Genomic DNA, 288,358 nt, shown 5'->3' with positions numbered 1-288,358 from the left:
CATAAAGTATAAAGATAAGCTTTGCAAAAAAAAGTATGCAGTCCTCAAGTTCAAGTAAAAAAAAAAAATCCACTTTTCTGGGCGCATGTTATGTGGTTAAATTTGGGATATTGCAACCACTGCAGAAAAATGTGAGTACACAAGTTCACGTTCAACTCAAGTTCAGACCTATATGCTACTCTATTTCATTAGCACTAAAAGTGATTTTCCTTTTTTGCATTAGTAACTTCAGAATGTTATCTTTCAAAAGAGACCAGGCTTATGCATGTGCTATAAGCATAATGTATAAAGATAAGCTTTGCAAAAAAAGTATGCAGTCCTCAAGTTCAAGTATAAAAAAAAATGGCCGCTTTTCTGGGTGCATGTTTCCAAGCATATGTTAAAACAATAAAGGCATCTTTGAGTAAACTTTGAGTAGAGATTCAAGATTCAAGAGGTTTATTCATCACATACAATACAGTACACAAGACATAGTGAAATGAAGGTGGCCATGCCCAGTGGTGCAGTCGTAATATGGGCCAAGGCCAAACGCCACGTGCACGCGCGCACGCGCATACATGTATCTCTCCTCTTTCATGAGTCGGAGCTGGGGACGAGACGGGCGGTCTTTTGTCACATAACACACGCCCAACACTCCACACACACACACACACACACACACACACACACACACACACACACACACACACACACACACACACACACACACACACACACACACAGTCTAGGTGATAAGTGCCGGCCGATACGGTGCGACGAGTAATTTTTGTGTCGTCGCGCCGTATATCCCGGCCGTCACTTATCACCTAAACTTTGCATAATAATAGGATGCGCGTACTTCTGCCTCAGTGACAAGCCCAAACGTCGTTTGACCGCGTATGCCCAGCACTGCACCCCTGGCCATGCCCGCTTCGATTGTGCAAAGTATCATTAAGTATCTCGAGGCTGGGGCCAGCATGTCCTCTTTTTTGGAAATCAAAATATGGTCACCCTAATTTATATAGCACATTTCCAGGCAGCGGCTGCTGGCACCAAAGTGCTTCACAGGCAGGTTGATAAAAACAAAATAATGTGATGCAAGATATAAGATTAAAAACATAGTAAAGCAATGAAAGTAATAAAAACAAAATAATATGATGCAAGATATAAGATTAAAAACATAGTAAAGCAATGAAAGTAATAAAAACAGGTAGGACACAGTAAAACAAAGAGGATAGAAGGGCCAGGGGTCTAGTGGTGATTAAGTCCAAGCTAGCGGCCCTGTAGAGTGGAGCGGGCTCCACACGTGGGCTGCTAGCATTCCAGCTAACTAAGCTAACGGCTCTGGAGCACGAGGGCTGTTAGCACACCAGCTAGCTATCCAAGCTAGCACTGTTGTAAACACAGCCGACCGCAGATTTTTCAGTCCTCAGAACACTCGACTTCTCTATACGGTATTGTCTCAGTCACGAGCATGAATATTGACTATTTGAAATGTAATTCAGACGTCCTTTACTCTTAGAGTATCGGTTTTTTATTTAATTTTTTATTTAATTTTTTTATCGTCTGTCACTCGAACTATGCATTGAACTGTGCGTAGATTGTTACGTATATTATCTTTGTCCAGCTCTGCCCGGGCGAAATGAATATCACAAGTTTCACTCAAACAGACTGTATGTGCTTATGAACTGCTCAACCAAGGGGGGTGACCCCCTTGCAACGAGCTGTCTGCCCTTTCTTTCTTTTCACAGCAGTGCACATGGCCGCCACCGGCGCTGCATTACCTCAACGATGACAGCACGGTAATGCTTGAGGTTTATTACCACAGTGGTATTATTTCTACATGTGTTATTATGCCTCAGTCCGGTTCCGGGTCAAGGATGGTGTAACTGAGGGGTACAATTCCCTGACTGTATTACTAGATATGATACTTACTACCACTACCTTTGTACTTAATATTCGGCCACCCAGTACACGGCATAAATATATTATCATAAACACTCTCACGTAGATGAAACGGATCCAACACAAATGTACGAAGTCGAAGTATGCGTTTATTACTACACAGCAATGGTGTGTAGAGCAAGCACTTAATCACTTAATTACATTTATGAATTGAAATAGTATGCACTTTTATGGCAAAGAGTATTCGTCGGTATATCAATAGAGAATGTCCAATCTCTGATGGCGCAGGTGGTAAATATACGACCTGGAATAGTTAAGGAATAACAGCAATGATACTTTAATGATTATATACTAGATACACTAAGGGGGGGTTAATCCGGTCGCTTGTAAGCCGACAGGAGTAGGAGGGGGGGGGGGGGGGTAGAATCCGGCTGCCTCGTCCGGCCAAGGGTATCCCAGGTGAACCCACTGTAGTGCCGTTCAATGCGCCGGCGATCCTTGGACCACAGATGAAAGCAGGTGGACTCTTTGTGGGCCGGCTCTCTCCGGTCCACGGGGGAGAGACGTGAAGCGACCTCGTCTTGCAGAGCGTCTCCTCACCTTGCGTCCTCTCCAGGGGGGGGGGTTCCAACACACGGCAGTGTCGGGGGTCTTTATCCATGGAATAATCAAAGTATACAAAGCATAATCCGTGCCTGGGAAGGCGGGCTGTCGTCGGTAGAATAATCCGGTATACAGGTCCACTCGCTCGTCGGCTCTGGGGCTCCTCGGGTGCAGCTTCACATGGGGTCAACCACCCTGGGTAAGCAGCCAGTTCTCTGCCCGAAACGATGGGGTACTGACTACGGTAGTATTCTCACCGCACGAAGCACTATATATTAACAGACTATTATTAGCTTAATAGACTACGTCCAACTCGACGATATAGTGCCAAATATGACTATTCAAATATTAATATACACGATGTCTCAATACCGATGGTAGGCGAACTTGGCCTTACTCCCACACGTGGCGTCGCGGGGAGGCTTTACGTCTGTGACTCTATTGGAGGGTAAGAAACTGGACTGAAAAGAAAGTCCTACTTTAGTAGCGCAGTATATATACGCACTATGAACAAATAGTCCCATTAGTGGTGCGGTAGCCAGATTCCTACGCGGAACTAGGACTTGTTCGTACATGTGGAGCGGTACGTTTGAACTGGGTCTGAGGGGTATGGCAGCCTGGCACCAAGGTCTCGACCAATAGTAGAATGGAGACTATTATGGGATGTTCAGTAGGCTAGAATGGATATTCAATGCATATTGTACAAGGAATATACAAGGGATATCAGGGAATATTAGAGAATATACAAATACAATTAAATATATATATATAAATAAATATATATATTCGGTTTAATCTGGCCCTTCACAACAGCCACCCCCTGAATAGGTCCCAGACCTAATCAGTTAAACAGAGACAGATTAATCGCGTTGTCTATTTACACATAAGGGTTTGCTGTAGGGGTCAGTCAACTTCACAAAGTCATAGGGTTGTAGGGTCATGGTCATCATCGATTGTGTCTGGGAGTCGAGGCAGTTCTATGAGCCTCGCCACGGGACGGGTGTAAGTGCGACCCTGGACGAGCACTTCAGCTGCTCGGACCTTGCCGTCGGCACCGGTGATCACTTTGCTTACGCGGCCGGCCGGCCACATAGCTCTGGGCAGTGATTGATCAATAATCATGACGACTGTTCCTTCTGTCAAATTGTCTCTCTCCTTTACCCACTTCTGGCGGGTCTGTAGAGACGGTAGGTAGTGCAGTAGGAAACTGTTCCAAAACTTGTCGGCTAATACTTGGCTGTACCTCCACATTCGTCGGCCGTTCGCTTCTTCAGGCCGGTACATTGTCTGTGGTAATGCAGGATCTAGCCGCCCCATCAGGAGTGTGTTGGGGGTAACTGGGTCGATATCCGCCACATCACTGGAGACATATCCGAGGGGCTTCGAGTTAAGTACTCCCTCAATCTCCGTGAGGACTGTCATTAGGACTTCTTCCGCCACAGTCTGGGCCCCAAGTACTGCGTACAGGGCTGTCTTTATGGAGCGCACTTCTCGTTCCCAAGTGCCACCGAAGTGGGGTGCGTTTGGGGGGTTGAATTGGAAGTCAATCTGTGCTGGAGCGAGGTGGGTCTTAAGTTCTGGGCCCATAGCTTGGAAGCTCTCTCTCAGCTCTCTTTCGCCGCCTTTGAAGTTTGTCCCATGATCGGACAATAGGGTAGACGGTCTTCCTTTCCGTGATGTGAATCTTCGGAAGGCCATAAGGAATGAGTCTGTGCTCATGGTCGGGAGAAGCTCGATGTGTATCGCTCTGGTGGTCATGCATTTGAATACAATACCCCACCGCTTCTCGGTTCCTCTTCCTTTCTTTATGTGCAGCGGGCCAAAGCAGTCCATACCCGTTGAGTGGAATGGCTTGTCACCGATTCGGAGGCGACATGGAGGAAGGTCAGCCATCCTTGGTATGCTGGGCTGCGCGCGCCACTTGCGGCAGTCTAGACATGTTCGCTGGAAGCGTCGTACCGCCTCTCTTCCTTGTAGGATCCAGTAACGACGTCTGATTTCCGCGAAGACTCTTTCTGCTCCTGCGTGATGTACATCCTCATCGTATTTCTTTATAATCAGCTCTGTGACCTTGTGTCGGCTGTTCAATACGATCGGGTATTTAATGTCATCCGGTAGATTGGGGGCTCTGCGTAGGCGACCACCCACTCTGATGAGGGTATGAGCGTCGCTCTCGGGGGCCAGATGAATTAATCTGCTGTCGGATGGGACGGGCTTTCCTCCCTGTAGACAGGCCAATTCATCGGGGAACGAGTCTCTCTGGGCTCGCTGCAGTAGAAGCAATTCTGCTTCCTCGTAGTTAGCTGCTGACATATCAGCGGGGGACTTGCACTCCGGGTGGTACCGCAGGAATGTTCTTTGTTGTGCACTCTCTATGGACGTGCAATCGTCTATGTTAGGGTCGGTGGAGGCTACGGTGCTCAATCCACAGAACACAGGCTTCTTATTCTCAGCCTCCTCCTGACTGGCTTCCCTCGGGATAGGCGTGGGCCACTCTCCTTCCGGGAGCTTTAGGAATGCTGGGCCGTCACTGTAGACATTGCGACGGGTGAGGTCATCCAGGGGCATCCCCCGGGTGATGACGTCAGCTGGGTTCTGTTTTGTATCAACGTAGCGCCACTCTGTTTCTCCGGTTAACTCTTCGGTTAAGTCTTGAATCTCGGTGACTCTGACTCCCACGAAGACTTTGTACTTGCATGAGTCCGATTTGATCCAGGCGAGTACCGTCGTGGAATCTGACCACAGGATTGTTCTAGACACCGGTATGGTGAGCTCACGTTGGATGAGCGTGGCTAGGTGCGCTCCGGCTAGGGCTGCGCAGAGCTCTAGACGTGGGATAGATTGTTGCTTGCGTGGGGCTATTCTCGAGCGGGCGAGGACAAATGCTGTGTAGATCTCTCCCCCCTGGTCTTGGGCCCGCAAGTAGGCTACTGATCCGTATGCGACCTCTGAGGCGTCACTGAAGACGTGTAAGTCCATTTTACATGTCTCTGGCCTCACCGTGGGTGGGAAGTAGCTTCGGCGCATATTAACGCCTGGGAGTGAGTGGAGCTCCATCTCCCACTCTCTCCAGGTGGATGCAAGGTGTGCGGGAATGGGGTCGTCCCAGCCCTGGTCCTTGTCCCACAATGCTCGTACCATCATTTTTGCCCTGGTGGTGTACGGTAGAATACATCCTAGCGGGTCATATTGTCGGGCGAGTGTTGTGTACACACTCCGTCTGGTGGTCGGCGCCGCCGCCGGCCTTCCCTGCTCCGTAGTCAGGGGCTTGTGTCTGTAGTGAAGCGAATCTGTTTTGAATCGCCACACCAATCCCAGGGTCATCTCCTGGGCTTCTCCCGGGATTGTAGTCATCCATGTCTCGCTGCTGGCTGCCTTGTCCTCGGAGGAGAGGCTGCGCAGTACTTGCGGATCGCTGCTGGCCCACTGCCTGAGATCAAAGCCGCCTTTGATCAATGAGGCGCGGAGTTTAATCAGGAGAGCCTCGGCTTCTTCTTGGGTTGAAAGGCTTTGTAGACAGTTGTCTACGTAGAAGCTGTTCTTTACGCTGTGTCGGACCTCTTCGTCCGCTGCTGGGTCCTCTGCTACATGTTTCTGTAGTGCAAATGTAGCACAGCAGGGGCTGCACGTCGTTCCGAAGGGGAGGACTTCCCATTGGTAGATGGCTGGGTGCTCATCTCCTGGCTTCTCTCTCCATAGGAACCGTAACAGGGGCTTGTCCGCCTCTACTAATCTCACCTGCAGGAACATTCCTTTAATGTCCCCGCTGATGGCCACCTTTTCCTGGCGGAAGCGGAGTAGAACGCCGAGTAGGGAGGGGCCGAGTGTGGGACCGGGCAGTAACTCTTTATTTAGATTTTGGGATCCGATCTGGTAGCTGCAGTTAAATACTATGCGGTCTTTACCGTTGTGATGGACCTTGTGGTGGGGCACGTACCACGATTCAGTGGTCTGGTCAGCCTCTTTAATGTCCATCTTTGTGACGTGTCCCGCTGTGATGAGCTTCTCAATCTCAGCGCGGTATACACTCTCTTGGGCGGGGTTCTTGGCTAAGCGCCGCTCCGTGTTCAGCAGGTACCGTTCTGTGGCGTCTGTCTTGGCGTGGAAAGTAGGCATTCCTTCTCGCCGCAGGAGTGGCGTGGCGTATCTCAACACGCCGTTGACCGGGACTCTCTTGGTCCCTGTCTCGAGGAGGTGAATGGCGTAAATGTCATCTTTAGAGCGAATGTCTTTCTTTCCGTTCTTAAAGGGCATTTGTTCCAAGGTCCATAGCCGCTCTACGTGTTGCAGGAGTGCGGTTTCTCCCTCTGTGACTCGGGAGTGGAGACATCTAGTGGCTGTACTTCGGTTGAGAGATTTGGCGAGCGGGCCTTGGAGAGTCCATCCCAAACGGGTCTCGACTGCTGCAGGACAGCCTCGGGGTCCGGTATGAACCCGGTCTATCGGGACAATGAGGTCTGCATGGTCGGAGCCTATCAACAGGGTCGGCATAGCATTGTCTATGAGCGGGATCGGTAACTTGCGCAGATGTGCATATTTCTCCATCAGCTTGGCGACGGGGTATGTGTACCGCGACAGTCCTATTTCTTGGCTGGTGAAAGCGTCTGTAATCTGGTACCGTCGCTCAGGCTGGCCGCTTGCTGCGATAGAGAATGAGACATTCTCGCCCTTTATCGTCTTCAAATCTCGTCTTATTGTCCGAATTGTCATTTGGGTTTCGCTTCCCCGCAGCCCTAGCTGGGCCGCAGCGGAGGCGAGCAGCAGGGTCTTCTCTGACCCGTCATCGAGGACGGCGTAAGTGTCCAGGACTTTATTCTGGTAGCTTAGTGTCACACGCACTACTTTTAGGAGTACTCGGGCTCCACTGCTGCTGGCGGGATCGATGTACATGACGCTCGCTTTGCGGCTGGATGGTGCAGGTGAAGGGCGCCGTCTGTTACTGTCGTGAAGTATGTCCAGATGGGCTCCATCGCACTTGGTGCACCTTTTCTTTAAGCGGCATTCGGCTGCCATGTGTGAGCGCGCACAGCGAAAACAGCGCTTGTTGGACTTTATCCATTGACCTGCTTCCTCCGCGTTCAGCTTGGGGAAGGAGTCACATTGCGCTAGCCAGTGTTCTTTCTCACAGTAGGGGCACACTATCTTCCACTTCTCCGTTCTGGAGGGGGTACTGTGGCTCCTGCTGCTCGGTACTGACTCCGATTGGTGCATCACAGTCACCGATCTTCTTCCATCATTTAGTCGTCTGGTTCCTTCTCTGGAGCCAGGGGTGCTCCGTCCGAATGTATCTAGCCGTAGGCTGCTGACTTCTCTCGCCAGGAAGTCTGCTAGATCGAGGAGGTTCGGTTCGGGGCCATTCGGGTCTCTGTGGTCCCTCTGCCGCCTAAAGCGCTCCTGACGAGCGGGCGGCAGCTTCTCCAGAATCCTTTCCACATTTGAGTTGGCGTAAAGTTCATGCCTCCCCTTCTCTCTTTGCGCTCCCAACATCCCTACCAGGGACTGCACTCTGATGGACAGGTCGTCCAGTGCTCGATTGTCTATTGCTGGGGGTAAGCGGTCGATGTGTCGGATCTCCTGGATCACGTAATCCCATATGCGCCCATACCTCTGGTCCAATGCTACCAGCGCTGCTGTGTATGGGGTGGTGGAAGTCGCGTAGGCGAGCGCTATATTATGTGCGCGGGGCACCTTTAAGTGCTTCAGTAGGATGGCGTATTTGTGGCGTTCATCCAATACATCCACCAACATGGTCTCCAGACACATGCAGAGTTCTGTATACTGGGCCCGGTTCTCTTGGGTGAAGTCGGGTACCATAGGCGTGCCAATGTATGACGCTGACTGTGGATACATCGGCGAGCGTTGGGGGAGAGGCCTCCTAGGCGAGTCTCCTCCCGCTCCTTGGTATGGGCTGGTACCGGCAGTGTACCATGGCCCGCTTGTCCAGGTGCTGTTCCTCGGTGCGGGTCGTGCGTCGTGCTCACCCGTGTATAGAGTCGGGGGTCTGTAGCGCAGCTCCGCGGGGGTATAGCCTGGGCTGTACCGGACCTCCTGGTCCGGTAGAGTACTGTGCTGTCTTCGGGCGTGGTTCTCCTCCTCTTCCTCTTCGTCTTCAGTTAGGTCATCCAGTGCTTGTAGTCTCTGGTTTAGTCTCTCCACAGGATATGCTGCTCCTTCCCGGTTGCTAGGTCTCGCTTGGACCGGTGGGGGGAGGTGGTCTGTGGGGGGTATAGACCTCGTCTGTTGGTCAAGTTCAGGGTTGTTTACTCGGCTAGGGGATGCCGCCCTGGAGGTGTGTCTAGACGAGTTCCTGGAGCCTCTGGCGGAGGGAGAGGGTGTTGTCCGTCTGATCAGCTGTTCTATTAGTTGCGACTGCTGTCTGTCGCGCGCTGCGTCCCGTTGAGCACCGGCTCGTTCTCGGGCCACATTCTCTTCCATCTGAATGCGTCTTATTTCTAGACGTATCTGCTCGTGTTCGCTTCGCTGCTGGATCTGCAGTCGGTCGCGTTCAGCAGCGGCGTTCAGGCTGATGAGGAAGGCCTGCTGTAGGGTCCTCTCTGCCTCGCTGGGAGAAGGCGGTTGTATAGGGGAGCCTTCCCTCGGGGTACTCCTTGCGGAGCCTTGGAGCTCTATCTCCACGGTGCTCTCCCCGTCTTCTTCCGTGCCGAGTTCTCTCTCGGTAGCGTTGTATTCCTCCCGGGACTCATCGGGGACTACTTCTTCAGTACTGGCGGGGTGTGAAGTCATGTCTGGTTCCCACTGGTCCCCACCGTGAACTTGGTCAGTTACATTAGAGCCCGTAGGGGCCTCTATGGTCGGGGTAGTCTGGGCGTTGGGGTTAGACATACTTTTACTTTCTAGTTTTACCGCGTTTACTGTTAGTAGAAGACTAGGTTGTTGACTGACAGCGTAAGCCTCTAAGTACTGAGGGAGCCGTCGTTCGCGCTGCGGGCGTTGGTTAGGAGGATCGTTTCGTGGAGTGTTCATCATAGGCCATTTCAATATTAATAACACTATATTAATATTACACTAATTACCATCCGGCTCGAAGGACCAATTGTAACTGAGGGGTACAATTCCCTGACTGTATTACTAGATATGATACTTACTACCACTACCTTTGTACTTAATATTCGGCCACCCAGTACACGGCATAAATATATTATCATAAACACTCTCACGTAGATGAAACGGATCCAACACAAATGTACGAAGTCGAAGTATGCGTTTATTACTACACAGCAATGGTGTGTAGAGCAAGCACTTAATCACTTAATTACATTTATGAATTGAAATAGTATGCACTTTTATGGCAAAGAGTATTCGTCGGTATATCAATAGAGAATGTCCAATCTCTGATGGCGCAGGTGGTAAATATACGACCTGGAATAGTTAAGGAATAACAGCAATGATACTTTAATGATTATATACTAGATACACTAAGGGGGGGTTAATCCGGTCGCTTGTAAGCCGACAGGAGTAGGAGGGGGGGGGGGGGGGGTATAATCCGGCTGCCTCGTCCGGCCAAGGGTATCCCAGGTGAACCCACTGTAGTGCCGTTCAATGCGCCGGCGATCCTTGGACCACAGATGAAAGCAGGTGGACTCTTTGTGGGCCGGCTCTCTCCGGTCCACGGGGGAGAGACGTGAAGCGACCTCGTCTTGCAGAGCGTCTCCTCACCTTGCGTCCTCTCCAGGGGGGGGGGTTCCAACACACGGCAGTGTCGGGGGTCTTTATCCATGGAATAATCAAAGTATACAAAGCATAATCCGTGCCTGGGAAGGCGGGCTGTCGTCGGTAGAATAATCCGGTATACAGGTCCACTCGCTCGTCGGCTCTGGGGCTCCTCGGGTGCAGCTTCACATGGGGTCAACCACCCTGGGTAAGCAGCCAGTTCTCTGCCCGAAACGATGGGGTACTGACTACGGTAGTATTCTCACCGCACGAAGCACTATATATTAACAGACTATTATTAGCTTAATAGACTACGTCCAACTCGACGATATAGTGCCAAATATGACTATTCAAATATTAATATACACGATGTCTCAATACCGATGGTAGGCGAACTTGGCCTTACTCCCACACGTGGCGTCGCGGGGAGGCTTTACGTCTGTGACTCTATTGGAGGGTAAGAAACTGGACTGAAAAGAAAGTCCTACTTTAGTAGCGCAGTATATATACGCACTATGAACAAATAGTCCCATTAGTGGTGCGGTAGCCAGATTCCTACGCGGAACTAGGACTTGTTCGTACATGTGGAGCGGTACGTTTGAACTGGGTCTGAGGGGTATGGCAGCCTGGCACCAAGGTCTCGACCAATAGTAGAATGGAGACTATTATGGGATGTTCAGTAGGCTAGAATGGATATTCAATGCATATTGTACAAGGAATATACAAGGGATATCAGGGAATATTAGAGAATATACAAATACAATTAAATATATATAAATAAATATATATATTCGGTTTAATCTGGCCCTTCACAACAGATGGAGTAGTCGCTCATGGCCACGATGTGACTCCCGTATTTTTTTTTTCTTCCTTTTTTTATATTTTCAACTCGGTTAAACTTTTTTGTATATACCCCCTTTATGTTTCTACCTATTTATTTTGGCTGCAAGAACCACAATGGCGACGAGACAACTGATCAATTAATCCAAGAAGGACGACGCTCCCGCTGATATAGCCGCCATTGCTGGGCTAATTGAAGAGCTCAGGCAGGCCCTAACCAACGAAATCAGAGCGTCCACTGCCTCGCTCGAAACCAAACTCGACAGCCTCTGGACGACGGTTAACAACCATGCCGAGCGTCTGACCTCCGTGGAAGGCGGTTTAAATACTTGGACTGACAGGGTGGACGAGCTAGAGGCTAGGTGTACGGCGCTGGAGGCGAACAATGACAAGCTAAAGGCTAAGCTAACTAACGTTGAGTCCCGTAGCCGCCGGTCTAATATACGCATATTGGGATTGGATGAGTCCATTCATAGCGACCGGCCCAGCGACTTTTTTGCGGAGGTACTGGTTGAAATTCTGGGGAAGGAGGTCCTACACCACCCGAACTGGACCGGTGTCATAGGGCCCTTACTGCCAAGCCAGCACCCGGCTCCAGGCCTAGAGCGGTTATTGCCCGCCTGCACCACTATCGTATAAAAGAGAGGATTATCTGGGAGGCACGGAAGAGGAGGTGAACGCTGAAATACAGAGGGAAACCAGTCCTAATCTTTGAAGACTACTGCCCCGAAGTCGTGGAGCAGCGTTCCTGCTACAAAAACGTCATGGCCCCCCTCTACAAGCTAGGACTCAAGCCGTCTCTACAGTTCCCTTCGAGACCTATCTTCACGGACGAAAACGGGGCGAGAAAACATCTTTCATCGCCTGGACTTCTTGAAGACCCGGCGTAGAGGGGCCCCGATACCGGCCTCACCAGTACCAGACGCTGTAGTAGCTTGATTTTGGGCCGTTAGCACCTCGCTATGGCTAATGCGCCGAGCGTCATATCACTCTATATTTCTTCGTTCTTATAAATATGGTTGACTGTGTGACGTTAAGTGTCGCCTGGATGCTTTATTTTTTTCGGCGTCTGACTTAAGGAGGGGGGGGGGGGTTGGCCTGGTCTGTTTTGTATAACTATTACATAATGCCACTTTCTTTTTATTTTGTTTGTTTTTTACATCCACTATATGCCGGGGAGCTAAGCGCTAGCTTTGTTTAAATGACCTAGGACTTCTATGCGTGTCACTTACGCCTCGTCACGACTTGGCTTAATGCCTCCGTGATGCACTTTTTTTTTCTCTTGTGTGTGTGTATACATATTTTTTCGGACTGGGGTCTCTAGATCCATCAGCCACGCTCTTCCAGCTACGTTCTGCTAGCCACACACATGGCAAATGGTCGCGTCTACGGCCAGAGGCGTCATCATCTGCTGTTGACCTGCTCAATAGGGTCCAGCTGCAGCGCCGGAGAATCCTCTCACTGGCAGACGAACTTTTGCACAGCGCCCTCTCCTGACACAGCGGCCTAATTGCACTATGACAAGGCAGCAAGCTACTCTGTGTGAACCATAGGAAACAATGGACCTGTCAGCAGAGTATCGCCCTCTTCCGGCCTAGTGGACGTACTGCACACGTTTATCATGCAGTACACAGGTCACTTACCCCCCCCCCTTTTTTTTATCTTGCTATGGTTCCTGTTCTAGGTCTATTGTCTGAACCTAGCCATGTTCTTATAAGGTTTAATGTGAACTGTTCCATTTACTCTACGTTTTGAGGCTTTTTCTTTTCTTTTTTTTTTGTTTGGGAGTGTGGCAAGCAGCCACTGAGAGAGTAATCTACTTATGGTAGGTTTGAGGGTTTTAGTCCCTATGGTGAGTCCCTGTGTTGTTGGGGAAAGGCCCACTGGTCCCGCACCTTTATATGTTTTTTATGTATGTTTTATGTATGGCTCAGGACACATGTCTACTACTGAAAATATTTGTTTTATGTATGGCTCTAGGTACATATGCTTAGTGGTTAAAATAGGTGAATTTGGTGTGCCCAGAGGCTTTTTTAGGTCTGCCCTGTCTACACACCCCCTAATATTCTATGGCTACGGTTAACTCTGAGAGCTTTAAGCTCTGCTCCTGGGCCCTCATTTATCAACGTTGCGTACGCACAGATATGTGCGTAACCCATGCGCACGATCGTTTCTAAGCAAAGTGTGGGACTTATCAATTTGAACATGTGCTTGACTTTGTGCGTATATCTACGCACAGCTCAGGGCATGCGTACCTGGTGCCCGGTGGTAGAATTTTAATATTGCAGTCTGCAACGCGGAAATAAGCTTCTGTGCATTAGTTTCAACACTGGCGTGTTCAACTTCTGTATGACCCGTAATTCATTATAGTTCATTGTAAAATAGCGACAGTGTAATTATAACGGGCTCACGTGCGAACAAGAGGTTGGCCTGCTTGTTTGGCACGGTGGGGCAGACGCAGAACACCCACCTCCAAACGTGATTAAATATTGTTTCAAATAAAAAGCGAAATACTATTATTTTGTGTTTCATGTTTCCAAATAAGATTGGCCACAACGAAATGCTTTCTACTTCAAGAATAGATTCTTCACTGAGACTAAAACAAAAGACAGTATTTTTTTTGTGAGCTCCGCGCACAGACGTGATAATAATAATAATAACAATAATAATAATAGCTTAATTTTATATAGCGCCTTTCAAGAGACCCAAGGTCGCTTTACATACATAGGGGGGGGGATAACAAAGTAACAAACATAGTGGACAGACACAACATATAAATATGATGATGGGATTCAAGTTCGCGTTTTTATTGATCACATAGGCAGGCTATACATAGGCTACATGGCACGGTCCATCGTGATATTGGAGATGGATCGAGCAATAGACTGTTACTGTAGCTGTCAAAGCTCCATCACTAATGCAGTAATGTGAATAGAAAGGGATTCCACTCAGTGATGCGCATTTGCCCGATACATGTCGTTGCTGCATGCCGGGAGGAAAGGCATGCTGCATGTTTTCAATTCATTAAATAAAACTGATACTTTTTGCAAGGGTTTACTGACTGTCATACAAATAATCAACCAACTACATACTGTAACTTTTCAGTGCACGTTCTTATTTACATTGCTCCCGCAGACCCGCACACAGACATGATGGAATTCAAGTTCAAGTTTGTATTGATCACATATAGGCAGGCTACACATGGCGTATAGGCTACAACATCATACTGTACATGGCAGTGAGATTCATTGTTCTTGTATATGCTCTCGTATTATTGTTTATATAGGCTACCCAATACCGACATCAAAATAGATTGTATGCCTCTACAAATCATATGCAGCAGGTAGAAAATTTACAGAAAATCCGTCTCGATTTGGAATAAAATTGAGGAGAACTTTAATCCCTGGGTATTAATCGAACGAAACGGAAAAAGGCAGTCATATTCCAGCACGGTCTTTATTAGTTAATATGGTCTTTAAGTTAATAGATATCATATCCGACATCACCGTACGTGTACATGCATGTCAGCCTGTCACGTATTTCTCCCATAACACGCTTAGTCCATTTTTCCACATTTCATGGGGGTGTTCCATTACCGTATATGGTTAATTACGGGCGGTGCTATATGCAAATACTTAAAATCATGCACGAGCGTGGAGCGTAGAACTTAATGGTATTTATCAACATGGAGTGTGCGTACGACCCGTGTACGCACGTGTGATGAATCCCAATTTTTCTGTGCGTACACACATTCTAAATTCTGTGCTTAAGAACAAAGATAGAACACTTTCTAAGAATTGTTGATAAATGAGGGCCCTGGAATGTTCGAGGTCTTCAGAAACGAGCGAAAAGGAAGGCGATTCTGACCTTTTTAAAGAAGGAGAATGTTTCTATTGCTTTATTACAAGAAACCCATATGGGACCCAACAACACCGCTAAACTCCAAAAGAGTTGGGTGGATTATTATTTTTTTTTTTTTTTTTTTTTTTTTTTTTATCTTTTTCCCCCTCCATTTTCCTCCGATTTTCTCCCCATCCCAATGTTAGTCGTATGCCAATTCCCAATCCCCTTCCTGGTCGCTGCGCACTTACCCCCCACAGTCAGATCATCTGGGAGAGTGGAGGCTATCACGTGCTTCCTCCGACACGTCCAGCCAATCAACCGCTTCTTTTCACCTGGCAGCGCGGATCCTCCCTGAGAGGGCGTAGCGTGTGGAAGGATCACACTATCCCACTCAGGTCCTATCCGCGCTTAGCAGGCGCCCCGACCGAACTGTAGGAGTCGCTGTTTACAACGACCCGGACCCACCCCGTCAGCTTCTCCCACCCTCTAATACAGCCAATTGTATTAGTGTGAACGGCCAGCCAAGCTGGTGACAACCCCGGAACTGTGAGCTGGATTCGAACAGGCGAATCCAGCTCACAGCTCCGGGGTTGGTGACGAACGCAATCTCCGCTACGCCACCTAACCGCCCTTGGGTGGATTATTCTACATTTAGTAGGGGAGTTGCCATATTGATCAATACAAATCTCCCCTTTAGACTCATAACTTCCTCTTTAGATAGCCAAGGTCGCTATGTGATTATCAAAGGGGTTCTTAACACTTTGGATGCCAGCCACGACAATTGTCGTCTTATCAGACCCCCCATTGAGTGCCGACGACGACAAATGTCGTTTGTTTGCCCTATTTTTTTTTATTGGCGATTTGCGATTTGAATTCATATTTCATCAATCGAGCCTCGGGTTAGTGTGCAGCGTCTCTCTGAGCTCAATTGGGAAGATACCGCCCCCTATCGTCTCTCCCTGTGTAACTGCACCCCATCAGCTCAGATTGATGCAGGGGGAGTGGTTAGTTTGCTCATTTAATTTTTCCGTCAAGGCATCTGAAGAGACCAAGTGATCGCCGGCCCTCAGAACAGCAACGATTATGTATTTACAGTACCAACACTGTAATCAATAAGCGTGATCGATATTTGGAATGGTGATCAGGAATTGGAATAATCTTTTTGGATAACATCTGATCTTAGGTAAGGAATCTATTTTACCAGTCTTAGGATAATCAGACCTGTTTGCCCTATGCTCTGTGTGGCTGTGATCGCTGATGAGGAAATAAGAGAATCGATATTTCAGCCCGCGTCTATAGCGTGCATAAGTACACATATACTATCGATAATCTAGCGTTTATTTGAAAACTATTCATAAATAGGCCGAAAAATTACAACGTTTTTGTGTATTCTAGAATATTCCAGTAAATGCCTTTTATCACGGAATCTTTATTTTCCTTGAAAACGAGGGCTTTTCAAAATGCTATAAAACGAAAATGTGTGAGAATGTGGTCTGGAACATAGCCCAATTGCTGAATACACACAGGAGAGGAGATTGGAGCGTTTCAAGGGTTTTAATGATTCAGTAGTACAGGAATTGGAGGGGAAACAGAACGGGGTTAGTTCTTGTCTTGCGGCTGCTGCTGTGGCAGCGAACGAGCAAGTGGTCCTTGTCTTGGGGCTGCTGTGGCAGCGAGTGGGCAAGTGGACCTCTTCGGGGACAGGGAAGGTCCAGGCAGGAACGGTCCTTGGGGCACAGGAGAAACAGGTTAGGCAAGGCAATACAAAGGGTAGATTCCAGCAGAGCTTTAGGTAGAGACGTCGTACCTGGGTAGTGGTATTTAATACCACGACGGCTTCTGGTCAGCATCGAGGAGTAGAAGTAGGCACCTCATCAGAGGGGGATAGGATGCAGCTGTGATTGAGGTGCCTGGCAGCGTGCGAATCAGGGGGATGAAGTGCAGCTGTGCTAGGTGACGTGAAGTGAAGTGATGCTGGTCGTATAAGGGTGAATGGAGGGATGAATGGAGAAAGAGAGGATGAGGAGGAGTGCGTGGAGGATGGAGAGGGGGATGAAGAGGAGTGTGTGGAGAACGTGAGGGGAAAAGGAGGGGGAGTGAAGTATGCCCGTGCTGTGATTATAACAAAATGAACCGATAAAAAAACAATCCGTTTCGACAATGTTGACTGCAAACAAGTCATTGATAAACGACAGGCAGATTAGACACATAGCCATAATTTAAAACATAGATTATGCGTTTTTTAACACTATCATTGAAGTGGATGCTGGCACTCAACAGGGTTTTCAATGTTAACTGGCCGGCACTGAAACTGTTAAGGGTAAAGAAATTACATTTATGAATGTATACTGTCCCCCAGGCTACTCCCCTGACTTTCTATCCAAAATATTTACTGAATTTAATGGCCTGGTCTCTGAGAATGCTTTTGTGGGCGGATACTTTAACTGTCACCTTATACCGTCTCTTGACAAACTCCCACCCAGTTTGGCTCCCACCTCTAGGCAAAGCAAAGATGCTCACCTCCCTAAAGACATTGGATTCTCAGATGTCTGGAGAACCCTTTGCCCATCCGAACTGAAGTTCACCTTTTTTAGCGGCCCACACAAGAGCAACAGTAGAATAGACTATTTCTTCATCCCTTCCTCTAAGCTCTTTCTAGTATTGTCCTGCACAATCGGAAGTATTGTCTTATCGGATCACGCCCCTATATATCTGGTCTACTCCTTGTCAGAAGAGAGGGCGCTGTCAAGGCGTTGGTGTCTCAACCCATACCTCCTCAAGGATGATAGGTTCGTCTCCTATTTCGAATCGGAATAAAAAAAATTCTACTCAATTAACTCACATTCTACGGATAACCCGTCTCTGCTCTGGGAAACATCCAAGGTATTTTCTCGCGGACTGATTATGTCTTACGTATCATCCAAGAAACGCAAGAAAAATTAACAATGCAAACTTCTTGAATCCAAACTAGCCAACCTTGAGAATCAACATGTTTCAAACCCAGCCCCGGCTGTGCTTATAGAGCTTATGGCCACCAGAACCGCGTTAAACACTCTTCTGATCCAGGACGCTGAATACTCTCTTAACACTTTGAGTGCCACTCACGAGATCGTTTTTTTTTTTAGGTGGTTGCATGCCACTCACGAGATTTCTCGGATTTTTTTTTTTTTTTTTTTTTGCGATCTGAAAAATTATTGCATCACCCGAGCCTACCCGAGTATAGCCGAGGGGCGCCGGCGATCACTGTGGAAAAAAGCGCCCCCTGTCGTCTCCCAGATGACATAAGTGATTTTGGAATGGACTCAATGAAAATGAATGGGGAAAAAAATCCGGTACTTCACATTTTCCAGTTCACTGATCCAGCCGGGGTTACCAGAGTTCATTCTGGAGCCTCAGAGCCCCGCGGATCATGGAGTTCTACTGTATCGCGTTGGATCCATACACGTATCGATTTTTTCGAATGGTGATCAGGAATTGGAATATACCAGTTGGATACCATCTGATGTCAGGTAAGGACTCTATGTTATCAGTGGTAGGATAATCAGAGTAAGTTTGATGAAGTTATAAGCTGTTTTGTGAAATGTCTTCTTTCGGTTTCACTGTAAAACTCCGTGAGGAAATCAACGGAGCGATTATCAGTGCGCGGCCGTAATGTGCTTGCGTGCACGTATAATATTGATCATCTAGCGTTTATTTGAAAACGATTCATAAAAAGGCCGATGAATATCAACGTTGTGGAATATTCCACTAAAAGACGATTTTCATAGAATGCTCCAGAATGAGCTGTTTTTTATATCAAAACGGGGGCTTTTCTAACTGCCCTGAAACGGAAACGACGCGATAAAAAAAACAATCTGCCTTCACAGCACTGACTGGAAAATAGTATTTGATAATGCGATGGGCAGATTAGACACATAGCCATAATTTAAAACATAGATTAGGCGATATTAACGTTAACATTGGCGCCGATGGTGGCATTCAAGCGGTAAAATGGAAAACCAGGCGTGGCGCTGAAAGTGTTAACACTTTGGTCGCCAGGCTTATATTCTTAATAAACCATCCCACGCCAGCTCTATTTGTCTATGGAGAAGTTCCCCTTCTTTGCAGGGCTATAACTTTTTAAATTGTATTGCTAAATTGACATTACTATGGCCCATTCAACATCAAGTATCTATTGTTCAGGGTGTAGCAACGTTATACTTTTTCATTCACATATTCATACTAAAATACGGTCTAAAGTATAAGTATGTTTTTATCGTTTTCTGCAGCTTTCTCCAGAACGTGATTTATAGCCCTAAATGCATTATATTGATGATTGTATACAGTTTGATAGCAATCGGCGCGAGATAAAAAATTTCAAATGGATGTGCTTCTAGAAGTTACTACTTATCATCTGATGTTGACCGGATGGGGGGGGGGTCGTTTATAATTCCGTGGCCAATGTTAGATGATTCATCTAGTGTGGGTGATATGATCATTAGAGCAGTTTGTATCGAACACGTTAAAAAATAACGCTGAAACTAACCGTAGCTTCCTCGGGCCGTTGGGCGATGAGCGTGGAGCAGAAATATTCCTATTATGGGATGTAGAAATATGCGATCCATCTCCAGGTTGTATAATAGTATATACGTCCAAATCATGTTGTTTATCGAGTTATTGGTAACGGATTGCTATCCATTGTGTCTAGCTCAAGTCCTGGGACTATTAGCGAGTGATCAGACCGAATTGGAATGACAGCTTCCAACAGCTTCCGTTTCCTGTTTCCGGTTTGAGCGATCTGCCGATCGGCCACCAGATGGCGCTCTTGAACCGTTGGAGAGTTGAGAGGGGATCAACAGTAGATCTCAAGTCTCCGGGGGAGAAATATGATTGCAATCACAGATTTTTGAAATATTGATATCAAAGACGTGGTACGGCGTCTTTGGCAGAATGAGCATGGCGGGGGATGACATGGTAAGGCGTTTTTGGCGACCATAGTGTTAAATTTTCCAGACAGAGAATGTACGAATACAGTGACAAGCCTGGCAGGTGCCTAGCTAACTTGGCAAAAAAGAGGGCTGACACCCAAGTAATAGCCTCAATTCAGGTCCTTTGACACCAAAACTATTAATAAAGAGTTTGCCCCTTTCTATGCCCAACTCTATAGGACTGAACGACCCGATGGTGCTCTCTCTGACATGCAAGCTTTTTTCGCTGACTTGCACCTCCCTAAGGTATCGAAAGATCACAACTTGCTCCTTAATGCCCCAATTACGAAGGAAGAAGCTCTGTGCGCCCTTAAAGGGGAACTCCAACATTTTGGGAAATTAGCTTATTTAACATCTTCCCTGGAGTTAGACAAGAAGATACATACCTTTTTTGTCTCTGTGCGTGCATTTTAGCTTTGGGAATAGACGCTCCGTTAGCATAGCTTAGCTTCATCACTGGAAGTGAGGCAGGACAGTAGCCTTACAGTGCCTTACAGTGTATTGCAAGGTCTGACATTGACCAAACTTGATATGCATGACCTTGGTGGGCTCTAGGTCAACTCCTGAAAAGGGGGTCAATGTCAGACTTTGCAATCACAAGTTAGGGGGCTAATAACCCTTGCCATAATTTCAGTGCGCCCCCTAACTTTTGATTGCAAGGTCTGACATTGACCCCCTTTTCAGGAGTTGACCTAGAGCCCACCAAGGTCATGCTTATCAAATTTGGTCAATGTCAGACCTTGCAATACACTGTAAGGCACTGTAAGGCTACTGTCCTGCCTCACTTCCAGTGATGAAGCTAAGCTATGCTAACGGAGCGTCTATTCCCAAAGCTAAAATGCACGCACAGAGACAAAAAAGGTATGTATCTTCTTGTCTAACTCCAGGGAAGATGTTAAATAAGCTAATTTCCCAAAATGTTGGAGTTCCCCTTTAAGGGTATGCCATCTGGTAAGGCTCCGGGCCCGGACGGTTTCGGATGCGAATTCTATAAGGAATTCTGTCATATTCTCTTGGATCCCCTGCTGGCAATGCTTAATCACTCCTCTGAGGTTGGGATATTACCCCAGTCCCTACGGGAGGCTAATATTTGCCTTCTCCTTAAAAAGGGTAAATGCCCTGAAAAGTGTGCCTCCTATAGGCCTATAGCCCTACTTAATTCTGACCAAAAATTGCTCTCCAAGATCCTGTCCATGCGCCTAGAAAAAGTACTCCCTTTCATTATTAACGAAGATCAGACTGGTTTTATTAAGGGTAGGAACTCTACCGACAACATGAGACTGCTCCTTAATATCATCCAAATGACTCGTGAGATAGACCACCCCGCGGTGGTTCTGTCTCTCGACGCGGAGAAGGCATTCAACCATGTAGAATGGCCGTATTTGTTTCTAACCCTTGCTGAATTTGGCCTAGGAGACACTTTTATTGACTGGGTCAAGGTTCTTTACAACTCACGGATGTCGGTGGTCCTGACTAACGGGCTTAGGTCTAACAACTTTCCTCTACAACGGGGGAACCCCCAAGGGGACCCTCTTAGCCCTTTACTATTTGACATTGCCATAGAACCACTCGCTCAGGCCATAAGGCAGTCAGGTATTAGGGTGGGCGAGAGGGAACACAAAATCACTCTTTACGCGGACGACATACTGATCTTTATATCTAAACCTGACTCTTCCATTCCATGTCTAACCCGCATGATTTCCACATTTGGAACCTTCTCGGGGTACAAAATTTACTTTTCCAAATCCGAAGCAATGCCACTTGGATCCTGCCCGAGCCCTTCCCATTTAGCTGGTCGCCCTCCGGCTTTGTTTACTTAGGAGTATTTGTGACACATTGTTTAAGGCCAACTTTCCCCCCCTTTTAGACACCATAAGGGCAGACTTAGTTAGATGGGCCCCTTTACCAATCTCCTGGCTGGGTAGGATAGCCCTCGTCAAAATGAACGTACTCCCCATACTATTATACCCTCTCCAAATGATCCCAGTGCTGCTGACAAACAAGGTTATCAAGGTGCTAGAAGGCTGGCTAAGCTCATTCATTTGGAAAGGGAAGAAACCGCATCTGAAAATGGGCAAATTACAGATGGACAGTGAAGATGGGGGTCTAGACCTACCTAATATTAGACATTATCAACTAGCAGCACACCTTAGGGTACTTGTCGGCTGGTTCAGATCAGACCCACTATCAATCTGGCTAGACATTGAATCCTTGCAATCTAAGTCCCCCCTATGGAACCTACTATTTATCAAAGACTTTACGTCCGTTAGGAAAATATGCTCCAACCCCATCACACTATGCTCCGTCAAGGCCTGGAAGACTGTCCGTAAGGTGGAGGGCCGAGCTAAGCTGACCTCTCCTCTTACCCCGATCGTAGGCAATCCTGACTTTAAGCCAGACCAAATTGGCAGCGGCTTCAAGACCTGGTATACGCAGGGCATAACTGATCTTGGCCACTTGTTTGATGGCCAGACGCTAATGTCCTTTCTACAGCTGCAGCAGCGGTATGGCCTATTGAAAACGGAATTCTTTAAATACTTACAAATTAGGCAGTTTATCACCAAGGACACCTCACTGTTAATTAACAGTTCCACCTCGCATGTGGAGAAAGCCCTCTCCTTGCAGATTCCTAAAAAACAAATATCTATCTTCTATAGTACTCTAAACCTTAATTCATCTTTATCTTCCCTTGTCACTAAACAGTCCTGGGAAAAAGACTTGGACATAGAGATCATGGACGAGGACTGGCAGCTTATTGCTTATTCCCAGAGGAAGAGTGCTGCCGAGTGCTTCCGCGTTTTCCCTGATTGGCTGCGACACGCCCCGCAGCAGGCGCGGCAGCCGCAGAGCGGAGCGGCAGAGCTCGGGAGAGCTTGCGGCATTATGTAGCCGTAATCCCCGATGATTTTCATTCGACGCTTAGCTCAACTGGCAGCGCTGCGGTCCTGCGGTCCGTTGGTGACAAGTTCGAATCCCTTCAATTTTTTATTTTATTTTTTTTTTAATGTGCATTCTTTCGCCGGTTAAGTTTAGGCATGTTAACTTAAGGTTAAGGTTAGGCATTGTTTCGGAGTTGGTTAAGGTTAGAAGGGTTACGTTTAGGCGCTGTTAAGGAGCTGGTTAAGGTTAGAGTTTGTCTTAGAGAATGGCAATATTCTTTCGGAGTTGGTTATGGTTAAGGTTAAGGTTAGGCATGGTTAAGGTTAAGGTTAGGCATTGTTTCGGAGTTGGTTAAGGTTAGAAGGGTTAAGTTTAGGCGCTGTTAAGGAGCTGGTTAAGGTTAGAGTTTGTCTTAGAGAATGGCAATAGACAGCCTATTTCCGCGCTGCAGCGCGAGGCAATAGACAGAAGAAGATGGGGGTCTAGACCTACCTAATATTAGACATTATCAACTAGCAGCACACCTTAGGGTACTTGTCGGCTGGTTCAGATCAGACCCACTATCAATCTGGCTAGACATTGAATCCTTGCAATCTAAGTCCCCCCTATGGAACCTACTATTTATCAAAGACTTTACGTCCGTTAGGAAAATATGCTCCAACCCCATCACACTATGCTCCGTCAAGGCCTGGAAGACTGTCCGTAAGGTGGAGGGCCGAGCTAAGCTGACCTCTCCTCTTACCCCGATCGTAGGCAATCCTGACTTTAAGCCAGACCAAATTGGCAGCGGCTTCAAGACCTGGTATACGCAGGGCATAACTGATCTTGGCCACTTGTTTGATGGCCAGACCCTAATGTCCTTTCTACAGCTGCAGCAGCGGTATGGCCTATTGAAAACGGAATTTTTTAAATACTTACAAATTAGGCAGTTTATCACCAAGGACACCTCACTGTTAATTAACAGTTCCACCTCGCATGTGGAGAAAGCCCTCTCCTTGCAGATTCCTAAAAAACAAATATCTATCTTCTATAGTACTCTAAACCTTATTTCATCTTTATCTTCCCTTGTCACTAAACAGTCCTGGGAAAAAGACTTGGACATAGAGATCACGGACGAGGACTGGCAGCTTATTGCTTATTCCCAGAGGAAGAGTGCTGCCGAGTGCTTCCGCGTTTTCCCTGATTGGCTGCGACACGCCCCGCGGCAGGCGCGGCAGCCGCAGAGCGGAGCGGCAGAGCTCGGGAGAGCTTGCGGCATTATGTAGCCGTAATCCCAGATGATTTTCATTCGACGCTTAGCTCAACTGGCAGCGCTGCGGTCCTGCGGTCCGTTGGTGACAAGTTCGAATCCCTTCAATTATTTTTTTTATTTTTTTTTAATGTGCATTCTTTCGCCGGTTAAGTTTAGGCATGTTAACTTAAGGTTAAGTGTAACTGAGGGGTACAATTCCCTGACTGTATTGATAAGTATGGTATCATTAAACCACTACCGCTTTATGTACTTTAATTACTGGCCATACAGTACACGATATCTAAGTATGATGAACACTTTCCCACATATGAAATCAGGTCCACACAAAGGTATAAGTCAAATATTTAATATATAGCAAAAGGTACATATAATAATTACTTATTACATTTATGATTTGAATTGAATGCTCTTGTAAGGCAAATGAGTACTCGTAGGCAAATCAACACTGAATGTCCAATCTCTGGTTACACAGGAAGCAAGTATACAACCTGGCTCTTAGGGGATTATATCTATGGTCACTTAATGATTATAGCTGGATAATATACTGCAGGGGTCCCGCCGGTTGTAAGCCAGTAGGGGGGGTAGGAGAGCCGTCGGCTGTATCCCGTCTGGTCAACGATTTCTAGGGAGAATTCAGGTACAGAACACAGTGCCCGTAGAACCTTGATCCGCAGATGAATACACTTGGGCTCTCTTGTAGACGATAGCTGTAGCTGTAGCTTTAGGTCCACAACGAAGAAGAAGCGAGGCGACCTCAGTCTGGTCTGAGCGCCGTCTCACCTTAGCTCCTCTCGGGGTAAATCCAACACTCACCGGTGTTGGCGATTATCCGCTCCACAAATCAAAGCACCAAAGCAAATAGATATTCCATGCCGTATAGGGCTCAGCAGTCGTCGGGGTAGGTAATCCAATGTGCAGGTCCACTCGTCCTCGCCCAGAACTCCTCGGATGAAAGCACCACGCGTGGTCTGCCCAACCTGGTTAAGACTCTAGATAACGCGAGGAAACGATGGGGGTGCTGCTCACTTTAGAACTCTAACCGAACGATGCACCATACATAATAGACTATTATTACTTAATAGAAATACGGTGCCAAACTCTGGCAATTCAGCTATTAATTCGCACGAGGTCTCACTGCTATTCTAAGGCCAAACAGGCCGTACTACACCGCACGCGGTATCGTGGGGTGAGGCTTCACGTCTTGTTACTTAGTTGGGTAGAAGGGTAAAGGACTAAGAGGAATTCTACATTTCTTGCGCCATATTTATATGCACAGTGGACAAGTAGTGCCGCTCTGCTTTCGGTAGCCGTATTCCTGCGCGGAGCTGAGGCTAGTAAAGGCATGTCTCGTCGGTACCTTTGAACTTGAACGCCAGGGGCTTGTCCCTGGCGCCTGGTCCTTTTGTCCAATAAGAGAATGAACTATTATGGGCTGTAGTAGAATAAAGGGATATTCAGTGTATATGTACAAGGAATATACAAGGGATATCAAACGATATACAAATACTATTAAATATATATCCATAAATAAATATATATATTCGGTTCAATCTGATCCTTCACAACAGCCGCCCCCTAATTAGTCCCACCTAATTAGCTGAGCAGAGACAGATTAACCGCACTGTCCACTACTCAATGTCCGCTGTAAGGGTCAGTCAACTCACAAAGTCATAGGGTCATGGTCGTCGTCAATAGTATCAGGGAGCCTTGGCAGTTCTATTAGCCTCGCCACGGGTCGGGTGTAAATCCGTCCTTGGACGAGCACTTCAGCTGCTCGGACCTTTCCATCGGCACCGGTGATCACTTTGCTTACGCGGCCAGCCGGCCACATAGCTCTGGGTAGTGACTGGTCGATGATCATGACGACTGTTCCTTCTGTCAAATTGTCTCTCTCTTTTACCCACTTCTGGCGGGTCTGTAGAGACGGTAGGTAGTGGAGTAGGAAGCTGTTCCAAAACTTGTCAGCCAGTACTTGACTGTACCTCCACATTCTTCGGCCGTTCGCTTCTTCAGGCCTGTACATTGTCTGGGGTAGCGCGGGGTCCAGCCGCCCCATCAAGAGGGTGTTGGGGGTGACTGGGTCGACATCTGCTACATCACTTGAGACGTAACCGAGGGGCTTTGAGTTCAATACTCCCTCGATCTCCGTGAGGACTGTCATTAGGACTTCTTCCGCCACAGTCTGGGCCCCAAGCACGGCGTACAGGGCTGTCTTTATGGAACGTACTTCTCGTTCCCAGGTTCCACCGAAGTGAGGTGCGTTCGGGGGATTAAACTGGAAGTCAATCTGGGATGGAGCGAGGTGGGTCTTAAGTTCTGGGCCCATAGCTTGGAAGCTCTCTCTCAGCTCTCTTTCTCCGCCTTTGAAGTTTGTCCCGTGATCAGACAACAATGTAGACGGTTTTCCTTTCCGTGATGTGAATCTTCGGAAGGCCATAAGGAATGAGTCTGTGCTCATGGTTGGAAGGAGTTCGATATGTATCGCTCTGGTGGTCATGCATTTGAATACAATACCCCACCGCTTCTCGGTTCCTCTTCCTCTCTTTATATACAGCGGGCCAAAACAGTCCATACCGGTGGAGTGAAAGGGCTTGTCGCCGAGTCGGAGGCGACAGGGAGGTAGGTCAGCCATCCGGGGTATACTGGGCTGCGCGCGCCACTTACGGCAGTCTAGACAGGTTCGCTGGAAGCGCCGCACTGCTTCTCTCCCTTGCAGTATCCAATAACGACGTCTGATCTCCGCGAAGACTCTCTCTGCCCCTGCGTGGTGCACATCCTCGTCGTATTTCTTTATGATCAGCTCTGTGACCTTGTGTCGGCTGTTCAAGACTATCGGGTACTTAACGTCATCCGGTAGGTCTGGGGCTCTCCGCAGACGACCACCCACTCTGATGAGATTATGGGCGTCGCTCTTGGGGGCCAGGTGAAGCAGTCTGCTGTCTGATGGGACGGGCTTTGCTCCCTGTAGACAGGCTAGCTCATCGGGGAACGAGTCTCTCTGGGCTCGTTGTAGTAGAAGGAGTTCTGCTTCTTCGTAGTCAGCTGCTGAAATGTCAGTTGTGGGCTGAACCTCTGGGTGGTGCCACAGAAATGTCTTTAGCTGCGCACTCTCTAGGGTGGGGCAATCGTCTAGAACCGGGTCTGTGGGGACGAGTGTGTGTGTCAACCCACAGAACATAGGTTTCTTGTTCTCTGCCTCCTCTTTACTCGCCTCCCGTGGGGTGGGTGTAGGCCACTCTTCTTCGGGGAGCTTGAGGAACTCTGGCCCGTCACTGTAGAGGTTGGGACGGGTGAGGCCATCCAGGGACATTCCCCGGGTGATGACGTCAGCTGGGTTGTGTTTGGTGTCCACATACCGCCAGCTGGTTACTTCTGTTAACTCTTGAATCTCGGTGACTCTGACTCCCACGAAGACCTTGTATCTGCACGAATCAGACCGGATCCATGTGAGTACGGTCGTGGAGTCTGACCACAATATTGTTCTTTGCACCGGGATGGTGAGTTCACGTTGGATTAACGTGGCGAGCTGCGCTCCTGCTAGGGCTGCGCAGAGCTCTAGGCGCGGGATAGATTGTCGCTTGCGTGGGGCTATTCTTGAGCGAGCCAGGATGAAAGCAGTATGTATTTCTCCTCCCTCCTCTCGGGCACGCAAGTAAGCCACCGAACCGTAGGCTACTTCGGAGGCGTCGCTGAATACGTGCAGGTCGATCTTGCATGTCTCTGGCCTCACTGTGGGTGGGAAGTAGCTGCGGCGTATATTAACACCTGGGAGTGAGCGGAGTTCCGTCTCCCACTCTCTCCATGTGGATGCAAGGTGTTCGGGTATGGGATCGTCCCAGCCCTGGTCTTTGTCCCATAGCGCTCTTACAATCATCTTTGCCCTGGTGGTGTAAGGTAGAATACATCCCAACGGGTCATATTGTCTGGCGAGTGTTCTGTATACACTCCGTCTGGTGGTCGGTATTGCCGTCGACCTTCCCTGCTCCTTGATCAGGGGTTTGTGTCTATAATGGAGCGAGTCTGTTTTGAAGCGCCAGACTAGTCCTAGTGTCATTTCTTGGGCTTCTCCTGGAATGGTCGCCATCCAGGTATCGCTGCTCGCGGCCTTGTCCTCGGGGGAGAGGCGGCGCAGTACTTGCGGGTCGCTACTGGCCCACTGCCTGAGATCAAAGCCGCCTTTGATCAGGGAGGCGCGGAGCTTGAGTAGGAGTGCCTCGGCTTCTTCTGGCGTCGAGACGCTTTGTAAACAGTTGTCCACGTAGAAACTATTTGTCACACTTTGTTGGACCTCTTCATCTGCTGCTGGGTCCTCTGCGTTGAGGCTGCGCAATACTGGGGGGTCGCTGCTGGCCCGCTGCCGGGGATCAAAGCCGCCTTTGATCAGGGAGGCGCGGAGCAGCGCACAACGTCGCCAGTCAATTTTCTTTATGTGTCCCGCTGTGATTAATTTGTTAATCTCAGCGCGGTACACAGCTTCTTGAGCGGGGTCTTTGGCTAGGCGCCGCTCTGTGTTCAATAGATACCGCTCCGTCGCCTCTTTTGTAGCGCGAAAGGTGGGCATTCCCTCTCGCCTCAGGAGTGGAGTTGCGTATCTCATCACTCCGTTGACGTTGACTCTCTTTGTCCCGTGCTCGAGGAGGGCTATAGCGTAGATATCTTCCTTAGAACGAATGTCTTTCTTTTCGTTCTTAAAGGGCATTGTCTCTAGTGTCCATAGCCTCTCGACATGCTGCAGGAGTGTGGTGTCTCCTTCTGTCGCTCTGGAGTGGAGGCAGCTAGTGGCTGCTGTTCGGTTAAGAGACTTGGCGAGGGGGCCTTGAAATGTCCATCCTAGGCGGGTCTCGACTGCTGCAGGGCAACCTCTGGGTCCTGTATGGACCCGGTCTATCGGGACTATGAGGTCTGCATGGTCGGAGCCTATCAGCAGGGTCGGGGTGGCACCGTCTATGAGCGGTATAGGTAGTTGACGCAGGTGCACATATTTCTCCATCAGCTTGGCGATGGGGTAGGTGTACTGCGATAGTCCTATTTCTTGGCTGGTGAAAGCATTAGTAATCCTGTACCGTCTCTCTGGCTGCCCGCTTGCTGCGATAGTGAAGGAGACATTCTCGCCCTTTATCGTCTTTAGATCTCTTCTTATTGTCCGAATCGTCATCTGGTTCTCGCTCCCCCGCAGCCCCAGCTGGGCCGCAGCGGACGCGAGGAGAAGGGTCTTCTCTGACCCGTCATCAAGGACGGCGTAAGTGTCCATGATCTTGTCTTGGTAACTCAGTGTTACACGGACCACCTTCAAGAGCACCTGGGCGCCGCTGCTGCTAGCGGGGTCAATGTACATAACACTTGCCTTTGTGCTGTTGGATGGTGCAGGCTTTCTTTTGTTACTGTCGTGTAGGACATCCAGATGGGCTCCGTCACACCGACTACACCTCTTCTTTAGGCGGCACTCGGCTGCCATGTGACTGCGCGCACATCGGTAACAGCGCCTGTTGGACTTTATCCAGTGACTTGTTTCTTCAGCGGTCATCTTCTTGAACTGGTCACATTGTGACAACCAGTGTTCCTTCTCGCAGTACGGGCACACCATCTTCCACTTCTCTTTCGTCGAGGGGGTACTGTGGTTCTTGCTGCTCTGTACTGATTCTGATTGGTGCATGACAGTCACCGATCTTCGGCCATCGTTTACTCTCCTAGGTCCCTCTCTGGAGCTTGGCGTGCTCCGCACGAACGTATCCAGCCGTAGGCTGCTGACTTCTCTCGCCAGGAAGTCGGCTAAGTCCAGGAGGGATGGCTCGGGACCGTTAGGATCACGGTGGTCTCTTTGCCGCCTGAAGCGCTCCTGTCGGGCGGGCGGCAGCTTCTCTAAAATCCTCTCGACGTTCGAGTTTGCGTATAGTTCGTGCATACCCTTTTCTCGTTGCGCCCCCAGCATCCCTACCAGGGATTGTACTTTTATAGACAGGTCGTCTAGTGAGCGATTGTCTGTTGCTGGGGGTAGGCGGTCAATATGCCTTATCTCCTGTATTGTGTGTCTTGACGAGGCTCTGGAACCCCTTGTGGAGGGAGGGGGTGTTGCCCTGGTGATCAGCTGCTCCATTAGCTGCGCTTGTAGTCTGTCGCGCTCGGCTTCGCGTTTGGTGAGATCTGCTTCTCTTTGGGCACCGGCAGCGGCGCGCTGGGCGTCGGCCCGGTCTCTTGCCATATTCTCTTCCGTCTGAAGGCGTCTCAGCTCCAGACGTATGTGCTCTTCTTCGCTCCGTTGCTGTGTTTGGAGTCGATCGCGTTCACCCTGAAGTCGATCGCGTTCACCCTGAAGTCGATCGCGTTCGGTAGAGGCTGTCAGGCTGGCGAAGAACGCCTGTGACAGCATCCTCTCCGCTTCGCTGGGGGAAGACGCTTGTAGAGGTGAGCCGCTCCTGGCTGTACTCGTTGGGGAGTCCTGGAGCTCTATCTCCTCGGCGCTCTCCTCATCTTGTTCCGTGCAGAGTTCCACCTCTGGAGGGTTGTCTTCCTCCCGGAGCTCTGGGGGGACTACTTCTTCGGTATTGGCGGGGGGTAAAGTCGTGTCAGTTCCCTCCTGGTCCCCACCGTGAGCTTGGTCAGTTACATTAGAACCCACTAGGGCCTCTGTGGTCGTAAGTGTCCATGATCTTGTCTTGGTAACTCAGTGTTACACGGACCACCTTCAAGAGCACCTGGGCGCCGCTGCTGCTAGCGGGGTCAATGTACATAACACTTGCCTTTGTGCTGTTGGATGGTGCAGGCTTTCTTTTGTTACTGTCGTGTAGGACATCCAGATGGGCTCCGTCACACCGACTACACCTCTTCTTTAGGCGGCACTCGGCTGCCATGTGACTGCGCGCACATCGGTAACAGCGCCTGTTGGACTTTATCCAGTGACTTGTTTCTTCAGCGGTCATCTTCTTGAACTGGTCACATTGTGACAACCAGTGTTCCTTCTCGCAGTACGGGCACACCATCTTCCACTTCTCTTTCGTCGAGGGGGTACTGTGGTTCTTGCTGCTCTGTACTGATTCTGATTGGTGCATGACAGTCACCGATCTTCGGCCATCGTTTACTCTCCTAGGTCCCTCTCTGGAGCTTGGCGTGCTCCGCACGAACGTATCCAGCCGTAGGCTGCTGACTTCTCTCGCCAGGAAGTCGGCTAAGTCCAGGAGGGATGGCTCGGGACCGTTAGGATCACGGTGGTCTCTTTGCCGCCTGAAGCGCTCCTGTCGGGCGGGCGGCAGCTTCTCTAAAATCCTCTCGACGTTCGAGTTTGCGTATAGTTCGTGCATACCCTTTTCTCGTTGCGCCCCCAGCATCCCTACCAGGGATTGTACTTTTATAGACAGGTCGTCTAGTGAGCGATTGTCTGTTGCTGGGGGTAGGCGGTCAATATGCCTTATCTCCTGTATTACGTAATCCCATATACGTCCATATCTCTGGTCCAGCGCTGCTAGAGCCGCGGTGTATGGGGTCGTAGAGGTGGCATAGGCCAGCGCTATGTTGTGCGCTCGGGGCACTTTCAGGTGCTTCAATAATATTGCATACTTGTGGCGTTCATCAGCGACATCCACCATCATTGTCTCTAAGCACATCCTGAGCTCCGTGTACTGTGCTCGATTCTCATGGGTGAAGTCTGGAAACGTCGGTGTGCCAATGTATGATGCCATGGATGGCTGGCACATCGGTGAGCGTTGGGAGAGAGGCCTCCTGGGCGAGTCTCTTCTTACGCCTCTCGGTGGGCTGGTACTGGCAGGGTACCATGGCCCGCTGGTCCAGGTGCTATTCCTCGGGACTGGTCGTGCGTCATGCTCACCCGTGAATCGAGTCGGGGGTCTGTAGCGCAGAGCCGCGGGGGTATAGCCTGGGCTGTACTGGACCTCCTGGTCCTGTGGAGTAATGTGCTGCTGTCGGGCTTGACTCTCCTCTTCTCCCTCTTCTTCTTCTGCCAGGTCACCTAAATCTTGTAGTCGTCTATTTAGCCTCTCCGCGGTGTCCGCCGTTCCTTCCTTGTAGCTGGGTCTCACTTGGACCGGTCGGGGAATGAGTTCGGAGGGGGGTGTAGACTCTCTCTGGTGGTCGAGTTCAAGGTCGCCTGCTCGGTTAGGGGAGGGTGCCCTTGACGTGTGTCTTGACGAGGCTCTGGAACCCCTTGTGGAGGGAGGGGGTGTTGCCCTGGTGATCAGCTGCTCCATTAGCTGCGCTTGTAGTCTGTCGCGCTCGGCTTCGCGTTTGGTGAGATCTGCTTCTCTTTGGGCACCGGCAGCGGCGCGCTGGGCGTCGGCCCGGTCTCTTGCCATATTCTCTTCCGTCTGAAGGCGTCTCAGCTCCAGACGTATGTGCTCTTCTTCGCTCCGTTGCTGTGTTTGGAGTCGATCGCGTTCACCCTGAAGTCGATCGCGTTCACCCTGAAGTCGATCGCGTTCGGTAGAGGCTGTCAGGCTGGCGAAGAACGCCTGTGACAGCATCCTCTCCGCTTCGCTGGGGGAAGACGCTTGTAGAGGTGAGCCGCTCCTGGCTGTACTCGTTGGGGAGTCCTGGAGCTCTATCTCCTCGGCGCTCTCCTCATCTTGTTCCGTGCAGAGTTCCACCTCTGGAGGGTTGTCTTCCTCCCGGAGCTCTGGGGGGACTACTTCTTCGGTATTGGCGGGGGGTAAAGTCGTGTCAGTTCCCTCCTGGTCCCCACCGTGAGCTTGGTCAGTTACATTAGAACCCACTAGGGCCTCTGTGGTCGGGGTATCCTGGTTGATAGGGTCGGACATAATTTTACTTTCTACTTTTACTGCGTTTACTGTTTGTAGAAGGCTAGGTAGTTTACTGACAGCGTAATCCTCTAAGTACTGAGGTGGCTGTCGTCTACGTTGCGGGCGTTCTACTTTAGGAGGACCGTTTCGTGGAGTGTTCATCATAGGCCATTTCAATATTAATACCACTATATTAATATTACACTGATTACCCTCCGGCTCGAAGGACCAATTGTAACTGAGGGGTACAATTCCCTGACTGTATTGATAAGTATGGTATCATTAAACCACTACCGCTTTATGTACTTTAATTACTGGCCATACAGTACACGATATCTAAGTATGATGAACACTTTCCCACATATGAAATCAGGTCCACACAAAGGTATAAGTCAAATATTTAATATATAGCAAAAGGTACATATAATAATTACTTATTACATTTATGATTTGAATTGAATGCTCTTGTAAGGCAAATGAGTACTCGTAGGCAAATCAACACTGAATGTCCAATCTCTGGTTACACAGGAAGCAAGTATACAACCTGGCTCTTAGGGGATTATATCTATGGTCACTTAATGATTATAGCTGGATAATATACTGCAGGGGTCCCGCCGGTTGTAAGCCAGTAGGGGGGGTAGGAGAGCCGTCGGCTGTATCCCGTCTGGTCAACGATTTCTAGGGAGAATTCAGGTACAGAACACAGTGCCCGTAGAACCTTGATCCGCAGATGAATACACTTGGGCTCTCTTGTAGACGATAGCTGTAGCTGTAGCTTTAGGTCCACAACGAAGAAGAAGCGAGGCGACCTCAGTCTGGTCTGAGCGCCGTCTCACCTTAGCTCCTCTCGGGGTAAATCCAACACTCACCGGTGTTGGCGATTATCCGCTCCACAAATCAAAGCACCAAAGCAAATAGATATTCCATGCCGTATAGGGCTCAGCAGTCGTCGGGGTAGGTAATCCAATGTGCAGGTCCACTCGTCCTCGCCCAGAACTCCTCGGATGAAAGCACCACGCGTGGTCTGCCCAACCTGGTTAAGACTCTAGATAACGCGAGGAAACGATGGGGGTGCTGCTCACTTTAGAACTCTAACCGAACGATGCACCATACATAATAGACTATTATTACTTAATAGAAATACGGTGCCAAACTCTGGCAATTCAGCTATTAATTCGCACGAGGTCTCACTGCTATTCTAAGGCCAAACAGGCCGTACTACACCGCACGCGGTATCGTGGGGTGAGGCTTCACGTCTTGTTACTTAGTTGGGTAGAAGGGTAAAGGACTAAGAGGAATTCTACATTTCTTGCGCCATATTTATATGCACAGTGGACAAGTAGTGCCGCTCTGCTTTCGGTAGCCGTATTCCTGCGCAGAGCTGAGGCTAGTAAAGGCATGTCTCGTCGGTACCTTTGAACTTGAACGCCAGGGGCTTGTCCCTGGCGCCTGGTCCTTTTGTCCAATAAGAGAATGAACTATTATGGGCTGTAGTAGAATAAAGGGATATTCAGTGTATATGTACAAGGAATATACAAGGGATATCAAACGATATACAAATACTATTAAATATATATCCATAAATAAATATATATATTCGGTTCAATCTGATCCTTCAGAACATTAAGGTTAGGCATTGTTTCGGAGTTGGTTAAGGTTAGAAGGGTTAAGTTTAGGCGCTGTTAAGGAGCTGGTTAAGGTTAGAGTTTGTCTTAGAGAATGGCAATATTCTTTCGGAGTTGGTTATGGTTAAGGTTAGGCATGGTTAAGGTTAAGGTTAGGCATTGTTTCGGAGTTGGTTAAGGTTAGAAGGGTTAAGTTTAGGCGCTGTTAAGGAGCTGGTTAAGGTTAGAGTTTGTCTTAGAGAATGGCAATAGACAGCCTATTTCCGCGCTGCAGCGCGAGGCAATAGACAGCCTATTTCCGCGCTGCAGCTCTCTCGCGCTGCCGTGGTCACATGGCCAATCAGAGAAAACGCGGAAGCACGCGACGCACTCTTCCGCTGGAAATAAGCTACATGCGGACTGGCAGGATGCATGGACCTACGCAAAAAAAATCTCTGTTTGCAACCGCACCAAGTCTATCCAAGTTAGAATCTTGCACCACATTCATATTACCCCTGCCCTTAAGAGTAAAATGGATCCCAATACATCCCCACTCTGCTTTAAATGCAAGATAGAGACTGGAAACCACGTCCACTGCTTTTGGTCCTGTGTAAAGCTTCAGAGCTATTGGTTCGACATCATAGAGGAACTATCTGATATATTTCAGACCTGATATATTGGATCCCCTCTGCCTCTTACTAGGCCTCCCTGATATTCATATTGCCAATTTCAAACATAAGAGACTGTTCAATCTGTTGACATTTGCTGCTAGGAAGAACATTCTTTTGTTCTGGATCAAGGACGAGGTCCCATCAAAGAGGTCATGGCACAATATAATGGAATGCATTCCCTGTGAATACATCACGTGCATGCTGCACTCTAAACTGGACACTTTCTATGAGATATGGGACCCATATCTGTCTCATATCGGACCTGCACTGTCTGCCACTGTACTTGGTGGGTTTCCCCATTACCCATAACCCCCCTATAGACCAATGCTGCCTTGTTTTTGTCTGATTGTGCTGGTATCGTTGCCGAGGGAACCGTAATTAATGTAAAGGTGCTTACATATACACGCACACATACACACGCTCACACCACACATATACGCATGCACACACATAGAACACACATCACTCACACACATGCAACATGCATGCGTAAATTACACAGGCATATTAAACATTCACACATAAAACACGCACATAGGTAATGCACACGCACACATGGGTAGGTAGAACACACATATATATAGCACACATAGGTAATACACACATAAAAGACAATTTCTTTTTTTATTTAATTTTTATTATTTTAACTTTTTCTTGTTTGCCTGTCTCTTGTACTGTTATAATTGTAGTTGTCGCTGTTGTCATTGTTATTATTATTATTATTATTATTATTATTATTATTATTATTATTATTATTATTATTATTATTATTATTATTATTATTATTGTTAACACTTTAATCGCCATGGGTTAAATTCATAATTTACCATCCCTCGCCAGCTCTATTTGTCTATGGAGAAGTTCCCCTTCTTTGCAGGGCTATAACTTTTTAAATTCTATTGCTACATTGCCATTATTATGGCCCATTCAATGTCCTATATGTATTGTTCAGGGTGTAGCAACGTTAAACTTTTTCATTCACATATTCATACTAAAATATGGTCTAAAGTATAATAATGTTTTTATCGTTTTCTGCAGCTTTCTTCAGAACGTGATTTATAGCCCTAAATGCATTATATTGATGATCAAATACAGTTTGGTAGGAATCTGTGCAAGATAAAAAGTTTCAACTGGACGTGGTTCTAGAAGTTTCTACGCATCATCTGATGATGACCGGATGGGCGGGGGATCGTTTATAATTCCGTGGGCAGCGTTAGATGATTCATCCAGAGTGGGTCATATGTTCATCAGATCAGTTAGTATAGAATACGTTAGAAAATAATGCTGAATCTTACCGTGGCTTCCTCGCGCCGCTGGCAGATGAGCGTGGAACAGATTTTTTTCTATTATGGGATGTAGAAATGCCCGATCCATTTCCAGTTTGTATAATAGTATATACGTCCAAATAACGTTGTTTATTGAGTTAGGGCGAGCGATCTATTATCCAGTGTTTCAAGATGGAGTCGCGGGAGCTATAGCGAGTGGCCGGACCACATTTGGATGAGTACTACCGGTTCAAAGGTTAATATCCGGTTGGCGATCTGCCGATCGGCCACCAGATGGCGCTCTTGAACCGCTAGAGAGTTGAGAGGAGATCAGCAGTGTGTCTCAGGGCTCCGGAAAGGAAATATGATTTCGATGACAGATTTTTGAAATATTGACATCAAAGACGAGTTACGGCGTCTTCGGCAGAATGAGCATGGCTCGGAATGACGTGAAAACTCGTTCCCGGCGATCATAGTGTTAATGTTATTGTATTGTGATGTCTTGTTCTGTGTATGAAAGTAAATTTAAAAAAAATAAAATAAAAACATTTATAAAAAAAATAAAACGTGTTATTATGAGTACTTCACTTTACTCAAGTTTAACTCTGACAAACTGTGTTTCAGGTGCTTTTATCGTCTGCATAATGTTCTATGCACTGGGCTCTATATAGATTTATTCTCTCTATTGAGCGAAGGGGGTTCCCCTATTTCTAAATCGTTACAATATACATTTTTTAGTATGGTTAAGTTACGTAATGTGGTTGTGGTTATATATCGTATAGCTTATGCTCTGCGCTCAAGTGGAACACATCCCAGTCTAATACTGAATACATTTCTTCACATGTACACACCCATCCGCCTGGCCACACCCCCATCCGCTCCACTACATAAGTGGGGATGTGGCCATACTAGTTCAAGTTTCAAGTTTCTTTAATAGTTGTCATATAGAAGTACAGAATACTTTTATACAAAATGCTTCTTACTGTTACGCTCCAGAGACTGTGCTAGACAAGATAAGTATGAAATAACATAGTATAGCATGTAAATTAGAAGTAAAAATTAGAAGTAAAAATGAGGTCACAGTGTTCAGTATCAGTATAGACATATGTACAATGTTCGATGCAGAATAGACGTAACTGAGTTACCATTAATATACAATATACTATGCAGTGTACTAATATGTATACTAACAGCTCCTTCCCTATTTTCACCACCGACAAGTGTCTGTATACACCACTTGAGTTTAGTGCCGAAATAGTTAGAAAGGAGCTACGTGGACATTGTATCTTATTTTTTCTCTCTCTCACCAATTTTTGAGAAAAGCTAAGTCATAATGTCTGCACCTTCGGGGGGTTCGAACGCTCACAACGTCACCCTTCACCAGTGTTTCTCCATTGCCGCGTCCGCCGTGCGTCGTGGGGCTGCTCTGACTCCACGGTCGTGGCAGTCGGATACGCCCGAGCGGTGCCCGGTGGTGAGTCTGCCTCTCCGAGGGGCCGTTGAGCCGGCGTCTCCCGCGAGATGGCCTAGTTCCGGCCCTGGTTCCCCCGCCAGTGGATGGTCGGCCGACAGGCCGACAGCTCCTCTGGTGCCTGGGGATTTGCGACGCAGGCTCTTCGCCTCTGCTCACTCCCGTCGTAGGGCGGCGAGCTGCAGGGGCGAACGGCCTGGCTTTGGGGAGGTGCTGGAGCCGAACAAGGGTGCTCTTGCCCTGTCCGTTTCTGATGGAAACTGAGGATCACATGGAGGGGGCGAGAGCGCTCTTGTTTGATGCCACAATGGATTCGTATCATTCTCCCCCTCGGGGTGTGGCAGGGAGTGTTGCGTCTCCTTGGGGTCCCTTGTTCTCCGGTGTTGGGTTAGAACCTCCGACCCTGAGACAAGATGCCCAGCTATCTGCCGCGTCGGATGGTGGCGCCCGACATGGCAGCCTCCCGTACGTGAGGGACGCGGGCAACGTGGAGGGAGGTGCGCAAGGGGAGTTGCGTGCCTTGTTCCCCGAGCTCATGGCGGCCGCCGCAGCCGCTAATGGCGTGGCGTTGCCGCAGCCTTTGCCTGCACCTGTTCCTGATGACATGATAGGTCATCTCTGGCAACGTCGTCCTGTGAGAGAGACGGGCGTTGTCTGCCCATTCTTCCCGTCAATGGAGGCCTACGTGAAACAGGGACAGGTCATCTCCCGCATCACTGGCCTTACCCCCGCCTACGTGCCAGTCACGCGGGTGGAGGGTTTGGTCCAGGGACTAAAGGACGGGGTGCCTCGGCTTGATAGCCCGATGACATCCATTCTTTGTCCCGAAGTGGTGTGGGAGCCGTTGCGGAAGCCGGTTCCCCAAGGGAAATCGGCTAGGCAGATGGCTAACTGGAGTGACCAGGCGTACATCGCCTTGACTCAGAGCCTAGCTGCGATGTCCAACATCGCGCAGCTAGCGTGCTACATGTCGGGGATGATGGCGGGCGGGTCGGTATTGGACGACCATCAACAGTACCTTCACGCCCAGGCGGCTGGAGCCATCCTGCACCTTACCCAGCTGCAGGCGATAGCCGCCATGAAGGGGCGCGCCCTGGCCACTCTGTCCCAGTGCCACCTTTGGCTGGAGCAGGCGCGGGTGCTCACGGCCCCCCTCTCCGATGTTGGGCTCTTCGGGTCGGCCATGCAGCAGATGACGGCTGCCTGCAGAGAGATGGAGGAGGAGCGAGCTGTGCTCCAACCCCATTTCCCCCGACCCGATGCCACCGGTGATGGCCGACGGAAACAACGCCGGCAGAGGCCCGCGACCGTTGCCCCCGCCACCACCACCGCTGCTGCTGGGCCTTCGTCGAAGAAGGCCAGGAGTGGAGGGGGTGCCTCGTCCGCCGCAGCCAGCCGCGCCACGCCCGGAGGTGACGGCAGGGATCGACGTGACCAGGCGCCCCAGAACCGTCCCTCCGGTCTGGCTCACCGTGGGGGCAAGCACCATGCTGCACGCGGCAGGCGCCGCTAGTGACTCTCCCCTGTTTACCCCTGTTCCCTTCCCCGCCCCAACATATGATTTTTGTTACTAAATAAAAGGTCCCTCCTGGTGGCGTGTATCACTTCCGCAACGGATTTAGTCGGATTTCGGTTTCCGGGTTCGCCTGATTGGCCGCGACGGCCACGTGACACGCTGTGGCACGCCCCCGCGGCAGCGGCAGACTTCACTGCCGCTTTCCCACTTCAACGCCAGAGCAATATTGTCGCGCCATCTTCTGAGTGCAGACACGCTGCTGTTTAATCACTTTTCCCACTTCAATGACAGAGCTGCTGTTTAATGCTCACTTTTCCCACTTCAATGACAGAGCTGCTGTTTAATAATATTGTCGCGTTGTGGAAAGCAGGATGAGAGAGCGTAGATTTCAGTGTGTATCATTTAACATTTGAAAGGCATACATTGTTGTCATACAGAAGTACAGAATACTTTTATCCAAAATGCTTCTTACTGTTACTGTTAGAGACTGTGCTAGACAAGATAAGTATGAAATAAAATAGTATAGCATGTAAAATAGAAGTAAAAATAGAGGTCACGCTGTTCAGTATAGACATATGTACAATGTTCGATGCAGAATAGAAGTAACTGAGTTACCATACAATATACAATATACTATGCAATGTACTAATATACAATACGGCTCACTTTTCCCACTTCAATGACAGAGCTGCTGTTTAATAATATTGTCGCGTTGTGGAAAGCAGGACGAGAGAGTGTAGATTTTATGCTATACTATTTTATTTCATACTTATCTTGTCTAGCACAGTCTCTAACAGTAACAGTAAGAAGCATTTTGGATAAAAGTATTCTGTACTTCTGTATGACAACAATGTATGCCTTTCAAATGTTAAATGATAAATGATTAAATGATACACACTGAAATCTACGCTCTCTCATCCTGCTTTCCACAACGCGACAATATTATTAAACAGCAGCTCTGTCATTGAAGTGGGAAAAGTGAGCATTAAACAGCAGCTCTGTCATTGAAGTGGGAAAAGTGAGCATTAAACAGCAGCTCTGTCATTGAAGTGGGAAAAGTGATTAAACCGCAGCGCATCTGCACTCAGAAGATGGCGCGACAATATTGCTCTGGCGTTGAAGTGGGAAAGCGGCAGTGAAGTCTGCCGCTGCCGCGGGGGCGTGCCACAGCGTGTCACGTGGCCGTCACGGCCAATCAGGCGAACCCGGAAACCGAAATCCGACTAAATCCGTTGCGGAAGTGATACACGCCTCCTGGTGAGGGACTGTTTTTTGTTACAAACTGTGTTTTTATTCACTGTTATATATTGGGGATACGGTGTATAAACCCTCACCTAGCTGTGGGGTTGTGTGTTGTTTAAGTGAGTAGGACAGTTTTCTTATAAATCGTTCTGGTCGCTATATATATGTGTGCTTGGAAAGGCCTGTGGCTAGCACTTGGTTGAAAGACTTGTCTTCCCTCATCATGAAGAAGTCTGTGTTCTTCTTATAGTGGTACATTTTACCGTTTGTCTGAGGGGTTGTGTGTATTCTGTTACATTGGAAACATGGCATCGAGTCCACAACTTGGTTAGAGTGTTAGCCTACAGAAGTGCTCGTATATGTAGCTTGTACCGAGGTCTTGACCCTCTCATAAAACATAAAACACGGGTGACGTGTTCGCACATGAGCCTACAGCCTTGTATATAAAACCCGTTCGCAAACGAGTTATCATCTGTGGCTGGCATGCATTGGTTTAGCTTAGCTTGTGGATATACGCTTTTCATATAGCATGCTGGCTACGTGGGTATCATCGCTGCTAGTTGTTTTTCATCGTATCCGGGGTGTGGGGTCATGAGGGGGTGAACTGATAAACCCCTCCTCCCCTTTTTTCTGATTGGTCAGGGGGTTAGGCCTTCTGTCCTTCGGGCTTCTTGTCGCACTGTTTGGTCAGTGCTTCACAGGGTAGGGAGAGGGGGGGGAAGAGAGTTCCCTGGTCCCATGCCTTTTTTGGCCAGGTGGGTCACGGAATTCCCCCCGCCATAGAGTATGTCACTGGGCGCGTTTCTATTGGTTGTGAGACTTCCGTAAGTTATTTTCAGGCTCCATGTTGTGGACCTCTGTTGTTGTTAAGATGGGTTTTGCGGTGCGTGTGAACTAGGGCTGACCTTATAAGCTTTTTTTGGGAATCGAAGCTTCGGGGCCGACCTTCGATTTTAATTTGAAGCTTTAAAAAAAATAAAAATAAAAAAATTATAATATATTTTTTTTTATCTTATGTTGTGGGACTTGTACAGCACTTTGGTAAACTTTGTTGTTTTTAAATGTGCTCTATAAATAAATTAATTGGATTAATTAATTAAGTAGCCCCTTTCGTGACTGTGACGCAGCCAACAAGGTTTCACTCGGCTGCGTTGCCTGGGTGCAGTGGGGCTGCTCTCACAGCCAACGACATGGCATTGCTTCGCTTCTTCGTCGACATGTCTGCTGCACATGTCCTTGTTGTTTTCAACACAGATAATCTCCACGTACTTGTTGTAGAGAGGTGGAGTCGAGGCGCCACTTACTTTCGTTTCATTGGAATGGAGGCGGGAAGACGCCGCTTACTTTCGTTTAATTGGAATGGAGGCGGGAAGGCGCCGCTTACTTTCGTTTCATTGGAATGGATGCGCAAGATTTTGGAGAAGAAAAAAAATCCTTGTGGCATGCTTTTTTTTTTTTTACACTTCTATATTTTTTTTATGTTCGAAACCCGTGCCATCGAACAAAGCTTCGAAGCTTCAAAGTATTTAAGACAGCCCTAGTGTGAACTTAAACAAAAGTGTTCTGCTCTGCGCTCTGTTGCATATGTCTTGAGCTTTTGGTCACGTAGCTCAATGTTACATATATCTTTTCAAATTGTTACTCACGTGGGAAGTCTCTGGGGGTTCCCTGTCTCCTCTCTTTTATACAGGCAGGTTTCACAGGGGTGTTTTTCCCTCAGGCGCGTCATATGGGACCCATATCTGTGTCTCTTGGCCGGCTTCCTGCCGCTCTCCCAGGCGGCTTGGAGGGAACGTTATCTGGGTTCTTGTTAGAATGACCATTGATATGTTTTTGGGTCTCGACGTGTACATAGTGCTGGCCCTGGGTGCTTCTGTGTGGAATCACACCTGGGCTTGCACGCCTTGGTTGGTCATTCATTGTAACAGCGTTTTCATGGGGCAACTGGGATGGAATTTGTCTCTTCCGAGCGCCTGTGTACTGGGTTAGTCTCGATGAATTCTCGTTCATCTCTGGGGGGAGATAACGGAATAGATCAGAGCATTGGCGGAGGGGTCTCATGATTTTGGGGTGGGCCACCGGGCGCGGTGCTTTTATGTTCTGACCGTAGTGGCGCACTCTGTGATGTTTTAGATCGACACGCGTACCTACCCCCCTCTTAGGACTGGGGATGGTGGCGTGATTAGGACACGGGACTGGTTCTGGTCGCGCCGGACCAGGTCAGTTAACCCGTTGTCCGCCGGGGTGCAGATCTGCTGTTCTGGTACCCTGAAGGACTTGTGCTTTTATGGGGAGAAAATGCCGGGTTGGCCCGGGCGTTGCAGGGGTTGATGTTATGGAGGTGTTCGTGGTTATATCACTGCGTGTTATCTTTCACTATTGCTTGGTCCATATTGTGTTGTACCTTGCGCTGTGCTAAAGGAGCCTGGTCCTTCTCCATAATTTTTTTCGCCCCTCTCTTCTCCTGCTTGGCGGGGCTGGGAGCGGGCTGTCGAGGTGGGTTTCGTGCCCCTCTGGCATCCCTGTATACGTCCCGGTCCGCCGGGCCCAGGTCCGGACTCGGTCTCGTCGACCTGTTGGCCTGGGTTAACCCATTCTTGAGAAGGGAGACACTCGTACTGCTGTATAGCCGGTGTATACCCGCAGTTGTGTTAGGGGGTGGTTGATTTCCAGGTGTGTTGGTAGCGGAGTCGACTCTCGGGTTAGGCCGGGCTTGACCCCGTCTGCCTGCGAGTGTGCCCCCGCACCTTTCATGACGTCTGCCAATCATGTCAGCCTTCTCTGCCTCGGCCCCTCTAGAGGGTGGCTTTTTTTTGTGGAGGCTGCGACATGGTGCTGGGTCCTCCTTCGCGCTCCGCTGCTACGGCCTTGCCACGGGGTTGGGTTCTTGACCTTGACCCCGTGATATTAGGGGTTGTAACGGTTTTTTCCCCTTCCCGTTCGTTCCCTAGTGGCATGTGGGTTGCGCGCCTGTGTAGTCGTGGGTTCTTCTGTGGGAAGGTAAGTCCCACGATCTGCTCACCCTGTGCGTTTGAGTTGCTAAACCCTCTTCGCACAGTCAGATCCGATTCCCTCCCGTCCTCCACTACGAGGGTCCGGGGGCTCGGGTCCTCCCCGGTTCTGATGGTTGTGGGGTGCCTCAGCGGGTACATTTGTCGAGCTTCCGCTCTGCTCAGCTCCTGTGTTCCACTTGAGCGCAGATCGTAAGCAATACGATATATAACATACGGTTATCCTATAACCATAGTTATATGAGTATAGCGAGCGCTCTGCGCTGACTCACTGAGGACCCCGTGGTCTTCGCCTTTGGTGATGAAAGACTTGGGAAGGAGCTGTTAGTATTTGCACATCCCCGCTTATGTAGAGGAGCGGATGGGGGTGTGGCCAGGTGGATGGGTGTGTACATGTGAAGACATTTATTCAGTATTAGACTGGCTATGGGATGTGTTCCATTTGAGCGCAGAGCGCTCACTATACTCATATAACTATGGTTATAGGATAACCGTATGTTGCTGTGACCCGGTCACAGTGCCAAATGTTGTCTGATCGACATCGGACAAGATATTTGATGGGGGGGAGGGGGGGATACAGGGATTTTTGTTTTTCATTTCTTGTGGCTCACTCTATTATGTGTTTGCTCTCGCCCGACAGGACCTTAGCGTGGGGATGTGTAAATGTTGTGGTGCTCTACTTCAAGGGAATCACGTTCAGTCATACTGCAACCTGGTTGGACTATGGCTAATTTAAACATCTTGATCTGGAATACAGGGGGTCTTAATATTCCACATAAACGCACAAGTGTACTAACATGGTTGAAAAGGCAGGAGGTGGATGTGGCTTTGCTGAGTGAAACGCATCTTTTAATGGCTGACAGTGCAAAACTTGCTAACAAATTTGATCATAACATAAGCTCCTCTTCTTTTAGCACTAAGTCCCGTGGAGTAGCCATAGTAGCTAAGCGAAAGTTGAATATTAAACTATTAGACGTGTGGTCTGATGCAGAAGGTCGAATGACTATTGCTAAGATGGAATACTCTAACAGGAAAATTGCTCTGATAGCCGCATATGCCCCTAATGTGTATGACGCTAACTTTTATACTGTACTCACTACAGAGATGTTGAAACTACCTGAGTACTCATTTATAGTGGGTGCTGATTTCAAGGCCATTTGGGATCCATTGATTGATAAGTCCAGTAATGCTGACACCCACGATCAGATGCAAGCGACCGCGGCCCTACGGGCCTAGTCTAGGGACACGGGGGTTATTGATATGTGGCGGTTACTCAACCCAACCGCGCGAGACTACTCTTTTTTTCTCTGCGAGACATAAAACTTTTTCCAGAATTGATTATGTTTTTTCTTCCTCTAGGCTATTCGATAGCTTTGACGTTGACTTGAGGCCCATCGCACTGTCAGACCACAAATACATCCTCCTTAAGGGTTCACTCAGTAAAATAACGTCCCGTGCCCCTAGATGGCGCTTTAACTCAATGCTGCTGAAGAACGATGAATTCAACCTACAATTTAAGGAGAAGCTCATTGAATTCTTGCAGTTTAATGCTGTATCGGTACAGGACCCCAGAATTTTATGGAATTCGGTTAAGGGGTTTATTAGAAGTAACACCACTCTATTTGCTTCCAATCTCCAAGTTGGTAGAATTGGAAGAGCTTCATAAAACAATGATGTCATCTATGCAGCACAGCTACTCTAGCCGACTGGAGCTCCACATTAATGTGGTGAAAAAGGAGATTAACTCCATTTTAAGACAACAGTCTGAATTTCAAATGCACAGAACAAGACAACACTACTACTTTCATGGCTCTAGACCTAGTCACCTACTAGCTATGAAGATACGGGCCAGTGAACAATTTGCGGATATCCCTGCCATTAAGAACCAACAGGGGGAGATAACCACCAACCCCAACAAAATCAACGATACATTTTGCTCGTTTTATTTCAACCTGTACGAGTCAGAAGTGGGCTATGATCATACCAAGCTGGAGGACTATCTTAGTCAAATTAACTTACCACAAATCTCAGAGGATGACGCTAAACGGTTAGCTGAACCTATCACACTAGATGAGCTCAGGGAGGCGATTGCTGACATGCAGCGGGGCAAGGCTCCTGGTTGGGATGGCATTCCACCGGAACTCTATATTGCGTTCTGGGATGTACTCGGCCCCTTATTACTCTCAATGATTTTACACTCAGTCAAAGAGGGCAATTTTTCCAGGGATGTCAATATGGCACTTATATCTGTCCTACTCAAGAAAGATAAGGATCCCACCGAATGTGGCAGCTATAGACCCTTAAGTCTCCTCTGAGCCGATCTCAAGCTATATGCCAAGGTGCTAGTCATCCAACTTCAAAAGCATATGACATCTCTGGTTGACCCTGATCAGACTGGCTTTATAAGAGGCCGACTGGTCACGGATAATATCAGACCGTTACTGCACGTGATTGATGCCAGCAAGGATGTCGCAACCCCTACGGCTGTCATGTCCTTAGACGCGATGAAGGCCTTTGACAGATTGGAGTGGTCTTATTTGTGGGCAGTCCTTAGAAGGATGGGGTTAGGTGAGGGGTTCATTCACATGATCAAAGTTCTCTACACAGGGCCCTCGGCCATGATCTTAACAGGGAAACTCTGCTCGCCACTCTTTTCTGTCTTGCGCTCTTCTAGACAGGGTGTCCTCTTAGTCCCGGACTCTTTGCTTTATCACTCGAACCTCTAGCTCAGTACATAAGACAATCCCAGATTATATCCCCTGTGTCAATTAAGGGCACACATCACCATATCAGCTTATACGCAGATGATGTACTCCTATTTATGCAGAACCCGGCCGTTTCTCTACCTCATCTTCTCCAAGTAATAGATGATTTTGGCAGTCTATCTGGATTTAAGATCAACTGGCCAAAATCAGCCTTCCTTCCACTCAATGAGACTGCGAAGGCAACCATCCTCCTAGCAAACATACTCATGGTAGAGCACTTTAAGTGTCTTGGGATTGAAATATTCCCCACTATTAGCCAGACAGTAAAGTATAATTACTCCAGCTTGAGTGACAGGATTACGAATGATTTCAACAGGTGGTCCAAATAAAAAAACTCATTACAGGCCCGTGCCTCAATAATTAAGATGAATGTTTTACCCAGAATTAACTTTATCAGCTCCATGCTACCGTTATCTCCTCCTGTTGGTTACTGGCAAAAACTGCACTCTGCTGCATATAAATTCGTCTGGAACAACAAACGCCCACGCTTAAAGAGATCCACTGCACAGAGGAGTAAACTAGACGGGGGTTTAGCATTTCCAGACTTCAAATATTATTTTCAAGCTTACTCTTTGAGACCTCTCATCACTTGGTTTGACGCTCAAGCAGCCATGTCCTGGCGACCATTGGAGGAGAAGATGGTGTCCCCACATAGACTTCAAGATATTGTGTATACCAACATTTCAATTAAGCAATGCAAATTACGGTTTGGCTCTCTTATCACACATGTGATCCAGATTTGGCATGACACCCAGAAAGCGTGCACTAACCGCCATAAATGGCACACGCATTCCCCCCTATTCAATAACAATTTACTCCTTATTGGACAACAACCCATTAGATACCCTAGATGGGAAGGGAAAGGCATCCATACATTTGGGGATATCTTCGATGATTCTGGTCTCAGATATTTCCAGGATCTATCCAACGCATATGATCTCCCCGGAAAGTCCTTTTTCTTTTATTTACAAATGAGAGCAGCTCTGAAGGCTCATGGCGTTCCATGGAACGTTCCACTAGAGCTACCGGTTTCACAAATTCTTTTATGACAGGGAGACATCGAGAGGCTTCGTCTCTGACTTTTATCGGCACTTAGTTATGTCCTCATATAAGGACCTACCCCTAGATACGATTTGGAGAAAGGATATCCCTGAGTTGGATATAGATTTTGATTGGGATGCAGTCTGGGAAAATATTAGGCTATCATCACGCAACCCAGATCACCAACAGATTCATCAAAATTTTGTTTATAGGACTTATTTGACCCCCAGGCGATTGAACCTAATGGGTCTCAGACCTGACTCTCGATGCACCTTGTGTCCAAACGGTGCCATTGGAACATATATGCATATGTACTGGGAGTGCCCTCCTGTTGAGATCTTCTGGGAAAATGTTACCTCTCAGCTATCAGATTTTCTCTTTGACCATACCGACCTCGCCTTCTGTATTATTGTTAAATGGTGTTTCTCAATTGCCGACCTCTGTACATGTAAAGAGACTCATTTTGGCCGGCCTTACGGCTGCCAAAAAGTTGATTGCTTCACGCTGGATACAACCAGATAAGGAGAGCGAGCGAGTGCCATTGTCCATTTTTTTCTTTTTTTTTCTTGTAATTTTAATTATGTATATTTTCTGGGCCCCCTTTGGCTGTGGGTCTGGTGGTCATGGGCTCGGACTGGGGGGGGCCGTGGTTCGGGGTCTCGGCGGGTCGAGGTATTAAAGAGGCGTGATGCTTTGGCCCGCAGGGGCGCCGGACTCCGGGTCCTCCAGGGTTGGGGTTCGCGGCTGCCGGGCCCGGAGATGGAGGGGGCTCAGGAAGCCTGTTTTATAGTAAATGTTTTATTTTCCTTATACTTTGTGACAACTTATTTTAACTGGTTATGTATGTGTTCTGGGTCCCCTTGATTGTGTCGGAGGGTCACAGGCTCGGGGTGGGGGGGCCCTTGGTTTCCGCCCTTGGTTTGGTCGCCAGGCTTATATTCATAATAAACCATCCCACGCCAGCTCTATTTGTCTATGGAGAAGTTCCCCTTCTTTGCAGGGCTATAACTTTTTAAATTGTATTGCTAAATTGACATTACTTTTTTTTTTTGTATTTTTTTTTTTATAATTTTTTAAACAAACACATAAACAAACATGACAACACACGATTAGATATACAAGCATTGTAAAACAGTGTACATCAGTTAACTCATCGTTTGGATAAATGTCTTATACAAGATATACCCCTAATACCTGCTATCTATTCCCCTACACACATATGCTCTTGCTCGCACCCCCCGCCCTGTACCCCCCCATGGATAATCCATCCATTATCCTTCGCTCCTAACCAGACACTACCATTAAATGCTAGCTTTTATTCTCTCCACCACTTCTAACCACATTGTCAATTTGGATTCATTGAGACCCAAAATTCTTGCTGTAGATATTTCTAGATAAATCACATCGAGATATGTAAGAATCCAGACCTTTCGGCAAATTTTTTCCGGTTGAAACCATCGTGATGCTATCAGTTTTTTAGCCACTGTAATACCAGATAAAACCAATCTCTTTTGTTGTATAGGTACTGCATCTTCAAAAACATTCAGCAGTAATATAGAGGGGTGTACAGGTATATTCAGAATTAAGAGATTTGATAATTGCTGGGTCACTTCTTCCCAGAGTATCTTAACTGGTGGGCAGTCCCAATACATGTGCATAAATGTCCCCTCGTCCCCATTTGTACATAAGGAGCATTTGGAGTCTTGTTTAAGACCCATTCTGTTCAGTCTTATAGGAGTCAAGTATGTCCTATGAATATAGTTAAGATTGATTTGTTGATGGTCCGGGTTCCTTGATGCAAGTCGAACATTTGCCCAGGCTTCTTGCCAATCAAAATCTTTTTCTAGGTCTGGTATATCCCTCCTCCAAACAGAGTCTAGGTGGAGGGTTTCATACGAAGCCGTTAGTAATTGATGATAAAAATCTGATACAAAACCTCTCGATGTCTCTCTTTCCTAGAAAAATGTGTGGTATCTGTGGTGTGCAATTCTCCACTTGCACAATCTGAAAGTAGCCACTTCCGGCTGACTTCCGGTTGCCAATGGCACTTCCTGTCCCATCCAAATACATTGGTTTTAGCTACTTTTCTCCCCTTATTTAAACAACTTTGTCATCACAGAGAGGCAATGAAACGTTTGTATTATTATAGTATAGAATGTATTTAATAAGCAAACGTTTGTCAGCAGGGTTTTTGGGCTGTATTTCATGTAAAAACGTTTACTGTTAGTTTCCTTGCTCAGCCAGCATTAGCTAACAGAAGCTAGTGGTTAAACAGGCCGGATTAGCTTTGAGCTAACTATCTTTCCCGACCCATGTATTCATTCCATTCTAAACATAACGTTAGTTTACAAAACATGACCTGTCTATATAACGTTGAGGAACAAATTATAAGTGTGTGGGTGTGTGTTTTGGTGAACATTGGACTGCAAACAGAAAATGCATCACAGTTACAGACAGTAGCTACTGTTAGCTGCACTCAGGCTGGCTGCACTCAGGCTGGCTGCACTCAGGCGGCGCGATCAGCCTGTTGGACAGGGAATGAAGATCTCCAGCGAACACTTCATTGCCTCGGATTATGTTGTTGGGGGTGGAAGGTTTGTCCAGAAGACCACTAATCAGCTGAAGCCTGATGCGGTTCCCTCGGTCTTCGACAGACAGACCGGCGCAGGCTCCCGGGAGCGATGGCTAGCTAGTTAGCACCAGCCGAGGACCGGCGTTAGCTGCCGGGAGCGATGGCTAGCTAGTTAGCACCAGCCGAGGACCGGCGTTAGCTGCCGGGAGCGATGGCTAGCTAGTTAGCACCAGCCGGGGACCTGGAGCGATGGCTAGCTAGTTAGCACCAGTCGGGGACCGGCGTTAGCTGCCGGGAGCGATGGCTAGCTAGTTAGCACCAGCCGGGGACCGGGAGCGATGGCTAGCTAGTTAGCACCAGTCGGGGACCGGCGTCAGCTCCCGGGAGCGATGGCTAGCTAGTTAGCACCAGTCGGGGACCGGCGTTAGCTGCCGGGAGCGATGGCTAGCTAGTTAGCACCAGCCGGGGACCGGGAGCGATGGCTAGCTAGTTAGCACCAGTCGGGGACCGGCGTCAGCTCCCGGGAGCGATGGCTAGCTAGTTAGCACCAGTCGGGGACCGGCGTCAGCTCCCGGGAGCGATGGCTAGCTAGTTAGCACCAGCCGGGGACCGGGAGCGATGGCTAGCTAGTTAGCACCAGTCGGGGACCGGCGTTAGCTGCCGGGAGCGATGGCTAGCTAGTTAGCACCAGTCGGGGACCGGCGTTAGCTGCCGGGAGCGATGGCTAGCTAGTTAGCACCAGTCGGGGACCGGCGTTAGCTGCCGGGAGCGATGGCTAGCTAGTTAGCACCAGCCGGGGACCGGCGTCAGCTCCCGGGAGCGATGGCTAGCTAGTTAGCACCAGTCGGTTGGTCCCCGGCTGGTGCTAACTAGCTAGCCATCGCTCCCGGGAGCTGACGCCGGTCCCCGACTGGTGCTAACTAGCTAGCCATCGCTCCCGGTCCCCGGCTGGTGCTAACTAGCTAGCCATCGCTCCCGGCAGCTAACGCCGGTCCCCGACTGGTGCTAACTAGCTAGCCATCGCTCCCGGTCCCCGGCTGGTGCTAACTAGCTAGCCATCGCTCCCGGGAGCTGACGCCGGTCCCCGACTGGTGCTAACTAGCTAGCCATCGCTCCCGGGAGCTGACGCCGGTCCCCGACTGGTGCTAACTAGCTAGCCATCGCTCCCGGTCCCCGGCTGGTGCTAACTAGCTAGCCATCGCTCCCGGCAGCTAACGCCGGTCCCCGACTGGTGCTAACTAGCTAGCCATCGCTCCAGGTCCCCGGCTGGTGCTAACTAGCTAGCCATCGCTCCCGGCAGCTAACGCCGGTCCCCGACTGGTGCTAACTAGCTAGCCATCGCTCCCGGGAGCCTGCGCCGGTCTGTCTGTCGAAGACCGAGGGAACCGCATCAGGCTTCAGCTGATTAGTGGTCTTCTGGACAAACCTTCCACCCCCAACAACATAATCCGAGGCAATGAAGTGTTCGCTGGAGATCTTCATTCCCTGTCCAACAGGCTGATCGCGCCGCCTGAGTGCAGCCAGCCTGAGTGCAGCCAGCCTGAGTGCAGCTAACAGTAGCTACTGTCTGTAACTGTGATGCATTTTCTGTTTGCAGTCCAATGTTCACCAAAACACACACCCACACACTTATAATTTGTTCCTCAACGTTATATAGACAGGTCATGTTTTGTAAACTAATGTTATGTTTAGAATGGAATGAATACATGGGTCGGGAAAGATAGTTAGCTCAAAGCTAATCCGGCCTGTTTAACCACTAGCTTCTGTTAGCTAATGCTGGCTGAGCAAGGAAACTAACAGTAAACGTTTTTACATGAAATACAGCCCAAAAACCCTGCTGACAAACGTTTGCTTATTAAATACATTCTATACTATAATAATACAAACGTTTCATTGCCTCTCTGTGATGACAAAGTTGTTTAAATAAGGGGAGAAAAGTAGCTAAAACCAATGTATTTGGATGGGACAGGAAGTGCCATTGGCAACCGGAAGTCAGCCGGAAGTGGCTACTTTCAGATTGTGCAAGTGGAGAATTGGTATCCTTAATGGAACACCGTGAGTCTTCAAACATAACAATAATTGTGCGTAAAAAAGATATGTGGAACCGGTGAGATTAAACTTTTTCTATTTCATCATAGCTACAAATACCCTGTTTGTTGAAAACATCTCCTAATGTATGTATGCCTTGCTTTTCCCATCTAGGGAATCTTATAGGTCGTTTTCTAATCAGGAGTGCATTGTTATTGAATAAGGGAGTATGATTATGCCATTTATGTGGATTAGAATATTTTTTTTGTGTTTCACGCCATATCCGGATCGCATGTGTAATTATGGGGCCAAATTTCAGTTCGCATTGCTTAATTGATATTTTGGTGTATACTATGTCCTGCAGTCTCTGTGGTGCTACTATATTTACTTCTAAATTTCTCCAGGATACTGATGCTTGGGGTTCAAACCAGGTTGTCAGTGGTCTTAAAGTGTACGCCTTAAAATAGTGGAAAAGATTTGGGATTGCCATCCCTCTGTCGGCTTTGTTTCTCTGTGCGGTGGATCTTTTTATACGTGGTGGTTTGTTATTCCAAATAAATCTATATGCGGAAGAGTGTAATTTTTTCCAGTAACCATCTGGAGGGGGTAACGGAAGCATTGAGCTGATGAAGTTGATTCTAGGTAAGACATCCATCTTAACTATTGAAACCCGTGCCTGTACTGAGTTTTTAAGTTTTGACCACCTGTCAAGGTCGCATTTGATTTTATTTTGGATTTCTATGTAATTGTGTTTCACCGTTTGGCTTATGGTAGGGAATACTTCAACTCCCAAGCATCTAAAGTGTTTAACCATTGGTATTTCTTCTGGAAGACTTGTATTCTTTGCAGGGGCGTTCAGTGGAAGGAAAGCCGACTTTGGCCAGTTTATTTTAAATCCCGATAGGTCGCCAAAGTCATTAATCAACTTGAGAAGATAAGGCATTGCGGTGTTAGGGTTTTGCATGAACAGTATTACGTCGTCCGCATATAGACTAATTTTGTGTTGTGTGCCCTTGATTACGATTGGTTCTATGAGTTGTGTTCTGAAGGTCCAGATTAACACATAGAGTCTGCGTTTATTATTTTGTATAACTTATATATTGTTTATATATATAAGATATATATTTTCACGTCATCTGTTTACCTACCAGTATTCATCATTCGCTTATTTGTATATGTTCCACTCTTAACGCCGTAGACAGCGTGAGCGCATGCGCAGGGTTCTGGGGACATGCCTGGACAGAGTGTGTGTTATAGAAGAAATGTTTGGCAGCAGTAACAGGACGGCAAGCAACGTATCTTGACAGAGAGCTGTACAGCTAATTAGATACCACATAATATTGTCGAGCCACTATTGGCACAGTATAGTGACTTGTTCGAGCGAAGTAACGTTGAGAGACTTATAGCTGAACCCAGCGGCGTTCTGGATTTAACTACCTATTGAAGACGACATGCGGGTTGGCCTAAGTGTACAAGGGCTAACTAGCTAGCAACCATGCCAACGGGCTTTTTGGACTAATAGCTATTAATCCTGCCATCGGGCGCTAGGAATACAGGAACCCGGTCCGTACGAGACCCTCCTCACCAGCGACGACAGGATTATCCCAAGTTTGTCTGCGGCTCTCTGGAGTAGGAGCTCCAGAGAATTACCGTCTCCACCCGCTATCTTGCTTTCCCCGTGCTGCTCGCTTCTTCTCACTCCATTCCAAGCATCAATGGTCGAGTACTCGTAGTTCAGGACTATCGTTACCTCTGACATCGTTGCATTGACATTATCGTATTAAAGGAGATCTGCGCTATGTATAATATGTATGCTTTCTATTACTATTAAAGTGATTATTCAACTTTGTATCACTGTCCCCTCGCAGTTAATAGAGTGTCCGCCATTTTGTGTACCTATACTGTCTGGCTAATTAATATTCTTTAGTAGTGGTTTAATCTAGCATTTCAATACAGTCAGGGTTGTGTAGCCCCTTAGCTACAATTGGTCCTTCGAGCCGGAGGGTATCAGTAATAATAATATTAGTGATAATATGGCCAGCGGCGGACACTCTCCAACCAGCTCTCCCCCATTAGCGCGCCCTAGGCGCCAGCGTCAGCCCCCTCCCTACTTGGAGGGCTACGCTGTAGATTTACCTCATAGCTTATCCAAGAGGATGCTAAGCAGGGATAGCCTTGGTAGCTCAAGCATGCCCAACCTTACAGAGGAGTCAACCCTAGATGTAGAGACCCAAGCTAGTTTAAGTGAAACTGACTTAGCTTACAGGGGGGGACAAGCGGGGCATGACTTGACTATACCCACAGAACACTGCGCCCCCGAGATGGACCTCGGAGCGCACAAAAGAAGAAAGCATCGCGCCCCCGAGATGGACCTCGGAGCGCATGAAAGGAAAGAGTACCGCGCCCCCGAGATGGACCTCGGAGCGTGAGAGAAGACAGAGTACAGCGCCTCCGAGATGGACCTCGGAGCGCGTGAGAAGACCAGGTCACCGCCAAGCCCAGTCAGCTCCAAATCACCATCATCAGCGTCCTCCCCAAGCGGAGCCGATAGGAGGCTAGCGCAAGTCCTGATCGCCACGATAACCGCCTCGGCGGAAAGGGACCGCCTCCAGGCGCAACGAGAGAGTGAGTGTGAACGTCTCAGGACGCAACGAGAGAGTGAGCGCGAACACCTCAGACTGGAAGAGAGACGCCTCCAGGCTGATCTCAGACTGGAAGAGAGGCGCCTCCAGACTGAAGAAAACATGGAGCAAGACCGACTACAAGCCCAAATGATGGCGCAAGCACTCCAGAATGTAACTCCCCATTCTTCCACCCTGAGCTCCCGGAGATCATCACGCCAAGGGTCGAGGGCACCCTCACCGACCCGACGAAGCTACACGGGAACCCGCCTAAGGTAAGAACCTGCCTACGTTGCCGAGCAACTAGCCGAGCGACTACAAAGCCTGACTGAGGACGAGGGAGGACAGAAAGCCCACCCGCACTACTCCATCTCAGACCAGGAGGCTCAGCGCAGCCCCGGTCTCAGTCCCGACACGCTGCGTCATGAACCCCCAACACGCCCCAGCGGGGAGTTCGAGCACCAGACGGCACTGAGGACTAGCGCCTGGCAACCCACCCCCTGGTTCCCGCCCAGCACGAACCAACGACCCAACGCACAGGGAGACTCGCCGCGGATGCCTCTCCCCCCACGTGCGTCAGTGTCACAGCCATCTATGGCACCCTACATTGGGACCCCCATATTCCCAGACTTCACAAGAGAAGACCGAGCGCAGTATACCGAGCTGCGTATGTGCCTAGAGACAATCATGTCAGGAGTACAGGACGAGCCATACAAGTACGCCATTCTCCTTAAGCATCTCAAGGTAACTAGAGCGCACTACATTGCGCTGGCATACTCCAATTCACAAACTCCCTATTCCGACGCCCTGGCGGCCCTCGACGGACGTTACGGACGTACATGGGACTATGTCATTCAGGAGATACGTGAGATCGAACGTCTCCCCCCGGCTAAAGACAACCGAGCCCTGGACGACCTATCCGTCAAAGTACAGTCCCTAGTAGGGATGCTCGGGTCCCAACGAGAGAAGGGGATGTACGAGTTGTACGCCAACTCCAACGTGGAGCGCATATTGGAGAAGCTCCCCCCATTCCGCCAAGAACGCTTTCGGCGGCAACGAAACTACCGTGACCCGAATGCCCCAGAACAGTCACTGCTGGATCTTGCTGACTTCCTAGCCAGGGAGGTTAGCAGCCTAAGAATTGACACCTTCGCATGGGGTGGCTCGAACTTTAAAGAGGGACCGAGGAGGTTTAAAGACCAAAGCAGGCCCATCACAGTGATGCACCAGGCCGAGTCGGTGTCACGACAGAAGAGTCACAACCCCCCCGCCAAGGGGAAATGGAAGATCGCATGTCAATACTGCGACAACGAACACTGGCTGTCACAGTGCGACGCATTCAAGAAACTGACCACCGTCGAAGTAAGTCAGTGGATTAAAGCTAACCTCCGCTGCGCGCGCGGCCACATGGCAGCAGAATGCCGCCTTAAGAAGAAGTGTGGCAAGTGTGACGGCGCTCACCTCGAAGCACTGCACGAGAGCAACAAGCGAAACCCAGCTCCCCAAAGCAACTCTAGAGCAGAAGTACTCTACATCGACCCCGCGAAGAGTGGGAGCTCCAGGGTGCTCCTCAAGGTGGTACGAGTACTCCTCAGTCACGGGGACAAGGTACTCTACACCTACGCCGTCCTCGACGACGGGTCGGAGAAGACACTCCTCCTCGCCTCCGCCGTGACCCAGTTGGACCTGCGGGGCCCAGAGGAGACCATGACCCTCCGTACCATTCGTCGAGACTTAAAGACAATCAAAGGTGAAAACGTCTCGTTCACCATTGCAGCGATCGACCAGCCTGAGAAGCGGTACGCCATCAGCAAGGCGTTCACGAGCTACGACATAGGTTTGTCCCGCTACGATTACCCCATCCCACAGCTGAGGGAAAAGTACGACCACCTACGCCAACTGCCCCTACCGCTCATCAGCGGCGCTACACCGACCCTACTCATTGGCTCCGACCACGCGGACCTCATTGTCCCAACTGATGCGGTCCACATCGGACCCAGAGGATGCCCAGCCACGGTTAAGACCTGACTGGGGTGGACGCTCCAGGGCCCCCTCTCCGGGCCTTCCAGCCAACCAACGTCCACACGCTGCCTTTACACCAAGGCAAGCGACACAGACAACACTTTCCTACAGCACGTTGAGAGGCTATGGACACTAGACGCGCTGCCATTCAAGAACGAACGCAAGATGGTTTGGTCCAAGGAGGACAAGTATGCCATCGCTCTACTAGAGCAGAAGACTACGAGGGTCGAGGTCGACGGAGTGCTAAGATATGCAACCCCACTCTTGAGGCGGGAAGGGATGCCCACTCTGCACGTGCCTAAGGGAGCGACGCACCACTACCTACAGAGCACCGAGCGGCGCCTCGCCAAGAATCCCCCACAAGCAACGATCTATCGCGCCGAGATCGAGAAGCTGGTAACGGCCGGCCACATAAAGAAAATTGATGACCACGAGGCAGAAGGAACGACAGAGTCCTGGTACGTGCCCCACCACAAGGTCACCCACAACGGAAAGAACCGCATTGTGTTCAATTGCAGTCATCAGATTGGACAGCAGAATCTGAATAGCCTACTCCTGCCCGGTCCTACACTCGGACCCTCCCTCCTCGGCGTCCTGATACGCTTTCGTCAGGACAAAGTGGCCATCAGCGGCGACATCAAGGGGATGTTCCTACAAGTTCGACTGATGGAGGAAGACAAGCCTTTACTGAGGTTTCTGTGGAGGGAGAGGCTCGACGACGAACAACCCTTGATATACCAATGGGAGGTACTCCCCTTCGGCACCACCTGCAGCCCGTGCTGCGCCACATTCGCGTTACAGAAGCACGTGGCCGAAGACCCCGGAGCTGACGATGATGTCCGACACAGCGTTGAACGAAGCTTCTACGTGGACAACTGCCTACAGAGCGTATCCATGCCAGAAGAAGCAGAGAGCATCCTAATGAAGCTACGGGCTTCGTTAGCCAAAGGTGGATTCGACCTCCAACAGTGGGCCAGTAGCGACCCTCACGTTCTCCGGCACCTCCCTCCAGAGACTAAAGCCGCTAGCAGCGAGACCTGGATGGCGCACACCCCAGGCGAAGCGCAAGAGATGACCCTGGGCCTCGTCTGGCGCTTCAAGATGGACTCGCTTCACTACCGACACACACCTCTGAGGACGGATCAGGAGACGTCCACGACTAGACTGACCACTCGGCGGAGTGTGTACCGAACACTCGCCAGCCAGTACGACCCAATGGGGTGTATTCTCCCCTACACCACCCGGGCGAAGATGCTGGTGAGAGAACTGTGGGCCAAGGAGCAGGGCTGGGACGACCCCATACCCGAGCACCTAGCCACCACATGGAGAGAGTGGGAGGATGAACTTGTCTTACTCCACGAGGTTGCCATCCCGCGGAGTTACTTCCCCCCTACCGTGCGACTGGAGATGTGTCAGATAGACCTGCACGTCTTCAGCGACGCCTCTGAAGTGGCGTACGGATCAGTGGCCACCTGAGAGCTCGAGAAGAGGGAGGAGAAGTCCACGTAGCCTTCGTCCTGGCGCGCTCGAGGATAGCTCCCCGCAAGCAGCAGTCGATCCCGCGACTAGAGCTCTGCGCAGCTCTGGTAGGCGCGCAACTCGCCAAAATGGTGCAAAGTGAACTCACCATACCGGTGCGTGAGATCATCCTATGGTCAGACTCCATGACCGTGATCACCTGGATCTAGTCCGCCTCCTGTCGGTACAAGGTTTTCGTAGGAGTCCGAGTATCCGAAATCCAAGACCTGGTAGGAGCGGAATGTTGGAGATATGTTGACACCAAGCAGAACCCAGCGGATGTCATCACACGGGGGATGTCCCTAGCCGACCTCACCCATCCTAACTCATACAGTGATGGTCCAGAGTTCCTCAAGCTCCCGGAGGAGAAGTGGCCTATCTCCACACCGCGGGAGGCGAACCAAGACGAGTCAGAAATAAAAAAAGTCCATGTTCTGCGCGCTGAGTCAAGCCCCGGCTCCAACGGGCCCGGACCTAGACGACTGTCAAACTCTGGAGAGTGCCCAGAAAAGGACATTCCTATGGCACCACCCGGAGCTCCCCCCCACCACAGACCTCGATGCACCTGCCTACAAGGAAGCGGAACTTCTTGTGCTGCAGAGGGCGCAGAGAGACTCTTTCCCAGAGGAAATGGAGTGTCTGATAAGGGCAAAGCCAGTCCCCTCAGACAGTCGACTCCTCACCTTAGCCCCAGAAATCGACGCCCAGGGCCTCATCAGGGTGGGTGGTCGGTTGAGACGGGCCCCGGACTTGGCCGAGGATGTTAAGCATCCCATCGTCCTAAGCAGCCGACACAGGATAACAGACCTGATCATTCAGAAATACGACGAGGTGGTGTGCCACGCGGGGACCGAGCGAGTCTTTGCGGAGATCCGACGGCGCTTCTGGATACTCCAAGGGAGAGAAGCTGTACGCCGATTCCAACGAACTTGCCCGACCTGTCGCAAGTGGAGGGCACAGCCCATTATCCCGAAGATGGCAGACCTGCCTCCCTGCCGCCTCCGAGTCGGCGAGCGGGCCTTCCATTCCACTGGCGTGGACTGCTTCGGCCCATTCAACATCAAGAGAGGAAGAGGAACAGAGAAGAGGTGGGGCATCGTGTATAAATGCATGACCACCAGAGCTGTTCACATTGAGCTCCTCCAGTCAATGAGTACAGACTCGTTCCTCATGTCATTCCGGAGGTTCCAAGCGAGGAGAGGGACCCCCTCAGTGCTATTGTCAGACCAAGGGACAAATTTCCGAGGAGGAGACACGGAACTGAGAGCGAGCTTCCTGAACATGGGTGAAGAACTCAAGATCTGCCTCGCTCCTGCTCAGGTCACCTTCCAGTTCAATCCTCCGAATGCCCCCCATTTCGCGGGAACGTGGGAGAGAGAGGTCCGATCAATAAAGACCGCTATGTACACCGTACTTGGAGCCCAGACAGTGGGCGATGAAGTCCTGGCTACGGTCCTCACCGAGATTGAGGGAGTTCTGAACTCCAAGCCCCTCGGCTACGTTTCAAGCGACGTAGCTGACGTCGACCCCATCACCCCAAACTATCTCTTGATGGGGCGGCTGGACCCTGCCCTTCCTCAGACTGTGTACAGACAGGACGAGATGAACGGACGGAGAATGTGGAGACACAGCCAATTACTGGCCGACCAGTTTTGGGCCCGCTTCCTCCTACACTACTTACCCTCCCTTCAAGCCCGTCAGAAATGGGTGAAAGACAGGGACAACCTGACCGTGGGGACATAGCTGTCAACATTGGGATTTGAAAAAAACTTGCATGTTTAGCCCCGCCCCTTTCCCCGGCCTCGGCCCCGACCCCCTCCCACCCGGCCCCACCCCCTCCCAATGGAGCTGCCTCGTCGCTGCCATCTGCTGGTCAAAACCTGTATGTACCCAGCCATTCGTTGTAGGGTAAACATTTCCTACTTTAAGTTAAATGCTATGTAAATTATGGTTTTGTTGAACATTTGTATTTCACAGGAGATAAACTGTATTCAAAGAAAGCTATTAAAATAGTCTTTGAATCTAAATATACTTTCTTTGTGTTGATTTTACATTAATTCCATGATTTTACTCAAGTAAATATCTGTTACAAGCTTCGGTTTTATGTAGAGAAATGCTGTTTTTAATCTAGATTAATCTAGATTGATTACAGAAAATTGTGAGATTGATTAGTTAATTTTTTTTATCTATTGGCGGCGCTGGTGTATATATTATATATATATATGTGTATGTGTATTGTATGTGTATGTGTATGTGTATGTGTATGTGTATATGTAATGTGTGTATTAGGGCTGGGCGATATGGCCAAAAACGTTATTGCGATAAAATTATAAAATTATTTTCATATAACTCGATATCGATAATTATCGTCGATATAATGTCTGTCAAGTTTAATTAACTTCTTATGCCCGGCGCCGATGGACGGGCTATTAATAGCATAGATATATATAATAGACTTGTTTTGCTGCTGCGAATGTTGATGTCGTCATCAGTCTGCGCACGTTAGCAGTTAGCCGACAAGCGGAGTATCTCATGACAGACAATGTACTAAATATTACCCTAAAATACTCTCTTCCGCCCCAATATATTGAAACGACGTCCACTGTATACCCCACACTACTATAAACGTGGCCTCAGAATTCACGACACACACATACTCGGCACTTAAATATATAAAATAGTGCCGCGCAAGCTAGTTATCCTAGCCAGCCTGTTGTGTCTAAGCGGTGTATTCCATGACAATGTAATAAATATTACCCTAAAATACTCTCTTCCGCCCCAATATATTGAAACGACGTCCACTGTATACCCCACACTACTATAAACGTGGCCTCAGAATTCACGCCACACACATACTCGGCACGTAAATATATAAAATAGTGCCGTGCAAGCTAGTTATCCTAGCCAGCCTTGTTTACTACTAGAGTCCTACCTCTCTACCCAGAGGTGCACCGCGGGTCTCCTTCACTGTCGGCCATCTCCTTCACTGATTGGTTGTTAGTGCGTGTGCTGATATCCAAGCTTGGAAAATCGATATATCGAAACTTTGCGACCACGTTTCATGTTTATTTCGAGGATATAATTTATCGCGATAGTTATCGTTATTGTTTTATCGCCCAGCCCTAGTGTGTATATATGTCAGAGAATCAGCCCCTTGCGTCCTTAGTGTATAGCATATGACATGGTGTATGTTTGTTCATTGATGTGACAGTGTCTGGCAACATACTGTTTGTGTTCTTTTTCTTTATTTTTTCTTTGTGTTTGTGATTTGTCTTGATGTGTGTTTGTGAAACTATAAAAGCTGAAAATAAAATATTATAAAGTGTAAATGCTATAAAAATACAGTAAATTACATTTTATCAAAATATTAACCATTAAATAAAGGTTGTAATCTGTAAATGTATTTGATTTGACTGTAAATGTTATGAATTGAAAATGGGGGAAGTCCTTCTCTGGTCTGCATCCCCATAACAATTGTGTATTGCACAATACTGTATTGTACCCATTCTGCAATCTGTTAAATTTAGCAATCAATCAATGTATTACCATAGTGCCTTTATACCTTCATCACTGTAGGCTACATATTAATACTACAACTCGTTAAAGCTATAAAAAATACCTATGGTCATTAATTTAGCAGTGGGAATATCATTTTTGGAACAGAGAAATGTGAGCCAATGCGATTTTGTGTTTTTCCTCAATATCTCTGCAATGCCTGCGAGTTACCAGTAACTGTATTTGTCATACCATGACAATTCACGACAACTTTTAAAACGGATCAATTTATATTTATAAATCGCATTCAGGAAATTGGGCGTCAGAGTGAAGGCATGCTCTCCGTGGAGGAATGAGGAGGGGACGCGTGAACCTTAGGGGGCGACAGGGGAGGCGCAGAGCAAACGGCTGTTCACCAAGACATTTACACATTCCTGCATCACATACAGTAACTTTGTATTGTTTTATCCACAGAAGATTTGCAAACCCTTTGTTCCAGAGACAAAAGCCACAGAGTGGGCAATCAAGAGACACTGGCTAAGTTGATTTGACACCCTCTGTGCAGAGACGCGCATCAGTCTCTCCCCTGAGCTCTGCGCAAATCCGCTCGCTCTTCTTATTCTTCTTCGGGTCGCAACCGTCTCCCGGTTTGACTTCCTGTGATAACGTTCTAATCTACACTGCTGCCACCTGTCGTCATGGAGGGGAATTGCAGCCATTTTGTAAAAATTTATAAGTACAAAATACGTGCCAATACGTGAACCGTGAACAGGGCGTGAAGAGGCTTGAAAAAACAGGAGAATCCCGGGAAAAACGGTAGGGTTGACAGCTATGCGTGGGGACCGTCGTGATGATCATAGACCAGTCACTACCCCGAGCTACGTGGCCAGCCGGCCGTGTGAGCAGAGTGATCAATGGTTCGGATGGGAAGGTCAGAGCGGCAGAGGTCATCGTCCAAGGGCGGACTTATACTAGACCAGTAGCTAAGTTGATAGAGCTTCCTGCGTTCCCTGACCCCCCTGACGATGACGATAACCCACGACTTTATAGATTACTTCCAACTCCCCATAGCCCATTATGGAGAAATTGATTTGACCCTTGATATTAATCTGTGCCCCAAATTTTATTTGCTAAATACGAAACGACCTAGATAGATAGATAATTAGGTTCAGACTAATTAGGGGGCGGCTGTTCTGAAGGTCCAGATTAACACATAAAGTCTGCGTTTATTATTTTGTATAACTTATATATTGTTTATATATATAAGATATATATTTTCACGTCATCTGTTTACCTACCAGTATTCATCATTCGCTTATTTGTATATGTTCCACTCTTAACGCCGTAGACAGCGTGAGCGCATGCGCAGGGTTCTGGGGACATGCCTGGACAGAGTGTGTGTTATAGAAGAAATGTTTGGCAGCAGTAACAGGACGGCAAGCAACGTATCTTGACAGAGAGCTGTACAGCTAATTAGATACCACATAATATTGTCGAGCCACTATTGGCACAGTATAGTGACTTGTTCGAGTGAAGTAACGTTGAGAGACTTATAGCTGAACCCAGCGGCCTTCTGGATTTAACTACCTATTGAAGACGACATGCGGGTTGGCCTAAGTGTACAAGGGCTAACTAGCTAGCAACCATGCCAACGGGATTTTTGGACTAATAGCTATTAATCCTGCCATCGGGCGCTAGGAATACAGGAACCCGGTCCGTACGAGACCCTCCTCACCAGCGACGACAGGATTATCCCAAGTTTGTCTGCGGCTCTCTGGAGTAGGAGCTCCAGAGAATTACCGTCTCCACCCGCCATCTTGCTTTCCCCGTGCTGCTCGCTTCTTCTCACTCCATTCCAAGCATCAATGGTCGAGTACTCGTAGTTCAGGACTATCGTTACCTCTGACATCGTTGCATTGACATTATCGTATTAAAGGAGATCTGCGCTATGTATAATATGTATGCTTTCTATTACTATTAAAGTGATTATTCAACTTTGTATCACTGTCCCCTCGCAGTTAATAGAGTGTCCGCCATTTTGTGTACCTATACTGTCTGGCTAATTAATATTCTTTAGTAGTGGTTTAATCTAGCATTTCAATACAGTCAGGGTTGTGTAGCCCCTTAGCTACAAGTTGGGATTGTCTTATATATTATGCTAAAGGTTCTAGTGATAAATCGAATAGTCCGGGACTAAGAGGGCAACCCTGTCTAGAAGAGCGTGATACCTGAAATATTCCGGAGGTGATTATACCTGTTGTAATCATGGCCGATGGGTCTTTGTATAATACTTTAATCATATCAATGAATCCTTTTCCTAACCCCATCCTTTCTAATACCGCCCATAGATACGACCATTCCAGCCTATCAAAAGCTTTCATTGCATCCAGGGACAGCATCGCCTTGGGTGTGGTGTCGTCCTTGCTGGCATCTAGTACGTATAGTAATCGTCTTATGTTGTCAGTGATCAAACGGTTTCTTATGAAGCCAGTTTGATCCGGATGAACTAAAGACGTCATATGCTTTTGAAGTCTGATGGCTAATACCTTAGAGAACAGTTTGATATCGGTTCCGAGGAGGCTTACGGGTCTATAACTACAGCACTCGGTGGGGTCTTTGTCTTTTTTAAGGAGGACTGTTATGAGTGCAATATTGTCGTTCTTATGAAAGTTCCCCTCCTTGACTGAGTATAAAATCATATTAAGTAATAGGGGTCCAATTATGTCCCAACATGAGAGGTACATTTCTGGTGGGATACCGTCTCTTCCAGGAGCCCTACCACTTTGCATTTCGGATATGGCCTTCCTGAGTTCCTCTAGTGTGATTGGTGTTTCTAACTGTTTAGCATCATCCTCTGAAAGTTTGGGGAGGTTAATTTGATTAAGATATGTGTCCATTTTGTTTTGATCGAAGGTTGTTTCTGTAAATTGAAATTACTATGGCCCATTCAACGTCAAGTATCTATTGTTCAGGGTGTAGCAACGTTATACTTTTTCATTCACATATTCATACTAAAATACGGTCTAAAGTATAAGTATGTTTTTATCGTTTTCTGCAGCATTCTCCAGAACGTGATTTATAGCCCTAAATGCATTATATTGATGATCAAATACAGTTTGATAGCGATCTGCGCGAGATAAAAAATGTCAAATGGACGTGCTTCTAGAAGTTACTACTTATCATCTGATGTTGACCGGATGGGGGGGGGGTTGTTTATAATTCCGTGGCCAACGTTAAATGATTCATCTAGTGTGGGTGATATGATCATTAGAGCAGTTTGTATCGAACACGTTAAAAAATAACTCTGAAACTTACCGTAGCTTCCTCGTAGCGTTGGGCGATGAGCGTGGAGCAGAAATATGCCTATTATGGGATGTTGAAATATGCGATCAGGTTGTATAATAGTATATACGTCCAAATCATGTTGTTTATCGAGTTATTGGTAACGGATTGCTATCCATTGTGTCTAGCTTGAGTCCCGGGACTATTAGCGAGTGATCGGACCGAATTGGAATGAGCACCAGCTTCCGTTTCCGGTTTGAGCGATCCGCCGATCGGCCACCAGATGGCGCTCTTGAACCGTTGGAGAGTTGAGAGGGGATCAACAGTAGATCTCAAGTCTCCGGGGGAGAAATATGATTGCAATCACAGATTTTTGAAATATTGATCTCAATGACGTGGTACGGCGTCTTTGGCAGAATGAGCATGGCGGGGAATGACGTGGTAAGGTGTTTTTGGCTACCAAAGTGTTAAAGAGGCATGATGCTCTGACTCGCTGAGGTGCCGGACTAGGGGCTCTCGAGGGTTGGGGATCGTGGCTGCGATGGTTGGTGAGGGAGGGGGCTTGGGATGTTAAATGTATAATCTGTCTAATTTATTGTCTAATCATTGTTGTGTTAGTTTATGTTTTTGGATGTCTTATGTATTATTGTTATTATTGTGTTGTGAGTTGTGTTGTTTCATGTTTGAAAAATGGAAAATAAAAAAGATTTGATCACAAAAAAAAAAGTTACAGCAACTTAACTTGTGACAAACGCAGTGTCTATATTAAAAAGACCTTCATCATAAAACGCGAGTCGGGACTCGGGTGTATTGTCATTAAACAACATTAACACTTTAATCGCCGAAAACGCCTTTGGACGTCTTTCCTAGCCATGCTCATTCTGCCGAAGACGCCGTAACTCGTCTTTTATATCAATAATTAAAAAATCTGTGATCGAAATCATATTTCTCCTCCGGAGACATGAGATGTACTGGTGAGCTCCACTCAACTGTCTAACGGTTCAAGAGCGCCATCTGGTGGCCGATCGGCAGATCGGCCAAGAGGGAGGGGCGCGCCAAACAGGAAGTGCTCATCCATATTCCGTCCGGGCACTCGTGAACGGTAGCCGGACACTGGATAATCAATTGCTCGCCCTAACTCAATAAACAACGTTATTTGGACGTATATAGTATTATACAACCTGGAAATGGTTCATCTATATCAACATCCCATAATCGAAAACTGTCTACTCCAAGCTGATCGTCCAACGGCGCGAGGAACATACTTTAGACCGTATTATACTTTAGACCGTATTTTAGTATGAATATGTGAATGAAAAAGTATAACATTGATACACCCTGAACAATACATATAGGACATTGAATGGGCCATAATAATGTCAATTTAGCAATAGAATTTAAAAAGTTATAGCCCTGCAAAGAAGGGGAACTTCTCCATAGACAAATAGAGCTGGCTAGGGATGGTAAATTATGAATTTAACCATGGCGATCAAAGTGTTAAAACACATTTAGAATGTCAGAAATTTTATGAGCGAACGAATTTCGTTCGAGTGGATTTATTGCAACTTAACACTTTGACTGCCTAAAAACGATTTACAACGTCTTTGCTGGCGATGCTAAAGTTGCCGGGGGACGCTGTACGTCGTCTTTATATCAATATTTCAAAAATCTGCGATCTGATCCATAATGTCCCTCCGCTGGCCTGAGAACCACCAGCAGGACCCACTGAGCTCTCTGGCGGTTCAGGAGCGCCATCTGGTGGCCGATCGCGCAACCGCTTAACAGGAAGCACAGTGGAGGTTGTGCTAGTTGTCCGTATTGCTTCCGGCCACTCGGGATAGGTTCCGGCACTCTAGCTCGTCACACTGCATAGCGATCGATTGCCAATAACTCGATAAACAACATGATTTGGACGTATATACCATTATACAAGCTGGAGATGGACCGGGTAATAATATATCCCATAATGATAAAATTTCTACTCGACGATGATCGCCCAACGGCGCGCGGACACTGGGGTGAGTTTCAGCGTGTAACGTTACCGTCTTCGATAATAACTGATATTATCAACATTTGACCCACATTAGATGATTGGTATAACGCTGCCCACGGAATTATAAACGCCCCCTCGCCCATCCGGTCAACATCAGATGACGTGTAGTAACTTCTAGAAGTACGTCTAGTTGGAATTTTTTATATCGTGCGGATTGCCATCAAACTGTATTTCATCATCAATATAATGCATTTGGGGCTATATATCACGTTCTGGAGAAAGCTGCAGAAAGAGATGAAAACATACTTATACATTAGACCATACTTTACTATGAATATGTGAATGAAAAAGTTTAACGTTGCTACACAATGAACAATACATATAGGACTTTGAATGGGCCCTAATAATGGCAATGTAGCAATAGAATTTAAAAAGTTATAGCCCTGCAAAGAAGGGGACTTTCTCCATAGACAAATAGCGCTGGCAATCTATGGTATATCATTAATTTAACCCATGGCAGCCAAAGTGTTAATGCTGTCCTTATTTTAATGTTGCGCTTTGTTATTGTGTGGCTTGGATCCGCAGCAGTAAGCCAGATAAACAAATTTATTAACACGCCTGGCAGGCATCCTCGAAATTCTCCGCTGTCTCCTCTGCAAGCAGTGCTCTGCCTGTCTGTGTGTGTCTGGCTACTCTGATCCAATCACATTCAGCGTCCCGTCAGTGTTTCACCCCCCACCCACAGTCTGCGAATCAGAGCAGAGTAGGGCAGGTTTTCACGGAATGAGTGTTGTCTTTCAGCGGGTCCCAGTCAGAGCGAGAGTTGACCGCGCATCTACAGTAGTAGTCTAATCTGCAGGTACTGTACCTAGTAACCTCGTTCCCAGTTTTACAGTATCTCCGTGAGATAAATGTAGCTAGTTAGCCTAGTTTCGCCAGCAGGCAGTTAGTAGAAAAATATGGCATGCTCATGCTGAATGGACTGAAAAATATGCGTGCATCCTCCCAGCACCAAACCAGTGCCTAATATGCCAAGAAACTGTAGCTCTTGTGAAGAGTGGCATATTTGAAACGCCACTACGAAACAAAACACAGTTATTTTGATGCAGCCTTTCCTCAAAATTCAGTGCTAAGAACCACAAAAATAAATGGAATGAAATCATCATATCAAGCTGCAAGCAGAATTATTGTTAAAGCTATGTCACAATGAGAAAAAGCAACCAAGTCTTCACTCAGTGGCATGGGTGTTGGCTAAACACAAGAAGCCATTCTCTGATGCATACATAATAAAATAATGTATGACTGAAGTGATGGAGACCATGTTTGAAGGCAAAGAAAAGCAAATCCCTCTCAGATAGCACAGCAACCAGAATAACTGAAATACTGGCTGATGATTTGATTAAACAGCTTTGTGATCGAAAAAAAAAAATGCACAGTGCATTTCCATAGCTGTGGATGAGTCCACTGACACCACTGAGAATGCTCAGTTGCTGGTGTTTGTGAGGTTTTAGTGAGTTTGTGAGAAGATTGGATCAGTTAACTCTTTCACTACCACACTACAGAAGGTTAACTCTTTCACTACCACACTACAGACAGTTAACTCTTTCACTACCGACTACAGAAGGTTAACTCTTTCACTACCACACTACAGAAGGTTAACTCTTTCACTACCGACTACAGAAGGTTAACTCTTTCACTATCACACTAGAGAAGGTTAACTCTTTCACTACCACACTACAGAAGGTTAACTCTTTCACTACCACACTACAGAAGGTTAACTCTTTCACTACCACACTACAGAAGGTTAACTCTTTCACTACCACACATTAGTAGTAGTCTAATCTGCAGGTACTGTACCTAGTAACCTCGTTCCCAGTTTTACAGTATCTCCGTGAGATAAATGTAGCTAGTTAGCCTAGTTTCGCCAGCAGGCAGTTAGTAGAAAAATATGGCATGCTCATGCTGAATGGACTGAAAAATATGCGTGCATCCTCCCAGCACCAAACCAGTGCCTAATATGCCAAGAAACTGTAGCTCTTGTGAAGAGTGGCATATTTGAAACGCCACTACGAAACAAAACACAGTTATTTTGATGCAGCCTTTCCTCAAAATTCAGTGCTAAGAACCACAAAAATAAATGGAATGAAATCATCATATCAAGCTGCAAGCAGAATTATTGTTAAAGCTATGTCACAATGAGAAAAAGCAACCAAGTCTTCACTCAGTGGCATGGGTGTTGGCTAAACACAAGAAGCCATTCTCTGATGCATACATAATAAAATAATGTATGACTGAAGTGATGGAGACCATGTTTGAAGGCAAACAAAAGCAAATCCCTCTCAGATAGCACAGCAACCAGAATAACTGAAATACTGGCTGATGATTTGATTAAACAGCTTTGTGATAGAATAAAAAAAAAAAATGCACAGTGCATTTCCATAGCTGTGGATGAGTCCACTGACACCACTGAGAATGCTCAGTTGCTGGTGTTTGTGAGGTTTTAGTGAGTTTGTGAGAAGATTGGATCAGTTAACTCTTTCACTACCACACTACAGAAGGTTAACTCTTTCACTACCACACTACAGACAGTTAACTCTTTCACTACCGACTACAGAAGGTTAACTCTTTCACTACCACACTACAGAAGGTTAACTCTTTCACTACCGACTACAGAAGGTTAACTCTTTCACTATCACACTAGAGAAGGTTAACTCTTTCACTACCACACTACAGAAGGTTAACTCTTTCACTACCACACTACAGACGGTTAACTCTTTCACTACCGACTACAGAAGGTTAACTCTTTCACTACCACACTACAGAAGGTTAACTCTTTCACTACCACACTACAGAAGGTTAACTCTTTCACTACCACACTACAGAAGGTTAACTCTTTCACTAAACTATCATGACTTTTCCTTGGGTGTGTGTTGGCAGTGCCACAAGACGGAGTCGTTGTCATGACAAAAGAGTCTGCACTAGAGGTGTTAATTGCACCCAGAGAGAGAGAGAGGGGGGCCATGCAGGATTACAATGCATTCTGGTTAGGGTTGTAGTTGTTTAACACTGTAAGTGTGAAACTTTCAAGGCCATTTTCTCTGAATACGTTTTGTGATATCACCATGATTCATAGGAAGTAGCTTGAAAAGTATCCCACCAAAATGTTCAAGTGATGGCTTAGTTTGAAGGTATGGATCTGTACTTTCATAATATGTAAAAAAAATAATAATAATTTGACGTTGCCTCAACAAGTCCCTACTATCCACGGCTGGTCACATATGAGTGCATCCTTACCAACTGTTTTGCCTGTTTTATTGCAACACTACTATCACCGACATCTAAGAAGGGAGATCCCCCCTTGAACAACCCTTCTAAGGTTTCTCTCCTCCACATTGCCTGTGGTGCATTTTTTCCTATTGCTTGGTTTTAGTGAGTTTTTCCTTACCTTCGCGTGGGGTATGTCTGGGAGTGTTTTATTTTGGACTTTATGGTGTTTTTGTTTTGTTCTTGATTTATTGTGATGTTTCTTCTTGACTTGTTTAACTCATTCAGCGCCGGGGATTAGCCATGGCCCTGTGGTCGCATTGCCACGCTTTAAAATATAGGACTGAGTCACCTTGTTTGTAGAGCTATAACTATATTCTATAGTATAGCTATGGATACAATGCTACGGCCCATTTGACATCACCTATCTATCGTTCAATATGTGAGAAAGAATAAATGTTTCCATCCATATGTTCCCGTGTTATACCGTGGTGAATATAAGTATCGTTTTAGAGCGGTCTAGGGTAATTCATGAAATCCTGAGTTAAAGCCCTATACGTCGATTACACTATAAACGTTGCCATTTCTTGCCTGTATACGCTATTATCCCGAAATCAGATCTATATCATAGCTATTATGTTCCATCATGAATGCATGAAGGGGGGGGGGGGTTGTTTCTGATTATTTGATTGTCAGTAATGGCATTCGCATTGAACACTAAAAACGGTTATCAGCCCGATCGGTATGAAAGCATTGCAGGATCAAGCTAAAATTTACGTCAAATCGTCCTTACCTGTGATCGGGAGTATTCCAAAAATAATATTCCAATTGTTTGATCGCCATCTGGTATCCAATGTCCATTTGGTCAACGGCATAATCCACCACAACATATGGATGGGAGATATTTGACGCACTTCGATGGAACTGGCCGAATGGCTGCCCTCGCCCGACAAGGAAACATGAAACCGGAGACGTGTGGCCGTCCCACAGAGAAAGATACAATGGTATAAAGGGTGCTCGAGACCGCCGTCTAGCGTGATGCAGCCGGTATTGCACTTTTACATTCTCTTTTTTTTTGAACAAATGTTTTTTATTTTCCCTTTTTTAACATAAAACTAGACAAACAATACAGTAACAGTACAAATCTATGATAAATCACAGAACAATGACAGAAATAATAATAACAAGCACTTTTACATTCTTATGATGATTCTCCATGTTAACCCCGAGTCCGTGTGCCTGTAATGAATAGAAATATCGAATAAAAGAAATAACGATCAAATAACGAGTATACTCGTTGGCGTTCAACGATTGGCGCCCAACAACGAGTATACTCGTCGTTGGCAGTGAATGAGTGAATAAGACATGTCCGGCCCATGGGGACAGTAACGTGTGTTGTCGGGCCTTACAAATAAATTTGATTTGATTTGATTTGATGTGGGCTTACCTGTATGCTTGATATGTGGCGAGAAATTAGCACACAACCGAAAAACGTCACTCGCCACTCAAAAAAATCAAAAGCATGTATTTAACAAACTAAACAGGGTTTTATATTAACTTAATAAATAAACGAAAAATCTACTCACTTACTACTCGACAAAAATGTCCAATATGCCTAACCAAAATAACAGATACATGCATACGCCGCTGAAAACAACCAACTGTACTAACGAAGCAACAAGAGTATTTTCCATTATTATTATTATTATTATTATTATTATTATTATTATTATTATTATTATTATTATTATTATTATTATTATTATTATTATTATTATTATTATTATTATTATTATTATTATTATTATTTTGCAACAAGCTAGCCTACATAGAACATAAATAGCCTGTCTCAGACTGACTCATATGGTCCCGGGGTGTCAGACGGGAGCGCATGCAACCTGGTGGTACTGATGTTGGATGGTACTGATGTCACAGGTATACAGAGGTACTGGCGTGCCAGCTTTGCCAGCTCTGCCAGCCTGGGTAATCACCCCGCAAGTGACGGTAACATAGCTCTCTCCATTACGCGTGCACAGTGGCCTGAATATGTCAGGAGTAGATGTATGAAACTATATGAAATATAGAAATAGATGCGTTTGTTAGAGAAAACTAATTTCAATAATATATGCCTTATTCATTTTCATATGCTCCACAATAAACGTTTCATTGACAGTGTTTCCAGCGTATACTCCTCATGGACCTGACGAAACATTATAAATTTAAAGTTTATTCTGGAGCATATGAGTTCATATGAGTGTGCAGGTTCTATTCTCTTTATTGTGATTATTACCTATGACACCCCTTATATGGCCAACAGAGATCAGACGGGAGAACGGCAACAAAGAAAAGGACAAAGGAAACGGCAAGAAGAGGCACAGAGGGAGACGAGGAGGTATCAGGCTGAGATTAAAAAGAGCTGCTTACCGCCCAGCAATTCCATCCATCTTTCTGGCGAATGCACGTTCGTTGGAGGGAAGGATGGATGACTTGAGGGCGAGGGTCCGCTTCCAACGGGAGATGAGAGACATCAACAACATTTTTTTCACGGAAACATGGTTCAAGCCAGTGACTCCGGACAACAGCGTCTCTCCCTCGGACGCCTTCACCGTACTACGTGCGGACCGCACGGCAGCCTCTGGAAAGAGCGGCGGCGGTGGGGTCTGCCTCCTCACGAACAATGTCTGGGTTAATCCCAAAGAGGTACATGTTCTCTCGAGCTCATGCTCCCCAGACATGGAACATCTTTCAATCCTGTGCCGCCCGTTCCACCTCCCCCGGGAGTTTACTGCGGTCATCATGACCGCCGTATATATCCCTCCACAGGCGAATACTGGCAAAGCGCTGGTGGAACTACATGACCACCTCAATAAACACCAGATCAAACACCCAGAAGCGGCGACGATCGTGGCTGGTGATTTCAACCAGGCGAATCTGAAGAAAGTGATGCCGTCCTTTTTTCAGCACATCGCCTGCTCCACGAGAGGGAGGAACACACTCGACCACTGTTATACCCCGTTCAGAGCCAGCTACAAGGCGGTAGCGGCTCCGCCATTGACGGGGTCTACAAGCTCGAGCGATCACGACTCCATCTTGTTATTCCCTGCCTACAAACAAAGATCACGTGAGACAAAAAAATGGACTGACGAATCAGAGGCCACGCTCCAGGACGTGCTCGCAGACACAGATTGGAATATGTTCCAAGGAAGCGCCAGTGACGTCAGCGAGCTCGCAGACACCGTGGTGAGCTATATAACAACAATAGCTGATAGTATTGTCCCCACGAAAAAGGTGCGGGTTTTCCCAAACCAGAAACCGTGGGTGGACAGCACTATTAGAGCAGCTCTGAACTCTCGCACCACTGCTTACAACCTGGGCAGAGAGTCAGGAAACATAGAGGAGTATAAGGCTTCAGTCTATACTCTGCGCAAGGCTGTTAAACTTGCTAAGAGGACATATGCTGATAAACTGGAGACACAAATGGCACAAAACGACACAAGAGGCTTATGGCGGGGACTGAAGACAATAACTGACTACAAAGTCAGCGCCCCCTCAATAGGGAGCGACGACGCCTCTCTCGCGGACAAACTCAACTCTTTCTACGCTCGGTTTGGTGTAGACAGTGGCGCTGCTAGCTCTCCGGCTAGTGACGTCACTGGCGCGCCGGCTGTTGTGGAGGGGGGGGCAACCGCGGGAAGGCGGGGACGCTCTCTCGTTGTCGGAACACAGTGTGAGAAGAGCATTTATGCAGGTGAACACCAGGAAAGCGGCAAGCCCAGATGGTATAACAGGACGCATACTTAAGTCCTGTGCCAACCAGCTAGCCCCGGTGTTCACCGCCATATTTAATCAATCCCTGGCGGAGTCAGTGGTCCCTGCCTGCTTCAAGATGTCTACCATCATCCCTGTACCAAAGAAACCCTCCCCAACATGTCTCAATGACTACAGACCGGTGGCACTCACCTCTGTGGTCATGAAATGTTTCGAGAGGCTGGTCAAGGACCACATTTGTGCCTCCCTCCCCAGTGATATGGACCCTATGCAATTTGCATACAGGACAAACAGGTCCACTGACGACGCGGTCTCCCAGGTGCTGCACAGCACTCTCTCCCACCTTGACCGTCAGAAGGGGGGCTATGTGAGACTGTTGTTCATTGACTACAGCTCAGCGTTCAACACCATAGTCCCCACCAGACTGGTGGACAAGCTGATCGAGCTGGGTCTGAGCTCCGCCCTGAGCGCCTGGGTACTGGACTTTCTGAGTGAAAGACCCCAGGCGGTCAGGGTGGGGGGTCAGACCTCCAACACCATCACCCTGAGCATCGGGTCCCCCCAGGGCTGTGTTCTGAGCCCCCTGCTGTACTCACTCTACACAGACGATTGTGTGGCCAAGTTCAGCTCCATCTCCATAGTGAAGTTTGCAGACGACACAGTGGTGGTGGGGCTGATCTCGGACAACGACGAGAAGGCCTACCGGGAGGAGGTTGAGGTACTGGAACGCTGGTGCCAGGACAACAGCCTGCTCCTGAACATTGGTAAAACCAAGGAGCTGATCATGGATTATAGGAGAGGACAGCAGGAGACACACACACCACTGATGATAAACAGGGCTACCGTGGACAGGGTGAGCAGCTTTAAGTACCTGGGGGTCCACATCTCAGAGGATCTGACATGGTCAACACACATAGACACAGTCGTAAAAAAGGCGAAGCAGCGCCTCTACCACCTGAGACAGTTAAGGAAGTTCAGAGTATCGGGGAAGATACTCCAGTCCTTCTACTCCGGAGCTGTAGAGAGCATCTTGACTGGAAACATCACTGCCTGGTATGGAAACAGCACGGCACAGGACAAGAAGGCCCTACAGAGAGTGGTGCGCTCAGCCGAGCGTACCACGGGTATTGCACTACCTCCCCTGCAGGTTCTATACAACAAGAGGTGCAAATCCAGAGCCTGCAGAATAATGAAAGACCCCCACCACCCCAATAACAGCCTGTTCCAGCTGCTGAGGTCAGGCAGACGCCTGCGAACCCCAGCTACTAGGACAGAGAGGCTTCGGCTCAGCTTCTTCCCCCAGGCCATCATAGCCTTGAACAATGAACACTGAGTGCCACAGAACACTGATCTATCCACACACAAGCACACATGAGCACACACACGACATGCACGCTGTGCACGCTCACACACTAGCAGCCACTTTAACACTTTAACATGAGCAGACACACACTCATGCCGCACACGCCCACACTTATGGCCAAAAAGGAAAGGTCAATTTAAATTAGTATAACAACAGTAACAGTGTATTGCACTACCAAAGCTACCTAGCATGTATTGTCCTATATGCCCTGTAAATAACTATGTACAGATACCGAGATGTCCCACCATGTTACCTGTTACCTGTTTATTGCACAATGTTGTTTTTTATTGGATTCTATTACATGTTGTACCACTGTATTGCACATCGTTGCGGGCAAGACCACCCGCATTTCATTGTATACTTGTATGCCGTGACAAATAAAACTCTTGACTTGACTCTTGACTTATAAATGTGTGTAGTTACCACCAATTCTCTGACGACTTAATAGCATCACTTTAACTGTGTGTGGCAATTAGCGTCGATCTTTGTGAATTTAAGTGTTTTTGCAATGAGGCACATTTGCATAGAAAGGGGCACATGTTCCACACATTTTACCTAATTTAAATACCTGTAAATAGCACAGACGCACAGAGACGCAATGCTGATGGCAACGCAGTTAGCACAGTATTTTACCCTTTGTGAGTGCTTTGTGAATAGCAAGGTGTGTTTTGGAGCTATTTGTACAGGCATTGCATCAGAAAAAGCTGCACAATCCCTTTGTAAAAAAAACATTTTCCATAATATGTTCCCTTAAAAAAACAAATTGAATTGTTGAGACAAAAATCTACTTGTATACAGTCTCTGGAGTAATGGAATGACAAGATTCAGTTCAGCGGAGATGCAATTATTTTTTTCTTTTTTTTATGTGAAAGAGTTTCCAGAGTGAACGGGTGAATATTTAATGTAAAAACCACTTAACTCCTGGCAGGGATCATGAAGTCAGAGGCTCCACGATGAAAGTGAACATATCGCACTGCAATTAAAACCAGTACAAACTCACTCACTTTGGAACCATTCTTTTGGTGGGTCCACTGTAACGGAGGACAAAAGTGGACCCTGACATCAATCAAAAGGAACACGCCAACATTATGGGGAAATGCACTGACCGTCTTCTCCAGAGTCAGATGAGGAGATAGATACCAATTGTCTCTCTGTGTATTCAGTAGAAAGCTATCCGGCTGCAAGCTAGCCTAGCTTAGCACAAATATACAGATACGTACCACTAGCCTAGCTTAAAACTCTGGGGCCCAGGGGCGGCTGGGTAGTGCAGTGGAGAATGCACTCGCCTACCACGCAGAGACTCTGGGATCGAATCCCGCTGTCAGCGGTACGTCCGGCTTGGTCAGTCGTCCCTACTAACACAATTGGCAGTGTTAGCGGGTGGGAAGCCGGCGGGGTATGTGTCCTGGTCGTTGTAAACTGCGGTTCCTACTGGTCGGTCGGGGCGCGCCTGTTCAGCAGGGAAGGTATCGGGGGGAGGGCTGTCGCAGTAACCGCATCACCGCAATCCTGCGGTGTGTCAAGGCATCCGCGGATGTAGAACAGACAACCGAGGCGTCCGTTTTCCACAGATGAAATCAGGATTTATTTTCATATCCCGGAATCGAGCCCCCAATGTATACCTTTTCCTGTATTAATCTGAATGAATGAATGAATGAATGAATGAATGAATGAATGAATGAATGAATGAATGAAAACGTTATTTAACAGATTGCAGAATGGGTACAATACAGTACGGCTCAATACATACAATTGTTAAGGGGATGCAGACCTGAGAAAGACGTTTGTCTTGTTTCCATCAGGGTCCCCCATTTTCAATTCATATAGACATTTATGACATACATAACATACATGACATTTATGGCATAGGGACATATAGGTATTTAGTACTGATACATTTGTGACATAGGCGGTATTCAAATATACAGTACTGTTACCCCTAGATCCTGACAGAGTATATACATATGATGGGGAGGGGACTGTACATTAGGAGGGGGTGGGTGGGTGGGAGGGGAATATACATACGGCGGGGAGGGAATATATACATGCGGTGGGGAGGAGACTGTCTATTAGGAGGTGGTGGGGGTTTTGGGCATTTACGGTGGCCAGTTTCGAATTGCAGCCTCCCGTAGGTGCTCTTTAAGGGCGGTTTTGAATGTGGGCAGGGATTCACATTCCTTTACAGCTTTGGGTAGGGCGTTCCACATTGTTGTGGCATAATTGCGAAACGTGTTTAGTCCCTTGTTTGAGCCGAATCTGGGTTTAACATGATTTGTTGAGCTTCCTCTGGTGTAGTGGTTGTGGTATTCACTGACCTTTGGGAAGTATTTTGACATGTACATGGGCACCCCGGTCGTATAGTGTATCTTGTAGACCAGGCCCATTGCAAGTTGCTGTACTCTGTCGTCTACTCTAAGCCATCCTAGGTTGGCAAAGTGGGCAGGGGTGAGGTGGGTTCTGGGGTTCAGGTCAAGTAGTAGTCTGACCAGTTTGTTTTGTGATGTTTGTAATTTTGTTTTAAGCGCCTTTGAGGTGCTTTGGTACCATGAGGTGCACGCATAGTCATAGTACCCTTGAATGAGTGCTCCTGCCAGAGTCCTCAGGGTATTCTTGTTTACCAGAGAGGAGATCCGGTACAAGAATCTAGTTCGTTGGTTGACTTTTTTTATTACATTGGATGCCATTTTGTCACAGGAAAGATTTGCCTCTAGGATGGAACCCAGGTAGGTAATTTCGTCTTTCCTTGTGACAATATTGTCACCCACTGTAACTGAGAAGCCGTCGGTCTTGCTGAGTTTGTTATTTGAACCGAAGAGAATGGACTCTGTTTTGCCCATGTGTAATGATAGTTTGTTATCAGCGAGCCATATGCAGATTTTGCCTAGTTCCGTGCTGAGGGTTTTTTCAACCTGCAATTTGTTCTTGTCAGAGACCAGCAGGGCTGAGTCGTCCGCAAACAGGAACAAGTTGCAGTCACAGGCTGACGACATGTCATTTGCATAAATTAGGAAGAGTAGCGGTCCTAGTATGCTTCCTTGTGGAACACCACAGCTCACTGTGAGGGGGGGGGATAGAGTACCGTTTACCTCTACCATCTGTTCTCTCCCCTCCAGGTAGGATTGCATCCAGCTCACTGATAGGCTATCAAAACCAATTGCTTTTAGCTTGTCCATTAGAATGGAGTGATTGACAGTGTCGAAGGCCTTTTGTAGGTCCAGCATGACCATGCCGCAGTATTTGCCAGCGTCCACCTCTTGTTTGATGTGGTCGTTCAAATAGAGGAGGCATGTGTCAGTGGAGTGGGACGTTCTGAAGCCAGATTGGAATTCGTAGATTAGGTTTTTTTCCGCCAGGTACTTTTCGACCTGTTCGTAGACTATTTTCTCCATGACTTTCGAGATGGAGGTAAGAATAGAAACAGGGCGGTAGTTGCCTGGGTCTAATTTGCTGCCCTTTTTGTGTAGAGGGGTCACTCTCGCAATTTTGAAGTCCTTGGGGACGTGCCCCTGTTTTATAGAGAGGTTTATTATGTGTGTGATGACTGGGGTGATGGCGGCTGCTGCGTCTCTGAGGAATTTGGAGGGGATGTTGTCATGGCCAGTGGCCTTGTTAGGTTGGAGGGCGCTCAATTTTTTGAGTACCTCATCGGTTGTTACCATTTCAAGTTTGAAGTCGTCTTTGTGGACCCCTAGGTTTTTGTAGTATGCTACTATGTGTTCTACCCCATAATGCCCTGAGTGGGAGGGTAGTTTGTTTACCAGTGTTGTGGCTATGTTTGTGAAGAAGATGTTTAAGTAATTGGCTACATCCAGCTTGTCTGTGATGAGCGTGTTGTCCGTCTTTATGTTTATGTTTGAGAATCTGGTTTTAAGTTTTTTACTGCAGCCTAGTTGATTATTGAGTAATTTCCAAAGTTCGCGGGGTTTGTTTTTGTTTTCCTCAGTTTTGTCGTTGATGAAATTTCTTTTTGCGGTTCTGATCATGGTGTTTACGTCATTTCTTAGTCTGTTTCTTTGGATTTTTAGTTCAACCACGTGGGCTTGGAGTTCACTGTTTGAGCTTTTGGAAAGCTTTGTCTGACTTTTATGAAGTTCAGAGCATTTTTTGTCTCTGGTTTTCATAGCGGCCAGTATTTCAGTGTGCATCCATGCCTCAGCGCGATTTTTAACCCTGGTGGTTCTTATCGGTGCCATGTTGTTGAGTATTGCTGTGAATTTGGTTTTGAATCCAAGCCATGTTTCTTCAACCTGTGTACCACTGAGCTCATCTGACCAGTCCAAGCTCCCCAGTTCTAGGTTAAAGGCCTCTCTAGAGTAAGTTTTGAGGTCTCTAGATGTGACTGTTTTGTGACAGCCGGCCTTCTGTTTTAGCTTTTTGCGGGTACAGAAAATCATATAATGATCACTTAACCCGCATGCTATCACCCCTTTACTGGAGATCATGGACTTGTCAGAGGTCAAAATGAGGTCAATGGTGGTTTGTGTCGAATCGCATACCCTTGTGGGTTGTGTGATTAGCTGGCTGAAACCGTGCAGGTCAGAAAATCTACTGAAGGCCTTGAAGACGGGTGCTGATTTACGCAGCATATCCGTGTTCCAGTCCCCAATAAGAATTTTTTCTACCCCCTCCACCCCAGCTAAACACCCATCAAGTGTGTCATAAAACCCACTCTGTTCTGGTGGTCTATAGATTGTGCCTACTAGTACCGGTTTCGCCCTGTCTAATAAGATTTCAATCCAAACAGTTTCAATTTCATCATGGTGAACCGTATAGAGTACAGGGGAGCGTTCTCCCTCCTGGGCTGAATTGCCGGTTATGTAACTTGCTCAATGTTATTGACTAATGTTACACGCAAATCAAGTGCTGCCTCTCTCTACCGACCCGCTACACTCTGACTAACGTTTCCCTAACACCTACGCTCACTTCGTTAATGTTATCATTTACATTTACATTTAGTCATTTAGCTGACGCTTTTATCCAAAGCGACTTACAAGTTCTGTACGACAAGCCATCAGGAAGGGCACAACTCTATCAGCTGAGCAACAATGTCCATCAAAGTGTTGAGTGCTACAGTGTAGGTTAGTTTATTAGGACAAGTGCATGACAGTACGGTTAGTTAGGGTTAGATTATTATTATTCTTTTTTTTTATTCAGATAATGGTTGAAGAAGTGCGTCTTTAGTCGACGGCGAAAGATTGGACGTGTTTCGGCTGTCCTAACTGGGGTGGGTAGTTTATTCCACCATTGTGGGGCAAGGACTGAGAATAGGCGACTTCTCTTTGATGACCCTAGGAGTAGGTCTGAGGCGGCCAGAAGATGCAGAGCGTAGGGGTCTTGAGGGTGTGTAGTTAGAGACCATTGACCGGAGGTAGGCGGGAGCGGTTCCCTTTGCCGCACGGTATGCTAGGTCGAGGGCCTTGAAGCGGATTCGTGCAGCAATGGGGAGCCAGTGCAGGTCCCTAAGAGGTTATCATAGCTATTAGGATCTGTAATGTCAACTGGATAACGTTAGCTTTGTTTGCAAACATTAGCATTCGCTATCTATGACGTTAGCTATTAGGCTAGCTATCTATGACGTTAGCTATTAGGCTAGCTATCTATGACATTAACTATTAGGCTAGCTATCTATAACGATAATTGGCTAGTTTCCCCCAATGATTGATAACACAAGTTGTGATATTTAACTAGCTATGTATGTGCATTCAAATTCACTAACGTTAAAATAGTGTTATAATAACGTTAAATGTTTGCTCAAATAACGTTAGTTTTAAGTTAGAGAAGGGATGTGTGACTGCTTGCTGCTTGCATAGACCTACAGTATATATCCCACAATGCATCACTCTTAAAAAAGCAGGCAACACCCTACTACTTTTATCACATTTCAGAACGTTGAGGGACAAATGTTTAAAATAGTTTCGGGACTCCTACGACCTTCGATTTTTATCTAATCACGATAGCGGGTAAACTTGCATGTCTTTTTTTTTTTAAACTTACATTTTTATTAACATTTATAGACAAACAACACTTACACAAAAATGGATCCCATAACACAACATGAAAGAATGCAGTGAACATAAATGGTTACATGAATAGCATTGTTGGTTATATGTTTCCACTACAGTTGTTTTTCCAGGCACTTAATACAAAGACTGATTGTATACCGCCCTTGAACAGGTATAGACAAATTTAATACCTACTCAAAAGGATTAGATACTGACTAAGGCAAATATGTATGGTATGGGTCCAGTGACCCTCCTTGAATTTCTTTCTTCTCTTATCCTTCGCCCTTTCTATTTCCTTTATACTAAATTTCTCTTTGCCTTTTGATTCATCCATTTACAAACCACATCTTCCTTGATTATTAATACAACATTGTTAAACAGACATAAATAATAAAGTACAAAAAATTTTATACAATTGTAATACCAAAAAAAAATAAAAATAAAATCAGAAAATACTAACTAAGTCAAAAGTGTGTGACATGGGTTCAGAGACCCTCCTTGAACCTCTTTCCTCCTTTACCCTTCGCCCTCTTGTGATGCATTTGGTTCTTCCTCTGTGATGTCGTTTTCGTTCCCCTTGTAATCCTCCCACTTTCCCCATCTTTCTCCAAATTTCTCTTCCTGTAACCTCAGCATGTGTGTTATCCTCTCCATATCCTGTATCTCCTCCACTATTCCTACCCATTGTGCTATTGTCGGTGGGTCTTCTTTGTACCACAGTCTTGTTATTGCTTTTCTGGCCGCTATCAACATTATCTTTATTAAATATTTGTCCCCCCCTTGTATTCCCTCGTGTGTCAGGTCTCCTAAGTAAAGCACCAGTCCTGTTTGTGGTAACCCGTATCCTAATATTCTGATCATTGCCTCCCCTATCTCCTCCCAATATCCCTTCAGCTTCTGACATCCCCAGAATATGTGCGTGTGATTTGCCCCCTCATTCCCACACATCCTCCAGCATGCTCTTTGTGTTGGTGCATATTTTCCCTTCAGCTCTGGGGTTATAAAGAATCTGATTATGTTTTTCCATCCAAACTCTTTCCATATCCTCGATCCTGTTGTTGAATGTTGCACCTCGCATATGTTCCCCCATTCCTTCCCTGTTATTCCTATCTCTAGTTCTCTCTCCCATTTCTCCCTTATATAATCGGTCGTGTGTCCCTTGCTGGTCATTATAGCCCGGTACAGTGCTGATATTACCCTTCCTTTCCCTCCTTCGTATGCCCTTACTATCATCCTAATTATTCCATTCTGTTCTTCTTCCTTGTCCCCTCTTATTTCTTTATTATAGTAATCTCTAATCTGTAGATATCTGAAGTGGTCCTTGTTTTCTAGTCCAAATTTCTCCTTTAATTTTTGTTAAACTTGCATGTCTTAATAATAAAAAATATATATACAGGTATATAAAAAAAATAAATAAAAAAAATGTAAAATAATAATAATTTTTTTTAATAGAAGTGCGGTACCACCGCATCCCGCGGTGATTAGCCACACACACAACCGCGGTGAGAAAATGTAATACCACGACAGCCCTACTTGAACCTCTGCACGCGTTACATTCCCCCAGTGAGAGTCCTCACTGTCAGGTGAAAAGAAGCGGCTGGCTGACTCCACATGTATCGGAGGAGGCATGTGGTAGTTCTACACCCTCCCTAGGCCGACAGTGGGACAATGCGCACAACGACCAGGAAGGGAATTGGCATAACGACTAAATTGGGATGGGAGCAAAAAATACAGAAAAAGTGAGACAAAATGTATTCAATAAAAATCTGGGGCCCTCATTTATCAATGCTGCGTACGCACAGATATGTGTGTAAACCGTGCGTACGATCATTTCTAAGCAAAGTGTGGGATTTATCAACATGAACGTGTGCTTGAGATTGTGCGTATATATACGCACAGCTCAGATCCTGCGTACCTGTCACCAAGCGGTAGAATAGGAAGACTGCAGACGGATGGAATATGCTTTCATGCATTCGTTTCAACACGTCTTCGGTATGACCCATAAATAATTAATTATAGGTAATTGTAAAATAGTGACAGTTTTTTGAATGAATGCAGTATGGTGTGCGCTCCGCGGGAAGCTGTTTCCAGGGCAGTCTATTTGCAGAGAGAACATAATATTAATAGAGTCCGCTACCGCTACCGAGACACATTCTCCTTGATTTGTACCGCAATTTGGGACCCAAATTGGAGCGTGGAACAAAACGCACAAATTCCATCCCGTGCACATTCAAGTCCTCTCCACCCTCGGGTGTTTGGCCACCGGCACGGTCCATCGTGATATTGGAGATGGATCGAGCAATAGACTATACCACCCATGATATAGCTGTCAAAGCTCCATCACTAATTCAGTTATGTGAATAGAAAGGGATTCCACTCAGTCAATGTACATGCGATGTGCATTTGGCTGATACATGTCGTTGCTGGTCACTGGAAGGAACGCACGCATTGTATTTAATTAAATTGTAATGTTATTACTGGGGTATCTGTAATTAAAATATCACTTAAATGCAGGTTATCGGGGTTATCCACTGAAGCCGTTAATTTGACTATGACCAACCCGACCCAACAGGAGCACAATTATAACGGACTCACGTGCGCACAAGAGCCATTTAGAGCGCAGTTGGCCTGCACGGGGGTGGCAGACGCAGAACACCCACCTCCAAACGCGATTAAATATTGTTTAAAATAAAAATCTAAATATTATTATTCTGTGTGTCATGTTTCCAAATAAGATAGTTCACAACGGAAAATGCTGTATACGTTCAATTGGTTGGTTAGACCTCTGTGATCAATCTCGCTCTCAGTGAAGTTTCTCATTTCTAGTTCGCTTAGGCCATTATTCGACATTCCATGGGGGTGTTTCATTACCATTTTTGGTTAATTAGGGGCGGTTCTGTATGCAAATGCTTACAATCGTGGACGAGCATATACGGTAGAACAATTGGTATTTATCAACACGGAGTGTCCGTACGACCTGTGCACGCACGGTTGATAAATCAATTTTTTTTTTTTCAGAACGAAAATAGAACACTTTCTACGCATTATTGATAAATGAGGACCCGGGAGAGGTGTTTTTGGCCAATATCTAGGCTAGTGGTCCGTATCCGTTTCCATTCATTTGTGCTAAGCTAGCTTGCAAATGGATAGGATTCTACTGAACGCACAGAGAGGAAATTAATATGTATCTTCTCGTCTGACTCTGGATAAGACGGTAAGTGCATTTCCCATAATGTGGACGTGTTCCTTTTAAGATAAGTTCATTTTCCATTGCATCAGAAATGTTTTTTTCCCCCATCCAAAGTAACATCAACATGTGCAATATCTGCTTCTCGTCCGCATGACCTCCTGAGCTAACGAGTACCAGATCTGTTAATCCCCTGCTTCATCATTTGTATCTAATCCTCAAATTAATTTAATAAACCCTTTTAAACTCAAGGGGTTTATCCTTCAAATAAATTTCAATTTTTATACATTTTTCATTATTTTACAGACAAGCATTTCTTTTACTACTGAATATAGACTAATACAAATCCTGTAATATGATCGGACCCGCGGGCCCCCTGTATGGCTCACGAGGCTGCGGGGCATCGACCTGATATGCCCCCCATCGGTAATTCCTTAATACACCACTCCCATGCGAGCGGTACCTAAGGAAGAGACCGGCGTAACGCGAGCTGCAAGTGGGAGCCGCACACCATCGATTCTATTCTAAACATGGCCCTGCGGTATCTACGGTGATCATGACCAGTGCACACATTTAACAGACCGCAGGTGTACAATTACACAAACATTACACGCATACACACACACACACACACACACACACACACACACACACACACACACACACACACACACACACACACACACACACACACACACACACACATAAACACCATGTGTGTGAGCACACTCACACAGACACACACCTCCTCACATAATGCGATGAGACAGAACACAGTGGCATCTCTGTTCTCCGGGGCACACGGCCTCAGAGTTTCGACGTGAATTGCAAGCTCCAATTGTCTCGGTCTCCGCATCAGGGGAGGATGAATGGTGGACCTAAGCGGAGCTGGAAAGTAACTCATTACCTTGTAATTGAGTAGATCTCTCAACGTGGGGTATATCTATCCACATCTGTATACCTGCATATAATCCTTTTTACATATAGATACTATATCTGTATCTGTACATATCCCTCACCTACTCTTACTAGTTACGCTGCTGGAAAGTATGACTTACTACCATAGTGTCTTTATACCTGTATCATGTACATATTAATACTACAATTCTTTTTTTTTATCCACTTTTTCTCCTATTTTTTTCTTGTATTTTCCTCCCATCCCAATTTAGTCGTTATGCCAATTCCCCCCTCCCCTTCCTGGTCGTTGCGTGCATTTGCCCCCTACTTGCCGGTCTAGGGAGCCCTGAAGTCTATCACATGTTTCCTCCGATACATAGGAGACAGCCAGCAGCCTCTTTTCACCTGGCAGCGAGGACTCTCATTGGGTGAGTGTAACGTGTGGGAGGGCACACTACCTCACCCAGATCCCTTCCTCGCTGTGCAGGTGCCCTGACCTACCTGTAGGAGTCGCTGTTTACAACGACCAGATTACCACCCACCGGTTTCCCTCCCGCTGACACTGCCAATTGTGTCAGTATGACGACCGGCCAAGCCGGAGGCACCGCTGACAGCTGGATTCGATACCAGTGTCTCTGCGGTGGTAGACAGAAGCTTAGTCCGCTGCGCTACCCGGCCGCCTTAATACTACAAGTCTGTACATACATCTGATTAGCACTATTACTCTGTAGTACTCATTTATATATTTTATAGCCAGTTTAATCACCTGTACATTGTATATTACTATTGCACTTTACTGTTACATTTGCACTCTGGTTGGATGCCAAACATATTTTTGTTGTACTTTACTTAAATCAAATCAAATCTAATTTATTTGCAAGGCCCGACAACACACGTTAATGTCCCCATGGGCCAGACACGTCTTCTTTAACTCTTTCAGCGCCGCGGGCCTAGCCCATCTTTGTTCATACTGCGCCACCGCTCTAAGAGATAGGGATGCGTGGCAGTGTTTGCAGGGTTATATTATAGCTATGGATACAATACTATGGCTCATTTGACATCAACTATCCATCGTTCAATATGTGAAAAAGAATACATTTGTTCATGCGTGTTATACCGTGGTGAATATAAGTATAGTTTCAGAGTGATCCTGGCTAATTCCAGAAAACGCGCTATGGAGCAATACGTGAATTTGACTAAAAGCGTTGGCATTGCTCGCCTGGACACGCTACTATTTCCAAATCAAATGTATATAATAGGTATTATGTTTCATCATGAATGCATGAAAGGGGGGGGGGGTCGTTTTTTGATGCTTTGATCGTCACCAACGGCATACGTTCTGGAGTACGTTACACATGGTCATTGCGATCGATGTGAAATCATGGTTGGATCAAAGCAGGATTGATATATAGTCCTTACCTTCACTAGGAGGTACCCCAAAAAGAATATTCCAATTGTCTGGTCACGATTTCCAGTATTGGTGTCCATCGCGTCGCCAACATAATCCACCACAACACATGCATCGGGGGCATTGGACGTGTTTCAATGTCATCGAGTGAACCGCTAGACTCGCCTGACCAAAAAGACTGCACCCGGAGTGAATTAAATGTAACACCGGGTGTGAAAAAAAAGGTTTCGAATGGTGGGTGTTACGAAGGATCAGATTAAACCGAATATATATATTTACTACTTGATATATATTGCATAATATTTGTATATCGTCTGATATCCCTTGTGTATTCTTTGTACATATACACGGAATATCCCTTTTACCTAGTACAGACCATAATATTTCGTTCTCCTATTGGAAGCGATCCACTAGGCGTCACTGCCATACCCCCAAGGTCTAGTTCAAAGTCACCGCCAAGGCTTGCCTGGACATGCCCGGTTCGGCGCAAGAATACGAGACAGGAATAAGGCTGGTACTAGATTATTCACCGTACGTATAAATACGTCGCAGGTGGATACAGCAGCACTTAGCCTAAAGTCAAGTTAACCTAGAAACGCGTTACCCTCAAACGTTAAAGCCTTCATCACGAGTCAACGACCAAGTGAAGTGAGCAACCGTGCATCTAAATAGAGCACTTATAACCGTGTGCGAATAGGACAGTAAAAGTGTCAGAGCTTAGTGGAATAACGTCAAGTTCGACCTAGTTAATGTGAAGTACCGCGCACCGGAGAATCTACCCCGGTGAATGCAGAGCCCTTTTCCGGCTGGATTATTATTATATTGCTTTGGTCCTGTGGCTGTTGGAGCGGAGAATCGTCTACACCCACTACTGTGTGGGATTTACCCGTGAGGAACATCACTCGAGCCCGTCTCTAGGAGAGGCTGGCCGGCTTTCACCTATGCTGCACGCATACTTGGATTACAGCTGCTGCTTTCGTCTGCCGATCAAGGGAGTAATGTACCGCCCCCGTAGCTGGAGCTTATTGATTCCCCGTTGATCCAGAGTTTGCATTCGAACATTTCCTCCCCCTGCTGGCCTACAACCGGAGGGACCCTACTAGTATCTCCCGCTGCCCTACTAGTGTACCATAGATATAATTCCTATTGATACAGGTGGTATTTATTATCTCCTGCGTACTATTCTAATGGACTTACGCTCTTGACTTACTCACGCACATTCTTCGCCTTACAAGCGCAATTCATAGTTATCATTCTGTAAACTACCGTTGCTATAATAATAAATATTACTCTAACCAAGATTTGTTGTGGAACCGTGTCATTGTGGAGGTGTTCATATCATATACCTGTGTACTGTATGGCCAGTAGTAATGTACATAAGACAGTAGTGGTTTAATGATACCATACTTATTAATACAGTCAGGGAATTGTACCCCTCAGTTACAGTGGGCGATACTGCCACCTACCAGGATGCGGCTGGTATTACACTCTAGCGATCTCAGAGTGATTCCCTATGGTAACCCCGAGGTCCATGTGAGAGAAATTAATAAAAATATCAAATAAAAGAAATAACGATGAAAACCCGACTATACTTGGGTGTGGCGCTGAACGGTTGGCGAGTTAACCCGGCTATCCTCGGGTCTGGCGCTGATTGAGTTAAACAAGTCAAGAAGAAACATCACAATAAATCAAGAACAAAACAAAAACACCATGAAATCCAAAATAAAATGTAAAATAAATAAATGCAACACTCCCAAACATACCCCACGCCAAGGTAAGGAAAAACTCACTAAAAACCTAGCAATAGGAAAAAAGCACCATAGGCAATGTGGATGGGAGAAACCTTAGAAGGGCCGTTCAAGGGGGGATCTCCCTTCTTAGATGTCGGTGATAGTATTGTTGCTATAAAACAGGCGAAACAGTTGGTAAGTATGTACATATACGTGTAATCAATGAAACACAAAGCACATGCAATAGCAACTGGGGTACATGAGAATATTTTGAAAGATTGAAAATAGAGCTGATGAGGGATCCATTTGAGGTATGGGGGCGACATAGAGAGGATCGCATACTGCCGGCTATCACCACGGGACGTCCATCACTCCGGTCATCACCACGAGACATCCACTCACAGGGAGACGGGGACAGGCATTAGACCGCTTGCATGTTTGTGATGGGCGGACATAGCAATAGATACATGTAGTAAGCATATATGTGAATAGAATAGATACATGTAGTAAGCATATATGTGAATAGAATAGAAGTACTTAACCCAGCAATGAACTAGAACAGGCATGGTTTAGACGTTGTAGGTTGGACAGAAGACGGCATGAAGCTGATCCATGACCTCAATGGTGCACATAATCACTGCAATCTTGGCCATCACCCCGAGACATCCACCACCTTGGTCAACACTGAGACAACCACTCAGAGAGATGTTGACAGGGGTTAGAGAGTTCCCATGTTTGTAGTGGGTGGAGTTGGAGCAATAAATACATGTAGTGAGCATATATATGCATACATGATGACAATATAATCAAAGTATATAAGAGAATTGTGAAATTAAGTAATAAATAGAACTAAGAACTACTGCAAGCGTATGTATACAGGATGAGATACAAGATGATGGCTCAGGGCCATATGCCCCGGGGGGGCAGGAGAAACCACTCAAAATAGGTCAAGGCAGAGCAGGTAAGGTTCAACGCTGCAGGCCAGATGAGGTAGAAGGTCACTGGAATGTCTATATCGATAAATTCACTCAGAGAGACAGAGATGGGGGTTAAAAAATTCTCCCATGTCTGCAGAAAAGTTCTTCTGCTGTATAATGACACTGTACATTTGAATCTAATCTAATCTAATCTACTCTAATCTAATTTTATCAAATCTAATTTTCACATACATTCTAGAATGGTTTGATCTGTAGGTCGAAAATAACGTGTTTTAAAAAGGAAAAAGGTCTGTTTTACTCCAGTGTTTTCTACAGACATTACAACACCAATGATCAAATAAACCTCTTACAGCCACACTACAAGTACAATGAACACAATAAAATTGTCAAATGGATATAACTCAATGACCTGTTCTGTTGTCTAATGTTAGTCCTTGTATCAGGAGCTATCAATCAACTACAATAGATCATCTCCATTAGTATAGTAGTCTCCATTCTTCTTCGTCTTTTTTTCTTTCCGTTGGTGGTTGGGCTACCCATTTGTTTATATTTAGATCACTGATTGGGCCTTTAAGTAACACAACTGCATTTGAGTATGTTTAAGCACCTTGTGTTTCACTCATACTTTACTCCACTACAATTTACTACATAAACACTTACTTCCCTGTCTGACTTTAAATTCAGGTTAAAGACCTACCTGTTTACCGAGGCCTTTTTGCTTTTAAACTGATCATTTTAGTCTGATCTCTAGGGCTGTCCCCGACTAAGGATTTGGATGGTCGACTATGATTGGCCAAAATTTGCCGTTAGTCGGCTATTGGTAAAAAAAAAGAATATATATATATGTAACTGAGGGGTACAATTCCCTGACTGTATTACTAGATATGATACTTACTACCACTACCTTTGTACTTAATATTCGGCCACCCAGTACACGGCATAAATATATTATGATGAACACTGTCACGTAGATGAAACGGATCCAACACAAATGTACGAATTAGAAATAGGTCTTTATTTCTACACAGCGATGGTGTGTAGAGCAAGCACTTAATCAAATCAATCACATTTATGAATGGGAATTAGTATGCACTTTTATGGCAAGAGTATTCGTCGGTATATCAATAGAGAATGTCCAATCTCTGAAGGCGCAGGTGGTACATATATGACCTGGAATAGTTAAGGAATAACAGCAATGATACTTTAATGATTATAGGCTGGATACACTAGGGGGGGTTAATCCGGTCGCTTGTAAGCCGACAGGAGTAGGAAGGGGGGGGGGGTAGAATCCGGCTGCCTCATCCGGCCAAGGGTATCCCAGGTGAACCCACTGTAGTGCCGTTCAATGCGCCGGCGATCCTTGGACCACAGATGAAAGCAGGTGGACTCTTTGTGGGCCGGCGTCCTCCGGTCCACGGAGGAGAGACGTGAAGCGACCTCGTCTTGCAGAGCGTCTCCTCACCTTGCGTCCTCTCCAGGGGGGGGGGGTTCCAACACACGGCAGTGTCGGGGGTCTTTATCCATGGAATAATCAACGTATACAAAGCATAATCCGTGCCGGGGAAGGCGGGCTGTCGTCGGTAGAATAATCCGGTATACAGGTCCACTCGCTCGTCGGCTCTGGGGCTCCTCGGGTGCAGCTTCACGTGGGGTCAACCACCCTGGATAAGCAGCCAGTTCTCTGCCCGAAACGATGGGGTACTGACTACGGTAGTATTATCACCGTACGAAGCACTATATATTAACAGACTATTATTAGCTTAATAGACTACGTCCAACTCGACGATATAGTGCCAAATATGACTATTCAAATATTAATATACACGATGTCTCAATACCGATGGTAGGCGAACTTGGCCTTACTCCCACACGTGGCGTCGCGGGGAGGCTTTACGTCTGTGACTCTATTGGAGGGTAAGAAACTGGACTGAAAAGGAAGTCCTACTTTAGTAGCGCAGTATATATACGCACTATGAACAAATAGTCCCATTAGTGGTGCGGTAGCCAGATTCCTACGCGGAACTAGGACTTGTTCGTACATGTTGAGCGGTACGTTTGAACTGGGTCTGGGGGTATGGCAGCCTGGCACCAAGGTCTCGACCAATAGTAGAATGGAGACTATTATGGGATGTTCAGTAGGCTAGAATGGATATTCAATGCATATTGTACAAGGAATATACAAGGGATATCAAGGAATATTAGAGAATATACAAATACAATTAAATATATATATATAAATAAATATATATATTCGGTTTAATCTGGCCCTTCACAACAGCCACCCCCTGATTGGTCCCAGACCTAATCAGTTAAACAGAGACAGATTAATCGCGTTGTCTATTTACACATAAGGGTTTGCTGTAGGGGTCAGTCAACTTCACAAAGTCATAGGGTTATAGGGTCATGGTCATCATCGATTGTGTCTGGGAGTCGGGGCAGTTCTATGAGCCTCGCCACGGGACGGGTGTAAGTGCGACCCTGGACAAGCACTTCAGCTGCTCGGACCTTGCCGTCGGCACCGGTGATCACTTTGCTTACGCGGCCGGCCGGCCACATAGCTCTGGGCAGTGATTGATCAATAATCATGACGACTGTTCCTTCTGTCAAATTGTCTCTCTCCTTTACCCACTTCTGGCGGGTCTGTAGAGACGGTAGGTAGTGCAGTAGGAAACTGCTCCAAAACTTGTCGGCTAATACTTGGCTGTACCTCCACATTCGTCGGCCGTTCGCTTCTTCAGGCCGGTACATTGTCTGGGGTAATGCAGGATCTAGCCGCCCCATCAGGAGTGTGTTGGGGGTAACTGGGTCGATATCCGCCACATCACTGGAGACATATCCGAGGGGCTTCGAGTTAAGTACTCCCTCAATCTCCGTGAGGACTGTCATTAGGACTTCTTCCGCCACAGTCTGGGCCCCAAGTACTGCGTACAGGGCTGTCTTTATGGAGCGCACTTCTCGTTCCCAAGTGCCACCGAAGTGGGGTGCGTTTGGGGGGTTGAATTGGAAATCAACCTGTGCTGGAGCGAGGTGGGTCTTAAGTTCTGGGCCCATAGCTTGGAAGCTCTCTCTCAGCTCTCTTTCGCCGCCTTTGAAGTTTGTCCCATGATCGGACAATAGGGTAGACGGTCTTCCTTTCCGTGATGTGAATCTACGGAAGGCCATAAGGAATGAGTCTGTGCTCATGGTCGGGAGAAGCTCGATGTGTATCGCTCTGGTGGTCATGCATTTGAATACAATACCCCACCGCTTCTCGGTTCCTCTTCCTTTCTTTATGTGCAGCGGGCCAAAGCAGTCCATACCCGTTGAGTGGAATGGCTTGTCACCGATTCGGAGGCGACATGGAGGAAGGTCAGCCATCCTTGGTATGCTGGGCTGCGCGCGCCACTTGCGGCAGTCTAGACATGTTCGCTGGAAGCGTCGTACCGCCTCTCTTCCTTGTAGGATCCAGTAACGACGTCTGATTTCCGCGAAGACTCTTTCTGCTCCTGCGTGATGTACATCCTCATCGTATTTCTTTATAATCAGCTCTGTGACCTTGTGTCGGCTGTTCAATACGATCGGGTATTTAATGTCATCCGGTAGATTGGGGGCTCTGCGTAGGCGGCCACCCACTCTGATGAGGGTATGAGCGTCGCTCTCGGGGGCCAGATGAATTAATCTGCTGTCGGATGGGACGGGCTTTCCTCCCTGTAGACAGGCCAATTCATCGGGGAACGAGTCTCTCTGGGCTCGCTGCAGTAGAAGCAATTCTGCTTCCTCGTAGTTAGCTGCTGACATATCAGCGGGGGACTTGCACTCCGGGTGGTACCGCAGGAATGTTCTTTGTTGTGCACTCTCTATGGACGTGCAATCGTCTATGTTAGGGTCGGTGGAGGCTACGGTGCTCAATCCACAGAACACAGGCTTCTTATTCTCAGCCTCCTCCTGACTGGCTTCCCTCGGGATAGGCGTGGGCCACTCTCCTTCCGGGAGCTTTAGGAATGCTGGGCCGTCACTGTAGACATTGCGACGGGTGAGGTCATCCAGGGGCATCCCCCGGGTGATGACGTCAGCTGGGTTCTGTTTTGTATCAACGTAGCGCCACTCTGTTTCTCCGGTTAACTCTTCGGTTAAGTCTTGAATCTCGGTGACTCTGACTCCCACGAAGACTTTGTACTTGCATGAGTCCGATTTGATCCAGGCGAGTACTGTCGTGGAATCTGACCACAGGATTGTTCTAGACACCGGTATGGTGAGCTCACGTTGGATGAGCGTGGCTAGGTGCGCTCCGGCTAGGGCTGCGCAGAGCTCTAGACGTGGGATAGATTGTTGCTTGCGTGGGGCTATTCTCGAGCGGGCGAGGACAAATGCTGTGTGGATCTCTCCCCCCTTTTCTTGGGCCCGCAAGTAGGCTACTGATCCGTATGCGACCTCTGAGGCGTCACTGAAGATGTGTAAGTCCATTTTACATGTCTCTGGCCTCACCATGGGTGGGAAGTAGCTTCGGCGCATATTAACGCCTGGGAGTGAGTGGAGCTCCATCTCCCACTCTCTCCAGGTGGATGCAAGGTGTGCGGGAATGGGGTCGTCCCAGCCCTGGTCCTTGTCCCACAATGCTCGTACAATCATTTTTGCCCTGGTGGTGTACGGTAGAATACATCCTAGCGGGTCATATTGTCGGGCGAGTGTTGTGTACACACTCCGTCTGGTGGTCGGCGCCGCCGCCGGCCTTCCCTGCTCCGTAGTCAGGGGCTTGTGTCTGTAGTGAAGCGAATCTGTTTTGAATCGCCACACCAATCCCAGGGTCATCTCCTGGGCTTCTCCCGGGATTGTAGCCATCCAGGTCTCGCTGCTGGCTGCCTTGTCCTCGGAGGAGAGGCTGCGCAGTACTTGCGGATCGCTGCTGGCCCACTGCCTGAGATCAAAGCCGCCTTTGATCAATGAGGCGCGGAGTTTAATCAGGAGAGCCTCGGCTTCTTCCTGGGTTGAAAGGCTTTGTAGACAGTTGTCTACGTAGAAGCTGTTCTTTACGCTGTGTCGGACCTCTTCGTCCGCTGCTGGGTCCTCTGCTACATGTTTCTGTAGTGCAAATGTAGCACAGCAGGGGCTGCACGTCGTTCCGAAGGGGAGGACTTCCCATTGGTAGATGGCTGGGTGCTCATCTCCTGGCTTCTCTCTCCATAGGAACCGTAACAGGGGCTTGTCCTCCTCTACTAATCTCACCTGCAGGAACATTCCTTTAATGTCCCCGCTGATGGCCACCTTTTCCTGGCGGAAGCGGAGTAGAACGCTGAGTAGGGAGGGGCCGAGTGTGGGACCGGGCAGTAACTCTTTATTCAGATTTTGGGATCCGATCTGGTAGCTGCAGTTAAATACTATGCGGTCTTTACCGTTGTGATGGACCTTGTGGTGAGGCACGTACCACGATTCAGTGGTCTGGTCAGCCTCTTTTATGTCCATCTTTGTGACGTGTCCCGCTGTGATGAGCTTCTCAATCTCAGCGCGGTATACACTCTCTTGGGCGGGGTTCTTGGCTAAGCGCCGCTCCGTGTTCAGCAGGTACCGTTCTGTGGCGTCTGTCTTGGCGTGGAAAGTAGGCATTCCTACTCGCCGCAGGAGTGGCGTGGCGTATCTCAACACGCCGTTGACCGGGACTCTCTTGGTCCCTGTCTCGAGGAGGTGAATGGCGTAAATGTCATCTTTAGAGCGAATGTCTTTCTTTCCGTTCTTAAAGGGCATTTGTTCCAAGGTCCATAGCCGCTCTACGTGTTGCAGGAGTGCGGTTTCTCCCTCCGTGACTCGGGAGTGGAGACATCTAGTGGCTGTACTTCGGTTGAGAGATTTGGCGAGCGGGCCTTGGAGAGTCCATCCCAAACGGGTCTCGACTGCTGCAGGTCTATCGGGACAATGAGGTCTGCATGGTCGGAGCCTATCAACAGGGTCGGCATAGCATTGTCTATGAGCGGGATCGGTAACTTGCGCAGATGTGCATATTTCTCCATCAGCTTGGCGACGGGGTATGTGTACCGCGACAGTCCTATTTCTTGGCTGGTGAAAGCGTCTGTAATCTAGTACCGTCGCTCAGGCTGGCCGCTTGCTGCGATAGAGAATGAGACATTCTCGCCCTTTATCGTCTTCAAATCTCGTCTTATTGTCCGAATTGTCATTTGGGTTTCGCTTCCCCGCAGCCCTAGCTGGGCCGCAGCGGAGGCGAGCAGAAGGGTCTTCTCTGACCCGTCATCGAGGACGGCGTAAGTGTCCAGGACTTTATTCTGGTAGCTTAGTGTCACACGCACTACTTTTAGGAGTACTCGGGCTCCACTGCTGCTGGCGGGATCGATGTACATGACGCTCGCTTTGCTGCTGGATGGTGCGGGTGAAGGGCGCCGTCTGTTACTGTCGTGAAGTATGTCCAGATGGGCTCCATCGCACTTGGTGCACCTTTTCTTTAAGCGGCATTCGGCTGCCATGTGTGAGCGCGCACAGCGAAAACAGCGCTTGTTGGACTTTATCCATTGACTTGCTTCCTCCGCGTTCAGCTTGGGGAAGGAGTCACATTGCGCTAGCCAGTGTTCTTTCTCACAGTAGGGGCACACTATCTTCCACTTCTCCGTTCTGGAGGGGGTACTGTGGCTCCTGCTGCTCGGTACTGACTCCGATTGGTGCATCACAGTCACCGATCTTCTTTCATCATTTAGTCGTCTGGTTCCTTCTCTGGAGCCAGGGGTGCTCCGTCCGAATGTATCTAGCCGTAGGCTGCTGACTTCTCTCGCCAGGAAGTCTGCTAGATCGAGGAGGTTCGGTTCGGGGCCATTCGGGTCTCGGTGGTCTCTCTGCCGCCTAAAACGCTCCTGTCGAGCGGGCGGCAGCTTCTCCAAGATCCTTTCCACATTTGAGTTGGCGTAAAGTTCATGCCTCCCCTTCTCTCTCTGCGCTCCCAACATCCCTACCAGGGACTGCACTCTGATGGACAGGTCGTCCAGTGCTCGATTGTCTATTGCTGGGGGTAAGCGGTCGATGTGTCGGATCTCCTGGATCACGTAATCCCATATGCGCCCATACCTCTGGTCCAATGCTACCAGCGCTGCTGTGTATGGGGTGGTGGAGGTCGCGTAGGCGAGCGCTATATTATGTGCGCGGGGTACCTTTAAGTGCTTCAGTAGGATGGCGTATTTGTGGCGTTCATCCAATACATCCACCAACATGGTCTCCAGACACATGCGGAGTTCTGTATACTGGGCCCGGTTCTCTTGGGTGAAGTCGGGTACCATAGGCGTGCCAATGTATGACGCTGACTGTGGATACATCGGCGAGCGTTGGGGGAGAGGCCTCCTAGGCGAGTCTCCTCCCGCTCCTTGGTATGGGCTGGTACCGGCAGTGTACCATGGCCCGCTTGTCCAGGTGCTGTTCCTCGGTGCGGGTCGTGCGTCGTGCTCACCCGTGTATAGAGTCGGGGGTCTGTAGCGCAGCTCCGCGGGAGTATAGCCTGGGCTGTACCGGACCTCCTGGTCCGGTAGAGTACTGTGCTGTCGTCGGGCGTGGTTCTCCTCCTCTTCCTCTTCGTCTTCAGTTAGGTCTTCCAGTGCTTGTAGTCTCTGGTTTAGCCTCTCCACAGGATATGCTGCTCCTTCCCGGTTGCTAGGTCTCGCTTGGACCGGTGGGGGGAGGTGGTCTGTGGGGGGTATAGACCTCGTCTGTTGGTCAAGTTCAGGGTTGTTTACTCGGCTAGGGGATGCCGCCCTGGAGGTGTGTCTAGACGAGTTCCTGGAGCCTCTGGCGGAGGGAGAGGGTGTTGTCCGTCTGATCAGCTGTTCTATTAGTTGCGCTTGCTGTCTGTCACGCTCTGCGTCCCGTAGAGCACCAGCAGCTGCTCGCTGGCTGTCTGCTCGGTCTCGGGCCACATTCTCTTCCTTCTGAATGCGTCTTATTTCTAGACGTATATGCTCTTCTTCGCTCCGCTGCTGGATCTGCAGTCGGTCGCGTTCAGCAGCGGCGTTCAGGCTGATGAGGAAGGCCTGCTGTAGGGTCCTCTCTGCCTCGCTGGGGGAAGGCGGTTGTATAGGGGAGCCTTCCCTCGGGGTACTCCTTGCGGAGCCTTAGAGCTCTATCTCCACGGTGCTCTCCCCGTCTTCTTCCGTGCCGAGTTCTCTCTCGGTAGCGCTGTATTCCTCCCGGGACTCATCGGGGACTACTTCTTCAGTACTGGCGGGGTGTGAAGTCATGTCTGGTTCCCACTGGTCCCCACCGTGAACTTGGTCAGTTACATTAGAACCCGTAGGGGCCTCTATGGTCGGGGTAGTCTGGGCGTTGGGGTTAGACATACTTTTACTTTCTAGTTTTACCGCGTTTACTGTTAGTAGAAGACTAGGTTGTTGACTGACAGCGTAAGCCTCTAAGTACTGAGGGAGCCGTCGTTCGCGCTGCGGGCGTTGGTTAGGAGGATCGTTTCGTGGAGTGTTCATCATAGGCCATTTCAATATTAATAACACTATATTAATATTACACTGATTACCCTCCGGCTCGAAGGACCAATTGTAACTGAGGGGTACAATTCCCTGACTGTATTACTAGATATGATACTTACTACCACTACCTTTGTACTTAATATTCGGCCACCCAGTACACGGCATAAATATATTATGATGAACACTGTCACGTAGATGAAACGGATCCAACACAAATGTACGAATTAGAAATAGGTCTTTATTTCTACACAGCGATGGTGTGTAGAGCAAGCACTTAATCAAATCAATCACATTTATGAATGGGAATTAGTATGCACTTTTATGGCAAGAGTATTCGTCGGTATATCAATAGAGAATGTCCAATCTCTGAAGGCGCAGGTGGTACATATACGACCTGGAATAGTTAAGGAATAACAGCAATGATACTTTAATGATTATAGGCTGGATACACTAGGGGGGGGTAATCCGGTCGCTTGTAAGCCGACAGGAGTAGGAAGGGGGGGGGGGTAGAATCCGGCTGCTTCATCCGGCCAAGGGTATCCCAGGTGAACCCACTGTAGTGCCGTTCAATGCGCCGGCGATCCTTGGACCACAGATGAAAGCAGGTGGACTCTTTGTGGGCCGGCGTCCTCCGGTCCACGGAGGAGAGACGTGAAGCGACCTCGTCTTGCAGAGCGTCTCCTCACCTTGCGTCCTCTCCAGGGGGGGGGGGGTTCCAACACACGGCAGTGTCGGGGGTCTTTATCCATGGAATAATCAACGTATACAAAGCATAATCCGTGCCGGGGAAGGCGGGCTGTCATCGGTAGAATAATCCGGTATACAGGTCCACTCGCTCGTCGGCTCTGGGGCTCCTCGGGTGCAGCTTCACGTGGGGTCAACCACCCTGGATAAGCAGCCAGTTCTCTGCCCGAAACGATGGGGTACTGACTACGGTAGTATTATCACCGTACGAAGCACTATATATTAACAGACTATTATTAGCTTAATAGACTACGTCCAACTCGACGATATAGTGCCAAATATGACTATTCAAATATTAATATACACGATGTCTCAATACCGATGGTAGGCGAACTTGGCCTTACTCCCACACGTGGCGTCGCGGGGAGGCTTTACGTCTGTGACTCTATTGGAGGGTAAGAAACTGGACTGAAAAGGAAGTCCTACTTTAGTAGCGCAGTATATATACGCACTATGAACAAATAGTCCCATTAGTGGTGCGGTAGCCAGATTCCTACGCGGAACTAGGACTTGTTCGTACATGTTGAGCGGTACGTTTGAACTGGGTCTGGGGGTATGGCAGCCTGGCACCAAGGTCTCGACCAATAGTAGAATGGAGACTATTATGGGATGTTCAGTAGGCTAGAATGGATATTCAATGCATATTGTACAAGGAATATACAAGGGATATCAAGGAATATTAGAGAATATACAAATACAATTAAATATATATATATAAATAAATATATATATTCGGTTTAATCTGGCCCTTCACAACAATATATATATATATATATTTTTTTGTATCATTCCATTTGGGCTGTGGGGGGTGCTTAATGTCTGAAGGAGTCGACTGAAGGCTTCTTGTCCTCTGCAAAAGCATGCAATTGGTCCACTGATGGATACATCTTGATATTTGTCTAGTCTAGTGTGTTCATTAGATGGGTGAAATCCTCTTTCAGTGCCTCTGTGCCTGTTTTCGTAGGCAGTTAGCCTCTGGTATGCGTGCCATTAGCGTTAGCCACGCTTCTAGGCCTCTTTTCTTTTGGAAAGAATGATAATTTTATTTTTATTTTTTTTATATATATATTCGACTAAGAGGTTGGCCAGACTAATAGGGGTCAGCCCTACTGATCTCACACCTACCCTGTTTTATGTTGTGTATTTCTTTTTTTCTATTTGTTGTTCTATTTTTCATATTTGTATTGCTTTCTTTACCATGTTTTACTGTGTTTTATTATAATGCTATTTATACAGCACTTTGGTACAGCTACAGTTGTTTTAAATGTGCTTTCGAAGTAAAACTTACTTACTTGGGGAGCTCCAGTAGCTCACCGCGTATCTCGGCGCTATTTCGGCGTCGGGACAACCGTGCGCGTCACGGATCTGGGGTACACGAGTTCGACTCCCGGACTCGCCGTATTTTCTCAGAGTGTCTTCCCCCGATCTATACCCCATTCAACCTGTTTCTGTCGGTCATGCTTGACCAGAAAAAGCGATAAACGCTAAAAGAACCAGCTGTCTGGTCAAAGTAAAAAAAAAAAAAAAACGTACTTACTTACTTACTTACTTACTTACTTACCCACAACTAAAGTACAATTTCTAACTGAGTGTTATATTTCAGTGCTCAGTGTTCCATCCCAGAGAGTGACGCAGTGTCTAACCTGTAGACATGTCAGACCACACAGAGAGTGACGCAGTGTCTAACCTGTAGACATGTCAGACCACACAGAGAGTGACGCAGTGTCTAACCTGTAGACATGTCAGACCACACAGAGAGTGACGCAGTGTCTAACCTGTAGACATGTCAGACCACACAGAGAGTGACGCAGTGTCTAACCTCTAGACATGTCAGACCACACAGAGAGTGACGCAGTGTCTAACCTGTAGACATGTCAGACCACACAGAGTGAAGCAGTGTCTAACCTGTAGACATGTCAGACCACACAGAGAGTGACGCAGTGTCTAACCTGTAGACATGTCAGACCACACAGAGAGTGACGCAGTGTCTAACCTGTAGACATGTCAGAAAAGACAGAGAGTGACGCAGTGTCTAACCTGTAGACATGTCAGACCACACAGAGAGTGAAGCAGTGTCTAACCTGTAGACATGTCAGTAGTGGCGGCTCGCCACTAGGGGCGCTCGGGCGCCGCCCCCCCCTCAGGAACTACCCTGGTTATATGAGAGAACAAGAAAAATAAGTTTTTAGTTTTTTGTTTTATAGCCCTATAAATAATATAAACATGTTTAAAATGAATAATATTTACTCATTTTAAGTATGTTTGTATTTCCAATGCACAATATAACGTTATTATCGCAATTAAAAAACACTCGTTTTCCAGAGCAGGAAGTGACATCACGTTTTTTTTTTTATATAGGTGCCTCTCCGCGGACCTATATATTTTATGCATAGCGTGGGTGGTGATGATGATGATGATAGAAACCGCTGTGGCGCATACAGTTGAATGCTGGTATTTAGGGGTGGGACAATACATCGATCCAGATCGATATATCGATCTATTATCAATAATCAAATAGGATCGACGCAACGTAAAAAGATCGATTCATATTGCGATACTCTTATTTTGAAAATCCCCGCGAGTCATATCCGCCGGCGCCCAGTATTGTGAAACTCCGTGTAGAAATTACAGCAGTGTTTGCGTCTGCTGTAAAGCACTACAGAGCGTCTATTTTGCGAGCCGATATAAGTCTGTGCAGTTTTTTCCCCGCAACGGGTCAAATGCATATAACAGGCGTTGCATCGTCGCCATTCCTTTATGCCAACGTCGCGTTAAATATCTAAATGAACGTCGCGTTGGCTGCTAAAAGCTAAGCAGCTAACCGTGAGAGAGAACAGGAGAGTGGAAAGGGGACTTGGAAGGAGGAGGGGTGGGGGCTGTGGGGGACTGTGTGTGTGTGTGTGTGTGTGTGTGTGTGTCTGTGTGTGTGTTAAAGCTCAATATATAAAAACAAAAGTGAACAGGAGGTCTATTTGTATTAAAAACAATAGATTGTTTTTCATTTAAATGTCTGGAAGAGCTCAAAAATAAATACATCAATTGATATTTCCGTAGCCTTTTTTTAGTTGATCTAAATGTGACTGATTGTGTTAAATGGGCACATAATATCGCCTCATATCGATCGCAGACACCTGAATTGAATCGTATCGTATCGTATCGTGGCAGACTTTGTGATATCGGCAAATATCGTATCGTTGTCCAAAGAATCGATATCGTATCGTATCGTGATGAAACTGATGATTCCCACCCCTACTGGTATTACACTCATTGAGGGACACGAAGAAGTCAAGTCCGATGGGATTTGGGAATCTCAAATACAAATCGGGATTGGAATAAAAAATGCATTTATATTAAACAATACAGAATATACAGCACTTCTTGGGGTCTGTAGGGTAATTATTCCCTCCCCCCTGAACATTTATGGAGATGTATGGGCCTTTTAAGTCAGTGATAAAAATGTCTTTCAAGGATAAGTGAGCTTCTGCATTGATTATTATAGTTCAATATTCAATATTTGATCACCAAAACCCCCCAAAAAGCATAAAAAGGGGCCCCCCCCCCCGCCCGAAAAGGGCCCTTAAAAATCGGGCTTGCGCGCGCTCGGTTAAAACACACACATGTATAGTGCCCTTTTCAGCCTTTGAGCACCTGCCCCTCTAAAGTCCTGTGCACGTCCCTGTCGGAGAGTAGATCTGATTGTTTGAACTTTCCTAGGCCATGGAAATCTGTACTGTAAGAACCATACAGACATCATAATGTCTTTTACTTATCTCATAATAATTCCTTTTCTCTTCTCTTCTATTCGGATTAGTGTTTGGTCATTCAAATCTTGCTTCAATTTATGAAAATATTTCAATCGATTTCCAATAGGCATAGGAAATAATTTTATTCCTAAGTAATAACATTTTCAAAACGCAATTTGTATTTTTTTTTAATTATTATCACCTGCTTTGCTAAATCTGCAATAGTTTCATAATTTCCAACATGTACGCATTCAGACACGATCAAACGTGCGGAACATCAAAACAGTTGCCATAGCAACAGATCGAACGCTTCCCAAAAGCCAGCGGAGTGCAGATGAGACGATGCCTTTAGAAGCATGTGAATAACAAGAGGAAGATCCAGAGGCCCTGTAGTCAGTGAGAGCGCAGTTTAAAAGTGTGTAGTCAGGAAGATATCTTTACCAATGAACATTTGTGACGGAGGGAGCAGAGGTGGAGAGATGGAGGAGGAGAGGGAGGATACATGCTGAGGAGGAGAGGGAGGATACATGTGAATGTTGAGGAGGAGAGGAAGGATACATGTGAATGTTGAGGAGGAGAGGGAGGATACATGTGAATGTTGAGGAGGAGAGGGAGGATACATGCTGAGGAGGAGAGGGAGGATACATGTGAATGTTGAGGAGGAGAGGGAGGATACATGCTGAGGAGGACGACTGTGTGACACTGAGCATGCATGGCTCTGGCTGCTGCACTGCCTCTCCCAGTCTCATCAGTCAACCCGCCAGCTACAGCAAACTGCATTCCCTGCGTCATCAATGCATGGGAAGGGATTGTCTGTGTGTGTGCTTTCCATACAATGGAGAGACAGACAGACAGAACGAGAGAGAGAGAGGGAAAGAGGAGACACAGAGGGGAGTGCGAATTAATTTGACTACTACTATTTGTTTTTTTTAAAGACAAAGAGAGGGAGAAAGGAGAGAGATCAACGGAAAGAAGTGAGGTCAACAGAAAGAAGTGAGGTCAACAGAAATGAGGGAGGTCAACAGAAAGGAGGGAAGTCAATAGAAAGGACGGAGGTCAACAGAAAGGAGGGAGGTCAATAGAAAGGAGGGAGGTCAACAGAAAGGAGGGAGGTCAATAGAAAGGAGGGAGGTCAACAGAAAGGAGGGAGGTCAATAGAAAGGAGGGAGGTCAACAGAAAGGAGGGAGGTCAATAGAAAGGAGGGAGGTCAACAGAAAGGAGGGAGGTCAACAGAAAGGAGGGAGGTCAACAGGAAGGTTAACAGAAAGAGGTAATAAACAACAGCTCACTTATTATTCTATTCTGTTCTACAGTATGTTTCTATTGTATTCCACGGTGTTCTAATTTAACCATGATTGGTGAATGCAGGACATATTTCCTCTCTCTCTCTCTCTTAGCTCCAGCCAGAACGACCCCTCGGCAACGGTGGGGAAGGTCCGTGACCTGGCTTCCTTCCGGCGCCACTTCCGGATGGGTTTCATGACGATGCCGGCGTCCCAGGACCTGTCCCCTCACTCCTGTGCCTCGGCCATGGCTCCCCGCTCACAGTCCTGCCACGCCGTGGGCGCCGGGGACACTGGTCTGGAGAACGGGGATTACTCCGACACCCAGTCCCAACACGGCGGACGCTGCCCCCCGACCAAACCCAAACGCCACCCGAGCACTCGTCTCAGCGCCTCCTCCATGGGAACCTCCGACCATCCGCAGGCCAAACACTCCGAGAAGAAGAACGGTAAGGCTGGCACAGAGATGAGGGCTACAAGGCGGGACAAGGAAACCATGGTGTTTTTTTAGTTCCATACTTTAGAGCAGACATTCTCAAAGTGTGGGCCTGCGGGCCAATGGTTTTATGATTTGAGTGATTATATGTGCACAGATACCAATCACAGGTCAACATTGCTAAATTTGACTGAATTATAAAAGCCAGAAGTGGTTACTGAATGAAGAGCAATTTGGGAGCTGAAAGAGCCGGGTCTTATCGCTGAGCTGATGATGATCTGGCTCACGAAAAATAACTGGAATTCACACTCCATCTTGAAATTATTTGGACAGCAGTTGTAAAGTCAATCCAAATCAGTTGGAGTGTGAATGTGAAAAAATTAATACTGAATGTATAAAACACACCAACTTGACATGCGTTCCAGGTAACGTTAACATTGCTCACATTACAAAGCCAAAAGCAATGCAAAGCAAGTATGATGAGGTGTACTGCGGTCAGCCTGATTCTGCCTTCCAAATAATTGTATATATAAAATGTGCGGTTATCTTACTCCAAGACCCAATAAATGCACATCAGAACACTGTTTGAATGCAAAAAGTAATAAATGTAATAAATTTGGCAATTTTCAAAGTTCTGAAATTTTTTTATGTAATTTATATGGGATGGGGGACGCCTAAATGTTTCCAATTACCCAAGGGGGGCCTGACTAAAATGGTTTGGGAACCACTGGCCTAGGCAATCATGAAGACATGAAGTAGTAGTGCGCCTTTTAATGTCACGGTGAATGCTTCGTGTCTGTGACGCTTTGGGTCCTTGTTCTCCCACAGCCATGAAGAAGTCCGACTCGGGGGACATGGGAGGGAAGAAGGTTCCGCCTTTGAAGCCCAAGAGGAGCCCCAGCACTCAGCTCTCCTTTGACCTCCCACCTCCCCGCACGACCGCTCCCACCGCCTCCTCCCTGCCTTCCCGCGTGCCCACCTCCCTGCCTTTCCTGGCGGGAGAGGCCAAGCCTCAGAGGAGGGACGGCGACGAGGAACCTGTCTACATAGAGATGGTGGGACAGGTGTTCACCAGAGACAGCCAGACGGCCACCCCGCACCCTGTCACCCCTGTGGCCACCACGCCGGATTCGGACTCGGACCAGAGTGAGGCCATCTACGAGGAGATGAAATACGCGCTGCCGGCGGACCGAGAGTCCCAGAAACGTCTCCCTCTCAAACATGAGAAACTGAAAGCCTCCAAACACTTCCATTCTGCCCCCTCATCCTCCTCCAGTAGTTCCTCCCCTCTACCGCGCCCCTCCTCCTCCTCACCCTCCTGCTCCAAACCCAAAGCGACGGTGTCTATCTCTCATTCCTCTCCCCTTCCCTCCTCCACATCATCCACCCCTGTTCCCCAGGTGCTGTCCTCCAGTCCGCACACCCCTCGAGCCCCGACTCCTTACCTGCTGCAGGGCAGTAAATCAGAGACAGAGTCCAACACCAAAATCCCCGCCCCATTCCCGAACCTCCTACAGCACCGGCCACCGCTGCTCGCCTTCCCCCAGCCTGCAGCGGCCTCCAGCGGGGTTGGGGTCCAACACAAGGCTTCCTCTTCTTCTGCCAAACTAGGAGGTCAACCGTCCAGCCTCACACTTACAGCCAGCACCAACTCCTCCTCCTCCCTGGGCTCCTCCAACCTCCCTGCGGCCCTGTCGGGTTCCTCCAAGGAGCCCTCCGGAGGGAGCTTGACCCCACAGGACAAACACAGCAGAGACATCCAGCTTGGCCCTGCGCCTGGACTACGGGCCCGGAGCCACTCCACACCCTTACCCCCATCGTCCAAGTCCACATCCCCCTTCTCTCACCACCACCACCACCACCCGCACCATCGGCCGTCGCACTACCATCACTACCGCAAACCGGACAGAGCGGAATCTCCCGCTCAGATGAAGAGCGGCTCTCAGACGTCCAGCCAGGCCACGGTTCAGACCCAAACCCAGGGCTCAGGCAAGGAAGGGAAGTCGGTTAGCTTCCTCTTAAAGTCAGACAAATTGGATAGGGATAGGGATAGGGACAAGGACAGAGACAGGGACAGAGACAGAGACAAGGACAGGGACCGTGATAGAGACAGGGATCGGGACAGGGGTAGGGACAAAGAGAGAGACAGAGAAAGGGAAAAAGACAAGGACAGAGATAGAGACAGGGACAAAGATAGAGATAGAGACAGAGAGCGGGATAAGGACAGGGAGAAAGACAGAGATAGGGACAGGGACAGGGATAGGGATAGGGAAAGGGATAGAGACAAAGACAGAGACAGAGATAGGGACCGGGATAGAGATAGGGACCGAGATAGAGATAGGGATAGAGACAGGGACCGGGATAGAGACAGAGATAGGGAAGGGGGTATGCAGACTGATAATGCTCCCACTACCAGCAGCCAAATATCTCAGAGCAGCACCAGCTCCACACCGAAGCCCTTATCTTCAACCCAGCGCCCTCACTCCCGCCCCCACCTCCGTTCGCACACTCCCCACAGCCTCCCGGCCTACAAGCCTCCCTCCTCGGACAGCCCCCTGCTGTGGACCTACCCGTCTGTAGGCCGGAGACCCCCCGCCTACGATAGCCTGCGAGGGAGCTCCCAGACGCCCTCTCTGCACCACCACGCCTCAGGTCTCTCGGGCGGGGGGGACGGGGCTCCCAAGAGCAACGGGGGTTCTGGGTCCCTGCAGGCCAAAGCCGGCTTCATGCCTTGGGACAGCGGCACAGGCCTGGCCTTCGCTGATGACGTGCCCTACTGGCCCATGCAGAGAAAGCTGTCCCTCAGCCATGGGAGCAGAGAAACCGAGAGTAAGTCTTGGCAGGAGGTTATGGGGCGTACTACTGTACTTTACTACTGTACTTCACCACTGTACGTTTGAAGAGTAAAGAGAACACAAACGTAATTTTATGTACAAAGTAGCATTGGCTGTATCAACAAAACCATGGTGTATACTTTACTTTTATTTATTTATTTATTCACTTATTTATTTGCTAGTTTTACATTTACTTAGACAATGTTCTATAATCATGTTTTCTTATATGCTAAGCACCTCATAGACTGGCAATGTCACTAGCTAACTCAGTCATTCCCTCATGGTTAGCCACTCTGGCCCCCTAGTGGTGGCTCACAGGCATGCGGTTTGTGTGACTTTAAATGTCACAATTAATGCTTCACATTTGTGACACTTTTAGCGCTTTTAAACTGCCCGGGCTCCGGTTCAAGCTCCAGCTCCGTTCTGAACCCTCTGAACCTTGGTGCTCTCTGGCGAACCACCCCGCGTTTACACCCATTTAACCCTTTATTCGCCAATGACGTGTTATCACGTCATTTTCCGCCATGCGTAATCTGCCAATGACGCCGTAAGGCGTCTTTGAGATCAATATTTCAAAAATCTGTCATGTCAATCATATTTTACCCACGGATACTTGAGACTTGCTGTTGATCTCCTCTCAACTCTCCAACGGTTCAAGCCCGCCATCTGGTGGCCGATCGGCGAATCGCCCAAACCGGAAGTGACGCGGCAGGAAGTGGTGCTCAACCATATTTCGTCCGGCCACTCGCTATTGCTCCCGGGACTCGAGCTTGATACACTGGATAGCGATCCATTGCCAATAACTCGATAAACAACATGATTTGGACGTATATACTATTATACAACCTGGAAATGGATCGCATATATCAACATCCCATAATCGCGAACTTTCTGCTCCACGCTGACCACCCAACGGTCAGAGGAAGCTGCGGTAAGTTTCAGCGTGTTTGATTATTATGATCCATATAAACTGCTGTGATCTATGTATCGCCCATACTACATGAATGATTTAACGTCGGCCACGGACTTATAAACCCCCCCCTCCGGTCACCAGCAGATGATGAGGCATGGCGTTTAGGACCTTGTCCAATTGAAATTTTTTATCTGACGTCAATCAGTATCAAACTACATTTGATGATGTAATATATGTATTTATAGCTATAACTCGCGTTCTGCAGAATGCTGCAGAAAACGATAAAAACATATTTATACTTTAGACCGTATTTTAGTATGAATATGTGAATGAAAAAGTAGAACGTTGCTACATCCTAAACGATAGATACTTGACGTTGAATGGGCCATAGTAATTTAAAAAGTTATAGCCCTGCAAAGAAGGGGAACATCTCCATAGACTTACAGTACTGGCAGACAGTGGATTAAGATCAGAATAATCCCTGGCAGATAAAGGGTTAAGCAGAACCAACATTCCACCGTCTCCATCATCAACGGGGGCGTTACCCAGGCGGAGGTAGAAATAATGCGTGGAGAGCGAGCCTCAACGTGCGAGCACACACAAAAGCACACACACGCACTGTATACGTTTGAAATGAATCGTTCCAGCAAAGTAGTCTTCTATTATTCTAATTACTGTTTTAATTGGTATCACAGTAGTAAGTCCTACTGTAGAACATGACATATTAGCATGACATCTGATTTACTAATGCCAATAATAAACGACAACCGCAATTGGCACTTGAAAAGTGTAAATGATGGATTAGTCAGGCACAATACATGGCACCCGTTTAGATCAGCAGGTTAGTTTCCCTGCCTGTGGAGCGAAAGCTCCTGAGTTTGAATCTTGGTAATTATTTGTTTCTGTAACGTTAATTAATTTATACACTGGTGTCCCAAAAAGGACAATAACACTACCTTATGCATACTGCACCTTATGTGAATACTGTGATACTGTATATTTCAGTTAGTTAGATAGTAAATTATATTGATTTATTTGTTTACACTGCTTGTGTAGTTTTTACTACCTGTACCCCCCATCCCCCATGCTGCTATGATGCCTGAATTTCCCCAAGGGGATCAATAAAGGAATATATTATCTTATCAACCAGAGGGTATAAATTAATTAACGTTACAAAAAAAATGTATTTACCAAGATTTGAACTTGGGACCTTTCACTCCACAGGCAGCGCACTAACCAGCTGAGCTAAACAGGCCATCATGAAATTCTACTGATTAATACATGATTTACACTTTTTAAGTGCCAATTGCGGTTGTCCATTATTGGCATTAATAAATCAGATGTCATGCTAATATGTCATGTTCTACAGCAGGACTTACTACTATATGATACCCATTAAAACAAGTCATTCGAATAATAGAAGCCTACTTTGCTGGAACGATTAATTTCAAACGTATACAGCGTATGTGTGCGTGTATTCTTTTGTGTGTTGGCTCGCGTGCTGACTCGCTACTACTCGTCTTCACAGCCCACTATGACACGCCCATGTCCTTAACTGACTGACTCACTGACTGACTCACTGACTGACTGACTGACTGACTGACTGACTGACTGACTGACTGACTGACTGACTGACTGACTGACTGACTGACTGACTGACTGACTGGCTGACTCCCCATTGTTGAAACACCCATGCGTGAGTATCGTGTTCGCCTAGTCTCTTAATTTTATCACATACATTCAGACTCACATGTTTCATTACCCCTTTCTCAGAGGACGAAGGGCGAGCTTGGAACGGCAGTGCAGACGCCCTGCTAAGGATGGACAAGGAGGAGCTGGTCATAGGGCCTCGTTCGGGCCACTCGGGCATCCCTGTGCATTTCCTCGGTGCCAGCAGCAGGGGGCTGTGTCACAGCGAGTCCCTGGCTGGTATGGAGGGCAGCCAAGGGTTCAGGGCCTTGCCCAGGGCAGGACTCCCCCTCCCCTGTCAAACCTTTCCCGCCTGTCGCAACGGAGGTAGGTGAACACTCACTTACTCACTCACTCACTCACTCACTCACTCACTCACTCACTCACTCACTCACTCACTCACTCACTCACTCACTCACACTTCCATAGTGTTCACATCATCATAACCACACGCTAAAGGGTTTCACAAAAAAATGTAATAAAAATCATTATTGCTTCATGTTTACACTACTCAATAAGTATAGATACGTCATCCTCTAAACACAGGTACATGCTACTATATCCAATCATTTCCCCTAAAGCACATTTGATATTCTTAAACCATATACCGTTTTACTTACTCAGACCAGTGGTCACTCTTTAGATTAGATTAGATTAAAATGTACAGCACAAGTACAGTGCAACAAAAATAAGTTTGGCATCCAACCAGAGTGACTGTCCAATAGTAATATACAATGTACAGGTGATTAAACTGGATATAAAATATATAAATTAGTGCTACTGAGTAATAGTGCTAATCAGAATAGTGCTAAACAGAGTTGTAGTATTAATATGTACAGTGATACAGGTATAAAGACAGTATGGTCATACTCTACTAGAGTCTAGTGTAACTAGTAAGAGTAGGTAAGGGATATGAGAAGGATTATATTCATATGTATGTATATATAAATATATTTAAGAGCGTTTTCTCTCATTCCTCATGTTGGAACTACAGTTCTTCAGTTGTATTTTTGCAACTCAGCATAATGGATGTTCCTCTCTGTCTCTGTCAGAAGTGGGTCGGCTGGGGCGCTCCTCTTCCACCTCTGGCGTGAGGCAGGTGGGCGGAGGCGACGTCCAGAGGCAGAGCAGCTTGCCGGTACGAGAGGCCCTGACTCAGGTAGACACACATGACACCCGGCATTATTACAAAAAAAAAGTGTACCCGCTGTTGTTACCGTCTTTTTTTAGCAATAAGGCGGGACGTCAGCGTTGGTATTATTCCTGTTATCATTCCCTCTCTCCCGTTGGAGACAGCGTGCTTGCAGATCTATTTATAGCCAGCAAATACAGTACAGTGTGTTCACTGAGCAGAATAAAACGTTGCCTTAAAAGAATAAGAGCAATAAGAGAGAGGGAGAGAGATGCGTGGTGTGTGACGTACACAGAGGGGATGTGAGGGCTCTGCTGTATGTATGGCATTTTTTTTTTTAGAGCGGCTCGCCGCAGTCCAATAGCAGTGCGTTTTACCCAGATTCTTGGCTGCATATCAAATACTGACGCAGTTCCAGTGTGTGTGCTGCAGAGACCTGTCTGCGACGTGCGCTCGGCCTGCTCGACCCTCCCCTCACGTGACAAAGACGTGGCGCTGTGCTGCGCTCTGGTGGCCGTCTTTAGGAACTACACTTTTTTTTTTAATGTCAGCTCTGTTGGGGGGGGGGGGGGGGGGGGTGGGGGGGGGCTCTGTCCTCGATGAGAATAGAAAATGCTGTGTTCATGCAGGCTCTCATTGATTCTATTAATATGCTACTCATTGCTTCATAGTACATATTAAATGTACCTACATTTGTACGCATTTTCCCTTTGCTCCGTTTATATGTGTGTGTGTATGTTGTATGTATGTTCCCCTTGCCCTGTGTGTGTGTGTGTGTATGTGTGTGTGTGTGTATGTGTATGTGTGTGTGTGTGTGTGTGTGTGTGTGTGTGTGTGTGTGTGTGTGTGTGTGTGTGTGTGTGTGTGTGTGTGTGTGTGTGTGTGTGTGTGTGTCTCTCCAGTTGCGCGCTGGCCTGGTCCAGTCCCGAGCTCCCTGCAGTCCCAGCGTGTCTCGACAGCAGCAGCAGCTCCAGTTGAAGCAGCACCTGCAACAGCTCCAGCAGCAGCACCACCTCCAACTGCAGTTCCAGCACCTGGCTCAGCTGGCACAGGGACAGCCTCTCATTGCCTCGGGCAACGCCCAGTCAGCGGCAATGCAGAGCCAGAGGGACGGCAAGCTGCTGGAAGTCATCGAGCGCAAGCGCTGCCTGTGCAAGGAGATAAAGGCCCACCGGCGCCCCGACAAAAGCCTGTACAAGCAGGACAGCATGCCCATCCTCCCCAGCTGGAGACGGACACCTGAGCCCCGCAAGACTGGCACGCCGCCCTGCCAGAGGCCCCAGGCCGTGGTGTGGGACACGGCCATCTGAGGCAGATTAGAAAGGGGGGCGGGTCCGGATACTTATATCAGCGCTACTGAGAGACGCATGGTACAAGCGAAGCGACGTGGCATGGGGGGGCTAGCTCACGTGCTGAGATTAAAAACGTGGGGTGTGGTAGATGGAGGATTCTTCTTCCTCTGCTGCTGCGGGATGCGGATGTGACAGTGTGATGACCACAGGAGGCGGGGGAGGGGGTGCGGGTGGGGGCTTGTACTCTCGTGGTGGTGTGATACACTGAACTGAAGGCAGCGGTGAAGGTTTTCACTGCTAGGTTACTGGAGATGTTAAAGTTGTTTAGGCAAAAAAAAATGTAAGAAAGAAAGACAGAAAGAAAAAGACTGATAAAACATTTTGGTTTAGAGAAAGGAATGAAGAAAAGAGTTACAATCAGACAACATGTATTTCTTATCCCGCTGGGTTTGTATTTGCTCTGTGTTATCCTTCTTGAAGTGTTCTAAATTGCCAATGATTTCAGTATCTATTTTCCTCAGAATGAAGAGGAAGAAGACACTGGCTGTACAAGATGAGGTGCAGGGTTGGAAAGTGTTGAAATCAGTATAACATGATTACAGTAATCTGATTAAAACATGTTTTTTTAACTGTCAAAAACACTGGAATTAGATTACTGATACTGTATAAAAATGCTCTCACATGTCAGATGGTACACATCATGGTGGTAACTGGTTATAATTCCATAATTCAGGTTACTACTCATTTAGAATAAAATTATTAATATATATGGTCATTTTTGCTTCGTATTTCTTTGGATTTTTGAAGACGGAATACTTCAAATCAAAAGTAGTTGAAAGTATTCAGATTATGTCACTGAGTTGATGTAATCCAATGGATTATGTGAGACAGATTAGACAAAAATTAGCAGGTAGTCTGTCATGGATTACATGGTGAAAGCAGCCTCTCCAACCCTGAGAGAGGCACAGAGTGTGATGTATTCATTCGTCGTTCGTCCAAACCAACATATAGAGGGGAAGTTGGAATAAGGCACATAGAAATAAATGGCACATTGAACTAGTACCCAGACACACTTAGAAAACCACTCGCCACTATGATCACAGGACGAAAGAAAAGCTTGTTGCTAAGATACTGAAGAGTGTTTTTGTGAATGCATAATGAGATGTCTTGGTATCAATAGATTGTCGTCGTGGATGCGAATAATCATCACGGAGGAGAAGAAAAAAAAACTACCTAACTGTTTGCATATTTGTAATGTAAATATATTGATTTTCTCAACGTTTCTGCAATTTTATAGCAATATACTCCCGATGTCGGAGGAAACATAATTAAAACGTGTGTTAACTAGCCTAACATATCTTAAGACTTGAATATGTCATACTTACTGTGTCATTTTTTTCCTGCATGTCACAATAGACATACAGTATTGTAAAAAAAAACAGAAAATAAATTTGTGTAGAGATGATCATGAAGATTGAAGATGATGATGCGGATGATTACAGTGATGATGAAGATGATCATATCGTGGTGTATTAAAAAAAAGAAAAGATAGATGTGTTGCTTGGCGTATTATCAGTTTAAAAAAAGGTAATATCTGCCGGCACACGCGGTCGAGCCAAATACAGACACGGAGTAGTTGTATGAAACGTTCCTTATTCATGCTGACTCACAGTTGCACATTACCGTTTGTCCCACAAACACCCCACTAACAAAAAAAACTAAAACAAACAAAAAAAGAAAGCACTAACGACACCCATCAACACAAGACTGTAGAAGACGGTACAACTGATAGGGCTGTGAATATTTATCACCTCAAAACAAAATGCTGGAACAATCTGCACAAAAACATGGCATATGCTTAGGAGGAAAAATAACAACCCTAATATACTGTAAATAGATAATGTACAACTGTATTGAAAATAATGTAGCAATTATTTCCACTTTCATACTTGTAATCAAGACATATTATGTAGCATATACTGTATAAACATAAGTTTGTTCATAATTTTTTTTCTAAAAATAATTAAGTACTTATCTACTGCAGCTGGTCCATGCATTACATAAGAGTTCAACTAACAGAAAGTCAAGCCCTCTAGACAAAGGCAATGTCCAACTCAAAGTTGTCCTAATCAAATTTATGCAAGACTCCCTTTAAAGCAGTAGGGTTGTTTTTTTATGTATACCTTTTCTTTTTTTTCTAAATTCATTTTTATTTGTGTACAGATTTCAAATGACTGAGTTATTGTTTGTCGTCTCGATATTTCAACAAATACTTTTGCTGCTATCTTGAACTACTGGTGTCGTTCACTGAACCTACACGGTGTTTGTACCTTAACGCCGTGACTTAACATTACTAGTATCGTGATTCTTACATACTGGTTTTTATTTCAGAAAGCCACACTGAGATGATGGAGTTTGTACCTTTTGAAGAGTGAACCCCTCTCTGTAATCCTATTAAGGCACTTGAATGTCTCCCGGTTGTTGTCGTTGTTTTGATAGTTAGCACCAAACTTGTACAGTTCCACCCAGTGAAAAAGACGTATCTAAATGTTTGGGTTAATGTTACAAAGTCACTGTTTTTTTATTAAATTTTTTTTTTAATTATTATTATTTTATTATTATTATTATTATTATTATTATTATTATTATTATTATTATTATTATTATTATTATTATTATTATTATTGTTGGGTTTTTTCCCATCAGTTTGTGTTGGGGGTCCAGGTTATCAATTTTATTAAATAACCATTTCAAATAGTGTTTGTTTAGCATTTGTTTTAAACTGCTCAGTGGTGCCAGGAGGCTGAGGCGGGTGGTGTTTTTACGGCATTAGGACAATTCAGATTAAAGTTGTCTATCCCAGAACAGATTGTCTAAGCTTTCTGGCCCTCGCTGTGTTCCCCTGTGAGTGGCATGCCCTAACTACCTGGCGCCAGAGCAAACGGAAAACAAACTGTTCAAAAGACATTTGGAAATCCTATTTTGTTCCTGGTTCTGGCCCGGTTATAAACTGACCCAGGACCGGGTTGAGGGGGAATGGGCAAGTGCAATGCATGCAGAGATTACTCACACTGGAAAATCGTTCAAATTATATTGAATTGTGTGCCCAATTTTATTTCAGATACCAATTTTTTTATGATTTGTTTCAATGATTGATATTGAACATTATAGGCATAATTTCCAAAACTAGTTGACAGAAGCTGTTGGTTTTGTGTGTCTACTACAACAATATACGAGTGCCATACTATATTGATATGGTAGGATACGGTGTACCTTGGAAAATCACTGTAGTGCTATATTTGCATTGATATTGTCATTAAATAAATTTTATATAATGAACTTTAAATAATGAACGGATGTTGTGCATGTATTCACGTTTCACGTCATTTCAAAGCCTTCACCAATCTATGTAATCAGGGTTGGGGTCAGTTAAATTGTAATTCAGGAAATACATTTTGTATGTATTTATTTATTTATATATATATATATATATATATGAATAAATTATATATATTTTAATCTTTTGTATGACATGGTTGTCCTGTTCAACCTATTAACAAATGACTGACAATAAATGCCCTTTCATTAGAAAAAGGTAATTCTGTTTACCTTTGAGTGGACTGAATCGACAGAGCTGATCCCCACCCTGGCATAGTGTTGCTGAAATATTTAACAGTGGCTGAATGTGGACCGAATGAACTCGTTGCACCCAAACACGTGACAATTGTTGTAGTCTCATCTCTCACCAAGTGGGGGCGCTGCTGTCTTTCTGCAATGCTGCTCTCCTTGATCTATGCATGTGGCAATGCAGTCAACCACCCCTACACGCACATTGATTGATTGATTGATTGAAAACTTTATTAACAGATTGCAGAATGGGTACAATACAGTACAGCTCAATACACACAATTGTTAAGGGGATGCAGACCAGAGAAAGACTTTCGTCTTGTTTACATCAGGGTCCCCCATTTTCAATTCATCAGGACATATATGACATACATGACATACAGATAGTCAGTACTGCTACATCTATACATTTATGACATACCAGATTTGCAAATACAGTACTGTTTGTGATACAGAAGGAGTCAAGAAAAGGGAGTATATACATTTGACGTAGAAACTGTACATTGGAGGAGGTTGGGTGGGGGGGGGTTGGGTACATTGGGATATTGACAACCATACTGGGTCATTTACATTGGAGGTGGTTGGGGGGGGGGGGCACACTGTATAAACAAGTAAAACTGTACATTGAGGGGGGGGGGGGAGGAGACACTGTACAAACAAACAAAATTGTACATTGGACTATTGACAAAACCATACTAGGTAAATGACTGTACATTGGAGGGGGTTGGGTTAGGATATTTACAGGGGCCAGTGTTGAATTGCAGTCTCCCGTAGGTGTCCCTTGAGAGAGGTTTTGAAAGTGGGTAGTGATCCACATTCCTTTACAGCTTTGGGTAGGGCGTTCCACATTGATGTGGCATAATTGCGAAACGTGTTTAGTCCCTTATTTGAGCCGAATCTGGGTTTAACATGATTTGTGGAGCTCCCTCTGGTGTTGTGATCGTGGTATTCACTGACCTTTGGGAAGTATTTTGACATGTACATGGGTACCTTGGTCGTGTAGTGTATCTTGTAGACCAGGCCCATTGCAAGTTGCTGTACTCTGTCGTCTACTCTAAGCCATCCTAGGTTGTCAAAGTGGGCAGGGGTGAGGTGGGTTCTAGGAGTAAGGTCAAGCAGTAGTCTGACCAGTTTGTTTTGAGATGTTTGTAATTTTGTTTTTAGCGCCTTTGAGGTGCTTTGGTACCATGAGGTGCAAGCATAGTCGTAGTACCCCTGAATGAGTGCTCCTGCCAGAGTCTTCAGGGTATTCTTGTTTACCAGAGAGGAGATCCGGTACAAGAATCGAGTTCGTTGGTTGACTTTTTTTATTACATTGGATGCCATTTTGTCACAGGAGAGATTAGCCTCTAGGATGGAACCCAGGTAGGTAATTTCATCTTTCCTTGTGACAATATTGTCACCCACTGTAACTGAGAAGCCGTTACACAACATACGCACACACAAACGTACGTTCTCTGACATGTGGGTGGTTGCTGCAAGTCACATAATGTGTTACCAGCAATGCAGCAGTAATCCATTAGACTTTAAAGGAATACTGTGTTGTTCTTCGTTATGGCCTACTAGTAGTCACAATGTTATTCTTCCTTTAGGTAATATGTTGATTGATTGATTGAAAAGTTTATTAACAGATTGCAGAATGGGTACAGTACAGTACAGCTCAATACATACAATTGTTAAAGGGATGCAGACCAGAGAAAGACTTTCGTCTTGTTTACATCAGGCCTACATATGGCCTACTACTACTAGTCACAATGTTATTCTTCCTTCAGCTAATATGGCCTACTAGTCACAATGTTATTCTTCCTTTAGGTAATATGGCCTACTACTAGTCACAATGTTATTCTTCCTTCAGCTAATATGGCCTACTAGTCACAATGTTATTCTTCCTTTAGGTAATATGGCCTACTAGTCACACTGTTATTCTTCCTTTAGGTAATATGGTCTAGTCACAATGTTATTCTTCCTTCAGCCTACTAGTCACAATGTTATTATTCCTTTATGTAATATGGCCTACTAGTCACAATGTTATTATTCCTTTATGTAATATGGCCTACTAGTCACAATGTTATTCTTCCTTCAACTAATATGGCCTACTAGTCACAATGTTATTATTCCTGTATGTAATATGGCCTACTAGTCACAATGTTATTCTTCATTTAGGTAATATACTGTACTAGTCACAGTGTTGTTCTTTGTTTAGGTAATATATTCATTACAGTGTTCTTCTTTTAGGTAATATACTAGTCACAATGTTCTTTGTTTAAGTAATATACTAGTCATAGTGTTGTTCTTCATTTAGGTAATATACTAGTCATAGTGTTCTTCATTTAGGTAATATACTAGTCACAGTGTTGTTATTCATTTAGATACTATACTAGTCACAGTTAATCTTCATTTAAGTAATATACACAATACAGTGTTGTTTTTTTGTTTATGTAATATACTAGTCACAGTGTTGTTTTTTATTTTGGTAATACTAGTTACAGTGTTCTTCATTTATTTTTTCATATACCTTTTTTCTAATACTACTCTATGAGCTACATTTCTTCAGATACTATTCTATATGAGCTACATTTCTTCAGATACTATTCTATAATGTAATTAATGTCTTCAGATACTATTCCATTAGAGCTAAATGTCTTCGGATCTATATGAGCAAGATCTCTTCAGATACTATTCTATATGAGTTGGATCTTTTCAGATACTATTCTATAAGAGCTAAATGCCTTCAGATACTATTCTATATGAGCTTAATGTCTTCGGATATTATTCTATACTCTATTAGAAAGATATCTTCAGATACTATTCTATATGAGCTAAATATCTTCAGATACTATTATATATCCATTCTAAATGAGCCAAATCGTTCTGATACTACTCTATATGAGCAAGATGTCTTCAGATACTATTCTATATTAGCTAAATGTCTTCAGATACTATTCTATATGAGCTAAATGTCTTCAGATACTATTCTATGAGCAGGATGTCTTCAGATACTATTCTATATGAGTTAAATGTCTTCAGGTACTGGCTAAATGTCTTCAGATACTATTATATATCCATTCTAAATTAGCCAAATCGTTCTGATACTACTCTATATGAACAAGATGTCTTCAGATACTATTCTATATGAACTAAATGTCTTCAGATACTATTTTATATGAGCTGCATGTCTTCAGATACTATTCTATGTGATCACATGCATCTTCAGAAATTATTCTATATTAGCTACATGTCTTCAGATACTATTCTTTATGAGCTAATTGTCGTCAGATACTTTTCTATATGAGCTCAATCTATTCAGATACTATTTATATATGAGCAAGATATTTTCAGATACTATTATATATCCATTCAAAAAAAAATTCTGATACTACTCTATATGAGCTAAATGTCTTCAGATACTATTCTATGAGCTACATTTCTTCAGATACTACTCTATATGAGCTAAATGTCTTCAGATACTATTCTATGAGCTACATTTCTTCAGATACTATTGTATATGAGGCTAAATGTCTTCAGATTCTATTCTATATGTAATTAATGTATTCAGATACTATTCTATAAGAGCTACATTTCTTCAGATACTATTCTATATGAGCTATATTTCATCAGATACTATTCTATATGAGGACAAATGTCTTCAGATACTATTCTATATGTAATTAATATCTTCAGATACTATTGTATAAGAGCTAAAGTCTTCAGATACTATTCTATATCCATTCCAAATTAGCCAATTTTTTTCTGATACTACTCTATATGAGCTAAATGTCTTCAGCTACTATTCTATGAGCTACATTTCTTCAGATACTATTGTATGAGGCTAAATGTCTTCAGATACTATTCTATATGTAAATAATGTATTCAGATACTATTCTATATGAGCTACATTTATTCAGATACTATTCTATATGTAATTATCATCTTCAGATACTATTCTATATGTAATTAACATCTTCAGATACTATTCTATATGAGGAGAAATGTCTTCAGATACTATTCTATAATGTAATTAATGTCTTCAGATACTATTCCATATGAGCTAAATGTCTTCGAATCTATATGAGCTGGATCTCTTCAAATACTATTCTATATAAGCTAAATGTCTTCAGATACTATTCTATATAGAATATATTATATTCTATATTAGAAAAATATATTCAGATACTAATGAGCTAAATGTCTTCAGATACTATTATATATCCATTTAAAATGTGCCAAATCTTTCTGATACTACTCTATATGAGCAACATTTCTTCAGATACTATTCTATATGTAATTAATGTCTTCAGATACTACTCTATATGAGCTAAATGTCTTCAGATACTATTCTATGAGCTACATTTCTTCAGATACTATTGTATATGAGGCTAAATGTCTTCAGATACTATTCTATATGAGCTACATTTCTTCAGATACTATTATATATGAGGAAACATTTCTTCAGATACTATTCTATATGTAATTAACGTATTCAGATAATATTCCATATGAGCTAAATGTCTTCAGATACTATTCTATAAGAGCTAAATATCTTCGGATCTGTATGAGCAAGATCTCTTCAGATACTATTCTATATGAGCTAAATGTCTTAATTCTATATGAGCTTAATGTCTTCGGATATTATTCTTCTATATATATATTATACTATTCTATATCCATTCTAAATTAGCCAGATTTTTCTGATACTACTCTATATGAGCTAAATGTCTTCAGATACTATTCTATAATGCTAAATGTCTTCAGATACTATTCTATATTAGCTAAAGGTCTTCGGATACTATCAGTGGTGCAGTCGTGGTCACACGCGGTTACACGCCGTGTTACTAGATGATCACTGAGGCAGAAGTACGCGCGCACAAAGATGCGCTCTATCCATTCGTTGTGCGCGTGCGTGGCGTGTTACCAGTTCCCATATTACGACTGCACCACTGGATACTATTCTACTGTATATGAGCAGGATGTCTTCAGATACTATTCTATATGAGCAGGATGTCTTCAGATACTATTCTATAAGATATTATAGGATACTATCAATATAAATGGCCAGAATTAGCTAATGAGCTATAGTTTTCATCTGTAGTCCCTGCCTATACCATGCATGTCTTTATGGTGTGGGAGGAAACCAGAGTACCTGAAGGAAACTCATGCGAACACAGGGAGAACATGCAAACTCCACACATAAAGGCCCTCTGCTGGGGTTCGAACTCAGGACCTTCTTGCTGTGAGGCAGCAGTGCTGACCACTGTGCCACCACAATATGAGCTAAATGTCTTCAGATACTATTCTATATGAGATAAATGTCTTTGGATCTATATGAGCAAAATATCTTCAGATACTATTCTATATGAGCTGGATCTCTTCAGATACTATTCTATAAGAGATAAATGTCTTCAGATACTATTCTATGAGCTTAATGTCTTCGGATCTATATGAGCAAGATATCTTCAGATACTATTCTATAGTAGCTAAATGTCTTCAGATATTATTATACATATTTTATACATAAGCTAAATATCTTCAGATACTATTCTACAGTATATGAGGCTAAATGTCTTCAGATACTATTCTATATGAGGCAAAATGTCTTCAGATACTATTCTATATCTATTCTATATGAAGTGAATGTCTTCAGATATACAATTCTATATTAGCTAATTGTCTTTAGATACTATTCTATATGAGCACAATGTCTTCAGAAACTATTCTTTATGAGCTAAATGTCTTCAGATACTATTCTATTTTGTATCTACTTTTTTCTCCCATTTTCTATTTTTCTCCCATCCCAATTTCGTATTGTCCAATTCTACCCTCCCCTGTCTCGAACGCTGTTAGGCCATGCCTCCCACTGGCCGGCTGCAATGTGGACGAAGCCTTGCATCACGTGTCCCCTCCGGGCTCCGGTACACGAGGAGGCAGCCGTAGCATCTTTTCACCTGCACAGCGCGATCTCTCAGCGGCGAGGGTCTGCGTGGGAGAGACCAGAGTCATAGAATACAGAATTGCGACACTCTTTGATCTCGCCGCCACGCGATCACGTGGTTCACGTAGCTCGCTTAGTTCCAAAACAAATCTGCACTCAGCGCCGTCTACCTGATTTTAGCGAGACAGAGGAGCAGCAGCGACTGGCGACTACTACTAGTCTGTTACAGCTATTTTCGGTAAATATGAATACATGTGCATTGATTACTGTGTTCTACCATTTATGTCTGCTACTTTATTATTTACATTTAATACTTTCTTTATATCACTAGGCGCTGGCGGCAATATCGAACATTAGCCATATCACGGCAGTTGTTAAACACTCAAGCATAATTTTATTAATCAGCCCACATTACAGTTATATGTTGACAACACTTTATATTCAATATATATAGCATTTCAGGGGCGTGGCAGAGAGACAGCATTAGTCAGTTTTTCTGTGGACTGTCCCATAACCTAGGATAAGTTACGAAAAATATTAATGCATATATAGGCTAACGTTACATACAGTAACATTTACAGTATGTATGCATTCATATTTTTCTTGTGCTTCTATGGTCATAAATACACACATCTTAATGCTATCTATAAGACATTCATACATGCACAAAGTGAATATGGAAATGCAGTGAATATCATACCTCAAGCTGTTTACTCTGCATTTCTTAGCATTTACATTTCATACTGTAACCATTGATGTATTATAAAAGCTCTTATAATACATCCATGACCAAGGCCAGATTAAGACTTCAGAGGCCCCTGGGCCAGATTCTTGTGGAGGCCCCCCCACACACATGTGCACGCACGCACAGTGGCGTTTTTATATGTCACTTTAAAAAATATATAGAATACCGTAATTCCTCTAATAGTAACCCCGGCTTGTATTTGTTTCAACTGTAGTGGATACCAGGCTTGTATTAGGAGGAGGCATGTATAAGAGAGAGGCCTATATTTCTAATTTTCGTATCTCTTTTATTTTTTTTACTGAATGAATGAATGAAAACTTTATTTAACAGATTGCAGAATGTGTACAATACAGTACGGCTCAATACACACAATTGTTAAGGCAGGGGATGCAGACCTGAGAAAGATGTTTGTCTTGTTTACATCAGGGTCCCCCATTTTCAATTCATATAGACATTTATGACATTAGTATTTAGTACTAGTACTAGTGTGTAGTGTGGAGGCCCCTAGTCGCGTTATTTCTAAACCTAGCCGCATTTCTGGCAAGACGCTCTCTGATTGGCCGATGCCTGTTTCTACACTGGTTAAGCTTAGGCACTCTTTCGAAGTTGGTTAAGGTTAGAGTTTGTCTTAGAGCGTGACGGGCTGACGGCAAGTTCTTTCGACGGTTAAGCTTAGGCACTCTTTCGAAGTTGGTTAAGGTTAGAGTTTGTCTTAGAGCATGGCGATAGAACGGCAGGTAGTTTGCAGGCTGTTTGACGAGGAAATGGGCAAAGACACAGCTCGTCACGCGATTGGGCAAACATGTCAGTGGCCAATCAGAGAGCGTCAGTCAGTGCCAATCATTCAGTGTCACAGTATGACATCGATCTCCAAAATAAGAAAAAAAATAAAAATAAAATGTGGGGTGACGAGGGGCCTCCAAAATTGTTTAAAATAAAAGTTAAAAAAAAATAAACAAATATTTGGGGCCTCTAGTGACGAGGGGCCTCCAAAAGAAAAGAAAATAAAAGTAAAAAAAAAAAAAATGTGGGGCCTCTAGTGACGAGGGGCCTCCAAAAGGCCTCTAGTGACGAGTGGCCTCAAAAAATTAAAAATTAAAGTTAAAAAAAAAATTAAAGAATTTGGGGCCTCTAGTGACGAGGGGCCTCCAAAAAAATAAAAAATACAAAATAAAAAATAAAAAATTTTTTTTTTTTTTTTTTGCTTTTTTTTTTTTTTTTTTGATGCCCCTCATCACTTGAGGCCCACGGGCCGCGGCCCGGTCGGCCCGGTCGTTAATCCGGCCCTGTCCATGACTAACTTAAACGCTGTTCACACTGTATATATCTTAGCGTATTCATGCTACTCTTTTCATACTGTTCATTCTGTTAATAATGTTCATACTGTATATCTTAGCACATTCATACCTACCTTTACCGTTTATTCTATTTATATATCATACATAATATGCAAGTAAAATTACACTGCACTGCACTTTACCGCTTATTTTGCACTTCTGGTTCAATGCTAAACTGGATTAAATGTCTTTCGTTGTTTCAGTACTTGTTGTAGTCTGTGCAAATGACAATACAGTTGAATCTAATCTAAATATCAATCATGCCAGATACTACTCAATTAAGCCAAGAAAGAAGTTTGGTCAACAGTACAAAATATACAAGGCAACCAATTGCATTCCACACATTTATTTTTATTATAAGACTATAATATGTCCAGGTAGAGGGTAAAGGTCCAGTCTTCCACTCCTGTTGTTTGTAATGCTAGATTCGGGCCTTGCGGTCACGACTGCTGCTCACACACCTCAGACTGGACACGCCATTATAGTGGTTGAAATATATTACAAATATTATCCTAGAAAACAAAACAGGGAGATAGCGAGTTAAGGAGTTGCTCATGCACTCTACAACAACACACATCTTGTATCTCTTCTCCATCTAACATTATATTCCACAGCATGCAAGCGTCCTGCTTCAATAGGTGTATCATTTGTGTATGTGACAATAAAACTATTTGATTTGAATCTTTGAGGGTTTTGAGTTCACCCACCAGTTTCAGAAAATGCTGTGGGAAACTTGGTATTGTAGTATAAATATTTTGCTTGCTTAAGGCGAGACACCCCAGGTGAATAGGCAAATATATATATTGTTTTATTTTGAGATTTTGTTATATTTTGCTTCCTAAACATGTCTTCCATGAAACTAGTGACAATCCTGATTTATGGGATGATAAAAAGACATAGACACAATCCCTTCTGGACAAAGTTCACTGCGTTATGTGTCAACATAATGAAACACATTTTTTTAATCTGGCAGCATCCAATGTTGGTATTTATACCCTAACGTTATATGCAAATTAGTGCATATTTAATTAGGTAACGCTTATTTTGCATATATAAACATATAATCTCAGAAAACTTGCAATCCATTTTTTCTTAGTTGTTATGTACATAACAAACTGGGTAAAGTTTCATAGTGATATCTATTCAAATATTTGTTTTGCCTATTCACCTGGCGTGTCTCGCCTTAATCATAACATCTAACTTTTATAGATCAACGTCTTACCATGGTCGGCTGTGCAGCATTCGGGTGCACCAATCGGTCAGAGAAAGGGATCTGTATGTATGGGTTCCCAAAGGACACAGACAGGAGAAGAAAATGGTTGGCCAAAGTCAGCAGAAGCAACCTGACCATCACAAGCAATTACAATAATAGAAAACTGTGTGCGGTAAGTTATGTTTCTACTCCACATTTGGACATTTCACTTGTGGATTAAGGTTCAATTTATTTTACTGTAATATGTACATGACTACAATGAAATTGTGATTAGCAATTATGGGGTAAAGTCTGGAATTATTCTGCAGGCACATTTTGAGGGAGACCAGTTCACAGCAAACAGAAAAGGCCATCTGAAATTGAAGGCTGATGCTGTTCCAACTCCCAAGAGGAGGAAGGGTCCCACTGTGAGAACCCCCCCAGAACCTCCAGCACATATTCATTCATTCACCAGTGTGCAGCATCCAAGTGAACCAGGAGCCAGTGAGAAAGACCTGAGGGTTGAGTTAGAAAGAAAAATACATCAGTTAGAGGCAGCCCTAAAAAGACAAAAAATAGTGAATGCGGTCCTACAGGAAAAAAAATGTGTCATGGAAAAGAAAATAGCTGGCATTTTTTCTAAAGATCAGATAAAAGCGATTGGTATGAAGAGCAAGAGGGGGCATGAGATGGGGAAATGACATCATTAAAAAGGCCATAAAAATCTGTTTTGCCACAGGCTCAACAGGCTACAGGCTGCTTCAGGAGATGGAGATTCCTCTCCCCGACATCAGAACCCTGCAAAGGAGACTGCAGCATATAAAGATGGGACCAGGAGTATTAGGGCAGGTGTTTGACATACTGAAGCTGAAGGTAGATGGCCTGACAGAGATGGAGAGGGAGTGTGTGCTGACTCTGGACGAGATGTCAATCACACCCAGCGTGGAGCTGCACCTGGGGACAGGGAAAATTATTTCAGACAATAACGTTCCACCTTATTTAATATTACAGCCTCTCCATCGCCCCACCAGCCTCTCCATCGCTCCACTAGCCTCGCCATCGCTCCACCAGTCTCTCCATCCTATGGCATTGTTTGCAATCACCATTGCACAAATGGCTTCCTCTTGTTGCCGAGAAAAAAGGGGCCCTCTTCCACCTCTGTGAGGTTGTCTTGCAATCCTATGTGGTGCAGAGTACAATTACAGTAATGTACAGTAAACATGAGATATACATGCTTCACAGTAACCCATATTACTGTAGTGTACAATAACAGTGCTTCCCACTTCCCAAATGCTGCAGTACAGTACCATACTGTAAATATGGCAAATCTTTACTGTAACACTACAATACAGTAAATCTGCTGCAGTAAAGCTGTAAGTCTAAATGTAAAATGTAAACAAGTTCTTGTCCCACTGTAAGCTTCATGTATGACACAATAGTATAGTTTAGATACATTAATAGTTAACATTGTAAATTGTATATTGTATAGAAGTGTATATAGGAACCAGTTTCTCAGGAACCTAGCATGTCTTTTTTTACCATGCAGATATCGTGTCTTATCTATTTTTTTTTCTATGCCTATTTTATTATTGTATTTTGCACAATCAATGCGGGCATGGCCACCCGCATTTCACTGTATGCCCTGGTATGTAGTATGTGACAAATAAACCTCTTGATTCTTGATTGTAATCAGATGTACTAATACGAATACGATCGAAATTACGTGTTGCTCACTTTAACAATAAATCTAATAAACGAAGATAAACTAACGAACACCAATAACTGCAAATAATTTGGTAAATAACGTTAGGCCAACGTCAGTATGGTAACGTTATCTAACTGCATCTAGAATCTAACAAGCTATTAACTTATGATAAACATTAACTAAAGCTTGCTACATAAAATAGCACTATTGACTAAATCCATGAGTGGTCTGCTAATGCGTTAAAATGTAAAAAGTAAGTAAAGTAAAGTAAACTTACCAGCAAGAGTGCCTCGTAAACAATGAAAAGTAATCGCGTTCAAAGCTGGAAACTTGTCCTGCTCGCAGAGCTTGGAACTACGTCCGCTCCACTTCCGCATTCCACGATAACAATGAAAGCCTATGAGAGTGTCCGAACTCTCTCTCTCTATGACTCTGGGAGGGACACGCCGCCCTAGACGACAGAGTAAACTAACTTTAGGTTAGTTGTAACGTTAGTTTAGGTTCGTGTTAACGTTAGATAATGTACAAAATAAACGTTTTCCGCTGCTATAAACGTCGCACTTTTATTTTGAAAACCCCAGAAAGGAAGTCATTATATTTGCTTTACCATCCTCCTGTTCTGCGTTAGCTCCGGTTAGCTCCGAGCGTCCAGTAGTTAGTAGTATATTATCAATACCAGCCATTGGATTACTGTTTTCTAAATTGGGGAGGCTTTTAATCGTCAAGGTAAGAGGATTTTAAGTCATGGTATCCATAAACTTCAATCGGTTCGGATCCTTTGAAGGAATGAGAATATCAACAAACCTGTAGGGAACGTCACGCTACTGTCCTGCCTCACTTCCAGTGATGAAGCTAAGCTATGCTAACGGAGCGACTGTTCCCTAAGCTAAATGCACGCACAGAGACAAAAAAGGTATGTATCTTCTTGTCTAACTCCAGGGAAGATGTTAAATAAGCTAATTTCCCAAAATGTTGGAGTTTTCCTTTAAGGTAGGATTGCATCCAGCTCACTGATAAACGATAAACGAACAAAACCAATTGCTTTTAGCTTGTCAATCAGAATGGAGTGATTGACAGTGTCGAAGGCCTTTTGTAGGTCCAGCATGACCATGCCGCAGTATTTGCCCTCATCCACCTCTTGTTTGATGTGGTCGTTCAAATAGAGAAGGCATGTGTCAGTGGAGTGGGATGTTCTGAAGCCAGATTGGAATTCGTAGATTCGATTTTTTTTCCCGCTAGGTACTTTTCGACCTGTTCGTAGAAACATTTTTCCATGACTTTCGAGATGGAGGTAAGAATAGAAACAGGGCGGTAGTTGCCTGGGTCTAATTTGCTGCCCTTTTTGTGCAGAGGGGTCACTCTTGCAATTTTGAAGTCCTTGGGGATGTGTCCCTGTTTTATTGAGAGGTTTATTATGTGTGTGATGGCGGCTGCTGAGTCTCTGAGGAATTTGCAGGGGATGTTGTCATGGCCAGTGGCCTTGTTAGGTTGGAGGGCGCTCAGTTTTTTGAGTACCTCATCTGTTGTTACCATTTCCAGTTTGAAGTCATCTTTGCGGACCCCTAGGTTTTTGTAGTATGCTACTATGTGTTCTACCCCATAATGCCCTGAGTGGGAGGGTAGTTTGTTTACCAGTGTTGTATGATCACAATGTCTTCAGATACGATTCTATATGATCACAGTGTCTTCAGAATGATACAATTATCTTTGAGCAAATGTCTTCAGATACTATTCTATATGAGCTAAATGTCTTCAGATACTATACTATGAGCTAAATGTCTTCAGATAGCTAACACTTTCGGGTTTTGCTGACATAATGGTCCCTCCATTGCCTCGCCTGTGGGGAGTGAGCATGCAATACAAATTACCGTCCAGTGTAGCGGTGCAGCTGATGCCTCCTCTCACTTCTTATGTGAGACAGGAGGGGGAGGGGGCCAGGGCAAGGTGATGCGTTGGGGGCGGGGTAGGTGTGTGTGCGTGTGTGTGTGTGCGTGCGTGTGTCTGTCTCTGTAGGGGGGGGGTATTGGCAGGGGCAGAGAGCGAGAGAGAGCGAGAGCGAGAGAGAGAGAGAGAGAGAGAGAGAGAGAGAGAGAGAGAGAGAGAGAGAGAGAGAGAGAGAGAGAGAGAGAGAGAGAGGCGGAGAGTGTGCTTTACCGCAGTATCACTAGATTTCTGCACCACTCATCAAAACGCTGCGGCATGCAGACTACAGCTGGGGGGGAGGGCAGATATTAGGTCTGTGCTGAGTGTACTACCACTACTGCTGTGCTTTAGTATACATAATAAGATAGGCAACAGTAGCACCGCGCCGGGCGGGGGGTTATTATTTTTCTTTCCGAACAGCCATTTATACGCCCGTGTCTCTTCATTTGACCAGAGCTATTTGATAGTCCATTTTGGTTCTGTATTTCAGAGCAATTGTTGCCCAGCCACTCTTCGCTACACCGCTATACGTATTACATCCACATTGCGTTCGTAACGCGTTTGATCAGTCACTGGAATCCAGACCCGTTCAGACAAAATGGCAAAGGATGGAGAAAAGAGCGGATGGAAGGAGTATATATGGAACCCGAGGACGCGGGAATTTCTGGGCAGAACAGCCAGTAGCTGGGGTAAGTCCAAAGAGTTTGTGTTTTACAGGCGCAGCTCACCCAAATGAAAGAGACAAAACACATTTCCCCCCCTTACCCTGATTGCTATATCCACCCATAATTTCTGTGTGATCCGCTTCGTTTTTGGATATATCTGTCGTCATTCCAATACAATGGAGCCGAACGGCACTCGATTTGTGGCTCAACGCACCAGAGAAATACATTCGAAAAACTCAACGTCTCGTTCCAGAACCAATGACCCGCTTACTCAAGATAATCCAGACCCTGTCGTGAGCATGTTTCACGTTCGAACTATGTTCTACGGAACTACACCCATTAATTATTAGAATACTGGGTGGATAGATATCACTGCGGATAAGGGTGTAAAATATATACAGTATACATCATTTTAAATGTGGGGTGAACGGCCCATTTACCAGGGCAAATCCACTCAAACTACAGACCAGCAATGCAGCAAAGATTCTGTGGTCTCTCCGTCTAGCCCCGGAACATGTCTCACACACGACCTAGTTTACCAAAAAGGTTTCAATATGCGAGGGCTATGCGGCTTCTTCAGTCAAATATTTAATATTCCTAGGCTTAATAAAACATATTGGCCGTTGTATTATTGGCATTAGGGGAATTCAAAAGTGCCTCCTGTGAGCCGTTAATGAGATTGGTCGCTGTCCACGCGTGGTGGTGCTGAAATGCTGCATAGTGCGGCTCGCTCTCGTGGCAGCCGGCGAAATCTCGCCACCCCGGTTCTTTTTTATTTATTAATTTATGTTGCTGTGTCTGCGCAATGCGCCGAACATGAGGGTGGAGGCTGTCCTGTTTTAACTGCAATAAGCAGTTACACTTGCACATTTATCGAATAAGGCTGGTTCACAAATTAGGTGTTCTCCGTTCTCTGTGTATTTTCTGTGTATTTTCAGATGACTTGCCAACCTGTTCTGGTGCAGAGTGTGCTAACTCCTCCTCAGGGATGGTAAACCATAGTTCATATATATATATGTTTGCATATACGGGTGGCATTTTCAAATAATAATTATTTCTACTGTGTATTCATTTGTGGCCGTTTTTCTTTAGATTCATGAACGACTATATTCAACCCCAGCCACAACAATGCGTTATTTACAGCCGACATGAAGTAACAACGCACGATTTCCAGCTCAAATTCGGGCTGCATCTATTTCAGAGATTCCTGGAAAATGATCGCGCGCATATGGCTCCGTTCTAATGACATTGGGGCGTTTTAATCTCGGTAAAGCCGAGGGCCGCATTCTATTTGTATCACCTGCAACCCCACCCATCCTAATTGTGAGTAAATCAGTGCGGGGACTTAATCCTAATCTAATGACTTCATTGGCTGACCGAGGTGTCAATTGGGGATGTCTGCTGTAAACAACGTGAAACAATTAAGAAACATGTTTAGACCTCTTTCTATTCATCCGAATATGAACCTTTTGATTTCAATGGGATATTCTGACATGGGTCCATGATGACAACTGGACATGCTTTTTCTGAAAATGGCATCCCACTGATAATCTTTCATGAATGGGCAAAGTAGGCCTACAGTACTACAGACACCACTGTAGGAACCTATGCAGGAATCCTCCCAGAATGCACCTGTTAATCCAGCTCAGTGCATCCTAGGTGCTTTGAGGACTGGTGGCCTCCTTAAGCTTTGGTCTCTAAGGCCTGCTAATTGGGATATTCCTGGGTCAAAACGTAACGTATATTTCACACTAATGAATATATATATATATATGTATATATATAAAAATACTAAGCTATTCTTTCTGTTATCCTTGCTGTTCCATTTTTTTTTTTTTTAAACTTTGGCCATTCCGCTGGCTCTTTTTTGAGTTTATCGCATTTTCTCTGGTCAAGAATGACCAACAGAAACAGGTTTTGAATGGGTACAGATGGGGGGAAGACACTCTGAGAAAGATACGGCTGCAGTCCGGGAATCGAACTCGCTAACCCCAGATCCGTGACGAGCACGGTTGTCCCCGGCGCCGAAATAGCGCTCGAGGTACGCGGTGAGCTACTGGAGCTCCCCTGCTGCTGTTCCATTTTCAGCTCAAAACTCTTACAGAACAACGTATACAATATGTTGCACTAAATCAAATAAGAAAAAAACAGCCACCCGTGGTTATTATTATAAAGAAAGGAGGGGACGCCAGCCAGGCCACGTCAGACCTCACCAGGCCACACTAGATCCCACCACGCCACGCCAGATCCCACTGGACCACGCCAGACCTCACCAGACCCCACTATACCACGCCAGACCTCACCAGACCACACTAGACCCCACCAGACCACGCCAGACCCCACCAGACCACGCCTTGTTTTTTCTGCTTTCAACCATCCCTGTGAAGAAGAGAGTGATGTTACACAGTCCACCATCGACCCTGGGCTGTGAGGTCCAGACGATGAACCCAACCACCCTCCCTGCAGAAAGACATGCCTTTATTTGACCCCTGTAAGCATGTCCTTGCCAGTGATGTGCATGTTCATCCGGTCTGGTCAGGTAGACCATATTATACCCCCAAGCACAATCGTCTGAACCAAACGTTAGCTGAAAATGGTACTTCTAGGTCCGTTCTTCTGATTACTGTCCTGCGTGGTGCCAATAGCTTGGCACCATGCCAGAAGCCTGGATCTCAGATGAGTCAGCATGGGGCTTTCTCAGCACCCTGGACAGGATGGCTGCTAGTCTGATTAAAGGGCTTTTTATAGCCCATATGGAAAGATGTATACAAATCGTTTCTATCTTTTATTATAGTCTACCAAAACATTTGATGTAAAATGTACGGTGCTAACTCCACATATATGACGCTTACAAGGTACTTAGAGAAACAAATTACCATATATGTTTGGGCAACCAGTAATCTAATAGCATAATAAAAACATAGATGAAATAAGGTCATGAGATCTGAAGGCAGCAGCAGGAACGTGAGAGGGTTGCATTCAATTTTACTTTCGATGCCCCCATACGACAAGGAACAGACAGATTGGAACTAACTGACACACACAAACATATGTGCATGCACACACACACACACAAGGACACAGACTTGTGTGCACAGGCTGTCACTCACCAAGATACTCAGATTTGCAACTGTGGCCCCACAGAGAGACTTCCACTCTACATTTGGTTATGGATTCCTGTAAGACTGGCCACGCTGGGAGGCCCACATGGTGCTGATGAACAGTGCAGACAGCGGAAGCTCCAGTGGGTGTGTGTGTGTGTGTGTGTGTGTGTGTGTGTGTGTGTGTGTGTGCGTGTGCGTGTGCGTGTGCGTGTGTGTGTGTGTGTGTGTGTCTGGGGTGTTTTCTCTATTCTGGGGGGAACATTCAACAGAGCCACTCACCTGCTCTTTAGTACACTGGCCTCAGGGGTCTGGATTCAGAGAGGGAGAGGTTGTAGGGTGAGGTGGGAGGGTGAAGTGGTGAGATGAGGTGTGTATGTGTGTGTGTGTGTGTGTGTGGGGGGGGGTAGGGTTAAATATGTTTAGGCAAATTATTATTATTTGAATGAAAATAAATATCCTACTGTAGGCCTACAACTAATTAGTCACAGGATAATTTGCCAAGCTTTTGTTAATTTTCAAATAAAATATAAAACTATAATTGTGTCTTTGTGTCTTGTTATGTTAATCTTGTCTTGTTAGTAGTAGAGGAAATTAATTCTAGCCTACATCTAGGTGGGGACCAGGTTAGGTGGGGCTCAAAAATATTTCCAACTACCCAAGTTGGGAACACCAACATGGCGTAACGCCATAAACATAGCTGATTGGCTACGGTTGTCATTTAATCAAATCACCTATTGGTTGATTACAATCACTTGTTTGCCGACCTAGAGGTCTGTGGTGATGATGTGGTGGAATACTATGAAGCTGTTTCAGCTTTAGTTTTGAAGACGAGTCTTTATGCTGCACTGTAGGCCTTCCCTCATCTCATCTCTTGTCCTAATTAACTTATCTCTCTCTGTCCCCCTCTCTCTATCTCAACCTCTATGGAATGAATAACAAATTACCGCATTTACAGTACGTCTATGACCTGCGCCCCAACCCCCCCTCAACTGACACCATATGCTGTTACCCTATCGCAGTGCTGTTATTGCCCTGTCGGTGTAACCGTTTAGATGGGGCTGTAATCCCCCTGACCCTCTGCCCTAATCTCCAGGGGGCCCTCGCTCTCCCTTCTCCTCTATCCCCCTCTCATCATTCATCCCACCTCCCATGCTCTCTCTTCCATTGTTAGGTGCAACTTGATAATTAAAGTGGACAAAGAACACTCGTTACCTCTGCCAGGCGGTACGAGTCTGTGTGTGTATCCACGGCTAAACTGAAAAACTACAGGACCAATTAGGATGAAACGTCGCACACAAGCTGACAGCAGGCCAATGACCTGGATCCTTGAATATATTTCAAATTGACCAACAACAAGTATTTTATTTGAATACATTTCCATCATTGTCCATTGAAATATTACATTCAATATGAAGGTACACCTTTTGCACGCCAGGGGGGCGATACTACACCGCTCTTTGGCATCTGTTTACAACATGCCATAGTGAAACTATTGTCGTTGATATACCTAAAAGGAAAGCTCCCCAGCAAATCTCTTAGTTACATAAATATTGTACTGTCAGAACAATCTTATGTTTGCAGGTTAAGTATTTAATGTTCTCTATTGTCTATTACTAGGCCACGTCATCTCATCAAGCAGGAAATGTTCACGTGAAACCTAGTTTTACGCCGCTCCTCTTTTAATCCTCTTCCGCTGTGCTCCGCACAAATCCTCTGTGATTTGTTGCATGTTCCTGTTCAACGCGAGGAACAACATATGGCAAAAGAGCCTGCAGGGAACACTGATCGGTTAATTTAACCGTAATCATGAAGATCTGATCAGAGAAAGTTGTAAGTAAGTAAGTAAGTAAGTAAGTAAGTAAGTAAGTAAGTAAGTAAGTAAGTAAGTAAGTAAGTAAGTAAGTAAGTAAGTAAGTAAGTAAGTAAGTAAGTAAGTAAGTAAGTAAGTAAGTAAGTAAGTAAGTAAAGTTTATTTATATAGCACTTTTCACAGAGACAACTCACAAAGTGCTTTACATACAGCAGAAATTAAATAAAATAAAAAAATAAAAAGCACGAACCATCCAACATCCTTCGTGTTCTAGTACAGTTAACGTATTGAGACACTGGATTAAGACCTTTTTATGTCTCACTGTGGCCTCGGCATTGCATTTCTAATAGCATATAGCTGGCAGAATTTCTTTTAACGGCAGACGTAGGATACCGCCTGGCGACGATTTATGCTTCACTGGGTGTCTGTGTCTTATACAGTACAAAGCCAGTGGGTTGTGGTGACTATGGTAGAATGCTTGGGAGTGCATGCAGGTATCCATTGTGTGTGTGTGTGTGTGTGTGTGTGTGTGTGTGTGTGTGTGTGTGTGTGTGTGTGTGTGTGTGTGTGTGTGTGTGTGTGTGTGTGTGTGTGTGTGTGTGTGTGTGTGTGTGTGTGTGTGTGTGTGTGTGTGTGTGTGTGTGTGTGTGTGTGTGTGTGTGTGTGTGTGTGTGTGTGTGTGTGTGTGTGTGTGTGTGTGTGTGTGTGTGTGTGTGTGTGTGTGTGTGTGTGTGTGTGTGTGTTGCAGACGTAGAAGGAAAGAGAGGCCTCTGGTTTTAGGTAAAGAGGATTAACTGGCCTCCTGTGTTTTTTTTTCTTCTTCACCTGTTTGATCAGTGGTTCACTATGGTGATCAGAGAAAATGACCAAGCAAATACAACTAAAACAATCAAAAACAATTATAGATCATTTCTAGAAACATACTAATGCATAATTTATCAAATAAATTGCTCTCATTCAAAGTTGCATACCTCAGTTGTATGTAGTATTTGTTATATACTGTAAATCACTAGTAAACAATGTTATTATTTACTGCATAACAGCACATCACTGGCCGTTCGTGAATGCCAAAATCGACGTGGAGTTACGATTAAATTTGCTCGTAACTTTTAAAGTAAAGGTTCTTTACTAGTAAAATAATCTCACAACCAGCTCTGTACATAATGTTAGGCCAAAGATGTAGCTAAGGCCAGTAGTCCTGCTTTACAAAGGACTACTGTACACTGAGGCGAAAAAGGGTGGGCGTCAGACATTTCCAGTCATTGCCAATCCAACCAAACACCCACAAGGAGGGGAAGGGCTGACCTGGTGAGAGAGGGTCAGACGACCTGATCGAGAGACAATGGGTCTCATTCTCCAAAATGTTTCAAAGAGTAATTTTGGATCCTTGCTTTAAAGGGATAGGAATCAGGGCGGAATGGGCCTACCAAATTTCATGTTTTATTACTGGGCCGCCAATCTTCACAAAATTGTCCTGTGGACGAGTGAACCGGACAGCAGCTGGGGTCAACTTGAGGCCAGTTCTTGCCCAACATCTTCCTTTCAAGCTTTAGCTTGTGGTGAAATGCCACTGTCACCAACAAAATATAGTAAGAAAAGAACCCAATTGTTGTTTCCACATTAAAGATATGGGCCCAGATGAGAAAGATATGCGGGTGGACTAAGCTCTCTATGTCAGCACCCATCTGTAATAACCACCTTTTCTTACCTGCTACACTGGATTCTGGGTTCGCTAGATGGAAGAAAGAGGGACTAATCACTTTGAGTGACTTATACATAGATGGTGTATTTGCAGAATTTGGGGACCTATGTGACACATATAACTTACCTCACTCTGACCGGTTTAGATATTTCCAAATTCGGCATTTTGTGAGGACCCATTCCCCTACGTTTCCACAGTTGCCCCCTCCATCAGGTGTGGAGCGTTTTCGACACTCGGCTAGTATGGATAGGGGCCATGTTTCATATCTCTATGATACCATACCTAGAAAAGACACGGCCATAAACAGGATTAGGACGGGGTGGGAGACTGAACTGGGGGTAGCCTTCTCGGATGAATGGTGGGGGGACGCACTAGAGGGAGTTAATACCTCTTCCTCCTGTGCCAGACTTGGCCTTATTCAGTTTAAGGTCCTTCACAGAGTCCATTATTGTAAAGCCAGATTGGCTAAAATATATCCCAATGTGACAGACAACTGTAACAGATGTGCACAGTCACCAGGGGATCTAACCCACATGTTCTGGTCCTGCTCGAAACTGATAACATTCTAGAAGTTCTTTTTTGATACCATCTCGGAGGTACTGGAGATTACTATAGTGCCCTGCCCCCAAATTGCTATCTTTGGGATCCCCGAGGAGGATGTGATCTTGACCAAAAAACAATACAATGTAGTGTCCTTTGCCTCACTGATTGCCCGCAGGAGGATACTCTTGCATTGGAAAGCAGAACCTCCCCCATCATCCAGATTATGGCTGAATGATGTGATGTCATTCCTAAAACTGGAAAAAATTTAATTTACAATTCGAGGATCAGCTGATAAATTCTACACACATTGGCAACCGCTAATCTCATATGTAGATAGAATAGATCCGTTACCTCCTGACTGAAGTTATGTCGAGTGCCATGTAGGGGAGGGACAATTTTCACTGAGTAGGCTTACCTGTTGATTGGGGTTGTTGGGGACAGTGGGCGTGTATTTATTTAATCTCCCACCTCACGTATTTAGGGTCATACGACCTGGCTTGTGTATCGGACCTGGAGTTGCACTTATGTTTCATTATATCCATTGCAAATAGACGTATCCTTTAAGAGTACCATATGCTGTTAAAGTGGATCCTAATTTCACATTTTGTATTTGTCTTATTTTATTTTGTATGTATTTATTTACTTTTGTACTGTCTTTTTAATTTTTCTGGGTGGGGCGGGAGGGAGGGATATTCAGTAAGGAAAAACCAAAGGACATGACATCTGTATGCAAGATATGAATGTAAATGTAATCTTTGAATAAAAAACTTTGTTTATAAAAAAAAATAGTTATTTTGGAAGACTTATCTTGGAACCACTGAGACAGAATCAATGACAAGTTCACTCTGAGTCCCGAACGTGCTGGTAATATGTCTTAAGTGGCGGAAACGGTCGCACCTGTGACAAGATCTGGTACCTGCTTGGCGAATGTGATTCTGTCTTAAACTCAAAAGCGCGTTCCCGTTCAGGTCATTTGCATACAAAACAACGCCTCCAGAGCTCCTTATAAGGCAACTAGTGACGCAGCTGTGTGAAAATGGAATGGCGGAAGTGCTTTGCGAGTCTTGCGACCCATCAAAACTAGATTAGATTAATGTATTGGCATCATATATAGCAGCTCGTGGTACACCTGCCGCAGCGCGCGCGCACACACACACACACACACACACACACACACACACACACACACACACACACACACACACACACACACACACGCGAGCAGTACTGTATATGAATGAATTAATGAAATATAAATTATATAGCCTACGGCGTAATGAATGAACGCAGTATGGCTTGTTATTCCATTAATGACTTGTTTCATTAGGATTTGGTAGATGCTGTATATGTGTGCTCTGCCCTACGTACAGTATAGGTACAGTCTGTATACATGCAGACTGTGCTTGTACTGTGCGTGGGGCAGAGCATGTGTATAGTGCTGGATCCTAATGAAACAGGTAACTGGAATATATTAAGCCAATACTGTTCATTCATTAGACACGTAGGCGCACACAAGACTTGTTATGGAATATTAATGCAGTCTATTTCCACCGATTAGTAGAGCTGCCGCGGTATTGATGTTTTCCTTACCGCACAAATTTGCGAAATATTTCCTACCGCTGCGGTTATTACCGCACACACACACACAAAAAAAGTTTGAATGCATTTTTTTTGTAGTCTACTCTTTATAGCATATAGCCTGCCTCTAGTCTAAATGTCTATCTTTAGAGGATGACTTTGCAGCATGAATATTGTTTGGGATTCGGCAAGCACGCATTCGTTAAAAGTGAAACACGGATTCGAAGTATCCCCTCTGTGTCGCGGGCAGGGGTGGTAGCGGCGCGCCCGCCGGTTACCCCCTGACCCTTTCTTCTTCTTCTTATTATTATAACGTTACTACTTATGATTACAAAGGCATTCGTTTTGTGGCATTACGTTATATAGTTACACGTTCGTATTTACCGGACCATAGCAAGGCAAGCGTTACTCAATTCATATCTCAGTTCCTTTCTTTGCTCAGAGCGTGCAGAGTTGTACCCATTCTGCGGTCTGTTAATAAAGTTTTCAATCAGACAAGTGTATAGAACGAAGGGCTTTTATTATAACATTTCGTTGCAGTAAAATCATTATGCCTCGTTCCCTGAGGAGCGACGGTACGTCGGTAATCCACTCCGGTCTCCGGTGGGAGCTAACGTATATTAGCCGTGTTGTGACTGTGTGAGCTCTGATCAATGGCTGAGATTCAGGAAGTAAAAGCACTGCAAGACGATTCAACGTGTGACGCGTCTCTCTTCTGACCAATCAGTGGTCTGCAATGTTTCACATGACTTTTCTGGTACCCAATAGGGTCGCTTGGAACCTCGATAGAGGAGTAGGGTATATCTGCAGAGCCGCAAGCCCAACGAGAGAAGGGTACTTTATTATTATAAAAAAAACAGCTGTGACGCGGTATTCAGCCTACTCTTGCGGTGGGCGTGATGTAACAGCGATACCGCGGTAATGCGGTAATCGCGGCAGCTCTACCGATTAGCTTTAGTTCTTATTTATTTATTTATCCACTGTCATTTCAGTGTTGGTGTATAGGCTATATAGTGTATTTCAATATAAGTTTAATTGATTAAGGTTATATTCAAAGGAATGCAGGTTTATAGCTATATCAACCCCCTCCAATGTACAGTAAATGACCAAGTATGGTTTTGTCAATATTCCAATGTACAGTTTTGCTTGTACAGTGTCCCCCACCCACCCCTCCTACCCAACCTCCTCCAACAGTTTCTACGTCAAATGTACTCTCTTTTCTGGACTCTTTTTGTATCACAAACAGTACTGTATTGCAAATCTGGTATGTCATAAATGTATAGATGTAGCAGTACTGTCTATCTGTATGTCGTGTGTGTCATATATGTTATAATGAATTGAAAATGGGGGACCCTGATGTAAACAAGACGAAAGTCTTTCTCTGGTCTGCATCCCCTTAACACTTTGAGCGCCACGCCTGGTTTTCCGTTTTACCGGCTGAATGCCACCATCGGCGCCAATGTTAACGTTAATATCGCCTAATCTATGTTTTAAATTATGGCTATGTGTCTAATCTGCCCATCGCATTATCAAAGACTATTTTCCAGTCAGTGCTGTCAAGGCAGATTGTTTTTTTATCGCGTCGTTTCCGTTTTAGAGCATTTAGAAAAGCCCCCGTTTTGATATAAAAAACAGCTCATTCTGGAGCATTCTATGAAAATCGTCTTTTAGTGGAATATTCCACAACGTTGATATTCGTCGGCCTTTTTATGAATAGTTTTCAAATAAACGCTAGATGATCAATATTATACGTGCACGCAAGCACATTACGGCCGCGCGCGGATAATCGCTCCGTTGATTTCCTCACGGACTTTTACAGTGAAACCGAAAGAAGACATTTCACAAAACAGCTTATAACTTCATCAAACTTACTCTGATTATCCTAACACTGATAACATAGAGTCCTTACCTGACATCAGATGGTATCCAACTGGTATATTCCAATTCCTGATCACCATTCAAAAAAATCGATACGTGTATGGATCCAACGCGATACTGTAGATCTCCATGATCCGCGGGGATCTGAGGTTCCAGAATGAACTGTGGTAACCCCGGCTGGATCAGTGAACTGGAAAATGTGGAGTACCGGATAATAATTTTTCAGATCGCTAAAAAAAAAAATAATAATAATTCTGAGAAATCTCGTGAGTGGCTAGCAACCACCTATAAAAAACCTGAGAAATCTTGTGAGTGGCACGGAAAGTGTTAACAATTGTATGTAATTGAGCTGTACTGTACCCATTCTGCAATCTGTTAATAAAGTTTTCAATCAATCAATCAATCAATCAAACAAAGGTCTGTCCCATTGTATACCAATCAATGGGATACATTGCATGTTGACCTGCATTCTTTATGTGAAACCAGTCACAAAGCCCATCTTTACCCTAATTTACTTGAATCAGAGTCTGGAGCGCTTAAGGAACTCATGAAGAATGACGATTTCATTTTTAGAAAAGCAGATAAAGGCTCGGGAATCGTTCTCCAAAATAAGAGTGCTTATGTGTCTGAGATCAATAGACAATTGAACGACATTGAGGTATATACCCTTTTAAATTCAGACCCAGTGTTTAGATTTTCTATGGAAATCAAAACAGTCCTTAAAAGCCTTAAATTGGCAGAAGTAATCTCAGAAAACGAATTTAAGTTTATGTTTGTAGAGTTCCCTGTTACTCCTATTATTTATACCTTACCTAAGATCCATAAGGATCTCCTTAATCCTCCGGGTCGACCGATAGTCTCTGGCATAGGTTCTGCCACAGAAAAAATCTCTCAATCTATTGACGCGCATATCAAGGATTTGGCCTCTTCTCAACTGGGTTACTTAAAAGACACTACTACTTTCTTGAGCGGGATATAGGCCTGCAATATTTGTCCTTCTGACTTATTAGTTACCATGGATGTGGTCAGTCTATACCCCAGCATTCCACATGTAGACGCGTTAGACGCACTGAGTTTTTATTTAAACTCGAGGGAGGAATTACACCCCTCCACAGAAGCGCTAGTTAACCTAGCCGATCTAGTTCTAACAAAGAATTATTTCAGATTCCAAGATAAATATTTCTTGCAAAACAGAGGTCTCAGCATGGGCTCGCCAGCCGCTGTGAACCTAGCTAACCTGTATATGTCCAAGTTTGAATTGGACCACATTTTTAATAATAACCCGTTTGAGAAATATGTCAAATCCTATATGTGCTACATTGATGATTTGTTTTCTATTTGGTCTGGTTCATCGATTGATCTTCATGCCTTCCTAGAGTTCCTTAACACTCGCAGAGAAACGATAAAGTTTACACTGAAGTTTGATATGCATACTCTATCTTTTCTTGATGTTTTAATCAACAAAGCCCCAGATGGTATTTCATTACACACAGAGGTCTTCAAAAAGGAGACAGACCGCAACTCGTTCCTACATTATTCTAGTTACCACACCCCTGCTTTAAAGAATAGTCTACCCTTCAGCCAAATCCTACGTTATAGGAGAATTTGTGACACGGAAGACAGATTTATTGCTCAAGCAGAAGTCCTCCGAGGTAGTTTTCACGACAGAGGCTATAATGATGCACTGACACTTAAGGCCCTGAACAAAACCAAACAGATCGATAGAGCCTCGTTGTTTACCCTCAAAAAGAAAAATGAAAACTCGGAAAGTATCTTTTGTTTCTACTTATAGTCCCATCACGAGAGACATACGTAGCATTGTCAATAAATATTGGCATATTCTTCAGTCCGATCCCCTTACTGGGGCAGCGTTTCAGCACTCGCCTAATTATTTTTATAAACGACAAGCGAATCTTTCTAATCTTCTAGTCAAAACTGATTTTCCCATAAAGAAACCCACACATTTTATATCCAACATCCCAGATGGTAATTTCCCCTGTCAGGCCTGTGTACAATGTCAAGGCATGATCAAAGATAAATTCTACACACACCCAAAAACGGGCAAACGTATACCTGTTAAAGGATGCATTACGTGCAATTCCTCAAATCTGGTGTATCTGCTGAAATGTCCGTGTCATTTTTCTTATGTGGGTAAAACAACTAGAGCCTTTAAATCGAGAATTAGTGAACATAAATGTTCAGTTAGAAATTCAGATGTCAAGTCTTCGGTAGCTAGACATTTTTCTAAATGCAAACATGCCGTTAATGATCTTAAATACATGGGACTCGAGTTAGTCCACAGGCCCTCTAGAGGGGGTGACAGGCATAAGTTATTATTGCAACGTGAATGTTATTATATTCATTTGTTCAATTGCATTGAACCAAGGGGAATGAATGAAGAGAACGTGTTAACCTGTTTCCTATGAATGTCTTTCACCATCATTATTATGATTTCATGATTAATGATTGTTTTTATGTATGAGGTATTGTTTTCTAAGGTTGCTCATAAGATAATTTTCGTTTTGTAAACACGGCAATGGGCTCATCTATTTAGCCCTAGAAACTAGGGGCAAGATGTATTTAGTTTCTGGTATTTTTGTAATTTTGGTATTTATGTATTTTTTGGATTTAGGAATTGACTCTATATTTAAATGTCCTTCCTAGGGTCAAAGTTGACCAGCAATCCCAGGCACACCTGTGTTCGATGTCATTTCCTGCCTACCCTGTTATATAACCACCATATTTTCTAATTGAACACTGCTAGCCATCAACACTGACGAAGGAACACTGTGAGGTTCGCCTGTTCCCTGGACCTTTAATTTAGTCTCCTCACCTCACCAGCCCCCACCCTCGCGATGTTTTACTCTCCTCTGCTCTTCACCAGCCCCCACCCTTGGACTACCTTTCACAGCTGTGATAAGTTATGATTAGCGCCCCAGAGGGCTTTAAATTCCTGGACCTCCCCTCCAGTCCTCGTCGGGTCGTTCTGTATGCTGGTTCTTTGTTCTGGACTCTTTATCCTTTTCTGTGTTCAGTGTTCATGGAGTCCTGGACGTTACCATCACCTGCCGTGTCTCCGGCGTGAGACGAGGTGCCAGCCATCACCACCTGTCGCCGTTTGCCTGGAGTGGGACACCGTCTACGCTCTCTAATCCTCTACGGGAGGTTTTCCAGTGTCCCACTCCAGACGTCAAGCCGGCGCGCTCCAACTCCAGACGCTCAAGCCGGCGCGCATCGCTTCCTATCCCACGGGAGGATGCGTCTCTTCAAGCCGGCGCGCTCCTACTCCAGACGCTCAAGCCGGCGCGCATCGCTTCATATCCCACGGGAGGATGCGTCTCTTCAAGCGGGCGCGCTCCTACTCCAGACGCTCAAGCCGGCGCGCATCGCTTCCTATCCCACGGGAGGATGCGTCTCTTCAAGCCGGCGCGCTCCTACTCCAGATGCTCAAGCCGGCGCGCATCGCTTCCTATCCCACGGGAGGATGCATCTCTTCAAGCCGGCGCGCTCCTACTCCAGACGCTCAAGCCGGCGCGCATCGCTTCCTATCCCACGGGAGGATGCGTCTCTTCACTTCCGAGGAGGATCTCCTTGCCAGGCCTCCGCCGTCTGAACCCTGCCATCCCTGTAAGCAGCTCTGGCCCTCGCCCTGTCCAAGGCCTTAACCCTGTTTCTCTGTCCCTGTCTCCAGCCCGCCTCCCCGGGCCTCTGTCCCTTTTTCCCCCTCTCCAGTGCCCCTGTTCCTGCCCTGACCTTTTTGCCCTGGCCCTGTCCTTTAGCCTTAGCCCCTTAGCCTGCTCGCCTCTTAAAGGCACAGTGCCACATTTTTCCCTATTTCTTTGTTTCCAGTATTTTTGTGTTCTCCCTTAAAGGGACAGTGCCGCTTTTTGTTTGTATTGAATAAATGCCCTGTTTTGGCTTACTCTCATACCTGTCTTGTGTTGTGCGATTGGGGTCGGTTACAAACCATAACAGTACGACCCGACCCGTCGACGACCCCAGCCAGCACAGACAGTGTATGTTGAGTTTGCCCTTTTTAGTTCCCTCTAACCCACTCTAGCTCCCTTTAGCTTCCCTGTTAGCTCCCCTGTTAGCCTGTTAGCTCCCCTGTTAGACTTGTTAGTTTTCCCCACTGCTAGGACTGCCCCTTCAGCTAGCAAGGTCAGTTTCCCCACTGCCAGGACTGCCCCTTCAGCTAGCAAGGTCAGTTTCCCCACTGCTAGGACTGCCCCTTCAGCTACCAAGGTCAGTTTCCCCACTGCTAGGACTGCCCCTTCAGCTAGCAAGGTCAGTTTCCCCACTGCTAGGACTGCCCCTTCAGCTAGCAAGGTCAGTTTCCCCACAGCTAGGACTGTCCTTCCAGCTAGCTTGTTCTCTCATGCTGGTCCAGCCCTGTCTGCTAGCCTAGCTCCGGCAGCTAGCGCAGCCTCTATGTTAATGTAGCAGTACAGCTAGCATAGGCCCTGTAGCTAGCAGTGCCCTGGCAGCTTCCCTGTCCCTCTGCTAGCCCCCTTTTGGTGTAGCTTCCCCTGCTAGCATGGCCCAATTTTTTTGTTTGTTGCTTTGTCGTGTCCCCTGCCCCACTGTCTGTGTTTTTGGGTCGCCCGGTGGCTCCCGTGGAGGGGGGGGGGTACTGTGAGGTTCGCCTGTTCCCTGGACCTTTAATTCCCTGTCTCCTCACCTCACCAGCCCCCACCCTTGCGATGTTTTACTCTCCTCTGCTCTTCACCAGCCCCCACCCTTGGACTACCTTTCACAGCTGTGATAAGTTATGATTAGCGCCCCAGAGGGCTTTAAATACCTGGACCTCCCCTCCAGTCCTCGTCGGGTCGTTCTGTATGCTGGTTCGTTGTTCTGGACTCTTTATCCTTTTCTGTGTTCAGTGTTCATGGAGTCCTGGACGTTACCATCACCTGCCGCGTCTCCGGCGTGAGACGAGGTGCCAGCCATCACCACCTGTCGCCGTTTGCCTGGAGTGGGACACCGTCTACGCTCTCTAATCCTCTACGGGAGGTTTTCCAGTGTCCCACTCCAGACGTCAAGCCGGCGCGCTCCAACTCCAGACGCTCAAGCCGGCGCGCATCGCTTCCTAGCCCACGGGAGGATGCGTCTCTTCAAGCCGGCGCGCTCCTACTCCAGACGCTCAAGCCGGCGCGCATCGCTTCCTATCCCACGGGAGGATGCGTCTCTTCAAGCCGGCGCGCTCCTACTCCAGACGCTCAAGCCGGCGCGCATCGCTTCCTATCCCACGGGAGGATGCGTCTCTTCAAGCCGGCGCGCTCCTACTCCAGACGCTCAAGCCGGCGCGCATCGCTTCCTATCCCACGGGAGGATGCGTCTCTTCAAGCCGGCGCGCTCCTACTCCAGACGCTCAAGCCGGCGCGCATCGCTTCCTATCCCACGGGAGGATGCGTCTCTTCACTTCCGAGGAGGATCTCCTTGCCAGGCCTCCGCCGTCTGAACCCTGCCATCCCTGTAAGCAGCTCTGGCCCTCGCCCTGTCCAAGGCCTTAACCCTGTTTCTCTGTCCCTGTCTCCAGCCCGCCTCCCCGGGCCTCTGTCCCTGTTTCCCCCTCTCCAGTGCCCCTGTTCCTGCCCTGACCTTTTTGCCCTGGCCCTGTCCTTTAGCCTTAGCCCCTTAGCCTGCTCGCCTCTTAAAGGCACAGTGCCACATTTTTCCCTATTTCTTTGTTTCCAGTATTTTTGTGTTCTCCCTTAAAGGGACAGTGCCACTTTTTGTTTGTATTGAATAAATGCCCTGTTTTGGCTTACTCTCATACCTGTCTTGTGTTGTGCGATTGGGGTCGGTTACAAACCATAACAAACACATTGGTTCCGAAACATGTATGTTCCAGGCTGCAATTAAAACTTTGAATCTGAGAGTGCTGGTCCGGCTTCCTGCTTTCTTCGACCTGCATTCTTTCAAATGTATATAACTAATCATTAAAACAGATGTGTAACAAATAAGAAATACAAATTCCACAGAAGGCATTAAATAATTATTATTTTCAATCATTTCACAATAATTGCATAATTGTGTTTGAATATCTGAGTAATTAAAGTAATTATACATTTGTCCAAAATAGCTGGTTCAGATATGGTTAAGCAGCTGCCCTGTGATCAGATGAATCCATATTATTTATTTTTCCGACATCAAATGCGTAATTTCTTAATTAATTATGATTAAGTAATTAATTCCAAGGAGGCCTGTAGCGTTAACATGAAGGAATCACTATGAGAACACAGTCTGTCAAGTTAATACAATTTTCAATTAGTCAATCAATCATAAGAGTGCTCCTCAGCACTCTTAAATCTGCTCTCAGCCACGCTCAAATCTGATCTCAGGAAAATTTGGGGACTCGCGCTCCCAGCCCTAATATGTCTTAATGGGCAGAAATCTGCCTAAGAGGACATTTTTGGTCATAAATTCGTTCGGGAATGAGACCCAATGTATCAGGAGATTGAGTGAGGATAGAGAGCTACGTGTCATCATGACATAATAGCTCTACCAAATTAGCACCTTCCACTGTCGACATTTCTGAGCAGAGGTCGCTTTGGCCACAGAGAGAATGAATCAGTGATGCCTCAATCTGGTAAATTACTTTGATGTTGCTTTGCGGTGGAATTTCCCTTTAAGGTTCGGTGATGAGGAAACGAAGAACAGGCAAACGACTATAGACTCATTGGGTCTCATTCCTGAAAGAATTTACGACCAAAAATGTCCTCTTAGGCAGATTTCTGCCCATTTAAGACATATTAGGGCTGGGAGCGCGAGTCCCCAAATTTTCCTGAGATCAGATTTGAGAGTGGCTGAGAGCAGATTTAAGAGTGCTGAGGAGCACTCTTATGATTGATTGACTAATTGAAAATTGTATTAACTTGACAGACTGTGTTCTCAAAGTGATTCCTCCATGTTAACGCTACAGGCCTCATTGGAATTAATTACTTAATCATAATTAAAATAAATATGACAATATTTGTACAATAAGAAATTACGCATTTGATGTCGGAAAAATAAATAATATGGATTCATCTGATCACAGGGCAGCTGCTTAACCATATCTGAACCAGCTATTTTGGACAAATGTATAATTACTTTAATTACTCAGATATTCAAACACAATTATGCAATTATTGTGAAATGATTGAAAATAATAATTATTTAATGCCTTCTGTGGAATTTGTATTTCTTATTTGTTACACATCTGTTTGAATGATTAATTATATACATTTGAAAGAATGCAGGTCAACATGCAATGTATCCCATTGATTGGTATACAATGGACAGACCTTTGTTTGATTGAAAACTTTATTAACAGATTGCAGAATGGGTACAGTACAGTACAGCTCAATTACATACAATTGTTAAGGGGATGCAGACCAGAGAAAGACTTTCGTCTTGTTTACATCAGGGTCCCCCATTTTCAATTCATCATAACATATATGACACACACGACATACAGATAGACAGTACTGCTACATCTATACATTTATGACATACCAGATTTGCAAATACAGTACTGTTTGTGATACAAAAAGAATCCAGAAAAGAGAGTATATACATTTGACGTAGAAACTGTTGGAGGAGGTTGGGTAGGAGGGGTGGGTGGGGGACACTGTACAAGCAAAACTGTACATTGGAATATTGACAAAACCATACTTGGTCATTTACTGTACATTGGAGGGGGTTGATATAGCTATAAACCTGCATTCCTTCGAATATATCATTAATCAATTAAACTTATATTGAAATACACTATATAGCCTATACACCAACACTGAAATGACAGTGGATAAATAAATAAATAAATAAGAACTAAAGCTAAACGCATGGAAATAGCAAGTCTTGTGTGCGCCAGTATGGCCTACGTGTCTAATGAACAGTAGCCTATAGGCTTAATATATTCTAGTTACTTGTTTCATTAGGATTTAGACTGTACTGTACCTATACTGTACGTAGCGCAGAGCATATAGTATCTACTAAATCCGAATGCAACAAGCCATTAATGGAATAATAAGCCTATACTGGATTCATTCATTACACTGTAGGCATTAATGGAATAATAAGCCTATACTGCGTTCATTCATTACACCGTAGGCATTAATGGAATAATAAGCCTATACTGCGTTCATTCATTATGCTGGTAGGCTACAATATACTGCGCGCGCACGTGTGTGTGTGTGCGCGCGCGCTGCGGCAGGTGTACCACAAGCTGTATTATGATGACAATACATTAATCTAATCTCATTTCGATGGGTCGCAAGATTCGCAAAGCGCTTCCGCATCCATTTCCACACAGCTGTGTCATTACTTTGCCTTATAAGGCGTTGTTTTGTATGCAAATTACCTGAACGGGAACGTGCTTTTGAGTTTAAGACAGAATCACATTCGCCAAGCAGATATCAGATCATATCATTTGTGCGACCGTTTCAGCCACTTAAGACATATTACCAGCACGTTCGGGACTCAGAGTGAACTTGTCATTGATTCTGTCTCAGTGGTTCCAAGATAAGTCTTCCAAAATAACTATTTGACAAATTTTGGAGAATGAGACCCATTGATTCCTTTGAAGGATCATGAGAGAGTTATCTGGCTTACCAGGGCCATATAGTTCTTGTTTTGTGAGAACATGAACATGACATTTTCTCAAAGTCTTTTTACACGTGGGTTCCACTTCCAAGTCCTTCCTGCCTCGATACACAAATCGTATTAATTCCTGCAGATTCACCACTCATAGGCTGTCACTGTCAAACCCATGAACAAAAACACCCAAAACCATGTCTGACAGTGCATTTATTTTCCTGAAAAGTGTTTGATTAGTCAAGCTTTATGACCACGTAGGGTTCATTTGATAGATTTGGTAGATTATAGCAACACTTTGAAGTGATTGAATGGAGAATAAAATGGCACTTGAGTCACTCAATATAAGATGTTTGTTTAGCAATCCTTTTTGGGAAATCCAGGGGTCGTAGAAGCACAGGGGAGGGGAAGTACAGGCAGGGTAATATAAATGACAATAGAAATATATGAGAATAAAGAAATATACGAATAAAAGGTAAATAAGATATTAATAAGAAATAAAGGTGAGGGTCAGGTGAGACTATTGATGATAACAATAACACAATAACATAATCTATGTACAGCCCCCCCCCCCCTGGTATCATACAGATTATATCCTAAATCAACCCCATGTGCAAATATATAGCTAACTAGATCTACTCTGTACAATGTTCAATAATCCATACTGAGTCTTAGTCTACCCTGGTAGAAGTAAACAGATTAAGTGGATTCTTAAAGTGCATATACAAATAAGAGCTAAGGTGCTAGTAAATTAATGAGTGATGTGTCATTGTGCAAGGTGCACCAGAGTTTAAGAGTCAAACAGTTCTCAAGTTTTCCAGCCGTTATTTCTCTAGCCGTTAGCCAAGTCAGTCCTAGCCCACGATTGTGGAGCCTGATGGCTACTGGCAAAAAGGACTGACCGGGCCTTTGTATTGTGTCAGGGGGTCTATGGCTGAATGTGCTCCTCATCTTAGCTCCTCATAATAGAGGGTGGGAGGAGTTCACCAGGATAGCGTTCAGCTTCTCTTGAGTTGATGCAAACACCCCCAGGATATCAAGGCAATAAGAGAACAACCACAGACTGGTAACACGTCTGCAGTAGCCAGCTGCACATGTTAACCTGTTAGTTAACCTAGCTAACTTAGTTAACAGCTAACATTGCATTACTTAGTGTCCTGTTACTTAACCTAGCTAACTTAGTTAACAGCTAATGTTGCATTACTTATTATCATGTTAGTTAAAATAGCTTTACTTAGTTAACAGCTAACATTGCATTACTTATTGTCCTGTTAGTTAACCTAGCTAACTTAGTTAACAGCCAACATTGCATTACTTATTGTTCTTTTAGTTAACCTAGCTAACTTAGTTAACAGACAACATTGCATTACTTATTGTCCTGTTAGTTAACCTAGCTAACTTAGTTAACAGCTAACATTGCATTACTTATTCTCTTGTTAGTTAACCTAGCTAACTTAGTTAACAGCTAACATTGCATTACTTATTGTCCTGTTAGTTAACCCAGCTAACTTAGTTAACAGCTAACATTGCATTACTTAGTGTCATGTTACTTAACCTAGCTAACTTAGTTAACAGCTAATGTTGCATTACTTCTTATCATGTTAGTTAAAATAGCTTTACTTAGTTAACAGCTAACATTGCATTACTTATTGTCCTGTTAGTTAACCTAGCTAACTTAGTTAACAGCCAACATTGCATTACTTATTGTCCTGTTAGTTAACCTAGCTAACTTAGTTAACAGCTAACATTGCATTACTTATTCTCCTGTTAGTTAACCTAGCTAACTTAGTTAACAGCTAACATTGCATTACTTATTGTCCTGTTAGTTAACCTAGCTAACTTAGTTAACAGCTAACATTGCATTACTTAGTGTCATGTTACTTAACCTAGCTAACTTAGTTAACAGCTAATGTTGCATTACTTATTATCATGTTAGTTAAAATAGCTTTACTTAGTTAACAGCTAACATTGCATTACTTATTGTCCTGTTAGTTAACCTAGCTAACTTAGTTAACAGCCAACATTGCATTACTTATTGTTCTTTTAGTTAACCTAGCTAACTTAGTTAACAGACAACATTGCATTACTTATTGTCCTGTTAGTTAACCTAGCTAAATTAGTTAACAGCTAACATTGCATTACTTATTCTCCTGTTAGTTAACCTAGCTAACTTAGTTAACAGCTAACATTGCATTACTTATTGTCCTGTTAGTTAACCTAGCTAACTTAGTTAATAGCTAATGTTGCATTACTTATTATCATGTTAGTTAAAATAGCTAACTTAGTTAACAGCTAACATTGCATTACTTATTGTCCTGTTAGTTAACCTAGCTAACTTAGTTAACAGCCAACATTGCATTACTTATTGTCCTGTTAGTTAACCTAGCTAACTTAGTTAACAGCTAACGTTGCATTACTTATTGTCCTGTTAGTTAACCTAGCTAACGTAGTTAACACCTAACGTTGCATTACTTATTGTCCTGTTAGTTAACCTAGCTAACTTAGTTAACACCTAACATTCCATACGTCTCTGCCTTCAGACCACAGTCAAGACCAATACTTACCTGTTAGCAGTGTGGTTATCTGTTAGCAGTGTGGTTATCTGTTAGCAGTGTGGTTCTGGTAAAACAGGGAAACATAGCATGGTTTTATGGTTCCTCCTGGATAATGATGGGATGGGTGGTGTTCCTCTAAGGCAGGGGTAGGCAATTAAGTTTTGCCTCCGGGCACATTTTTTCCAAGCCATTGTATGGTGGGCCAGAACCAAAAACAATGGCTAATTTAATATATTGATAGTGAAAAACTCTGTGACAGACCACCTTATTATAACTAAGACATACATTTGTGGCAGAGGCAGAGAATGGATAAAAATAAACGAGCTGCATAGGTGCCATAATAAACTGTAAACAACATACACATTTGCACTGAACATTATACCTTTCAGGGCTGTACGCTAAGCTTTTTCACTAGGGGCACACTTGCCCCTAAATGAGAAATTTAGGGGCAAAACATTTTTTTAGGGGCACATTTTTAAATAACAATTTTACCATTATTTATATCGATTGTTTTTGATTAAAAAAAAAAGAAAAAAAATTATTTTATATAATTTTTTTTTAATAAAATATATATATTATATAATCATACTTGTAGTTGTATTATCTGCGAGACATCGCCACCACGCAACAAGTCTAAATGCTCGCTATATGCAACCAGCTCCACTGTCTGTGTGTACTGAGTAGCCTCCAGCTACGGCCAGGATTCTCCGGAGCTGCAGCTGGGCCCTATACTGTAGCCTCCAGCTACGGCCAGGATTCTCCGGCACTGCAGCTGGTCCCTATTGACTATTCAGCGTGCCCTCAGCTCGAATACGCATCGACTCAGTGTTATAAGACATTGATATCAGGACGGAGCTATCTGAACTATTTAGTTTAATGGGACGTTTCGTTTTGAACAGTAAGCTAACGCAAGCTATCATGCACTACTAGACTTACTGGAGCATTTGTTGATAGCTATCAGTAGCTAGCCGGCTGGCAGGCTCACCGAGGTCCCAGTGTCCCACTAGAGACTAGTGTTTACAACAGCCACACGGAGACGCCGCAGCTCTCTCCGTGTGTCTGAGTTCAGTTCAGTTCGGCTCACTATAGGAGGTCGCGCGTCGAAAATATGAAGCAATACTAACGTTACTTTTCTTCATAGCTAAATCAGCCAGTCTATCAGAGTGAGTGCTCAGTCGATTGTTCCCGCTGATCATACCTGCTGAGTGCTCACTGCTCAGCTCGCGTGAGTGACGGCATCGCGTCATCACACGCCTTGGATAATTTAGGAGTGAAATGCGAATCCAAGGCTTGAAAGCACTACTCGCAAGCCCGCCCCCAGATAATATTTACCAATCGCAACGGCCAATTAAAGGGGCAATCCGCGACGATATCATCGCACTGTACAGCCCTGCCTTTGTCTTTTTGCCATTTTATTATAAAACCAGAGACAAGCGCCTCTCTCTATCGGTCTATCCTATTATGCGCAACCAATTGCGTCTATCTGACGGCCCGTTCTGTGGAGCGCATTGGACTATTGAGAATTATTTAAAATGTTCCATTGGCTATAGTGACAGACATAGCTATATGATAAATAGATAGATACAGCGGATTAGATGCAGTCCAGAGAAAACAACCAATCTAGATATTTCAAGATTCTATGCTTTACATCCACGCAATCTCGGAGAGATGCACAACATTTTGAGATGACAATCAATTCCGATACAATAAAGCGAGTCTTTATCACAAACGGATCCAAAGATATTTAATGTTTTACAAAACATGTCGTGCGCCCGGCTTTATACTGTTCACATGTGTGGTGCCGTCACAGTCATATATAAGTAAAGATAAAGTTTGAATGACTTACTGAACTGGTGTTTTAATTTCATACTTTCATACTTTCATACTTTCATAATTTCATAATTTCATTGTTTGTTATTTCAGCACCAGGCACTGTCCACCGACTTTTTTCATGTTGAGCAAGCGCTATATTGCACCTCGCTGCCTACCTGTTATTCACTCTCAACATGGATAAAACAAAGTATAATAACTAATAAGCATTCTTTAGGTGGTGGTAGTTTCTCTGTTTGGACATTATAGCGTTAATATATAGCCTAGCCTAATCGGTCTGATTAAAAAATATATATATATATATATATTATTATTATTTTAAAATAATTTTCTCAAAATAATCTGACAGGCCTGGTATTATTGCTGGCGGGCCAATTTCGGCCCACGGGCCGCCTATTGCAGACCACTGCTCTAAGGTGTGGTGACCTTATTTGGCTAGGCATTTGAACGATAGGTTATTTGTATAACCTAGTTATATGAGTACCTGCTGAGCGTCTCGCTCTTCACCATTGAGATATACATCATCTCCAGTACCTACTGTACTACATTAACGAAACAAAGCACCCATGCATTCGACCAGGCCCGCCCCGGCGCACCCCTATAAGGGGCCAGGCATGGTCATACTCGCCCTTCCTCAGGAAAAGTTTTCCATCAAAAAAAAATTCAATAAAAAAACCAAGGACCTCAGGGCATGCCAAGAGCGAGAAGCTCAGCCAGTACTCATATAACTAGGTTATACAAATAACCTATCGTTATATACTCGTACTGGCCAACGCGTCTCGCTCTTCACCATTGAGATATGGGGCAGAGCAGACGCGTGGCCCGACAAATGTACCCCCTGAGGACCCACAAGCCCTACCACCAGGGGGGAAGGGAGTCCCGTCACCCCCCTTCCTAGTGAAGAGGGTGCGGCAGTCAACTTCACCCAAGTGTGAAAAAGAGGGAACTAGAGACCCCAAAAAACACACAGCACAGGCGGGACCACGTGTGACACAGCACCCCGTGGCACACACCCACACATCCCTGCTAACCCACCGAAGGGCGGGACGCAGGGGAGGTCCCAGACCTCAGAACCGCCTGAGAAACAGAACCCCCAGTCATGTCCATGAGGTAAAACCTAACGAAGGGACCCGGGGAGGACCAGGAGGCCGCAGCACAGATGTCCTCCACCGAGGCCCCCCCTAACAAGGCGGCAGAGGCCGCCACCCCACGTGTGGAGTGCGCCCTGACACCCCCAGGGGGGGCCAGCCCAGCCAACGTGTAGCAAAGGGCAATGCCCTCGCACAACCAATGTGACAGGTGCTGTTTCGACAGTGCCTTACCAACGCAAGAGCCACCGTAACAAACAAAGAGCTGATCGGTAGCCCTGAGGTCCTGAGTTTGGCTGAGGTAAACCCCCAAAGCCCGGACCGGACACGCCAGGTGAAGGCGCCCCTCTAACTCACCAGCGTGAGGAGGCGGATGAAACGCCTGAACCACAATATCCCTGGAGCGAAAAGAACTCCGGATATTTTTTGGCACGAAGACTGGATTAGGCCTCAGAGTCGCACCGCTATTAACACGAATAGACAAGCACTCCGGCCGCATCGAGCACAAAGTTCACCCACGCGCTTAGCGGAGGTGATGGCCAGCAGGAATGCAGTCTTGAAAGACAGCTGTTCCAAAGACGCCTGCACAAGAGGCTCAAACGGGGCCTCGGACAACCGGCCGAGGACCAGTTGGAGGTCCCAACTCGGAGATAGAGAACGTTCCACCGGCTTAAGGCGCCGAGCGCCAAGCAGGAAACGCTTCACAAGAGGGTGGCTGAACAAAATAACGCCCTCAAACCCCACATGACAAGAGGATATAGCCGCAGCATATACCCTCACCGTCGAGGCCGACAGTCTATCCAAAATAGACTGAAGGAAGGGCAGGACACCGGATCCCAGCCCCCCTTCTTACACCACTCCTAGAAAATACGCCATCTACCCGCGTAAACCGCGATAGTGGAGTGAGCATGCGCGTTCCGGATGGTGTCGACCACAGAAGGGTCCATCCTCCCCAGACTCACCCCTTCAGCAGCCAAACCATCAGGGGTTGGCCCAGCACAGGGAACCGATACAGAGACCCGTGCACCTGAGAGAGGGCCCGCGACCACCAAGGAACAGGCCACGGCGGGGCTACCAAGAGCTGGGTCAGGACTGGGAACCACACAGCCGAGCCCCGGTCCGGCGCAACCAGGATCAAGGTCCTGCGCTCCCGACGTACCCGCTCCAACAACTAACTCATCAGATGTATGGGGGGAAAAGCGTACAGAATCCCGGGCGGCCATGGATACATTGAGAAGGCATCCACCCCCAAGGGAGGATTGTCCTCCCGGCTGACCGAGAACCACAAGGGGCACAGGTGAGACTGTCTGCTCGCAAACAGATCCACCGAAGCTTTCCCGAAGCGTACCCAGACCAGTCCAGCTATGCCGGGATGTAGACCCCACTCGTCGCGACGAGGACCGCCCCGCGACATCGCATCTGCGCCCACATTCTCCCTGCCAGGGATGTGGAGTGCCGTCAGGCTGCGCAGATTGCGAGACGCCCATATCCAAAGCTCGAACGCCACCTGGTGCAGACGGATGGAGTGTACTCCACCCTGTCTGTTGACATACGCCGCCGCCGTCGTGCTGTCCGTCCTGACCATCACGTGCTCGCCCCTCACCAAGGGGCCGAGGTGTTCGAGAACCAGGAGGACCGCCTTCAATTCCAACACATTGATGTGCGTAGCAGACAGGGCAGCCTGAACCGTCCAGCTGCCCCCCACTGCGTTGTTCCAACACGTCCCCCCCATCCCGTGAGGGAGGCGTCGGTGAAGACCGTGACCGCCTGCCGCCCAAGGGGACCCCGCTGGTGAGGGCACCAGGCCTCTTCCAGTGGTCGAGATCCCCCCGTATTGACAAAGGAATCTTCAAATGCTTCCACTTGCCTCTCACCAGGTCTATTTTCATACTAGTAAACCACCTCTGTATCCTCCTCATGAAGAGGAGGCCAAGAGGGACCACAGTGTGAGCAGATGCCATCATACCGAGCAGGCGCATCACATGCAGCGCCGTAACCGCCCCGCCAGGACGGAGACCCCTGAGCGCGCCGAGGATAGACACTCGTCGCCGCTCCGAAAGGGTTGCCATCATGGACCTTGAGTTTAGAACCAAACCCAAGTATTCCACCTGTTGACTGGGAAGAGGCGTACTCTTCTTCCAGTTCACAGCAAAACCCAGCTTGGTGAAGAATTCCACCACCAGCCTGGTATGAGACCTGGCGACCTCCTCCGACTGACTGAGGAGCAGAATGTCCCCTTTACGTCCCCTGACGACGTAAAGGCTCCAGTGCGGTCTCTATGCACTTGGTGAATGTGCGGGGGGCCAGAGAGTAGCCGAACGGCAACCTCTGGTATTCGTACGCCACGCCCTGAAACAAGAACCGTAGGTATTTCCTGTGAGGAGGGTAAATCGGGATGTGAAAATACGCATCCTTCAGGTCTATGGAGGTGAACCAGTCTCCCACCCTGACAGCGTCCTCCCGTGGGACCGTGACTACGGCTTGCTTCGCCAACAGAGATTGGATCTCGGCGGCCAGAGCTGTCACTGCTGCCGACCCTGACAACAGGGTCTGCACCAAACCTGAAAACGGAGGGTGGGGTTGTGCGAATTGCAAGACAAGCCCCGCCTCAACGTTCTCTCCGTCCACCTCTACATACGGCACTGCTGTAGCCATATGTGACGATAATCCCAAAACGCACCCGCCGCCATTTGGCGCTGGCCCGGAAGGAACTGTAGATAGGCGGCCCGGTCCCTCCCGCTGTGCGTAGCCAACTCTGGACCCGCTAACCGTGCGGGCAGGGCGTTTCGTGGAGTCGGGACATCAGTCCCTGATACAACCCATGAGGCAATCGCACCCAAGGGGGGACCCCGACAGAAAGGGCCGATTCGATACGGGAGAAGCTGACATCATACCAGGTGACAAGAACTCCCCCACTGAACACCCCTCCAGCATGGACCGCTGAGGGGCTGTTCTGCAGCTGGACATGCAAGGTGTGAGGACCCCATGGGTTCCTACACACCGTAGCCCTGCAGTGATATTACTACCACCCAAATCACGCGCACCTGCCAGACCACTCCCGGCCTCTCCGGAGTGGGAGGCACTAACGTGATACCCGGCCTGGCGAAGGCGAGGTCGGGGAAACCCGCGCTGAGCATTCTTTCGAAGAGGCCTCGAATCCCCCTGTTGACAACCTTTGAAGGTGACAGACGTAACACCAGACTCACCAATCGCAGATGCAGAACGCGTGGCGAGGGAGCCACGTGACAGCACAACATTCTCACGGACAGACCCAGGCTCAGCCATCAACTGGGTGTCAGCCCCTGTCCCCATGAGAAGCGAAACGTGGGGCCGCATGCGCTTCAAAGAAGACCCGCGGCCCGCAGCCAAAGGAAACAAATCAGAGCCCCTTTTCTGCTGGTGTTGGGGGAGGGAGTGATCGGAGAGCGGGCTGCACACAGCAGGACGGCTACGGTTTCTTAGGCCGTGCTCATCCCATGTAGCCGATCCCTCGGCCGCCAAGGCTGTCGGCCTTGTGGACACCTGTTGACGTTGAGCCCAGGGTACCTCAGGCGGGGGAAACATGGCCGCTGGTCGAGGGCCTCGCCATAGTCGCTGACAAGGCCGTGCTCTCACCTCTGACTGCATGGCGTGAGGCGGTGTGGGACCCAGATAAAATACCGCCCGCGTTTCCGCAGAACGACAAAAAAGTCCTTCCGCGGAAAGAGGAGCCTTAAGGAGAAGAAACCTTTCCTCCTACCCAAGGGAAGACTGCTCCAACCAGAGATGCCTATTAATAAGTGTTGATAGCATCCTGATCCTCCCTGCGGTTATAGCTTGCGACTGATTCAAGATTTCTATAACCCCAAAAACATGCACAATGTTTTCAGTGTCGGCTGGCCCTGTAGCCCCACTACCCGACGCCACTGTGGACAGAAAAACAATCAGCTGAGCCACGACACTGGCCGCAGCTAAATTCCATCCTATGGCAGTATAAACATCATCAGTCCATACTGCCACCTGCCGGGCCGATTTGCTCTCAAGCGTCGGCTTCCGGGTGGGACACCGTTCAACCCTGCCAGGGCAAAGGATCGATGCTACCTGGCTCTCAAGCCAAGGCACACCAGCCTTGCGCCCCGTCGTCAGCCCATTTACCCGTAAAAAGGGCAAATAGGTCTCCGAAAAAAACCCCACACTAGCTACCGACTGACCTTCATCAATGAACCGGTTAAGAGGAGGGAAAAGCGGTAACATGCCACAGCGGGGAACAGTAGAACAGTGACCCAGCATTACAGCATTAGCATTAGCAGCGCGCTCCAGGATAGCTGGGAAAACGTCCAACTCAGAGTAATGTTTACCCAGATATCCTGCCCCTTGCGCCAATACACAACTCGGTTGTCTCGAAGGACAACCAGCAGTATTACTAACACCAGCAGAAATGCGTGATGGCACAGAGCCTACCTGAGTGCGACACCGCGCGGCGTCCCTCGAACTGCTGTCAAAAGACGAGGAAACCCCAGGACAGACCCGACGTGCCGTCGGAACATGCCGAGAAGATTCCAGGGGCTGGGAAATCTCCCGCGAAAACCCAACATTGTTCAATTTCTCTCTGCATTTCATCACACTAGTTACATGGGATGCAAAGCACGTCCATGCTGGAAAACGAAAGAAGAGGAAGGGCGAGTATGACCATGCCTGGCCCCTTATAGGGGTGCACCGGGGTGGGGCCTGGTCAAATGCATGGGTTCTTTGTTTCGTTAATGTAGTACAGTAGGTACTGGAGATGAGGTATATCTCAATGGTGAAGAGCGAGACGCGATGGCCAGTACGAGTATATAACACACAATTTCACTTCATCAGTGTTCATTTTGGCAGCTGATTTTGATTTCGTTTTAGTCTCCCTCTTACCCAGAGTGCTATCTATCCATACAGATAGTATCGGTGTGATTTGCCTAGTTTTGGATATCTACTGTAGAGATGTCTGAAATCACTCCAATACAATGGAGCTGAACGGCACAACAACAAAAATACATTTGAAAAATTCAAAAGCAACATTTCTTTCCAGAAATAATGACTCGGTTTCTCAAGATAATCCACAGACCTTGTTGTGAGCAGTTTCATGTAGGAACTATTTTCTACTGAACTGCACCCCTAATAATATGAATGGGGGTGTAGCAGAAAACAGTTGCTAACCAACCAGAATATGAGCATGGAACGTGTTGCTTTTCATTTTGGTGCCCATGTTAACCAGTTAGAACAGCCACATAGACTGTGAGCAGAGCATTACATAAAGATTCAGGGTTATTAACACTTTGATCGCCGGGGTTAAATTCATAATTTACCATCCCTCGCCAGCCCTATTTAACATGGAGAAGTTCCCCTTCTTTGCAGGGCTATAACTTTTAAAATTGTATTGCTAAATTGACATTACTATGGCCCATTCAACGTCTTATATCTATTGTTCAGGGTGTAGCAACGTTATACTTTTTCATTCACATATTCATACTAAAATACGGTCTAAAGTATAAGTATGTTTTTATCGTTTTCTGCAGCTTTCTCCAGAACTTGATTTATAGCCCTAAATACATTATATTGATGATCAAATACAGTTTGGTAGGAATCTGTGCGAGATAAAAAAATTCAAATGGACGTACTTCTAGAAGTTACTACGTATGATCTGATGATGACCGGATGGGGGGGGGGGGGGGTCGTTTATAATTCCGTGGGCAACGTTATATCATTCATCTAGTGTGGGTGATATGATCATTAGAGCAGTTAGTATAGAAGACATTACAAAATAATGCTGAAACTCACCGTAGCTTCCTCTCGCCGTTGGGAGATGAGCATGGAACAGAATTTTTTTCTATTATGGGATGTCAAAATATCCGATCCATTTCCAGGTTGTATAATAGTATATACGTCCAAATCATGTTGTTTATCGAGTTATTGGTAACGGATCACTATCCGTCGTGATCAGCTCGAGTCCTGGGACTATTACCGAGTGATCGGACCAAATTGAAATGAGCACCAGCTTCCACTTCCTGTTTCTTCCCTGGGCGATCCGCCGATCGGCCACCAGATGGCGCTCTTGAACCGTTAGAGAGTTGATAGGGGCTCACCAGTACATCTCATGTCTCCGGGGGAGAAATATGATTTCGATCACAGATTTTTGAAATATTGATATCAAAGACGCTGTCCAGCGTCTTCGGCAGAATAAGCATGGCGGGGAATGACGTTTTCCAGCGTCAACGGCGATTAAAGTGTTAATAATAATAATAATAATAATAATAATAATAATAATAATAATAATAATACATCTTATTTGTATCGCACCTTTGATACAATAATTGCAGCCCAAAATGCTTCACAGCAGTAAAATAGACATAAATGGACATAGGCATAAAATTTGCATTGAATTGGCAGAATAAAAACAATGCATAAAGTGCAGACATAAATATAGACAGGCATAACATTTGCATAAAATAGACAAAATAAAAGCAATGCATGTAGTGCAGACATAAAATAAGCATAAAATAGACAAAATAAAAGTATTGCTCTCATTTACAGTACAATAATCATGTTTTAGCATAAAAATAGACAACATCTTATGTTGCATGTTATGACAATTGACCTGCGGTACACGTCTTATCAATCGATCGTTAATGCACTATGAATCAACAAGTTGTTAATACTGTATCCATTAGCTGTATGCACTACACAGTATTTACCTTCGACACCACATACACTACAAAATACATGTGTCACCATTCAGACACCCTTTGATGGATTTGCATGAAACATTGTGTGAATGTTCGATATAGATGCCCAGACGTGTTTACTGGGTTTCACAATGATTGTGCAAAATCCACCTTGAGCTATGAAGCTTTACATAGTAGGGCACGCCCACATGTACTAATCACAACCAAACTCCAGACCTGGCTGTAGAGCATGGACCATACCGCCAATTTCATTACAGCCAGATTTAGACATACTGTATATTTTTCTGACAATGACCTTATATGTGTCTATCATGCTTTAATATGACTGTGAAAGTGCCACCATTCAATTGACATGCGGTACACGTCTTATCAATCAATCAATCAATCGTTAATGCACTATGAATCAACAAGTTGTTAATACTGTATCCATTAGCTGTATGCTCTACACAGTATGTCCCTTCGACACCACATACACTCAGACCAGCTGGATGCAGCTACAAAATACACTTGTCACCATTCAGACACCCTTTGATGGATTTGCATGACATTTCATGTGAATGTTCCAAAGTGATGTTTCGTAGTAATTGCATGAAACCACCTTTTAGTTATGACACATGATCCACACGGCCAACCTCACCTGTGCCTGTGACGGCTCAACACAGAGCTGTTCAATATGACTGTCAACAGCCCCATTGCTCACTGTCTAGTTTATTGAGTTGTGCGCATTTCACACAAGAAAACCTCTAGCTGACATTCTTCTGCAGCCACTCTCCTCACACAGGCTGTTCTAATCTCCTGACATGGGCATGTTTCGTGGGCACAAGCACAAACTTAAGCTATTATATTATATGCCACACCCACATGTACCAATCACTATCAAATGTATTTTGACTAATATCTGAACCTAGAACTTGTACTGCATATGTGTATACTAGTTTCCCTTAACACTTTGGTTGCCTAAGGTTAAATTAATGATATACCATAGATTGCCAGCGCTATTTGTCTATGGAGAAAGTCCCCTTCTTTGCAGGGCTATAACTTTTTAAATTCTATTGCTACATTGCCATTATTAGGGCCCATTCAAAGTCCTATATGTATTGTTCATTGTGTAGCAACGTTAAACTTTTTCATTCACATATTCATAGTAAAGTATGGTCTAATGTATAAGTATGTTTTCATCTCTTTCTGCAGCTTTCTCCAGAACGTGATATATAGCCCCAAATGCATTATATTGATGATGAAATACAGTTTGATGGCAATCAGTGCGATATAAAAAATTCCAACTAGACGTACTTCTAGAAGTTACTACACGTCATCTGATGTTGACCGGATGGGCGAGGGGGCGTTTATAATTCCGTGGGCAGCGTTATACCAATCATCTAATGTGGGTCAAATGTTGATAATATCAGTTATTATCGAAGATGGTAACGTTACACGCTGAAACTCACCCCAGTCTCCGCGCGCCGTTGGGCGATCATCGTCGAGTAGAAATTTTATCATTATGGGATATATTATTACCCGGTCCATCTCCAGCTTGTATAATGGTATATACGTCCAAATCATGTTGTTTATCGAGTTATTGGCAATCGATCGCTATGTAGTGTGACGAGCTAGAGTGCCGGAACCTATCCCGAGTGGCCGGAAGCAATACGGACATCTAGCACAACCTCTACTGCGCTTCCTGTTAAGCGGTTGCGCGATCGGCCACCAGATGGCGCTCCTGAACCGCCAGAGAGCTCAGTGGGTCCTGCTGGTGTATCTCAGGCCAGCGGAGGGACATATGAATCCGATCGCAGATTTTTGAAATATTGATATAAAGACGACGTACAGCGTCCCCCGGCAACTTTAGCATGGCCAGCAAAGACGTCTAAAGACGGCTCCCGGCAGTCAAAGTGTTAATGGAGTATTTGTGTATTTACAGTAGTCAAATAGTTTTTTAATAATCCTTTGTCAAATAATAAAAGCATTACAAATGGCAGAAAGTCCAATGACGTGAACTTTGGTAGTCCAAGAGGCAAGAGTATATGAGAATGTTAACAATAATTGTTCGCAAAAAGTGGCATAGTGATTTACATTGTTGCTGTTATGACCTATAGCAGCATTCTATTAACATTACTGTAAATATCAAAATACTTTAAGTATCCAAGCATCAGATCTCCCTTCATTAATATTAGGGATGTCCCGATCACATTTTTTTGCTCCCGATCCGATCCCAATCATGTGATTTTGAGTATCTGCCGATACCGATCTTTCCCGATCCGATCTTTCACATTAGTAACCGATTTGACGCATTTTTGTCAGAAACTGGCTAAGCGAGACAAGCCCCTATGTTGCCTCAATAGCCCCTCGAGCGAGGTGGCTCACATTACATTCACCCTGAGCCCCTGAGAATGTGCTTCATACGAGAAATATTCAAAGTTTCAATCTGTTTGCTTAGTATACATTCACAGTGTTCGACTTACGTAATGATTTGCTCCATTTTGGTTTGAAACGCTGACGATAATCCTCACAAAGCGAATGTTGACGTTATCCAGGTGAACATTAACTTCATTCAAGCGAGGCATTGCAATCAATACAGCTGTTTGGCAAAGCACCAGCCGCCTCCCCCATTCCTTTGCTCACTCTAGTCACATAACGTGGCTGTTACTCAGGTGGCGTATTAGATTGGTCGTGTTGAACGCAGCTCTGTTCTTTCCTCCACGCGGAACGTCCGCCTTGCAAACATTGCAACTGGCTATTGGACTGGCTTCAGTTTCGATTTTAAAATGCTTCCAAACTTCTGACATTTTGTCTAGCTGTTCCGAGTCATCAGGTGGACATAACCTGCCGGTGTTGCGGGAGCAGGGCCGCCTGGGAGAAATGCGAGGCCCTGTGCGAAATTTAAACGCGAGCCCCCCCCCCCCCCCCCCCCCACTCTAAAAGGTAAAAAATATATATATATATATATATATATATATATATATATATATATATATATATATATATATATGTATATATATATATATAATTTTTTTTCAATACAGTCAACATATTCTTAAATAATAGCGCTGCCCGAGGCTGGGCATGATACAGTCAACATATAGCAAGAGAGAGAGCGAGAGAGAGCTCCCGTTCTACAGTCAATATACAGTGTTATCGATTGATTGATTGATTGATTGAAAACTTTATTAACAGATTGCAGAATGGGTACAGTACAGTACAGCTCAATACACACAATTGTTAAGGGGATGCAGACCAGAGAAAGACTTTCGTCTTGTTTACATCAGGGTCCCCCATTTTCAATTCATCAGGACATATATGACATACATGACATACAGATAGACAGTACTGCTACATCTATACATTTATGACATACCAGATTTGCAAATACAGTACTGTTTGTGATACGAAAAGAGTCCAGAAAAGAGAGTATATACATCGCTGCACAGACCCGGCAATGCCCCTGACCCTCCACCAGAGCAAGGCCAGAGAGAGAGAGATAGAGAGAGAGCATGTCTGTTTGTGTGTGTGTGTTAGAGAGAGAGCATGTATATGTGTGTTAGAAAGAGAGAGAAATATATAGAGAGAGAGCATGTCATTTTGTGTGTTAGAGAGAGATATAGAGCATGTCTGTGTGTTAGAAAGAGAGAGAGAGAGAGCATGTGTGTTTGTGTGTTAGAGAGAGAGAGCATGTCTGTGTGTGTGTGTGTGTGTTAGAGAGAGAGCATGTATGAGAGAGATAAGCAAAGATGAGCCCCTAAAGGATATTCAACTTTTAATGGAAGAACAAAACAGAAGGAAAAGATAACTTCACAAAGGCAACATGAATATACATAGATCCAAAAGGACAAAGATCAACACTTAAATCCAAAGAGAAGAGGGTCTATACCAGAGAAAACAAAGTAGCAAGGAGCCAATGGCTGACATCAGCTAAATAGGCTAACTGCAAATAGAGTAGCCAGGTACTGACACCAGGCCACACACAGCTTTGGCCAACGCTACCCAAGCTACACAAACGACCAAGACAATTCACACACAGCACATGTCGTATCTCCAAATGTTGTGAAGTAACATATGTTTTGCCTGGAAAAAAACATTGTTATTAACAAAACATTCGGGAGGGGAAGGAAGGAAGAGTGGGGTAATGTCCAATGGACATCTTACCTGCACCAAGGAACGCAGGGCGAAAGGCCGCAACACAGGTCTCCACGTTGACGAAAGGCCTCTCGCTGGCGGGACAAAAAGAAGCTATGGCCGGAGCCTTGTCATGGTGCAGGCCCGACTACATCTTCTGTCAAAGATGATGTCGTAGTCAGAGTGCCAGGGCCTGCTATTCTCACGGCTAATGTCAATGGTCGTAGCACAAGCTAACAGCTAACTCTAGGCTAACTGATAGCATCAAGCTAACGTCCCAGCCGAGCGAAAACGAGCAGCTAACGTCGTAGCTAAACAGCTAACTGGCTAACAGTTAGCTCAACCCGGCTATCGCTAACCACTAGCTAACGCAGAAGCAAGCTATGCGGCTACCACTGAAAAACTGTACAACGTGAGAAAAGCAATACAGGCCAACACTTCCGACAGCCGCTGTGTTTTCCTCTTCTCATCCGAAGAGGGAAGGGAAAAAGAAGGCAATACACGTCCCACTACAGAGTGGTGTTTACCATAGCGGTGCCGGCAACAAGTCCCTCGCGGACTATAGCCGACTTGAGCATGGAGATATTCTCATAATGAAACACCAAGCTCACCTCCCTCGCACCAGGTGCTGACACCAGGCCACACACCGTTAGCTACTACAACAGCTAGCCGGCCCGTTTGGCTCCCGAGAGAGAGAGAGAGATATATCCACGGCGGGAATAGAATAGAGTGCATTAAAAACTCACCAAACGTCCAAGAGGATGGAGACAACCGCGTGGAGTTGACGAAGTTCATCTGCCGAATGACCGTCCTCTTCATCTTGGCATAACAATGCTGCACGCGCTCTCTCTAGGTTAGCTAACGCTAGTTAGCCTTTAGCTAAGCTAGCTACTAGCCGACATCATCATGGCTATCCCGACTGAACCACACGTTAGCACTCAATATTATAACGTAGCTAAAGCTAACTAGCTGTCCCTGCCTTTAGCCGGGATGGCTAGCCTGACTGAACTGTCTAACATGCAACAACTTTCATCTTCAGTCCATCTGCCGAATGACCGTCCTCTTCGTTTTGGCTGGCATAACTAAGCATAACCTCCAAAGCTGCACGCGCAAAATAGTCAAACGCAGCTGACGCACGCCAGCGTACACATAATGTAACCCCTCCCTTCTTGAAACCAATAGTATGTCTGCTGCCCCAGAGCTCCAATAGAGAATAGTGCAGAGCCGCAGAGCCAGGAACATTCTACAAACGTGTCTAATGTGAAATAAATAAGCATATAAGCAAAACTAGATTTTAGGTCTGTGATGAAAAAGGGTCTCGCGGGAAGGGGGGCCTCGCAAAAAAAAAAAAAAAAAAATATATTATTTTTGAAATTTTTAATTTTTTTTGGTGCGAGGCCCCCCTTCCCGCGAGGCCCTGTGCGACCGCACTGCTCGCACACCCCCTGAGGCGGCCCTGTGCGGGAGCGACGCGTTGTGAGCTTGTAGGTCTGCTATTTTCGGCATACGTCACTGTCGTGCAACGGTGTAAATCAAAGGAAATGCGTTTGTTTTGGCAAATTCTTCTGCTCTGTGTGACAATAAATAAATGAATGATGATATGTAATTTAAAACCAAAACTAAGGCCTCAGTATGAGTTTAAGACGTGAACATGGTCATGTTTGTTGAATAAAATACAAAAGAAATCTATACATTTTTTTTACTCCCGGTTATTTTTTTTAGATCCCGATCTTCTGAAAATCATGTGATCGGCCCCCAATCCCGATCCCGTGATCGGATCGGGACATCCCTAATTAATATCCATGAAATTAGGTGTGAACGTTCCAACTATATGTATGGTCGTGTTGACCAGGTTTTGTCCTAACATGACAGGCCTACGTACCAATTATAACTCAACTTCATACATTGAACACTTGGCCAGAGAGCATATACACTTATTTCATAAAATATGGTCGACCAGATTCAGTGATTAATCAAATCAAATCAAATGTATTTGTAAGGCCCGACAACACACGTTAATGTCCCCATTAGCCATACACGTCTTCTTTAAACAAGTCAAGATGAAACATCACAATAAGTCAAGAACAAAACAAGGTCAATTTTTTTTTAAATAAATGCAAAATAAATAAATGCAACACTCCCAGACATACCCCACGCGAAGGTAAAGAAAAACTCACTAAAGCCTAGCAATAGGAGTATAGTGATGTACATTTCTGACAATTGTGGAATCTTCTATTAGCTGACTTCTAAATGCTTTTGCAGAACATAGATCTTATGGCACCAAATGTCATGATGACTGAACCATCTGGTAGAGTTATGGCCAAATTGGTAATGGGCAGTGTCCTTTCACAAGTTTGTTGGTAAATGGCAGACATATTTATCTGATTGGGCCAGTCTATGAAGTGTTTATGTATTGAATGTATCGAATTTGGTGTTGATAGGTTTAGAGAATGAATGAGGACAGAATGACGTCAAACATGGAGGCAGCCATATTTGATAAATTTCTTATACTCGATTATTTTGGTCCAATAGGTAAATCTATAGAACAAGCATAGCTGGATGTCTGTACCAATTTGACAATCAAACTTACGTGTGGGAGTTTTGGCCATATTATGTTTTTAAATATTTGGTTAGACCAGATTCAGAGATATACATTTTTGTAAGATTGCGCCACCGCCTATTGACCTATTTCAGACCATAGATGTACTGTACATCTATTGAATATACCACATTTCGGTAGGTGGTATATTCAGGGAACCATCATATTTGTAATAGATCATACCCTTTTTCAAGTTTATTGATTGTGGCCATATTATTTATTTGGTCTTGTTCAGAAAGGGACACTCATGGAATGTCTGTAACAACAAACTCCTCTGAATCTGGCAGTCTGACATCTCTACTGCTACCAAGATCCTTCAGAGCCTGTGTCAAAAGCATCCTGATATATGTTGCTGAGACATGGACTATGAGAAAGAGCTATAAGTCTTGACTACACAAGGCTCCTTATGTGTGTTAAGAACATCTCCTGGACAAATCATCCAACAAGTGGCTCAGGAGGTAGAGCACTCGTCTGTTAATCCAGAGGTTCACGGTTCGATTCCAGCTCCTCCCGGGCAGCGTGTCGAAGTGTCCTTGAGCAAGACACTTAACCCCTAACTGCTCCCGATGAGCAGGTTGACACCTTGCATGGTTACCTCCGCCGTCGGTGTGGGAGTGAATGGGTCAAATGTGAGGAACAAATTGTAAAGTGCTTTGGATAAAAGTGCTATATGCACCATTTACCATGTGAGGAAACAACGTCTGCCGTTCACTAGAGGTCTGGGGTTGGTGGTGGCCAGAGCTGAGCTCTCGAGACAGAGAACACATTGGTGCACAAACATGATGTACAAGGTGACCTTGCTTGAAGATTATCTTGCTGTTTTCCTGTATCCTCCTTGTTTGTGTTTGTCACATAGCAATGTCACAAGACAATATAGAATATAAGCTGGAACGGGCTGTATGTGAAAACCAGCCCGTCCAGTAGTGCTTTAAGCAAGGTCCCGAGCAGGTAATAAAGTGAACACAAGACGTTGATCCAAAATAGTAAATTATATTTATTGTACAGGGTAGGGCTTTAAACCTCCACTGATTTATTATGCAACAAAGGGAAAAGACAACCCACAAACATGTAAACAAATAGGGAAAAAGGTAATTGGAGAACAGACAAAGTGAGATATAGGATATACTAAATAAGCGCCCACAGACACTCAAAGGTACCAAAGGTACAATTCCACACCCAGTGGAAAATAGGCCTAAAGCCAACAAGAGAGAAGTGGCGCAGAGGCCACTGATATCTATATATATATACTCAGTACTTAGTCCACACGAAGCAGTAGATAAGCACAGTATCGTTCCACAATGGTCAATAAATGGCAACCTCACGAAACTCTGATCAGTGGCAACTGACAGAGTGAGGCGCCCCGATGTGTGTCATCTCCACTCTATTAACCACCCATCTCCACTGCCTGTTCGAAGGTGCACCAATCAGATGCAACCAATCCAATCAGGGAGATGAGTGGCATCTGTGAATAGAAACAGGCAATTAGGAGATGACACAACACCACACATAACAGACAACACAAATAATATATTACCCTGATGTTACATGGTGTTAAAATATATGGCAATAATGATAATGAACAACCCACGTACGTGACAGTGTTGTTGTCTGGATTTCATTGGTATGTGGATCTAAAGCAGCGAGTGATTACCTCTCGCAGGGTCAGGAGCAAAGTAATTATAGAACAAACACATCTATCCAATTACATTATTACTGTTATGACCTACTACTGTATCATTCTGTTATAGCAAAACATCTAACGTGCCACCACTCAGTCCTCCTCTAATGGATTTGCATGCAATTTGGTGTGAATGTTCCAAAGGAAGTCCAGATGTACCAAACTTCATACTTTGACTAATTATTGTCCATAGAGCATGCGTTGTACATGAAATTTCACAACATTCGGTCAACTAGATTCAGAGATATATTATACATTTTTAACAACTGTGGTACCTTCTATTGACTGGTTTTAAAATGCCTTGACAGATTTTATGCACTCAAGTTTCATGATGATTGAATCAGTGAGTAGCCTACTGGCTCGTATTGTAATAGGCCACACTCTCTCAAGTTCGTCGGGGTGGCCATATTGATCTGATTGGCACTGTAAGGCATTGATATATTGACGTCAGCTTTGGCTGTGTACCACATCTGTGTCGATAGGTTAATCCCTTGTGCTACCCTGGTACTAGGATGACCAGATCCCAATAAACCAAATGTGGGACAAATGGTATGTTTGTGAGGGACAATGTGGGACCCCCCCCCCCCCAGTGCAGCCCCCTACCCTTTTTTTGGTGGACTGTCCCTGTCGCCTCCTTCAAGGCTCATCCACCACTGTCCTCATTAAAATGACCACAAGCCTAATATGTTTTGCCCGTATTCATATTTTCTTTTTTCCCCCTTTTGTCTCTAATGGGTCTTATCACACATGCACGCACGCACACACACACACACACACACACACACACACACACACACACACACACACACACACACACACACACACACACACACACACACACACACACACACACACACACACACACACACACACACACACACACACACACACACACACACACACACACACAGCTCTCCCCCCTCTCTCTTACTCTGCCCCCCACAGATTCTGGACTAACCCCCTCTGACACACAAAGTAAAGTGTCTGTGTGTGTGTCACACACACAGACAAACACTGCCACTTTACTTTACTGCCATTAACACTTTTTTAACACCGAAAACACCGGAACTCGTCATTCCCCGCCATGCTCAAGTTGCCGAGGACGCCGGAACTCGTCTTTGATATCAATATTTCAAAAATCTGTGATCGGAATCATATTTCCCCTCTGCAGCCTTGACACACAGTTCTGATCTCCTCTCAATCCTCTAGCGGTTCAAGAGCGCCATCTGGTGGCCGATCGGCAGATCGAAAAACCGGATGTCAACCTTTAACCCGGCAGGACTCACTCCATATGTGGTCCGGGCACTCGCTAATGTTAGAGAGACTCAGTCTTCACACAGTGAACATCGATCGGTGGAAATAACTCGAAAAAACAACATGATTTGGACGTATATATTATTATACAACCTGGAAATAGATCCGGTATTTCGACATCCCATAATTGAAAACTGTTTACTCCACGCTGATCGCCCAACGGCCCGAGGAGACTGGGGTGAGTTTTAGCGTTATATTCTAATGTGTTCTTTACTAACTGCTATGATGAACATATGACCCACATTAGATGAATGGTATAACGTTGCCCACGGAATTATAAACGCCCCCTCGCCCATCCGGTCAACATCAGATGACGTGTAGTAAATTCTAGAAGTACGTCCAATTGAAATTTTTTTTCTCGCACAGATTCCTACCAAACTGTATTTCATCATCAATATAATGCATTTGGGGCTATAAATCACGTTCTGGAGAAAGCTGCAGAAAGAGATGAAAACATACTTATACTTTAGACCATATTTTAGTATGAATATGTGAATGAAAAAGTTTAACGTTGCTACACCATGAACAATACATATAGGACCTTGAATGGGCCCTATTAATGGCAATCTAGCAATAGAATTTAAAAAGTTATAGCCCTGCAAAGAAGGGGAACTTCTCCATGTTAAATAGAGCTGGCAACGGATGGTATATCATGAATTTAACCTTAGGCAATCAAAGTGTTAATTAGTTTGTTTATTTAGTGTACATCATATTAGTTTACTGCCATATCCATCATCTCACTGCCACTTTACTGCCATTATTGTATTATTGTATTTTACTGCCATTATTTATTATTCATACTTACTATGTACCACTGCTGCTAAAAGTGTTGCACTAAGTTCTCGTTTACCTCTATTTACATTCACTCATACATTAACTTTTTTTAGCTACTGTCTACATTGTATATAGTCCTGTATACTGTCCATATGTTACTTTATAGTGTACTATGTTACTTTATGTTTATAGTGTACTATATGTTACTTTATGTTTATATTAGATCTTGTTCTTTATATACACCGTGGGAAGGCGGGAATGCAATTTAATTTATCTGTATGTCTTGCACATTACGAGAGGTGACAATAAAGCTGACTTTGACTTTTGACTAACAAAAGTAACTCACCAAAACAACTCACACGTCCAGGGATTCACACTGGCACTGCAGTGATGAGAGCAGGAACAGTAATGGCACAATAATAAAGTACAGAATACAATTATCTTCCACCTGCACTGATTTGTGGGGGGGGGGGGGGGGTTACCGGTTACATGAACGACTACTCGCATCTTATTTATTGTTATCATTAGTTTTCAATCTAAACCCTTTGGGATTGCTTTCCCCTTTTCAAACTTGGACCAAGCGCTATTCTCTCGTGCTGAGCAGCCGAGATACTGTAACAGCAGCGTGTGGAACTGATCTGATCCTCTGCGCGCAACAGCGTTAGGACTTGTTGTCATGTCGCCTGGATGTCCAGGATGCGGTGTCACTCGCGGTCAGATACTAGTAACGTTACCGCGACGCATAGAGGTTCTTCACATTGGGGGGGGGGGGGGGGGGGGGCGTTAGCGCGGATGACAACTAATCATGCGGGACATGGTCTCAATTTGCATGACGCGTGAAAAGAGACAGAAATGCTGTGCAATCACGCGCAATGCGTACCCTACCTGGTACCGATTCTATCTCTTTTGACTTTTTTTGTGTGTTTGTGTGAGCACAGCGGTGTCTGTGTTTATTATTATTTCATGAAATTGGGACCATATCTTCATTTTACATATATTTTCATTATGTCAAAAGATTATGATTTGAAACAAAAAAAGTTAAACGAAACACCCTGGCGTCCAAGTCTAAAAAAAAAATATAATATCTCCCTAATTTTCACATCATATATCGATAAATAAACAGAATAATTACACCAAAAAAAAACAATACATACCTTTTAGTAATAGATTAGTACTAACCGGTGCTTACTAATGCTTACTAACGGCTATTTCTGACCGCTATTTCTGACCGAAATAGTCAACCTTTCTTTTTTATAATGGCAGATTCTTATTCACAGGGATTTTGTCCAGTTTTCACACGCTGTAATATGGTGTCTAAAATTTATAGATATATGATGAATATGAATATGAATTTTTTCAATAAAAACGGACTTGGTATCAAACGAACACGAATATAAGTGGTTAAAATTCAGAAATATTTGTAATTTGTTACAGATATCTTGAGATTAGGCTATTAATGTTAATCATGGGGAAAAAAACCTTTTAAAAATAGTAAACAGTTAAAATTATATCATATATCATTTCATCTCTTAAGCCCCATGAGTGTCAGCAGTCCCAGGGAGGCACAAAGGTTTAAGAACGTTCAAATCAAAGTCAGGTCCACCCAGACTGACTGTTTAATTCAGAAACGTGTCAATTCACGGAGGCAAAAGGCCTTCTTCCAGGCCATTCTGTGGACACTTGAGCATTACTGTGAATAGCAAAGTTCTGTGTGATTGTTCCAAATAGATAAATGTGACAGTCAAACACAATATAGGAACATTAAACATTTTAAAATTATTTTATGTTAAGGATTGCCAGGGTTTAAGAGCCATAACGATTGTGACACTATGGTATGGTATGATGATAGGACTTTCCAATACATTTGTCACTATTATGATCATCAATGTGCATCTGTCGTGCTATTAATGTGACTGTGAATGGTTAAAACACTGCAAAACACACTGTAAAAAAACATGAACAGTTAATTATAGTGAATAGCTTTTTACAGTATAGTACTGTGTGACAGGCCTAAAACACAGTTATCGACATAATACTGTAGAAAACACAGTAATGATCACAATACTGTAAAAAAAGAAACAGTAATAATCCCACTACTGTAGAAATCCTGCACAGTTAACACTTTGATCGCCATGGGTTAAATTCATAATTTACCATCCCTCGCCAGCTCTATTTGTCTATGGAGAAGTTCCCCTTCTTTGCAGGGCTATAACTTTTTAAATTCTATTGCTACATTGCCATTATTATGGCCCATTCAATGTCCTATATGTATTGTTCAGGGTGTAGCAACGTTAAACTTTTTCATTCACATATTCATACTAAAATATGGATGGTCTAAAGTATAAGTATGTTTTTATCGTTTTCTGCAGCTTTCTTCAGAACGTGATTTATAGCCCTAAATGCATTATATTGATGATGAAATACAGTTTGGTAGCGATCGGCGCAAGATGAAAAATTTCAACTGGACGTACTTCTAGAATGATCTACGTATGATCTGATGATGACCGGATGGGCGGGGGATCGTTTATAATTCCGTGGGCAGCGTTAGATGATTCATCCAGAGTGGGTCATATGTTCATCATAGCAGTTTATATGGAATAGGTTAGAAAATAACGCTGAATCTTACCGTATGTTCCTCGCGCCGTTGGACGATCAGCGTGGAGTAGACCGTTTTCGATTATGGGATGTTGATCCTGATGAACCATTTCCAGGTTGTATAATACTATATACGTCCAAATAACGTTGTTTATTGAGTTAGGGCGAGCGATTGATCATCCAGTGTGTTGAGATGGAGTCCGGCTACCGATCGCGAGTGCCCGGAGCACATATGGATGGGCACTTCCTGTTTGGCCGATCGGCCACCAGATGGCGCTCTCGAACCGTTAGACAGTTGAGTGGAGCTCACCAGTACATCTCAGGGCTCCAGAAAGGAAATATGATTTCGATGACAGATTTTTGAAATATTGACATCAAAGACGAGTTACGGCGTCTTCGGCAGAATGAGCATGGCTAGGAATGACGTCTAAACTCGTCATCGGCGATTAAAGTGTTAAATACTGTGAATGTTTTTTTTTTTTTTTTACAGTATAGTACTGTGTAATAGGCCGACATATTTCGTAGTAATTGTGTAAAACCACCTTGAGTTATAATGAGCCATGATACATGATAGGCATGATACATCATAGATGCTCACAAGCTAATCACAACCAAATGGCATGACTTGACTTGATCAATATTTGACAGTCTATACTGTCCTCAGCTATTCAGGTAGAGTATTTCCAAAGTTTTGGGCCATATATAGCTGATATGCCTATCCTCTACTAATGCTCGACCACATTAGGATGAGGTTGAACTCAAATGCCAAACTGGTGCAATTCAATGTAAAGTCTTGAGAATGATTTAGCTGGCTTTGCCATTGCAGCACCTTTGTTGCACCGACTGCGTGCTGTTTATAATCCCAGCACTGTTTGCATATGGCTTTTCCTCAAACGGAGGAACAACCTGCCATTCCACAATGAGGGTGACCAGCAGGATTGGTCACTAGGGGTGGGGGGGAAATATTGGTTAAAAAGGTAATAAATCACAACATATTGCAATATCGCGGCATTACTATATTGTGACTCTAGTATTGTGATAATATCGTATTGTAAGGCTTCTGGTGATTCCCATTCCCATCGGTCACGTGACACAGTACGTAGTTCTGTTTAAGGAAAAGCCATACCTGAGAAAGCACTAAACATTTTAATAATTACTTACATTACTAAGTAATTGAATTATTTCTGTGTTGTTATTGTAGTAATTTCCCTGCAATCTGCACTGAAATGCCACCAATATGTGCCATATCGATTGATTGATTGAAAACTTTATTAACAGATTGCAGGATGGGTACAGTACAGTACAGCTCAATACATAAAATTGTTAAGGGGATGCAGACCAGAGAAAGACTTTCGTCTTGTTTACATCAGGGTCCCCCATTTTAAATTCATCATAACATATATGACATACACGACATACAGATAGACAGTACTGCTACATCTATACATTTATGACATACCAGATTTGCAAATCCAGTACTGTTTGTGATACAAAAAGAGTCCAGAAAAGAGAGTATATACATTTGACGTAGAAACTGTACATTCGAGGAGGTTGGGTAGGTGGGGTGGGGTTGGGTGGGTGGGTGGGGAATGTACATTGGCGGTGGTTGGGTGGGTGTCGTGGTGGGGGGGGGGGGGGGGGGGGGGTTGGGTAGGAGGGGTGGGTGGGGGACACTGTACACTGTTCGAATTGCAGTCTCCCGTAGGTGTTCTTTGAGAGTAGTTTTGAAAGTGGGTAGTGATTCACATTCCTTTACAGCTTTGGGTAGGGCGTTCCACATTGATGTGGCATACTTGATAGTACTTTTTAATCTTTTATTTTAAATGTTTAAAGCTGAATAATAGTACATAGTTCAAGTAGTTTCAATTAGGGATGGGTACCGAATCCGGTACTTTTAAGGGTATCGACCGAATCACGTCGGTACTACCGAGTACCGATTCACGTGAGATCCACCGGTGCCACATTTCAGTAATGCAAAAAATAAAACACCACCATCATGTCAACGTTCACGCACACAATACATGCTTACCTAGGATTGTACTTGATTCAACAACAACAAAGCAGTCGGGGCAATGGCACGCTCGCTGCAATATTTGTAGCGCAAAATGCAAAGCTGGGCAGGGTAATACAAGTAACTTGAGCAAACACTTGGTCAAGGACAGCATATTTCTGAAAGCTGAGGAGTGTAGCATTTTTGTAGCATTTTTTCAAATGTGAACGGTACCCAACCCTAGTTTCAATAGCAAAGGTTTCGATTTTTTATACATTTATTTGCTCTTAAAATTAATTTAACTGAACAAAATGTAATTGAATTGCTTTGAATTGCTGATTATGACTCATGTAATAGAATTCCATTTGCCATTGCTGTCGTGTGGGGTTGACATATATTTTCTGTGTCTCTCCTACAGGCCTTATCCTTCTCTTCTACCTAGTCTTCTACATTTTCTTGGCTGGCTTATTTACACTCACCATGTATGTCATGCTGCAGACGTTGGACGACCACAAGCCAACATGGCAAGACAGGCTCTCCACACCAGGTGAGATCAACACACAGCACCCATACTCTATTTGGTAGAAGGTATAATGTACTGTATATAGCTCAGAATGTGCCAAGTCATAAAATCTCTCTCTCTCTCTCTCTCTCTCTCTCTCTCTCTCTCTCTCTCTCTCTCTCTCTCTCTCTCTCTCTCTCTCTCTCTCTCTCTCTATCTCTCTCTCTCTCTCTCTCTCTCTCTCTCTCTCTCTCTCTCTCTCTCTCTCCCCCCTCTCTCTGTAGGCATGATGATCAGACCCAAAGGAGTAGAGTCTCTTGAGATTGTCTACAACATCAAGAACACAGAGAGCTGGGACATGTACGCCCAGACCCTGGACAAGTTCCTCTCCCGTGAGTCTGATCTCCTAGCTTCTTTGGCTTTGGATTTTTTTTTTTTTTATCCACTTTTTCTCCCATTTTCTATATTTTCTCCCATCCCAATTTCGTATCATCCAATTCAACCCTCCCCTGTCACGAACGCTGTTTCTTGCCTCCCACAAGCCGGCTGCAATGTGGACTAAGTCATACATAGCACAAGTCCCCTCCGGTACTTGAGGTAACAGCAGTCGCATCTTTTCACCTGCGCAGCTCGATCTCTCAGTGGCGAGGAGTAACGCGTGGGAGGCTCACGCTGCCCCCGACACTTCCTGATTCTACTGCGCAGGCGCACCAACCGACCTGTAGGAGTCGCTGTCCACAACGCCCGATCCCCACCCATCAGTTTCCCACCCCCTAATACGGCCAATGTGTATTAGTATGAACGACCAGCTAAACGGAAAGCAATGTGGAGCGCTGGGCTCGAACAGGCGAGCCCAGCGTCTCCGCATTCGTGGCGAGCGCCTTGCCCACTACGCCACGTAGCCGCCCGGCTTTGGATTTATTTTAATGATTATTTTAATTATAATTTTTTATTCTCACCATTGCACATTGTGCTAACCATTGCACTTTACTGTACAGTTTTATTTATATGTGTCTTATATTGCAACTGACTGTTGATTGGCACATCCTGGTTGGACGTACACAATCTCGTTGCACTGTCTTGTACTGTGTAATGACAATAAAGTGAATCTAATCTAATCTAATCTAATAGCTCGAATGATGATTAAGGTGGTGGTGGTCGGGGTGCCATGGTTGCAGCATGCCTGCTATACCAGGCTTGTAGTCATTCTATAAACTTTATATGATTTAAGATCTAAGATTTCCTTTATTCACACTACAATGCAATGCAATACACAATACTGAGGCATAAAACAAAAAATACAATTACAATGCAGTACAGTCCAATACAATACCTCCAATAAGTGAAATAACACCATAACATAAAGAAACAATATGACTACCCCCCCCCCCCCCCCCCCCACCCACAGCCTACAACAACACAGTCCAGGACCAGAAGAATGATGAGTGCGTACCAGACCAGTACTTCATCCAAGAGGACAGTGGCGATGTCAAGAACAACCCAAAGCGCTCCTGTCAGTTTCACCGCACCATCCTGGAGGAGTGCTCTGGAATCAACGACCGTTACTATGGATACCATGACGGCAAGCCATGTGTCATCATCAAGCTGAACCGGGTAAGGGAAACTGTTGGGGGAAAGGAAGGGGTAGCATGGTTGTTGCTAGGTAACCGAGATGTGAAACTGAGGGGAAAGGAAGGGGTAGGATGGTTGTTGCTAAGTGACCGAGATGTGAGGGGAAAGGAAGGGGTAGGATGGTTGTTGCTAGGTAACCGAGATGTGAAACTGAGGGGAAAGGAAGGGGTAGGATGGTTGTTGCTAAGTGACCGAGATGTGAGGGGAAAGGAAGGGGTAGGATGGTTGTTGCTAGGTAAACGAGATGTGAAACTGAGGGGAAAGGAAGGGGTAGGATGGTTGTTTCTAGGTGAGCGATATGTGAAACTGAGGGGTAGGTTGGTTGTTGCTACTGTAGGTGACCGAGATGCGAAACTGAGGGGAAAGGAAGGGGTAAGATGGTTGTTGCTAAGTGACCAAGATGTGACACTGAGGAGGGAATCTGCAAAAGGGAAAAAGAAAAACCATATAATTTATGATTAAACTGCAGATTTTTTGATAGTTTCCTTGGTATGTGCTTGAACTGCTACCTGACACTGTTTGACCCCCTATGATATTTGCATGATACATTTCCTAAGCTTTTATTCAACATACTGTAGGTAGCAAGGTCTGTGGTGATAGGACCAACCATCCTGGAGTTATGGTGGTTATTGTGTTGGGCCATACCCTTTCTCAACTGACTATTTGCTAAATTGAGAAATATAATCTATCATCAACTTTTTAGGCACTTGGGCTATATGCCGTATGCATTTGCATACAACTGTCAAATCCCATGTCGCTTACAGTATCATGTACTATCTCTTGGAAAACAACATATTTTTTATATTTTGGGATAGACGGATGAATGGACAAACAGACAGACCAACCTACAGTCAGTGCTGGTGGGAACTGTGGGAATATATCAGTTTTGTTGTTGTTTAAACATTTGTAAACAAGTCTCCCGTTTATATAAGATGAAGAATGATATGGGGACGATATTGGGCATGTTCCTGTGTTCATGTGTTTGTCTCCTCATTCTCACCAGGTTATTGGACTACTGCCAGGAAAGGATGGAGAGGCTCCATACGTCACCTGTGCGGCAAAGGTAAACCTTTCTCTCACTACTTCATTACTATTACAATTCAGATTTGAGCCCATTCACAGCTGTCACGTCTAACTCATTCATCATATGAAACCTACTACTTGTCCGTCCCCATTCCATTACAACTTGTCCCCATTCCATTCCAACCTGTCCCCATTCCATTACAACCTGCCCCCATTCCATTACAACCTGCCCCCATTCCATTACAACCTGCCCCCATTCGAGTACCACCTGTCCCCATTCCATTACAACCTGCCCCCATTCCATTACCACCTGTCCCCATTCCATTACAACCTGCCCCCATTCCATTACAACCTGCCCCCATTCCATTACAACCTGCCCCCATTCCATTACAACCTGCCCCCATTCCATTACAACCTGCCCCCATTCCATTACCACCTGCCCCCATTCCTTTACAACCTGTCCCCATTCCATTACAACCTGCCCCCATTCCATTACAACCTGTCCCCATTCTGTTACCACCTGTCCCCATTCTGTTACCACCTGTCCCCATTCCATTACAACCTGCCCCCATTCCATTACAACCTGTCCCCAGTCTGTTACCACATGTCCCCATTCCATTACAACATGTCCCCATTCCATTACAACATGTCCCCATTCCATTACAACCTGTCCCCATTCCATTACAACCTGTCCCCAATCCATTACAACCTGTCCCCATTCCATTACAACCTGTCCCCATTCCATTACAACCTGCCCCCATTCTGTTACCACCTGTCCCCATTATGTTAGCACCTGTCCCCATTCTGTTACCACCTGTCCCCATTATGTTAGTACCTGTCCCCATTCTGTTACCACCTGTCCCCATTATATTACAACATATCCCCATTCCCTTACAACATGTCCCCATTCCACTTAATGTCTGTATTTCCCTCCCTATATCGACTGTTTCTGTCTTTTGCGTGTGCTCCCATGTCATTCCACACCGATGTGTATGTTACTGTTCTCTTCATTTAATTTCTTCTCTTCTGTTGTAATCCATCGATTCACCCACTCAGACATACAAAGTTGACAAAGACCAATGGGTAAGAATGTCACACGATCCACTGTCTCCTGTATTTAGCTCCTGGCCCAGTTTCCCAATGGAACTGTAGAGTTAAGATAATCAAGCCCCTACACGTAGAATTTTAACATCAATATTGTAATTGTTCAAATTCAATGGAATTTTTTATATATTTGTGTAATTATCTTAAATAATCCATGTTATGGCCATTTCCCAGTTTAATATGTTCATATTCGTGGTCTATTTACAAACATTTGCATGTTTTTATGGTCAAACATAATCTAGTTACAGCTGTACAGGTCTACAGGATCAGGATGTGTCATTCAGCAGTCAGGCTCAGCCAGCCTCAAACAGTTCTGGCTCCTGTCTCTTTACGTAAATGAAAATAAGCTGCATGTCCCTGTGCAGCTGCACTTCCTGGTTCACAGATCAAACTGTAAAACTAGACATTGCAGATCAGATCCAGCAATTGCATATCTTATTTTTTCTAAAACATATTTTTCTAAAACATATTTTAGTAAACCGTTGAAAAAGAGAAAGAAAATAGTTTACGAGCGAGTAAATTGTTTACGGTAATTATACTGTACCAAGGTATCACAATGGATTTTGACAATGATATTATAATATAATATAATATTGATGTTGAAGATTCTACATGTAGTGGCTTTAAACTTGTGCTTTTGGGAACCTGAGCCCTGGTCTCTTAGAATAGAATACAGTAGTGATGTAACAGCAACTTGGTGTAGATCATAGTTTATTATAAATAATCTATTAGCACCAGCTTGTGTCATTTTTTTTAATCTATAAAAACATCAATGGAAATAGAACAGAGCCGTTAACGACAGACATTCGCCCTTCTGTTGTAAAGGCATCAAAGTGATTTGCATTAGATGTAGTTTTCCTTCACAAAGAACAACTTTATTAGTGCGGCTGGGTAGCAGGGACGTGCACAAGACTTTAGAAAGGCAGGTGCCTGAAATCATAAAAGGGCATTAATTAGTAAATGTAATGCTCGCGCGCCCAGCGCACGAGCCCGATTTTTGGGGTTAATACAAGTATATCATGGTACATTCAGTTTCACCGATAGATGTCACCAAAACTACATAGTGTCCCTTTAATAACGCAATATGCGCTCCAGACCAACAGCTGCGAGAGAGAGAGAGAGAGAGAGAGAGAGAGAGAGAGAGAGAGAGAGAGAGAGAGAGAGAGAGAGAGAGAGAGTATGCTGCGTGCTTTTCCTGCACTAGCAGCAGCAGACAGGGAGGGGCTGGCGACGTGTTTCACGAAAATATACAGTGCACTGCAAACCCGACATTTTATTTTGTTGGGCAAATACCTTACCTGATGTGTACTCTTGCTTTGTTTTAGTTGAAATAGTAACTGTAAAAAAAGAGGTCTCGACTCGAGTGTGAGGGCACTGTGAGCTCAACAACAGCTGGATATCAATTTCCTGTTCAGTGCACTGCTGGCCCTGCGCGGTTTACATGTTGGCTGGAAGGACCTATTATTTACGAGAGGGGTGGCATTTCTCTCTCTTTCTTTACCTAATATTTAGATTCTATCGTGACATCTTTCATTTGGAAGGGCAGGGCAGTATATATATATATGTGCAAATGTAAAAAAAAAAAAAAAAAAAAAAAAAAAAGGTGGCATAAAAAGGGCACTTTCTAATGAGAAATGAAAAAGGCAGGTGCCCGGGCACCCCTTCACCCCTATGTATGCACGTGCCTGCTGGGTAGTGTAGAGGACTAAAATCCCGGTGAATAGAAGGGGCTGGCAACTTCACATGTATTGGAGGAGGCTAAATTGGCAGATAAGAGAAAAATAATCCATGCCTTATTAAAACACATTCACTTCCATAATGAAGGATTGCATTTATATAGACATTTTCTAGACACTTGCATCGCTTTACAACGTAGGGTGGAAATGGCCTCCTTCACCACCACTGTGTAGCAACCAACAGATAAGATAAGATAAGATATTCCTTTATTGATCCCCTTGGGGAAATTCAGGCATCATAGCAGCATGGGGGAGGGGAGGTACAGGTAGTAAAAAGCAGTGTAAACAATATAACAAATCAATATAATTAACATAACATAATTAACTCTGGATATGTGCGTAATGGTCAACAAGGTGCGAGATGAGGGTATGTATGCCCTCTCAGTTATATTTGCCCTACAATAAATAGTTACAATATATAATCTAATCCAAGAATCTAAATCTAATCTAATATATAGTCTGGAAAGAAAACGAAATGCTAAAAGCTAAATATATCCAATATATAGTCTAATGCAGGCTCAATGGCTGCCATACACTGACACAGGCACACATCACACTACACAATGGCTGAAACGCTCAGGAGACAGGGATTGATATCAGCCAATTAAGGGGGGAGGGATGATTAGTTGGCCTTAATGTCAGAGACCAGGAACATCAGGGAACACCCTACTATTTGCGATAGACTCCCTGGGTTCTTTAACGGCTGAATTCAGTCGGGACCTCGGTTTAACGTCTCATCCCAAAGGATTATGCCGTCTGTAAAGTCTTACCCATGTGATCCTCCAGGCCACATCTGATAAGCTTGTTTCACACCCACAGAAAGAAGACAGTGAAAGAATGGGAGAACTGGTATTCTACCCTCCCAATGGCACGTTCAACCTCATGTACTACCCTTACTACGGCAAGAAAGCTCAGGTAAGATAAGTGCTTTTAAATCAGTTTCATCTTCCCAAATGTTAACTGTTTTGTTCACAAAATGTGTCATGATGGCCACCGTTTGATGCCAATAATAATTTTGTGAGAGCAGGTGTGTCCCCCCCCCCCCCCCCTAATAATAGATATACTGTTTTGGAGAAAGTAACTCTTCAAATGTGTACATTTCAGCAGTTTATAGGGAGTAGCGCATCCATTTATTCATAACACATAAATCACATATTTCTCTTTAAGAAAATAGGGCTTTCTTTTAACTCTGTACATACATCTGCACTATTACTCAGTAGTACTAATTTATATATTTTATATCCAGTTTAATCACCTGTATATTGTAGGCTATATTACTATTGCACTTTACTGTTACATTTGCACTCTGGTTGGATGCCAAACTTCTTTTCATTGTACTGTACTTGTGCTGTATAATGACAGTACATTTGAATCTAATCTAATCTAATCTAATCTAAAGTGGTTTCGCGTTTCCCCCTATAGGTGAACTATTCTCAGCCTCTGGTCGCCATCAAGTTCATGAACATAACCCAAAATGAAGACGTGAACGTCGAGTGCAAAATCAACGCCAACAACATCCCCACCGGCAGCGAGAGGGACAAGTTCGCTGGCAGGGTGTCTTTCAAACTGAGGATCAACAGTCCAGCAAATAAATAGATTGTTAACACAACTCCACTAACATCCCCAGTATCTGCAACAGTTAACGTGCTCACGGCCAAAACAAATGACAGCATCCTCTCTCAACCGTTGGGTTTGATTATCTTTTTACAACCTCCTCCAGAGCTTTGGACATTGTTCATCCATGCGATGTGACGTGCGATGAGAATAAGGGAAATGTAATATAAAACATTTAAAAAAGGGTCATAATCCTGTCATTTATTTCGGTCTGTGAGCTTTGGAACAAATTCCTTTTTTTTCAGTAAATTAGTTTGAGGTGGGTTCTATTTATACTGCATGACCAATCTGGGGGATGTATAGACGATATAAACATGGGTCAGTGTTGTTACCACTCAATACACGCTGCCTCCCCTATAGAGTATCCCTCTATATATGAATATCAATATACACAAAAATACAATATGGAAATCGTGTATATCTTATTTATACAGTATCATAACCTTATATCAGTATGTCTATTTTTATTGCACTTAAAAATTAATAATCCGACAGATGAACATTATATATATAAAAAAGAAATCTACATCTTGGTGGATGGATGCGGAGATGGAGCCATTTTTTGCATGTGTGTGTATTGTCTTAAGTGTGTGCTCTGAGGGCGGCAGGCCCCCGTAGGCCTCACTTCTCTCTGCTACATGTGAAAACAATTACATTAAACCACCAGGAGGGACCACACACACTGCATAACAGTCAGATCCTTGAAATTCAATACGCAAGCCATTGTTTATGGTATGCGATCCGAGGCATTTCTAGGTGCAGACCTCGTGTGTGTGTGTGTGTTTGTTTGTTTGCGTGCGTGTGCGTGTGTACGTGTCTGTTCCATATACAAATCCAATTTCATATCGTAGGTCGGGAAATTGCATCCAATGTGCAATATTCACATAAGTGACACGCATTATGAATATTTACATTTAATTTTCATTAAATTACATTATTTACAAAAATAGGACTTCTGGTAAAATATTTTATTTTACTATTTACTCCGATGTTCTTTTGGCACATATTGCTTCCACATTCAATTAAGTTTTATGTTTTCATTGTTCACTGGCTCAGAGTTTTCTGTCTTACCATAAAACATCCCTTAAATAATAATAACACCACGAACATCCATGGTTAGGATACAATGTGACATTGAATGAGCCACTGATGTAATTCAGTCTTCCTAATCTACTCCACAATACAAAGTGTATAGCATCCACTTTTACTTTTAGATAGCGTTGGCGCCATTAGCTACCAGTGACCACACATCAGTATATTATGTCAGCTATACCAAATGCTACAGCTAACTCTAGTGTTTTGGTAGAGCTAACGCAAGCTAACATCAACAATAGATTAGAAGGAATGAATGACATCAAACATGGGTGCAGACCACGTTGTCATGTTATAGGAACCCATATTTGTGGATAGCATTAAGTGTCATGCTGAACAAATGAAAACAAAGGGTATTTGAGGATGAGGGATCCATTTGAACCTCAACACACACTAAAAAGTTGGTTTAAAAAGGTGGTTTAAGATTTCTTGCACATTGAGCGTACATTTCCTTCCCAACAATCATCTTATTCAAACACTGAAGAGCCGTTTTCTTGCAGATCAAAGGCGAACTAAGACACATTGATAGCTTTTTGCATGTAGCACATCTATTTCTCTGTACATATAAGAAATAAATGTGCTTATCTTTTTTTCTATTGATTTATATTTTGAGTGATGTTTGCGTGTGTGCGTGTGTGTGTGTGTGTGTGTGTGTGTGGGGGTGAAGATTGAATTGAAGTGTGTGGAGATTAATTTAATTAATCATTGTATAGCTCTGTGGATGAGGGGGAAATGGAGTGTTCTGTTTGTTTCTTTGTCTGTCTTTGTTTCTTTGTTTGTTTATTTTGATTGATTCATACTCGTGTCATCTTCCAAAGTATTTGTCCCATCATGTACATTACATCTTCTCATAGAATCTCATAGAGTGTGTGACGTGCTAGTGCACCTGAGTTCAGAAGTCGTTTGATTATTTAACAGGACCATCAGAGAAGTTCTCCCATGACAGTATAGTATCTAAAGCATCTTTCAGGTTTCAGTTGTAAATTGTAGTTGTTTTTTAATGTTTTTGTTTGGTAGGATTCTTCACTGCTATATGACTTAAATCAGGGGAAAAGAGAGATGTGATAACAGGGTACCAGCTTGTCAGTCCCTTCTACTAGAGCTTGGAACTATACAGAGTAGGACAGAGAATGCGTTTGATCACTTGACTTGACTGAAAATATAATGGTCACTGTGTTGCTTATCAAGGCACACATCACAGTATAGGTAAAAAATATATAAAGAAATTATTTGAAATAGTTGGAGAATCTTTAGATTATTTTGGACCACTGGTGCGAACCCCGTCACATTACCTTGGTACGGCGGCCATGACATGGTGCCCAGTGTGACTGTGATCCATCTGTTTACCCGAATTAACAATTGGTTTGACTGAATTCTCTGTGAATAGTATTGGTAGCCCCACTCTGATTTCAATATAGACGTCCACATATGCTGGTGTTATGCTATTGACCATGAAGGATGAAACTCCCAAAATGAACAGCTACTATATGGAGGTCTTATATTTTGTCTTTTTTTCGACCGTGGATTGACCGAGTCAAATCGCCTTCCTTAGCGTTCCTGCAACACCCCCCTTAATGTCACGGTAATCTCATAATCTGTTTGGCTAATCCAGAGCAGGCCCTCTACAGGACTTTATCCTGACTTTGTCCTTCCCTCTTCGAGTGTCAAGCCGTTTCTCAGCCGTCCTTTCTCACACAATTCCACTTTTTTTTTTTTAAATGTTTTCAAATTACTTAATTGGACACAGTTCTTTTTATGCAGGTGAATATTTTTCTATCAACATTGCCCTTAACCAAAGATTACTATTGAAATACAAGTTTGATTGATTGATTGATTGATTGATTGAAAACTTTATTAACAGATTGCAGAATGGGTACAGTACAGTACAGCTCAATACATACAATTGTTAAGGGGATGCAGACCAGAGAAAGACTTTCGTCTTGTTTACATCAGGGTCCCCCATTTTCAATTCATCGTAACATATGTGACATACATGACATACCGAGTCATTGTGCTACTTTAGCACGTCACGGGTTAAGACTGTGATACACTGGGGGACTTTTAGGGTCAATGCCATGCGACTCAAGGAGTTGTCTCGACGTCTGATAAATGTACAGTAACTACTCGTTGCCCAGATAAATTATATTATAGGCCGTTTCAACTCCTGTGTCACTTAACTTGCTGTTGCCAGGCACGTTGCTCTGTCGTGTTGGCCAAAAGGGCACCAGATGTATCACTTTAGTCCCAAGGAAATATATGCTACAAATGGATGCGTATGAGTCCCAATTTTATTTACCGGCCTATTCTTATGTAGTTATACCAATACGCACAAGAAGAGAAGTTCTCACTAAAAGACAACAGTGCCTCCTGGTGGACAGATTGTGTTGTTCCCCAGTGTCACAGAATGTTACTTATTTGTGATCTCCATTTATCAGTTGTCTGTGATAATTTGGAGGTGTCTTCAAAAAGCAATATATTTATTTCCTGTGTGGCTGTAACAATGTATTTATTCTCAGAAGGCTGTGATAAAATGTATTGTAATATGAATCGTCAAGAACATGGAAGAATATGACAGGAACGTCTATATTGCATTCACATACTGTGTTTATACAATATGGGTTTGCCAATGTGCATTTTCACGACTGAAAAATAGGAAAAAGATCATGGTTTTATTTAAAAAAGAGTATTTTTATTGCTATTATGTTGTAAAGAGAATGTATTAACTTGGGATTGTATTCGTACAGGGGAGCTAATACCTGGCACATTTTCATCAACAAGCTCAACATTCTGAATGACTTAACAACTCGAGGGTTGAACACAACGCAACCCGAGTACAAACCAAGTACTTTTGATTGTAGATTTTTCTTTTCCCCCCTCAGTCATCTTTCCCATTTGAGATCTTTTTTGCAGACTTGCTGTAGGCTATTGGATGTTTACAGTGGAAGCTTCTTCCACAGTCATTATTACTTGCCGTCTACTCTTGTTTAGTGAGCACAGCATGTGTTGTAGATGGTTCCATTGTATTAGAATGAAGAAGTGATCACTGACACCCATAGAATAATAATAGGTTGAAATACACAGTTCAGTTTCACGAAAATACAGTTTCATGTACTAAATTTCTTAGAGATTAACAATGCTTTTCACAGCTCTTTAAACAAAGTAGGACACATCACAACGTTTTTGCCAAGACCAACGTTCATGGAAATTAGTTATGTTTGCAAATGATTAACTAATCAACTAACGCACCCGCCCCCCAAACATCCCACAACAGCAGAAATAATTCACAAAAAGAATGAGCCAGAAATCTGTTGAGATATTGTCATCCGAAATGGCTGATAATTCTATTCTCAGTTGATCTTTATTTTTTTTGCTGTTACTGTATGTATATATTTTTTGCTCATGTTTACTGCAAAAAAAACAATAAAATAGAGAAATTAATATGGGAAGTCCATGTCAATTATTTCTTCTCTGCTTTTTAGCTGTCTCTTCTTCTCTTCGACTCATCTTAAAAAAAATGCTGGAATGATAAAAAAAATTATGGGACAGCATTGCTAAAATAATATGAATATGTAAAAAAGAAATATAGCCTATATATATTAATTTTTTAAAACATATTAACAAGTTTTGATAACACAGCCCACATTGTACATTACCCAGAACTTACAGTGTATTTACATTGAACGTATGGTGTAACTTTTTATGAATCTGTACGTATAAAATGTTTATCGACTCCTACTGGTACTTAAATGTTGGTACTGTACAGCAGAAGACAACAAGGAACAAGGAACAATTGGGGATTTAGAGTGTAATTTCATCAACATTTACCCTGTATGTGAATTCAGCTGTATCTACATTTAAGTACCAGTAGATACTTTATATGTGGATTCATACGAGGAAGTTACACAGTACATTATGGGTAATTACACTGTACAATGCGGGCTGTATTATAAAGTGTTATCCAAGTTAAAAAAAAAAAAAAAAAAAAAAATTCTCCATCCCCTTAACACTGGAAGACAAATCAAATGACACTGATGTAGCAATGATGGAAAGTGTAACTTTTTAGAAAAGAAAATGTTAACTTTTTGTAATGTTTCATTTATACACAAGAGTAAAAAGAGTACAAATCTGGATCCAGGCAAAAAAAAGAATAATAATGAAGATTGTATTATTGTTAGAAGTCTTCATTTGACACACAGCACTGACATGCTTAATTGGCCCAACAGACTGAGCCAAACAGAAACATTAATGGCCAAGAATCAGGATGAACAGAAAATATGTCTTATCTAAAGATGAACTCACCAGAATACCGCAAAGAGTAATGAAATGTATAATCAAGGGCAGGGGCAGGTGATATTTAGAGGGAGATAGCAAGTCAACAGTAGATGCCACATAGCCACAAGCTCTAGTCTAGCCCTATTTTCTGAAAATCCGCCTGAAAGTACATGCCAAGTTAATGGAAGTTTGCTCCACTTCTACAAGGTCAATTTGCATGTTCTCGGTATCTAGGAACATCTATGGACCTCAGGGAATGTATTCCCAGTGTCAGGAATATTGTGTCTGTTACTATGCTTGAGTAAATTGTGATGAAACAAAGGAGAATATAAATTATAAATTGTCTTTGCATTTTTGACAGTGAATAATACCATATTAAAATTACGAATGTTAAGATTTCGCTCACTGAGCTCATTCAGCGCCTTCTTGAGATCAGGTGTACAAAAAATCGAAGCAAATGAATAAAGGGAAGATGATTAAACAGAAGGATTTGTAGATACAGTACTGAATTCTGCCATCCGGACACATGCTATTTTAATTATAATATAGAATATCAGGCCTAAATGACCTTATTATGGCCACGTCATACATCTATGGCTAGGGCCAAATCTCCTCTATTCAATGGCAGTGTTAAACCTGGATTTAGTTATTTCCTCACGTGCGCATACACATTTTGAAAGTTTAGAGTGTGTAAGGACTTAGAACATTACGATTAAAGTGTATGATGGCCATTTCCATGCTCAATTATGTCTTGTAAATTGTTGCAGCAGTTTTGAGGTTGATACCATTTGTTACACAGCTTTGGTGTAAAATGTAAAAACGTTTGACCATTTTGGTATAAAACATTTATTGGATGGCGAGCACTACTGTTCTGGACATTTTTTAATTAATTCCTTAAAGAGCCTTATAGAGATGCAAGGTTTTATGACCGTGAGCGGCGATATGCAATGTTTATAGGCTGGACTTTCCTTGAAAGTTCACTTACAGTCTAACCTCCCGACGGCTTGAGGAGATTACAGCAGAGCCTGACTCCCTCCTGTGTGTACGTTGACCTTCACCTGGCTCCTCTCCCTCCCTCCCTGCCCTCTAGTCTGCCCTTGTCCCTGGTTTCCACCCCGTCTTCGTGGAAGAGCCACGCCACCAGAGGAAGACTGAGAAAGTATAAGGATTACATAGCATTAGAGGTATTTGTGGGTCTAAAATAGTCTGATCAAGAGTAACGCGAGTGACTGATACACTATACACGCAATTCTGCCTGACACGCGCGCAGACACATGCAGACACACGTTCGTGCACACGCATGAACTGACTTTAACTCCACATGTGTGCACCTATTTGTGATCCTGATCCTAATTCCGTTTTCTCTGAATGTCAATGTGAATCACTTCAGTGACTTAAAAGAACATGCCACCCAAAGAAATTAATCTGATTACTTATGATGTATATTATTCCAGTAAGTAATAATAATAATACAGATCAGATAAATTATGGAAATGAAAATGAATATATATATAGTGATTTGTATATGTATATATATATTAGGGATGCTCGATATTGGCTTTTTTACCGATACCGATATAACGATATTGTCCAACTCTTAATTTCCGATACCGATATCAACGGAATAATTTCATGTAATTAACATTACATATCTCTTGTCGTGGAATTAACACAACATTATGCATACTTTTGACAATAAATAAAATCAGAATCTGTTCTTACTTGCTTGCCTGGGTAAATAAAGGTTAAATAAATGTTAAAAAAAAAAGATTTAAAAAAAGAAATTTGAAAACCGATACAGATATTTTATATATATGTGTGTTTTTTATTTAATTAATTTCACAATAATTTCTGTTGGATACACACAAACACCTGTTAATAGTGGCTCTATGTTATTTCCAGGATGTGTGTCTAAGTGAATGGCAGGAGTGTCAAATGTCAAATTTGGTTAAAGCCCCAATCTGTGATTTTTGTAAAAATCTAATCTATGTGGGTTATATATTCACATATTCTTGAAGAGTTTGATCTGTAGAGAGACACTTTAAACTTGACAACATAAACATTCTAAAAGGACCCACGTTTTTTGCCTGTTGCATTGTTTGCTAATATCAATAACTAACAGGAGAGATACACTTGGATTCAAACTGTGAAAACATGTCTCCATTCCTATTTCTTCATTTTGGTGGTGGGGCCATCCATTTGTTTACATTTTAATCTCTGACTGGGCCTTTACGTGAGGATGAGTTTATGGACATTTCCATGGTAATACTGACAACACACCCAATGGAAAAACATGCACAACAGATCGCTAACACTGTCGCGTCCCTGACGAAGACGGACAGGAGCACTTGGATTGGTCCCCGGGGGGCGGCCCCACGCCGACACCCCTATCTGCTCCCGGCTGCCCTTGGGGGGGAAGGACGACGGGATGGGTCAAGTGCAGAGACTCAATCGCATCGGCGACCCAAGTAATTGCATGTGTGTGTGTGATTCACTATGAATTGAAAATGGGGGACCCTGATGTAAACAAGACAAATGTCTTTCTCTGGTCTGCATCCCCTTAACAATTGTGTGTATTGAGCCGTACTGTATTGTACCCATTCTGCAATCTGTTAAATAAAGTTTTCATTCATTCATTCATTGTTCCTGTGTGTGTGCCGCCCATCGCATGTGTGTCTGCCTGCATGCCGAATAAAGACTTCTCCAAAGTCCAGTTATTATGTTATCCTCATTAACTCACTACCTCCAGTGTAGCTACTAGGCTCCTCGTAGTCTTATACATCCTTACACACCTGTCTTCATAAATCTTAATATCTTATCTTAATATTTAATTTATATCATAAGAATAAATGATATATCTATCTTTACAAACAATTGTAAAAAAATCCATCCACAGTGCAAAACTGAAAAAATTTAAATACAATGAATTAAGATTATAACACTGTAGAATATTATATTGACCTCTATAAAGTCCATCTTCTAGAGTGTTCCAGCATATACTGATTCATTGTTGGCACGGGCAATTATTGTTTAATCAAGGCGTGGGGTTGTGATTGGCCCCTGATTTGTATAGTACTAGCCAGTTTTGAGGTAGCAAACTAGACTTAAAAACTATTACTAGGGCAATCATTCTGAACACCTTATCGTAGATTATTTACATAAATAAATTACAGCTTTTTGTCAGTTTACAACCAGCCTCAACTCATTGTCAAGCAGCCTTAAATACGTATTGAGAAAATTCAAGAGGTCCTGTGATCTGACAAAATAAAAATAGGAATGTCTTTATCCCTTTCACTACCACACTTGAAGTAGTGAAAGGGTTAACCCTTTGTCGTGTGGCAGTGAAGGGGTTAACCATTTGGTAGTGAGCTAGTGAAAGGGTTAAAAAAGAAAGTAAACAGACTTTCAATACTTGGTGATTGTTTCCACGGACCTTTGGTTTGGAGGGATAAGTGGCACTCATACTTGGTCATTGTTAAAATCAAGGCCATTCATGCTCTCTGAGAAGCTTGTGATTCTTCTTAAGGATATAAGTCTTTGCCTATTTAGACGTGGCACGGTGATGCTTATTATACCACTACACAGCAGGACATGGAGAATAGCACTAGGACCTGTATGTCTAATAAATGTCCAGGTCCTGCTTTCCTCCTTGTCTATGGCAGGTTCAGCATGCTGTTGTCATCCAGGGCTTCCTCAGTCCTGTCATAAACCTCTCCGATGGCCCGCACAATCCTCATCAGCAGCACGCTGAATTCCTCCTGGTTTTGCACGCACACTAGCCTGTAGAAGAAGCCCCGCTCGGGCATGGCAATGAAGGCCACCTCCGCGGCCCTGCGGATGTACCAGGTGTGGTGGTGTGCGAGGGTGTTCTGGTAGGCCTCACGGCACAGTACCGAGGGGCCCCTCAGCCGGCCCACGGCCGGTGTCTCCGCCAGCTTCTCTAGGAAGAGCTTGAGCCACAGCAGGGCGCGGTGCAGGCGCAGTAGAGTGCGGCAGCCGGAGTCTGTCTGGTGCTGGAAGTCCACCAGGCCCCGGCTGAGTTCAGCTGCGATCATGGAGCGCACGGTGTGGTACGCGGAGAGGTGGGGCAACTCCTTCTGGTCATCTGCTTCTGTCTTCACCGAATGTACCAGGCCCACGTCTGGGCCCACCTCCGCCTCAGAGTCCTGGTGCTCCAGTAGGGCCAGCTCGCGGATGATGGAGGTCTTGGTCCCTATCTCATTAGATATCAGTCCGACCATTGGACCCAGAGCCTCCATGAATCTGAGGGGATAGAAAGACAGAACAAGGTGAATCACCATCATACCGGAGACTACATTGGGATGACTGAGAATTTCCATAGCCCTGGACACACCCACCAGTATAAAAAAAACTAAAAACCCAGAATTTTGCATTATTATTTTGTGTACAGCGAAACCACTCAAAATAGAAGCACGAGAGTAGCTGCCACAAGACCACGGCTGTGTGTTCACACTATAACCACACCCATTGTTATCTACTCCTGGATTGGCTTAGCTGAGCTACAAGAAAGCCAAAGGGAGATCCATTATAACTTTGTTGTGGGTATTTATTCCTCCATATGGATACACAATTACAATGGCGAGCGGCCAGAGTAATGATATCCTTTTGGTACAAAACTTTAAATTCTGTCAAATCTTTCTTCTGTTAATCCAGAACTAAAAACTAAACAAAAACTAACTAAAAACTCTCCAGCATTCTCACTGAGACCCCAAAAAAAGCATCCTTCTGAACAGCTCTCTTAAAGCAACACTCACATTTACATGTATTGCTACAACAGGTCAGGTATTTCTTTTTATTTATAACTTTCTTTTAGCTTGCATCTCTCCGGAGTTTCTCTATGTGTCTGCCTCAGTGTACTCCTCCTCCTGCTTCATTTAGTCAAGCTCTTACTTCACAAGCTCGTCCCAGCTGCTGAGATAGGGCTTCAGCAACACGTCGGAGGGGAGGGATGTTGCGGCGTGCAGGTGGAAGAGCAGCAGCGACACCTGGAACTTTTGACCTGGACACTCGGCCACGACCAGCGAGTCATCAGCTAGCTCAAACTCACTGCTGTTGGACAGATCGTGAACCTGGTCGATGGAGACGGAACAGAAAGAGGCGAAGAGGGGAAGAAGAAGAAGAAGAAGAAGAAGAAGAAGAAGAAGGAGGAGGAGGAGGAGGAGGAGGAGGAGGAGGAGGAGGAGGAGGAGGAGGAGGAGGAGGAAAGAATTAGAGGAAGTGAGTCACGGGTCAGTCGAAATTGTTTGTGTCCTCCGGAAATTGAGCTTAAATGAAACCGAACTTTACCAAAATTTACTTTTGAATGTCCTTACTCTGTTACCTGATTTAACTGGTTATAACTTTTCAGACAGGAGTCCCAGTGATAGTCCAACCCTCCCTCTGCAACAAAACATTGAAGGGAGAGAGAATTTGGTCATGAACGAACGTGAATGAAAATTATTTATCCTTATCTGTATTTTCAGTTATCCTGGATGAACTGCTGAATGGACAGCCTGCCTATTCCTGTGATCTTTGACAGCTCGGTCAGTCAGATGTATGACCATGCGCAAGAGCAGGGATGTAAGAAGCCTCACAGGCAAATACCACAGTTATATAGCATTACTGGCAATCGTGTCTCGCTCTTCGCCATAATGAGATATCTCTTACCTACTGTGCTCATGAACAAAACAAATGCACCCATGCACCTGACCAGGCCACGCCCCAGCGTCCTCCTATAAGACGCCGGACATGGTCACACTCCCCCTTCCTCTTTTTTTTTGTTTCCATCATGGACGCTGCAGTGCACTCCATGAACTAGTTGTTATGAAATGCAGAGAGAAATTGAACAATGTTGGGTTTTCGCCGGAGATTCGCCAGCCCCTGGAATCTTCTCGGCACATCCTAACAGCGCATCGGACCTGTCCTGGGGTTTCCTCGTCTCGTGACAGCGGATCGAGGGACGTCGCGCGGCGGCTAGCTGTCGGGCTAGGTCGCGCACAGGTAGGGCCTGCGCTACCAGGCATCAATGCTAGCATTTGTGATACTGCTCGTTGTCCCGTGAGACAACGAGTTGTGTATTGGCGCAAGGGGCAGGATATCTGGGTAAACGTTGTCGTCATGACTCTGAGTTGGATGTTTTCCCAGCTATCCTGGAGCGCGCGGCTAATGCTACGATGCTGGATCACTGTTCCTTTGTTCCCCGCCGTGGGCTGTCACCACTTTTCCCTCCTCTTAACCGGTTCATTGATGAAGGTCAGTCGGTAGCTAATGTGGGGCTTGAGAGCCAGGTAGCATCGATCCTTTGCCCTGGCAGGGTTGAACGGTGTCCCACCCGGAAGCCGCCGCCTGAGGGCGAGTCGGCTCGGCAGGTGGCGGTATGGGCTGATGATGTTTATACCGCCACAGGATGGAATTTAGCAGCGGCCAGTGTCATTGCTCAGTTGGCTGTTTTTCTGTCCACATTGGTGTCGGGTAGTGGGGCTGTAGGGCCAGCCGACGCCGAAAACATTGTGCATGTTTTTGGGGTTATAGAACTTTTAACTCAGTCGCAAGCTATAAACGCAGGGATGCTATCAACTCTTATTCACAGGCATCTCTGGTTGGAGCAGTCTTCCCTTGGGGAGGAGAAAAGGTTTCTTCTCCTTAAGGCTCCTCTTTCCGCGGAGGGACTCTTTGGTCTTTCCGCGGAAACGCGGGCGGTATTTTACCTGGGCCCCACACCGCCTCGCACCATGCAGCCAGAGGTGAGAGCACGGCCTCGTCAACGACTGTGGCGAGGCCCTCAACCAGCGGCCATGTTTCCCCCGCCTGAGGTACCCTGGACACAACGAAAACAGGTGACCGCAAGGCCGTCGGCCTTGGCGGCCGAGGGATCGGCTACATTATTTGTTATTGTTGTTATTGTTATTGTTATGTTATTTTATTTCATACTTATCTTGTCTTGCACAGTCTCTGGAGCGCAACAGTAAGAAGCATTTTGTATAAAAGTATTCTGTACTTCTGTATGACAACTATTAAAGAAACTTGAAACTTGAAACTTGAATTAGATGAGCACGCCCTAAAAAAACGTCGCCGTCTAGTTGTGTCTAGCTCGCTCTCCGGTCACCCCCCCCCCCCCCCCCCCCCAACACCAGCAGGATAAGGGCTCTGATTTGTTTCCTTTGGTTGCGGGCCGCATGCTTTCAATGTAGCGCAAGCGGCCCCACGTTTCGCTTCTCATGGGGACAGGGGCTGACACCCAGTTGATGGCTAGGCCTGGGTCTGTCCGTGAGAATGTTGTGCTGTCAAGTGGCTCCCATGCCATGTGTTCTGCGTCTGTGGTTGGTGAGCCTGGTGTTACGTCTGTCAACTACAAAGGTTGTCAGCAGGGGGCTCGAGGCCTCTTGAGGCACAGCGCGGGTTCCCCCGACCTCGCCTTCGCCAGGCCGGGTATCACGTTAGTGCCTCCCACGGCCGGAAGACCGGCAGTGATCTGGCAAGTGCGCGTGATTTGGGTGGTAGTAATATCACTGCAGGGCTACGGTGTGTAGGAACACACCCTATCGGGCAGTGTGGGGGCCTCACACCTTGCATGTCCAGCTGTAGAACAGTTCCTCAGCAATCCATGCTGGCGAGGTGTTCAGTGGGGGAGCTTTTGTCACCCAGTATGATGTCAGCTTCCCCCGTATCAAACCGGCCCTTTCTGTCGGGGTCCCCCCTTGGGTGCGATTGCCTCGTGGGTAGTGTCAGGGTCCGATATCCCGACTCCACGAAACGCCCTGCTCGCGCGGTTAGCGGGTCCAGGGTTGGCAACGCACAGCGGGTGGGACCGGGCCGCCTATCTACAGTTCCTAGCGGACCAGCGCCAAGTGGCGGCGGGTGCGCTTTGGGATGACCATCACATATGGCTACAGCAGTGCCATATGTCGAAGTGGATGGAGAGAACATTGAGGCGGGGGCTTGTGTTGCAGTTTGCACGACCCCACCCTCCGTTTTCAGGTTTGGTGCAGACCTTGTTGTCAGGGTCAGCAGCAGTGACAGCTCTGGCCAACGAGATCCAATCTCTGTTAGCAAAGCAAGCCATAGTCGTGGTCCCAAGGGAGGACGCGATGTGTGGCATTTACTCCCGGTATTTTCTGGTGCCCAAGAAATCGGGAGGTGTCAGACCTATACTGGATCTGTCTGCGTTCAATCGGCTGATTGTGACGAGGCGGTTCAGGATGTTGACCGTCAAACACCTGATGAGCTCCGTCAGGGTGGGAGACTGGTTTACCTCCATAGACCTGAAGGATGCGTATTTTCACATCCCGATCTTCCCTCCTCACAGGAAATTCCTTCGCTTCCTTTTTCAGGGTGTGGTGTACGAATACCAGAGGCTGCCGTTCGGCTACTCTCTGGCCCCCCTGCACATTCACCAAGTGCGTAGAGACCACGCTGGAGCCTCTACGTCATCAGGGGATACAAGTTATTTTCTATCTCGACGACATTCTGCTCCTCAGCCGGTCGGAGGAGGTCGCCAGGTCTCATACCAGGCTGGTGGTGGAATTCCTCACCAGTCTGGGTTTTGCTGTGAACTGGAAGAAGAGTACTCCTCTTCCCAGTCAACAGGTGGAGTACTTGGGCTTGGTTCTAAGCTCAAGGCCCATGAGGGCAACCCTCTCGGAGCGGCGGCGAGTGGATATCCTCGACGCGCTCAGGGGGCTCCGTCCTGGCAGGACGGTTGCGCCGCTGTCTGTGATGCGCCTACTCGGTATGATGGCATCTGCTCACTCTGTGGTCCCTCTTGGCCTCCTCTTCATGAGGAGGATACAGATGTGGTTTTCCAGTATGGGAATAGACCTGGTGAGAGGCAAGTGGAAACGTTTGAAGGTTCCCATGTCAATACTGGGGGATCTCGACCACTGGGGGATAAGGCTGAGCCGAACATTCGAACGTTCGATCGTTACGCTGACATTCGGACTTTAATTAATGGGTTCGAACGTTCGGTGAAAAAAAAATAAAGGAGGTGCATGGGGTTGAGGCGATGTGAAGCGCTCGGCTCAACCAGTATGGTCTGCCGGGCTGTAGCTGGATACTATTGTCTCAACCAGAGCTCTCAACCAATGCAATAGAACAATTTTGATTGACAGGCGATTCTGCCAATTCCGTCACACCGCTTGCACCCGCCTCTGCTGTTACCACCAATCGGCAAGCGTTTATTAGTTTTTTACTTCCGGCAATGCCGCCATTGATCTGCTTGCGAGAAGCACAACAGACTTACCGTAGCTAATACGTTAGCTCCCCGCCGAGGAAGTAAAAGTCGTAACAAGGTTTCCGTAGGTGAACCTGCGGAAGGATCATTAATGAATACCAGCCTTTTTCGGCCACGGAGCGTGAGCTTCATGGCGGGAGGTGGTTGCGTTGGAAACAACTCTGGCCGAGGGCGGACGGGCGGCAGGCGTGTTGGGAGCCCGGCGGGACCCCGCCGGTGTCTCTCTGTCTCTCTGCCGTCCCCCGTTCCGAGGTGGACGGTGGACGGGTCTGTTGAGGAGCCGAGGCGCGCGACTCTCTCCCCTTCCCGTCGACCAAGAGTGAATACCTGTTATTGAACGTGTAACACTAACTATATAACGTTAATGCCACAAAACGAATGCCTTTGTTTATCTAGCCCCTTACGTGACTGCGGTGTGCAAGGGCTATTGTTTATCATAAGTAGTAACTTTGATGCAGTAGCTTGTTTATTTTCTTCTGAGTGCTTTGTTTAATTACATGTTTACATGAACAGCCACCACTGTAAACAACATGTTTTTCACCAATAGACTATGCAATACAATAAAAAAAAAAAATATTATTAAAAAAAATGTAAACCCTGGCGAACGTTCAAACCCTAAAAACAGGGTTCGGGGACAGCCTTACTGGGGGAGGACTGGTACCCTCACCAGCGGGGTCTCCATGGGCAGCAGACTGTCACACGTCACGGTCTTCACCGACGCCTCCCTCACGGGATGGGGGGGACGTGTCGGACCAACGCAGTAGGGGGCAGCTGGACGGTCCATACTGCCCGGTCTGCACTGCATATCAATGTGTTGGAATTGAAGGCGGTCCTTCTGGTCCTCAAGCGGCTCGGCCACTTGTTGGTGGGCGAGCACGTGTTGGTCAGGACGGACAACACGACGACAGCGTCGTATATCAACAAACAGGGTGGAGTACACTTCATCCGTCTGCACCGGGCGGCGGTCGAGCTCTGGCTATGGGCGTCTCTCAATCTGCGCAGCCTGCGGGCGCTCCACATCCCTGGCAAGCGGAATGTGGGGGCGTGGATGCGATGTCACAGGGCGGTCCACATTCCGACGAATGGGGACTACGTCCAGACATAGTCAGACGAGTCTGGGACCGGTTCGGGGAAGCCACGGTGGATCTGTTTGCAAGCAGATAGTCTCACCAGTGCCCCTTATGGTTTTCGGTCAGTCGGGGGGACAATCCTCCCTTGGGGGTGGATGCCTTCTCGATGTATCCATGGCCGCCCGGGATTCTGTACGCGTTTCCCCCCATACATCTGATAGCTCAGCTGTTGGAGTGGATACGTCGGGAGCGCAGGACCTTGATCCTGATCGCGCCGGACCGGGGCACGGCTGTGTGGTTCCCGGTCCTGATCCAGCTCTTGGTAGCCCCGCCGTGGCCTGTTCATTGGTCATCGCGGGCCCTCTCTCAGGCGCACAGGTCTCTGTGGCTGTTCCCTGTTCTGGGACAGCCGCTGATGGTTTGGCTGTTGAGAGGGTGAGTCTGGAGGGGATGGGTCTTGACCCTTCTGTGGTCGACACCATCCGAAACGCGCATGCTCCCTCCACTATCGCGGTTTACGCGGGTAGGTGGCGTACTTTTCAAGAGTGGTGTAAGGTTGGGGGCTGGGACCCGGTGTCCTGCCCCCTGAACGTTGTCCTTTCCTTCCTTCAGTCTATATCCTCTTGTCATGTGGGGTTTGAGGGCGGTACGTTGTTCAGCCACCCTCTTGTGAAGCGTTTCCTGCTTGGCGCTCAGTGTCTCAAGCCGGTGGAACGTTCTCTGTCTCCGAGTTGGGACCTCCAACTGGTCCTCGGCCGGTTGTCTGAGGCCCCGTTTGAGCCTCTTGAGCTGGCGTCTTTTGAACAGCTGTCTTTCAAGACTGCGTTCCTGCTGGCCATCACCTCCGCTAAGCGCGTGGGTGAGCTGTGTGCTCTCTCGGTGCGGCCTGAGTGCTTGTCTATTCGTGCCAATAGCGGTGCGACTCTGAGGCCTAATCCAGTCTTCATGCCAAAAAATATCCGGAGCTCTTTTCGCTCCAGGGATATTATGATTCAGGCGTTTCATCCGCCTCGTCACGCTAGTGTGTTAGAGGCGAGCCATCACCTGTCGTGTCCCCTCCGGGCTTTGGGGGTCTACCTCAGTCGGACTCAGGACCTCAGGGCTACCGATCAGCTCTTTGTTTGTTACGGTGGCCCTCGCGCTGGTAAGGCACTGTCCAAGCAGCGCCTGTCGCATTGGTTGTGCGAGGGCATTGCCCTTTGCTACACGTTGGCTGGACAGGGCACACTCCACCCGTGGAGTGGCGGCCTCTGCCGCCTTGTTAGGGGGGGCCTCGGTGGAGGACATCTGTGCTGCGGCCTCCTGGTCCTCCCCGGGTCCCTTCGTTAGGTTTTACCTCATGGACATGACTGGGGGTTCTGTCTCTCAGGCGGTTCTGAGGTCTGGGACCTCCCCTGCATCCCGCCTCTCGGTGGGTTAGCAGGGGTGTCTAGGAGGACGCTGGGGCGTGGCCTGGTCAGGTGCATGGGTGCATTTGTTTTGTTCATGAGCACAGTAGGTGCTGGAGATAAGAGATATCTCATTATGGCGAAGAGCGAGACGCTCAGCCAGTATTCATATAACTAGGTTATAGGATAACCTTTCGTTACATGTCATTAGAAAGATTAGTAGTTCTGACAGGAATCTCTCCAAGTAATTCGTTTAACCATTTATTGTAGAAACAGCATAAACAGAAGCAGTATAAATGGTAGATTGGTTCTACTAGGGCTGGGTGATTCATCAAGGTTCAATTTAAATTACAGTTTTGGCTTCCCATGATCATGGAAACAAGATAATCGGTATAAAACGATTATTTTGTCTTGTGTTATAAATGCAGCGCACCCTTCCTTCACAGCGGTGTGCTCCCCTGGGGAGGAGGATCTTTGGTAACTTGTAGAAGATGACAGAACGGCAGCCTTTAGTCGAGAAGAAAGGTCAAACTATTTCATATGATGTTCTCAAATCAATGAGTAATCATGTTTAATAATCCTGATTTCAATATCATTCAAAATAGTGATTATGATTTGATTATGATCAAGCAGCCCTAGGTTCCACTATTTGGTGATGCTCAGGGAACATGACTTACAAAGTGTACAACGCTCACGGTAGCTGCATCAGGGGTGTAAGCTAAACATTCTGGGTCTTTACACTCTGTGGACCCCCTAATCCATGATTCTCACACATATTTTTAAAATGTTTCAAAATAATTGAGTCAACAACTATACACAAGAATCTGTAGTGGTTATTAGGGTAATAGCTAATGAACCCTTTATACCACATTTACATTAATACTCAGACAATCTGTGATTCATCTGTACTTTAGTCTGTGGTTTGAAATCTCACCACATTCCTTTCCCAACATACAGTAGCCTACAATCACTGTGATACTTTACTATTGTTAAGAGGTTTGCTTGGAGTATCAAGGAGAACATTATTTACTTCATGTTTATTTAAGTAACAGCCGAAACCCGCACAATTTCCACCATTGACTAAAAACATACTTCTTCAAACAATATGTGAAAAAAATAACCTGTTATGTCTTTTACTATTATGAACTTTGCTACTAAGTAATTTACTGTGACTATATTACTACATATTATGCTAATTATGTATATTCTACTATGCACTCAAGAGTGTAGCACTCAAGTTCGACACTGTTTGACAACAAACAATATCACTTTGAGCCTCTTTGCTCTGTTGCCTCTGTGTGCTTTTTATTTAAATTTGTTTAGGTTTTTCTTTTCTATGAAGGCACTCGGTGTTATGGTTTGTAACCGACCCCAATCGCACAACACAAGACAGGTATGATGGTTTGCCAAGAAACAGATATTTATTGAACAAAAGGGAAATACAGGGAAAAGGGCACTGTCCCTTTAAGGGAGAATCACAAAATACAGGAATATAATATGAGGGGAAGGAAAGGTGCCTTTAAGAGGCGGGCAGGAAAAGGGAACGCCAAAGGGAAGGTTAAGGGAACGCCTTGGGACAGAGGAACTAGAGACTAGGTAAACCAGGGACAAGGAGAACTAGGGAGAGAGGACTAGGGACTAGGAGAGCTAGGGAACAGGAGAAACGGGGACTAGGGGAACTAGGGACAAGGAACTAGGTGGAACTAGAAGGGGAGAACTTGGGACCAGGAACTAGGTGGAACTAGAAAGGGGAGAACTAGGGAACAGGAACTAGGTGGAACTAGAAAGGGGAGAACTAGGGAACTGAGGGGACTGAGGACCGCGGAGGCGGGCTGGGAAACAGGGAGGAACTGGGAGGACTGGTGGAAATCATCTGGGCCGCTCTGCAGGACAGAGGAGATAGTTAATGCACAAAAGGGGAAAAAACAGAGCAGGTGCAGAACAGTCCAAATAACAAAGTGAACAAAGTAATAATATCTTCGTGTGACAAACACACAGGGGGAGATGTAAAGTCCAAAAATACTATTCTAAGTGAGAACCAAAAACAGAGGCATAACGCTGGGAGATGAAATGTCCAAACTAACTAACAGAGGCAATACGCTGGGAGATGAAATGTCCAAACTAACTAACAGAGGCAATACGCTGGGAGAGTGACATCACAATCAAAACTCACCCAGGCGTATGCGTAAAGGTACAGGAACAGCAGCGGGAACGGGGGCAAGAGGCATTACGCTGAGTGAGTGACATCACAATCAAAACTCACCCAGGCGTATGCGTAAAGGTAAAGGGGACAGCAGCGGGAACGGGGGCAAGGGCACTACGCTGAGTGAGTGACATCACAATCAAAACTCACCCAGGACGTATGCGTAAAGGTACGGGGACAGCAGCGGGAACGGGGGCAAGGGCACTACGCTGAGTGAGTGACATCACAATCAAAACTCACCCAGGACGTATGCGTAAAGGTACGGGGACAGCAGCGGGAACGGGGGCAAGGGCACTACGCTGGGTGAGTGACATCACAATCAAAACTCACCCAGGCGCATGCGTAATGGTACAGGGACAGCAACGGGAACGAAGGCATCGCCACCGGGGCGGCTGGCTGTCCGAGCCGAGGGAGAGAGTGCTGGAACAGTGGCGGTGACGAGGGCATCGTCCACCGGGTAGCCGCTGTCGGAGCCGAGGAACAGAGTGCGCGCCACACCTTGGTGTGCGCGTCGGAACAGGGAGCTGGAACAGTGGCGGTGGCGAGGATGTCGTCCACCGGGTAGCCACTGTCGGAGCCGAGGAACAGAGTGCGCGCCACACCTTGGTGTGCGCGTCGGAACAGGGAGCTGGAACAGTGGCGGTGGCGAGGATGTCGTCCACCGGGTAGCCACTGTCGGAGCCGAGGAACAGAGTGCGCGCCACACCTTGGTGTGCGCGTCGGAACAGTGGCGGTGGCGAGGATGTCGTCCACCGGGTAGCCGCTGTCGGAGCCGAGGAACAGAGTGCGCGCCACACCTTGGTGTGCGCGTCGGAACAGAGAGACGCCTCGGGGTGCGTCTGCGAGGAGGAGTGCGCCAAGCACGAAGGTCTGGAAGATGCGCTCCAGCGCGCTGGTCTGGGGAGCGTGCCAAGCTCGAAGGTCTAGGAGATGCGCGTTGCGCGCCGGTCTGGAGAGCGTGCCAAGCTCGAGGGTTCTTGGAAGATGCGCGTTGCGCGCTGGTCTGGAGAGCGTGCCAAGCTCGAGCGTCCTTGGAAGATGCGCGTTGCGCGCTGAGGACTGGAGAGCGTCCAAGCTCGAGGGTTCTTGGAAGATGCGCGTTGCGCGCTGGTCTGGAGAGCGTGCCAAGCTCGAGCGTCCTTGGAAGATGCGCGTTGCGCGCTGAGGACTGGAGAGCGTCCAAGCTCGAGGGTTCTTGGAAGATGCGCGTTGCGCGCTGGTCTGGAGAGCGTGCCAAGCTCGAGCGTTCTTGGAAGATGCGCGTAGCGCGCTGAGGACTGGAGAGCGTCTGCGCTGGTCTGGATGTGCGTCAGGACGACAGCTGCGCGGGGGGTCTGAAGTGGATGACTGGGATGCCTCCCGTGGAAGTCTAGGGAGCGCAGACCAGTCCCACTCTCAGGCAACGGCGACAGCAGGCGAAGGCTGGAGCAAAACATCTCGACGCAGGAGAATGGAACAGCATAGGCAGACGGAGGATCTCCCGAAAGAGTCTAGATGTTTAGAGAATATGACTCGGCAAGTATACAACACGACCCCACGCCAAAACGAGGGGAAGCGCCCTGGTATTTAAAGCCCACAGGGGGACTAATTAGCCTGCCACCACAGGTGCGAGAGATAATAGAATATCAAACAGGTGTGGCCACTAAGGGTAAAGAACGAGAGGGTGGGGGCTAGAGAGAGTGAGTAGGGAATTCCTAACAGTAGGCTTAAAGAAGACAGAGAATAGGGAATTCCTAACAGTAGGCTTAAAGAAGACAGAGAAAAGGTAGTGAGCAGCGGGCAAAACCTCACAGTATCCCCCCCTCCAACGGGAGCCACCCGGCGACCCAAAACAAATACAGACAGAGTGGCAGGGGCAAAACAAGACGGTACTGGCCAAGCCAGCAGGGGAAGCCACCACAAGAGTGGGGCTAGCAAAAGAAACAGGGTCGCCGAGGGGTAACTAGGGTAGCAGAGGGGCAACTGGGGGAACTGGTCTAGAGGAACTGGGTCTAGAGAACTGGTCTAGAGACTGGGCTAGAGAACCGGGCTAGAGAACTGGTCTAGAGAACTGGTTTAGAGAACTGGTCTAGAGAACTGGTCTAGAGGAACTGGGTCTAGAAAACTGAGGGGCAAGCAGGGTAGCAAAGGGGTAACCATGGTAGCACCGGGAAAAGGGCTAGCAGAGGGAAGGTTAGCTGCCAGGGCACTGACAGCTACAGGGCCTATGCTAGCTGTACTGCTACATCAACATAGAGGCTGCGCAAGCTGCCGGAGCTAGGCTAGCAGAGGGAAAGGGTAGCTGCCAGGGCACTGATAGCTACAGGGCCTATGCTAGCTGTACTGCTACATCAACATAGAGGCTGCGCTAGCTGCCGGAGCTAGGCTGGCAGACAGGGCTGGACCAGCATGAGAGAACAAGCTAGCTGGAAGGACAGTCCTAGCTGTGTGAGATAAACTACACAAAAAAGTGGAGGCCATGCAGAGGGACCAGGTTAGCTGCTTGGGCCTGGCTAGCTACAGGGCCTATGCCAGCTGCAAGGCTGCATTAACATAGAGGCTGTGCTAACAGCCGGGGCCAAGCTAGCAGGCCGGGGCCATGCAGAGGGAAACTGGGTTAGCCGCCAGGGCATGGCTAGCTACAGGGCCTATGCCAGCAGCAAGGGCTGCATAAACATAGAGGCTGTGCTAGCAGCCGGGGCTAAGCTAGCAGACAGGGGCTCTGCTGAGGGACTGGGTTAGCTGCCAGGGCATGGCTAGCTACAGGGGGGTCAAACAGGGCAAAACGGGAAGCAAACAGGGGAGCTAACCGGGGAGACTAACAAGCTAAACAGGGGAGTAACAGGCTAACAAGGGAGCTAAACAGGACTAACAAGGAAGCTAAACTGGGCTAACAGGGAAGCTAACAGGGCTAACAGGGGAGCTAGAGGGAACAAGAAAAAAAAAGGCAAACTCAACATACACAGTCTGTGCTGGCTGGGGTCGTAGACTTGGTGGGGTCGTACTGTTATGGTTTGTAACCGACCCCAATCGCACAACACAAGACAGGTATGATGGTTTGCCAAGAAACAGATATTTATTGAACAAAAGGGAAATACAGGGAAAAGGGCACTGTCCCTTTAAGGGAGAATCACAAAATACAGGAATATAATATGAGGGGAAGGAAAGGTGCCTTTAAGAGGCGGGCAGGAAAAGGGAACGCCAAAGGGAAGGTTAAGGGAACGCCTTGGGACAGAGGAACTAGAGACTAGGTAAACCAGGGACAAGGAGAACTAGGGAGAGAGGACTAGGGACTAGGAGAGCTAGGGAACAGGAGAAACGGGGACTAGGGGAACTAGGGACAAGGAACTAGGTGGAACTAGAAGGGGAGAACTTGGGACCAGGAACTAGGTGGAACTAGAAAGGGGAGAACTAGGGAACAGGAACTAGGTGGAACTAGAAAGGGGAGAACTAGGGAACTGAGGGGACTGAGGACCGCGGAGGCGGGCTGGGAAACAGGGAGGAACTGGGAGGACTGGTGGAAATCATCTGGGCCGCTCTGCAGGACAGAGGAGATAGTTAATGCACAAAAGGGGAAAAAACAGAGCAGGTGCAGAACAGTCCAAATAACAAAGTGAACAAAGTAATAATATCTTCGTGTGACAAACACACAGGGGGAGATGTAAAGTCCAAAAATACTATTCTAAGTGAGAACCAAAAACAGAGGCATAACGCTGGGAGATGAAATGTCCAAACTAACTAACAGAGGCAATACGCTGGGAGATGAAATGTCCAAACTAACTAACAGAGGCAATACGCTGGGAGAGTGACATCACAATCAAAACTCACCCAGGCGTATGCGTAAAGGTACAGGAACAGCAGCGGGAACGGGGGCAAGAGGCATTACGCTGAGTGAGTGACATCACAATCAAAACTCACCCAGGCGTATGCGTAAAGGTAAAGGGGACAGCAGCGGGAACGGGGGCAAGGGCACTACGCTGAGTGAGTGACATCACAATCAAAACTCACCCAGGACGTATGCGTAAAGGTACGGGGACAGCAGCGGGAACGGGGGCAAGGGCACTACGCTGAGTGAGTGACATCACAATCAAAACTCACCCAGGACGTATGCGTAAAGGTACGGGGACAGCAGCGGGAACGGGGGCAAGGGCACTACGCTGGGTGAGTGACATCACAATCAAAACTCACCCAGGCGCATGCGTAATGGTACAGGGACAGCAACGGGAACGAAGGCATCGCCACCGGGGCGGCTGGCTGTCCGAGCCGAGGGAGAGAGTGCTGGAACAGTGGCGGTGACGAGGGCATCGTCCACCGGGTAGCCGCTGTCGGAGCCGAGGAACAGAGTGCGCGCCACACCTTGGTGTGCGCGTCGGAACAGGGAGCTGGAACAGTGGCGGTGGCGAGGATGTCGTCCACCGGGTAGCCACTGTCGGAGCCGAGGAACAGAGTGCGCGCCACACCTTGGTGTGCGCGTCGGAACAGGGAGCTGGAACAGTGGCGGTGGCGAGGATGTCGTCCACCGGGTAGCCACTGTCGGAGCCGAGGAACAGAGTGCGCGCCACACCTTGGTGTGCGCGTCGGAACAGTGGCGGTGGCGAGGATGTCGTCCACCGGGTAGCCGCTGTCGGAGCCGAGGAACAGAGTGCGCGCCACACCTTGGTGTGCGCGTCGGAACAGAGAGACGCCTCGGGGTGCGTCTGCGAGGAGGAGTGCGCCAAGCACGAAGGTCTGGAAGATGCGCTCCAGCGCGCTGGTCTGGGGAGCGTGCCAAGCTCGAAGGTCTAGGAGATGCGCGTTGCGCGCCGGTCTGGAGAGCGTGCCAAGCTCGAGGGTTCTTGGAAGATGCGCGTTGCGCGCTGGTCTGGAGAGCGTGCCAAGCTCGAGCGTCCTTGGAAGATGCGCGTTGCGCGCTGAGGACTGGAGAGCGTCCAAGCTCGAGGGTTCTTGGAAGATGCGCGTTGCGCGCTGGTCTGGAGAGCGTGCCAAGCTCGAGCGTCCTTGGAAGATGCGCGTTGCGCGCTGAGGACTGGAGAGCGTCCAAGCTCGAGGGTTCTTGGAAGATGCGCGTTGCGCGCTGGTCTGGAGAGCGTGCCAAGCTCGAGCGTTCTTGGAAGATGCGCGTAGCGCGCTGAGGACTGGAGAGCGTCTGCGCTGGTCTGGATGTGCGTCAGGACGACAGCTGCGCGGGGGGTCTGAAGTGGATGACTGGGATGCCTCCCGTGGAAGTCTAGGGAGCGCAGACCAGTCCCACTCTCAGGCAACGGCGACAGCAGGCGAAGGCTGGAGCAAAACATCTCGACGCAGGAGAATGGAACAGCATAGGCAGACGGAGGATCTCCCGAAAGAGTCTAGATGTTTAGAGAATATGACTCGGCAAGTATACAACACGACCCCACGCCAAAACGAGGGGAAGCGCCCTGGTATTTAAAGCCCACAGGGGGACTAATTAGCCTGCCACCACAGGTGCGAGAGATAATAGAATATCAAACAGGTGTGGCCACTAAGGGTAAAGAACGAGAGGGTGGGGGCTAGAGAGAGTGAGTAGGGAATTCCTAACAGTAGGCTTAAAGAAGACAGAGAATAGGGAATTCCTAACAGTAGGCTTAAAGAAGACAGAGAAAAGGTAGTGAGCAGCGGGCAAAACCTCACACTCGGACCATCTGTCATTACTTAAATATCGGGCATTAAACTTGAGTTGAAGACATAGAACTGGTTAGGTGTTAGATCAGACAGGGAAGGTCAGTGTGCACTATATAGTACTGTACATTAGTACACTGCATAGTATTGTATATTATATGGTAACTCAGTTACGTCTATTCTGCATCGAACATTGTACATATGTCTATACTGAACACTGTGACCTCATTTTCTACTTCTAAATTACATGCTATACTATGTTATTTGATACTATCTTGTCTAGCACAGTCTCTGGAGCGTAACAGTAAGAAGCATTTTGTATGAAAGTATTCTGTACTTCTGTATGACAACTATTAAAGAAACTTGAAACTTGAAACTTGTGTCTTATTGGGGGTCGTCAGGTTTTGGCCAAGCTGCAAAGCCGCAAGTCATCATTTAAAAAGCTATAGATAATATTTCTATGTAGATCTTTTTTATTTATTTATAGTATAGCTTGTATGCCCTGAAGAAGGCCGATAGAGAGGCCGAATCATGTTGGTGTTTTTTTAATGGTTCTACAATGAACTAAGCTATTTATTAAAGCCTTTTTATATACAAGAAGAGTGCCTGGAACTTCTTTATTTTTATTCAACTGGCTCCCCTTATCCAAGAGCACCTTCAAAGAAACACTGGATTAACACCACAAAGACACTGCAGCCCTCCTTCTTGTTCAAGTTACCTACAGTATAGCACCTTTAAAAAAGGTACAAATGTTTTTCCGGGCCATGGGATCTAGCATCTACCCTAAGGGAAGGTTCTGCTGGAGCTGACGCATGTGCAGTGATCGTTTGTGCTGCTCAAACAGAAGGCGCTCATCCCACCAGATGGACACGCTCCAAAAACATAACAACATGCTCCAAAGAGATAAAAACACGCTCAAAGCATCAGTGACAATCACCGCACAGATGGGGGAAAAAAATCCTATTAAAGGAACTATCCTGGACATTCAAACCAGAAGTATGCGCGGCAACCTTATCTGAACCTTAACCCTGAAACTTTGATTAAAAAATGTATAAATAAATACAAATCCAATCGTCATTGACACTCCTGCATGATACAGTGGAAAGATTACCTTCCTCTGGGTATAATAAATGTCCATATCGCAAAATGTGAGCGTTTCTAGCAGTAAGAACTCATCAAAAGCCAAGGGAGTCAACTGAGAGGGACCAACTTTTGTCTCAATGACCAGTTCCCCCTTGGAGTGAAGTCCTGTATCCTAGATTCCTACCCTGAACACACTTCACATCGATGGGCACTACACTTCACTTCTTGTGCAACTCTGCCTGTTCTGAGAACAGTTCTAAAACAACATTACCTCAACCTTACTGGCTAATAAACACAACCCCACTACAGACATATTTGTTTATCTTTCACTCAACAATGATTGATTTAAGTCCACATAAATACACAAGGACATACACACTAATGATGCAATGAGATATTGAGAGACAGTTAGTTACAAAAGTGCCTGACTGGCAGCCACATTGCTGTACACAAACAGGATAATAACACATGATGAAAATAACAGTAACGGGTGAAACGGTAACAGACAAAAGAAACCGTCTCTCTCTCCATCCTTCTCTCTTTACCTTCACTTCGTTTCCCTTCTCTCCTTCCCAAACATCTTGCTCTGCTCATTATTTAGTTTCATGTTTTTCTATGTCTGTGGTCTTTATGTAAGTCCACATCTACATCAACAACAACATGGCACTGGTTGTAAAGGCTGATATATGTTTAATACAGGAAACTCACCTATCCAAACCTGGCATTGTAATTCAATCAGATATGTTCAGCAACCAAAGAGGTGTCTCCATACTAATTCACAATAAGACCATAACCCACCATGATCACCATCCACAACACCTTTACCATTGTACACATTTATTACGATGACCCTACCTAGTTTCACACTATTCTCACATCACATAAGTCAGCCAGAACCAGAACCTCAGTGTGAGATATTAAACAGTTTATTATGACCTCATGAAGTCCCATTCATCATTTACTATGCTAATATCTATGTGACATGTCTATAGTACTACTATGCACTCAAGAGTGTAGCACTAAAGTTCAACACTGTTTGACGAACAATACCACCTACCCTTAGCTGCCAGAGTGGTACCCTTCCTGTTTGACTTGTTCTAAGTCGCTTTGGATAAAAGCGTCAGCTAAACGACTAAAATAAACGTAAATCGTCTACAGAGTAGCCTCTCAGCCGTGGCTTTGGAGATAGTGTTTTGAAATGTGGACGGAAAGCCACCGTTGTCAATGTATTTTACCTGTCAACCTAATTCAGGTCATTTGTTGTGGCGTACATAGAGGTTGCTCTGTGGTCGCTCAACCATGCTGTGAAATTGCTACTATTTTGATTAGATTAGATTAAAATGTATTGTCATCATACAGCACAAGTACAGTACAACTAAAAGAGGTTTGGCATCCAACCAGAGTGCAAATGTAAGTAAAGTGCAATTGTAATATACAATGATATAATATAATTTATATAAAGAGTACTACTTAGTAAGAATCAAGAGTCAAGAATCAAGAGGTTTATTTGTCACATACATACCAGGGAATACAATGAAATGCGGGTGGTCATGCCCGCATTGATTGTGCAAAATACAATAATAAAATAGAATAAAATAGGCATAGAAAAAAATAAAATAGATAAGACACAAGATATGCGGCTGGGTGGCGCAGGGGAGATTGCACTCGTCACCAATGCAAGAGACTCCGGTCTCGAATCCGGGTGTCAGCATTCCCTCCGGCTTGGGCCAGCCGTCATACTAACTCAATTGGCAGAGTTAGAGGGTGGAAGTCGATGGGTGGGGATTTGGACGTTGTGGACAGCGACTCCTACAGGTCGGTTGGGGGATGCCTGCACAGCAGAGACAGGAAGTAGCGGGGGTAGTGTGAGCCTCCCATGCGTTACACCTCGCCACTGAGTCCGCGCTGGCAGGTGAAAAGATGTGACAGGCTGCCTCCTCGTGTACCGGAGGGGACACGTGATGCAAGGCTTCTATCCTCCCTACAACCGACTAGTGGGAGGCATAGTCGAGCACCCTTCAAGACAGGGGAGGGGAGAATTGGAAAATATGAAATTGGGATGGGAGAAAAATAGAAAATAAGGAGAAAAAGTGGATAAAAAAAAAATAAGACACAAGATATGCATGGTAAAAAAAAGACATGCTAGGTTCCTGAGAAACTGGTTCTTATATACACTACTATGCAATATACATTTTACAATGTTACCTCTTAATGTATCTAAACTATACAGTACCTCCTTCAAGTGACATTTTGTTTAAAGTGATTGTTTTAGCGGTTGCCGCATGAGTGGTGTGTGTGTGTGTGTGTGTGTGTGTGTGTGTGTGTGTGTGTGTGTGTGTGTGTGTGTGTGTGTGTGTGTGTGTGTGTGTGTGTGTGTGTCTGTGTGTGCTCATGTGTATTTGTGAGTGGAGAGTTCAGTGTTCAGTGTTCTGATGGCCTGGGGGAAGAAGCTGAGCCGGAGTCTCTCTGTTCTTGCAGCGTGTGACCGTAGGCGCTTGCCTGACCGCAGCAGCTTAAACAGGCTGTTGTTGGGGTGGTGAGGGTCTTTCATAATTCTGCAGGCTCTGGATTTGCCCCTCCTGTTATATAAGTCCTGCAGTACAATACATTTTAATCTAATCTAATCAAAATAGTAGCAATTTCACAGCATGGTTGAGCGACCACAGAGCAACCTCTATGTACGCCACAACAAATTACCCGAATTAGGTCGACAGGTAAAATACATTGACAACGGTGGCTTTCCGTCCACATTTCAAAACATATCTCCAAAGCCACGGCTGAGAGGCTACTCTGTAGACGATTTACGTTTATTTTAGTCGTTTAGCTGACGCTTTTATCCAAAACGACTTAGAACAAGTCAAACAGGAAGGGTACCACTCTGGCAGCTAAGGGTAGGTGGTATTGTTCGTCAAACAGTGTTGAACTTTAGTGCTACACTCTTGAGTGCATAGTAGTACTATAGACATGTCACATAGATATTAGCATAGTAAATGATGAATGGGACTTCATGAGGTCATAATAAACTGTTTAATATCTCACACTGAGGTTCTGGTTCTGGCTGACTTATGTGATGTGAGAATAGTGTGAAACTAGGTAGGGTCATCGTAATAAATGTGTACAATGGTAAAGGTGTTGTGGATGGTGATCATGGTGGGTTATGGTCTTATTGTGAATTAGTATGGAGACACCTCTTTGGTTGCTGAACATATCTGATTGAATTACAATGCCAGGTTTGGATAGGTGAGTTTCCTGTATTAAACATATATCAGCCTTTACAACCAGTGCCATGTTGTTGTTGATGTAGATGTGGACTTACATAAAGACCACAGACATAGAAAAACATGAAACTAAATAATGAGCAGAGCAAGATGTTTGGGAAGGAGAGAAGGGAAGCGAAGTGAAGGTAAAGAGAGAAGGATGGAGAGAGAGACGGTTTCTTTTGTCTGTTACCGTTTCACCCATTACTGTTATTTTCATCATGTGTTATTATCCTGTTTGTGTACAGCAATGTGGCTGCCAGTCAGGCACTTTTGTAACTAACTGTCTCTCAATATCTCATTGCATCATTAGTGTGTATGTCCTTGTGTATTTATGTGGACATAAATCAATCATTCAAATGTGTGTGTGCACGTGCGTGTGTGTGTGTGTGTGTGTGTGTGTGTGTGTGTGTGTGTGTGTGTGTGTGTGTGTGTGTGTGTGTGTGTGTGTGTGTGTGTGTGTGTGTGTGTGTGTGCTCATGTGTATTTGTGAGTGGAGAGTTCAGTGTTCAGTGTTCTGATGGCCTGGGGGAAGAAGCTGAGCCGGAGTCTCTCTCTGAGTCTCTCTTCTTGCAGCGTGTGACCGTAGGCGCTTGCCTGACCGCAGCAGCTTAAACAGGCTGTTGTTGGGGTGGTGAGGGTCTTACATAATTCTGCAGGCTCTGTATTTGCCCCTCCTGTTATATAAGTCCTGCAGTAGTGCAGTACCCGTAGTACGCTCAGCTGAGCACACCACTCTCTGGAGTTCCTTCCTGTCCTGTGCCGTGCTGTTTCCAGTCAGAATGCTCTCTACAGCCCCGGAGTAGAAGGAGTGGAGTATATTCCCCGATCTAACTTCCTTAGCTGTCTCAGGTGATAGAGGCGCTGTTTCGCCTTTTTCACCACTGAATCTATGTGTGTAGACCATGTCAGGTCCTCTGTGATATGGACTCCCAGGTACTTGAAACTGCTCACCCTGTCCACGATAGCCCCTTTTATCCACAGCGGTGTGTGTGTGTCCTGCTGTATTCAGCTCTTTGGTTTGACCAATGTTCAGGAGTAGGCTGTTATCCCGGCACCGATAGGCCTTCTCGTCATTGTTAGAGATCAGCCCCACCACCACTGTGTCATCCGCAAACTTCACTATGGAGTTGGAGCTGAACCTGCCTGGCCATACAGTCATGTGTGTACAGTGAATACAGCAGGGGGCTCAGAACCCAGCCCTGGGGGGACCCAATACTCAGGGTGAATTTGCTGGAGGTATGACCCCCCACCCTGACCGCCTGGGGCCTGTCACTTAGAAAGTCCAGGATCCAGGCGGAGCTCAGACCCAGATGGATCAGCTTGTCAACCAGTCTAGTGGGGACTATGGTGTTGAAAGCTGAACTGTAGTCAATGAACAGCAATCTCACATAGCCCCCCTTCTGACTGTCAAGGTGAGATAGTGTGTTGTGTAGCAATAGTAGTAATAGTGCTAATCAGATGTATGTACAGATTTGTAGTATTACTATGCACAGTAATACAGGTATAAAGGCACTATGGTAGTAAGTCATACTGGCCAGCATTTAACTAGTAAAAGTAGGTAAGAGATATGTACAGATAGTATATACAGGTATGTAAAAAGGATTATATGTAGGTATATACAGACAGAGGTGGATACATACAGTAAATATAAATATATGTATACGGTTGTTAAGTAGCTCACGATTCTTCAGAAAATCTCCAAATGTTGCGCAATTCAGAAATAGGTCAAAATGGAGATATTGGCAATTTTGAGTGCTTTGAAATGTTCTCTATCTGTTTCCTTATTTGCTAAACTTAAAGGAACATGCCAACTTTTTGGGAAATTAGCTTATTTGCCATCTACCCTGGAGTTAGACAAGCATACATACAATTTTCTTCTCTGTGCATGTGTAGCAGTGCAATGTTGTTATTATGCTAGAATAGATTATAACCAGAAACCTTTATTTGTACCTAAATTAGTAGTTGATACACTTTTATTTTGAAGGAGCAAAGTGGGCAAGTTCGACTTTTGTTTGGTTGGGGGTAACTTACTGGTTTTATCTAATATTTTATGGTGTAAAAGTACCATTTTAATGGAGACTTTGAATATGAAGGGGATGTCTCCTCCTGGTACTGGGAGTTTGACTGTTGGAAGAGGGGTTCTAATGTACACTCCTGTCATGCAGTCTACTCCGGGGAGTCAAGTGTTCTCAAGTCCTGAGTTCCCTGGTTGTGGGAGGGGTAGAATGGCTGGGCCTTCTGATGGTAAAGTCCCACCTTTGACTTTCACCCCTGTTACTGTATGTCCCCTGTTGTCCCCTCACTCTGTGATATGACCAACACTAGTGTTGAAACATCCCACAGTTATTTTGCCAATTTGATAAAGTCCATTTGGTCAGGGATAGGTGAATCCATTAGAATGACTTTAACACTTTGGTTGCCACTTGTTAACATGGTAAAACATGGTTGAATGCCGCCACCCACTTCAATGATAGCGTTGTGAACGCATAATCTCTGTCTTAAATTATATGTGTCTAATCTGCCCGTCGTTTATCAATGACTTGTTTGCAGTCAACATTGTCGAAACGGATTGTTTTATAGCATTTTGAAAAGCCCTAGTTTTTCAGGAAAATATATAGATTCCGTGATAAATGGCATTTACTGGAATATTCTGGCATACACAAATTTTTTTGTCATTTTTCTGCCTATTTATGAATCATTTTCAAATAAACGCTAGATTATCGATAGTATAATGTGTACTTATGCACGCTATATAAGTGATCTGAAAAATATATTCTCTCATTTCCTGATCAGCGAGCACACACACACACATGGGGCACACGCTGATATATAGGTCAAAACAGATCCGATTACCCCAAGACTGGTCAAATAAATTGCTAAAATAGATTCCTTACCTCAGATCAGATGTTCTCCAAAAAGATTATTCCAATTCCTGATCGCCATTCCAAATATTGATCGCGTTTATTGATTCAGCGTTGGGTACTGTAAATATGTATTCCACGTTGTTTTGCGGCTCGGCGATCACTTGGATCCTTCAGTTGGCTTGACGGAAAAGTAAAATGAGGTAACTGCCCCCCCCCCCCCCCCCCCCCCTTCATCAGTCTAATCCAATGGGGTGCAGTTACACAGGGAGAGACGATAGGGGGCGGTATTTTCCCAATGGAGCTCAGAGAGAGGTTGCTGCACTAGCGTGAGGCTCGATTGATGAAATATGAATTCAAATCGCTAATAAAAAAAAATACGACAGACTTCCGGTATGAGAGCAGACGGGTAACACATGTGCGATAGAGCTCCTGGTCAAATGAGCGAAAAAACGGATAAAAAAGGACCCGAAAAGTGATTAAAAATTAAAATGCACACGAGAAGTAAGGAAGAGACAACGATTGTGAAGGAAAGAGAAATGGAGAACACACGAGAAGAAGAGAATTTGAAGAAACAGAGTCCCCGAAGCGAAGCCGAGAAAAGACAGGCGGAAGAAGGGGGAGGTCCCGCTGAGGCAGACACAGGAATGCCAGGATGGGCCGTGGTCATGCAGGCCGGGATACTGGAGAACATAACAGCGGCGATAAAACTGAACACGGACACGATAAGGAATGATATTGGGAAGCTACGGGAGGAATTGAGGAAGGAACAGGAGGACTTCAGAGGTGAAATGAATACAGAACTCAAAAGGGTGGAGGAGAAGATGGCGGAACAGGACAGAAACGTGACCGAGTTACAGACTAGGACGGCACAAGCGGAGGAATGGAACACAGAGATACACGAGGTATTAACATGTGCGATTCAGAAACAAGAACAGATGGAGACAAAGATGTCGGACATGGAGGGGAGGTCACGGAGAAATAACATCAGAATATGGGGATTGAAAGAAGGAGTCAAAGGGGAATCGGTGACCCATTATGTAGAAAAGCTTATCAAGGAGCAATTGAAGGAGACGGGACTGGAAAAAATGGAGATTCAGAGGGCCCACAGGGCGTTGGCTCCGAGACCGAAACCGGACAGACCTCCGAGAGCGGTGATTATTAACTTTCTGAGATTTGAGATTAAGGAATTGATACTCAGAACCGCGTGGACCAAGAAGATTGAAATCGAAGGGAAAAGACTATCGTTTGATCACGATTACTCGACAGCGGTAGCAATAACACGCAGGTCCTACGCGGGACTGAAGAAAACTCTGAAAGAAAACGGAATGAGATTCCAGTCACCCATGACCTCGCTAAGGATTCACTGGGAGGAAGGGACGGTGACGTATGCGACGGCACGAGAGGCGGCACAGGAGATGAGACGACGGGGGATGCAGATGGCGGAGGACGGAGAAGGAAGGAGACAGGAGGACCAGACGCGGAGCCTGCAGCAGAGATTGGAGGGGGCACGCAGATGGACCAGAGTAGGAGACCGAAACCAGGGAGAGGAGGGAGGAGAGAGGAGAAGGCCGAGGTGAAACGTGACAGAACGAGGGCGGAGACGGACGAGGAGGCCAGAGACGGAGAAGGAGGGGAGAGGAGGCGGGAGGAGGCGAACGGATGAGTACACGCACAAGAGATTGAAAAAACTATTCAAATAGAGACAAAATATAGAAACTGAAATAACATATGCATAAACACACATTCTCAGGTAGAGGCAGGATATAGAAATGAACACAACGTATACATGGACACATAATACACAAGCTGATGGAGGAAATAAATGGAAATATAACTAGGTTTGATAGACGAGACATAGAACATACTGAAACAAATACATAGACACACGCTGCGAGTAACACAGTTGGGAGGGATTAAGGGGATAAATGGACATCACATAGAAAATAGAGGGGAGGAAAAGAAAGTAAAAAGGGGTACACAGGAGACACCGCACACGGGTATGGAAGGAAGGAGGGACATTGAAACATATGAGTCACATTGAGAGGGACCTAGGAAAAGAGGATCTTTGGTCAGAAGGAAGGACAGAGCGCTTTTGACCAGGAGCTCGACAGCAAAAAAAAAACAGTAAGAAAGCTGGACAAATATGACGAGCGATTGGGGGTAAGGGTTTCAAACCCCCAAGCCGTCAGGAGGGGGCCTCTCGCTAGGAGAGCAATTACCCCTCACCCACCAGCAGGGGACAGGGGGGGGACACAGGGACCCCCCGAACGCCTTGGGAGCACTTTATGTAAAGTTTATGTTTTTTATTTATGTTAATCATTATATGTATTCGGTGAAGAGAGCGGAGGCTCCAACCAGAGGGGGGAATGAATGTGACATGAGGGGGACTGACAGACGAAAGAAGAAGAAAGATGACAATGGTTAAAGGTATAAAAATGATGTCGTTAAACGTTAATGGAATGAATAATGTGATAAAGAGGAACAAAGTGATGTTGAAATGTAAAAAAAGTGAGATGGAAGTGATTTTTCTGCAGGAGACACATTTGGTAGCACAGGATCATGAGAAACTGAAGAGATTTGGATATGAAAATGCATACTATAGTTCCTTTAAACAGAACCCGAGGAGAGGAGTAATCACGTTAATCAAAAACACAGTCAAATTTGAATTGATCAAGGAAATAAGAGACAAGGAGGGAAGGTTTGTTCTGGTGAAGGGGAAAATGGAGGGCCAAATGGTTACGTTAGTGAATGTTTATGCACCCCCAGAGAGTGAGAGGGATTTATATGAGACCATTTTTGATATGATAGTGATGGAACTAGAAGGGATATTGATATGCACGGGAGATTTTAACGTAGTACTGAATCACGACCTAGACACCACGAGTACTAGAAAAGGACGAGCACCCATCAGTAGATATATGAATATTCAGATGACGGAAATGGGAATTACAGATGTTTGGAGGGGGATGCACGCCATGGACAGGGAATACACACATTACTCACACCCACATGTGACATATGCGAGAATAGACTACTTTTTGATGACGACGGGGGACAGTTACAGAGCACGGGAGAGCAGTATAGGAATGGCGGACATATCGGATCACAGTGCCATATATCTGACAGTAGATCTAGAAGGGAGACGGAGGAACACAATTTGGAGACTAAATGTAGGAATATTAAATAACAAGGGGGTGGTGAGTCAGATCAAGGAGGAGATAGCCAGATATAAGGAAGAAAATGACAACGGGGCGGTAGACCCGAACATTCTATGGGACACACTGAAGGTGGTGATAAGGGGGAAATTGATGGAAAAAACAGCAATGCTGAAGAAGGCCAGAACGGAGACATATCACAATCTGATAGGGAAGCTGAAGAAGCTAGAGGGGAGACACCAGATATCAAAAGAACAGGAAACGCTCGGAGAAATCAAAGAAGTAAAGGCCAGGATAAATAGGGAATTATTGACGGAAATAGAAAAGAAAGCGAGGTTCATGAAACAAACGTACTATGAAGGGGGACCAAAAGCGACCAGACTGTTGGCTAGGAGAATTAGGATGCAACAGAAGTTGAACACGATACACACAATAAGGGATACAAAGACTAATGAAATATTGAGGGACCCAGCTGAAATAGAGAGGACATTTAGAGAATACTATGAGAAATTATACACACAGCCAAAAGCAGCGGGAGAAGAGGAAATAGAAACATATCTGGAGAAGCTAGAGTTACCATCGATAGGGAAAGAACAGAATGAAGAATTAAATAAAATAATTACGGAACAAGAACTGGAAGAGGCAATTAGTAGAGCTAAAAACAACAAGTCTCCGGGGAGCGACGGATTCCCATCGGAATTCTACAAGACATTTAGAACTGAATTAGCACCCATGTTAGGGGCGGCGTTCAGACACACGATGGAAGAGGGTAAAATGCCCCCCTCGTGGAAGGAAGCCATAATCACCACGATACCGAAGGAAGGGAAGGATAGGGAATTATGTAGTAGTTTCAGACCTGTGTCCATACTTAACGTGGATTACAAGATGTATACATCGATAATATCAAAGAGATTTGAGACGTTTATGCCAGACATTATAGATGAAGATCAAACTGGATTTATTAAAGGGAGACAGACACAGGACAACGTGAGAAAGACATTACACATAGTAGAGGAGATACAAAAACAAGGGGGTAGCGCGGTACTGATTAGCCTAGATGCAGAAAAAGCATTCGACAGTGTGAGCTGGACATTTTTATATAAAACATTGATGAGGTTCGGACTGAACGGGAGGGCGATGAAGATGATCAAGGCGCTATATCAAGAACCGACAGCGAGGGTTAAGGTGAATGGCAGCTTGACGGATAGAATCAGATTAGAGAGGGCTACCAGACAGGGATGTTGTCTCTCACCGACGCTCTTCGCCGTTTTCATAGAACCACTGGCACAACTGATCAGACAGACCGAGGACATTAAGGGAGTAAGGATAAAGGGAACGGAATATAAACTAGGCCTATTTGCAGACGACGTGATAGTATACATGAGGCAACCAGACAAGAGCTTCCCGGCACTGATGGATCTACTGAAGGAATATGGCCACTACTCAGGATACAAACTAAACGTGACAAAGACACAGACCTTAGCATGGAACTATACCCCAATGACGGAAATTAGAGAACAGTACGGGATAAGATGGGACATGGACAAGATTAAATACTTAGGGGTGAACATCACGAGAGGGGTGGAGAAACTGTTTGAGGCGAACTATACACAGATAAATCAGAACATCAAGAGAGACTTAGAGAGATGGACAGTAATGCCCTTGGACTTCAATTCAAGAATAGAGGTCATTAAAATGAACATACTATCAAGGTTACTGTACCTATTCCAGTCACTACCGATACAAATACCACAGAATCAATTCAGGGAGTGGGACAGACTGATATCGAGGTTCATATGGGCGGGGAGAAGACCACGGGTCAGATATAAAACACTACAACTACCAAAGGAAGAGGGAGGGATGGCAGTACCCAGCCTACAAGATTATTACTATGCAGCACAACTGAGAGCAGTGACGTGCTGGTGTAACGACAGATATGAGGCAAGATGGAAAGACATTGAAAAAGAAGGGGAGGGATGCAAGGTACAAGCTCTGGTGGGAGATAGGGAACTATTTAAAGAGAAAGAGGGACTATTAGATCCAATCACCAAATGCACCTTGACCATATGGAACAGAGTAGTAAAAACACACAAATTGGAGAAGCAGTCAGGGGTCCTGAGATGGGTAGCACATGACAAGAGATTCAAACCAGGGAGGTTAGACCATGGATTCAGAAGGTGGGAGAGGGGGGGGGGGGCAACAGCGATATGCAAAATGATAGAGAAGGGAGAAATGCAAACACTACAAAAATTAAAGGAGAAATTTGGACTAGAAAACAAGGACCACTTCAGATATCTACAGATTAGAGATTACTATAATAGAGAAATAAGAGGGGACAAGGAAGAAGAACAGAATGGAATAATTAGGATGATAGTAAGGGCATACGAAGGAGGGAAAGGAAGGGTAATATCAGCACTGTACCGGGCTATAATGACCAGCAAGGGACACACGACCGATTATATAAGGGAGAAATGGGAGAGAGAACTAGAGATAGGAATAACAGGGAAGGAATGGGGGAACATATGCGAGGTGCAACATTCAACAACAGGATCGAGGATATGGAAAGAATTTGGATGGAAAAACATAATCAGATTCTTTATAACCCCAGAGCTGAAGGGAAAATATGCACCAACACAAAGAGCATGCTGGAGGATGTGTGGGAAGGAGGGGGCAAATCACACGCACATATTCTGGGGATTTCAGAAGCTGAAGGGATATTGGGAGGAGATAGGGGAAGCAATGATCAGAATATTAGGATACGGGTTACCACAAACAGGACTGGTGCTTTACTTAGGAGACCTGACACACGAGGGAATACAAGGGGGGGACAAATATTTAATAAAGATAATGTTGATAGCGGCCAGGAAAGCAATAACGAGACTGTGGTACAAGGAAGACCCACCGACAATAGCACAATGGGTAGGAATAGTGGAAGAAATACAGGATATGGAGAGGATAACACACATGCTGAGGTTACAGGAAGAGAAATTTGGGGAAAGATGGGGAAAGTGGGAGGATTATAAAGGGAACGAAAACGACATCACAGAGGAAGAACCAAATGCAACACAAGAGGGCGAAGGGTAAAGGAGGAAAGAAGTTCAAGGAGGGTCTCTGAACCCATGTCACACAACTATGCTTTAGTTAGTATTTTCTATTTTTTTTGGGGGTATTACAATTGCTTTATGGTTTTATACTTTATTATTTATGTCTGTTTAACGGTGTGATATTAATATTCAGGGATGATGTGGTTTGTGTATGGGTGAATCAAAAGGCAAAGTGAAAGTTAATAAAAAAAAAAATAAAAAAAAAAGGACGAAGGATAAGGGAAGAAAAAAGCTCAAGGAGGGTCTCTGGACCCAGATCACACATACATGCCTTAGTCAGTATTTATCATCTTTGAGTAGGAATTACATTTTTATACCTGTTTAAGGGAGGTACACAATCAGCCTTTGTATTAAGTACCTGGAAAACAACTGTAGGGGAACCAGACAACCAGGGGAGGAAACTAACTTTTTGGCTTACCAGCCAACTGGCGAGTATCTGATTTTTTTTCAGCCAAACAGATTTTTTACCAGACAAAAAAAATCGCTAATTGTGATAATTACTTCTTTGTATGTCTTCGTCTAAATAGATTTTCAATCATAGTAAAATAATCACACCGTGTCTCTACTCTTTAAAATATGTATTAGCATAAAACATTAATCTCTACTCTTCACAATATTAGCATAAAACATATTAACATGAAAGAGGTATCTATTCTGGACTGGGTTGGGCTGAACTGGGCAGTGAAAGATGCTGGGTTGGACTGGGTTGGGCAGTGAAAGAAAAAAACCGAAGTATGTTGTGAAGTGTATAGATAGATGTGAAATATATAGATGTAGCAGTAGTCTATCTGTATGTCATATGTTATGATGAATTGAAAATGCCGTACTGTATTGTACCCATTCTGCAATCTGTTAATAAAGCTTTCAATCAATCAAGTTAACTTTGAACCTCGGTTGTCAAGCCTCGTCAATGTTGTGTATGCATCTGGGTAGGCACACTGTGCCTTTAAGACAGCACGGTGGTCTTACGACAGTACCGTCAAGTGTTGTGATAACGTCAGTTGGGTTGGTGTGCTGTTGTACACAGTGCACTGGTTGAGCTAGCCCCTTTCGTGACTGCGATGTGCAAGCCAGGGGCTTTTGAGCATGAAATAAAATGTCTAACCTTACGTCGTAGTCCGGTGCTTTTTTGGAAACATTATAGTCATAACAGATACACCTAGCTGGCTGCTTTGAGCACACGGGGCTAACGTTAGCTAGCAAGCAGCTATCGCTAAAACTAGAAGCTAACCACTGTATACATTTCCAGTAGACTAACATTACACCTCTGTGATTTAAATGTGTCCTTAGTAACTTATACTCGAGGGTTGTACTAGGGTTGGATGCAGTTCCCCGTTGGTCAGTCTGTCTGTTTTCCATCTTCTGCTGTGTTTAACGTTATCCGTTTGAGAGTGCTCCTGATGGCTAGCCTAGTAACGCAGGACTTTTATCATTATATGTCCGCGGGTTGGCCAGTACTGCGCAAACTTTTATTAAACATTATATGTCCGCGGGTGGTCTTGTGCAGTGCTCTCGTGGCACTGTCAACTAAAGCGAGCACTCAGAAGACGCGCACCGTTTGCCAGTGCAGTGATTGCAGAATGTTTTTTTTTTGTATACTCGCCAGACTGGCGAGTGGTCTTCATGAATCACTCGCCAAACGTAAAAAATACTCGCATTTGGCGAGTAAAGTGGCCTAATTTCCTCCCCTGCAGACAACTAACCATGATACCCATGTAAATATTTATGTGCACTGTTTTTTTTTGTTTTTATTGTGATGTTAGTTTTTTCTTTTTTTTGTAAGTGCTGTTTGTCTATAACTGTTAATAAAAATTTAAGTTAAAAAAAAAAAAAAAAAAAAAAACGACAAACAAACGCTATATAGCATTGCTGGCATTCAACTGGCGGCATGAACTAACGACAAAACGCGTCCGTGGCACTCAAAGTGTTAATGCACAACACAACCCCGGTGTCTTCACCTGTTTTAGTTCCTCAAAACCACCAAGATGTTTTCCAACCTGACCAATGTGGTACTACTGTGATTGATGCATCCAAAATCAATCGTGTGTTACGTTCAGAAGCAAATGCCCCACCCTATTTTAGAGGTGACAGGCCAGATAAGTGCTCTGTGTTTGAATGGGAGGAACTCATGAGGACTTATATCAGAAGAAAAGCCTGCACTGGCACTGAACAGGTTGAGGAGGTTATGAACAAAATAATGGGGAAGGCCAGGGATGTCACCATAGTTTGGATGTGCAGAAACTCAACTGTTTGTGATGTGAGTGCTATTTGTTGCATCCTGAGGCAACATTTTGGTGATATTATCCACTCAGATCTTCCATTAGCTGACTTTTATGCAGTCACATCATACGCAAGTGAGAGTCCTCTTGACTACTACTCAAAAAACTGAGCGCCCTCCAACCTAACAAGGCCACTGGCCATGACAATATCCCCTCCAAATTCCTCAGAGACTCAGCAGCCGCCATCACCCCAGTCATCACACACATAATAAACCTCTCCATTAACAATTGTGTGTATTGAGCCGTACTGTATTGTACCCATTCTGCAATCTGTTAAATAAAGTTTTCATTCATTCTACTGGATTAGGCTTAACAAAGCTGCAGAAGCCACTGAGCAGTGTCTTAGTAGCAAGGGAGAGCCCAAGACTGACCTGAGTCGGCATCTAGTTCTCATGTTCATCCGTAATGGCCCTGATAAGGAGTTGGCTCTAGTGTTGAAAAGTAAGCCATCTCGTGAGTGGACAGCAGGTGAGGCGCAGGACCATTGTTGTAGCCAACAGAATGTTGTAGCCATTGAGTCATCACAGGAGAGGGTGGTTGTCAACAACAAGCCAAGCATGTCATCTATCGCTGCATGTAGTCCAGAGTCAGAGCAGCTGTCTTCTGTATCTGAGAATAACACAATGGATAGGGTTCTGAGATTGTTAGAGATGGCTTTAGGCAACAACACTCAGTCTGTGCAGAACGGGGCCCCTAAGCAATTCCCCAAACAGGTGTCAGCAGGGCCGCCTGGGAGAAATGCGAGGCCCTGTGCAAGATTTAAACGCGAGGCCCTGTTTTTTTTTCATACAGTCAACATATTCTTAAATAATAGCAAGAGAGAGAGCGAGAGAGAGCTCCCGTTCTACAGTCAATATACAGTGTACAGAGAGAGAGAGAGAAAGAGAGAGAGAGAGAGAGAGAGAGAGAGAGAGAGAGAGAGAGAGAGAGAGAGAGAGAGAGAGAGCGAGAGAGAGACACATTGGAAAGAAATTGAAATGCTATTTGGCCCTAAACAGAGAGTACACAGTGGCAGAATACCTGAGCACTGTGACTGAATATCCTTGACTAGGTACAGACTCAGCGAGCACAGCCTAGCCATCGAGAAAGGCCGCCATAGGCAGACTGTGTGTGTTAGAAAGAGAGAGAGAGAGAGAGAGCATGTGTGTTTGTGTGTTAGAGAGAGAGAACATGTCTGTGTGTCGTGTGTGTGTGTGTGTTAGAGAGAGATCATGTATGAGAGAGATAAGCAAAGATGAGCCCCTAAAGGATATTCAACTTTTAATGGAAGAACAAAACAGAAGGAAAAGATAACTTCACAAAGGCAACATGAATATACATAGATCCAAAAGGACAAAGATCAACACTTAAATCCAAAGAGAAGAGGGTCTATACCAGAGAAAACAAAGTAGCAAGGAGCCAATGGCCGACATCAGCTAAATAGGCTAACTGCAAATAGAGTAGCCAGGTACTGACACCAGGCCACACACAGCTTTGGCCAACGCTACCCAAGCTACACAAACGACCAAGACAATTCACACACAGCACATGTCGTATCTCCAAATGTTGTGAAGTAACATATGTTTTGCCTGGAAAAAAACATTGTTATTAACAAAACATTCGGGAGGGGAAGGAAGGAAGAGCACCAAGGAACGCAGGGCGAAAGGCCGCAACACAGGTCTCCACGTTGACGAAAGGCCTCTCGCTGGCGGGACAAAAAGAAGCTATGGCTGGAGCCTTGTCATGGTGCAGGCCCGACTACATCTTCTGTCAAAGATGATGTCGTAGTCAGAGTGCCAGGGCCTGCTATTCTCACGGCTAATGTCAATGGTCGTGTCACGTACGTGGGTTGTTCATTATCATTATTGCCATATATTTTAACACCATGTAACATCAGGGTAATATATTATTTGTGTTGTCTGTTATGTGTGGTGTTGTGTCATCTCCTAATTGCCTGTTTCTATTCACAGATGCCACTCATCTCCCTGATTGGATTGGTTGCATCTGATTGGTGCACCTTCGAACAGGCAGTGGAGATGGGTGGTTAATAGAGTGGAGATGACACACATCGGGGCGCCTCACTCTGTCAGTTGCCACTGATCAGAGTTTCGTGAGGTTGCCATTTATTGACCATTGTGGAACGATACTGTGCTTATCTACTGCTTCGTGTGGACTAAGTACTGAGTATATATATATAGATATCAGTGGCCTCTGCACCACTTCTCTCTTGTTGGCTTTAGGCCTATTTTCCACTGAGTGTGGAATTGTACCTTTGGTACCTTTGAGTGTCTGTGGGCGCTTATTTAGTATATCCTGTAACTGAGGGGTACAATTCCCTGACTGTATTGAGAGTATGGTATCATTAAACCACTACTTAGTTATGTACTTTAATTACTGGCCATACAGTACACGGTATATATGGTGAACACCCACACAATAACACGGCTTAACAAAGAAAGTCATATTTAGAAGTATTTATTAGAAGAGCAGCAATAGTAGATTACAATATTGAGAATTATGAGTTGCGCTTATATGGCGAAGAACACTTAAATAGGTCAAGAGCGTAAGTCCATGAGCATATTACGATGGGTATAATTAATACCACCTGTAGCATAAGAATTATATAAGGCACACTCGTAGTCAGCTGGAGATACTAAGGGGGGTTCCCTCCGGTTGTAAGCCAGCAGGGGAGAGGAATTGTCGGGAGCAAAAGTCTGGATCAACGAGGAATAAAGAGACTCCAGGTACAGGAGACGGTGCAATAATCCCTTGGTCCTTAGACAAAGCAACAGCTATACTCCGGTATGCATTGCAGCATGGATGAAAGCTAGCCAGCCTCTGTGGGTCCTAGAGGCGGGCTCGACGGTGCTCCTCACAGGGTAGATCCCACACAGCAGTGGGGTAGACGGTTCTCTGCTCCAGCAGCCACAGTACCAAAGCAATATAATCCAGCCGGAAAAGGCTCTGCATTCGTCGGTGTAGGTTATCCAGTGTACATATCCACACGGTTCTCGTCTAGGACTCCTCGGATGGCGGCACAAGGTTAGGCCGCCCAGCCTGGATAAGTACACTAGCTCGGTACGACGAACCGGTGGTAATGCTGGTCACTGTAGAACGGTAGCCGCACGATACACTATACATAATAGACTATTACTTTATAATAGAATAAGTCGAACTCGACGATACAGCGTTAAACTCTGACACTTTAGCTATCAATTCGCACGTGGTTCTCAAGGCTCTATTTAGGGGCAAAAAGGGCCCACTTCACAGCACGTTGTATCGTGGTGAAGGCTTCAACTTGTTGGGTTAACTAACTGCTGTATCCACCTGCGACGTATTTATACGTAAGGTGAATAATCTAGTGCCAACCTCAGTTCTGTCTCGTATTACTGCGCAAACCTGGGCATGTTGAGACATGTCTTAGCGGTGGCTTTGAACTAGACATTGGGGGTATGGCCGTTGGCGCCTAGGGGGTCGCTGTCCAATAGGAGAACGAATATTATGGTCTGGCCTGTACCTAGGTAAAGGGATATTCCGTGTATATGTACAAAGAATATACAAGGGATATCAGACGATATACAAATATTATACAATATATCTCAAGTAATAAATATATATCTTCGGTTTAATCTGACCCTTTGTAACAGCCGCCTCCTAATTAGTCCGCACCTAATTAGATAAGCAGAGACAGATTAACCGTCTTGTCCACTACTCAATGTCCGTTGTGAGGAGTAGGGCAATTCACAAAGTCAGTGGGTCATGGTCGTCATTAAGAGAGTCAGGGAGCCTTGGCAACTCTATCAGCCTCGCCACGGGTCGGGTGTATGTCCGTCCCTGGACGAGCACTTCTGCCGCTCTGACCTTTCCGTCGGCACCAGTGATCACTTTGCTTACGCGGCCGGCCGGCCACATAGCTCGGGGTAGTGACTGGTCTATAATCATGACGACTGTGCCCTCCGTCAAATTGTCTTTTTCTTTTACCCATTTCTGGCGGGTCTGTAGAGACGGTAGATAGTGGAGGAGGAAACTGTTCCAAAACTTGTCAGCCAATACTTGACTGTACCTCCACATTCTTCGGCTGTTCGCTTCCTCAGGTCTGTACACTGTCTGTGAGAGCGCGGGGTCCAGCCGCCCCATCAAGAGAGTGTTGGGGGTGACTGGGTCGACATCTGCTACATCACTTGAGACGTAACCGAGGGGCTTTGAGTTCAATACTCCCTCGATCTCCGTGAGGACTGTAGTGAGGACTTCTTCCGCCACGGTCTGGGCCCCAAGCACGGCGTACAGGGCTGTCTTTATTGAACGTACTTCTCGTTCCCAGGTTCCCCCGAAGTGAGGGGCATTCGGGGGGTTAAACTGGAAATCAATCTGAGAGGGAGCGAGGTGGGTCTTAAGTTCTGGGCCCATAGCTTGGAAGCTCTCTCTCAGCTCTCTTTCTCCGCCTTTGAAGTTTGTCCCGTGATCAGACAATAATATAGACGGTTTTCCTTTCCGCGCTGTGAATCTCCGGAAGGCCATAAGGAATGAGTCCGTACTCATGGTTGGAAGGAGTTCTATGTGTATCGCTCGGGTGGTCATGCATTTGAATACAATACCCCACCGCTTCTCCGTCCCTCTTCCTTTCTTCACATACAGCGGGCCGAAGCAGTCCATAGTGAAAGGGCTCGTCGCCGAGTCGGAGGCGACAGGGGGGTAGGTCAGCCATCCTGGGTATACTGGGCTGTGCTCGCCACTTGCGACAGTCTAGACAGGTCCGCTGGAAGCATCGTACTGCTTCTCTTCCTTGCAGTATCCAATAGCGACGTCTGATCTCAGCGAAGACTCTCTCTGCCCCGGCGTGGTGCACGTCCTCGTCGTATTTCTTTATGATGAGCTCTGTGACCTTGTGTCGGCTGTTGAGAACTATCGGGAACTTGACGTCATCCGTTAAGTCTGGGGCCCTTCTCAGACGGCCACCCACTCTGATGAGATTATGGGCGTCGCGCTCAGGGGCCAAGTGGAGCAGTCTGCTGTCTGACGGGACTGGCTTTGATCCCTGCAGACAGTCTAGCTCGTCGGGGAACAAGTCTCTTTGGGCTCGCTGTAGCAGAAGGAGTTCTGCTTCTTCGTAATTAGCTGCATTAATGTCAGTAGTGGAGGGAACCTCAGGGTGGTGCCACAGGAATGTCTTTAACTGCGCACTCTCAAGGGTAGGGCAGTCGTCTATGTTGGGATCTGTGGGGACTGGTGTGTGCGTCAACCCACAGAACATAGATTTCTTCATCTCTGCCTCCTCTTGACTAGCCTCCCGTGGGGTGGGGTTAGGCCACTCTTCTTCCGGGAGCTTGAGGAACTCGGGACCGTCACTATAGAGATTGTGACGTGTGAGGTCATCCAGGGACATTCCCCGTGTGATGACGTCTGCTGGGTTCTGTTTTGTGTCCACGTACCTCCAGCATGCTGATTCTGTTAAATCTTGGATCTCTGTGATTCTGACTCCCACGAAGACCTTGTATCTACACAAATCGGACTGGATCCATATGAGTACGGTCATGGAGTCTGACCACAGGATTGTTCTTTGCACCGGGATGGTGAGTTCACGTTGGATTAACGTGGCGAGTTGCGCTCCTACTAGGGCTGCGCAGAGCTCTAGACGCGGGATCGATTGTTGCTTGCGGGGGGCTATTCTTGAACGAGCCAGGATGAAGGCGGTATGTATTTCTCCTCCCTCCTCTCGGGCCCACCGAACCGTAGGCTACTTCGGAGGCGTCGCTGAAGACGTGCAGGTCCATCTGACACGTCTCCAGCCGCACTGTGGGTGGGAAGTAGCTGCGGCGTATGTTGACACCTGGGAGCGAGCTGAGTTCTGTTTCCCACTCTCTCCATGTGGAAGCAAGGTGGTCGGGTATGGGGTCGTCCCAGCCCTGGTCCTTGTCCCACAGCTCTCGTACAATCATATTTGCCCTGGTGGTGTAAGGTAGAATACATCCCAACGGGTCATATTGTCTGGCGAGTGTATACACTCCGTCTGGTGGTCGGTAGTGAAATCGACCTTCCCTGCTCCTTGGTCAGGGGTGTGTGTCTATAATGGGGCGAGTCTGTTTTGAAGCGCCAGACTAGTCCTAACGTCATTTCTTGGGCTTCACCTGGGATGGTCGCCATCCAGGTCTCGCTGCTTGCTGCCTTGTCCTCTGGGGAGAGGCTGCGCCGTACTTGAGGGTCGCTGCTGGCCCACTGCCGGAGATCAAAGCCGCCTTTGATCAGGGAGGCGCGGAGCTTGAGTAGGAGGGCCTCTGCCTCTTCTGGCGTCGAGACGCTTTGCAGACAGTTGTCCACGTAGAAACTCTTCTCTACACTTTGTCGGACCTCCTTGTCAGCTGCTGGGTCCTCTGCGACATGTTTTTGCAGTGCGAACGTAGCACAGCATGGGCTGCATGTGGTCCCGAAAGGGAGGACTTCCCATTGATAGATGGATGGTTGCTCATCCCCGATCCTCTCTCTCCATAAGAACCGCAGCAGGGGCTTGTCCTCTTCCACTAGTCGCACCTGCAGGAACATCCCTTTGATGTCGCCGCTGATGGCCACCTTGTTCTGGCGGAAACGTAGCAACACGCCTAGTAGAGAGGGGCCGAGTGTTGGGCCGGGCAAGAGCTCTTTATTCAGATTTTGTGATCCGATCTGGTAGCTGCAGTTAAACACAATACGATCCTTGCCGTTGTGGTGGACCTTGTGGTGGGGCACGTACCATGATTCGGTCGTCTGATCGGCCTCTTGAATGTCAATTCTCTTTATGTGTCCCGCTGTGATTAGCTTGTCAATCTCAGCGCGGTACACAGTGGCTTGAGCGGGGTCTCTGGCTAGGCGCCGCTCGGTGTTCAGTAGATATCGCTCCGTCGCTTCTTTTGAGGCGTGGAAGGTAGGCATACCCTCTCGCCTCAGGAGTGGAGTTGCGTATCTCATCACTCCATTGACTTTGACTCTCTTTGTCCCCTGCTCGAGGAGGGCTATGGCATAAATGTCTTCCTTGGAACAAATGTGTTTCTTTTCGTTCTTAAAAGGCATTGTCTCTAGTGTCCATAGCCTCTCGACGTGTTGTAAGAGGGTGGTGTCTTCTTCTGTCACTCTGGAGTGGAGGCAGCGAGTGGCTGCTGGTCGGTTGGGAGACCTGGAGAGGGGGCCTTGTAGTGTCCATCCTAGGCGGGTCTCGACTGCTGCTGGACAGCCTCTGGGCCCAATGTGGACCCGGTCCGTCGGGACGATGAGGTGTGCGTGGTCGGATCCTATGAGCAGGGTCGGGGTGGCGCCGTCGATGAGCGGTATAGGTAGTTGACGCAGGTGCACGTATTTGTCCATCAGCTTGGCGATGGGGTAGGTGTACCGCGACAGGCCTATGTCTTGGCTGGTGAAAGCGTTAGTGATCCTATACCGCCTCTCTGGCTGCCCGCTTGCTGCGATAGTGAAGGAGACGTGCTCACCCTTTATTGTCTTCAGGTCTCTTCTTATAGTACGAATCGTCATAGTTTCTTCGCTCCCCCGCAGACCCAGCTGGGCTGCAGCGGATGCGAGGAGGAGAGTCTTTTCTGACCCGTCGTCAAGGACGGCGTAAGTGTCCATGACCTTGTCCTCGTAGCTTAATGTCACTCGGACCACCTTCAAGAGCACCCGGGAACCCCCGCTGCTGGCGGGGTCAATATACATGACGCTTACTCTGGTGCTGCTTGGGGGTGCGGGTTTCTTCCTGTTGCTGTCATGCAAGACGTCCAAGTGGGCTTCGACACACCGGCTGCACCTCTTCTTCAAGCGGCACTCGGCTGCCATATGGCTGCGCGCACAGCGGTAACAGCGGCGGTTGGACTTTATCCATTGACTCACCTCGTCGGCGGTCATCTTCTTGAAAGTGTCACATTGTGACAGCCAATGTTCTTTCTCGCAGTACTGGCATACAATCTTCCACTTCTCTTTCGTTGAGGGGGTGCTGTGGTTCTTGTTCCGCGGTACTGATTCGGCTTGGTGCATGACAGTCACCAGCCTGCGGTTATCGTTGGATCTCCGAGGTCCATCTCTGGGGCTTGGTCCACTCCGCACGAACGTATCCAGTCGTAGGCTGCTGACTTCTCTCGCGAGGAAGTCGGCCAGGTCTAGGAGGGATGGCTCGGGACCGTTGGGATCACGGTGGTCTCTTTGCCGCCTGAAGCGCTCTTGTCGGGCGGGAGGAAGCTTCTCTAATATCCTTTCCACATTAGAGTTAGCGTACAGTTCGTGTCTACCCTTTTCCTTTTGTGCCCCCAGCATCCCTACCAGGGATTGTACCTTGATAGAGAGGTCATCCAATGAGCGATTGTCTGTGGCTGGGGGGAGACGGTCAATATTCCTTATCTCTTGTATCACGTAGTCCCATATGCGTCCATAACGTTGGTCGAGGGCTACTAGAGCCGCGGTGTATGGGGTACTTGAGTTGGAATATGCCAGCGCTATATTATGCGCTCTGGGCACCTTCAGGTGCTTGAGGAGGATAGCATATTTGTACGTCTCATCGGGGACATCGGACATCATAGTCTCTAAGCACATCCGTAGTTCCGTGTACTGTGCTCTGTCCTCGTGTGTAAAATCCGGGAACGTCGGTGTGCCAAGGTACGATGCCATGGATGGCTGGCACATCGGTGAGCGTTGGGGGAGAGGCCTCCTGGGCGAGTCTCCCCGTCCGTGTCGTCGTGGGCTGGTACTTGGTGGGTACCAAAGCCCGGGTACCCAGGTGCTGTTCCTCGGGGCTGGCTGTGCGTCAAACTCACCCTTGAGTTCAGTCGGGGGTCTGTAACGCAGGGCCTCGGGGGTAAAGTCTGGGCTATACTGGACCTCCTGGTCCTGTGGAGTACGATGCTGCTGGTGGGCTTGACTTTCCTCCTCTTCCTCTTCCTCTTCCTCTGCTAGGTCTTCTAGATCTTGCAGTCGTCTATTCAGTCTCTCGGCGGCATAGGCCAGTTCTTCCCGGTTGCTGGGTCTCGCATGGACCGGTCGGGGAGGGGGTTCGGAGACGTGTATAGGCTCTTTCTGTTGGCCGGGCTCCGGGTCGCTTGGTCGGGTAGGGGAAGGTGCCCTAGACCCTTGTCTTGACGATGCCCTGGAGCTCCGTGCGGAGAGAGGGGGAGTCGCCCTGGCAATCAGTTGCTCCATTATCTGCGCTTGTAGTCGGTCGCGCTCGGCTTCACGCTTGATGTGAGCGAGGTCGCGCTCTGCTTCGTGCTGGGCTTGGGCTGCGTCGCGCTGTGCATTGGCGGCGTCGCGCTGTGCATCGGCGGCGGCGCGCTGGGCATCGGCGCGGTCTCTTTCAATATTCTCTTCCGTCTGGAGGCGTCTGGTCTCCAGGCGTATGCGGTCGTCTTCACTCCTTTGCTGCGCCTGGAAGCGCTCTCGCTCGGTCACAGAGTGTTCGCGTTCACTAAGGGCTTGCGCTTGGAGTTGCGCGTGAAGGCGCTCTCTTTGGTCTGCAGATTGTTCGCGCTCACTCAGTTGTTGAGCCTGCAGGCGTTCTCTTTCCATGGTAGAGTGTTCGCGCTCACTTAGCTGTTGCGCCCGGAGGCGCTCTTGTTCCATGGAAGAATGTTCGCGCTCGCTAAGCATCTGTGCTTGGAGTCGATCACGTTCGGTGGAGGCTGCCAGGGTGGCGATGAATGCCTGCGCCAGCATCTTGTCCGCCTCGCTGGGGGAAGACACTGATGGAGGTGATCGGCTTCTGACAGTGCTCGTTGGAGATCCGTTCTCCTGGCGCGCTCCGAGGAGGTCTATCTCCTGGGCGCGCTTCTCTTCTGGTAGTGGGTCGGGTTCCGTCCCTGGAGCGTTTTCTTTATCCTGGAGCTCTCCGGGGACCGTCCCGTTGACGTTCTCGGGGGGTATAGTCATGTCATGTCCCTCCTGGTCCCCCCCGTGAGCTTGGTCAGTTACGTTAGAACCCACTAGGGTCTCTACTGGCAAGGTCGCCTGGTCGTTAGGGTTTGACATGCTTTTACTATCCGCTTTTCCCGCATTTAACGTCTGTATAAAGCTAGGTATTAGACTGGCAGCGTAGTCCTCTAGGTAAGGAGGTGGTCTGCGCTGCAGGCGTTCTAGCTTAGGAGAGCCGTTTGTGGAGTGTTCACCGCTGGCCATGGTTAATATCAATATTATATTTAGATATTACACTGATATTCCTCCGGCTCGAAGGACCAATTGTAACTGAGGGGTACAATTCCCTGACTGTATTGAGAGTATGGTATCATTAAATCACTACTTAGTTATGTACTTTAATTACTGGCCATACAGTACACGGTATATATGGTGAACACCCACACAATAACACGGCTTAACAAAGAAAGTCATATTTAGAAGTATTTATTAGAAGAGCAGCAATAGTAGATTACAATATTGAGAATTATGAGTTGCGCTTATATGGCGAAGAACACTTAAATAGGTCAAGAGCGTAAGTCCATGAGCATATTACGATGGGTATAATTAATACCACCTGTAGCATAAGAATTATATAAGGCACACTCGTAGTCAGCTGGAGATACTAAGGGGGGTTCCCTCCGGTTGTAAGCCAGCAGGGGAGAGGAATTGTCGGGAGCAAAAGTCTGGATCAACGAGGAATAAAGAGACTCCAGGTACAGGAGACGGTGCAATAATCCCTTGGTCCTTAGACAAAGCAACAGCTATACTCCGGTATGCATTGCAGCATGGATGAAAGCTAGCCAGCCTAGAGGCGGGCTCGACGGTGCTCCTCACAGGGTAGATCCCACACAGCAGTGGGGTAGACGGTTCTCTGCTCCAGCAGCCACAGTACCAAAGCAATATAATCAGTGATGCCGGTAACGCGTTACTAAGTAACGCGTTATTGTAATCTGATTACTTTCCCCCGAAAATAGTAATCTAACGCGTTAATCTTTAAAAGCCAGTAATCTGATTGCAGTTACTTGTCCAAGTGGCTGTGCGTTACTATTTCGTTACTATCTCATCATAAATTCATAATGCAGGCGGAATGCAGTATTTTATTTCGTTTTCGACAGTCAAAAATACATTTTGAGCTGTTTTTCTTTTGGGAGTGACGTAGTGTGGCAGTGAAAGGGTTACACAAGAATGTGTCCCGCGGTGTGACTGGACACTCTGTCTGTGAGTGACTCTGCTTTGGTACAATCATATTCCCCATCCACAGTCTGCGAATCAGAGGCAGAGTAGGGCGGGTCTTCACAGCACGTCATGTGACATATGCGCCAATCGTGTGACAGCAGGGCTCCGTCGTCGGAGAATTCCACCCCAAAACGCTTGGCAAAATTAAAAGTGAGTTTCTGTTCAGACTTCCATCCCAAAACGCTCGTCTAGCCTCAGTCACTACTTCACGTTCATATGCGGAGGAAACAAAATACTGTCTACCGCTAAAAACAGCACATCCAATTGCATTGAAAGCATCTGGAATCACAACACTAGCCGACGCTTCGACTAGGTACAGGAGGACTCGGAGGCCAGCCAAACAGCAAAAGAGAGAGATTGTTTCTTTCCCTTTTGATTAATGTATATTTGATGGTGGCAGAGCAAAAGCTCTTATTTGCCAGATTTACAGTTAATTTACATGTTAAAGAGAGACTGATTGTATGTTTATAGAGAGACATTTATAAAAACAATTTAATAGTTACAGTTGATATAATTGAATAGTTCAGCCTGCATTTGTTAGATGTGAATGGATACACTGGTTTTGTAAAACCACTGGCTGGCTGCTCTAATGCTGTGAGCATCATAGACTGTTGCTTTACCATACTTGATGGTACAGAAGCTGAAGCACTAGTTTAACAATTTACGTTATGTGCAGAGAAACAAGTTAAAAACAATTTATGCACTTTCAATAAAGCGTTTAAAAAAAAACGGTTGGGGGGAACGACGACGACTTCGTAACCTAGTTACTTTCAAAGTAACTAAGTTACTCTGATAATCAAGTAATCAGTAAAGTAACTTGGATTACTTTTTAAAGGAGTAATCAATAATCAGTAATCGGATTACTTTTACAAGTAATCTGTGGCATCACTGAATATAATCCAGCCGGAAAAGGCTCTGAATTCGTCGGTGTAGGTTATCCAGTGTACATATCCACACGGTTCTCGTCTAGGACTCCTCGGATGGCGGCACAAGGTTAGGCCGCCCAGCCTGGATAAGTACACTAGCTCGGTACGACGAACCGGTGGTAATGCTGGTCACTGTAGAACGGTAGCCGCACGATACACTATACATAATAGACTATTACTTTATAATAGAATAAGTCGAACTCGACGATACAGCGTTAAACTCTGACACTTTAGCTATCAATTCGCACCCGGTTCTCAAGGCTCTATTTAGGGGCAAAAAGGGCCCACTTCACAGCACGTTGTATCGTGGTGAAGGCTTCAACTTGTTGGGTTAACTAACTGCTGTATCCACCTGCGACGTATTTATACGTAAAGTGAATAATCTAGTGCCAACCTCAGTTCTGTCTCGTATTACTGCGCAAACCTGGGCATGTTGAGACATGTCTTAGCGGTGGCTTTGAACTAGACATTGGGGGTATGGCCGTTGGCGCCTAGGGGGTCGCTGTCCAATAGGAGAACGAATATTATGGTCTGGCCTGTACCTAGGTAAAGGGATATTCCGTGTATATGTACTGTTACAAAGGGTCAGATTAAACCGAATATATATATTTATTACTTGAGATATATTGTATAGTATTTGTATATCGTCTGATATCCCTTGTATATTCTTTGTACATATACACGGAATATCCCTTTACCTAGTACAGGCCAGACCATAATATTCGTTCTCCTATTGGACAGCGATCCCCTAGGCGCCACGGCCATACCCCCAATGTCTAGTTCAAAGTCACCGCTAAGACATGTCTGGACATGCCCGGTTCTGCGCAAGAATACGAGACAGAAATAAGGCTGGTGGATACAGCAGTTAGTTACCCAATAAGTTGAAGCCTCACACCACGATACAACGTGCTGTGAAGTGGGCCCGTTTTGCCCCGAAATAGAGCCTTGAGACCGCGTGCGAATTGATAGCTGAAGTGTCAGAGTTTAACGCTGTATCGTCGAGTTCGACCTATTCTATTATTAAGTAATAGTCTATTATGTATAGTGTATTGTGCGGCTACCGTTCTACAGTGACCAGCATTACCAACGTTTCATCGTACCGAGCTAGTGTGCTTATCCAGGCTGGGCGGCTTAACCTGGTGCCGTCATCCGAGGAGCCCTAGACGAGAACCGTGTGGATATGTACACTGGATAACCTACCCGACGACTACAGAGCCCTTTTCGGCTGGATTATATTTGCTTTGGTCCTGTAGCTGTTGGAGCGGAGAATCGTCTACACCCACTGTTGTGTGGGATTTACCCTGTGAGGAGCACCGTCGAGCCCGCCTCTAGTACTCTGAGGCTGGCTAGCTTTCCTCCATGCGGCACTGCATACCGGAGAATAGCTGTTGTTCGTCTACGGATCAAGGGATTATTGATCCTGTACCTGGAGTCTCCTTATTCCTCGTTGACCCAGACTTTCTGCTACTGACAAATCCTCTCCCCTGCTGGCTTACAACCGGAGGGACCCCTTTAGTATCTCCAGCTAATCTACTAGTGTACCATATATAATTCTTATGATACAGGTGGTATTAATTATCTCCTGCGTAATATGCTCATGGACTTACGCTCTTGACCTATTCATGCACATTCTTCGCCTTACAAGCGCAACTCTCAATCTTGATAAGTAATGTAAGATAATCTTCGTGCTGCTAATAAATATTCTTCTAAACAGTATTTCTTGTGAAGCCGTGTTATTGTGGGTGTGTTCATCTCATATACCTGTGTACTGTATGGCCAGTAGTAATGTACATAACTCAGTAGTGGTTTAATGATACCATACTTATTCAATACAGTCAGGGAATTGTACCCCTCAGTTACAATTGGTCCTTCGAGCCGGATGGTAATTAGCGTAATATTAATATAATATTAATATTACATACATTTACATTTACATTTAGTCATTTAGCTGACGCTTTTATCCAAAGCGACTTACAAGTTCTGTACGACAAGCCATCAGGAAGGGCACAACTCTATCAGCTGAGCAACAATGTTCATCAAAGTGTTGAGTGCTACAGTGTAGGTTAGTTTATTAGGACAAGTGCATGACAGTACGGTTAGTTAGGGTTAGATATTTTTTTATTTATTTATTTTTTATTCAGATAATGGTTGAAGAAGTGCGTCTTTAGTCGACGGCGAAAGATTGGACGTGATTCGGCTGTCCTAACTGGGGTGGGTAGTTCATTCCACCATTGTGGGGCAAGGACTGAGAATAGGCGACTTCTCTTTGATGACCCTCCCGGAGCTTGGATAGGAGTAGGTCTGAGGCGGCCAGAAGATGCAGAGCGTAGGGGTCTTGAGGGTGTGTAGTTAGAGACCATTGACCGGAGGTAGGCGGGAGCGGTTCCCTTTGCCGCACGGTATGCTAGGTCGAGGGCCTTGAAGCGGATTCGTGCAGCAATGGGGAGCCAGTGCAGGTCCCTAAGAAGTGGGGTGACATGGGCCGACTTCGGTAGGTTTGAGATCAGGCGGGCCGCTGCGTTCTGAATGAGTTGAAGAGGCTTAGTGGCAGTGGCCGAGAGGCCAGCGAGCAGTGCATTGCAGTAGTCGAGGCGGGAGATGACTGTTGATTGGACGAGGAGTTGGGTGGCTTCTTTTGTCAGGAAGGGGCGGATCCTTCTGACGTTGCTCAGGAGGAATCGGCAGGTTCTGGTCGTCGCTGCGATGTGAGCAGAGAAGTTCAACTGGTCGTCGAGGACAACACCAAGGTTCTTGGCGGTCGGGGACGCAGTCACCGCTGCATTCTCGACTGTGATTGAAAGGTCGGTTAGGGGGGAGGATTTGGCCGGCAGGTGGAGCAATTCTGTTTTGCTTAGGTTCAGTTTGAGGTGGTTGGACGTCATCCAGGCGGAGATGTCGGACAGACAGGCCGAGATCCGCTCAGAGACGTGGATATCTGAGGGAGGGAAGGAGAGGAAGAGTTGAGTATCATCAGCATAACAATGGTAGGAGAAGCCATGAGACGTGATAATGTTACCCAGTGATTTAGTGTAGAGGGAGAAGAGAAGGGGTCCTAAAACCGAGCCCTGGGGGACACCCGTCCGCAGGGGGCGGGTGGCCGACAGGGTCCCTCTCCATGACACTTGGTAGGAGCGGTCATTGAGGTATGATGACAGCCATGTCAGTGCAGAGCCAGCCACTCCCATTCCTGCGAGGGCCGCAAGGAGGATCTGGTGGTTGACTGTGTCGAAGGCTGCAGATAGATCTAGGAGAATCAGGACAGAGGAGAGGCCTTTCGCTTTTGCTAAGTGAAGTGCCTCTGTGACCGCAATGAGGGCTGTCTCTGTGGAGTGACCAGTCCTGAAGCCTGACTGATTAGGGTCTAGGAGGTCATTCTGTAAGAGATAAGCAGTAAGTTGGTTGGATACAGCACGTTCAAGTGTTTTAGAAAGGAAGGAGAGAAGAGAGACAGGACGGTAGTTGTCTATGACGGTAGGGTTAAGGGTTGGTTTTTTTATGAGCGGCGTGACTCTGGCTTGTTTTAGGGAGGTGGGGACCACCCCCGAGTTGAGTGAGGAGTTGATGGTTGCAGTTAGGAATGGGAGGATGTCTGGTGCTATGGTCTGGAGGAGTGGGGAGGGTAGCTGGTCCAGCTGGCAAGTAGTCGGACGGTTCGACGTTACCAGTGTCAGGGTCTCTGCTTCTGTAATGGGAGAGAAAGATGACAGAGTGAAGGATGAGGTTCTCGATTCAGCATTTGGAATGGGTGGGGGTTGGGAGAAGGAGCTGTGGATGTTCTCCACTTTTTCCTCAAAGAAGATCGCAAAGTCTTCGGCAGAGAAAGATGAGGGAGGGGGGGGGTGGGGGGGGAGTGAGGAGGGAGGACATGGTAGCATGCAGTTTGCGAAGATTCTTGGCAGAGGCCTCGATCCTATGGTGGAAGAAAGAAGCTTTGGCATTAGTGATGGTTTTGGAGAATGTTAACAAGAGGTTGTGATATGTGTCGATGTCAGCAGTGAGGCGTGACTTTCTATACTTCCTTTCAGCTGCTCTCAGGACCTGTCTTTGTTCTCTCACTGGATCTGTCAGCCATGGACTGGGTGGGGAACGGCGGGCAGGTTTCTCAACGAGGGGACAGAGCTTGTTGAAGGAGGTTGCAAGGGCTGAAAGGAGGGTGGAGGTTGCCATCTCTGTGGAGAGAGCAGAGAAGGTGTCACTCAAAGGTAGAGCGGATAGTATGTCAGAGGAGAGGGTGGAGGGGGATAGGGAGGGCAGGTTGCGTCTGAGTGAGACTGTTTGAGTTGGGGTGAAGACCTTTCGGTTAAGCATGAGAGTTAGTGAGAAGGATATGAAGGAATGGTCAGATACATGTAGGGGAGTTACCGTGGTGTTAATGATGCTGGAGTTACGGGAAAATATGAGATCCAAGGAGTTGCCTGCTTTGTGGGTGGGAGGCATGGCAGTGGGAGTCAGGTCAAACGATTGTAGGAGGGAGACTACTATGACTGACTGAGATGAGTCAGGCAGGTTGAAGTCGCCCAATAGAAGGAGAGGGGTACCATCTTCCGGTAAGGAGCTAAGAAGCATGTCCAGCTCATCTGTGAAGTGATCGAGTGTACCTGGAGGGCGGTAGAGTGTAACAATGGTGAGATTGAAAGGATTAGAGACAGATACTGCATGATATTCGAGAGAGGAGAGTGACAGTTCTGGGAGTGGTGTTACGTTTGTAGCCCATGAAGGAGATGTCATGAGGCCAGTGCCTCCACCCCGTCTGGAAGGTCGAGGTGTGTGAGTGAAGTTATAGTTTGTAGATAATGCTGCAGGTGTTGATGAGTTATTGGGGGTTATCCAGGTCTCAGTTAGAGCCAGGAGCTGCAGATTTAGACTATGGGCGTAGGCAGTAATGAAGTCAGCTTTCTTGACTGCTGATTGACAATTCCATAAGCCTCCCCGTACTGTGACAGGTGTATTAGTGGCTGTAGGAGGGTAGGAGAGATTAGCCGGGTTGCTAGCAAACTGCCGTGGGTGGGTTAAATCTGTTCTAGAGGAGCAGATTGTGGATATAGGTATGAGACACATTGTCTTGTCAAGAGTGGCAGGGAGGAAGTAGAGAAATAACAGAGTGGGAGGGAAAGGGAGATTTTTCAGAGTGGAGTGTAAGATAGGACTAGGGTGTACTTAGCACTAAGTGGATCGGTGGATCCCTCGGCTGATAACTCCAGGAAAACTCCTCCTCTTTGTCCCTCTTCGTTTCTCGACGCTTCGCTGACGCTACACCAGCAAGCCTTTAAATCTCTATCACTAATTAGTGCTGTCTTAACACCTGGCCCTTAATGGGGGCACTTAACAAAACAAAATGGCCGTTTTAAACACGCCCCTTTAATCAAGTCAGCTGGTTCCTCACTTTTAAGATTCACTAATAAACTTAAAATGGCTTACCCTAGTTTTCAGTATAAAGCAATGTTTCTCAGTGAGTGAGATATTAACATGGCCAATGATGAACACTCCACAAACGGTTCTCCTAAGCTAGATCGCCCGGAGCGCAGACGGCAGCCACCTCGTTACCTAGAGGACTACGCTGCCAGTCTACTACCTAGCTTTATACAGACGTTAAATGCGGAAAAAGCGGATAGTAAAAGTATGTCAAACCCTACCGACCAGGCGACCCCGCCAGTAGAGACCCTAGTGGGTTCTAACGTAACTGACCAAGCTCACGGGGGGGACCAGGAGGGACCTGACATGACTTTACCCCCCGCCAACGTCAACGAGGTAGTCCCCGGAGAGCTCCAGGATAAAGAAAGCCCTCCAGGGACGGAACCCGACCCACCACCAGAAGAGACGCGCACCCAGGAGATGGACCTCCTCGGAGCGCGACAGGAGAACGGATCTCCAACGAGCACTGCCAGAAGCCGATCACCTCCATCAGTGTCTTCCCCCAGCGAGGCGGACAAGATGCTAGCGCAGGCATTTATCGCCACCCTGGCAGCCTCCACCGAACGCGATCGACTCCAAGCACAGACGCTTAGCGAGCGCGAACATTCTTCCATGGAACAAGAGCGCCTCCGCGCGCAACACCAAAGTGAGCGCGAACACTCTACCATGGAAAGAGACCGCCTGCAGGCTCAACAACTAAGTGAGCGCGAACAATCTGCAGACCAAAGAGAACGCTTCCACGCGCAACTCCAAGCGCAAGCCCTTAGTGAACGCGAACACTCTGCGATCGAGCGAGAGCGCGTCCAGGCGCAGCAAAGGAGTGACGACGACGGAAGAGAATATGGAAAGAGACCGCGCCGAAGCCCAGCGCGCCGCCGCCGATGCACAGCGCGAAGCCGCCAATGCACAGCGCGACGCAGCCCAAGCCCAGCGCGAAGCAGAGTGCGACCTCGCTCACATCAAGCGCGAAGCCGAGCGCGACCGATTACAAGCGCAGATAATGGAGCAACTGATTGCCAGGGCAACCCCCCCTCCCTCCGCACGGAGCCCCAGGGCCTCGTCAAGACAAGGGTCTAGGGCACCCTCCCCTACCCGATCAAGCGACCCGGAGCCCGGCCAACAGAAAGAGCCTATACACCTCTCCGAACCCAGAGAGAGACTAAATAGACGATTACAGGATCTAGAAGACCTGGCAGAGGAAGAAGAAGAGGGAGAGGAGGAAAGTCAAGCCCAACAGCAGCATCGTACTCCACAGGACCAGGAGGTCCAGTACAGCCCAGACTTTACCCCCGAGGCCCTGCGTTACAGACCCCCGACTCAACTCACGGGTGAGCTTGACGCACGACCAGCCCCGAGGAACAGCACCTGGGTACACGGGCCTTGGTACCCGCCAGGTACCAGCCCACCACGACACGTAAGAGGAGACTCGCCTAGGAGGCCTCTCCCCCAACGCTCACCGATGTGCCAGCCATCCATGGCATCGTACCTTGGCACACCGACGTTCCCGGACTTCACACACGAGAACAGAGCACAGTACACAGAGCTACGAATGTGCTTAGAGACAATGATGTCCGATGTCCCAGATGAGACGTACAAGTATGCTATCCTACTCAAGCACCTGAAGGTGCCCAGAGCGCATAATATAGCGCTGGCATATTCCAACTCAAGTACCCCATACACCGCGGCTCTAGTAGCCCTCGACCAACGTTATGGACGCATATGGGACTACGTAATACAAGAGATAAGGAATATTGACCGTCTACCCCCAGCCACAGACAATCGCTCATTAGATGACCTCTCTATCAAGGTACAATCCCTGGTAGGGATGCTGGGGGCACAAAAGGAAAAGGGTATGCACGAACTGTACGCAAACTCTAATGTTGAGAGAATATTAGAGAAGCTTCCGCCCGCCCGACAAGAGCGCTTCAGGCGGCAAAAGGACCACCGTGATCCCAACGGTCCCGAGCCATCCCTCCTAGACCTGGCCGACTTCCTGGCGAGAGAAGTCAGCAGCCTACGACTGGATACGTTCGTGCGGAGCGTACCAAGCTCCAGAGAGGGACCTAGGAGATCAAACGATGGCCGCAGGCTGGTGACCGTCATGCACCAAGCCGAATCAGTACCGCGCAACAAGAACCACAGTATCCCCTCGACGAAAGAGAAGTGGAAGATTGTATGCCAGTACTGCGAAAAGGAACACTTGCTGTCACACTGTGAAGTGACACGTTCAAGAAGATGACCGCCGACGAGGTGAGTCAATGGATAAAGTCCAACCGCCGCTGTTACCGCTGTGCGCGCAGTCACATGGCAGCCGAGTGCCGCCTAAAGAAGAGGTGTAGTCGGTGTGACGGAGCCCACTTGGACATTTTATATGACAGTAACAGAAGAAAGCCCGCACCCTCAAGCAGCACAAAGGCAAGTGTTATGTACATTGACCCCGCCAGCAGCAGGGGCGCCCGGGTGCTCTTGAAGGTGGTCCGCGTAACATTGAGTTACGAGGACAAGGTCATGGACACCTACGCCGTCCTTGACGACGGGTCAGAGAAGACCCTTCTCCTCGCGTCCGCTGCGGCCCAGCTGGGGCTGCGGGGGAGCGAAGAAACGATGACGATTCGGACTATAAGAAGAGACCTGAAGACGATCAAGGGCGAGAACGTCTCCTTCACTATCGCAGCAAGCGGGCAGCCAGAGAGACGGTATAGGATCACTAACGCTTTCACCAGCCAAGACATAGGCCTGTCGCAGTACACCTACCCTATCGCCAAGCTGATGGACAAATACGTGCACCTGCGTCAACTACCTATACCGCTCATAGACGGTGCCACCCCGACCCTGCTGATAGGATCCGACCATGCACACCTCATCGTCCCGATGGACCGGGTCCACACTGGGCCCAGAGGCTGTCCAGCAGCAGTCGAGACCCGCCTAGGATGGACACTACAAGGCCCCCTCTCCAGGTCTCCCAACCGAACAGCAGCCACTCCACTCCTCCACTCCAGAGTGACAGAAGAAGACACCGCGCTCTTACAGCACGTCGAGAGGCTATGGACACTAGAGACAATGCCCTTTAAGAATGAAAAGAAACACATTCGTTCCAAGGAAGACATTTATGCCATAGCCCTCCTCGAGCAGGGGACAAAGAGAGTCAAAGTCAACGGAGTGATGAGATACGCAACTCCACTCCTGAGGCGAGAGGGTATGCCTACCTTCCACGCCCCAAAAGAAGCGACGGAGCGGTATCTATCGAACACAGAGCGGCGCCTAGCCAGAGACCCCGCTCAAGCTACTGTGTACCGCGCTGAGATTGACAAGCTAATCACAGCGGGACACATAAAGACAATTGACATTAAAGAGGCCGATCAGACGACCGAATCATGGTACGTGCCGCACCACAAAGTCCACCACAACGGCAAGGATCGTATTGTGTTTAACTGCAGCTACCAGATCGGATCACAAAATCTGAATAAAGAGCTCTTGCCCGGCCCAACACTCGGCCCCTCTCTACTAGGCGTGTTGCTACGTTTCCGCCAGAACAAGGTGGCCATCAGCGGCGACATCAAAGGGATGTTCCTGCAGGTGCGACTAGTGGAAGAGGACAAGCCCCTGCTGCGGTTCTTATGGAGAGAGAGGATCGGGGATGAGCAACCATCCATCTATCAATGGGAAGTCCTCCCTTTCGGAACCACATGCAGCCCATGCTGTGCTACGTTCGCACTGCAAAAACACGTCGCAGAGGACCCAGAAGCTGATGAAGAGGTCCGACAAAGTGTAGGAAATAGTTTCTACGTGGACAACTGTCTGCAAAGCGTCTCGACGCCAGAAGAAGCCGAGGCCCTCCTACTCAAGCTCCGCGCCTCCCTGATCAAAGGCGGCTTTGATCTCCGGCAGTGGGCCAGCAGCGACCCGCAAGTATTGCGCAGCCTCTCCCCAGAGGACAAGGCAGCAAGCAGCGAGACCTGGATGGCGACCATCCCAGGAGAAGCCCAAGAAATGACATTAGGACTAGTCTGGCGCTTCAAAACAGACTCGCTCCATTATAGACACACACCCCTGACCAAGGAGCACGGAAGGTCGACTTCACTACCGACCACAAGACGGAGTGTATACAGAACACTCGCCAGACAATATGACCCGAGGACGTGCACCACGCCGGGGCAGAGAGAGTCTTCGCGGAGATCAGACGTCGCTATTGGATACTGCAAGGAAAAGAAGCAGTACGACGCTTCCAGCGGACCTGTCTAGACTGTCGCAAGTGGCGAGCACAGCCCAGTATACCCCGGATGGCTGACCTACCCCCCTGTCGCCTCCGACTCGGCGACGAGCCCTTTCACTCCACCGGTATGGACTGTTTCGGCCCGCTGTATGTAAAGAAAGGAAGAGGGACGGAGAAGCGGTGGGGTATTGTATTCAAATGCATGACCACCCGAGCGATACACATAGAACTCCTTCCAACCATGAGTACGGACTCATTCCTTATGGCCTTCCGGAGATTCACATTGCGGAAAGGAAAACCGTCTATATTATTGTCTGATCACGGGACAAACTTCAAAGGCGGAGAAAGAGAGCTGAGAGAGAGCTTCCAAGCTATGGGCCCAGAACTTAAGACCCACCTCGCTCCCTCTCAGATTGATTTCCAGTTTAACCCCCCGAATGCACCTCACTTCGGTGGAACTTGGGAACGAGAAGTACGTTCAATAAAGACAGCCCTGTACGCCGTGCTTGGGGCCCAGACCGTGGCGGAAGAAGTCCTCACGTCGGTCCTCACGGAGATCGAGGGAGTATTGAACTCAAAGCCCCTCGGTTACGTCTCAAGTGATGTAGCAGATGTCGACCCAGTCACCCCCAACACTCTCTTGATGGTGCGGCTGGACCCCGCGCTCCCACAGACAGTGTACAGACCTGAAGAAGCGAACGGCCGAAGAATGTGGAGGTACAGTCAAGTATTGGCTGACAAGTTTTGGAACAGTTTCCTCCTCCACTATCTACCGTCTCTACAGACCCGCCAGAAATGGGTGAAAGAAAGAGACAATTTGACGGAGGGCACAGTCGTCATGATTATCGACCAGTCACTACCCCGAGCTATGTGGCCGGCCGGCCGCGTAAGCAAAGTGATCACTGGTGCCGACGGAAAGGTCAGAGCGGCAGAAGTGCTCGTCCAAGGGCGGACATACACCCGACCCGTGGCGAGGCTGATAGAGTTGCCAAGGCTCCCCGACTCTCTTGATGACGACCATGACCCCCTGACTTTGTGAACTGCCCTACCCTCACAACGGACATTGAGTAGTGGACAGTGCGGTTAATCTGTCTCTGCTTATCTAATTAGGTGCGGACTAATTAGGAGGCGGCTGTTACAAAGGGTCAGATTAAACCGAATATATATATTTATTACTTGAGATATATTGTATAGTATTTGTATATCGTCTGATATCCCTTGTATATTCTTTGTACATATACACGGAATATCCTTTTACCTAGTACAGGCCAGACGATTAATCTGTCTCTGCTTATCTAATTAGGTGCGGACTAATTAGGAGGCGGCTGTTACAAAGGGTCAGATTAAACCGAATATATATATTTATTACTTGAGATATATTGTATAGTATTTGTATATCGTCTGATATCCCTTGTATATTCTTTGTACATATACACGGAATATCCTTTTACCTAGTACAGGCCAGACCATAATATTCGTTCTCCTATTGGACAGCGATCCCCTAGGCGCCACGGCCATACCCCCAATGTCTAGTTCAAAGTCACCGCTAAGACATGTCTGGACATGCCCGGTTCTGCGCAAGAATACGAGACAGAAATAAGGCTGGTACTAGATTGTTCACCTTACGTATAAATACGTCGCAGGTGGATACAGCAGTTAGTTACCCAATAAGTTGAAGCCTCACACCACGATACAACGTGCTGTGAAGTGGGCCCGTTTTGCCCCGAAATAGAGCCTTGAGACCGCGTGCAAATTGATAGCTGAAGTGTCAGAGTTTAACGCTGTATCGTCGAGTTCGACCTATTCTATTATTAAGTAATAGTCTATTATGTATAGTGTATCGTGCGGCTACCGTTCTACAGTGACCAGCATTACCAACGTTTCATCGTACCGAGCTAGTGTGCTTATCCAGGCTGGGCGGCTTAACCTGGTGCCGTCATCCGAGGAGCCCTAGACGAGAAACCGTGTGTGTAACTGAGGGGTACAATTCCCTGACTGTATTGAATAAGTATGGTATCATTAAACCACTACTGCGTTATGTACATTACTACTGGCCATACAGTACACAGGTATATGAGATGAACACACCCACAATAACACGGCTTCACAAGAAATACTGTTTAGAAGAATATTTATTAGCAGCACGAAGATTATCTTACATTACTTATCAAGATTGAGAGTTGCGCTTGTAAGGCGAAGAATGTGCATGAATAGGTCAAGAGCGTAAGTCCATGAGCATATTACGCAGGAGATAATTAATACCACCTGTATCATAAGAATTATATATGGTACACTAGTAGATCAGCTGGAGATACTAAAGGGGTCCCTCCGGTTGTAAGCCAGCAGGGGAGAGGATTTGTCGGTAGCAGAAAGTCTGGGTCAACGAGGAATAAGGAGACTCCAGGTACAGGAGACAGTGCAATAATCCCTTGATCCGCAGACGAACAACAGCTATTCTCCGGTATGCAGTGCCGCATGGAGGAAAGCAAGCCAGCCTCAGGGGTCCTAGAGGCGGGCTCGACGGTGCTCCTCACAGGGTAAATCCCACACAGTAGTGGGTGTAGACGATTCTCCGCTCCATCAGCTACAGGACCAAAGCAAATATAATCCAGCCGAAAAGGGCTCTGTAGTCGCCGGGTAGGTTATCCAGTGTACATATCCACACGGTTCTCGTCTAGGGCTCCTCGGATGACGGCACCAGGTTAAGCCGCCCAGCCTGGATAAGCACACTAGCTCGGTACGATGAAACGTTGGTAATGCTGGTCACTGTAGAACGGTAGCCGCACGATACACTATACATAATAGACTATTACTTAATAATAGAATAGGTCGAGCTCGACGATACAGCGTTAAACTCTGACACTTCAGCTATCAATTCGCACGCGGTCTCAAGGCTCTATTTCGGGGCAAAACGGGCCCACTTCACAGCACGTTGTATCGTGGTGTGAGGCTATATAAATATATATATTCGGTTTAATCTGACCCTTTGTAACAGTGTGGATATGTACACTGGATAACCTACCCGACGACTACAGAGCCCTTTTCGGCTGGATTATATTTGCTTTGGTCCTGTAGCTGTTGGAGCGGAGAATCGTCTACACCCACTGTTGTGTGGGATTTACCCTGTGAGGAGCACCGTCGAGCCCGCCTCTAGTACTCTGAGGCTGGCTAGCTTTCCTCCATGCGGCACTGCATACCGGAGAATAGCTGTTGTTCGTCTACGGATCAAGGGATTATTGCACTGTCTCCTGTACCTGGAGTCTCCTTATTCCTCGTTGACCCAGACTTTCTGCTACCGACAAATCCTCTCCCCTGCTGGCTTACAACCGGAGGGACCCCTTTAGTATCTCCAGCTAATCTACTAGTGTACCATATATAATTCTTATGATACAGGTGGTATTAATTATCTCCTGCGTAATATGCTCATGGACTTACGCTCTTGACCTATTCATGCACATTCTTCGCCTTACAAGCGCAACTCTCAATCTTGATAAGTAATGTAAGATAATCTTCGTGCTGCTAATAAATATTCTTCTAAACAGTATTTCTTGTGAAGCCGTGTTATTGTGGCTGTGTTCATCTCATATACCTGTGTACTGTATGGCCAGTAGTAATGTACATAACTCAGTAGTGGTTTAATGATACCATACTTATTCAATACAGTCAGGGAATTGTACCCCTCAGTTACATGTACAAAGAATATACAAGGGATATCAGACGATATACAAATATTATACAATATATCTCAAGTAATAAATATATATATTCGGTTTAATCTGACCCTTTGTAACAATATCCTATATCTCACTTTGTCTGTTCTCCAATTACCTTTTTCCCTATTTGTTTACATGTTTGTGGGTTGTCTTTTCCCTTTGTTGCATAATAAATCAGTGGAGGTTTAAAGCCCTACCCTGTACAATAAATATAATTTACTATTTTGGATCAACGTCTTGTGTTCACTTTATTACCTGCTCGGGACCTTGCTTAAAGCACTACTGAACGGGCTGGTTTTCACATACAGCCCGTTCCAGCTTATATTCTATATTGTCTTGTGACATTGCTATGTGACATGGGGGCTCATTTCCGGTCTTTCATGTCCTTGTGACATGGGGGCTCATTTCCGGTCTTTCATGTTCTTGTGACATGGGGGGCTCAATGCCGGTCTGCTGTGTACGTTTGACATAGGGGCTGATGGTATCAGGTAAAGTGGCGTTGTTGTTTATTGGTATTTATGTATCCATGCTGTGTTTTGTATAATAATTAACCATTCGTGTATGCTCTTAACCAGATCTCTTTTTTCTACCACATAGGTAACAGGGGGGGTCACCTGCTTGGCTAGAGGGTGGGGGGCACGAGTTGTGATTCCGGTGGAGCGCGCAATGAAATCGGTAAGCGACTGAAGATATGTGTAGCCTTCATCCCGTTAGGGGAGTAGTTTAGCTGGGATAGGCTAGAGTGACACAGGTGACTCCTAGTTGAGTGGTTAGGCACATTTGTTATTGTTTCATTGGTAGTAGATGTGGTCAGTTGGATTGTTTTGGTTAAGGGGTATAAAAGCAGAATGTGTCTATTATTATTGCGCACGGTCATGGTTGGCTAAATGAGGACATTATATATATATTTTTTTTTTGGTGTATCATAGTCACGCATAAGGACATATTATGGCTGCGTCGGCGTTTGTTTTCGAGGTCTTTGTAGTGGATCTGTCAGAGGATCATTTGGACGGTTGCACTAAGGCGGAATTATGCCTTATTGCTAAGCATTATAATATTGCTGTGCAAAGTTCCCAGTGCAAGGTTGATATGAAAGCGGCTGTATTAGCTGGGTTGGTGGAGCAACAGGTGTTCAGCACGGCTCGGGGAGTAGTGAGTCATAGTGACTCACTGTTAGTGGACCAGGAGGTTGAAAACACTGGCGAATGGGTTGACTCTCCCTTGCGTGATCTTAACCCGGGGGGTGGTGCTATTGGGAAGAATGGTAGTACTCACAGAGCTGAAAGTGAGGGCGCGGGCGATTCAGATAAAGAATCCACGTCTTCTGGCCATACGCGCTCTAGCCTGCGTTTTGCCCGTCTCCAGATGGAGGAGAGAGCGCTTTTGCGCAGGGAGGAGCGAGACAGGGAAGAGAGAGAGACAGAGAGGACAGAGCAGCTGTACGAGACAGAGAGGACAGAGCAGCTGTACGAGACAGGGAGGACAAAGCGGCTGTACAAGATAGAGAGGAGAGAAAGGAGGAGAGGGACAGACTGGAGAGAAAGGAGGAGAAAGACAGGGAACTTCAACTGGCCATAGAGAGGCTGAGGTTGGAAGCTGGAGCTGGTAGTGCTACCTCCTCTCCAGCTGGGGTTTCCCCGGCTCACTTTAATATCGGCCAGCACGTTAATCTGGTGCCCATGTTCCGAGAATCAGAGGTAGAGGCTTATTTTTCTGCTTTTGAGCGGATTGCACAGGCTCTGCATTGGCCGGAGGAGATGTGGGTGATTTTACTTCAGACCAGACTCACTGGCAAAGCCAGTGCGGCGGTTGCATCGTTAACTATGGCTGACAGTCAAAATTATGAGCGGGTGAAGAATGCTGTTTTACGTGTGTATGAGTTGGTTCCCGAAGCATATAGACAGCGTTTTCGCTCGCTCAGAAAATCCCCTTCTCAGACAAATACAGATTTCTCCCGTGAACAGAGGAATCTTTTTGAACGATGGTGCGCGGCGAGTAAGGTGCAGGATCTTGCAGCCATGAGCGAGTTGGTACTCATGGAACAATTTAAACTCTGTATGCCCGAACGAACCGAACTGTATCTGAATGAACAGAAAGTGTCTACTCTCCAAGACGCTGCTGTTTTGGCGGATTAATTGGCGTTGACGCACAAACATGCTTCGGTGCGTAACGATACTGTGCTTATCTACTGCTTCGTGTGGACTAAGTACTAAGTATATATATATAGATATCAGTGGCCTCTGCGCCACTTCTCTCTTGTTGGCTTTAGGCCTATTTTCCACTGAGTGTGGAATTGTACCTTTGGTACCTTTGAGTGTCTGTGGGCGCTTATTTAGTATATCCTATATCTCACTTTGTCTGTTCTCCAATTACCTTTTTCCCTATTTGTTTACATGTTTGTGGGTTGTCTTTTCCCTTTGTTGCATAATAAATCAGTGGAGGTTTAAAGCCCTACCCTGTACAATAAATATAATTTACTATTTTGGATCAACGTCTTGTGTTCACTTTATTACCTGCTCGGGACCTTGCTTAAGGCACTACTGGAGGGGCTGGTTTTCACATACAGCCCGCTCCAGCTTATATTATATATTGTCATTTGACATTACTATGTGACATTTAACTGTGTGTGTTAAAAACGGTGCGTTTCCCTCTCGGGAATTACCATTTCGGGGAAATGGCGAGCGTGCGTATCGGCCACACTCGCCTCCGTCTGAAAAGAGACATTGTAATTATTGTAAGAAGCCAGGTCATTTGGTGGCGGACTGTTATGCATTTGTGCGCGATCGGCAAGATACTAAAAGGCCAGCTCAGAAACCAAAGGGGGTGGGGTTGATTAGCACTGTCTCACGCCCAGAGCAGGAGAAACCAGACAGTTGTTTCGAACCTTTTATATTTTCTGGTTGTGTGTCAATGTCGGGTAATGTCTGTGACCAACGCGAGGTGAGGATCCTTCGTGATACAGGTGGTTCGCAGTCCTTTATTCTGGCGGATGTATTGCCGTTAAATGAGGAGTCGTCTTGTAACTCAAGTGCTATTGTGCGCGGGATAGAAATGGGCTTCACACCCGCTCCGTTACATATGATACATGTGAGATCAGAACTAGTCACAGGCTTTCCGTGGCGGTTCGTTCATCTTTTCCGGTAGCCGGAATTTATTTTATCATGGGGAATGATATAGCTGGGGGGAAGGTAATTCCATTTCTGGAGATGGTGGATGCCCCAGTGTCTGAGTTTTTGTGCGATGCGTTGATTAAAAGTCACCCAAATGTTTTTCCTATCTGTGCTGTGACTAGGGCTCAGGCGAGATGAGGGCAGGCGGTGACGCTGCGTGACTCCATCTGTGGCGAGGCGCTCGCTGAGGACAGGTGGCCGTCTAGTGACGAGATAAAAAGGGGTGTGAGTAGCGTTCAGGGGAAACTGGTAAATCCCAAGTTTTCCGACGTGCTGTTGCCTCTAACGCGTCAAGCGTTGATTGACGCTCAGAAAAATGATTCCTCCATAACAAGTTGTTTTGCGGCAGTAGCCAGCACTACTGATAGTAGGAAACACACCTTCTTAATGGAGGAAGGGGTGTTGATGCGAACTTGGGTAGCTAGGCCAGGTGTGACAGGCTTAGAGTGTGGGGATGCCTGGAATGTAGTGCACCAGGTTGTATTACCAGTGGAGTGTAGACTTCACGTTTTGATGTTGGCTCATGAACATATTTGGTCTGGTCATCTGGGTATTTCAAAGACTTATGACAGAATACTGCAAAATTTCTTTTGGCCCGGTCTGAAGGCCGATGTGGTAAAATTTTGTAGTACTTGTAGTACATGTCAAATTGTGGGTAAGCCAAATCAGGGGGTTCCTTTAGCTCCCCTGCACCCCATTCCAGCGATAGGGGAACCTTTTGAACATGTGATTATTGACTGTGTTGGCCCCCTGCCTAAGACAAAGGCAGGTCACCAATACATGTTGACTATTATGTGTCTTGCCACCCGTTTCCCAGAGGCGATACCTCTGAGGAAGATTACTGCCCCAGCAATTACCAAGGCATTAAACAGGTTTTTTGCGACTTACGGGTTACCAAAAACCGTGCAAAGTGATCAAGGCTCGAATTTCATGTCTAAGACCTTTAATCAATCATTACAGGCTTTGGGTATCAGTCACACGGTGTCAAGCGCGTACCATCCTGAATCGCAGGGGGCACTAGAGCGCTGGCACCAGACGCTGAAGGCGATGCTAAAAAAGTTCTGTGTTGATACTGGTTGTGGTTGGGACGAGGGTGTGCCATTTGTACTGTTTGCTATTCGGGATGCTAAACAGGAGTCACTTGGGTTTAGCCCAGCAGAGTTAGTGTTTGGTCACAGTGTGCGTGGTCCATTGAAACTGCTCAAAGAGAAGATGTTGTCTGGTTCTTCTCCTAAATCGACTGTGTTTGATTTTGTCTCCCGGTGCAAGGAGCGTCTCCGCTGTGCGTCCTCGCTGGCTAGGGAGGCCCTCGCCTCTGCCCAGGGGGAGATGAAGGTGAGGTTTGACAAGAAGGCGGTGGGGCGGCAGTTCGAGGCTGGCGATGAAGTGCTGGTTTTGCTGCCCATGCCTGGGTCAGCTCTCTCTGCCCAGTTTGCAGGGCCCTATAAGGTGGAGAGGAAAGTGTCAGACACCAATTATGTTATATGTACGCCCGAGAGGCGCAGGAAGACACGGTTGTGTCATATTAACATGTTGAAGAGGTATCTCACCCGTGCTGGTGAGAGTGAGCAGGAGGTGCAGTCTGGCAGCCCAGGAGCTGTTCCAGCTGTTTTGTTGACATGTGTTAATCCCCTGCCGGACGACGATTTGAAGACGGTGTCCGAGGGTCAGCAGACGGGGCGTTTGACTAACTCAGAGTTCATGAGTGAGGTCACTGCCCATCTGTTGTATCTGCCCGAGTCACAGTGTGATGATGTACGTCAACTGTTGTTATCCTACCCTGTGTTGTTGTCTGATGTGCCTTCCAGAACGACCGTCCTGGAGCACGATATTGATGTGGGGGGTGCGACCCCCATCAAACAACACGCATATCGGTGTCCGGTGGCGAAGAGGGAGGTAATGAGGAAGGAGGCTGAGTATCTGTTGGAACATGGGATGGCTAAGGATAGCCGTAGTCCCTGGAGCTCTCCTTGCCTTTTAGCTCCTAAGGCTGATGGGTCTCCCCGGTTCTGCACCGATTACAGGAAGGTGAACACGGTGACGGTGCCTGACTCGTTCCCGTTGCCCAGAATGGATGACTGCATTGACAGTATTGGTCCCGCTGTATTTATTACGAAACTCGATCTCTTGAAGGGGTACTGGCAGGTTCCCCTGACAGAGCGAGCATCTGATATTTCGGCGTTCGTTACACCAGACTGTTTTTTGCAGTACACCGTCATGGCCTTCGGAATGAGGAACGCACCGGCCACGTTCCAACGTTTGATGCACATGGTGTTGGGGGGTGTGTCTAAGTGTAACGTCTATTTGGACGATGTGGTGGTGTACTCGGACACATGGGGGGAGCACATTGACAAATTGCGGGTGGTTTTTGCACGCTTGGCGGAGGCTTCGTTAACTCTGAACCTCGCCAAGTGTGAGTTTGGGAAAGCCACGGTGACGTACTTGGGGAAGCAGGTGGGTCACGGACAGGTTCGCCCGGTGGACGCTAAGGTGACAGCGATCCTGGCGTATCCGGCTCCTTCCACGAGACGTGAGCTACGGCGTTTCCTGGGGATGGCAGGGTATTACCGGTGTTTTTGTAAGAATTTCTCTGTGGTGGTGGCTTCCCTCACTTCTTTATGTAGTCCTATAGTACCTTTTGTGTGGTCCGAGGAGTGTCAGTGCGCCTTCGAGGCTGCTAAGTCTCTCCTATGCAGTGCTCCTGTTCTGGCAGCCCCTGACTTTGCGTTACCCTTTCAGCTGGAGGTCGACGCGAGTGCTGCTGGGGCTGGAGCTGTGCTGTTGCAGGCGGGAGAGGGCGAGGTGCATCATCCGGTTTGCTACTTCTCTGTGAAGTTCAAGCTGCATCAGTTGAACTACTCGACCATCGAGAAGGAGACGCTGGCGATGCTCCTCGCTCTCCAGCACTTCGAGGTGTACGTGGGCTCCAGCGCTATTCCGGTGTTGGTCCACACGGACCACAATCCCCTGGTGTTCTTGGCTCACATGTATAACTATAACCAGAGGTTGATGCGTTGGGCCCTGTTGGTGCAGGGCTACAACATTGTCATCCGTCACAAGAAGGGGGTGGACAATGTTGTGGCCGATGCCTTATCCAGAGGGTAGGTCTGGGGGTACTGCTCTGATGTTGGTTGTATAGGTAATAATGTTTTGTTCATCCGGTGGGTTCGCTTCTATGGGGGGAGGTGTCACGTACGTGGGTTGTTCATTATCATTATTGCCATATATTTTAACACCATGTAACATCAGGGTAATATATTATTTGTGTTGTCTGTTATGTGTGGTGTTGTGTCATCTCCTAATTGCCTGTTTCTATTCACAGATGCCACTCATCTCCCTGATTGGATTGGTTGCATCTGATTGGTGCACCTTCGAACAGGCAGTGGAGATGGGTGGTTAATAGAGTGGAGATGACACACATCGGGGCGCCTCACTCTGTCAGTTGCCACTGATCAGAGTTTCGTGAGGTTGCCATTTATTGACCATTGTGGAACGATACTGTGCTTATCTACTGCTTCGTGTGGACTAAGTACTAAGTATATATATATAGAGATCAGTGGCCTCTGCGCCACTTCTCTCTTGTTGGCTTTAGGCCTATTTTCCACTGAGTGTGGAATTGTACCTTTGGTACCTTTGAGTGTCTGTGGGCGCTTATTTAGTATATCCTATATCTCACTTTGTCTGTTCTCCAATTACCTTTTTCCCTATTTGTTTACATGTTTGTGGGTTGTCTTTTCCCTTTGTTGCATAATAAATCAGTGGAGGTTTAAAGCCCTACCCTGTACAATAAATATAATTTACTATTTTGGATCAACGTCTTGTGTTCACTTTATTACCTGCTCGGGACCTTGCTTAAAGCACTACTGGACGGGCTGGTTTTCACATACAGCCCGTTCCAGCTTATATTCTATATTGTCTTGTGACATTGCTATGTGACAGGTCGTAGCACAAGCTAACAGCTAACTCTAGGCTAACTGATAGCATCAAGCTAACATTCCCAGCCGAGTGAAAACGAGCAGCTAACGTCGTAGCTAAACAGCTAACTGGCTAACAGTTAGCTCAACCCGGCTATCGCTAACCATTAGCTAACGCAGAAGCAAGCTATGCGGCTACCACTGAAAAACTGTACAACGTGAGAAAAGCAATACAGGCCAACACTTCAGACAGCCGCTGTGTTTTCCTCTTCTCATACGAAGAGAGAAGGGAAAAAGAAGGCAATATACGTCCCACTACAGAGTGGTGTTTACCATAGCGGTGCCGGCAACAAGTCCCTCGTGGACTATAGCCGACTTGAGCATGGAGATATTCTCATAATGAAACACCAAGCTCACCTCCCTCGCACCAGGTGCTGACACCAGGCCACACACCGTTAGCTACAGCTAACTAGCTAGTCGGCCCGTTTGGCTCCCGAGAGAGAGAGAGAGAGAGAGAGAGAGAGAGAGATATCCACGGCGGGAATAGAATAGAGTGCATTAAAAACTCACCAAACGTCCAAGAGGATGGAGACAACCGCGTGGAGTTGACGAAGTTCATCTGCCGAACGACCGTCCTCTTCATCTTGGCATAACAATGCTGCACGTGCTCTCTCTAGGTTAGCTAACGCTAGTTAGCCTTTAGCTAAGCTAGCTACTAGCCGACATCATCATGGCTATATCCCGACTGAACCACACGTTAGCACTCAATATTATAACGTAGCTAAAGCTAACTAGCTGTCCCTGTCTTTAGCCGGGATGGCTAGCCTGACTGAACTGTCTAACATGCAACAACTTTCATCTTCAGTCCATCTGCCGAACGATGTCCTCTTCATCTTGGCTGGCATAACCTCCAATGCTGCACGCGCGAAATAGTCAGACGCTACCTTACCTGTAACCCCTCCCCTCATTGAAACCAATTCTGCTGCAGAGCCTCAGAGCTGCCTCCAATAGTGTATCTGCAGAGCCGCAGAGCCAGGAACAAGTCAGACACATTCTACAAACGTGTCTAATGTGAAATATATAAGCATATAAGCAAAACTAGATTTTAGGTCTGTGATGAAAAAGGGCCTCGCGGGAAGGGGGGCCTCGCAAATTATAATTTTTTTTCAGGTTTGTGAATCTGCCAAGACAGTTGCCTGTGTGCTCTGGAATAACTTCTTCTCCATCTATGGTTTCCCAGCATGCATTCATTCTGACCGAGGGGCTAACTTTGAAAGTGCACTCATTGCAGAACTGCTTCAGATGGCAGGAGTTGAGTTGACAAATCCCACACCATACCATACCATCCTATGGGAAATGGACAGGCAGAACGTCTAAATCGCACTCTGGGCAATATGATCCGTTCTTTGCCACGTCGTTCCAATGTGAAATGGCCTCAGATGCTGAACACACTGACCTTTGCTTATAATTGCACAGTGCATGAGACCACAGACCGCACCCCAAGATTACCGTTGATGTCATGTTTGTGAGTGTCCTCTTGGATGGAGATACAGTGGATGTGGATAAGTATGTCCAGTCACTGGGAAATTATCTGAGGGAAGCAATGGCACTTGCTCAAAAGCATGCTGAGAAGCAGCAGTCCAGGCAAGCTGAGGTGTATAATAGACAGTTAAAGGGACATTCTGTAGAGAAGGGAGATAGGGTCTTACTGGCCAATAAAGAAGAGCGAGGCAAGAAAAAGCTAGCTGACCGTTGGGAGAGTGCTGTCTACATTGTCGTAATGTCAACCTATTTTTTATGGGTGCAAACGTCCATACTATTAGCTAGTCTATCTGATGATATCCACTTCATTCAATGAAAGTGCGTCCTGTCACTAGCTACTAGTCACATTGGTTTTATTGACGGAAGTTACAACAGGGCTTTTGAGGTGATGCGTGAAATCACTGCGCCCACTGCTTTGAAAATGAAAATGACTCATTTAAAAATGTATCTCTCCACGTGGTAAATACACAGAGTTGTATTTGGAGTGTATTTCATAATTGTGAAGAAAATGGTATGTATCAGCTTGTAACTCCAGGGTTGATTTTTCCCAAAAAGTTGGCGTGGTCCTTTAATATGACTTCTACATTATGTTAATTATTGTTAGATAGTGTGGCTGTATTAGACGTAAAATACTGCTGTGAAGCAGGGTCTGAATGACGTAAAACACTGCTGTAAAGCAGGGTCTGATTGATCTAAAATACTGCTGTGAAGCAGGGTCTGAATGACGTAAAACACTGCTGTAAAGCAGGGTCTGATTGATGTAAAATATTGCTGTAAAGCAGGGTCTGAATTACGTAAAATACTGCTGTAAAACAGGGTCTGATTGATGTAAAATATTGCTGTAAAGCAGGGTCTGAATGATGTAGAATACTGCTGTAAAGCAGGGTCTGAATTATGTAAAATACTGCTGTAAAGCAGGGTCTGAATGATGTAAAATACTGCTGTAAAGCAGGGTCTGAATGATGTAGAATACTGCTGTAAAGCAGGGTCTGAATTATGTAAAATACTGCTGTAAAGCAGGGTCTGAATTATGTAAAATACTGCTGTAAAGCAGTTATGCTGCTTGTTTCTGACAATGGTAGAAAAGGACGTAATCCAACCAGCGTCCACCCTGTGTGTTGGAGCCATTTGCACTTGATGGATCAATGTAGCTGCAGCCTTATTTATCACATCACGCAAACATACTGTTGCTGGTCTGGACTGGTCCTCTGAGCTCCTCTCCAGTCGAGCTTTTGCAGCTGTGGGGTTTAAATCTAAAAGATTGCCAAATCCTCACACATCATTGTGTAACCTGTCATGTCGTCTCTAGAGCCTTCTTTATGAAGTTTAATCTACTCTCAAAGTGAAAGTGAAACTTAAGCTACCTACTCTGTGCAGACCTAAAAATAGCTCTGCTATCTGCGCAGACACGTTCAGTTTATAATGTTGTCTGACTAAGTATTGATAACACACTTAGTATTTTAAATTTGTTTTTTATTTGATGAATGTGGGCACTGATATCTGAACATTTATCAAATAGGTTTTATTAAAAAAAAATGAATTATAATAATAATAATAATTCTGGTAAGGGCGGTGGGCAAGTAATGTACTCGTTAGAACACCGGTATCACTGACTACCACGGCAATCCTAGCCGGTGGTCGCAATTTGTACACAATCCAGAACTATTTGACATTGAAACCAAGGGAGACATACTGTATGAATCCTGTATCAAGTGGTTAAAATGTAAATGTAAAAGAGATGTAAATAACTTCTGCGGACATCTCTGTCATCAAGTTAGCCGTCGTCCTTCTACTGCTTGGCAACAAACTTTCTGATTGTTTCCGACATTCTGTTCTGAGTCTGCTGCCAAAACCTCCACCGGTACGATTACACAGCGTTTACACAGCTTTTCATGGATACAAGTTGCAGCTGTCTCTCATTTATTTGTTTGCACTGTGAAGTAAGATTCCAGGTTGGCTTAAACATAAAGTAACTGTATGTCAAGCTAGCGAACCATCCCATTTGTAGCTGCTTTGCTAGCTGCACACCACCAAAGTAGTGGGCTCCGTGTTGCATTGTGGGGCAGATCTGGACAACTTCATAAATATTTTTTTCTTTTTATCTACTTTTTCTCTCCATTTTTTCTATTTTTCTCCATCCCAATTTCGTATTATCCAATTCTTCCCTCCCCTGTCTCGAACGTTGCTAGACCATGCCTCCCACTGGTCGGCTGCAATGTGGACGAAGCCTTGCATCACGTGTCCCCTCCGGTACACGAGGAGGCAGCCGTCGCATCTTTTCACCTGCACAGCGCGATCTCTCAGTGGCGAGGAGTAACGCGTGGGAGGCTCACGCTGCCCCCGATACTTCCTGATTCTGCTGTACAGGCGCACCAACCGACCTGTAGGAGTCGCTGTCCACAACGTCCGATCCCCACCCACCGGCTTTCCCACCCCCTAATACTGCCAATTGTATTAGTATGAACGACCAGCCAAGCCAGAAGCAACGCCGAGAGCTGGGCTCGAACCCAGCATCTCCTGCGTTAGTGGCGAGCGCCTTGCCCACTGCACCACTTAGCCGCCCAACTTCAGAAATCTTGATGGCATGTTAATGAAGAGAAACTTCCAGTACAGAAAACACCAAGCAGTTAGTGTCCAATTAATTCGTACAGTATTAGAATAATCAGGAAAGAAGTATTTCTATGGAGGCACAGATCAGGTCATTTGCCGAATTTCACTCGGGATAAATAAAGTATTTCTATTCTGTTGAACATATTGTAATGTACAGTCTCACATTTGATCATTGCGGGTATCCATACATGTGTGTAATGATATAACCTCTGTGCATGTGCAATAAACTCTCTCCCTGCCCCGCCAAGTTCATGTGTAGACGTGCGTCTTTGTTCATGCAGTCCAACTCAACAAAAGTACATTAATAACCAGTGATGCCACAGATTACTTGTAAAAGTAATCTGATTACTGATTACTGATTACTCCTTTAAAAAGTAATCCAAGTTACTTTACTGATTACTTGATTATCAGAGTAACTTAGTTACTTTGAAAGTAACTAGGTTACGAAGTCGTCGTCGTTCCCCCAACAGTTTTTTTAAACGCTTTATTGAAAGTGCATAAATTGTTTTTAACTTGTTTCTCTGCACATAACGTAAATTGTTAAACTAGTGCTTCAGCTTCTGTACCATCAAGTATGGTAAAGCAACAGTCTATGATGCTCACAGCATTAGAGCAGCCAGCCAGTGGTTTTACAAAACCAGTGTATCACATCTAACAAATGCAGGCTGAACTATTCAATTATATCAACTGTAACTATTAAATAGTTTTTATAAATGTCTCTCTATAAACATACAATCAGTGTCTCTTTAACATGTAAATTAACTGTAAATCTGGCAAATAAGAGCTTTTGCTCTGCCACCATCAAATATACATTAATCAAAAGGGAAAGAAACAATCTCTCTCTTTTGCTGTTTGGCTGGCCTCCGAGTCCTCCTGTACCTAGTCGAAGCGTCGGCTAGTGTTGTGATTCCAGATGCTTTCAATGCAATTGGATGTGCTGTTTTTAGCGGTAGACAGTATTTTGTTTCCTCCGCATATGAATGTTTTTTTCACCCGGCTTAGCTGACACAAACGTGAAGTAGTGACTGAGGCTACGTTTAGACGAGCGTTTTGGGGTGGAATTCTCCGTGCTGCAGACGAGGCTGTAACGACGGAGCCCTGCTGTCACACGATTGGCGCATATGTCACATGACGTGCTGTGAAGACCCGCCCTACTCTGCCTCTGATTCGCAGACTGTGGATGGGGAATGTGATTGGACCAAAGCAGAGTCACTCACAGACAGAGGGTCCAGTCACGCCGCGGGACACATTGTGTATTTAACCCTTTCACTGCCACACGACGTCACTCCCAAATAAGAAAAACAGCTCAAAATGTATTTTTGACTGTCGAAAACGAAATAAAATACTGCATTCCGCCTGCATTATGAATTTATGATGAGATAGTAACGAAATAGTAACGCACAGCCACTTGGACAAGTAACTGCAATCAGATTACTGGCTTTTAAAGATTAACGCGTTAGATTACTATTTTCGGGGATAAGTAATCAGATTACAATAACGCGTTACCTAGTAACGCGTTACTGGCATCACTGTTAATAACATACCTAATAAGTATGTAGCTAGACATCCGTGTCATAAATATGAACAGTGCAACATATTCTATTCTATCATTCTGCTTGTTTGGAATGTAAACACATGGGTTTGTTTACGTTTAGCAAATACTAGTTTGTAGGGGTGGGCAAAACTCACAGAATTGCTATTCGATAGTCACTGGGAACTATATCAAATACTAATCGAAAATCGCTGTCGTTGCAAACAGCTAGATATTTGGGATATTTGCGATTTTTCTAAAACTTTGTTGTTACCTTGTTCCTCTGATCTCCTTCAGATCTCTGATCTGCCCCCCACTGTTAAGCGCCTTGGGTCTCCTGAAAGGCGCTATATAAATCCAAGAAATGATTATTATTATTATATTTCCAGGAACAAAACCATTCATTCTGAAAGTTAGCTACTCGTTGATGCTTGAAATGTCTGAACTTCGACGTCTTTACTTAACACTTTGGTCGCCAAAAACGCCTTACCACGTCATTCCCCGCCATGCTCCTTCTGCCAAAGACGCCGTACCACGTCTTTGATATCAATATTTCAAAAATCTGTGATCGCAATCATATTTCTCCCCCGGAGACTTGAGATCTACTCTTGATCCCCTCTCAACTCTCCAACGGTTCAAGAGCGCCATCTGGTGGCCGATCGGCGGATTGCTCAAACCGGAAACAGGAAACGGAAGCCGGTGCTCATTCCAATTTGTTCCGATCACTCGCTAATAGTCCCAGGACTCGAGCTAGACACAATGGATAGCAGTCCGTTACCAATAACTCGATAAACAACATGATTTGGACGTATATACTATTATACAACCTGGAGCTGGATCGCATATTTCTGCATCCCATAATAGGAATATTTCTGATCCACGCTCATCGCATTATTTTTTAGCGTGTTCGATACAAACTGCTCTAATGATCATATCACCCACACTAGATGAATCATCTAACATTGGCCACGGAATTATAAACGACCCCCCCCCCCCATCCGGTCAACATCAGAAGATAAGTAGTAACTTCTAGAAGCATGACCATTTGAAATTTTTTATCTCGCGCCGATTGCTATCAAACTGTATACAATCATCAATATAATGCATTTAGGGCTATGAATCACGTTCTGGAGAAAGCTGCAGAAAACGATAAAAACATGTATACTTTAGACCGTATTTTAGTATGAATATGTGAATGAAAAAGTATAATGTTGCTACACCCTGAACAATAGATACTTGATGTTGAATGGGCCATAGTAATGTCAATTTAGCAATACAATTTAAAAAGTTATAGCCCTGCAAAGAAGGGGAACTTCTCCATAGACAAATAGAGCTGGCGTGGGATGGTTTATTCTGAATATAAGCCTGGCGACCAAAGTGTTAATAGCGAATGTGAGATAATCCGACAAGCGAGTTAGCTGGCTACTGTCATTGCAAACAGCTAACGTTAACGGACAAGGTGAACGTAAAGCATTCAGTCTGAAAGTTATGTCAATGATGCTTGAACTTAGTGAAACAACATGGCAAACGTACCAAACGTCGCTACCATGTAACATCTCCAGTCTCTATTTCTTCATTTTTCTTTTCTGTTCTCCCAGCTGTTAATAGACTGTTATGCTACCTGGTTAGCTAGTGAGCTGTAACCAGCATGCTGTTCAGCAGAGTAACAGATAATAGGGTCCCCCCTCAACACACTACTAGGTGCCGGTAGAACAAGGGAACACATATTTTTTGAGACAAAACTATATTCGCATAAACTACTTGATTTTTTAAATAATTAAATGACTATTAGAATATTCCGATGCTCATCCCTACTAGTTTGTATATGTGATCTTGCTAGGGGGACAGCTATGAGTGGGTGCAGACAGAGGAATGTGAATAGACCTAGAATCGCCAAAAGATTTTCAGCTGAGAACGGTGGACGGTAGGGCTGGGCGATAAAACGATAACGATAACTATCGCGATAAATTATTTCCTCGAAATAAACATGAAACGTGGTCGCAAAGTTTCGATATATCGATTTTCCAAGCTTGGCTCCGTTCAGCCTCGGCTCAGCACACTCACTAACAACAACCAACGTTACGTGATGACGTGTTTACGCACAACAGCTAACAACCAATCAGTGAAGGAGATGGCCGAGAGCGAAGTCGACCCGGAAGGAGGTAGGACTCACTCAACAACAAGGCTTGCTAGGCTAATTAGCTTGCACGGCGATGTTTTATATATTTACGTGCAGAGTATGTGTGTGGCGTGAATTCTAAGGCCACGTTTATAGTAGTGGGGGTATACAGTGGACGTCGTTTCAATATATTGTGGCGGAAGAGAGTATTTTAGTGTCATATTTAGCACATTGCCATGGAATACACCGCTTAGATACTACAGGCTTGCTAGGCTAATTAGCTTGCACGGCGATGTTTTATATATACGTGCCGAGTATGTGTGTGTTTTGAATTCTGAGGCCACGTTTATAGTAGTGTGGGGTATACAGTTTGTTTCAATATATTGTGGCGGAAGAGAGTATTTTAGTGTCATATTTATTGTCATGAGATACTCCGCTTGTCGGCTAACTACTAACGTGCGCGGACTGATGACGACATCAACTCGACTTGAGACATTCGCAGCAGCATAAGAAGTTAATTAAACTTGACGGACATTATATCGACGATAATTATTGATATCGAATTATATGAAAATAATTGTATAATTTTATCGCGATAACGTTTTTGGTCATATCGCCCAGCCCTAGTGGACGGCTTACATTGTAGAATCATAGGGCCCAGAGACTTTGTATGCACGAATGAAGCTTGCTGTACTGCTGTGTGGCCCTGCATGGAGACGGCGGTGCCATGTAGCACCTGGTCACCTTAGACACTGCTGAATTGGCCTACATACAAAACTCGCAGGTTGCATTCGTTAAGCTGTGTTTAAACAGAACGTTTATTTAAGCATTACATCACACGCAGGAGTGGTTTGTGACCAATAAACCATGCCTAGGGGTGGTTGTTAGGCCCGAGGCGCAGCCGAGGGTCGTTAGACCCCCCTAGGCATGGTTTATTGGTCACAAATCACGACTGCACGTGGTGTAAAGCTTTTATACAACTGCCAGATTCATCCAACCTTATTTCTATACAATAAACACACATTAATCGAAGATTTATTGAAAAAACCATCCGCCAGAAAAAGTAGTTCCCACAACTCCATGTGGAAGCAGCTTGAAGTGCATCCAACCAAACTAACACATCCAACTGTGTATTATTGGAATGATTGAGAGAAGTTGCCTCATGTGGAAGCAGCTTGAAGTGCATCCAACCAACTAACACATCCAACTGTGTATTATTGGAATGATTGATTGAAAATTTTATTACCAGATGCAAAGTAGGTAAAACAAATTAAAACGTTTTCTTTGCCCTATAGGAAAAAAACGTTTTCTTCGCCCTATTTTTTTATTTATTTCTTTTAGCCTAAACTTAACCAGTTGGAAACCAGGGGTACAGTAATAAAATTAGCAATCAATCAATTCAATAGACCATGCTCACTTAAAACAGCGCTGCTTCTCTCTCAGTCTGACTCCCCCGCTGTTGCAGACAGGAGTGTATGTGTGTGTGTGCGTGTGTGTGTGTGTGTGTGTGTGTCACAGTGTGTGTGTGCGTGTGTGTGTGTATGTGTGTGTGTGTGTGTGTGTGTGTGTGTATGTGTGTGTGTGTGTTTGTGGGTACGCCAGCGACAGTGTGAGAGAGAACGCTGCAGTCAGTAGAAAGTAGGAAGGAAGAAATTTAAATCAATCAATTAATCTAGCAATCAATCCGCGATTTTTCTTTTGTTCTAGATTGAGTCAAGACCCATCAATTACATCATCCAACATTGTTTAAAATACTAACACATTCCCCTTGACAGAATCGCTTCATATTTAGTCGTTATGGTGCTTTCAACATAACCATTTGTTGTCCGCGATCCTGTTTTCTCCCGGAGTGAGCCGGGGAGGTTTATGTGATTCGGTTGTGGGCGGGTCCTGAGCCCAGGACCGTGGATTGTTGCCAATAAAGACGTGTGAATGGCCAATCAGAATCGAGAAATTTGCATGCCGTTGTATAAACTGGGTTATTGACAGCTGAGCTAAACCAGTTTTACATCAAGAAGTAAAAAATAATAATAAAGAACTCAGTCTCGGCTCAAATTAATTAGAAGATAAACAGTTCTATTTGTGTTTTGCCCCTTTTTTCGCCACATTCAGCACCGGGGCTTAAGGGCAATAAAACTGTCACTTTGGAGTTTGACGAAAAGTGCATTTTCTATCTCTCTAAGGGACACAGGTGTCACTTTTTGACTTGGTTGAATCTGCCAGGCAGTATCGATAGTTGCAAAGGGGGAGGAGCCAGGACTTGTTTCTATTGTAGCAAATTCAGGGGGCAGCCGGAAATCAAACCCAGGTCACCCAGATCACAGGCAACATCACCAACCAGTCAACTAAAGGGTCTGACTCATTAGCTAAGGGCTAGTGAGTCTAGGCATCCGTGGTCGTTACACTATGTTAGCACATCCCTGTTCGCTTATGTGTTGAAACTGTACTTCGTTAATACCTGCAAGTGATGGAGAGAGAGAAAGCTCTGCCCCTCCACGCACAGACTACAATTGATGAAGACGAGTGCCAATGTATGAATCCTCCTCCGGATTCTTGAATGCGTGATAACGATCTACGTAAGTGGGGGAAAATGTTTGCAGCTGTGCTCCGCTGAATAGTGTACGTCCCTCATTCTTAAACTTTCAGCGCGTGCCAGTGCTGTGTGCAAAACGGAAGTAAGAGGGTCTGCTGTTGCATCTCTCCTGTGTTGATCCTTGTATTCAGCAGGTAGCGCGGACTTTCACAATTCGATTAGATTAAAATGTATTGTCATACAGCCATACTGGCCATCGGGAGCACCAGGAGTTTTCCCGGTGGCCTGGCCTGCACAGATAAAAAAAAATATATATATAAAAAGAAAAAAAAAGATTATTATTATTATTGTTTTTTTTTTTGCCAGGCCATTGTTTCTAGTTGTGGCGGCGGCGCGGCGCGATAGTTAGATAACCTAGGTTGGTGGGGAACAACCAGGATTTCACTGTCTGCGACAGAGTTGGAGAACTATCTGACTCTCTCTCTCCCTCACGCGGATCACACACACACAATGGAGCCGTGCTGCCGCTTGTGATTGGTGGAGGCGGGACCAGGCGATACAACCCAGCGGACAGCGGAGGCGGCGAATGGAATGGCAGACGGCACTCAGACGGCACTCAGATGCAGAATAACAGCCAGGCAATGAGCCAGGTATAGTGAGGGACTCGGGAGAGATACAGTAGAGCGAAAGTCAATTAACGTTGATGTCAAGATGGACAGTGGAAGAAAGAGAAAGGGTGGAGGAGAGAGGGATAAAACAAAGAAAAAGAAAGGCCCTTACAGGAGAGAGTGGTTAACTGTATTATAATAGTAAATAGAAAAATATGTTGTGCTCTTGCTTTTTTCTTTTTGAAGGTGGAGAGAGTAGCATTGCTAGTGCCACAACAGTTTTATTTGAGGTCCATAACAGTACATTGTACTAAGCAATTGTTGGCTCATTAGTTTGTGATTCACATGCACTAAAATTCACCAGAATGCAGGAAATTAAGTCTTTGTAACAAAAAAAATCCTGGTGGGGGACCCCCAGAGCCCCGCTTAAAAAGTGGCCTGATTGGGGCTATATTTCGCGCTATATCTCCCGGTATGAATTATTTCCCCAGTCCGGCCCTGCATACAGCACAAATACAATAAAACATCCAACCAGAGTGCAAATGTAATAGTAAAGTGCAATAGTAGGTGATGGGACTGGTAAAATGCTTCATTTTGGATAAATAGATGATTGAGTCCATTCAGGCCTGGACTGGCCATCTGGCATACCGGGCATTTGCCCGGTGAGCCGACACATATTTGGGCCGTTATGATTTGAAAAAAATTTAAATAAAAGTATTTATAATTTTTTTTTTAAATAACGTTTTTATTTATTTTTTTGGTCAACGACCTGCCCACTACTAGGCTGGGACAGCGGCCCATTGGTACTGACTGACACTGGGCTGGCCCAATCACATCTCTTACTAAGCACCCCCCCCCCCCCCCCCGCCAGTCGTGTGGTACATGACTGAGAGGGGGGCTGGTACATTACTGAGAGGGGGCTGTGGTACATGACTGAGAGGGGGCTGTGGTACATGACTGAGATGGGGCTGTGGTACATGACTGAGAGGGGGCTGGTACATAACTGAGAGGGGGTTGTGGTACATGACTGAGAGGGGGCTGGTACATGACTGAGAGGGGGCTGGTACATGACTGAGAGGGGGCTGGTATACAGGACTGAGAGGGGGCTGGTACATGATTGAGAGGGGGCTGGTACCATGTATTGGTACTGACTAACACTGGGCTGGCCCAATCACATCTCTTACTAAGCACCATCCTCCGCCAGTCGTGTGGTACATGACTGAGAGGGGGGCTGGTACATGACTGAGAGGGGGCTGTGGTACATGATTGAGAGGGGGGCTGGTACATGACTGAGAGGGGGCTGTGGTACATGACTGAGATGGGGCTGTGGTACATGACTGAGAGGGGGCTGTGGTACATGACTGAGAGGGGGCTGTGGTACATGATTGAGAGGGGGGCTGGTACATGACTGAGATGGGGCTGTGGTACATGACTGAGAGGGGGATGTGGTACATGACTGAGAGGGGGCTGTGGTACATGACTGAGATGGGGCTGTGGTACATGACTGAGAGGGGGCTGTGGTACATGACTGAGAGGGGGCTGTGGTACATGACTGAGAGGGGGCTGTGGTACATGACTGCGAGGGGGGCTGGTACATGACTGAGAGGGGGCTGGTATACATGACTGAGATGGGGCTGGTACATGACTGAGAGGGGGCTGGTATACAGGACTGAGAGGGGGCTGGTACATGACTGAGAGGGGGCTGGTACATGACTGAGAGGGGACTGGTATAGAGGACTGAGAGGGGGCTGGTATACATGACTGAGAGGAGGCTGGTACATGACTGAGAGGGGGCTAGTACATGACTGAGAGGGGGCTGGCTGGTACATGACTGAGAGGGGGCTGGCTGGTACATGACTGAGAGGGGGCTGGCTGGTACATGACTGAGAGGGGGCTGGTACCATGTATTGTGCATCATTGTAGGTCAAACCATTAAAAAGTTAATTTCCACAGCAGCCATTTTGGATTTTGGTCTCTCACAAATTTCCCCCGCCTTTTTTAAAAATACACCCCGGCTAAATTTGTTTATTAACCCTCCTAGATGACAAATCCATTGTGAAACGAAGTTCCACAGATGACCCAACTACTAGGTCCATATCGTATCATCATAATATTATTTAAAAAATCATTAGGATAAGGGTTCCCTTGATAAAGATGCATGAAAAGGCTGTATAATATACAACACCTGTAGCTCAACTGCAAAAACTGCTTTTTTGATTTGATTAGATTTGTATTTGGAAATTAAAAACACATCATAAAAACAAAGTATCTTGACCAATTTGTATTCCTGAGGATATCACCTAAATTCATTCATTAAAACACTTATTTCCATCCAGCTCACAGCTCCGGGGTTGTCACCAGCTTGGCTGGCCGTCTGCACTGATACAATTGGCTGTATCAGAGGGTGGGAGAAGCTGGCGGGGTGGGTCCGGGTCGTTGTAAACAGCGACTCCTACAGTTCGGTCGGGGCGCCTGCTAAGCGCGGATTGGACGTGAGGGGGATAGTGTGGTCCTCCCACACGCTACGCCCTCTCAATGAGAATCCGCGCTGCCAGGTGAAAAGAAGCGGTGATTGGCTGGACGTGTGTCGGAGGAAGCACGTGGTAGCCTCCACTCTCCCAGATGATCTGACTGTGGGGGGTAAGTGCGCAGCGACCAGGAAGGGACTGGGAATTGGCATACGACTAACATTGGGATGGGAGAAAATCGGAGGAAAATGGAGAAAAAAAAAAAAAAAAAAAAAAAAAAACACACTTATTTCCAAGGTGGTCCTCGATAGAAGACATAAAAACACAGCACATATATATAGCCTACTCAACTGCAAATTTTTGTTCAACTGCAAAAATGTATGCCTACTAATGTATTAGCCTAAAGGGAAAAACACATTCACAACAGGCAGCAAAGTTTATTTTCAGCCAAGTATGATAATAAGGTAACTATTAGGATATATATGGTATGGATTACTTACTCTTATAACTTATTACTATCTGTGGTAGCTCTAGTCTCCACCTACACAAATTGTTTTTGTGCTGTCCATTGATCATGCACCTTCACATGGTAGGCACATTAACTGTAGGTCAAACTCGCCAAACAAACAAGCACACCATTGATTTAATTGCCATATAAATCACATACAAAGATCTAACTATTACTCCTCTCTGAACATGAATATAAAACAAGAAGGTGATCTATTAACTGTGTAAACCTTATGCAATATTCATCATTGATATTTGAATACTTGAAATCTGTATGAACTGAGTAGTTGGTATCAAATGAAATAAGATGGAACAGCTCCATGCATTCATTGAATAAACAACTATTTGCTCATTACCAGTATGGTATTGTTTAAATTGTACAGCTTTTTGCACATCTTTGTCAGGGAATTCCAACAATTCTGGACCTGAATGTACCAGTTAATTGTAATCATATCTCTCTCCTTATGTCTAGTCAAGCCAGGTTGTGGAGGAGAGAGACAAGGATGAACAGGCTATACTACTTTGCCCATCCTGAGCCTGCTATGATGCAGATGTTTTACATCAACACCCAAAACAAGATTCAGACATGCCGAAAGTACACGGCAGACTTAAAAAAAATTCTAATACCACTCCAGACTCCCGACGTTAGCTCCGTCAATCATTTGGCGATCTCAAAAATGATTGGACAGGGTTGTTGTAGCCAATGACAGTGGCTTTCCAATGATACCCCACGTGGGGATCTGCGAATCAGAGATCTAGGTGAAAAGTCACAAGCGAAAACAGGAAGAAAAAAACGCTGAATGCATTGGAGTCAATGAGAACTGAAACCGTCAGAGCTTTTTTTTTCTCCCAGTTTACCAAGATTGCTCCTAATCACTCATTTCTGAACGGATCTGTATGAAATACTGGACATGTACTACATAAGACTTCAGGCTATGGACCCAGGGTTTCCTCATACCAATTTATTTTGGAAATATTATATTTGGATATTGCTACTACAGAAAAACGTGAGTAACACGTTTTTCTACAACTCAAGTTCTATTTCATTAGCACTAAAAGTGATCTTTATTGTATCAGAAACTTCAGAATGTTATCTTTCAAAATAAACCAGGCTTATGCATGTGCTATAAGTATAAAGTATAGTATTTTGGTTTGCAAAAAAGTATTCAGTCCTCAAAAAAGAAAACAAAAATGGCCACTTTTTGGGGCGCCTGTTAACACTTTGAGAGCCACTCACGGCTAATCTCATGTTTACGATAGTTACGTTGAAAGCCACTCACGAGATTTCTCAGAATTTTTTTAATTTAATTTTTTTTAGCGATCTGAAATCATATTGCATCACGCGAGCCTACCCTAGCCTACCCAAGGGCCGCCGGCGATCAGATGTGAAAAAAGCGCCCCCTATTGTCTCCCAGATGGTAAATCACCCTTTTGGAGTGGACTCAATGAAAATGGATGGGGGGAAAAAAATATTCCAGTCCACATTTCACTTCTCACCCATGCAGCCGGAGTACCAGAGTTCATTCAGGGGGCTCTGAGCCCCGCGGATCATGAGTTCTACTGTATACACGTTAGATCTATACACTTATCGATTTTTTCGAATGGTGATCAGGAATTGGAATATACCAGTTGGATACCATCTGATGTCAGGTAAGGAATCTATGTTATCAGTGTTAGGATAATCAGACTCGTTTTCATGAAGATATAAGCTTTTTTGTGATATGTGCTCCAGCTGTTTCACTGTAAAATCCATGAGGAAATGAAAGCAGCTATTATCAGCGCGCGCCTCGAACGTGCGTGCGTGCACGTATACTATTGATCATCTAGCGTTTATTTGAAAACTATTCATAAATAGGCCGACAAATATCAACGTTCTGGAATATTCCAGTAAAAGGCGATTATCACAGAATGGGCTGTTTTTCACCTGAAAACGAGTGCTTTTCAAAATGCTCTCAAACGGAAATGAAGCGATAAAACCAATCTGCCTTGACAACACTGACTGGAAAATTATTCTTTGATAAGCGACGGGCAGATTAGACACATAGCCATAATTTAAAACATAGATTAGGCAATATTAACGTTAATATTGGCGCCGAAGGTGGCATTCAAGCACTAAGTCGTGCGCCCCCTGGTGGCACTGAAAGTGTTAAGAGGTTAACAGTTAAGTGATTCAAACAAACAAAATAGAACCACTGGCTTGTGCAAGACATTCCCTGTGTTTGTAGAGCACAGAAGTCCCACCCAGTTTGTTTACAAACTTTTGGTCCCACTTAATACAAATACATTTGTAAGAGAAAGAGTTGACATTTGAAACATCCAATCTATGGTTGATAAAATATTAACATAATTTCTGAGGGACCAGACGGCCTCTCAATTGACCTATATAAACACTTTAAAGATAAATTAGTGACCCCCCTTTTTGAAATGTACCTAGAATCCTTTGAAAATGGTTACCTAGCCGCATCAATGAAAGAGGCCCTGATTATCCTGCTCCCAAAACCAGGCAAAACCAATACTAAATGCGAGAACCTCTGTCCTATAAGTTTGATAAACGACACCAAAATCCTTAGTAAAATCTTGGCCAAAAGAATAGAGAATGTGCTCCCAGAGATAGTGGGAGATGATCAAAACGGATTCATAAAAGGGAGACAGGGATTTCACAATGTCAGACGGGTCTTCAACATCCTATACAACCAAAAAGGAGAGAGGGACACAGGTCTTCTCTCGCTCGATGCGGAGAAGGCCTTCGATAGGGTGGAATGGGCTTATCTTTTTGATGTTATTGATCGATTTGGATTTGGAAATTACTTTTGTAACTGGATCAAATTACTACACCTAAACTCAGTAGCTGAGGTACTAACAAACGAAGTGACATCTAAACCCTTTAATATCACCAGGGGTTGCCCTCAAGGCTCGCCTTTATCACCGCTTCTGTTCATTTTAGCTATCGAACCGTTAGCAATAGCAATCAGGGCTAACAGACAGCTACATGGGATTGAAATCGGTAATAACGATCACAGAATAGCCCTTTTTGCGGACAATGTCATTTTGTTCCTAAAAAACCTAGATACATCGATACCCGCACTGCTTGATATAATTGATCAGTTCGGTAGTATCTCCGGATATAAACTAAATGCCTCAAAATCATCACTTATGCTGCTTAATGACAACGAGAGAAAAAACGCTGACCAACAAGATTTCCCTTTCAAGCTCTCGAACAGCTTCACTTATCTGGGCATCAAAATCATACCCCAAATAGAAAATATAGCATCAATAAACTATGAACCTATGATAGACTCTGTATTCAAATCCATAGAGAGATGGATGTTCTTGCCCATCTCTGTGATAGGGAGGATAAACATACTAAAGATGTCCATACTACCAAAGTTCCTATACTTATTTCAAAATATCCCTCTGGCACCACCGGTAAGAATGTTCAGAAAGATTGCGTCTCTCATCTCAAAATTTATATGGCGCAAGAAATGTCCTAGAGTCCGCCTATCTCTGTTGTATCTTCCATTCGATGCAGGGGGGTTGACCTGTCCTAACCTTCATTGGTATTAGCTGGCTGCACAATTGAGAACTGTAATGTTTTATTTTTCTAAGGAAGATCCACCATCATGGATGGGAGTGGAAGCATACCCAATGCAACTACCACTACATTTATACATGTATTCAGCTGAGCCAAAATATTTAAGAAAACATACTACTACTACTGTTTCTGGTTCAGACGAGATGTCATTATCTAGATTGGAGTCATGGAGGCTGGACTTGGGAGAGGAGATCTCAAACGAGGACTGGAACAGAGCATGCGAGGAGGCTCAGACACAAACAGCCAACACTAGCTTAAAACTACTTCAATACAAATGGCTGATGCGGACTTATATAACCCCTGTCAAACTGAATAAATACAACAGCAACACACCAGATAGGTGCTTTAAATGTACCAAGGATCGGGGAACTTTTATACATTGTATTTGGGAATGTGACAAAATCAAGAAGTTCTGGGGGGAGGTGGTGAATAAAATCAAAGATATCCTGTCAGTGAATATCCCACTAGACTCCAAAATGATATTGTTACATTTATATCCAATAAATCTGAACCTGAGAACCAAACAATTTAAATGTATTGATTTTGCTATACTACAGGCAAAAAGAACAATAGCTTTCAATTGGAAGAAAATAGACGCACCCACAATCGGTGCTTGGATTAAAAACATGGCACAATGCATGTTTATGGAGAGAATAACATATATCCTCAGGAACAATATAGAGATTTACGAGGATATATGGAAACCATTTAATGAATATCTGAGAAGGGAAGATATAGGAGGGCTGCTATAGGATGAGTCCCCCCGCTCTCTCCCGCGGTCAGCCGTGACCCGGACCCCGGGAGAGACCGGAGGCACGTCAGTGAAGGTGTTGTAAAGATGTCTTTTATTTTAATTTTTTATTTATTTTTATTTTTTATGTACATTTTCTTTTCTTCTTTTCAATTATTTATATTTGTGTACGAGCTATTCTAATGGAGGTACCAATGAATGTACGTACTATTTCTGTATGAGAACAGTAAAAACAAAATCAAAGATGCTAAGAGAGAGAAAAGGGGAGGGGGGAGGGGGTATGTGGGTATACGTATAATCTTGTGGAGAAAAGGAATTAAGAATAACTGACGACAATGAAAACCTGAAATGTGTACTGTAAAACCCAATAAAAATATTGTAAAAAAAAAAAAAAAAAAAACATAATTTCTGAAGTGTTGAAATTATGGCCAACATAATAACCAACAAAAGCGTGGGAAAAAAAGAACTACACATAATTTAGCTTTTCAACGAAGAACATAATTTGCTCAATGATCAATGGTGTTTTGCCCTTAATAAAAATGTATGTTCTTTCTACTGTATCCTCTCCCCAACAACAGATAGATGGACAGATTATGTTACCACATCCAAAATCAAATGCTTTAAAGATGACTGTTGTTTATGCCATCAATCATTGGAATAACTGCCCACTGAACATGAGTAAATTGAATAGTAAAGTGTCTTTCAAATACCACCTGAGAATGCACTACTTAAATATGTGAGCAAAATATTCTGATGTTGATAATGATGTCTACAATGTGTTACTGTTTTTAGATTATCATTGTTAATTGTGATTGTCATATGTATCTCATGTTGTTATGTTTTCTGTTTTCTGTTGTCTTTCTGTGTGGACTCCAGGAAAACTAGCTCACCACTTAGGTGACAGCTAATGGGGATCCTTTTACTCACAGAGGAGGCAGAGTTGGCTTCCCAACTCCATGGTAATAACTTTAAGTACAGTGTCTACGTATGCTGATGCTATACTACTCACCCATCACTGGAGTATTACTGGACTTACTGTAAGTGACGCATTCTCTGGGACTAAATGTAATTGAAGAGTGAGGATTTAAAAACAGGCATGATGATATCGATCAGGTCTAGATAATGACAACAAAACTATCCAAGTTATCTTGTGCCCATTCAAAACTGGTCGATTGCTTGGCCCCTGGAAGTGCGGCATGTTCAGAGCATGTGCCTGTGCGGAATGCGTGAAATGCACCACATTCGACACTGCATTCCCTTGGGTCCTCAGCAATACAGCCACTGAGCGTGAAGTCGATCGGGTGAATGGTTCTCGAGATATGCAAGCCGCAGACAGACAGATTCCTTCCTTTATAGTTAGATGACTCACTCATAGTTAAATACCTTAGGCATGTGATATTTAATAAACACCATTACACAGCTTTACAGCCTGGATGGTGCAGGTATTACAGTTCATTAAAAGTGACCTCAATATGTGGCACACAAGTTTTCCCTCAACTACAGAAACCAGTCTTCCAAAAGACAGCCACATACACAGCAACCATACATCAGACAGGCAATACCTCATTTTGATCGCCACGTCTCTATATGGTCGGGCCACAACCCTTTTTGGTGAAAACAACTGGGGAAATAAACAGGGATTATATGGTGTTTGTTCATAAACTACAACTTTAGGACAAAACACACAGATAAAAAACATGCTGACTTAACATGATGCACTAACAAAACACTGCACAGGGGTGTAAAGGTACACGTATCCGTACTGAACCGTTTCAGTGTGTACCGTAGGCTACCAAACGGCAGTGTAGTGTACCGAACAAATACAACGGTATGTTAACCACTAACGACCGCCCACCGGGGGCTGTTTTTTTCACAATAGAATATAATTATAATTATAAAAAGAAAATTACAAGTCGATTATTAATTTCAATATAGAATATTCGTTGACAGCCCTACAAGTACAATTAGTTACTGCACACTACATATCACCCCTGAGTGGAACATGGAAAGCCAAACTTTCCCCCACTGTACCGAAAACCCGTACCGAACGTTGACTTCAAAACCGAGGTAAATACTGTACCGTACCGTGGTTTTTATGTACCGTTACGGACAACTGAAGTCTCAGACATTTTAAAATTAGAATAATTTAAAATCAACAGTTGCAGCATTTTTTTTTACCAGTCTGTAGTAGCCAGCGTCCTCTTTGCCGTGGTATGCTGGGGGGGGGGACATCAACTCAAGAGACACTAACAAACTGAACAAGCTGGTGAGGAAGGCTAGCTCCATAGTGGGAGTCAAGCTGGACAATCTAGAGGTGGTTGTGGGGAGGAGGACGAGAACGAATCTGGACGCTATCCTGGAGAAGCCCTCCCACCCCCTCTATGAGGAGCTAGTCAAGATGAGAAGCACGTTCAGCCACAGACTAACCCCTTCCCCCACCTGTGCATAATCTGGAGCACTTTGCACAAGGACTCACACATCACCCATTCATTTATTAAGACCTTTGATCGTATCTGTATATCTATCTTATTTATATTTATTGATAATCCGCCTCATCTGTCTATTTATACCAGGGTAGACTAAGACTAGAGTATTGCACATTGTACAGAGTAAGATTTAGGCTAGCTAAATATATTTGTACATGGGGTTGATTTAGGATATAATCTGATACCAGGGGGGACTGTACATTGTATTATTTTCAATAGAGTATATATTATGTCTCGCCTGTCCATCTGATCAGACCCTGGCCTCACCTTTATTTTGTATGTCTCACGTGTCCAGCAGATATCTTTATTTTCATTCCATATTCTATCTTGTTCTTTATTATCTACTGCACCTTTTATTCGTATCTTTTTTATTTTGTATCTGCCTCTACCTCCCCTCCCCATCCCCTGTGATGTTATGGCCCCTGGATTTCCACAAGGGGATTAATAAATATGCATATTATCCTATCTCTTCCAATGTTGTCTGGAAGGGTGTCAAATGAGGCAGCCAATGAGGCTGCCAATAAGTTAGCCAATAAAGTTGTTTAGTCAGCAAATTAAACCTACTATAGTCCTTGCCAGGCATGCGTTGTTCATGGGACGGGGTAGCACGGTGTGCAAGCTCACTCGCTATTTGCATATCAATAGCGCCGGTCGTCAGGTGTGTTAAATACGTTCTCAGACACATTCACACCTAACTTGTTGTGAAGACGTGTTACATTCCATTCGTAGAGGCAATTAGGCACTGTCTTTAGTCTGTGCCCAAGCGAGGGGACATTAAATGCGCATTCGCGGGAGCGCGCGCACACGCCGGGAGTGCGCGTGCACGTGGTGCGTGTCACCCCAGATGATTTCAATAACACACCACTGGTCCTTGCGGTGTTGATAACCACTGAGAATGCATGACAAGGCACATATTTGCCTATGAGACATAATCACAACTCACAAGTCAGCTGTTACAATATATACAGAGACTAGCATGACATAAAACTGAGCATCATAGCTGCAAGAAAGTCAGTTAAAAGGGTACGTTTTTTTTTCAAACTGTTAGCTAACCTTCAACGAATTCATGGCTCGTTGACACACTGGAGTCTATCATTTCTAGCACAACACTATATAAAAACTAGAGCACATTAGCATAGCTCTCCCAGAGTTGATAAGTAGCTAAAGATTGTAGCAAAGCTAATGCTAACCGTTTTTTGTCCATTCTGCGCCACGGGTCGGGGCGCCAGAGGGCGCTATTATGCCAGCGCTGTAAGTCACTTGCGAGTGCTTAAAATATATCTTATATTATATATATGGGTCTAATACACCCGTCGACTGTCAGTGAGTTGCTTCCAGTCAACATCCATGAAACAGATTGTTTTTTCATCGGTACATTTCCGTTTTATACCGCTTCTGAGTAATTCCAAGAAAAGACGCGATAATAGCCCTTTAGTGGAATACACTAAACACGTTGTCATTTTTCGCCTGATTATCCTGATTATCCTTCCCCATGCAAGAATGAAAAGAGCCCTGGACTGCGGGGCTCCCCCGCCACCTCCTCCCACCCAACGGCACACAGCCACACACACACACACACACACACACACACACACACACACACACACACACACAGAGACAGCTTCGATCGGGGTAGAAAGAAATATCAGATCAACGATCAAATTTATATATAGTGTTCTTACCTTGTATCTGATGTAATGCAAAAGAAATAATCCAATTATCTGATCGCCATTCCAAATACTGCTCGTGGAGGTCCGTCCCGAGCGTTATACATGAACGGGCGGGCGGGGTTACTGTTCCATGCCATCGTTGTTGAGGCCTACCTCGCACGGCTCGTCCCAGAAAAGAAACTACACCATTTCCAATGGAGTGCAATACCAGCTGGAAGGCGTAGGCGGTGGTATTTGCCCTCTTGCGAGCTCAGACCCATTCCCAATGATAACATCAGGCTGGATGGATGAAAATGAATGGATATAACTAATAAAAGAAATAACGACCAAAACCCGACTATACTCGTGATTGGCGCTGAACGGTCAGTGAGTTAACCCGACTATACTTGTGACTGGCATTGAATGAGTTAATGTAAAATGCTAAAACAATTTGCGCCATACTTCAGGATTTTATTTGATTTTATTAAGGATCCCCATTAGCTGTTGCCATAGCAACCAGCTAGTCTTCCTGGGGTCCACACAAAAAAACATACAAAAACAATTATTGTTGCAAAACAAAATTATGTGAGGAGATATAGTTAAATTAAAACACAGATTTGGGTGGTCTAACCTAGTTTGCTAGTTAGTCAATTAGTAAAGCTTTCTAACCAAGTATGTCCATTTGATAGATTTGGTAGTATATGTGTCACTTCACAGCGCTAGTGACCAGAACTCGGCCCTCCCCTTTTTCGTCTAGGCTTGAAAGAGTTTTTTTTCTTCTTTTTTTGTATGTGTGTTTTTTTTTTTTCATATTATTATAAATTGAATGTATAAGCACATGTGTAACTGAGGGGTACAATTCCCTGACTGTATTGATAAGTATGGTATCATTAAACCACTACCGTCTTCATGTACATTCCTACTGGCCATACAGTACACAGGTATCTAATGATGAACACTTCCCCACAATGAATCGGTTCCACACAAAGCTGTATTTAAGTATTTATTGCAGCAAAAGGTACATAATATACTTTACTTTACTTCACTTTGAATGCGCTTATAAGGCAAAGGAATGTGCGTAGGCAAATCAATAACGAATGTCCATTCTCATATTACGCAGGAGGTAATCATACAACCTGAATCTTAGGGAATTATATCTATGGTACACTAGTAATATAGCGGGAGATACTAGAAGGGTCCCCCCGGTTGTAATCCAGCAAGGGTAGAGGATCTGTCGGTAGTAGAGTCTGGGTCAACGATGATAAGGAGACTCCGAGTACAGGAGACGGTGCAATAAGATATTGATCCACAGACGAATACAGCTGTTCTCCGTAGCATGTAGCTCCACATGGAAGAAAGCTAGCCTGCCTCAGGCTTCTGAGGGGCAGACTCGACGTGGCTCCTCACAGGGTAAATCCCACACACTTGTGGGTGTCGGCGATTCTCTGCTCCATTAATTACAGGACCAAAAGCAAATATAATCCAGCCGAAAAGGGCTATGCAGTCGTCGGGTAGATAATCCAGTGTACATGTCCACACGGTCCTCGTCTAGGGCTCCTCGGGTGAAAGCGCCATGATAAGCAGCCCAGCCTGGATAAGCACTCTAGCTGATACGAGGAAAACGTTGGTGATGCTGGTCACTGTAGAACTTTAGCCGCACGATACACTATACACAAATAGACTATTACTGACTTAATAGAATAGGTCGCACTCGACGGTACAGCGTTAAACTGTGACAATTCAGTTATTAATTCGCACGCGGTCTCAATGCTCTATTTGGGGCCAAACAGGCCATACTTCACTGCACGTCGTATCGTGGGTGAGGCTTCAACTTTAGTTACTAAGACTTCTGTATTCACCTGCGCCGTATTTATACGCTTAGGTGAATAAACTAGTACCAGCTTTATTCCTGTCTCATATCCTTGCGCAATACCGTTCATGTCCAGGCATGTCCCCGGCGGTGACTTTGAACCTGACTTTGGAGGCATGGCCTTGGCGCCTGTGGACCGCTGTCCAATAGGAGAATGAAATATTATGGTCTGTACTAGGCTAAAGGGATATTCCGTGTATATGTACAAGGAATATACAAGGGATATCAAACGATATACAAATATTATGCAATATATATCAATAAATATATATATTCGGTTTAATCTGATCCTTTGTAACAACATGTTTACTATAAAAAGGAACAGTTAGAATATCTAAAATAGTAACAATCCTTTGTTTAAAATAGGCTGTTTCACGGAGGATTATTTCAGTGAACGGGGGCGTAATAACAATTAGCATGTGAATCGAACGCAACGCCCACAAGACGTACACACCTGTTGGCACCTGGTGACACTTTGAATGTGTCTTGAGTTGAGAGATGGACGCACAGAATAGCTGCTGCTCTCAACAAAATAGCTGCATCAGGAAGAGCCATCGATGCATCGCATTTAATGAATGGGTTCATATTGGACTATTTTCACGAAGTCGACCCAGATCCAGTCCCTGAACAGCGCGAACCGGGCTCTTCAGGTGAAGAAGATTCGGATGAAGACTTATTGGATCTCGAAACATTTTAGTGATTGAATTGAAAAGTAAAATGGCACTTGAGCTGAAAGGGAGCTGTCAATCAAGTGTGATCTGACCACGCTCCCACAGTCCAGAGACATGGTCTGAGCAGCCAGATTAGCTGTTTTTGAGCTGGATTTTATAATAGTTATTAATATTTTTTATCATTCAGATTTGGCTGGGTGGTTAATAACACATTTTTCTGTGGGGTGACAAACTCAGAACACATTTATTTTCACTTTACCCTGACTTTAACAAACTGATGAAGCATAAAAACGGAGGAGATCTATTCTATTATGACCTTAAATTCTATTACAGTAACTAAGTTAACCGCAGACTGATACATTTCACTGTGCCATCTCTCCCACCCTTCCACTTTACTGTAATTTCACAATCTATTTTTGTTTCCATGCATTTGCTTTTCTCAACATAATTTAAGAACTTCTGTAACTTTTGTTATCTGCCAATACTAAAGCTCACTGTTCATCATATTGTTCATCATTGTTCATCATGCTCAAACATGGTCCTAGATATACATATACAGTAGCTACGGAGATAGATAGATAGATAGATGTGGTTGCAATGACAAATGTTAGTCCCTAATCTTACCCTGGTGATAATGGTGTTTAAACGTCAAACTGGTGTTACCTGAGAGATAGACAGCACAATGTTAGATAGACAGACAGACAGACAGACAGACAGACAGACAGACATAAAAAGACAGACTACAGTAACCACTGCTGAATGTGCAGTGTATTTATAAGGAGACTATATGCAGTATAGTATATTTAACACAGTATGTCAGTGTAAAAAGGAAAGAAAGGACTTAATTGTTGATCCCAGGGCTTACATGGATCATGGGATGTTCCTTGTGACCAATAATCCCCTGCTTTCCCATTTCAGTACAAGGCTTTTGTTATAAAGTATCGGTTTTAGGAGAATATTGTTAGACTCCTATTAAAAAAATAGAGATAAACTGCACCCTTGAATATGTGACTGTTTTGTTAGTAAAGGCACTACGGCTGACCCCTATTAATCGATTAGTCGACTAATCGGTCGAAAGGGGCCGTAGTCGACTGGCCAACCTCTTAGTCGAATATAATAAAAAAAAAAAAAAAAAAAAAAAAAAAAAAAAAAGTATTAATATATATATATATTTTTTTTTAATCATTCTTTCCAAAAGAAAATAGGCCTAGAAGCGTGGCTAACGCTAATGGCACGCATACCAGAGGCTAACTGCCTATGAAAACAGGCACAGAGGCACTGAAAGAGGATTTCACCCATCTAATGAACACACTAGACTAGACAAATATCAAGATGTATCCATCAGTGGACCAATTGCATGCTTTTGCAGAGGACAAGAAGCCTTCAGTCGACTCCTTCAGACATTAAGCACCCCCCACAGCCCAAATGAAAAAAAAATAAAAAATTATCCTCTTTTTTTTTTTTTTTTTTTTTTTTAGTCGACCAATAGTCGACTAACGGCAAATTTTGGCCAATCCTAGTCGACCATCCAAATCCTTAGTCGGGGACAGCCCTAAAAGGCACCAAGACAACCGGGGCGACAATGGCTCATGAGGTATAGTGGTCGTCTGCTAATCAGAAGGTTCCCGGTTCAATTCCGAATCCTCTCTGGCATTGTGTCAAAGTGTCCTTGAGCAAGACACTTAACCCCTAACTGCTCCTGATGAGCAGGTTGGCACCTTGCATGGTTGCCTCTGCTGTCTGTGTGTGAATGTGTGAGTGAATGGATGAATGTAAGGCATAAGTTGTAAAGCGCTTTTGATAAAAGCTCTATATAAATGCAGTCCATTTACCATTTATAACTTCAATTATGGGCAATATTGAGTTTTACTTCCTCGTCAGAAATGGTAAGAGGTCAGGGACGCGGGAAGTGGGGGTGCGGCGGGGGCTGCAGCACCCCCTTGCTGGCGGGGAGTGTAACTGCAACTGCAAGGTTGTTTTGGCTTTTATTCCATTGTAATACAGAGGCTACTCAATGTCACAGAGCGGAGCGGCACTGCAGATTTACCCTACTCTTGAAATTCATTGCCAGATCCTCATAGGGGCGCTGTCTCGATAATGCAGTGTTATTAAAGCAGCGTGTAGCCGACGCATGAACCAGTTGGGATTCGAATAGACGCGGCCTGGAAGCGTCAACGCGGAACTGGAAATCTGTTGGTAAAAAAATTGCGGCCTGGAATAGTTTTTGGGACGCTCAATTCGCAGTAAAGGAATATATCTGCGGTTTCCCTGGCGAACAAGCCAGCAGAACTATCCGAGCCCCCGGTAGGGTGGTCGAAGACCTTTTGCATGTCGGCGATGTATGCGGGGAACGAATTGCAGAGGGAGGACTGACTGAAGTGGAGAGCTGCCTGTCGCCCATTCTAACGCAGGAGTCCTGGACCCTTGAGCAGACCCGACAGGTAAGGTAAGCGATTTTAGATGTATCACTTTGGAAGTGTGCGGCTGTTGTCCGAATACTAGTGAACATTGAAAAATAAAGGTACGACATTTAGAGACGTCCCCGTCGTAGCGTTCTGGTGCGGGGACATGGGGCTCTCTGTGCGGGGGCGCAACAGGTGGGGTAGGCTGGGCAGAGATGTATGCATCAAAACGGTTACATTGTTTGTCTCGCGCAGAGTTGGGCAGTGGTCTCCTCTAGTGAACGAGAGTGTTGGTTTACCAGAGTGGTAAACCTATGACGTTATTATTATATCACCTATCTCAGCACCCCCACTGCTGACTGACTTCCCGCGGCCCTGGAAGAGGTGAACGGGGAAGCATAGAGAGGATGTCACATGTAGTCTAAACAGTAGATTATAGATTATGTTCAATATATCTTGGATAATCTTCTCATAAATCACTGACTAACTCATCGCTACCGTAGGACACCTGATTGACATTGTGAAATACTGATAAAGAAAAACACAATAACAGAAAAAACATATAATGGTGCAGTCAAAGATGTAAGGGTGCAAAGAAAAATTACCAATCAAGTGACCATGCTTGATTCTACTAGCCTCCAAAAACATGTGACACATTCCTGACCTACAGCCAATACATTTCCAAACAAGGGATGTTTGTTGTAGATTACTAGCACCATATATAGGCTATAACACAAGCCATGCTCACACACAGGCACACACACACATCTGTCACACGCTGTTAGCTGGAACCAAGCAGGCTACTCACGGAGCCACAGGGAGCCGAGGAACAGCAGCAGAACCACGATGGCCAAGGCAGCCTTGCCCTTCACCCCCATGCTGAAGACCCCTCGGCACGGTGTCTCTCTCTCCCTCTCTCCTTCTCTCTCTATCTCCGTCCCCCTCTCCCCCGGAGCGAGTACCTTCACGCTCTCCAGTCTTAAGGTCCTGCTCGGTCTGCCGTGTCCAACATGAGTTCTGGTCCCCTTCACGCCGGGCTGTACCACACACACACCACAATGACCCCTCTATTGGCTCCCTACCGTCGACCCCCCTAGTGTCCCTGAGCCTTTCATCCTCCTCTCCAGAACCCCAGATTAAAAAAGAAAGAAAGAAGAAGTGGCTTTCTCGCCACCAACATGTCTCCCTGCTGCAGCTCTGTCAATCTTTAACTTCTTATTTCAGTTCCTGTATTTGTGTGTGTTTTGTGTCCTGTTTTTCTTCATTATTTAACTCAAAAACTCAGTTCTCCTCTCTTCCACTTCGTTCTCCTCTCTTCTCTCTCTCTCTCTCACTCTCTGTCTCTGGTCTCTCAACTCCGTCCTGTCGGTGTTTTGCCAAACTCCCCCCTCTCCCTCCTTTCGTCCGCGTGTCTCTCACCCCTCTTGCTCAACGGGTCCAGAGATTAGCCCGAGTCCAGCCAACCAGTGGCTGATAAAGCAGAGCCAACACAGCAGCCTGGACGCCAGTAACCCCACCCTCCCTCTCAGAACTCATCCTCTGTAGTGCAGCAATGCTCTTCCTGGACGGCTCTCTCTCCTCTCCCACCCGACCACCCCTTTTAACACCCCTCCTCTCGTGTTATCTGGTCAGATCTGACCCGTTAATGTAACAAATACTATCTCGTTTTCATGAGTGGAACAAGGCTTTGTGATATCCTCAAAAACCGCTATATATATATACGCAACTAAACCAATGGTCACCGTTTGATAAAATTCTGAGGCTCTTGGCAGATAATAATTGGCTGTTGACAGTGTGGCGTGCAGTGCCGAAACGTTGTAGCTAGTTCTGTGGATAAAATTTGACTCAAACTAGATTCCTCTTTGAGTCTAGACCCCCCCCCCCCCCCCCCCCACTCTTCCTTGCCGGGAACTATTGTTTTCTCACAGTACTGTGGGCCAATACTGCCAAAATCTCGGGCACCCCTCCCCCAACAGGGACACAACTTGTCTTGCAGAAAATGGACACACACACACACACACACACACACTCTCTTTCTTTTCTCTCTCTCTCTCTAGCTATCTATCTATCTCTCCCTCCCACACACAGACACACAACTTCTCTCTTTCTTTCTCTTTCTATCACACACACACACACACACTCAAAAAGAATACCCCTTGCACACAACTCCTCCTCTTCATAATATTATGCCCATATACAGCATTGCGGGAATAAATGTATATCTTGTGTGACATGATGAACGACATTACACTGGTTTCTCACAGCATTGGTATCTATAAATAAGGCTTGTTTGAGTTCTTGTCAGTTTCGTTCCACAGCAGCATCTGTCTGTTTGAACATGAGCAACAGATTGACTGTCTGTGAAGCTGTTGATCACATAGTCTGAGGATGAGGACAATGTCGAGTACAATCCTGATAGTGATGAAGACACATCTAATAAGGAGGCGGCAGGCTCTAATGAGACAGAAGCTTAGCGGGAGGTCTTCATGTCAAAATTACAATATATGACACAACACATTACAATATATCACAGTATCTGTATAAAATCGATAACATAATCAGAATGACCATAGAGCCCTAGATATACAGTGTCACTACATTACAGAATGACCCCAGTACCACTAGATAAGTGTCACTACAGAATGACCCCAGAGCCACTAGATATGTATAGTGTCACTACAGAATGACCCCAGAGCCACTAGATATGTAGTGTCACTACAGAATGACCACAGGACCGCTAGCTATGTAGTGTCACTACAGAATGACCCCAGGACAGCTAGCTATGTAGTATCACTACACTACAGCATGACCCCAGAGCCCCTAGATATGTAAGGGATAATGTATAGCTATTAGGGGTGGGAATCACCAGTTTCATCACGATACGATACGATATCGATTCTTTGGACAACGATACGATATTTGCCGATATCACAAAGTCTGCCACGATACGATACGATACGATTCGATTCAGGTGCCTGCGATCGATATGAGGCGATATTATGTGCCCATTTAACACAATCAGTCACATTTAGATCAACTAAAAAAAGGCTACGGAAATATCAATTGATGTTTTTATTTTTGAGCTCTTCCAGACATTTAAATGAAAAACAATCTATTGTTTTTAATACAAATAGACCTCCTGTTAACTTTTTATATATTGAGCTTTAAACTTTAAGTAAAATGTTTTGGAACTCACAACACGCAAGCTAAAACCCTTTCCTCTCCCAAACTTCCTACAATTGTTTTATGTTGCATGATGATCATGAATACATATATTATGTATTCATGTTTAAATATCAACATTATCTGTCCATCCTCAGTAACACACACACACACACACACACACAGAATGCCCCTCACGCAACCCAGTCCCCCACAGAAAGGTAGACTGCCCAGTGCCCCCACCCTTGCTCTTTCCCAAGTCCCCTCTCCTCTCCTCTCATGGTTAGCTGCAGTGCTTAGCATAGTTAGCTCACGCTAACGCAACGTTCATTTCGGTATTTAACGCGACATATTGGGCATAAAGGAATGGAGAGGATGGAAAGCATGTTAGATGCATTTAACCCCTTGTGGGGAAAAAACAACAGGCACTTATTTCGGGCAAAATAGGCGGACTCTGAAGCAATACTAACGTCTACACAGGGAGCTGCGCTGAGCTAATGTTGTTCCGGCCGGGCGGATATGCTCACGAGGGGATTTTCAAAATAAGAGTATCGCAATATGAATCGATCTTTTTACGTTGCATCGATCCTATTTGATTATTGATAATAGATCGATATATCGATCTGGATCGATGTATCGTCCCACCCCTAATAGCTATGAGGTCATTGTCGCGAAATAATTGACCGACACAGAGTTTAGAATACCGAGGCGCCTCGCCGAGGTGTTCTAAACGTAGTGAAGGTCAATTATTTTGCGACAATGACCGAGTACAGGCTATACATTATCCCGCTTATTACATGGCTAACTTACTAACAATATACCTAATTCATTTTACACCATCGACAAGACGAGATCAAATGCAGACGCAGTTGTTCTGTGGCTCCGCTGTCAGCCCAAATAAAGTTATTATTATTATCGCTGGCAGCCGGCAGGTGTGTCTGATTGCACTGATGCAGTGTGTGTCAGTGGGCTTGATTGATCCAGCTGCGAACAGCGGTCATTATTGCTCGGTTGCCCCTGGCAGCGGTCTGTTATCGAGTAATAATGGACCGCTGCTATGGGCAACCGAGCACTATTGACCAATCACAATCAAGCATTTCGGCGAATGTTAAAACGCCATGTAATAAGTAGTATTATTACACTACAGAATGACCCCAGGACAACTAGATATGTAGTATCACTACACAATGACCCCAGAGCCACTAGATATGTAGTGTCACAAGACGTGAAGACAGCATTTGGGCCTTTTTTTGTTTGTTTTTTGCCTTTGTTTGTTATTTTGAATACTTTAAAAAAGAATTATTTAACTTTTGACCTTAAAATGTAATTAAAAAAGTCATTAAATAAAATTTCAAAACATAGGCAGGACACAAGCAATTTATTCTAGGTGTGTTCTAATATTATTATATTGTTATAGTCAGGTAATATAGTTACCACCTTGTCTTCACTCGTTTTTGTTTTACTGAAGAAATCTTCTTGGGACCATAAAATAAAAAGTTATAAGGTAAAAAAAAACATTGATAAACATTGTCTTTTGATTGTTTTGTGTGTGCGCAACTTTTTAACACATTAGGAAGGTTAACCCCCCCCCCCCCCCCCCACTCACGTCACCATCAGTCTGGGTGTTGAACGGCTGCCAACATTTCCAAAAACATGTTTGTCTGTCTAACGAGGCGGAATGAACATCTCTAGGTAGAAAGTCAGGGTGTTTTCTTTATGTAAACAAAGCACAGCGGTGTTCGTT

General features: G+C 45.6%; 3 protein-coding genes across 3 annotated transcripts in view; 2 read left to right on the top strand and 1 right to left on the bottom strand.

Moving 5' to 3' along the window:
• Window positions 1-111,890, top strand: part of nyap1 (neuronal tyrosine phosphorylated phosphoinositide-3-kinase adaptor 1) — a gene marked incomplete at both ends in the record, with an annotated part of 119,172 nt that extends 7,282 nt beyond the window's left edge. Inside the window, 5 exons of the mRNA XM_084320050.1 lie at window positions 103,691-104,025; window positions 104,841-106,841; window positions 109,533-109,775; window positions 110,501-110,607; window positions 111,483-111,890. Coding sequence (XP_084176176.1) covers window positions 103,691-104,025; window positions 104,841-106,841; window positions 109,533-109,775; window positions 110,501-110,607; window positions 111,483-111,890 — 3,094 coding nt within the window. The remainder of the gene's footprint in view (window positions 1-103,690; window positions 104,026-104,840; window positions 106,842-109,532; window positions 109,776-110,500; window positions 110,608-111,482) is intronic.
• A 16,811-nt stretch (window positions 111,891-128,701) lies between these two features.
• On the top strand, window positions 128,702-183,017 carry atp1b2b (ATPase Na+/K+ transporting subunit beta 2b; the record flags this gene model as incomplete). Its single annotated transcript, XM_084320428.1, has 8 exons — window positions 128,702-129,019; window positions 175,843-175,971; window positions 176,211-176,318; window positions 177,335-177,540; window positions 178,562-178,621; window positions 179,638-179,664; window positions 182,241-182,336; window positions 182,844-183,017. Exons 1-8 carry the CDS (start codon window positions 128,929-128,931, stop codon window positions 183,015-183,017), a joined length of 891 nt encoding a protein of 296 aa, XP_084176554.1. The 5' UTR covers window positions 128,702-128,928.
• An 8,829-nt stretch (window positions 183,018-191,846) lies between these two features.
• gltpd2b (glycolipid transfer protein domain containing 2b) lies at window positions 191,847-284,389 on the bottom strand. The gene is made up of 4 exons (XM_084320287.1): window positions 284,261-284,389; window positions 193,741-193,799; window positions 193,311-193,489; window positions 191,847-192,662 (listed from the first exon to the last, which is right to left on the bottom strand). Exons 1-4 carry the CDS (start codon window positions 284,328-284,330, stop codon window positions 192,053-192,055), a joined length of 918 nt encoding a protein of 305 aa, XP_084176413.1. The 5' UTR covers window positions 284,331-284,389; the 3' UTR covers window positions 191,847-192,052.
• Window positions 284,390-288,358: the final 3,969 nt, after the last annotated feature.

Source organism: Notolepis coatsorum (genome assembly GCF_963971535.1).
Source record: "Notolepis coatsorum genome assembly, chromosome: 8".
Lineage (NCBI taxonomy): Eukaryota > Metazoa > Chordata > Actinopteri > Aulopiformes > Paralepididae > Notolepis > Notolepis coatsorum.
This window is presented reverse-complemented; position numbering and strand designations above follow the sequence as displayed.

Bases quoted from the DNA above. Each gene is read 5' to 3' on its own strand.
- gltpd2b (XM_084320287.1), bottom strand. From the start codon at position 284,330: ATGGGGGTGAAGGGCAAGGCTGCCTTGGCCATCGTGGTTCTGCTGCTG. The intron at 193,800-284,260 runs GTGAGTAGCCTG...GTTTTGTTGCAG, and splicing joins CCTCGGCTCCCTGTGGCTCC to AGGGAGGGTTGGACTATCAC. The intron at 192,663-193,310 runs GTAAGAGCTTGA...CTATCCCCTCAG, and splicing joins AGCTGGGACGAGCTTGTGAA to ATTCATGGAGGCTCTGGGTC.